Raw genomic sequence first — 288,358 nt, 5'->3', positions numbered from 1 at the left:
AAGAACCACCAGTGCCAGGAAGAAGTCCTGCAGCGGTGTGTGTGTGCAGCATAACGTCACGCGACGTCACGTCTGGCCTCAGACAACTCTACAATTCCTGCAACTGCGGCCTGCTGTCTGACCTGCTCTGAAGAAGATGGCCCCAAAAAAAGGTCTCCGTAGCTCCTCTAGCAAGAAAGTTGCCAGTAAGGAGCAGAAGAAGCAAGTTACCAAGGAGGCTGGTGTGCCGGCCGCCGCGTTTTTTGGGAGCAAACAAAATAGTACGCCTGCAGCAGCAGCAGGATCTGCTGGGGACCAAGCTGGGAGCAGCACCCCCGCTCCATTGGGTTCAGTGCCTCCACCACCACGCCAACTTAAGTCAAAGCCCTTGAGGGCTTCAGAGGCAGTCAGTGTACTTCTCCAATCACCATCGACCAGTGATGTTGGCTCATCGCAAGAAAGTAGCAGCAATGTCCCTGAATCAACACAGGTTGTTGTAACTCATCTGACAAGTGTTGAACAACCACAGCCGCAACAACAACACCATGTGCAAGTACAAGCCCAAGTACATGTGGAAGGAGAGGCAGCACAAGGAGATGCGCAAGCAGAGGTGCATGGAGGGTCACAAGTGCCCACAATAGTTGTTCCTCCCGAAGTAGGGGCACATCAGGAAATCGACAATCAAGCCGAGGTATCATTGGAAGCCACTCCTCCTGATGATCATTCATTGTCTTCCACATCCCTAGCAAGGAAAAGATCAAGGTTGGTGTCTACATCTTCTTCAAACCCATCTCCTTCTGATGAAACGGATCCCAATTGGGAACCAGCACCACTGCCGTCTGAGAGTGAGGCACACCATGATCTGACAAAGGTACCTAAGCGTAAAAGGAAGGTCGTCGAACAACTCATAGCTATGGAGTGTGATGAGGCTCAACAAGAAGTGAGGGATACGGATTGGTGTCATTACAACGCAGGCTATTACAACGCCTGCTGTTACAACGCGGTTTTTACATCGCATACCACTACAACGCATAGTGCTTTTAAGCGCTGGATAGTGATTTATTTAATTTACTATTCCAACTCCAGTCCCCGTGGATAGTAGGGAAGGTGTTGGATAGTAAATTAAATATATTCCCTATCCTAGAGCGCCCCCCAGCGCAATGCGTTGTAATGATTTGCGTTGTAATGGTTGCGTTGTAATGGTAGTGCGTTGTAATAAATGCGTTGTAAGTGATGTTTCTCGAGGGATACTGCTGCTGATGAAGCCTCTCACGATGACGACGAGCCAGTCATCATAAAGGTCACTGCAGCCCCAGCGGGCATGCAGCAAAGAGACATTTTGACCCTATCCCGAGAAGCTGCTGAGCGTGATGATGATTTCGACGAGGAGGCAATGGAAATGGAAACACAACAATCATTAGATTTGGAGTTAACTAGTACACCAACACCTACCGCTTCCATATTTCTTTCTCGCAAGAAGGGACCTCCATCCACCTCGACCTCAATTAGTGGAGGTGAAAGTGCAAAACGTACTGAAGTTCGGCAATCCACATCCTCCACTTCATCTGGCATTAGCAGCAGGACCACCACCACCAGTATCGCCGCCTCCTCCGGCCACCAAAGACATTTCAAGTCTGCAGTTTGGGACTTCTTTAGTGTTTGCCCAAAAAAGGAAAACGTAGCCATTTGTAGCATTTGTAAGCTTCGAGTAAGTCGTGGTAAGTTTGGTACCAACTATGGTACCGGAGGCCAGAGAGGTCATCTTGAGAGACAGCACGCTGTCCAATGGTTTGCGCACCTACAGGCGATCAAGGAAGCCCGAATTGCACGAAATGAAAACGTTGATGTTTCATCTGATGATGACAAGGAGGAAGAAGACGTGTCAAACACTTCACTTACAACCAGTACCCCTGTCAGCAGCACACCACATGTGAGCCACACTAAGAGTGTGGGAGAGAGTGAGACACCAATGCGAAAAAGTTCATCAGCGAGCGTAACTGGGTCGAAGATATCATCATCATCATCCCGTAAATCCTTGGTCCAGGGCAACATTAAAAAGATGTTGTTTACAGAAGCGCAATATGAACGCAACCACCCACTGACGCGTCTGTATAACACTAAGCTGGCTAAAATGCTAGCTCTGGACCTTCTCCCTTTTTCTTTTGTAGAAGGGGTTGGTTTTCTAGAATTAGTGGCAGCGCTCTGCCCTAAATGGAAGGTTCCTAGCCGGTTCTATTTTGCCCGAGTTGCGGTTCCAGCACTACATGAAGATGTTCTGGAGGTTATTGGGGCAGCTTTGCAGAAGAGTGCTGTTCACACTATACATCTGACAACAGACATGTGGACCAGTGGCGCAGGCGCTGATTACATGTGCATCACTGCACACTGGGTCTCTTTTTCAGGGGATAAAGCAAAGCAAAATTCAGGTGTTGACCCGGACATTGTTTTTAAAGCTGCTCGGAAACATGCAACACTAGCCATGTTTGGTTTGGAGAAACGTCACAGAGCACAAAACATTTTGGATGTCTTTAACACAAAGGTCCTTAACTGGCTGTCCCCAAAAAAACACCAGGTTGGTTATGTTTCCACAGACAATGGCGCCAATATAGTTAAGGCCATGAAGCTGGGTGACTATTTCAGAGTGCCGTGTTTGGCGCACTGTATAAACCTGGTTGTCCAAAAATTCTTGGGTAATAAAGACAGTGCATCGTACAGAGTAGTGGACACCTGCCGAAAAAAGTGCAACCATTTCAGCCATTCTTTTAAGGTCCGGAAGCAGCTGAGGAGCCTGCTATATGAACGTCAAATGCCAGTGAAAGCACTCATCCAGGAGGTGGTAACACGTTGGAACTCAACCTTCTACATGCTTGAGCGTCTGTATGAGCAGTATACGGTGCTCGATTACTATTTCTTAACACAGGGTACAGCTCAGAAGGAGGACCTGAGGATGGGTGCGGCGCAATGGAACATAGTTAAAAGCCTGACACGCATGCTTCGTCCTTTTGAGTTCTTCACGCGTGCAGTCAGCAAGGAGGACTGTAATTTGGGAAAAGCTATCCCATTGTTGTACATGCTGGAGCACCAACTGAAGGAGGTGTGTTCTGTGTTTGAAAAAGATGAAGAAAACCTAGACCCTTTTGTTCTGGCTGAGAAATTATTAGAGCACCTACAAGGTGATGAACGTCTTAAAATGATCCACTCAAACCAGCATTACATTTGTGCTACTATTCTGGATCCACGCTACAAAAAGGCACTGGCAAGCCAAGCATTCTTTCCTTTTGCTGATGAAGATGTTACAAAGTACAAACAGTGGATAGTCTCCTCAGCCAAGAGGTTTGAAAGAGAACGGCAGCAAATTGAAGGAAAAGGCAGTACATCAGCATCAGCAGGCCATCCCCAGTCACAACAATCTACTTCTGCACCTGTGGCTGCGGCACAAGTGACCTCTCAGCCGTTAAAGAGACCGGCAACCGGATCATCTGCACCACCAGACACAACAGTAACATTGGAGGCTGAAGAGGATTGGCTAGCTCGGCTTGGGTTTGGTTCTTAAAAGGTCACAGCAACAGCTAAGCAAAGTGGAGGAACCTTGGAGGAGAACCTTGAGTCGATGGTGAAGGACTATCTGAATGACTCAACAGAGGTCTATGTTAATGCTGACCCATTGGCGTATTGGCATGGGAAAAAAGAATTGTGGCCACAGCTCACCAACCTGGCTTTAAACTACTTGTCTTGCCCACTCGCAAGCGTGTCTTCTGAACGTGTTTTCAGTGCTGCTGGGGGCATTGTAACTTTCAAACGGAGCCGCCTCTCGCCCAAAAATGTGGAGAGGTTAACAATGATCAAGATGAATCAGCACCTCATACCACCAGATTTCAGAGTACGAGAAAGCGCGCCGGATGAAGATGAGGTGGACAGCAACATAGATAAGGGGATTTCTTCTCTGTCAGGTGACACTGAGCTCACCCTGCCTGAATTCGCAGAGTATGATGACGAAGCCTTATTCTTATTCATGGACCGTGATACCGAGCCCTGAAAATGAGACAACGAATCAATAACTTTCTTTTTTGTCCTGATTCACTTTTATTCCTGTGTGTCTGTCTTTCTTTGTTGTGCACAGTTAATATAATTCAAACTTTAATCAGATAATCACAAAAACAAGCCCATCAGCAGAACTGTCTTCACTTGTTTGCTAATTGATTTGAAGGTGCCGCAGTCTGCATTCCTCAGGTTCACAAGTTCAGAAGAACATGCTCCTCTATCCTCCTCCTCCAGACTCCTATTTCCATCAAAGCAGAGGGCTGGTTTACGCCCAATGAAGAAAGACTCAGCACTTGTGGGGGTGTTGTTCTACCTCTTTGCGGGTGAGTTGACGGCTCTGGGGCCATTGCTGGGAAGCTCTAATACCGGATAAAAGTGGTTTGGACCAAATCCGAGGCAGAATTTTTTTTGTGTTTTTGCTGACTTGCTTGCCTTTGAGGTGCTCTTTGAGGGGGTTCCGGCTGTTTGTGGGTGAGTTTCGGGGTCTGTGAGCACTGCTGGGACACTCTAATCTTGATTGCATTTGCTTTTCAGGAAATCCGTGGTGGCAAACCGGACTTATGGCCTAGCTAAGCAGCGCGTTTGGACCGAAGGCCGAGAAATATTGTAAGTAGGAGATGTTGCTTTTGGCCTCTTTGGGGGTGTTATGCTTTTTGGCGGGTGGGTTGGCGGGTCTTGGGCCATTCCTGGGAAGGTCTAATACCGGGTAGAAGTGGTTGGGACAAAATCCACGCCGATTTTTTTGTTGCTATTTCTGACATTTTGCTCAATGTAGCGTTTTCGTGGGCCTATTTGGGGGGCTTCCTTGTGTTTGTGGGTGGGTTTCGGGGTCTGTGAGGACTGCTGGGACACTCTAATCTTGATTGCATTTGCTTTTCAGGAAATCCGTGGTGGCAAACCGGACTTATGGCCTAGCTATGCAGCGCGTTTGGACCGAAGGCCGAGAAATATTGTAAGTAGGAGATGTTGCTTTTGGCCTCTTTGGGGGTGTTATGCTTTTTGGCGGGTGGGTTGGCGGGTCTTGGGCCATTCCTGGGAAGGTCTAATACCGGGTAGAAGTGGTTGGGACAAAATCCACGCCAATTTTTTTGTGCTATTTCTGACATTTTGCCCAATGAGGCGTTTTCGGGGGCCTGTTTGGGGGGCTTCCTTGTGTTTGTTGGTGGGTTTCGGGGTCTGGGAGCACTGCTGGCTATGGATACTTTACTTTGCAAGAGGTTTGAAGCAAATCCATGGTGGCAGAGGGGAGTTAGGGCCTAGCTGCAGAGCGCGCGCGAAGTGATTTGGGAAATTTGGGAAAAAATGACTAAGTCCCCATTTTTGTACTTTTGCTCTTTGGCTGTTTGGGGGTCTTCTACTCGTTTTCTCCTGGGTTGACGGCTCTGGGGCCATTGTTGGGAAGCTCTAATACCGGATAAAAGTGGTTTGGACCAAATCCGAGGCGGAAATTTTTTTGTGTTTTTGCTGACTTGCTTGCCTTTGAGGTGCTCTTAGGGGGGGTTCCGTCCATTTGTGGGTGAGTTTCGGGGTCTGTGAGCACTGCTGGGACACTCTAATCTTGATTGCATTTGCTTTTCAGGAAATCCGTGGTGGCAAACCGGACTTATGGCCTAGCTACGCAGCGCGTTTGGACCGAAGGCCGAGAAATATTGTAAGTAGGAGATGTTGCTTTTGGCCTGTTTGGGGGTGTTATGCTTCTTGGCAGGTGGGTTGGCGGGTCTTGGGCCATTCCTGGGAAGGTCTAATACCGGGTAGAAGTGGTTGGGACAACATCCAGGCCGATTTTTTTTTGCTATTTCTGACATTTTGCTCAATGTAGCGTTTTCGGGGGCCTGTTTGGGGGGCTTCCTGGTGTTTGTGGGTGGGTTTCGGGGTCTGGGAGCACTGCTGGCTATGGATACTTTACTTTGCAAGAGGTTTGAAGCAAATCCATGGTGGCAGAGGGGAGTTAGGGCCTAGCTGCAGAGCGCGCGCGGAGTGATTTGGGAAATTTGGGAAAAAATGACTAAGTCCCCATTTTTGTACTTTTGCTCTTTGGCTGTTTGGGGGTCTTCTACTCATTTTCTCCTGGGTTGACGGCTCTGGGGCTATTGTTGGGAAGCTCTAATACCGGATAAAAGTGGTTTGGACCAAATCCGAGGCGGAATTTTTTTTGTGTTTTTGCTGACTTGCTTGCCTTTGAGGTGCTCTTAGGGGGGTTCCGTCTGTTTGTGGGTGAGTTTCGGGGTCTGTGAGCACTGCTGGGACACTCTAATCTTGATTGCATTTGCTTTTCACGAAATCCGTGGTGGCAAACCGGACTTATGGCCTAGCTACGCAGCGCGTTTGGACCGAAGGCCGAGAAATATTGTAAGTAGGAGATGTTGCTTTTGGCCTGTTTGGGGGTGTTATGCTTCTTGGCGGGTGGGTTGGCGGGTCTTGGGCCATTCCTGGGAAGGTCTAATACCGGGTAGAAGTGGTTGGGACAAAATCCAGGCCGATTTTCTTTTTGCTATTTCTGACATTTTGCTCAATGTAGCGTTTTCAGGGGCCTGTTTGGGGGGCTTCCTGGTGTTTGTGGGTGGGTTTCGGGGTTTGGGAGCACTGCTGGCTATGGATACTTTACTTTGCAAGAGGTTTGAAGCAAATCCATGGTGGCAGAGGGGAGTTAGGGCCTAGCTGCAGAGCGCGCGCGGAGTGATTTGGGAAATTTGGGAAAAATTACTAAGTCCCCATTTTTGTACTTTTGCTCTTTGGCTGTTTGGGGGTCTTCTACTCGTTTTCTCCTGGGGTGACGGCTCTGGGGCCATTGCTGGGAAGCTCTAATACCGGATAAAAGTGGTTTGGACCAAATCCGAGGCTGAAATTTTTTTGTGTTTTTGCTGACTTGCTTGCCTTTGAGGTGCTCTTAGGGGGGGTTCCGTCTGTTTGTGGGTGAGTTTTGGGGTCTGTGAGCACTGCTGGGACACTCTAATCTTGATTGCATTCGCTTTTCAGGAAATCTGTGGTGGCAAACCGGACTTATGGCCTAGCTACGCAGCGCGTTTGGACCGAAGGCCGAGAAATATTGTAAGTAGGAGATGTTGCTTTTGGCCTGTTTGGGGGTGTTATGCTTCTTGGCGGGTGGGTTGGCGGGTCTTGGGCCATTCCTGGGAAGGTCTAATACCGGGTAGAAGTGGTTGGGACAAAATCCATGCCGAAAAGCCTTTTGGCACTTTTTGTAACTTAGGGTTCGTTAGGGTTAGCCCTAGCAGCAGGATTGCATGTGTTTCGGGGTGTTCTAGATTTTTGCAACTGAGTTTTGGGGTCTTAGAGCACTCGTGAGAATGTGTAATTTTGGTTGCAAGTCATTTGATGAAAATCCATGATGGGAAAGGGGGGATTTGGCATAGTTAAAGAAAGCCTTTGCAACCATTCTTAACTTAGGGTTCGTTAGGGTTAGCAGTATTTCTATTGCATGTGTTTGGGTGGGGGGGTTTTCGAGTCTTGCGCGATGCTGGCTATGGATACTTTTGCTTGGTTGCTTGCAAGTGGTTTGAATGCAATCCACGGTGGGTAACGGGTTTTTGGGCCTACTTTTACTTTCAAAGTACGTTTTGTCACCATTTTCCTGCTAGGCCTCGTTTTTTGCGATTTGATTGGGGGTCTTCTACATTTTTGCGACTGGATTTAGTAAGGGTCTGGGTGGGAGCACTGCTGGGAAGATCTAATTTTGTTCTAAAACACAGTTTACAGTACACCTAGCTTGAGGGGAAAGATCCGCTACATTAATTTGCCCATACTTATTTATCCTTCAAAAGGTGACTCAGACAGAGTACGCTCTGTCAAAAATATTGTACTGTCTACTAGGAAAATCAAAGTGTGAGTTTTTGCACTCCACAGCCTACATACCTTATATTTATTTATCAGTGGTGTTGTGATATTATATCACTTCCTGTTTTTCGTTGAATAATTACTGGTCGGGTTTCAGTCTGTGCAATGGGGAAAAAAGGATGGAGTCAGGCTTCACATTAGCGAGCCGCAATTCAGCATCCGCCAGGCAAGCAGTGGACAGGGTGTCTTCTGGTCACCAACATTGATGGACGAAGCGTCAGATGGAATGGAGGAGTGCCGCTAATAAGAGGATTTTTTTTCTGCATGCAACTTACTTACCAAATTCAACAGGACAACTACAACAACATACAGATACAGTATCCATTGTATTTTTCTAGGACTGTGACTGCATTTCTTGGATCTCTCTCTGCTTCTAAATTGATCCTTTAACACATCACGTAGTCCACTCCACTATCACATCTGCACCACACATAGTCATTTGTAAGTGCTCCTACGTAATTCGCAAGTCGCAGCACGCCCCAGCCCGTAGAGGACTGGGATGGCCCCAATGATGAAGCATGTCACCAAGGGGCAACCCTGGTGAGTGAGGGGACACCCAGAAAAAGAGCAATTTCTCCTTTTCTATCTACTACACCTTCCAGACCAACCCCATTGAGTGTTGTGAAGGGATTTATAGTGACCAGCAAGGCTCTCAGGTATCTGGCAACAGAGACCTTATGTTGAATATAGTTATCAATAATTCCACACACGCCCTGTACTGTCGCATTCTTTCTTCCACAGTTGTTGAAAGTACTACTTACTTTTCACTGACATGCATGCACTAGTGCATTCACTTTCAAAGATTGATGGATAGGTTTGTACCCAAAGATTTGTTTATGTTCAATTGTTTGTCCATGCTGTGCTTTTTTTACAGGGTGTCTTCTGGTGGTGACCAACATCGATGGACGAAGCGTCAGCTGCAATGGAGGAGTGCCGCTAATAAGAGGATTTTTTTTCTGCATGCAACTTACTTACCAAATTCAACAGGACAACTACAACAACATAGAGATAAAGTATCCATTGTGTTTTTCTAGGACTGTGACTGCATTTCTTGGATCTCTCTCTGCTTCTAAATTGATCCTTTAACACATCACTTAGTCCACTCCACTATCACATCTGCACCACACATAGTCATTTGTAAGTGCTCCTACGTAATTCGCGAGTTGCAGCACGCCCCAGCCCGTAGAGGACTGGGATGGCCCCAATGATGAAGCATGTCACCAAGGGGCAACCCTGGTGAGTGAGGGGACACCTAGAAAAAGAGCAATTTCTCCTTTTCTATCTACTACACCTTCCAGACCAACCCCATTGAGTGTTGTGAATGGATTTATAGTGACCAGCAAGGCTCTCATGTATCTGGCAACAGAGACCTTATCTTGAATATAGTTATCAATGTTTCCACACACGCCCTGTACTGTCGCATTCTTTCTTCCACAGTTGTCAAAAGTACTACTTACTTTTCACTGACATGCATGCACTAGTGCATGCACTTTCAAAGATTGATGGATAGGTTTGTACCCAACGATTTGTTTATGTTCACAATTGTTTGTCCATGCTGTGCTATTTTTTCTTGTCTCACAAAACCTTTCCCAAAAACCCCCATACCCATCCATTTTTCAAACCCTAACCCTCTTCCCCCGGGCTGTGTGGTTTTGATTGATGTGTGACTAAATTACAGCAATAAATCCACACACTTGCTGGGGAGGATAAGGTGATACCAACAGGCTGGTGAAGAAATCCGAGGATATATTCTTACTCTGCTTGACAAAGACCCATGGCTAATGTCAAAGAACTTCAACCGAATTAGTAGTTATACTTTACCATTTGTTAGGCTACAATGTGGCACTGTTCTAGTGTACTGTCACCTGCTATATTCTCTATTGTACCATTGTATTGCTCAGGAGGACAAACCAGATTTCATTTCCTTTTTTTTCATAGGCATGCAACTGCCACTGTGAGTGTCACACCACTAGTACCACCGCTATGAGGAAATTTTATCCGCCCAGGATTGCCAACCTTATTCGCTGTTTCCCGTGGAGCCAGCCCTGGGCCTAGCCCTACTTGCAAACAGAAATTACAGGTAAGATAGGTGTTTGGTTGGAGGTAGTATAATGGAGTATTAGGAGAGACGAGAGATTGACGGTAGTACTACTAAAGTCCTAGGACTATTCAGGAAAACAAACTTACTGTTAAACCCCCACCCACCAGACTCAAAAGCAGTAAAAAACAGGTATGGTCAGATAAAGTTTCAAAAATTATATTTTTATAGCCCTAACAAAATAATCTCCCGCAAGACCCTCCCTAACCCCAACGATTGTCCTTCAAAAGTCCCCAAAAAACCCAACTCCTAATTCCCACCCCCCAAAAGTCTCTAAAAAAGGGCCAAGGGACACTATGGCAGGGTCCTGTTGTCTTTAGCAGCCAGACCCTCCGAGGGCGATCAGTGATGTGATTCACAGCATAAACAAATGTTTAGTTCATTAGTTCTTGAAGAATTTATTCAAAAATATTTAAACTGATATTAACAACATATCAGAGACAGCGTAAGTCCACTGGGTTGGTGTATGAACTTATCCCCAATGCATTTCGGGCAGAAATGCCCTTGATCACGGAGTGCTGTGGAGGAAGCCAAAAGGAGTAGGGTAAGGTGCGGGTCAAACACGTAATAAAAATGGGGGTTGGGTCTTATTCGTGTTCTACGTGGGGGACTGTGCATTTCAAGTTGCCCGAGTGAAGTTAACTAGTGCCGCGATGATAATACGTGAGGGAATGGGTAGTGTTGGAGCTTTAATTGCGTGTGCTTAAAAAGTAAAACGGAACACATGCGCTTGAAAAAATAGCGTCAGTAGCAAACTTACTTCATACTAACGCGTAGCGGGTCCTGCTATCCATGCAGTTCAGAGATCGCTGTCGGGTGTGTTTGTGGGTGGGGGTTATTCATGCAATAGGTTAGAAAGCGCCGACGGCGCTTTAGAGGTAAACAAAGGACTTAATCGGTGAAGGGCTGCATACAGCGGAAACGGGCTAAATGCTCAGTAAAGCGGCCATATTATAGTGGAGTGAGGGCTAAGGAACGAGTGCAGAGAGAGAGGTAAAAAGTGAAATATGCAGGGTTAGGAGCAATGTAAACAGTACAATAATACATAATCGAAGAATTAAAGATAACAACTAAATTCAATTCGATCATTAAGACCAAAAGGTTTCATGGTCTGTAGGCGGTAACTCCATTCTAGTTCTCTTTTCAGTAACAGTTTGTGGTTATCAATTCCTTCTCTTTTGATGACAATTTCCAATACAATAAATTTAAGTTGGGCGATGGTGTGGCGTGATTCAAGGTAATGCATAGCGACATTGGATTTTTCAAGTTTCAGTCTTATATTGGACTTATGTTCGTTTAAGCGTGTCTTTATTTTGCGTTCCGTTTTGCCAACATATAATTTCCCACAGGGGCATTTCAGGGCATAAATCAAGTTCATTGAGTCGCATGTTGCATCCACTTGGAGTCTGATGTTGTGGCCTTTCATGGGATGTTGTATACTGTTGCCTTTGATTACGCTATTGCAATGATTACAGTTTAGACAGGGTTGGGTTCCACGATGTTGTGAAGTGGTGTCAGTGGGTTTAGACAAAATATCTTTGATGTTCCTGCTTCTGGTGTGAGCGAATATCGGTGGATTTTGGAAAATGCCCTGGAAGTCAGGTTCCATCTGCAGTACGGGCCAGTGCCTATGTATGATTTTCTTGTATGTGGGGCTGGCAGTCGAAAATTTGGAGACTAGTACCATACGTTCTTCTTTCTCCTTATGAGTTTTGAATAGACTGTCTTTCCTCGAGATTTCTTTCACTCTGGTTCGTGCTTCACTAAGGATGTTTTCAGGGTAACCCTGATTGTGGAACCGGTCATGCATTTCTTTGATGCGTGTTTCGAACATGGATTAATCGGACACAATGCGTTTGACTCGCAACATTTGGGAAAATGGCAGGTGTTTTTTCAGAGAGCCTTGGTGGAAACTTGAAAAATGTAAAGTGTTATTCCGATCTGTGCTTTTCCTATGCAAGTCTGTGACTAAGCCTTGAGGTGTTACTTTAATGTGGACATCCAGAAAGGAAATGTCCGTGTCGCTGATTTGCCATGTGAGGTTAATCCGTGGATCCTTAGTGTTGATCTCTGATAGTAGTCTGTTAAGTGAGTCTTTGGTGTCAGACCACATGATAAACAAGTCATCAATGTCCCGGCGTACATTTTGGATTTGTTTTGAAATCTTGGGTTTGTGTACATATGTTGGTTTTCGAAATTCTCCATGTATTTATTTATTTATTTATTTAAAGATTTCTAAAGCGCGTAGTCACCCAGAGGGTATCCCAGCGCTGAACCTATTACCACCAGTGGAAGATAGTCGGGAGTGGGAGGGATGGCTCAGGGAAAAAGTAGGGTTTTGAGGGCCTTCCTAAACCTTAGAAGGTTTGGTTCTGTTCTGAGGCTCAGGGGGAGTGTGTTCCATTTTTTCCCCGTATTGACCGAAAAGCGACGGCCACCGAACCGGGCCTTCCTCACCTTGGGGATCGTGATGAAGTTCCCATGTTCGGAACGGAGCGTTCTTGTGGGTCTGTAAGGTGTGATCCAGTTCCCAAGGATAGGAGGGCCAGCATTGTGCAGTACCTTGTGGGCCAGACAGAGGGTCTTGAAGGTTACTCTTTCCCTAATAGGGAGCCAATGCAGCGTCCTCAGTGCAGGCTTGGCAGAAGTTCTTGCCGGGGTGTTTGTCAGGAGTCGGGCTGCGGCATTTTGGGCTTTTTGAAGAGTTTGGAGCGTGGCTTCTGGAGATCCTAGGTATATGGCGTTACAGTAATCCAGCCTCGATAAAATTAGGCCTTGGATCAGCAGGAGACGCGATTGGAAAGGCAGTAGGGGAAGTACCTTCCTGCACGATTTCAGTAGTCCGTAGCAGGTGCCGGCAGTCTTTCTTGCCTGTGTCCTAAAGGTGAGATCCGTCTCTAGCCATACTCCGAGACTCTTGACCTCGGTCTTGGGGGTGGGGGGTTCACCCATGCAGGCGGGCCAGATGTTCGGGGGGAGGCTCGTGGTGTTATGCCCTAGGAGCAGGATCTCTGTTTTGGAGCCGTTTAGTTTCAAGGCAGAGTCACCCATCCACTGATGTACACTGGTTAGACAGTCGTGGAGATTGGAGGGCTCTAGCTTGGGGTGGGAGAGCGTTACCACCAGCTGTGTGTCGTCGGCATAGCTAACTATAGATATTCCAAAGGGTGACACCAGTGCCTCCAGTGGGGCCATATACACGTTGAACAGCGTGGGGCTCAGGGATGAGCCCTGAGGCACGCCACACTGGAGGGGAATGGAAGGGGAGCGGCTTTCACCTTCCCATACTTGGAAGGAGCATCGGGAGAGAAAGGATGAGAGCCATTTTAGTGCCCTGTCTTTCACCCCGATATTATCGAGACGGTGAGTCAGGACCTGGTGACTGACCGTGTCAAAGGCCGCACTCAGGTCCAGGAGGACCACTGCCACTGATCCTCCTGTATCGATAATTTCCCTGGCCTTTTCTACTGCTGCCAGGAGGGCGGTGTCCGTACCCTGACCTGGTCTAAAGCCCGTCTGGGAGTCATTGAGGAGATGGTTTGACTCCAGGAAGTGTGATAGTTTTTTATTTGCTAATTTTTCCGCCACCTTGCCTATCCAGGGGAGGAGTGAGATGGGTCTATAGTTGGATAGGTCGGCGGGATCTAGCGATGGTTTTTTGAGGAGTCCTTTGACGATAGCCTCTTTCCAGTTCGAGGGGACTTCTCCTAGTGCCAGTGAGGTGTTAATGAGGGCTGTCAGTTGAGGGATGGTTTTGACGAACCGTACGGGCACTGGGTCACTGGGGGCTCCGCTCTTAGTTGAAATGAGTGCGGCCATCACTTCCTCTTCTGTGACTGGGCCGAGCGCCGCTAGATGTGGCTTATTGGGTGGCGACGATGACTCCTTGGATCTTGTTGCGATGTCAGGATTAGTGGCAGGAAGGGAGGTGATGATTCTTTTGATTTTTTCGTCAAAGAAGAAGGCCAGATTGACGCATTTTTCCTCCGCTGCTTTGGGGTCCATGGGTTTCTGTGGAGGGTCGGGGACATGGAGGAGCTCTTTAAGGATGGAGAAGGTCTCCTTAGCTGAGCAAGAGGAACCTTTTACTTTTTCCTCGTAAAAGGCACTCTTTGCGTCGCGAAGGGCTCGTTTGTATGCTTTCATGGATGATTGATACGCACTTTTCTCCAGTGTCGCCTTGTTTCTCCTCCAAGAACGTTCGGACTTTTTGCACTCCTTCTTGAGGGCGTTGAGAGCGGGTGTGTACCAGGGAGCGGGAGTGGTCCGTTTGACGTGTCTTAGGGTACTGGTGAGAGGAACGAGACTGTCTAGGGGAAGGACTAGCCAGTCGTTAAATTCTCTGTCAGCGGAGTTGGGGTCCGTGGGCAGGGGACTCATGGTTTCCCGTAGTATAGATTCCCATTCCTCTGGTACTAGCTTATACCATCGTCTGGTGCGTATCCTTGTTTTCTGTTTAGGGGCAGTAGTGGGATTAAGTGACCAGTGCATGGGGATCAGCATATGGTCTGTCCAAGGCAGAGGGGTTGGGTCCAGGGTCTTTATGTTCTTAATGTTGGTGAGAATAGGATCCAGGAGATGGCCTTACTCGTGGGTGGCTTTAGTATTTTGGAGGTGGAGATCGGCCGTGGTCAGGTCAGCGAGTAGGTTGGCTGCGGCATTGTCCGCGGGGTCCAGAAAGTGTAGGTTAAAATCCCCTAGGAGGAGAAAGTTCGAGACTGAAATAGTTTTAAGTGAGATGTAATCCATCAGGGTACTGGAGAATTCTCCCAGTGCGCCAGGCGGCCGGTACACTAAAACTCCCGAGAGGGAGATAGATGGAGAGATCTGAATAGTGAAGTTACAGTTTTCACAGTCTTTGATGGTTCCATCTTCTATTCTACATTTAAGATCGTTTTTGTGGATTATGGCAAGGCCACCACCTCTCCCGATTGGTCTATTAAGGCCGCAGATTTGGTAACCAGGGGGTGTAGCATTGACCATGTCGAAGTCAGTGTGTGGGGTCAGCCATGTTTCAGTCAAGAACAAAATGTCTAACGTCCGATCCTGGATGAGCAAGTTGGTTTCGTGGGCGTGTTTTGCTAAGGATCTGCAGTTCAGAAGGCCAAGGCGGAGTCCTTGGGAACCTTCTGTATGCTCGGGTATGTTACAAAAGTTGCAGCCTTCAAAGGGGGTATCTTCCTTGAGAATATATTTGCACTGAGGATGTTTTATAGGGTTCCAGGCGAGCAGCGTATCTCGGGTGTAAGTGATGCGTTCCTGTGAGTTGGACAGAGTGTCTAGGCCTGAGGCCGTCTGGGCCCGGACGGGCCCAGACGGGCTTGCCTTTGGCGCGCCTTCGGCGCGCTGCCGGCGCGCCCGCTGCGCCCGTCCGCTGCGTGTACGGAATTGACACATACTTTTATAGGGAGGAAGGAGGGGGGCGTGGCCTCTGAGGGGGCGTGGCCTATCGGCACGCCGGTAATGGCGCCGTGCTCGTTTTTGTGAGACCGCTATCAGCGCGAGGGTAGCTGTGCGGTATGCTTTGGACAGAGTCCAGTGAAGCCTGAGTGAAAAGTGCTTTTAAAATCAGCAGGAAAACACAGATAAGATACACAATTTTAAAAACAAGTGGTAGCAATCTCCCGGCTATTTTGCCTCAGGAGGTGAAAGGGTTCTGGCAAGCGACGCTCTCAGTCAGCGTTTAAATACCTGTCCAGGAAGGGGGCGTGGCCTCCAAGGGGGCGTGGCCTATCGACACGCCGGTAATGGTGCCGTGCTCGTTTTTGTGAGACCGCTATCAGCGCGAGGGTAGCTGTGCGGTATGCTTTGGACAGAGTCCAGTGAAGCCTGAGTGAAAAGTGCTTTTAAAATCAGCAGGAAAACACAGATAAGATACACAATTTTAAAAACAAGTGGTAGCAATCTCCCGGCTATTTTGCCTCAGGAGGTGAAAGGGTTCTGGCAAGCGACGCTCTCAGTCAGCGTTTAAATACCTGTCCAGGAAGGGGGCGTGGCCTCCAAGGGGGCGTGGTCTATCGGCACGCCGGTAATGGCGCCGTGCTCATTTTTGTGAGACCGCTATCAGCGCGAGGGTAGCTGTGCGGTATGCTTTGGACAGAGTCCAGTGAAGCCTGAGTGAAAAGTGCTTTTAAAATCAGCAGGAAAACACAGATAAGATACACAATTTTAAAAACAAGTGGTAGCAATCTCCCGGCTATTTTGCCTCAGGAGGTGAAAGGGTTCTGGCAAGCGACGCTCTCAGTCAGCGTTTAAATACCTGTCCAGGAAGGGGGCGTGGCCTCCAAGGGGGCGTGGCCTATCGGCACGCCGGTAATGGCGCCGTGCTCGTTTTTGAATGTATACATTCGCATACGTGGGGGCGGCGCAATTTCCCATCGCCATTCCGGATAGCTGAAAGAACCATTGGTCGTCTAGTTTGAAATAACTGTGATACAGGATAAAAATCATCACTTCCATTAGGAATGTCTGCATGGATACGTCAATATCACTGTTGAGTAGGATTTGTTCAACTGCCTCGATTCCCCCTTGATGGGGTATCGAGGTATAGAGTGAGCTCACATCAGCTGTACAAAGGATGAGGGGTTCATTAGGTACCAATTGTAGTTCTGATAGTTTCACTAAAAAGTCAGTGGTATCCTTGATGTAGCTTGCTGATTTGGTGACAATGGTTGTAGGTACGAATAGCATTGAAGCCGTCACTCTGCAAAAACTCCAAAACATTTCTAGATAAATGGAATGGAATATTAAATAAATGCAGTCTCGATTTAATACTGTTGATAGTTGAAGAATTGGCTGGGATACTCAAAGATCTGGAAGTAGAGATCAAAAAAATTGACAATGAATTAAAAAACTTATTGACACCTGAGGAACTGACGTCCTCCTTAAATGATATCAAAAACATACTTGATAAACACCAAAAAGAAATCAATGAACGAAAAGTGAGAAAGTTCCGTCGGGACACGCTTGATTACAAGCTCGATGAGGTTTACTCTTTGGCTGATGTGTATGCCCAAAGACGACGCAACTGACCACCTAACGCCCAGACGGACACATCATCCTCAGATACGGACTCAACAGGCAGAACATCAAGAAGAGCCCCTACCTCCAGACCAACTCCAAATACTGAACAAGCCAGCACATCGGCAACCAGCCAGGAACAAACCTCTACAAGTCATTTTTTAGTGGTAAGCCCAGATCAACTCGACGACTCAGGCGGAGCAAGACCAAAAGAAAAAGAAAAGAGTCCACCCGCCACGCGGAGCACGGTTGCAAAGAAAGACCTCAAACCAAAAAAGACCGTTTAGTTATTAACATTTCTGATACTAACATCTCCACTTATCAAATGGATTTACTTGAGAGAGGTACATCTTTCATTCCGACTACACCTACAAACCTTTTGGAACTTGAAGTTAGAACCTTCAAGTTTACCAGAAAATTAAGACTACATATTGAAGACACCATGACCTACATGGCACTTGACAACAATCCCACCAGAGAATTTCAAAACAGTCTGAAAGACATTGTCAATAAAGCTCATCAAGCTGGCACCATTGAAGAGCGTACTAAAAACTACCTATTACCTGAGCACCCTAAAAGTCCCACCATACACATGTGCCCCAAGATCCACAAAAACCTTTTGGACCCCCCTTTTAGAACTATAGTGTCCACAAAGGGATCGATACATGAGACAACAGGCAAATTCATCGATAAGTACCTACAACCATTTGTCACCAAATCAGCAAGCTACATCAAGGGTACCACTGACTTTTTAGTGAAACTATCAGAACTACAATTGGTACCTAATGAACCCCTCATCCTTTGTACAGCTGATGTGAGCTCACTCTATACCTCGATACCCCATCAAGGGGGAATCGAGGCAGTTGAACAAATCCTACTCAACAGTGATATTGACGTATCCATGCAGACCTTCCTAATGGAACTGATGATTTTTATCCTGTATCACAGTTATTTCAAACTAGACGACCAATGGTACTTACAGCTATCCGGAATGGCGATGGGAAATTGTGCCGCCCCCACGTATGCGAATGTATACATGGAGAATTTCGAAAACCAACATATATACACTAACCCAAGATTTCAAAACAAATCCAAAATGTACGTCCGGTACATTGATGACTTGTTTATCATGTGGTCTGACACCAAAGACTCACTTAACAGACTACTATCAGAGATCAACACTAAGGATCCACGGATTAACCTCACTTGGCAAATCAGCGACACGGACATTTCCTTTCTGGATGTCCACATTAAAGTAACACCTCAAGGCTTAGTCACAGACTTGCATAGGAAAAGCACAGATCGGAATAACACTTTACATTTTTCAAGTTTCCACCAAGGCTCTCTGAAAAAACACCTTCAATTTTCCCAAATGTTGCAAGTCAAACGCATTGTGTCCGATGAATCCATGTTCGAAACACGCATCAAAGAAATGCATGACCGGTTCCACAATCGGGGTTACCCTGAAAACATCCTTAGTGAAGCACGAACCAGAGTGAAAGAAATCTCGAGGAAAGACAGTCTATTCAAAACTCATAAGGAGAAAGAAGAACGTATGGTACTAGTCTCCAAATTTTCGACTGCCAGCCCCATATACAAGAAAATCATACATAGGCACTGGCCCGTACTGCAGATGGAACCTGACTTCCAGGGCATTTTCCAAAATCCACCGATATTCGCTCACAGCAGAAGCAGGAACATCAAAGAGATTTTGTCTAAACCCACTGACACCACTTCACAACATCGTGGAACACAACCCTGTCTAAACTGTAATCATTGCAATAGCGTAATCAAAGGCAACAGTTTACAACATCCCATGAAAGGCCACAACATCAGACTCCAAGTGGACGCAACATGCGACTCAATGAACTTGATTTATGCCCTGAAATGCCCCTGTGGGAAATTATATGTTGGCAAAACGGAACGCAAAATAAAGACACGCTTAAACGAACATAAGTCCAACATAAGACTGAAACTTGAAAAATCCAATGTCGCTATGCATTACCTTGAATCACACCACACCATCGCCCAACTTAAATTTATTGTATTGGAAATTGTCATCAAAAGAGAAGGAATTGATAACCACAAACTGTTACTGAAAAGAGTACTAGAATGGATTTACCGCCTACAGACCATGAAACCTTTTGGTCTTAATGATCGAATTGAATTTAGTTGTTATCTTTAATTCTTCGATTATGTATTATTGTACTGTTTACATTGCTCCTGACCCTGCATATTTCACTTTTTACCTCTCTCTCTGCACTCGTTCCTTAGCCCTCACTCCACTATAATATGGCCGCTTTACTGAGCATTTAGCCCGTTTCCGCTGTATGCAGCCTTTCACCGATTAAGTCCTTTGTTTACCTCTAAAGCGCCGTCGGCGCTTTCTAACCTATTGCATGAATAACCCCCACCCACAAACACACCCGACAGCGATCTCTGAACTGCATGGATAGCAGGACCCGCTACGCGTTAGTATGAAGTAAGTTTGCTACTGACGCTATTTTTTCAAGCGCATGTGTTCGGTTTTACTTTCTAAGCACACGCAATTAAAGTTCCAACACTACCCATTCCCTCACGTATTATCATCGCGGCACTAGTTAACTTCACTCGGGCAACTTGAAATGCACAGTCCCCCACGTAGAACACGAATAAGACCCATCCCCATTTTTATTACGTGTTTGACCCGCACCTTACCCTACTCCTTTTGGCTTCCTCCACAGCACTCCGTGATCAAGGGCATTTCTGCCCGAAATGCATTGGGGATAAGTTCATACACCAACCCAGTGGACTTACGCTGTCTCTGATATGTTGTTAATATCAGTTTAAATATTTTTGAATAAATTCTTCAAGAACTAATGAACTAAACATTTGTTTATGCTGTGAATCACATCACTGATCGCCCTCGGAGTGCCTCAACAGGGGATGTATCAGCAGTTTTCTGCATACACAACTCAGTCATAATTTCTAGGTGTGTGGACGGACGACACCACCCTTGAGAGCAGCCAAAAAATTTACCTATACAATCTCAAAAACGTTATCAAACCCAGCAGTGCACCCCCTATTTTTTACATTTTTTACATTTTTGTCTTTAGCAGCCAGGGCATCATGCTCCTTGCGGAGGGTGGCAAGTTCAAAGCGGAGGCCCTCCACCAAGTTCTTATAGTTCAGGACCTCCTGCTCCAGGTAGGACAGTCTGAGGGATAAGCGGCGCTGGTGTGCCTTGCAAATCCTGTGGGGGGCAGCTGCTGTCTTTGCTGCTCGGCGTTGGCGTTGGGCTTTGGTAGCCCGGCTCCGTACCGCTGGAGCACTGCGCTGGCTGGCAGCCCGCACGGAGGAGGATGCAGCTGTCCCCGTGGACGTTGTTGTTGTACCAGACTGCGTCTCCTCCTCCTCCAGGGCCACCAGCCGTCGATATTCAGCGACAGTGGCATCCAGCCTCCGTTGCCGGGCCATTCGAGCCAGCTCTTTCCTCCTTAATGGTGTCTTGGATTTGGAAGGAGCAACTACATGAAGCAAGAAAGACATAGTCTGTAACCAATGCTACTTAAGATTAACACAAAATGATTGAGCAGAAAGTTGTCACAGTACAAGTAGCAAATTGAAAGCACAGTACATAACTATTGAGGACAGTATCTATGTAACCTCCGACTTCTTCATCCTTGCTCTAACATTAGTGGGAGTTTAAGGAACAAATTCTACAAGCACTATGGACTTCCATTACAGTGGACTATGAGAGTACACCAGTCTTATTCTTCTTCTTCTCTCTTGTTTAGGAAAATTGGTACGTTATCTTATGCAAGCCGGCATAATGCCAGCGCAGTGAACTTGCACCCGAGAAAAACAGACGCTCACCATGGTGAGTGAGACAGACTTGCGTTACTGTACCGGTCCAGTACATGCAGGTGGTGAAGCTCTTACTTTTCTATTACGGGTGGCACTGAGAATACTCTGTTAAAAGGGCTACTGCTTAATTAATTTAGCTTTCACCCTACAGTGGAAATGAGTATTAGAAAAGGAAAATAAAGAAGCTAAATAATCTGATTATCTATCACTTCACATGGGATGTATTTGATGACATATGGGATGACTTTAGGTGCTTTGATTATTATGGAGTGAACAGTGATACCCCCACACATGAATGAAGTACTACTACTAAACTAAAGGTATTAAGAGAGGTAGGGAGTGTCCACCGTAATAACCGGATACATGCTGTGCTTGCAGTTGCAATACAAACTACTGCTACTATTCATGGTAGTATTTGGACAAAATTACAACTTCTTTTCCTTGCCTTTCCTACACAGTGACGGACGTGCGGGTGCGGTGTTACATGCTCTTCAAAGTAACACTTAGTTCATCCAGTGACCGTCTACTCTCTCTAGATACACATATGCTATCTAAGAGTCAGATAGTACCATGAATGATCCAGGCATCCATCCATTCAAAGTATTTGCACACATACAGTTTCTGTTTCACCCACCCAGGCTGTTCTCCTTACACCCATCCTTGCTTCATCATTCACCCAGCCATGCACCATACCATATTCTTTCCTTCCCAGCCACCTCGGGGACCAAGCAAACACATATCATTCTTCTTTGCCAGTCATCATTACATTTCTCGTCCTTCCACACTTACTTACACCCTTCTTTCGCTTTTCGTTCATCCCTTCCATCAAGTTCACCTCAGATCTGATTGGGATTCTTCTCGCCAAAAACTTCACAGCTAAGTCGAAGTACATTTAGAGGAGGCTACTACCTGGTTTATTTATAATACACCCATGCAGAAAGCACACTCTGCAGTCTTCAATCTCAAATGAGTAAGGAATGTATAGCTTACCTCTGCCCGCCACCACCGTGTCATCCCCCACAGATTTGTCCGGCACTTCCACCGCCTCCTCCCCAGAGTTGTCCTCGTCCAATGCCACCACCACCTCGACGCTGGCCCCGCCTCCAGATGTTCCACCTACAAAGTACATTTAATAATGTTAGAATACACCACTCACTACTATATAATGTTTGGTCTAGGAGGAAGAAAGAAATGTGAAAAAAACAGTATACAATTTAATAATTTGTGACTGTCTACTGCAAAGTAAAAATGTCCCTTTTTCCAGGGAAGGCTGTTGTCTTGCTGCACTTTTTGGCACAACTGATGAATGCTTGCTTTTTATTTTTAACACGCACCACTTTTTCTCCTAACAGACAGAAGCTTGACTTCTAAGAACACGAGCAGGATCAAGTTCAAACCAGGTGAGAGCTCGGCTCGACCACAAGAAATGTGTCCAATTAATCGTCAGCACTAAGCACTTTTCCATTTCCATTAAAACGTTTACTTTTATGACAAACGTGATTTCAATAAATGTGTTTACTTTTAATAAAGCTTTTAAACTCAAATAGACTCTGTGGTTTTTGGTCCTCCAGACTAGGGTGGATGAGCTAAAGGTTTTGGAATTTTTGCAAGCATAAGTCCGTGCCTCTGCCATCGGTGACTTTGGGAGCTAAATGACTCTGCCACACTATCTAGTCAGTAAGGAGATTGGGGGTTCAACTACAAAGTCTGTTATCACTGAGGTATGTGGAAAGTCTAACATCACCTATTATAATTGATAAGCTAAGCAATGCATTATTTAGTGTCCATAGTTCTGTTTGTGCAGATTTGTCCCTGCAACAGTAGTAGAATGGATTGTCCTCCTATCCAAACCAAAAGTAAAGTAGTATCCTATTCTTTCTTGGTGGTCATTCACCTTTTTATTGTTGGCAATTGTCAAAGCATAAACATTTAGAATACTTGAAAAGACATTATAGACAATCCCAGAGGACTGCACTCAGTGCATAGAGCTATTGCTGACTAGAATGGGAGTCCAATGGAAATGCCAAATGTGCAATCTTAGTTAGCTACACAGACAGAGTAATAAGAATAATCTAGTAATACCACACGCAGTTATAGTCGAGGCAGGATAAGAATTTAGATCCTGTCTACAAGAAGATCAAAGACGATTTAGAAAAAATCGAATGAGGAACGCTAGGAAAAAATAAGTACTCTATATTAAAATTAAAACTTACTGGGGCCAGCAAAGGAGCCCTCGCCTGCCTGGTCCTGGCCTGCATCGTCAACAGCACCCTCCTCCTCCTCCTGTGTCCTCCTCTTGCCCCTGGGGGAAGCTGATGTACAACATGAAAGAAAGAAAAACAGAAAACATGGATGATATTTGTCAACCAAATCAAATATTTCAAAAGAACTAACAAAATATTTTTGCGAAATAGCAAATAGACAACTACTCCACGGGATATATTATTGACCAATCTCATGTGGTCGACTACGTTATTACTTTAGTATTGCTTGATTTGCGGACCGTCGAATTGGAAACTACCTTATGTAACTCACTAAACAAAGTACTAAAAAGGTTTGCCTAGGATTGGCAGGCAGCAGTCCGCAGCACGCGAAGTGACAGCCAAAGTCCATCGTGATTGAAGATCAGCGACAACACTAAAGTTTCCTACTACATTAACCAGTCATTAAAATACTCAAACTATCAATCCACCACCACTATTTCTTCTTATCGCCATGTGTACAAAGGAAGGACTGGAATTGAGTCTGTAGGGGCTGATTTAGAAGCCCCTTGCGGCTCTTTTGCTCCATTGTTGCGTGACTTTTGTGACGCAGCGGCAGCACTAAAGAGGCGCAATGGTGCGGCGTATATTAACAACGTGACGCATATGGGAGATGCATCACGTTGTAAAGCCCTGCGCCAATAGGGGGGCGGTCCGGCGCAAGGGAGGGCGTTCCTGCGCAGGAATGCATCCTAAAAGTGGCTGAGGGAAATCTACAAGATTTCATTCAGTCACTTTGAGGACAATGATGCGTGACTCAAACCCTGCGCCTGCTTGAAGCAGACGTGCGGCTTGACGCAGCATTGGGGAGATAGGGCACCCCAGAGCATTGATGGAGCTGCACCATCGTTGCGACGCAACTTCAGCAATGCGCCGCCTTTACGGCACAGATGCGTAACGCTTTGGTGACGTTTTGGGCCCATGGTGCGCCGCATTGTAAATACGGCGCACCATGGGTGATGGTGGTGTGACGCAAAATTACTGGCGCATCCCTGCTACTTTGCAGGGATGCGCCGGTAATTAAAAATCTGAACCTTAGTGTGTAGCATTACGCAGTTCTTTAAACTACATACATAATTTCACAGGCCAATGAAATGAACACAAAATCTAAAACAAATAAGCATAGTAGCAACACTACTGAGAAGAAGGAGAGCAGTGTACCTGAAATGCACAGAAGATTTTGAAATATAATTTACCTACAATGTAATGAGCAGCATTATTGCTCTTGGTAAAACAAAAATTTGCAATATAATAACACAGCAGGAGAAAACATAGTAGTAAAGAAATAGCTACTACTACTCACCAAGCCCGGGGATCTCAAGGCCAAGGAGGTCGGGTCAGGACATCCGTCCAGCGGTGGGTGGCCTGGTTGTAGGTGCGCCAGACCCGAGAGTGGTGGTAAATGGCCTGGCACACCTTCTCCCACCGCTTCCGGCGCTCCCGGACCCCGTACCCGGCACTGATCTTGCCGCCTCCCATGATGGTCCTGGGGAGGTGGCGCTGAACAGAAAAAATGAGTTGGCCCACCTCATCCGGGGTAAAGATCTCCCTGGGTACGACCTCCTCCCCCCTCAAACGCCCGCACGGTAGCCGGACACGGGGTACGGGACCCTTCCCCTTCTCGGGATGCTTCCTGGCTCCCTTCACCATGGTCTGGGCAGAAAGGAATAAAGAAAATAGAATAGGGAAGAGAAGAAAAGAAAAGAGTTAAAAAAAGTAGTTTAAAATTAACCAAACGTAGCAGTAAACACAAACATATAGGGCTAGAAAAATAGAGGGATAGATAATAAGTAAAATAGATAAAAAAAACTTCAAACAAGCAAAGGATGGCAGAGATTGACAGAGGATACAAAGACCATGCCCAGAACCATAGCAATGAATGAGAAACAAGATGGCCGCGCCCGTTCACGACCGCGCGGGTAAGTTCGCGCGAGATTCGCGAAACTGTACTAGCAAGCCGCACACTTTGCGAGATTACACTTCGCGCCCAGAAACGGAAATACGTCAGGCAAACAAGATGGCCGCGCCCTTGAACGACCGCGAGGGTAACTTCACGCCTTGCGCTACGAGCGGCTCGCAAAAACGCACAAAACCTTGCAAACTAACACGCCGCAAAAAAACAAATTGCATATTCGCACGAATTCGCGGCTTCCGAATCCAATCTCGCGAGTGTTCGCGCTCCGCAAATCCCGCGAAATTGCAGTAAAGCGTGCTTTGCTAAACTGAAAGCACTCGGCAGGTGCAAGAGTTCAAACTCATCATTAGTAACAATTCCCTGTAGTGCTTCCTGACTGGGGCCCCTCCAGAATTCAGTTGCTAGTTGCAACAATTGTATGACCCTGCTCTGACCCTCACAGCAGGCTCATAGAATAGCTACAAGTAGGCCACAAAGGTCCTGGAAAAAAAAAGCACTGCAACAGAAAGCAAATTACAGATAAGGAAGCAGGTGCCAGACTGGAATTTTAAAACAGTGACACATTAATAAACTAACCCCAAATTAATTCATGTCAGTTGAAGCAGGGCTGGTATGCTTGCTTTTCCCCCCATAATCTACAGTGATGATGAACCAGAGGGTGGCATTGATGTAACAGAGGGTTGCAGTGGTGAAACAGAGGGTGCTGGGAACCTGTGATGATGAACCAGACGTAGAAACAACATAATCGCGACCGTTGCGAGCCGAAATGTAAGTTCGCAATTGCGAACTGGTACGAAACCCTCGCGAACTGGCAGAAATCCTTGCGAACACACAAAAAAAAATCTGCAAATTCGCGAGAATTCGCGGATTTTGCGGATTGCTAGTTCGCAAATCCGCAAAATTCGCGAACGCGAGATTCGCAAAATTCGCCCATACTTACCGCCAGTAGGTAATATATATATATATATATTCACACACACACACAAACACATATACCCAATACATCAAAAACCATAGCAAATAAACTTGATTTTTTTAAACATGCTGATTAAATCACACATAAAAAGTAAGCTATATAATAGATTACATTGTACTAAATTTATACTACATATTACAAGCATTTTTTATGAAAAATATTATAATTTCATGTGCACAGAAACATCATAATGATATAAATGTAAAAAAAGTACACTAAACTATTCCACTGTATGAATAATCCATATAGTATTCCCACTCTAATCTATATGACAGCAAGATAATCATTGGACTCAGGAAAGTTGAAATTTACTCTTCCCACCCCATTCTGAGCAACAGTAGCTAAAGCATTGAACTTGGGGATTAAAGTTGACCATTCTCACTCCAGTCAGTGCAAAAGTAGGGAAAGCGATGAACTCAGGAGAAGTACAAATTACTATTCTCACTGCAGTCGGTACAAAAGTAGGGAAAGGGTTGGGCGTAGGAGAGGTACAAATTGCACTTTTCCCACTCCAGTCTGTGCAACAGTAGAGACAGAGTAGCTCACTTCAAAAAAATTAAATATTTTAAATACTATAACTAAATAAAATGTAGATATCTATCATCATAAAATACCACCCTATATTCACACAATATTAACAATCAACAAATATAATGTTATCTACAATTAAAAAGCATAACAATTCCTATCCTATACCTATGCAAACTAAAAAACACACACCTAGAATATATTTTGAAAAATATAATACGTACAAACAGAACATAATTAATTATCAAATAAACAATTAGGGCCTGATCATGCTGTCGGTGGGAGTGACATCTCTGCGGTTCCAGAACCGTCCGACTGCGTACGGCACAAATGGTACGCTCCAAGACTTCCATTTCCCTATGGGAGATTGTGCAGCTCCCAGAGGGCCACTAGAAATAAGTTGAGAGGTGCATGCAAGGGATTTTGTTTTTGAACTTAGTTCAATAGTTATATCTAGAAAGATTATTTGCTATTCATCCCTGATTGGTGGTGAACTAACGATTAATCAAACAAAGAGAGGGAAGAGAAAAAAAAAAATTTCAGGCGGACATTTGTCTCAAAACATAAATGTTTAGTTTCATTCAAGAAGAAAATTCAATTGTCTGCCTAATGCCAACACTTCAAGAGTGCTCCATTTTTAATTAAAAATTAAAAAAATTGGTGAAAGAATCAGTTTTGCAGCTCACAGCAATATACAAAATGGAACACCAGGGTGTGACAGTAATCCTAAATATAAGCTACAAGCAAAACTGGATTGAATGGAAACATCTGTATCCAGAACTGCGGGATTAGAGAAATGTTTAAGTGTTTGCAAGAACTGGAGAGTGGTTTTGTGTAGAAATGTAAATGTAGAGGAAGGATTGGTAAACAGTGATATGGGTACAGTTAATGATTTCCAAATAGGAATGAGATTGAATACTTAGCAATAATATTTGATCAGATTGATGGCATAAATCAGATGAGTAGTTGCATTGTATGTTTTTTGCTTGTAAACAACTTGTATGTTCAGCAGCAGCAGTTTCCAGTTTCTCTAGCATACACTGCACCTAGCAAGACTGGGCATAGTTTGCGGAGTTACTAAGTTACAAAAAACTCCACAGAGTTCTGCAAGTGGCGGGGTGCTGTGGTCTTTCTGCCACTCAGGTAGAAATTCTATCTGAGCGGCAGCTCGCGCTCTCAAAGTTACAATTCACGATCGTGAGCAGGGAAAAAACTCAGCAGCACTACACAAAGTGGAGTTTTCTGCAGTCCGCAAGCTCAGCGTAGTGCAGAAAACTCCGCAAACTCCACAACAGAGTGGAGTTCACCGCCCAGACCTAGCGATTATCCATAAATATCAAGCTTTAAGTGTAGACACAGCTTTTAATAATATTGGAAGTACTGTGTTTAAAGAAAGTATGTCATATGTAGTGTTACTCAAGTTAGAACATGGTCCAGTTTGTTTATGATTACATTTGATGGTAGCAAACTAAGTGCTGATGCAAGTTGTGTCAAAGAGTCGAATTGGTTAAGAAGTGTATATGTGTCATTTAGGACAGTATCCCATTTATGAAAAATTGATAGTCTGTCCAAAGCAAAAGCTTACAAAGGATTCTACGGATATTGCTGAAAAGAAGGAGAACAAGGAATCTGTGAAACTCATCTGGTGTCAACTGCTATGCAAATGTTTTTCTCAATGTACTCTTTCAGTTAACACATCTTTTAAATACAATTGAATTGAAACCAAAGACAATATTATGTTCTGCACTGTGTAGTCTGCTGCAACGTTTACATAGTGATAGAACTGTAATACATTGTGCTTAAGTCATCTGAGTTCTAGGAGATATATGTAGTGGATCAGTACACTCAACAAGATGTACAGGAGTTTATAATGGTTATGCTTGGAGTTTTAGAAGAAGTGGAAAATAAATATTGATGATTTGTTTTAGCTGAGTTAAAGATGGGTGTGAAGATTGCTCTTTCATGTCAAGTACATGGAGAAGTGTGGCTCAATGATTAGAGCGGCAGACCCTGATGCAGAGGTCTAGCCCGGGACCAGGGTTCAATTCCCTGCATCAGCAGGTCTTGGGCTAAAAAATTCCACGGACCTGATAATTCTCGCCTCGGTGCCTATTCCAATCTCTGGGCAATAGCTTGCTTAATCTCCACAACGGCCCCCACAACGCTAAGGATGCCTGGCCTCCACCTTGGGGGTGCCCAGGAGTGGATGCCTCACAGGGAAAGCCAGGATGGGTTCCACAGCGATATTCGTACAAGCGCCTTGAGACCCTTGCGGTTGAGTAGTGCGCTATACAAGTATCAATTTACATTTACATTTACGTACACAAATAGATTCAGAGCAATTTCTTAATTTAACACTACCAACTTACAAAACTGTCTTTTGACAGATTTATAAAAAAAGCGTACCAAAACAACACCTGCACAAATGGTTAAATCAGATGGTATGTCAACATCACATGTTTGAAAAAATGAAAAATATCTTACAAACAATGCTACAATGATGCAGAGCACATGAAAATCATTTGGAAACTGGGATTACAAACTTCAAAGCTGGACAAATATCTATTTCTGGAAAAACTTATACTACTAAGTCCATCCTCTTTTCCGAAGGACTTGGTGTAACATCTGGACACTATACTGTCTATTTAAAGAGAGAAACTGGATGGACAGTATGCAATCACAGCAACCTTAAATTCAAACTAAAACTGCTTTTCAAACTGGCATATTTTTATCTTTTGGTTCTTCAAGCAAAGGTGTAAGGAAGATTACTATTAAAAAAGTGGTATAATGTATTTGTTCTGCATCTATCATCAGTGTATGACATCAAACCTGTCACCATTGCCTCACCGGAGAGAGATGGAACTACAAAAGTGGCCACCGCTAACGGATGCGCATGCGCAGGGGGAGGTCAGGAGAGCTGAAATTCTGGCCTCCCCGTGTGTGAAGATGCTTCGCGTTTGGGTTTTGTACTCACCTGTTTCACTTCCAGTGCGCTGCACCCCCCTCACATCCGCTTCAGCATTACTTCTCTTCCTGGCGCCTTGATTGTTCCTGGGGATCCTGCTGCAGCTCGCCTTCGGATTTCACCCATAAGGAAAAGAAAGAAGGACACCGACTTCATTGCTGATTTGAATTACTGTGCAACTGGTAACAGCGCCCTCGCTCTGCCTTTTTATGTTATTTACAGTTTTCTTGCAAACCGTGGATACGGTAATAGCGCTCTTGCGCTATACCTCTATGTTTAATTATTATTTTGTCATTTACTTACCTGATTTGGAGAAGGGGCTTAGGGTCTTGCAACAATATTCTCCTTCAGAATTGCAAGGAATACCGTCAAGAAAAAAGCAAGAAAAAACTGTGAAGAAGATTAAATTAGTTGCACTTTCCCCGCCTTCTCCCAGTGTTAAGTGCTTCAAGAACTGTGTAGGTGGGCAAGCGATTTATCCTTTTGTAGGAAAGTGAGTTCCCAATCACCATGTGTTTTCTAAAAAATATTCCTATGTTCTTTCACCCCTACGACTCATGCTGCCACAGTAATTACTTCTATTCCCAGTAGCAGAAGAAAGGAGCATTTAGGTACAGGAGGTTTTACATAGACATTTGTATTTTAGTAGGGTTGGTTTGGCTCCTAAATGTATGTCCCCTTTTTCCTACAACCTTGAGTTTGTCCTTGATGAAGTCCTCTGGTTGCTGATTACCATGAGGGATTTCTTCCCTTTTTCCCTTGTTTTGTCTCCCTTCTTCCCCGTGTTAACTTTGTTGTCTAGACTGGGTCTAGCACAATAGGTGATAGAGAGAAGTTGTGGACCAGTTTTCAGTTCCATGATGTTCCTGCTGAAACACAGGTGAGATTACGACAATATGGCCTACCTGTGGTGATTTCACTTTGAAGGTTTTCATATCCCAGTGTCATTTATATCTATTAGTAGTATTATACCACTTTCAATATTGCAGAAGTTATTTTTAACATATTTTTGTTTAGATTAGTTCAGTAACTATAGGTAAAACAATTGATTACATAATTGTAGTGAGTGCAGTGCATAGTGTAACTTACTTGTAGTGATACAGTCTGCAGTTCTGTTTTTTCTATCTTTACTACTATTATAAAGAGAGAACTTGCACCTTTTGGCCAGGTAAACTCGGGAACCACAGCGCCAATCTACACACCCGATACATCCATGAAAATGTCAGGGTGTGTAGATGGACATAGGCTATATAAATAAAAAAAAAGTAAATTAAAAAAATTAAGTTTGTAAACAAAGTAGTCCCCTGAAAGTAGCGCCGGCCGGTACCCAGCGCTGGCCACGACGCGACGTGCGTGATGACCGTGACGCGATGTGTGTGATGACGACGAAGGAGGAGCATCAGTGCAGGGACGAGCGGCTGTGCAGTGAGGAGTGGCGGCACAGGTAAGGAAAGGGAAAGTTCAGTGCGAGACTGTGTGATGTAGGGGGAGGCAAGAAGGAGGCAGCAGTAAAGGAAAATATCGGAGCGCGAGTGAGTCGGGCGGGAGGGGGGCGCGGGAGGGGGGCGCGAGTGAGTCGGGCGGGAGGGGGGCGGGAGTGAGTCGGGCGGGAGTGAGTCGGGCAAGAGGGAGTCGGTGCGGGAGGGGGTCGGGGCGGGAGCGGGCTTACTGCCCCCAGCCCCTTTATGCCCCAGGCAACGCTGGGGCGGGCTGCTAGTAATCTATAATATTGTTTTTCACCACTCTTCAAGGATAAATTCTTGCACAGTACATTATTCATGGTGCACAATTATAGAAGCTGAGCACGGTAAAAAAGGAAACAATTAAATGCAGTGTAAGATACTATTACAGCATAATACATGTTTACTGTTTTTTAACATAAGCTTATGCATTACAAAAATTTAAACTTTTTTGTGCAATTTTGTAAAATGTAATACTAACGTTTTTTATTGCTTTTTTTCCTTTTAAAACTGATGAATTGCACCTTCTACTGGAGTAATGTACTTTACTAATTATTTCTTACTGTGTTTTAGGACAAAATTACATTTCCAAGGTACACACACACTGAGGCAGTTAGTGATACAGCTACTAAGATATCCAGACACACATTGATACAGTCACTAACATTGTTGCGTGTTTATCTAGGCTCCTGATCGATACTGTGACCTTATGCCCCTATTCGGCTATAAATCCATTTATTCCCTATATTGGCATAACCGTTCAAGTGCGATTTTCAGAAAAGTCATCTCTGGCCTCACACGAACAGAGCCACATTCCAGCATAGCTCTCTGCCACTTCCTTTGCGACCAATTAGTGCAATCACTATCTGAGATTCCTAGATTAACACTCCGAGTTCTTCAACAAGATAAAAACTCAGCAAACCTGGAAATCCCCGCTTGCTGTGTTTTGATTAGTAATGGAACTCTAATGAGCAACTGATAACTATCACTTCCTAGTGACATCTTTAATTGACGTCTTATGTCCAGCAAACTTGCGTCAAACCCGGCACCTGTCAGGTATAAATATTACCAACGTTGCCTTAAGCAATAGCTCGTTGCTCGTTGCCTGTTGTTAGCTGTCTGCAAGACCCCGTGTTGGTGAAGCTAGCACCCTGTCGCTGCAGACTGCTGTCCCTTGGTGGTGAAGCTACTGATACCATTATCGCTGCTAAAGCGCGAACGATGGTGCAGTACGCTTAGGAGCTGAACAGCCGTCCCTCTGCGAAGACATCCAGCAGATTCCAGCTGCCGCGGACGCTGTCCCCCGCCTCCTCCTCCTCGGCGCGCTGAGAAGAGAGCCGCTGCCTTTCTCCTGCAGAGAAATCCAGCTCCAGCGTTTCCGGTCTACCCTCGCGGGTGACTGGGATATCGAGTGCCCCCTGAAGGAAATACCAGACTTCCATCATTCTATTCAGAGGTATGGTGTTGACTAAACCCTTAGATGAGAATTCTTGAAGCAAACCTTGGCAAAACCAACTTAACTTAAAGCTACTTACTTACTCCCCTTCCACGTGTTAGGCTTAGGTCAGGCACACTGGGGTAGGCGTAGTTAGAAGCACCAGTTGAGTTTTTTAGCCTAATGTATATATGACTGTATATATGTTTTATTACTTTTAAACCATTGTATGGCTAAGAAACCATATCAATGCTTTTACAGTTCTATTTCGCAATCCTTATCTTACTGTACGTACTTTTTATAATAACAAGTCTTGCAATTGTGGCAATACATTTCTCTTGTACGAGAAGAAAGACTGTTCAATAAATGTTAACCCTTTATTGACAAACGCCCGTCTCTCTATTCTCTACATCTCGTGAAAGTAAACTGCACTAAACTGACTGAGTGAAATACCTGTCCATTGTTTCACACGACCCTAGAGATTGACTCTTGATCTGAGGAGCAAAGTTGTCATGTTGCACGGTTGTTGGAAAACTGAATCCCTTCTTGTCTGTGCCAAGGAAGCTGATCACTTCCCATGCAGAGAAGAAAGTTTCCAGTGACCTCTGAGCTAGTTGGTAACACACCCAATTAAGTTTAGCATAGTCAGTGGAGGCCTGGAATATCCGCAGTTCCACGTCGATACTACTGTTTATGTTATTCCAATGCGCAGGGCCTAGTGGGAAACTAGGAACTACACTACAACATATCCAGTCACACACCTGTATATCCACTCACACAATCACTCAGTCACACATTCAGACACTGACACATTCACTCACTCACCTATATAGCTACTCATTCATGCAGAAATACATCTATTCACTCACCCATCCAGATACTGACATACCTAGTCACTCACCTATATAACCATTGAGATACTCACTCACATACCCATTCACTCACAGCGTCACTCACACAGCCACTTACTCACCCATGTAGCCAGTCACACACCCACTCACATTCTCATACACCCAATAACACATCCACTCACTCAACTATACAGGTACTCGCACAGATACTCACACACTCATATAGCTACACACATCCTTACTCACCCATACAGCTAATAACACACACTCATTCACCCAAACAGCCACTCACAAATGCACTCACTTAGCCATAGTCACTGACACACCCACTCATTCATACATATAGCCACTCACACACAATGTCACTCACTCATAAAGCTTCTCATACACACACAGTCACTCATACAGCCACTCACACACATGTTCACTCAACCATATAGTCTCTCTCATACCCACTCACCCATACAGTCATTGACACACTCAGTCACTCACCTATACAGCTACTCACACACCCACTAGCTCACTAAAACTATTCACTAAAACTATTCAGACATCCACACACTCATTCATACAGCTATTCACATACACAGTTGCTCATCAATAGAGCCACTCCGACATGTAGTCACTCACTCAGTCACTAACACACCGTCTCTCTCACTCACCCATACAGTCACTGATATATCCACTCACTCACCTGTACATCTATTAACACACAAGCCCCCTCACCCATACAGCCACTAAGACATCCACTTCCTTACCTATACAGATACTCCGAAACCTAGTCACTTACCCATACAGCAACTCACAGATGTACTCACTCATCCATACAGTCACTGACACATCCACACACTCACCTATAAAGCTACTAACACTCACACTCACTCAACCATATAGTTACTTACACACCCACTTACTCACCCTTACAATCATTAACACACCCACTCACTCATACAGCTATTAGCATACATACTAACTTACCCATACAGCTACAAACACATACTCACTCACCCATACAGCTAACACACACTCCCTCCCCATTCAGTTACTGACATATCCACACATTCAACCATACACATGCACTAACCCCCATACAGTTACTGACACCTACTCACTCATATAGCTATACACACATGCATTCACTCACCCATAGAACTGCTCACTCATATACCCCCACTCACCCATACAGTCACTAGCACATTCAGTCACTCTCTTATGCAACTACTCAAACACCCACTAACTTACCTGTATCATCACTCTGACGCTCACTCAGTCACAATTACATAAATACCCACACATAAAGTAACTCACCCATATAGCCACTCACACATGCAGTCACTCACTCAGTCACTAACACACCCACTCACTCTCTCATACAGTCACTGACACATCCACTCACTCACCTATACAGGTACTAACACACACTCTTTCACCAATACATCCAATCAGACATCTACTCACTTACCCATACTGCTACACACACATGTAGTCACTAACCCATACAGTCGCTCACATACCTACACACGTGCCCATACAGTCACTGGTACAGTCAATGGTACATCTTCATAATCACCTCCACAGTTACTAACACACACACACTCACCCACCAATACAGTCACTGTCACAACCAATGACTCACCCATACATCTAGGAAAATACCCACTCACTAACCCATACACCTACTGACACACATATTTACTCGCCCATACCACTACTAACACATACACATGCACTCATTCACCTATACAGCCACTCACATGCACTCACTCACCCATAAACTTTCACTTATGCACCCACTCATTCACCCATATTTCTACTGACACATGCACTCATTTATCCATACTGCCAGTCAGACACCCACTCACTCACCAATACAGGTATTCACACATATAGTAACTCACCCATACAGCCACTCACACATGCACTCACAAACCCATACAGTCACTCACATATTCATTCACTCACCATACCCAGTCACTCATCTATACAGCTACTCACACACCCACTGTAGGAATGTGGTTCTGACCATCTCATCCACTCTGATTTTTCACTTTTTAATCACCTTATTTTTCACCTTTTACTATGGAAGAGCCTCATTACCTGTGACTCACCCACAGTAAAATAGACTACATGTGTTTACCAATAGAGTGTGACTGTTAAGATAAGGCTTATGTGATGCAGCCAAGCAAAGGGGCACTTGGCTTGTTATATGTGAGCACACATGTAAATGTAAATGTGTTTGTATTTATATAGCGCCTTCTACCCAGAGGTCTCGTAGCGCTGTATTCATACCACTGTGGAACCCTTCCTGGCTTTCCTGTGAGATGTCCACTCCTGGGCACCCCCAAGGTGAAGCCAGGCATCCAAGCGCTGCTGGGGCCATTGTGGAGATTAAGCAAGCTATTGCCCAGAGTCACAGAGTGGGACCCATGATTAGACTAGGCACGAGGCGAGAATTATCAGGTCCGGGAGATTGAGTCCAAGAGCCGCCGAGGCAGGAATTGAATCCTGGTCCCGGGCCAGACCTCTGCATCAGGGTCTGCCGCTCTAACCATTGAGCCACGCTTCTCCATGAGGGCTGCACGTGGGAGACTCCTGTTGTGTGCATCCCAAGAACTGCACCCAGGTATACTGGCACAGAAGAGACAATGCAGAGTTGGGTAGTAAGCTGGAAAAAGCCACTCACTCTTCGATACTGGCACACAGCTACTCACTCAGCGTTTAATTCAGTCACATACCCACAAAACATCTCACTTACTCACAGACTCATACAGCCAGTCAAACACCCACTCACAGATCTACTCAGACCCTTCCACTCTCACTCACTAACATATACAAGCACTCACTAACCCACTCTGAAATTTTGCAGATTAAAGTTAAAAAATAATGTTTTTAAACCTTAGAAGTTCACTGCAAAAAACAGAGGATAGATGAATGTTACAGTTAGGAAATAACATTAAAAAACCTTAGAAATTCCCAAAAAAACTAAAGGTTAACGGGACGTTATAGTTAGCAAATAGAATGTTATAACCTTAAAAATTCACCAAAAAAAACAAAGATTACATGGACATTATAGTTAGGCTCATGTTTCACTCGTACAACACCAACACCAGAAAAATTCAGCAGTTATCGTTACCTGGGCTAACTATAACTTACGCCCTGGCAATGCACTGCTAATGATGTCACATGTTGCATCACTTATAACATGGTCAGTAACATCACTCATGACATCACTTATTACATCTCAAATGACATCACCGATGACATCATCCAATGACTGTTAGTGTTTTCTAAAAAATTATGAGTCAAACATATATACTAATGTACAGCAAAAGTTAAATTAGTATTCTTTGCATACTGCTAGTGAGTGATAGAATTTCTAACATATCTTATGTGAGCAGTGTATATAACTTGTGACCTAAGGAAGGTAACTATAACTAGCACCATGCACAGGCCTTTCATCAATAATTTCATTGTAAATGTTGCAGTGATATCATCAATGGTGTCACAGAAAATGTCATGAGTGATGTAATATGTGGGGTAATTGGGAGTGCACAGCAAGGGAGCAAGATATATTTACCTCAGGGCCGGAGAGAATTTCTAGGATTTTTTAATGTAAAGTAACATTAAATTACCATACTTAAAGCCTGCGCATTAGGGTTGTCAGTCCTGCAGCCAACCGAATGCCACCCACAGCATAAAAAAAAGTACCATCAGTACATAAAAATGGAGATGATCTTGCAAAATCCACCCTCACCCTCACCCTCTCTGAGCCTATAGTGGCCTAGGGGACCCCATCTCCCGGTGCCAGTCTACCTTGTTGATGGGTGCATTGTGGCCCTCCCAGGCACTCACAACAAAGTGGGCCTTAGGGAAACCGCAGTGCCCCTGAGGGCCGAGTCAGCTCTGTGCATTCACCCATCCTGAGGCTGTGAGAGCCTGCATTGCTCTCAATTGGTAAGAGCATTGTTTAAGTTCCCACCAAGTAAGAGCAGACATGCCTCCCCTCCACAATAATTGAGCCTGCCAGCTTGAAGATTGGGTTCTTGGGACCTTTTAAGCCTTGGGGTGGGTGGCAGCAAGCCCCCTCCAATTTAATTTGAAATTGGCCCAGTAGGATGGTGTGAGATGTTGGCCTGGTATATGCTGTCCACTTATTAAAGTGGACACCTTGCACCAATCCAAACAACCCTTATTGATGATTAGGTCAAAGACAACCTTTAAAGAAAGCTATCCTAGTGGTAGCTGTGGAGAGCAGCCTTCAGGCTAAGTCTCAAAGGAATGTAAATCAGCTTGTTTTACCAGATCAGAACCTCCTGAATAACCAAATGAAAAGAGAACCACACAAGAGATATATAAAATATATGTATTTACTAAACACTCTCTACTAACCTCTATATGAGATTACAGCACAAGGCACATAATGAATTAATTACTAAAACAACAGTAAATAGCACAATACACAGCAGAATCCAGGGGGAGACCTAACCATATACCAAGAAAGAGGTATAACAACAACGACTTAACTAGGCAGAGGGTCTAGACTACGTAGAATCACTGGGACCACAAGGAACCAACCAAAGTAGTGATACAGGGGACCCATAGAGGACGGGTACAGTGTGAGAACACAGATGCGAGCTCCGTACAACTCTATGGGAGGGTCGCTGTGGAAAACTACAGTTTAAGGACACTTCAGAGAGGACTTCAAGCAAACCCTTTGGAACATAGTAGGTTCTAAGGCCAGCACCCTTGTGAGTACCAAAAGTACCTGCGTTACCTATCCCAGGGGAGCCAGGTGCATAAGTGTCAAGTGATGTCGGAAACCTTTGTTGTTTTCAATGGCGTTACTCCAAGAAATGCTGCTGCCGGGAAAACGAAAAGTGTCCGTTAGAATCCAAGCCTGGATCCAAGGTGAGAAGAACCTGAAAGCAGAGGGGACAGTGGCTGGGTCAGTTCAGGATGACCAGGGGCTCGGTAGACGAATGCCCACCAATGTCAGGTGCTTCAGGTGAGATGACGGGATGCTTGACTCTGCAGCCAAGGGGATCAGGAGACATTGACGACAACCAAAGTCTGGAGGTGAGCTGTCCCACAAAGGATGTTGAGCGCTGAGGGGGCAGTGTCTGGATTGAACACCAACAAGGGTTGGCAAATGCAACCCACACAGGCAGAAGAAACCAGTCACGGTGAGGACCAGCAAGGTAAAGAAGAGACTCTCCTATCTATGGGGAGTCAGGGCATGTCTGGAGCAACCATAGAAGCCCAAGATAAATCAAAGTTACCTTCACAGGGACCCACAGGCCAACGGACCAAGAATTGCAAAGGGAACATCGAGCTGAATCACTAAATACCAGCCCACGGAACACTCGTGGAGTGTAGTCCAGAAATATTCAGTTCAATCACTGCTCAGGATAAGGACTACATGTAGCCCTAAGCACAGCCTCAGGGAATGCCAAATATCATATGCTGCTGCAAAAGTACACTGTGCACAGGGGTTCGGGTAGCTCGGTCCCCACGAGGCATACTGGTCTCAGAATTGCTGAAAGGGCAGATCAACCTCAGGGACACTCAGGAACCCACCTCCTGTATTGCAGAAATATTCAGAGTCTTCAGTAGCTTGGGGGATGCAAACCAGTCAGATGTGTTAAAGGTGCCTGCCTTGCAGGGGAGTAACTCCTTTACTCCAAGGGAGATTGTTCAGTCATCCAGCGAAGTGTAGATCGGCATAGTATTTGGTTTCTGCTTGCAGAGTTTAGTCCAGGTAAAATCTAAAGTCCTGTAGTCAGGGTTCCTACTTTTTACCCAAGGAAGGTGTTGGACAAACTCTGGAGACCTACCTATGGGAGGGTCAGGACAGAGGGGTTGCTACACCCATGTCTTTTGTCTAGTTTCGCACTAGGCTTGTCTGGCTGCCCCCCTAGTAGATATCTGGTGGAGTGATTGGTTCACGTCCCAAGCGAAGAAAGTGCTGTACTGGCGTTAGAAGTATCTCCTAGAGCAGTGCATCCTACAGGTCATATTTGTTATGCTGAAGTGCTTTACACATGAACACCCTGGTAGGAGGTTTTGTGTGGCTTAAGTCCTTCATTCACCCTGTCCTGAGGAGCCAAGATTGGTTGAGAGGCCGAAACGCGACCGCGTCGACACACTATATAAAGAGGAATCTGATGATACCAATGGAATTAATTTAGGTTCAAGATTCAATAGAACCAATTGTGCTTGACTACCTCATAGTGTACTTCCTGTACTGACTAGGAGGAAACTTCTTTTTGCTTTAACTTTTTGGTTGAAAAGGAATTACAGATTACGCATCATTTGTATGAATTTTGTTCACTTTTTTGTCTTTTTGTATATATTTGTTATTGTATATATTTGTTGTATATATGTGTATATATATATGTGTATATTGTAAGTCTGAAAATAATCTGAATTTATAGGATGAAGTATTCCCCTTGATTACTATAATTAAAATATGTAATTACGTCTTCAATGGTATGTGATTGTTGTCATTTTCAATACAATATTGAATTATTGGGCATTGCTCCTTGCATAGGAGAATTAATAGTCCCCTATTGAAAAAGACTATAGATATCTATCCCTCCTTTTCCATTTTTGTGCTGATCGACTATTTTTCTTCTGATTCTGGACCCAAGGGGGTTGAAAAGCCCACTAGACACTAGGGGGCAGATTTATGAAGGGCTTGCGCCACGTTTACGCCGCCGTTGCGTGACGCAACGGCACGGAAACGTGGCGCATCCCTGCGCCCTATATACAACGTGACGCATCTAGGAGATGTGTCACGTTGTACAGCACTGCGCCATGAGGAGGCGTTCCTGCGCAGGGGGGGCGTTCCTGCGCAGGAACGCCTCCTGAAAGTGGCTGAGTGAAATCTATGAGATTTCACTCAGTCACTTTCAGGGCAATGCTGCGTCAAAACCCTGTGCCTGCTTGAAGCAGGCGTAAGGCTTGAGGCAGCATTGAAAGAATAGGCCACCCCAGAGCATTGCTGGAGCTGCGTCGCGCTTGCAACGCAACTCTAGCAATGCGCCACATTTCCGGCACAGATGAGTCACGCATCTGTGCCGTTTTTGCCCCATGGTGCGCCGCATCATAAATGCGGAGCACCATGGGTGGCGTAGCTGTGGCGCACTGTGGCGCATGTTAACTGGCGCATCCCTCGGGATGCGCCAGTTAACATAAATCTGCCCCTAAGGATTTTGTTGCTTTTCAAAATGGAAGTGACCCCTTGGCCAAGGGTCTCTTCCTTGGGGCCATAGTTGAAGAACCGGGTTTTAGAACCCAGCGGTGCCAGGGAAAACGCCTGATGTCTTCGAGTTCCCCTGCCTCGACAAACAGAGACACGGGACACTTCTTGATGACGTCAAAGACCAAATTTATTGGCTGCAACCAGGAACAGGGGTCTACGAAGCACAACACGGGTGGTTCGCTAGAGACTGCACAATTTCGATTAGCGAAGCATGGTCTTTTATGCCAAAAATCACATTCCAGGCTAGCATCGGTTACATACAAACCAACCAATCACAGTGTGGCATTTCAAAAGTAGCGCATTACGACAATCCCATTTTCCGTTGTCCAGCCCACCAGAAATGACCAAGCACATTCCAATATCCTGTTCGATCAGGCCGGACAAACCCATCATAAACCCTCAACCCAAATCAGTGATTATGTCATAAAGGAAGGAGCAGAAACAGATGAGAAGCAAGATAGAAAGTTGCGTGCAGTGTACTATAAACTTCGGCATGTCCTGCTCTTTGATCTTTATCTGACCAGCTGCTTAACAAGGAACTGGCTGAGCGAGGTCAGCCTCGGGCAAGGGAGTCAGTTCGGCCAGGTCATTCAGAAGTCAGCTAAGGTGTACGTGTCCCAAGGACTCGCTCGGCCGCAGTCATCGGCCTATGTGAGGGCAACCACACAAAATGGCAGTCGTACACAAAATGGAACCCGGGGGTTCAAACGAAATCCCCGAATTCGGAGTGTTCTCATTGATCGATTAAGACGAAAACACTCGTACACACCGCACTCGTGATTTGCGGTCCGCTGACACCAAAATCGTCTATATCCGACGACCTTTATTGAACGGGTTCAGAACCTCCGAACCACTTGCCCTCGAACTACGGAACTACATAGTTTTTATTGAATGTATTCTGCCCCTTAATTTGGCCTTTCTGCCCCAGGAAAGAGCAAAAAACCCTCCTAGACACCTGGGAAATCTTTTTTTTTTTTTTAAATGGAAGCGACCCCTTGGGCAAGGGTTGCTTCCATGGGGTCCAAATTTAAAAAGATTTATATTCTGCCCCCCTTTGGGACAGATACCCTATTTGTGACATACCCTGTGACATAGCCTGTTGTAATATGTATTGTTTTTGTTTTGTAAAGTGTAATGTTTTCTTTTCTCTTTAGACTGTTGCGGTGTGCGGTTTCGTTACTGGTGGTTCTGCTGTTTGTGTAGTTGCATGTGCTTGGTAAGAGACCTTTTTTGAACAATTTTAATGTAAATGTTTTTTTGCAAAGTGTGTAGTAATACGAGTATGTTTGGTTTCTGTTTTTTGTGATTGTGAAACATGTTTTGCATTTATGCTTGATGTGTATTTTGCTTTTTGGAGATGTAAGTTTTTTTTTTCTTTCTAGTGGGATATCGTTGACTAGTTGCTGTGTCTTTGCAGAGTAGGTGCTGGTGAGTGTGGCTGTCTTTTGTAAGTGAATTGTATAGTTTTTCAGTTTGTAGATCTTTGTGATAAAGGCTTACATTTTTTACCTACTTTGCACAGTGTTGGTTGTTGAGTTGTTTGTGCAGTCTCCTTTCTTAGTGAGGATAATGGCTAGTTGCCGGATTACTGCTCAGCAAGTTGTTAGAATGCTTTTTGATTCTTCTCTGGTGCTGAGACTGACTCTGATTCTGAGGCACAGGTGGGAGGTGAAGATTCTGGTAGTGAGTTTTCTCTCCACATGGCATTGTCTGATGATGAAGATACTCTGAGTGCTGATGAAGCTACTTTTGGTGTGGATGAAGTGCCTGTGTTAGAGGAGGACATTGCTGTGCCAATAGTGTGGCAAGAGGCATCTGGGGTGCAGCCTGGGGCTGCTAGACGTCACGTTGGTATAGTGAGACAAGAGGCAGCTGGGCGGCAGCCTGGGGCTGCAAGACTTCCTGTTGGTACAGTGAGGCAAGAGGCAGCTGGGCAGCAGCAGGGGGTTGCAAGTCTTCCAGTTCAAAGTTCTGACCTCTGGGTTGCCCCAGGCATGGTGCAGCCGACATTGTCAGACTTTACTGGTGTTCCTGGGTGTAGGGTGAACACTGAAAACTTTTTGCCGATTAATTTTTTTCAGTTGTTTATGGATGATGTGTTTTTGGCAGAGATTGTTGAGCAGACTAATTTGTATGCAGAACAGTTTTTGAGGGAGAACAGTGCCAGCCTTAAGCCCCACGCTAGAGCTACCCGGTGGACTCCCACAAATTTGGAGGAGATGAAAAAGTTTTTGGGTTTAACTTTTTTGATGGGCTTGCTTAGGAAACCATCAATGGCTTCATATTGGTCTACTAGTCCCTTGATGGCAACAGCTATATTTCCGGCAGTCGTGAGTCATGATAGGTATTTGCTTCTGCTTCGGATGATGCATTTTGTTGATAATGGTTTAGCTTTGCCATGAGATCACCCTGATTGTGACCGTCTTTTCAAGATTCGGCCTGTCATTGATCACTTTGTTGATCGATTTCCTGAGATCTTTGCTCCTGGGAAAGAAATTGCAGTGGATGAGTCTTTGGTGTTGTTCAAGGGCCGCTTGGTATTTAGGCAATACATTCCTAGTAAGAGGGCACGCTATGGAATTAAGCTTTATATGCTGTGTGACAGTTGGACTGGATATTTCTCTAATTTCAGGGTGTAAACCGGTAAGGAATTCAGGATATACTCCTCTGGTTGTCCGTTCACTTTTGGAGTGACTGAGAAAATTGTGTGGGAACTTGGTAGAGGGTGTTTTAACAAAGGCCATCATTTATATGTAGATAACTTCTACACTGGTGTGCAGGTGTTCAGGGAATTGGCCAAAGTGGACACTGTTGCTTGTGGCACATCTGCTCTAACTGGAAAGGTTTCCCAAAAGAACTTGTTTGTCAAAAGCTTGCTCGGTGACAGTGCAGTGCATTGCGTTGTGAGGAGTTTCTAGCTGTGAAGATTTCAGACAGGAGAGATGTCTACATGTTGACTTCCATACATGATGAAAGCACTGAACCGGTGACTGTTTGGGGTCAGGTTGCAGACGTGCGCAAACCTGTGTGCATTTTAGACTATAATAGGAACATGGGTGGTGTTGACAGAGTAGATCAGAGGTTGGAACTGTATGCTGCTCTTCGTAAGGCTTACATTTGGTACAAGAAGTTGGCTATCCATCTTTTCCACTTGGCAACCTTTAATGCTTTTGTTGTGTTCCAGCAATCTTGTCCTCAGTCAAAGATGACTTTTGTAAAGTTTCAGGAGTCTGTAATAGGCAGCCTTGTTTTAGTGGAACAGGCAAGTGTTCCTAGAGTTGGAGTGGTGGAGGATGTTGCCAGATTGAAAGATCGCCGCTTTCCTGATCTAATTCCTCCTACATCCTCAAAAGACTTTCCCAGTCGGAGATGTAGAGTTTGTTAGCGAAGAGGTTTGCGGAAAGAGGTTCGTATGTACTGCCCCGACTGTCCTTCTAACCCTGGGCTGTGCGTACCTGCTTGTTTTAGAATGTACCACATGCAAAATAATGATTGGGAGCATCCATGAGTGGTAAAGGGAACTGCCTGGTCTCTATTCTTTAAAACGTTTTGTTAAGTTTCAAAGTTTGCATTTGTGTAGTGTATTTAGTTTTAGTTGTTGTGTTAGTAGATTGGTATCAATTTGCAATTTGTTTTTGTTTTTTATTTATATTGATGTGAGCGGTGTGGGTGGTCTGGTGTTTGGTTGGCGGTGTGCGTGGTATTGCGCTTGCCTGGTGGTGTGTTTGTATCGGTGCTTGGCTGGTGGTGTGCCTGGACTGGTGCTTGGATGGTGGTGTGTGTGGAGTGGTGCTTGCCTGGCGGTGTGTGTGGACTGGTGTTTGGCTGGCGGTGTGCGTGGTCTGGTGCTTGGCTGGTGGTGTGAGTGGTCTGGTGCTCGGCTGGCGGTGTGTGGAAAGTGACTTAATGCTGGTTACTATACACAGTGCCAGCTGAGCACCACTCCATGCAATCCATGAGTTTGTGTAGTTGCTGTGTCAGGAATGTGGACGTGTGAAAGTGATGGGCCCTTGATTGGCGTTGTCTGCTGGTGGAAGTATAGTAATATGATGGGCCCGCGGCTGGCGGTGTGAATGTTTTGTATGTGTCACATGTATGAAAGGTGTATGAATGGCCTGTAAAGAGGTTGGTGCCTTGTCATGGCTTTACAGCTCACGAGCTGTGAGTCAATGGTTCAGTTTCTCATCCTTTCCATTATTAACAGTGTATTTCATTTTTTGTGAAATCACTTGCTAATACGATGGTATATAACCATCACTCACCCTTGTGCCAAATCCAACCAGTATGTCTGTGTGTTTGAGGACTTGATGTCTGTTTAGTAATTGTTTTTTATTTATTTTTTTAAGCACGGCGCACCTTGTCACTTTTTTGTAAATGTTGTGATGTGTTGCTTTTGTGCCTGGTGGTGTGAATGGTCTTCTGTGTGTCAGGTATGAAAGGTGTGTGAATGGCCTGTAAAGCGGTTGGTGCCTTGAAGTGACTTTACAGCTCACGAGCTGCGAGTCATTGGTTCAGTTTTTTTGTCCATGTAATTGACAGTGCATTTCATTTTTGTGAAGGGATCTTGTTTTTTTTAGTCTCTCTGCCAAGGTGTACATTCCACCTACCAATAACCTACCAATTGTAGATATTGTTGAAAACCCATGGGAGTACATGGTGATGTCTCTCTGGTGAAATCTAACAATTAATTGTATCCACAATATCCTGCAAAACTCACAATGTCCATCAGATTTTCCTTGCCATATTGCGCCCACATTTCCACGCTGTACAAGTAAACAGTAAAATGATATGTCACTTGTGTGGGTGGGCCAAAGCAGAACAGGCCAAAAATGTATTTATTTAAAATTGTAGCGTTTGGTATTTACAAGAAAGCACTGAGAATTCTATTGTTTTGGGGTCATCCTAGTCACAGGCCTTTGGCCCACCCGCACATGTGAGGTATTATTTTACTCGTGAGAACAAGGGGAACGCTGGGTGGTAGGACAATTGTGCCGGCACGGAGATCCCACGCAAAAATGTTTGGAAAGTGTTTTTTCAACCTAATTTTAAGGTTTGCAGGGAATTCTGGGTAGGCAAACGTTGGGCTTCCCATGCATGCCGTACCTCGCTAGACTCCCCGGGGTGTCTAGTTTTCAAAACTGTTTGGGTTTGATAGTTTCCTAGGATGGCCGCCGAGCCCCGGACCAAAAACTCAGGTGCCCCCCCCCCAAAAAAAAGGTCATTTTGCTATAGGTAATTTTTAAGTCTCTACCGTACGATTTGGGCCTTTTCCTGTTGCAGCCACTATGCCTACCCACGCAAGTGAGGTACCATTTATATCGGGATACCTGGAGGAACGCTGGGTGGGAGGAAATTGGAGGATCCACGCTAGGTGCTGGCCGAGCTAGGGTTCAAAAACGACAGGTAGGCACTTTGCCAAAAAAGGCCCATTTTTCACTGCGAAATTGAGGTGCGACCACGTTGCGTTTGCGCCGATTCCTGTTGCAGGCACTAGGCAGACCCAGGCAACTGAGGTACCATTTTTCTCATAATACTTTGGGGAACGTGGGGTGGGTGGAAATTTGTTGATCCACGCAGATTCCGGAACTTTCCACTACAGAAATGTGAGGAAAACACTTTTTTTCCCCAACTTTTTAGGTTTGCAAGGGATTCTGGGTAACAGAACCTGGTGGGAGGCAGTCAAGTCACCCCATCCTGAATTTCCCTGGGTGTCTAGTTTACAACAATGTATAGGTTTGCTAGGTTTCCCTAGGTGCCTGCAGAGCTAGGGTTCAAAACCTACAGCTAGTCACTTTGCCGAAACATGGTCATTTGTCCCTGCGAAATTGAGGTGAGACCACGTTGCGTTTTGCGCCGTTTCCTGTCACAGGCCCTAGGCCGACCCTCACAAGTGGGGTACCATTTTTCTCGGAAAACTTTGGGGAACGCAGGATGGAAGGAAATTTGTCGATCCACGCAGATTCCAGAACTTTCCACCACAGAAATGTGGGGAAAATGTGGGGGCATATTACCAAGCAATAGCGATAATTATCGCTATTGCTTGGTTAGAGACAAAAATTTACCGCAGCGCTGCGGCGATTTTTACCGCAAATAAACCTTGGTATTACCAAGGTTTAACGCAAATGCGGTAAAAATCGCCGCAAAGCATGAATATCTCTGAAAAGTCAGCGATATTCATGCATTAGCGAGCTAATGCTCTTAGCCATGTTATCCACCTCCCATTGGATAACATGGCTAAGAAATGCTCAGGGCAGGTGTTAGCTTTTGGAGATATTCCCGCTTAGCACGAATATCTCCAAAAGTTGGTAATAGGAGATAGCGATGTTAGCGACTGTTTTCAGTCTCTAACCTCTTGGCACGCCCACTTTGCATCTCATTAGTGATAAATATCACTGATATGCAAAGTGGGGCCCAAGATGGTCTCTATCTCCTATTAGCTGTCGCTAACTGGTGTTAGCGGCAGCTAGGTAATAGGGAGATAATTTTATCTCCGCTTTCTTGGCTTTTAACGCCAAAAAAGCGGAGATAAACCCCCTTGATAATATGCCCTGTGTTTTTTTGTACACTTGTTTAGGTTTGCAAGGAATTCTGGGTAACAGAACCTGGTGGGAAGCAGTCAAGTCACCCCATCATGGATTTTTCAGGGTGTCTACTTTTCAAAAATATATAGGTTTGCTAGGTTTCCCTAGGGGCCGGCAGAGCTAGGGTGCAAAAACTACAGGTAGGCACTTTGCCAAAAAAGGGTCAATTTTTAACCGCGAAATTGAGGTGTGACCAGGTTGTATTTTGCCCCGTTTTCTGTCACAGGCACAAGGCCGACCCACACAAGTGAGGTATCGTTTTTATCATGAGACTTAGGGTAATTCAGATTTGTAAATCAACTGTTATTACCTATTGAGTTTTCATGCATTTCTCCTTTCAAAATGAAAGACATTGTGTAAAAAAAATCATTTTGAAAAATGACTCATGCTAGTATGAGTATTCCCAATTTTGAAAATGTGGAAATATATACTGTTTCTAAACTCTATAATTTGTACCCAATTCAGAAATACATAGGTGTCTTTCATACCAATTTTTCCATATATACATTTTCCCAGAATAATTGCTCTATACCCGGTACATAATAAAAAACCATTACAATTTGCTGCTCAGTTTTTGGCTCTGTGTTCGTCGGGTTCTTGGCAAAACTACAAGTCCTGTATATCCCCACAACCAGGAAGGTCTAATGGATGTAACGGTATATTTTTTTCACAGGGCTGACAAAATTACAAGAAGTTACAGGTGAAAACGTTGAGACATAAGGCTGTTTTTTTCAACTAATTTTCAATTTTTCCAATATTTAACTGTTAGTTTCTATAAAGAAACCTTCATGGACTTAAACAAATGACCCCTTTCTGAATTCAGAATATTGTCTACTTTTCTAAAATGTATAGCTTTTCAGGATCCATTATTGCTTTCGCACTAATTTCTACCATTAACTGTAAGGAGGTTGAAAGCACTAAAAATAGCAAAAATAGGCTATGTCCCAGAAAAATGCCAAAACTGTGTAAAAAATGTTGGTTCTCCGACAAAAGACTGTCATGTCCTAAAATCTGAGAAAATGCTGATTTCAGACCCAGAAACGCTTTTTTGATAACATTTGCACGGAAAAACCCAGAGGCTTTCATTTGCAACCCGTTTTCCCCATTTTTTGAAAAAAACAAAAATGTTACTGTATTTTGCTTAATTTCTGGGACCCCTCTGAGGGAATTCACAAACCCTGGGTATCTTTAGAATCTCCATAATGTTGGAAGAAAAGGACATAAATTTGGCGTTGATACCTTATGTGGTCAAAAAGTTACAGGGGCCTAAGCGCGCACTGACCCAAATCGCCAAAAAATGGCTTAGCACAGGAGTGGAAAAGGCCTAGCAGCGAAGGGGTTAAAGTTACATTTACCGCAAGGTTATAATCCACTTGAGTATATATTTGGGGGAGGGGCTGAACACCTCTTCCCCTTTATTTTAATGACCAACCCAGGGGGTGGTCTCGTTGGCGACTCCCAGTCTTTTAGGCCCTCTGAGACCCCCAACCACCTGGCCTATGGGCAGGGAATCCCTCCTCTACACTCGTTTCTTTTTGTAATCTTTTTTCTAGGGTTAGTGTCAGAGTCCAGAGTCTTATAATGGCTGCCACCTCATCATTGTAATGTGGTAACAGCCAATCAAATCTCGGCATAAGATCTGCTGTTCACAGATTCAGTGCAGCATGAAATATGCAAAGTATCAGAATCAAATAGGACGATTTTTAGTCCACATTCCTGAATTGCAAATCATGATATTATCAGCCAAAGAACCCAGCGTAACAACAGCCTTTTAAATCTACCTATGAATTCAGAATGTTGTCTACTTTTCTAAAATGTATAGCTTTCCAGGATCCATTATTGCTTTCGAACTAATTTCTACCATTAACTGGAAGGAGGTTGAAAGCACTAAAAATAGCAAAAATAGGCTATGTCCCAGAAAAATGACAAAACTGTGTAAAAAATGTTGGTTCTCCGACAAAAGACTGTAATTTCCTAAAATCTGAGAAAATGCTGATTTTAGACCCAGAACCCCTTTTTTGATCACATTTGCAGGGAAAACCCCAGAGGCATTCATTTGCAACCCGTTTTCCCCATTTTTTGAAAAATGATTTTTTTTACTGTATTTTGCTTAATTTCTGGGACCCCTCCAAGGGAATTCACAAACCCTGGGTATCTTTAGAATTTCCATGATGTTGGAAGAAAAGGACACAAATTTGGCGTTGATACCTTATGCGGTCAAAAAGATACCGGGGCTTAAGCGCGCACTGGCCCAAATCACCAAAAAATGGCTTAGCACAGGAGAGGAAAAGGCCTAGCAGCGAAGGGGTTAAAGTTAGCATTTACCGCAAGTTTATAATCCACTTAAGTATATATGGTTAGCTGCATCACAAACAACCCTGGAAAATAGGTTCCGAAGGCTGCAGAGGGTCTCTGCTCATGCAGGAGCATCCTCTCACATAAAACCCAGCACCCTGTCTTCAGGATTGATAAGGCCTGCTGTAGGGGTGACTGATATGTTTATATGTGCAGTGATTTAGAATGGATATAGTGAACCTATATCTAAGTAAGGAGTGCATGCACCACCTTACACAGGCTGCAGTAGTAGACCTGTGGTATCAGTTTGAATGGTCTCTCAGGGGTGGCATAATACATACTAAAGCTCCTGGAAAGCCTCTGGGGTACCTATGCTCTGGGTACATGGTGTACCATATACTATGGACTGACAAGGGTACTTTAATATCCAATCTGGAGTGTACCTAAAGTACATGCAATCAATCTAGAGGAGACAACAGCATGACTGGGGTCCTGGATAGCAGGATCCCAGTCAGTCTAAGTCAAAAACAGTGATATTTCTGCAAAAAGTGGGGGTAACTATAAGAAGCCGATCCTACTCTCCTACAGATGGGGTCCTCCGGCGCCTCTTGAGATTTATAGAGGGGGCCATGCAGCCTCCAGTTTTTTATTATGTCAGACCCCGGAGATGGGGTCTGTGCCTCCATTCTAGGCTCGGGAGGGGGGCTGTGAGACCCTACACTTTTTTTTTTATAAAGGTTACCCTGGGGAATGGGATACTCAACCTTGTGGAGGGTTGGGGGAGGGGCTGAGCACCTCTTCCCCTTTATTTTAATGACCAACCCAGGGGGTGGTCTCGTCGGCGACTCCCAGTCTTTTAGGCCCTCTGAGACCCCTAACCACCTGGCCTAAGGGGCAGGGAATCCCTCCTCTACACTGGTTTCTGTTTGTAATATTTTTTCTAGGGTTGGTGTCAGAGTCCAGAGTCTTATAATGACTGCCACCTCATCATTGTAATGTGGTAACAGCCAATCAAATCTCGGCATAAGATCTGCTGTTCACAGATTCGGTGCAGCATGAAATATGCAAAGTATCAGAATCAAAACAGGACGATTTTTAGTCCACATTCCTGAATTGCAAATCATGATATTATCAGCCAAAGAACCCAGCGTATCAACAGCCTTTTAAATCTAACCATGAATTTACGAGGTCATCACCATTAGATTTACGCCTATATTCCAAGCATCAGGCGTTGGAGAAAAAGAAAACCATCAACATGGCTGTAATAGCCTGATTGGAGCAAGGTAATTCAGAGAAAGGAATCGGAGCAGTTCAAGGTGGGAAAGGAGGTTGGTCAGATAGTAATCATATCATTAAAAGATTAATATTATTACCAATGATAACATATGTGCAGATAACAGACACTCCTGTCCTGTATGTGCTAAATAAAATAAATATGCATGATACAGAAATAAAATTAAATGCAACTAAAAAAAATAAGATGTAAAGTTTAAAACAAAAAAGGATTAAATACACTTCCATCCCTGTACCCGAAAAACTCTTTAAAATAGAATATTAATAAACCAATAATAACATTAAAATAGTAATAAATAAAATAAAAAAATACAATATGTGTGTCATTCAAACTCTGATGTACTTCAACCTTATTTTCAAAGGATACATTGTCCTGTGTAAAAACTATTTGCTTCCTGGTGCAATTCATTCTGAGCAGCTATATCGTCCACATCCTTGTCTCCACTTGTGAAGATCAGCCTGTGCTCCCCAGGTGCACAACATCCTCTGCCCCCTGCCACAATTCACCCAGAATTCCATGCCTGTGCATTGCCTGCTCCTCTAAAGAGCATCGCCTTAAGAACATCGGCGTGGGCCATAAATGCACTTTGTCCTGTGAAAAGGCCATGCACATTATCTCATGTATCACTTTTTGTTGCTTTGGCTCGCCACAATCTGTACTTCCCACTGTACTTCACTCTGCTATCCTCTTCTGCAACCCGCCCTCGCGTCACCTTCTGCTGAAAACTCTCTTCTCAAATCACTCAATGCTCCACTGCGGTGCGTCATTATACTCCCCAATGTACATCGCCTTGTGCTCCTCTTATACACATCACTTTCTTTCCTATGCTGGCATGTGATTATATGCTTCCCTGATGCACAAGACAATATATCAAGGCCCTTATTTATGAGGCCTTGCGTCAGTTTTGTGCCGTCAGTGCGTCACTTTTTGTGACGCACCAGCGGCGTAAAATATGCGCCTTATTGCGCCATATTTAAAAAGTGACTCATCTAGGTAGATGCGTCACTTTTTAAACCCCTGCGCCACATTATAACTGCGTCAGGTATAATTAGGCTGTCCTGTTTTCAGTTTCTATTTTTGGTAAATTCTGGTGGGGTATTTTCAGTGTTTTCAATATCTTAAAAAACAGTTGTTATCAGTGGTTACACATTTTCCCGCCACTAAAAACAACAGAAAAAGTGTTTTTCCGGTGTTTATGGAACGTTTTGCTTTTATCATTACTTGCTTTCTGCACTGAAAGAACATGGTATATAGACAGGGTACGCATAGTGTAGATGAGGTCCAAAGAGATTTTTGCAAATAAATCTTATTTTAGTACACCATACAATACTTCTTCAGTGAGTCTTTGGTCATGTGCGCTCGCACTTTCCTTCCCATGTAAACTTCTGTGAAAAAGCCCTCTCAGCATTCATAGCCCCTTGGGCTGAGAACCGTCAGCTAAGGGGCACAGTTTGGATGACTCTTTCTTTGATGCCACATAAAGCACAAAATGATAAATATTTGCGTTTTAGTTCCTGGGCATAAGAAAACAGTGCACCAGAATGGACTAAAAAGTCAATAGCATCCCTCATTAACTCTGAAGATTGTAAAGATGCTGTCAGCATACCATCTAACAAGTGGCAAGGATCTCCTACAGGGAATCACTTCAGCTCGGGTATCAATTTTGACAGGTCATCACACACATTTTTTATATGCGTAGCTGAATCCCTACAAATACAAACAATATCACTCCAATCTTTGTTGAACTTGGAAAGAACCTTTTTTGCAGAGCATAACAAGTGACACTGCGTTCCATGTTTTCCAAAAGTCTGGTGTCACGTTTTCACCACTGTCCCAGATGCTTGGTGATATATATATACTTGTCACTATACCTTAGATTTAATGTTTAAAGCCTAAGGTGTTGGCTATTCACCTACTATCAATACAGACACACTAGAAAGTATGGTCTGATGTATTAAGGGTTTTTACCCATTCTCTCTGGGCAAATGTGACGACACATATTAGGAAAGATTTTTATGAAACTAGCCATTTTACCTATCAGTGAAAGAATCAAATGCAGCCAAAATATCAAATGTGAGTTTGATATGTCCTGATTCTCTACAGTTTATAAAATAATGAAACTAAACCTAAAACGTGAAACTAAACCCTGCATCTGTAGACCAAAGGCTATAAAACTGAAAAAAAGTAAAAGGAAGAAGAAACAATATTTTAGTGGCATCCCTAAAGAACAAAACTGAAGCAGAATAATGTTAGCCAGTCTTTCTTACTGCTAGCTTGTATAACAAAGTTACATTTTATTGACCCCTTCAGTAAGAACAAAATGACTCTTTCACTTTCTTTTTCCTTTCTTTGAATGGCATTTAGTTTTTGGTTGTGCAGGTGTTTTTTCAGTGTTTATATGTTTTCACCGTTGGGGCTATTTTTCTTTCAGTGGGGGTTTATCAGTTATTATAGGTTTAAACCTAAAACCCCACAGCCTAGGTATAATGTATGCAGAGGGGGCGTTCCCCCGCAAAAAGCCTCGTAATAGTGACGCAAAATCTTGCGCCTGCGTCACAGCAGGCGTAAGACTGACGCAAGCCCTTTCACATGGGGCTTTCCCCATGTGAAAGGACGCATTGCTGGAGTTGCGTCACTTTTGTGACACACTTCAGCAATGCGTCACTTTTGCGCTTACAGATACGTCAGAAATACTGACGTATCTGTAAGTCCTTGCGACATGATGCATCATACATTAAATATGACGCATCAGGAATGTCGCAAGGAGTGCGCAGTGAAAAGTGACGCATCGTTGTTTTCACGCAGCAATGCGTCACTTTTCATAAATGAGGCCCCAAGTGCTTGCTGCACAGAGTCAGCTTTGGCCGCTGATCTACTTCCATTAATGCCTGCAAGTGTTCATCTGTGCGCTTTGCATCGACGCCTTTATAGGATTTGTTGGTCCGTCTGCACGGATGCCTATATATGCTGGCCTGTGTGCATTCATTTCCGTATGTCTGTGGCTCTGTGAGCATGAGTGTTTGTAGATGTGTTTGTCTGTGTGCACAGGGGAATGTATGTGTGTTAAAAGCATGCTTGTGTGCTAGTGTGTTGTGTGCTTCTGTAAACATGCGCTGAATTAAAATCAGATCTATCGACTATGTCAATGCTTTTTCGTAATGGGATTTGAGGCACTGTCTTTGCTCCTGCACAAGTGGCTTCTTTTTATTCCATGAGAATTCAATGAAAGTTGAAAAATGTGTACTTTTAAATGTGAGAAGTCTTTGTGCATGAATGTCGAATGTGACTGAAGGAACCGTTCTGGTACACTAACCCCATCGGGACCTTTGCTATGTTTTAACTTTGAGCCCAACACACACATCAAATATTAACTGGCTAACTCTGTTTATCACTTTACTCAGTTGTTTAAAACAAGTTTGCATTTCAGCTATTAAGCCCTAAGAACTTTGAGCAGTGTTAAGCTTCTTCTGCATGGGCCTTTCATAGCTGCCTTTGTAGCGTCAATTTCTTCAACTTGACAGAAGTCAAAATAAAAGAGATTTATTTAAATCCTCTTAGAAAATATGTCCTTGTTTGGCATTTGTTTTCATACTCCAAGGACGCGAAGCAAGAACGATATACGTACGAAAGCTTAAGAGTCGCTCTTCATTGAACAACATTTTTTATTTAGACTCAGGAAAAACGTGCTTTAATATATTTCCATCTACAAAATTATATTTATTTCAGATCTTTCATAATGAAAAAGTCAGTTATACATCATCTTCACTCATACTTGAAAACGGTAGTGGTTGTGAAAACAAATGTTTCTTCACAAGTGAAAGCAAGAGAGCTTTGAAATAACCTTGACAGTGTGGTGGGAAGCGGTATGACCAGGGACTGCCGGAGGACCCCCCACCCTTCCGTTAGCAAACATTATTAACAAGAACATGAGAGGGATTTCTTTGGAAGGCGGGGGATCTTACGACCCCCCCCCCCCCGGCCGTATTTATTAAAATATACAAATAAATCAAAAATTGAAATAAACAATATTTACACAATTACACAGGAAATGTTACAATAGATATTTACAGTTATCATATGGCTAACCTTGACATATTTCCCCCGTTTGCCCGATTAACCACGCCCTTCTCTCAAAGTCCGCATGCTCAGAGGGCCCGCTTACCCTGAGGGTAATTCCGCCCCCCGGTTACCCCAGTGCGCCCTATTAACTACATTAAAGGGGGCCCTTGCATCTCTGCGCCGTTTACTGGTGTCATTGTGCACGTGCGGGGTGGCTAACCAGCCTAGAGAAAGCGTGACTCTCCCCTCCCCCGAACCTATGTAGCCAACAGGCTGTAGCTGCCCCTGGAGTTCAAGAAGAAACCACTTGTCCCTCCGTTTGGGCGGCCCCATTCAAGAATGGCGCCGCCCCCTAAGGACCTTAAATTACTGCTCACCAATCATGCCCTTACCGCCTGACCAAGGAATAGCAATAAATACGACGATTGATGACCTGTCAACGGGATAAAGTTCTAAGGAACAGAAACGTATTATTCAGGTACACTTGTCAGCTATAAACATTTTTAGAAAAACTGCGAAAACTTCATAACACAAAATACCAATCATCTGCTTCAGGGGATGGTGGGTGGGGAAAAAGAAGAATAGCTTCCTAGAGGCTGGAGGGGCAAGCGCGGCACACAGAGTCAAAGAGGCAGACTCCCGCGCTCTACTGCCTTTTAACCCCTCTTCGGCCAGGCCGGATCTAACCGGCCTGGCCTTTGTTCCATAGTGCTTCAATCACTTCCGGGTCACCCTGGGACCCTAGATCCAATCTCCGTTGTGGCGCGCCAGCCGCATCATTGTGACGCGGTGGGGTGTGCCCCAACAGCCACTGCGGGAATCGGTTGTGGGGTCGGTGCGCCCTGCCATACCTGCGGCAGGGCCGATGACGACCCTGCCTTTCCTTATGGCCAGGGACTGCCGGAGGACCCTCCACCCTTCCGTTAGCAAACATTATTAACCAGGACATGAAAGGGATATCTTTGGAAGGCGGGGGATCTTACGACCCCCCCGGCCGTATTCATTAAAATATACAAATAAATAAAATTTAAATAAACAATATTTACACAATTACATAGCAAATGTTACAATTGATATTTACAGTTATCAGATGGCTAACCTTAAAGTATTTCTAGTACAAGGTATTTCCTATCCGACACTAGCATATCGATCACATTATACAATATTTATTTTCTGTGTATCCTATCTGGGCCTACGGCAAGGTCAATAACAGGTGTCAGATCCTTATCACTTAACCACGCCCTCCTGTCGGAGTGCACAAGCGCAGAGGGACCATTTATCGTGAGGGTACTTCTACCCCCGGTTACCCCCGTACGCCTTATTAACCACGCCATTCTGTCGAAGTGTGCATGTGCAGAGGGCCCGTATCCCGTAACGGTACTTCCCCCCCGGTTACCCCAATACGCCCGATTATCCACGCCCATCTGTTGAAGCGCGCATGCGCAGAGGGCCCGCTTACCATGAGGGTACTTCCACCCCCGGTTACCCCTGTATGTCCTATTAACTCCATTAAAGGGGGCCCTTGCATTTCTGCACCGTTTACTGGCATCATTGTGCATGTGCGGCATAGCTAACCACCCTAGAGAAAGCGTGACTCTCCCCTTCACCACACCCATGTAGCCAACAGGCTGTAACTGCCCCTGGAGTTCTAGAAAAGACCACTTGTCCCTTCGTTTGGGCGACCCCATTCTAGAATGGCGCCGCCCCCTAAGGACCTTAAATTACTGCTCACCAATCATGATCGCACCGCCACAGGCCAGCGTGGTTGACCGACAATCTGGCCCCCCTACCCTCCTACACTGAAAGGTCATGCCCTATCCTTAAAATTCATAAACCTAGCGGTCATATTTTTTTGTAGCCCAACTATCAGGCCCTACCAACCCACTGCAAGGTCATGCCTTGTCCCTATACGCCACTAACTAGACAAGAAAATTCTCTGCGATGGTTTCTTTCCCCAATGTGGACTTATGAAGCACGACTCTCCCCACCCAGATGCACCCCTGGGCTGTATTCTGTAAGTATCAGCCCTAGCTAGCCTCACCATCTTTGTTATTAGGTATTTGTTTCCAGAGGCCAATTGGCCTCACAAACTCTCTTCCTCTTATTGGACGCTCTGGAATGTCTGCGACAGGGTGTCCCCGGGGTACAGACATGTCGACCCAATCCTTCTACCCAGGCGTGCTGGTGTACCCGGCCCTTTCACACCCCCTCCCAAGTGCGGGGTAGATATGCTAGGGCTGTCTTAATCAGGGAAATTAGACCTGCCGCTATGGGGCCACCAGATGGGCCCAATTAATGGCATCCCACTATGCCCGATAAGACACAGCACCCCAGACGCTGACACTCATTGCTGGTGAACTTGGAATGCTAACCAGGCCTCAAAATCTCCTACTGGCATATCATGAAGTTTGTGAACCACCAACACCTGACTACTTCCTCTAGGAAATGCTATGTGTATGCCTATCTCTTTACTATGGATATCCCCACCACGCTGTGTCTGTTGAGATTGCAACTGGGAGCTCGGGTGCCGTAAAGGCAGAGTACTGCTTCCCAACAAGGGATGCTGAGGTCTATTACTCCTGGGTTTGGCCAAGCTGGCAAGGCACACCCTTGTGTACTGCTAATTACTCTGGCTGGCCCCACCAATTGGTAACCTACCGATATACTACCATGGCCACGGCGGCACCTGCGAGCACAGTCACTGTTACGGGAGAAATACGGTTTCCTGATAAGGAACATACTGCCATATTACGTGAAGCAACATACTGCTATATTACTGCGGCTACCACAACCTATGGTTAACACACCAGTAAACAATCAACCCAGTGTTGGCACCTCTTGAGCTCTTGATCGATCGCCCATCACACTTGATGCCGTTGCTTGCCACTCCCGTTCGGAATGCACAGGTCCCTCTTTGGCTGTCCACCTCTTGCAGTTGTTGCGGTGTGGAGCACCGCCAGGTATCCGCCATGGATCCGGTCATACATAAATGAAAAACAAACACACACACTTAGTTTTTCTTGCTTCCTGATGAAAGACCCAGCACACATGCCCGTATCACATTGCTATCACATGCTAAGCCTTAGCTAAGATTAGCAACAGATGTATTCCCAACAAACTCGCAACTGCAACTGTTTAGCATACCAATAGTTTGTGTCACAAGCAGAGGATTTAAACTAGCGTTACAGTGAGGGTACCTACTAGTATGACCTTCATTAAAGAATAGACCTAGCGTCTACAATGAATGCAATAGCATCTTCATGATTACTTAAGAACAGTGCAAAGTGTGAAGTGCAGTGAAATAGTGCATTCAAGGATACTAAAAGGTATGCTGCAGCCAAGCACAGTTCTTGCAGGCCGATGCTGTTGGTATTCTCGAAGTCCGTCAACACCTACGTATATGAGCGTATCTGCGTGACATGACACGCCCCCCCACAAATTCCTATGTACCGCCACACCTGTGCGCAGGGATACCTTTGAAGGTATGACAACAGGGCCTAGAGTGTACTCTTTCGACGTCACCAGTGCTGAGAGTGTACCTGAGTGACCCTCCCCGAGGCCACTGTTAAAACCTGGAGCCCACTAGCAGCAGTCGGCTTACTGGCCATGGCACCCCTCTTATAGCTCCCTAAAAACCGTAAACCCAGTTACCGTTACAATTTCAAACGAGGGCATAATACCGTATCTATAACTAATCAATGGTGCACTCATTGTTTTTCAAGAAATGCAGAAGCCATGGCTTTATTTGCACGTCCCCTGCACAAACCAGTTTAAAAACCAATTCGTCCCTATGGGATTTCCTAATGCTTGGACCAAATCAGGGCAAAATTCACACCTGTTGGATTACCCCAGTGTAACACATACTGAGTATGTAATTTGTTATCGCGCTTGATGCACTACACGAACAACGTGTGTTCCTACACAATTGGTGCCCCTTACAGACTCTTTTAGATTGTCATATACTGCTCTATGTTGTTATTCACACCCAGTTTGTGCTCAGACTGTAAACCTGCAACTGTATAATCTCATGGGCTACGCACACACCCATGCCCACTGTAAGTATGGCAGCGATCGCCTTGCGTGTTTAGCGCGTATGCCCCCTGCTCTGTGCACCTGCCTTTGTACCAGAGCCCTAATGCATCTAGGTCACACACCTGTACCTTGCTTGATACTTACCCTGACACTTGTCACGCTTACCCTGACTTACAGGTGTTTTAAGCCCACAAACACTAAACAGTGTGAATATACCTAAATTAAGTTTAGATTACGTCATTCACTATCAACATTACACGTGCTTATCATGCGCTGCTACCGCAACATACATCCCCTATGTTCCCTCGCTGTTCACAATTCAACCTTACTCCTTTATGGGTTCTGTGGAAGTATGCAACTCGCTGAGAAAATTTGCTTCTAAACCTCGTTAAGGATAATAAGCACAATATAATAATCACACCATCCTTAAAATATGATGAAAGGACCGTTTATGTTAGCCAAACCCCCTCACATGCACGTGGTCCATGTTTACTGACTAGTAGCAGCTTCATGCCTCCGCTGCTTGACCCTTTGGTCTGTCTTGCCTTACAAGTGCTCGTGCATGATTATTGCGGGGGACGCATTCTATGTTACCACGGAACACCCCGCAAAGCTGCATTGCACACAAAAAAGGGGACACAATCCTTTGAATCAGCAGCACCGAAACTGAGCGCTCGCCCCAGACCACAAAGCTGTTTGCCCCTACTTAACTAAACTGCAATCCATCCTTGGTGAGGTTCCAAACTCCTGACATCCAGAATACCGGATTCGTTGGTAACTACCACCGTGGCCGGTCCAACACGATCAGATCAGATACTGGACCGCTACTCCTTCCGCTACTTGTGCTGCTCCACGCATCGGACGCCACTCTGCCTCGTCGCTCCCCGGGCCGACACCTTCTGTCCGCTTTCCCCCGGTACCTCGAGCTCCATGAATATGGCTTGTACTGACTGTCCTGCAAAAAACCTGGAAAAGAAACAGAAAAAGAATAACAGCCTCCTAGAGGCTGGAGGGGCAGGCCATGGCGCGGGGAGTCAAAGAGGCAGACTCCCACGCTCCACTGCCTTTTAACCCCTCTTTGTCAGGACGGATCTAACCACCCTGGCCTTTGTTCCATAGTGGCGTGGGAGGGCTTCAATCACTTCCGGGTCACCCCGGGATCCAATCTCCATTGTGGCACGCATGCCGCGTCATGGTTTTCCCGATGGAGGTGCTCCCCAACAGTCGCTGCGGTTATCGGTTGGGGGGCCGGTGCACCCCATCTTTCCTTGTGGTGCCACGGTTCGGGCGACTAATGCTGGAATCTGGGGCTGCCGGTTCGATCGGAGGTAGATCAACCCAGCACCAATCTTTCCGACAGCCCCCAGTGCCGGGATCCCTTCGGGTAGCTGTTCATGCTTTCCAAATACTAAATTTACATTTATTTATGTACTGTTGTAAACAAGCACTTGTACGCCATCTTGTCGATTAGCATGTCTTTATAAAGAATGACTTCAAACAACAAACCAATGCCATCTTTGGGAGAATAGTTGATACATGCACCGGAATATCTTGGCTTTAGATGCACTATGATATACGTATAGAAACAAAAAGAATTATCTTCCAAGACCGTTAACTATGAATGAACTGCTTCGTCGTGGTTTTTCCATTAGGTTAGACCAGTCCTAAGCATGCATTGATTGGCGTGATCTGTAAGTTATTACACAGGTGTCGAAAAGTCACTTTCTGTTTGTACTTTGATGTGTCACAGCAAATAAGGGGCGATACATTCTAATTGCATTACTTGAGGGGTGACTAAGACATCATCTGACTTCCCTGTTGGTACACTGCAAGACGAGAATGTGAACAGAGCCTCTCAGTCTTTACCTGGTAGTCTACCATTATCACCACCACCAAATGGGCATGTTCAGGGTTGCAGTGCTGCAACCCTAGCTTTAACACTGCAATTCACATCCGCTGATAGCTTCTGACATTATAAACAACTACATGTGTGTGCTAAATTTGCGCATGTTCATGCTGGGCCGGACAGGATGCCCGCGGCACGTAGCGGCTTTTGACCGCTAGCTCCCCCCCACCTTGAGGCCGCTCCCGATGATCAGATGCACAGCAGGTGGAGAAGGCAGCACGTGGTGCGCAAATGTTCCCCGAGGGGCAGTCGGAGTATGGAGCGTGACAAGGGTAGTGGAGATTAGCTTTTCCAGGCTTGCGACGTGCGAGTAAATCGCTGAAATGAAGGCAGTTTAAGACAGGCAAGAGGCTATGTGTGCCCTGTGTGCCCCGAGGCTTTAATGCTGGGCGGATTCCAGCGCTTAGTGTGGGGGAGGGGAATTGGATTTTTTCTCCTTGCTGAATTTTGTTGGAACCTTGTGCTCTTTGCGCCATTTTTGTTTGGAGTACTAACAAAAAGGAAGGTTATAAGAAGAAGACGACTGTGGAGATCTGTGAGGGCAATTACTATAGCAGGCTGGAAAGCAATCCAGAGGAATTCCGGAGGTCGCGCTGTGTCTGGGTGATTGGTGGTGAGCACTTTAGCTAGTAACTGGCAAATTCTATGGACTAAGACTTTAATCCGGTGCAAAGTGGGGGCAAGAGTTCTAGAAGTAGAGGGGATGGGAAGTGGGGCCCATAGATTACTCCCCTTTAGCTTGGTTAGTGTCTCTGGATCAGGGCTGTTTTTTGGATTTGCAGGGCCCTGGGCAAAAAGGGAATGTGCGAGACCCCTCTAATTTAGATAAGTGACCCCTTGAAAGGAGGCCATTCTGAGACTCTGCGGGAGGCCCATTGTCCAGCATTTTAGCGCCCTCACAGTTTTAACTTTTAGCCCACAAGCAATTCTCACACCTTCAGTCCGATAGGTGTGAGAATTGCCTGCAGGTTAAAAGTAAAAACTGTGGGGGCACTAAAATGCTGGACAATGGTGGTCCCGCAGTGTCTCTGAATGGTCTCCTTGCAATTGGTACAATAGGAAGCGTCTCCCTCCCCTAGACCTCCAGACACCATCCCTGAGAGGCCCGGGTGGGGGGCCGTCCCATGGACCCTAATTGCAAGGCAACACCTTTCTTTAAAATTGATCACCAGGGAAATAAGAGGACACCCTACCAGAGCGGGCCCCATGCTGGTGGGCTGAGCTTGATGCCCTCAGCAGCTGCCCACACTGCCCATGTATAGCGCCGGCCCTGCTCTGGATCCCCACATCACATGAATCCTGCCTGGGGGGCACTTAAAATAATAAAGGAGAGCTGGACTTTTGAGGTGTCAGCGTGACCCAATCTGATTAATTACCCCCTTTTTTACACCAGGAAGGCTTTTTGCCTTTGCTGTAGGTGAAAGAAAGAAAAGAAAGCATTTACAAATAACAAATCTAATGGCTAAAGTAGACTCAGCTCGACCCAATCTTCTCCTCTAGCAAGCACATCTCCTTCAACCATGCCACAGGACTCCATTGGACGGACCACAGCTGCGTTCACTTCAACTACAAAAAGACCACGACCCACAACCACCCACAACCAATCCCCCGCAGAAACTGGAATAAAATTACCACCGACCAGCTCTTCACATTGCTTCACCAAAACCCTCCTACCAAATCATAGGACCCTAACTAAGCAGCCATCAACCTCACACAATGGATCACCCACAGCGCTGACGAATTAGCACCCTTGAAAAACCATCAAATTATACAAGGTAGCAAAAAAGCCCCCTGGTTCAATGATGACCTTAAGAAATCCAAAAAGATCTGTCGCACCCTCAAGAAAGCATGGCGAAAAAACCCAACCACTGACAACTTGGCCACCTTCAAGAACGCCACCCGCAAACACCACCAACTGATCAGAACCACCAAGAAATCAGCACTCAAGGATCGACTCGACAACAACGCTCACAACAGCAAGGAACTATTCAACATCGTCAAAGAGTTTACCAACCCCACTGCCAGCACCCACGACATCACTCCCTCTCAAGACCTCTGCGACTCTCTAGCCTCGTTCTTCCACAACAAGATCGCTGACATACATAACAGCTTTGGCGACCAATCCACCCCACCTACCTCCAAACAAATACCCCCCACTAACAACCTTTGCGCCTGGAACCCAATCACCACTGAAGACACCATCCGCTTGATGAACTCCATCCACTCAAGATCGCCAACCGACCCATGTACTCACCACATTTTCAACAAGGCAGACTCCATTATCGCACCCCATCTCCGAGATGTCATCAACTGCTCCCTCAATTCCGCTACCTCCCCGGAAAGCTGGAAACATGCCGAACTCAGCGCCCTCCTGAAGAAACCCACAGCAGACCCCACTGAACTTAAGAACTACCGCCCCATTTTGCTCCTCCCTTTCCCTGCCAAAGTCATTGAGAAAACCGTCAACAGTCAGCTCGCCGCCTTCCTCGAATCCAACGGCTCCCTCGACCCATCACAGTCCGGCTTCCAAGCCAAACACAGCACCGAGACCGCCCTCATCGCAGCAACAGACGACTTTCGAACTCTACTGGACAACGGAGAAACAGTTGCCCTCATCCTACTTGACCTCTCCGCAGCCTTCGACACAGTCTGCCATAGCACCCTTATACAACGCCTCAGCAACGTCGGAATACAAGGAAAAGCATTTGACTGGATCATCTCGTTCCTCGCTGGAAGAACCCAGAGAGTCCGCCTTCCCCCTTTCAAATCGGAAGCCACTGAAGTCATCTGCGGCGTTCCACAAGGATCATCACTCAGTCCCACCCTCTTCAACGTATACATGAGTCCCCTCGCATCCATTGCGGGCCAACACAACCTCAACATCATCTCCTACGCAGACGACACCCAGCTGATCCTCTCCCTCACCAAAGACCGAAACTCCGCCAAAACCAACCTACACGACGGGATGAAAGAAGTGGTCGAGTTTAAAACTGAACTCGGACAAAATGGAAGTCCTCATCTTAGGATCATCCCCCTCTGCTTGGGATGACTCATTGTGGCCACCGGCCCTGGGAAACGCACCCAAACCAATGGACCACGCACGTAACCTGGGCTTCATCCTGGACTCCACTCTCTCAAAGACCAGATAAGTCAACGCCATCTCATCATCATGCTTCAACATCCTACATATGCTCAAAAAAATCTTCCGTTGGATCCCCACTGAAACAAGAAAGACGGTCACCCATGCACTAGTCACAAGCCGACTGGACTACGGAAACACCCTTTACGCCGGAACCACAGCCAAACTACAGAAAAAACTCCAATGCATCCAGAACGCCTCAGCCAGACTCATCCTAGACATCCCCCGCCAAGCTCACATTTCCGGTCACCTGAAAGACCTCCACTGGCTCCCCGTCAACAAGAGAATAACGTTCCGTCTTCTCACCCACGCACACAAAGCCCTTTACGACCTAGGACCCGAATACCTCAACACGCGCCTGACCTTTTACACCCCCACCCGCCAACTACGATCAAGCCCTCGCCGCGATTCCACGCATCCAAAGATCCACCATGGGAGGAAGATCCTTCTCCTACTTAGCGGCCAAAACCTGGAATTCTCTCCCGACCCATCTCCGCCTTACACAGAACCACCTCTGAATGAATGAATGAATGAATTTGGGATTTCTATAGCGCATGGCTGCCCGGGAGCGTTCCAGCGCTGAGATTGCATTAACATCTGGGGGTGGAAGCAGAGGAGGAAGGGGAAGGGTTATTGCGGGAAAAGGTGGGTCTTGAGTAGCTTGCGGAATTTCATGTTTCTAGGTTCGGCACGTAGATTGTTCAGAAAACAACTAAAAACCTGAATATTCGATAAGTAACGTACCCCCCCCTCCCTCAAGCGCCTTGAGACCCTCTGGGTGAATAGTGCGCTATACAAATCTTTAACTTGAACTTGAACCTAGATCAAAAGCGGGACCCACTCGATGAAATATCGAGAAAAAAATAAGTCTTAGCAACAGGGGCTCGGGAAAGTGGAAAGAGTAAAGTGAGTTCTCCTCCTTTACAAGATAGCAGAAAAGACAAAATGGTTAATACCAGCAAGCAAAGTACGAAGGAGTATTTTCTGTTTTCTAAAGTCAAAACACTCCTGGCCATCCCAGCTCCAGCTGTGCTATTTCAAGGTCTTCCCGGGAAGACACGATTCAGCTTCTCACAGGAAGATCAAGCCTCGGTGGATCACCAGTTACCCTGGATGAAAGTAATGAGCACAGTTCTCGTCAACAGGACTACAGCCTTTTTACAGAACAGTCGCCAGCCCCACTATCTCCTTTACCCCGGCAGCCATGTCTACTGTTGCACTCGCAGCAACAACAGCAGCCCCAGAGGCTAAGTTTAATGGGATTGGAGGTATCAGGCCATCAAGGAGGGATCCCGAAAGAAAACGAAGGACTCCAATCCACCCCGTCGATACAAAATTAGGAAGAATGAGCTCTTCTGCAATGCAACATAAAAAGTATGTTGAATCACATCTTGGATGAGTTAAGGGAGCTCAGGACCACACAAGCCAATTAGATAGCATCCCTTCATCAATGCCTCTCAAAGATTTTAAGAAGCAGTGGGAAGTCTACCAACAAGTATGCAAGAAACAGAATCAAGGATCACGCATCACGAGGAGCAAATGACTGCAATTCAAAAACAGGTGACTGTGGTCACCAAAGAGCAGGTCTCCTTGGAAAGTAAATTAGATGAGCTTGAGAAGAACCACTTACGGCATGCAAATTTGCGCATAGTGCAGGTCCCAAAAGGGAGTGAAGGGTTGCAACCCCTCCAATGGATTGAATCTGTCATCAAGAAGAGCGTGCTCCCAGATTTTGCGGGTGATCTCACCATAACAAAAGCGCATCGAGTCCCTTCACTTACTTTGCCGAATGTAAAATTTCCTCGAACAATTTTACTTAACTTTGCCGACTACCTCATCAAGGAGCAGATTTTTTTTAAGGCAATCCAGTGTGAGAAGTTGGCCTGGTATATAATGCTCACTAATTCTTAGTGATCACTTTGTACCATGCCAAGCAACCCTTATGATGATTGGTTGTAATTCAACCTTGTAGACCAGTTATCCTAGTGGTAACGTGGACAAAGCAGTCTTAGGCTAAACTCTGAAAGGCATGTGAAGCCAGCTGTATTACCATACACAACCCCCTTGAATACCAAATGAAAGGGACGCCACACAGGTATATATTGAAAATATATATTGATTTATTAACTATAAAATCCCCTGGACTCTTTATGAGCACAGAAGCACAAGCGTTAAATCACAAGACAGTTTAAAATACACAAAAGTTGCACAATATGGATGAGCCCTAGGGGCCACCTAAACCATATACTAAGAAAGTGGTATAAGAGATACCAATCAGAACGGGAACAGGCCTAGGGCCTTGGGAATCGCTGGAGCTATTCAAGACTAGCAATGATTAAGTCGGGAAAGGCCCGCGGGACTCGGGTGCAGTGTCTAAAGTGCACGCACTTTCCAATGTAAAGTCTATGGTGCGTAAAAAGTACAAAGTTAGATAGTTTGGAACCTTCCGAGTGACCTAGAACGCTGAAACTTAAGACACAGGCCCTTGAGATGTGTACTAGTGTAGGAACACAGGCGGAGCTGAGTTACCTCACCCACAGGAAGCGGGTGCACAGGGTCGAAGTAGCGTCGGGTTTCGTCACGCTGGTCGATGGTGCTTGGAACTGAAGATGCTGCAGGCGGCTCGATGTGAAGAGTTCCGGTGGATCCAAGGGTGGATCTGAAGTTGTGTAGACCTGAAAGCAGAGGGGACAATGTTCAAAGTCACTAGCCAGTGACTACCGTGGAACCAGATTGGAACCAGGCGATGTCGGGTGCAAACAGGCGTTGAGGTGTAGCTTCTCTCTGCAGCCACGTGGACACCGGGGGTCGAGGACGTCCAGGAGTCGGTCACGAGCTGTCCCACGCAGGCTTCTCGCTGTTGGCGGTGTCGCCGACCTGATCGGAGCAAACAGGCCTTGGCTAATGCAAGCCACGCAGGAATCAAAGATGCTTAACACTCGGACCAGCAAGGTCAGAGCGAGGGCTCCTTTTCACAGAAGCTTGGGCAAGTCTGGAGCAACCAGACCCGCAGTGTAGTTTGTCGGTTTCGTCGCCAAGATGGCCGCTGACCACGTGGCTAGTGGCCGGGATGGCGCATCGAGTGGCACAATGCAAAAGGGCCCCACGCAGGTCGTGGAGATGCTGGAGGGCTCTTCTTCGGTGCAAGGGCTGCTCGGTGGTGGGGTTTCTCAGTCCCCAAAGCACAACGTTGAGGATGCCTCAGATGCTGCGCAGTCAGCTTTTCGGGTGTCTTCCAAGAGATCCGGTCCCACGTCACTCAATGCCTCCACGGGTCCTACAGACGATTTTTTGTCAATAAAAGATGTACAAGCCACACATTTACTTTTGTCAATTACTGATATGGAAGATTCACCATACGACATGAATAGACTTTTAATGGAACTTGACATAGACCCAGACTACAGTGTTTCTAGTGGTTTAAAAAGCAAATCTAGATGGATACCTACACTTTCAGGAGGTAATGCGATAGATCAATTTCACAAGAGGGTACTAGAAGACATTGACAGAATTAACACTAACAATCTAGCAAAATCTTTCAAATATCATGACAACCTGACAATAGGAGAACGAGCAGCCCTCACATCTCTCAGTAGTAATGAACACATTGTCATCAGAGAGGCCGATAAAGGCGGCAATGTAGTAGTTATGAATAAAACTGACTATGAAGGAGAAATCCACAGCCAACTTGCAGACGCCACTTGCTATGAATCAATACCCTTCAATCCAATAGGTCCTTTGACAACCAAGATCAATGATAAATTGTTGCTTTGGAAACAATCAGGTCTATTAAATGACCAGGAATACTTATATCTCAAAATTTTCCGACCAACATACCCTTGGCTTTACACACTCCCGAAGGTACACAAGAACCAGCCCTTCCCTCCGGGTAGACCAATAGTCTCGGGCATAGGGGGTCCTACGTAAAGGATGGCTGAATACATTGATCTCTTTCTAGATCCACTAGTACACAACCTTCCCTCATACATTCAGGACTCCAGACACATCCTGAGCATTCTTTCTGATATTCAATGGCAACCAGACACATTTCTTGTTACTATGGACGTTGTGTCCTTATATACGAGCATCAATATTGACTTGGGACTTCTTGCTATGAATAGATGTTTAGCTAACAGACCAGCTTCACTGTATCAGCACACTGTAATGTTATCAGAAATGATGGAATTGGTTTTGAACAACAACTTTTTTGTCTTCGATAAGAAATGGTATCGCCAAAAGAAGGGAGTGGCGATGGGATCTAAATTTTCCCCATCGTTTGCCAACCTGTTCATGGGTAATTTAGAATCTGATCTTATCTGGGGGGATAAGGGCTCCCAATACATTGACTCCATAATCTTCTGGGGACGCTATATAGACGACTGCATTCTCTTATGGTCAGGCTCAGAAGAACTACTCATGGAATTCTTTAACTACTTGAACAATAATACGTGGGAAATCAAATTTACTATGACGCATAGTCAAACCAGAATTGAATTTCTGGATATAGAGCTGTATGTGGTAAATAACACTCTACACAGCAAGCTCTTCAGGAAATCCACCTCATGTAATTCTGTATTACATGCAGATAGCTCACATCCTCCGCACCAGATAAAGTCTATACCGTATGGTGAATTCTTAAGAGCTAGAAGGCTCTGTAGTGAAGAATCCCAATTCAAAGACTGCGTACATGACATGAAAAACAGGTTCTCCAAAAGAGGTTATGCCAGTAATGTTATCAAACAGGCAGAAAGGAGAATTAACAAAACTGTAAGAACAGACATTTTGCAACCTAAAAAACAACCTCTGTCTACAGACAACACAATTAGGTTGATTACTGAATTTAACTTTTTTCACCACACTTTGAGAAAAAGCATGAATAAACATTGGGGAATATTAAAAAATGAGAAATCTTTGATTCCGTATGTCACAGACAGGCCCCAGATCTGTTTCAGGAGAGGCAACACCCTCAGAAATAGATTGAGTCCCACTGTACCACATGGTCTACAGGCAACAGATTGGCTTTCCACAAAAAGCAAAGGTTTTTTTAAATGTGGATTTTGTGCCATGTGCAGATTGGCTAAACACAAAACCAAACAATTCTCAAATCCCAAAGGTGAATGTTTCTCTATAAACACCAACATCAACTGTCTCACCAAATATGTCGTATACATCATTGAATGTAAGTGTGGTAAACAATACGTAGGGAGCACCATACGTGCCCTTAAGGACAGAATCTCGGAACATATGAGGGCAATTATCAAACAAGATCCCAAATACCCCGTAGCCCTACATGTGGCAGGATGCCAATACTCTGAAAGTGAGAAAGTTGTCTCCTTCTTTGGCATTGATGTAGTAAACTTAGGAATCAGAGGAGGCAATAGAGAACTGAAATTGAGACGTACGGAGGCTATGTGGATCATGAAAATGTACGCAGTCGGCCTAGGTCTTAACTTTGATTCGGAGCTTCAATTTTTCTTAGGTGATTGAATTCTTGAATGATACCAATGAATGTCCGGACATACACACTATTCATAAAACGACTATGATGCAATTGTTTGATGAATTACAAGGTTTGATTGACATCTATTTGAATTTGTTGTTTGTCATGGAGGTATCTACTAGGTTTCGGGTTCGCTAAGCATACCACAACAAATGTATTTCTGCTTCATATGAATGTGATAACTACAATGTAAATTATTGGTAACATCCTGGTTACACCATATTAATAGTGTTTTTTATCTAATTAATTGAATAAGGTTCTTAGAATTGTAAGAGAGGTTGGGAAGATATCGTTTTCACGCTTTTCACAACCGTTGTGAGAATATGTGAGACTATTGCAACATCTTCTCAAATACATTCAGGAATCACTGCTCACTGACAAATTTGCAATGGCATTGAGCATGTAATTTTGCTAGCACTGTACTTGTGAGAATATTCACCCACCGCACACTGCGGGTCGTCATGATCACGAAAATTAATGCTATACCCCACCAGCATGTACATATTTCACCTAGAGATAAACAATAGGTATGCCCTTTAAACTATACATGTAGTCCTTTCTCGGCATGATATGTTTGCCTGGACTAAATTACCAAATTGATTCACGACTTTGATGGACGCACACTCTTGTCCTGGTTTTCCTTCACTGTTACTATCTCTTTAAATCTGTCTTGTCAGAATGACGTCACGTCACCTAGGGGGCCGGACGCTATTTAAACAACAGGCACTTCCGGGTCACGTGTCCGCACTTCGAACACAGAGACCCGGGAGAACAAGAAAGAGACAAGACGTCTGCAAGGTAGCGTAAACTGAAAGCCTTTCTTAGGGGCTTAACTTTTTGCTAGCTATGGCTTCGAAATTTTAAACCGCCTGTTCGGAATGTTTGTCTTACAGACATCAAGTCCGGACGAGGCCACTGAGCAATCCTTATCGATCAGGACATAGAAAAATCACAGGTGAGCTGCCTGCATTCATGTCCCGTGTACGACTTAATATACATGCTTTCTGCCAGCGCATTGATATTCTATTCTAACACCACCCACATATATCGTATTACAGATACAGAGTGATTGACATCTACACCTTCTCCCGGGCGACCCACAACAAGCGCATTACGCTTGCAAGGTAACGCGACACCTAAAAAGAACAGTAAAACCTGTTATTTACGGACTTTACTTAGATAGGGGCTTTTGTCTCATAATATTTTGAGCGTCCCAAATAGAATGTTGTATTATTTGACTAGACATAAGTATATTTTTTCACGGCTGTCAGCAATCCTTACAAACTCTTCCTAGGAAAAACTCTATGCTGATTCAAATGAGCTGTTGCAATGTTGTCTAGCATGTAATCATTTTTTACAGTTTGAGTCCTCGGACTAGAGGAGCGCAAATATATGAAAGCACCTCTACAATATATAACAATTCTCTGTCAATAATAATGACCATGATTAGCTCCACTAGTTTACTTTCCACACACCTGAAAATATATATATATTTTTCTTCAACTTTATTGCAGCCAGTGTAATTTACTTCGAAATTGAGATTGGATGGTCTTGGGCCCTTCCGGGTCGGAATTATCACCGGAAGAGCGGTGAGCCTACCGTTTTACATTCTATGTCGCAACATAATTCTCATTCAGAGTTTACCCATGAAGATAACCATTATCTTCATTGTGATTAACTAGATCAGACCTTAAGTCTGTGCCTAGTCACGTGCTTAGTCTAGAATAACTTGCAATTTTGTGCATCTAATTTTCCGACCTTTCTTCTTTTCTTCCCCCTTCTTTTCAATCAATCAATCAATGACACTTATAGAGCGCGCTACATACCCGTAGGGTCTCAAGGCGCTGGGGGAGGGGGGGTGCCGCTACTGCTCGAACAGCCAGGTCTTCAGCTTCTTCCTGAAGGAGAGGTGGTCTTGGGTCCATTGCTTTTTCCTTCTCTTGTTTTCACAATTCTACCCATTTCAAATAATCATATCAGACCGCTTAGTCCAAACACAACCATTGGAGGTATGTGTCGAAATTTTCTACTGTTTTATCACAATGCACCTATTGCACGCATGAACTCTCACATCGGTATAGAACTTAATTCAGCACTTCACCATGCACAACTTGAAATATTAGCACAGAATATATACATGAATCCACGTCATCAATTAGGGTGCTTAAGTGCACGATCGCTCACCTTAATGCATGGAATCAATGAGCTATTTGAGAGCACCTTAGCACACTAAAGGATGTTTTCCCATAACCATCTCAAGGGCATAGATCCATGCATGAGATTATCCAATGTGATGCTTGTCTCAACTGCTGACCTGAAGTGGTATTCAAGGTCAACATACAAATGTACATATCCCCAAGTATAGCTCCTTGTTTTTCTGTATTATTTCCAGCCCTGAAGATTCGCGAGATGCGATGAAACACGTGTCGGCTGGTTGTTCACAAGCTGTGATTGATTAAAACAAGGAGACCAAGATTTCTTTATTGACACTTGTTTATTTATTTACATCAACTTGCATATTATTGCTGTTTCTCTGCATTATATTGAACATTTGCATTTGGACATATTGTATCCATTTTTTGTACCTGTCAAGCGTGTGCATAGGGTATGTTTCTTTTTGTCACGTTGGATTAGTACAGCTTGCTGACTTCTCCTTTGAGTGGTTATATGGTTGTCCACTCACCCAGTTGCACCACATCCTACTTGGTCCTACAGTGCTTCCATACTGGCAGTGCGCCCATTCTCTGACATCTAAAAACCATTCTTTCTTCCACAACGTCGAGGATGCCTCAGATGCTGCGCAGTCAGCTTTTCGGGTGTCTTCCAAGAGATCCGGTCTCACGTCACTCGGTGCCTCCACGGGTCCCTTCTTTGCAGGGACTGTGGATCGGGCTGTGAGAGGTCCGGGAGTCTGGTTCTTGTCAGGCTCTGGGCTCGGGCTCCGGCGGGGGGCGGCGGCAAAGCAGACGTCGAGTCGCTGGTTGGTGCCTGTGTTCACAGGGTGGCCACTCCTAGGCCACAAGGGAGATTCTCTTCAGTCTTCTGAGCAGCAGAATGTCGAATTCCAGTCTTCTTCTTTATTTCAAGTTGATTCAGGATGATCTGCTGTGCAATGGTACTGCTCCCACTCTTATTCCCAATCTGAGGGGTGGATCACCTACTAGGTCCCTCCTCTGGGAGGAACCAGGAAGGGGGGCGATTACACCCCCTTTCCTTTGCCCAGCTCCTCGCCAGGCCTGGGTCTGGAAAGTCCCAGGACCGGTTTGGACTGGCTTATGCACAGGGACACCTTGTGTGCCCCGAGCATGTCTGATTCTATTCAGCCCTGTCCTACCCAATACACAAAACCCTGTCTGGGGTGGTGCTCGCACCTCCCAAGGCAGGAAACCCTTTGTCCAGGCCACCATCTGCCGAGTTTCGGTCAGCAGCAGGAGGCCAGACTGTAAATGTAATGTAAATGTATGTAAATGTAAATGTAAATGTATTGGCATTTATATAGCGCACTACTTACCCGTAGGGTCCCAAGGCGCTTCGACCGCTGCGAAACCCTTCCTGGCTTCCCTGAGAGATGGTCCCTTAATGGGTATCTCCAGGGTGAGACCAGGCATCCCCGGCGGTCTGGTGGGGCCGTTAGTGAAGATGAGGCAAGCTAATGCCCAGAGTTGCCGAGTGTGATCGCTGATCAGAGTGGGCACCGAGGCGAGAGAATTATCGAGTCCGCTGACCCTGGTCCAGAAACCTGCCGCGCCGGGAATCGAACCCTGGTCCCGGGCCGTCCTCTGCTCTCGGGTCTGCCGCCTCTAACCAGTGAGCCACACTACTTCAGACTCGTTTCTGTGGTGGCAGCATCCATTTTGTGATGCTGAGGCTCTGGTTAACTTTAACTGGGGTTAAGGCTACACACATGTCGTGTCCCTCTAGAAGGGTGGAATGCTATCCCCGTCGACAGAACTGTCGAGGGGATAGTATTCCAATTAGTATGACACCTTACTCAACATGTTTTGATAAAGCCAAACCAAAGATAGCATTTAACCGCGAGGATTATAATGCACTTAAGAGTATATGGTATGGCAATATCCCGGAACAGCTTAGGGAGTGGTTCCCGACAGCTGCAGACATGCTCAGCTCATGCTAGAGCACCATCTCACATATTTCCAAGCACTCTGCCTCCAGGATTGATGAGGCCTTCCATAGGAGTGGCTGATAGGAACATATGTGTCCAGTTTAGGTTTAGGCACAGGTATACTGTACCTAAGTAAGAGGTGATTACACCAACTTACCCCAGCTGAGTGATCAGCCAGTTGTGTCAAATATGGAGGCCATGCCAGGGGTGGCACAATACATGCTGCAGCCCCTGGTAGGCCTTGGAAACACCTATGCCCTGGGTACCTAGGGTACACTGTTACAGGGGCCAATAAGGTGAACCAATTCCAATTCGTAAGGCACCTAGAGTGCATTGGCAGTAATTTAGAGAGAGAACAGCAGGCTGTGGGTCTGATTAGCAGGCCCACAGCCACATTAAGTCATAAACCAGTGAAGCAAAAAGCAAAAATTTGGGGTGACCATAGGATAGCAGACCCTACTATCCTACATCCAGCAGCGACAATTTACAACTGATGGTGTTTCTAACTGTTGAATGTTTGTCAATATGTCAGAAGCAGCCACACTTCAGCAAATATAATTTGTTAAATTACTCTATCTCTTTAAAGCACAGGGAGCACAGGCGTCAATAGTAAAAATTGAGGGTGTTAGTGAGGGGCAAGTTCCACATGTTTGCGAATATGGAGAAAGCACAGGATCTGTTGAAAGAAATCTCTTTTGTTAAGTAGATAAGAAGTATTAAAATGTTAGGTTAGGGGGTGGCTGCAGGTAGGGGGAGGCGGGGCTCACTCAGGGTACAGCACCAAGGCACCCCACAGAGAGGTATTTTGGGAGGGTGGAGAAGAGGGTGCAGGCCCTTGTCCCATCTCCTGTGGAGGGTTAACTACGGGAAGGGGATGGGAGCAGGTGGGTTCTGGGCACAAGGGGTAACAAATGAGCAGAATCATAGGGGTAGGATGGCAGAAAAACAGTGTACTGTGCGGAATAGATCATTGCTATATCTAAGCATGAATCTCAGAAATGAAATTTAAATGTCGGATAATTTCGGTCAATGTAAACAGTGTTTTAAACAAACAGAAGTATGGAGGGATAATAAGGTGACTAGCTTCATTTTCACTACAAGTCCTCTTCCTTCAAGAAACTCATTTAAAAACAAACACTCCTAAGCTTTTTATACTCAAAATGTTCTCTAAAGTTTATTTGCGTCAGCAGGGTTGGCAGTATGGGGGTCGCCATATATTTAAGTCGGTGGATTGGGAATTGTACAGAGGAATCCACTTGGTCGATGGCTTTGGGTCATAACAAGTTTAAACTGGAATATTTTTTACTTTATTAATTATTTTGGTATAATAGTTGATGATCGGTAGCTATGGTGAAGATCAATGAGAAACTCAGGGGGGCTACAGGGCAAATTATTTTTGGTGGTGATTTCAATTATATTTAGGATTTGACAAAGGACACCTTGAATAAAAATAAACAGCAGCTGAAGCTGAAGACTAAAAAAGTCATCCATGTTATTACACAAGACTATCAGCTATTAGATCCATGGCGTAGAGCCCATTGTGAGGAATGAGAATATACTTGTTAGTCTCGACAATTTCAATCAGCCTCACACATTGACTTCTTTTTGATATATCGTCCTTTGAAATATTCGTGATCAGAAATGGCAGATAATTATTTTTCAGACCACTCGTAAGTCAAAGTTGAAATAGAAATTAGAAATAGATGAGGTTAGGAGGATGAGACCCAGTTGGCAGATGGATTGACTCCTTCTTTCAAATCAACAATGGCTACTGGATACTAGAAAATGGATAGTAGAATTTTTTTAAGTCAATGAGGGCACTGCAGATCTTTTTTCAGCCTGGGGGGGCTTTAGGGCCACAATCCGTGGGGAGCTGGTTGCCTTTAAAGCCGCACAGTCTAAAATGTAATGTAATGTAATGTAATGTAACACATACTTATTGAGCGCAGCTGTCAACCAAAAGGGAATCCTGGCGCTTTGACCAAAACACTACCTACATGTGACAACCTTTACACAGCCCTTGGGAAAAGATGACTTTTAAGATCCTTTTTGAAAGACAACAAGTCCTGCTTGCTCCTCAAAGTCAGCGGTAAGGAATTCCAAAGTTTGGCGGCCGTAAAGCTGAAAGAATGGCCGCCCATCTTCACCCTTTTTATCCTAGGAACTGTCACTAAGAATGCCGAAGAGGACCTCAGGGTTCTAGCGGCTGAGTACCAGGAAAAGAGATCTTGCAACATCACTGGACCCAAACAGTGCAGAGCTCTGAAGACCAGGCAGGAAGCCTTAAAACAGATCTGTTGCTGAACAGGCAACCATTGAATATCCGAAAGTGCAAGGGAAGAGGAAGCAGAACGTGGACTAGAAAGGGCCAGCTTAGCTGCCATATTCTGAACCCGCTGCAGCTTCAAGACCAAGATATTAGAGGCCCCTAGAAGCAGTGCATTACAGTAGTCTACCCTACTGAGGATGATACTACGCACTACTTCAATCCTTGCTGAGGGGGGAAGTAGCATGAACATTTTCCGTAATGTAGGGAGCAATAACATGCATGTCGCAGTGGTTTTGTTGACAAAAGCGACCAACTAAAGGCTGGGCCCAAACATGACACCCAGGTTACGCGCGGACTCAGCAGCCGCCACAGTGCCTAGAATGGAAGTAGGCCAAAACTCCTCAGGTAGAGGACGAGGCAACCGATCCAAAGAACAATGGAGAACCTCCGTTTTCAATCCATTAAACTGGAGCGAATTCTGGCGCAGCCAGTCCGCCGTAGAGGTCATGCAACGATGAAATGTTTCCCTAGAAACCGCATCCCCACCTTCAAAAGAGAAAATAAGTTGAGTGTCATCGGCATAATTGATGACCGATATGCCGAATGACTTAATCAATCTGATCAACGGGTGAAGATACAAGTTAAATAGGATCGGGCTGATTGCCGAGCCCTGAGGCACGCCCTGATTCACTTTTTTTAACAGCTGACCGAAAAGGCGGCAGGGCCACGGCTTGTTGCCTATTGAAAATATAGGAGGTCAACCAGTCCAAGGCCTGGCCAGTCACCCCGGCCTTCTGCAGCCTGCTTAGTAGCACAGCTTGGTCAACCGTGTCCAACGCGGCTGACATGTCGAGCAGCACAAGAAATGCTGCTCTTCCCATGTCGACACGCGAACGTAGGGCATCCAAAATGGCCACCAAAGCTGACTCAGTGCTGTGGGCCGGCCTAAAGCCAAATTGGACTACGTCCTGACAGGCGTTGGATTCAAGGAAGCTAGAAAGGACCTTTGTGACCAATTTCTCCAATATTTTTACAGAGAAAGGTAGGAGCGAGATGGGCCTGTAATTTGCCGGGCACAAAGGATCCAAGGTGGCTTTTTTTAGCAGGGGTGAAACCACTGCAAGCTTCCAGCTGTCTAGAACCGTGGCCGTAATGAGGGAGTGGCAACAGATGGAATGAAGCGGGGAAAACAGCTCCGCCTGGAACAACTTCCAGAACTTATGGGGTAACGAATCTAATGGAGAACCGGAAGAGACGCTGTTAGCCAGCAGACAGGAATCCTCCAAGGAAGGAGTAGGAAAGCAAGTCAGCTGGGGCTGTGCTACCTCCTCCCTAAAAGCATCAAAGGCCGCTATGCTAACAAAGTCCGAGGAGGGAGGAAGTGGAGAGCTAATCGGACTAGAAACCGAAAGCCCATTCAGAATATTCCTGATTTTTTCCTCAAAGGCAGAGGCTAAGAAGTCACATAACTCCTGGGAAGCCGGAATGGCATTCGAGACACAGGCAGGATTAGATAGATTGTTGACTATTTTGAACAAAGTTTGAGACTTGTTCGCTGCCTTGGCCAAAGTATCCTCCAGGTACTTCGCTTTAGCACCCCTGATCAGCATTTTGTAGTCCTGAAGAGATTTTCTATAAAGCAATTTATCTGGTTCAGAATAGTGCCTTCTCCAAGCTCTCTCTGCCTGTTTACAGCGTAGTTTCTGTTGGAGAAGGTCATTGGAAAACCAGGGAATGGCCCTCATAGGCCTATATTTTGCCTTACGCAGAGGAACCACATTATCCAGTGATTCTAGAATCTACTGGCATAGAGCAGAATAAATTTCCTCCACATTCTCCCCCAAGGTAGAAGCCCTAGGAAGTAGTGTGGGTAGACTGGAACACCTCAGGATCCGCGACCATTGCCGACTAAACTTAGGTTTACCAGTGCCGCTATTGTTCAACGAGCCCGCCGGTAGAAGAATGGAAAAGTGGATCAGCACATGGTCCGTCCAGCATTGATCCGCTATCTCCTTAATCGAGACCTGCGAATCATCCGCAAAAAACATTTACAAGATGTGACCTTTTACATGAGTAGGGGAGAGCACCAGCTGCGTCAGATGTACATTACTGCAAACCTGGCAGAGTTCTCGGTAGGCGAGGTCATGAGGACCATTAAGCCATAAATTAAAATCGCCCAAAACTAAGAACCTGGCATGTGAGTTAGTCAAATCATAAATAAGATCTATTAGTTCCTGAGGCGGTGGCATAGCACTGCCGGGAGGTCTATAACAGAGTAGCCCAGCGACCTGTACACGACTCTGGCCTTTTAAGGAAAACCCCAAAAGTTCGAAGCCAGTAACCCCTTTGACTTCAAGCTGTGAGAGGACGAGTGAGTCCCTAAAAATAAAACCCACTCCACCACCTCTCCCATTTGCTTGCGGATTATGCTTAATCATATAGCCCGGGGGACAAGCCCATCTGAGCTCTACTCCACTATCCGCCCTTGTCCAAGTTTCGGTCAAAAAAAGTACGTCCAGCTTTGAGGATTCAATGAGAAGGTCAACCTCTGCATGATGTTTGCAGAGCAAGCGAACGTCAAGCAATCCGCAAGAAAGAGCCCCAGAGGAGGCAGGAATAGTGCCTGGTTGCCTGCCCGTGCTGGAATGGCAGCCCAGCGAGCACAACTCAATCCTGGAATACAACGGGCGGTTGGGGGCAGCATGGCTAGCACTAGACGCGTCCGGTACGCGAACGGGCGCGAACGGGCTTACCTCGGGCGCACCTCCGGCACGCCGACGACTCGCCCGCTGTGCGCCCACGCTGCGCGCCTGCTCACTCATCCCCTTATACACTGAGCTGCGCATGAGTCCTGTGAGGAAAGCCTCTGGACCCGCAAAAAGATGGCGCCTGTAAAACGGCCCGACCAGGAGAACACCCATCCAAGATGGCGGCCAAAACGCTGCGAGCAGTTCCAAATCGCCCAATATTCTGCCTAAGTCCCGCAAAGTGCGGGTGGTTCCACAATTATAGTGCAGGTAAGAGCCTGAGTATATGGCCCCAAATGTCCAAGCTACAGAAAGCGCCTGCGACCTATGTGGCAGCGCGAGTATCAAGTGAGGTTAAAAAGTTAAAATAGCTGGCAGCTACAGCATAGGGTTAGCGTGCGCGCAGTAAGTAGTAAGGTCAAACTCGTAAGGTAAAACTCGTAGGACTCACATATATCAACTCAAGTCAGCGGTTGATTCTGCCTTGCTTCAGAAAAACGCTTCTTTAGGAAGAAACGAGCCAGTTCAATGGCAGCTTGAAAAAGCTAAATAGGAGTTAAAAGAGTTTTTTATTCTCTAAGAATTTAACAGCTCCCGTACATTTCAGCAGTGTGACTACGAAGAGAGGTAAATCATAGGCAAGCTGCTGGCTTGGTCCACTAAGACAAAACAGGAATCAGCCCTAATTACCGAAGTTCTAGAACCCAACATAAGAACCCCAATGACAGATAAGGAAATTATTTTAAAAGGTTTTTTTGCAGCATTTCGAGCAGGTGTATGCAACTAAATATATGGTCGGGCAAGATGCAATCCAACAATATTTTGAGGGCATCAATCTTCCACAGCTATCAAACAGCTAGGCAGAGGAGGTTCAAGCTGAGATTACAGTAGCTGAAATTCAGCTAGCCCTTGCCTCAATGTCGGGAGGAAAAGTGTGTGGCAATGATGGGTTACCGATACAATTTTGTAAAGTTTTCACCAAAGAATTAATACCTTTCTTGGTAGAGCTTTTTAATAATGTAAAAATGGGGGGGTTGGTTCTGACCGCTTTTAAGGAGTCTATCATTGTCAACTTTGTAAAGAAAGGGTAGAATCCCAGAAAGATTAACTCACATAGACCGATTAGTCTACTTAACTCTGATTATAAAATGTAATGAAAATTTGGACACCAATTTGGTGACCTAGTCTAGGACACCCCCGCGCCGCACGGCCACCAGCTGCTGTGTGTGCCTCCCCGCCTGACTGCCTCGCTGCCCCGGCTGCCGCCGCGTGACCACGTCCCCTGCCTCCGAGCGGCGTGGTCCGTGCTCGCCTGACCTGCAGGCTCCTGGGCGCCGCTTCTTGCCCTGTCCCGTTTTCACTGTCAGCTCCTAGGCGCTGCTTTTTGCCCTGTGCCCCTGTTTTCACTGTCTTGTATTAATTTGCATTGTGTGTTTTGATTTTTACATTTTTGTAGTGCCTGTTTGCCTGTGTTGTTGCCCATCGTATCTTCCCTCCCCGCTCCCAGCTTCCCGCCACAGCCGCTAACCCCGCCCCTTTTTTCCTTCTGTACCCTCCCCGCTCCCGCCTCCCAGCTGATCCGCCCCCCCTCGCACTTGGCCATATATGGCGACCGTGCGACGCAGGTGAGTGTGACCTAGTCTAGGACACCCCCGCGCCGCACGGCCACCAGCTGCTGCGTGTGCCTCCCCGCCTGACTGCCTCGCTGCCCCGGCTGCCGCCGCGTGACCACGCCCCCTGCCTCCGAGCGGCGTGGTCCGTGCTCGCCTGACCTGCAAGCTCCTGGGCACCGCTTCTTGCCCTGTGCCCCTGTTTTCACTGTCAGCTCCTGGGCGCTGCTTCTTGCCCTGTGCCCCTGTTTTCACTGTCTTGTATTAATTTGACTTGTGTGTTTTGATTTTTACATTTTTGTAGTGCCTGTTTGCCTGTGTTGTTGCCCATCGTATCTTCCCTCCCCGCTCCCCGCTTCCCGCCACCGCCGCTAACCCCGCCCCTTTTTTCCTTCTGTACCCTCCCCGCTCCCGCCTCCCAGCTGCTCCGCCCCCCCTCGCACTTCGCCATATATGGCGACCGTGCGAACGCGCAGCGGTCACGCGCAGCGGGCGCGCCGATTGTGCGCCGAAGGCGCGCCAAAGGTAAGCCCGTCTGCGCCCGTCCGCGACCGGACCGCGCCCAGCGCCAGGACCCCTGGCCCTCGAGGACCCCGGCCCACCCGCCTGACGTACACTGCCGCCACCCTCAACGCACTCAACACCGGCCGAATCCCAGGATGCTACCGAGCCACCCCGAGACGCACCCACGGACCCTTCAGCTGCCACGCCTGCAAGTTCACCTGCATCCGGACCTGCCCCCCACCAGCACCCGCCAAGCCGAACTCCAGCAGCAACCACCTCAAGTGCATCCTGCTCAACACCCGCTCCGTCCACAGACACGCCATCGAACTCTGGAACCTCCTCGACACCACAGCCCCTGACGTTGCCTTCCTCACGGAAACCTGGATGAACGACTCTTCAGCGCCCGACATCGCCATCGCCATCCCAGAGGGCTACAAGATCACCCGGAGGGACCGCACCGCCAACCAGATGGGAGGAGGCATCGCCATCATCCACAGGGACACCGTCCGCATCACGACCAACACCGACGACACCCTGACCACCGCCAAACACCTGCACTTCCAGATCCACACCGACCCGAAGACCACCCTCAGAGGCACCCTGATCTACCGACCCCCGGGACCACGCACACAATTCAGCGAGGACATCGCCGACTTCGTCAGCCCGCATGCCCTCCCCTCCGCTGACTACATCCTCCTGGGGGACCTCAACTTCCACCTGGAGAACAACAGCGACCGCAACACCATCACCCTGCTCGACAACCTCGCCAACCTCGGACTCAAGCAGCTGGTGTCCACCCCCACCCACCTCGCCGGACACACACTCGACGCCGTCTTCTCATCCAGCAAAGACATCGCCTTCAGCCACGCCACAGGACTCCACTGGACGGACCACAGCTGCGTCCACTTCACCTTCAGAAGAACGACGATCCACCACCACCAGCAACAGGTTGCCCGAAGAAGCTGGAACAAGATCACAGCCGACCAGCTCGCCGCTTCCCTTAGCCAGCACCCTCCTGCCAGCTCAGCGAACCCCAGCCAGGCCGCCGACAACCTCACGAAGTGGATCAGCAACTGCGCGGATGAACTCGCCCCACTGAGGACCCCGCCCAGCAGACCCGGCAGCAAGAAGGCCCCATGGTACACCGACGAACTCAAGAGCTCCAAGAAGAACTGCCGAGCCCTCGAGAAAGCCTGGAGAAGGGAGCCAACACCGGACAACATGACCACCCTCAAGCTTGCCACCCGGAAGCACCACCAACTGATCCGCGCCACCAAGAAAACTGCATTCAAGGACCGGCTGGACAACAACGCACACAACTGCAAGGAACTCTTCAACATCGTGAAAGAGCTCTCCAACCCCAACGCCGGAAACAACGACATCACCCCATCGCAAGACCTCTGCAACTCCCTCGCCTCCTACTTCCACAACAAGATCGCGGACATACACAACAGCTTCAGCATTCAACCGACGCACGCCACGACCGCAGCAACGCCGCCCACCACCACCCTCCGCGCCTGGACTCCGATCAGCACCGAAGACACCGTCCGCATGATGAACTCCATCCACTCCGGTTCTCCGACAGACCCCTGCCCTCACCACGTCTTCAACAAGGCCGACGCTGTCATTGCACCCCACCGGCGGGACATTATCAACACCTCCTTCGACACCGCCACCTTCCCGGAGAGCTGGAAACACGCTGAACTCAGCGCTCTACTCAAGAAACCTACAGCGGACCCCACCGAACTCAAGAATTACCGCCCCATCTCGCTCCTCCCGTTTCCAGCCAAAGTCATCGAGAAGACCGTCAACAAACAGCTGGCCGCCTTCCTCGAGACGAATGGATCCCTCGACCCCTCACAGTCTGGCTTCCGAGCCAACCACAGCACCGAGACCGCCCTCATCGCTGCCACCGACGACATCCGAGCCCTGATGGAGAACGGAGAAACAGCGGCCCTCATCCTCCTAGACCTCTCCGCGGCATTCGACACTGTCTGCCACCGCACCCTAGTGCAGCGCCTCAGCAACGTCGGAATCCAGGAGAAGGCACTGGAATGGATCATCTCCTTCCTCAACGGAAGAACACAGAGAGTCCGCCTACCACCGTATAAGTCAGAGGCCACCGAAGTCATCTGCGGCGTCCCTCAAGGATCCTCGCTGAGCCCCACCCTCTTCAATGTCTACATGAGCCCCCTCGCGGCCATCGCACACCAACACAACCTCAACATAATCTCCTACGCCGACGACACCCAGCTGATCCTCTCCCTGACCAACGACCCCGCCGCCGCCAGAGCCAACCTGCACGAAGGGATGAAAGATGTAGCCGAGTGGATGATGAGCAGCCGCCTGAAACTGAACTCAGACAAGACGGAGGTCCTCATCCTGGGCTCCTCGCCCTCCGCCTGGGACGACTCCTGGTGGCCCCCCGCCCTGGGCACCGCACCCAAACCGACGGACCACGCACGCAACCTGGGCTTCATCCTGGACTCCTCCCTCTCCATGACCAGACAAGTCAACGCCGTCTCCTCGTCGTGCTTCAACATCCTGCGCATACTAGGGAAGATCTTCTGGTGGATCCCCACCGAGACCAGGAAGACTGTCACCCAGGCCCTCGTCACCAGCCGACTGGACTACGGCAACGCCCTCTACGCCGGAACCACCGCCAAGCTCCAGAAGAACCTCCAGCGGATCCAGAACGCCTCCGCCAGACTCATCCTCGACATCCCACGAAACAACCACATCTCCGGACATCTGAGAGACCTGCATTGGCTCCCCGTCAACAAAAGAATCACCTTCCGTCTCCTCACCCACGCACACAAAGCCCTACACGATCAAGGCCCGAGCTACCTCAACAACCGAATCAACTTCTACGCTCCCAAACGCCACCTCCGTTCAGCCAGCCACGCCCTCGCCGCCGTCCCCCGCATCCGAAGAGCGACAACAGGAGGAAGGTCCTTCTCCTACCTGGCCGCCAAGACCTGGAACTCCCTCCCGACCGACCTGCGCCTGACCCAAGACCACCTCTCCTTCAGGAAGAAGCTCAAGACCTGGCTGTTCGAGCAGTAACGGCAACCCCCCCCCCCCCCCCCAAGCGCCTTGAGACCCTACGGGTAAGTAGTGCGCTCTATAAATGTCTTTGATTGATTGATTGATTGAGCCCTTTTCCCCCTCTTGCACAAAAAGTGATCCATAAAGACCAGACAGGGTTCATTGCAGGGATGTTAATGTCCACAAATACTGGGTTTTTAGTACAAGCACTCGACTTTTTCAACTGTAATCAAACTCCAGCTCTTATCATTATGGTTGATGCAGAAAAAGTGTATCGTCTAGTGAATTAGGATGCCCTTTTATATAGTCTGGGTAGGTATGGGATTCCCTCCCAGGTTATAAAAATGCTTTGTAATATCTATCACGGGCCCAGGCACAGGTGATTATTATTTATAATCCAGCGGGGATGGTCAATGTCAATCGGGGGACCAGGCAAGGGTGCCCACTTTCCTCTGTGCTTTTTGCCTTTTATTTTAACCCTTAGCCACTAGAATCCGGAACAATATGGTCAATAAAGCACCAATACTAGGTATGGCTGAACTGAAGCTCTTTGCTGATGATGTTATTCTTTATGTCTGCCAGGGAAGACAGAATATTGACTCAATATTAGCATAATTGACACAATTTCAATTAATTGGGGGTTACAAAATTAATCATATTAAGACTGAAGTTTGAACAATGAATACTTCAAATGATTTTCTTTCCAACAATTTTAAACAGCTAGCCCTTACCCCCAATCCAATCCGATATTTAGAGATTTATTTCAGCAGTCAATATGCGGAAATTTATCAAATTAAACTATGAAGCAACAAGGAAAAAGATCATAAAGCTGTTAGAAGAGTGATGTAGGTAGAAAAATAGCTTCTTTATTCCATAAATTCTTTAAAAATTCATTGAGTTTCGCTGATCTTCCCACTCTCGGGTCTCCCTCAGTGGATCCCTTCTAGATGTCTGGCCTCGATTGTGGAGAGCGGATTTAAGTACTTGGGGATTTACATCACCAGAAACAGAGCAGAGTTCTTCACCAGGAATTTGGAACCCCAACTGCTGAGCTTGGAAACAGATGTGAGCCACTGGAGGTCGCTACTGCTGTCACTTATGGGGCGGGCTGCAATGTTTGAAATGCTGGCATTGCCGCAGCTCTTGTATATCTTGCAAAACATGCCATATCCAGTTCCAGGCGGGCTATTCCAGTGGATTTCTCATGCAGTGCGGACATTGCTCTGGAATGGGGGCAACCCACGGATTGCACTCTGCAAGTTAACAAGGGGAGTGTATGACGGAGGTGGCCCTCTCAGATGTGCAATTATACTACTGAGTGTCACAGCTGCAGGTGGTCAATGACTGGGTGTATGCGGCGGTGTCGGGCTGGCATATAGAGTGGACGGATGGGTTATACCTGGGGGGAAATATGAGCCACTACTGTATGCAATGAGGCAGAGAAGGGACCTGCCATCGCACACGGGGTAGTGATTCAGTGCTGGAGGGAGGTGAATCACTTCCTAGTCACGAAGGTCTCACTAATGGGTAGAACCCCCTTATAATTTGGGGATCAGCTACCAGAGGTAACCAGGTTGACCTGCTTCATGGGGTGGAAGTTAATAGGCATTGAGTATTTGGGGGATGTATAGAAAAGAGATGCCCCCGGTCCTTTGACTATTTCCAAAAGGAATATGGCCTACCGGACACACAGCACTATCCCTACATGCGGCTTTCTCACGCCCTGCATTCACATAGGCGGGGGGTTACATCACTCCCAGACTACTCCCCTTTGGAGGACAGGCTCCTCCTAGACCACATAGCAGAAAAACCAATGTCCACGATTTATCGCAAACTCATCAACAACATGCCTGATCCCCTAGTGTCCTTACGGGAAAAATGGGAGGGTGACATAGGGACCCTGGAGGATGACGACTGGCAGGATACGCTGCAGAGTCCCTGCGAAAAAGCCATTTGCACTAGGTTCATTCTAATACAGTTAAAAATTCTCCACCAGGTTTATTACCCTTGAACGCACTTATATGCCTGGGAAAGGAGTCAAGCGGCCCTCTGTGCTAGGGGGGGCAGGGAAGAAAGCACGTTCTATCACATCTTATGGGTTTGTCTGGAGATTGTACTGTTCTGGACTAAAGTAGTGGAGACAATGACAGCGGTGGAGAACACCCCGGTCCTGCTGGAGCCTAGGTGATTACTACTGATGATCAAAGGTGCCACGGACTGGTCCAGATACAACGAGATCTGGCTAGCAATGGCAGCATGTGCAGTGGGATCAGTGGATGCAAGACCTGGACCGGTGCCAGCGGGCTGAAGAAACTATCTACAAATCCAGGGGATGTGTAAAGAAATGGGAAAAGGTCTGGGGACCATGGATGAAATACAGGGCACTGAGGGGCAGATTAGACCCAGACTAATGAATATGAACAAACCTCCCTGTGTCGGCGTTGGCACTTCATTGTATTTGGTAATGTCATCTTAACCCATGCTATGTGATTATTGTATTGATGTGAATCAAACATGAGCAATGTTAATAAAAAGAGTTTAAAAAAATGTCATTCAATCCAGCCAACACGTTTCATTCCCATATAGGGAACTTTCTCAGCATTCCTCAATCCTTCTTCCTCGTAGTCAGCCTGACTAAGAGGAAGAAGGACCGATTGACTGGCGACATTGAGGAATCCCTTGTTTATACTTAGTGTACATTCATGCCATGGTGCAATTCACTGTACCCTCTGAGGATTTAGTGTTGGGATATCTTTTTTGCTGCAAGAAAACTGTAGAGGCACTTCTAATCTTCTTGCCAAGTGAACGTTTGCATCTGCTAAGAAATTTGATTTTTGTTATACTGACTACAGTCACCATCCATCCTGGGAGTGTCCTGGGTGACCACAACAGTCATATACCTGTTCGCCAACTTCTTCCTTTGGGATCCTCTTATCACGGTTGGATCCCATCCTTCCAGATAGCCAGTGGAAGTATTTTTCTATCACATACAGCATATACCTGGTTGCTGATCTTGTCATAAGGGGCCGCTTTACCACATTTGGACCCTCTCTTCCAGGAATCCCAGTGTGAGATGCTTTCTTGTTAAATAAAGGAGTATATTGGAGTACATTGCTCCATGTGATGAGCGTCTGATTTCCATACATCTATCACTTGACATTTTGTCGTTGACGTCCTTTTCGAAGTGTACGCTACACGTTAAATATTGTTTGCCTTGAGGAAGTTCCCTATATGGGAATGAAACGCGTTGGCTGAATTGTCTTAACTCAATGAATATTTAAAGAATTTATGGAATAAAGAGGTTATTTTTCTACCTACATTTGCCTATTGAACTTCTTGAGCTGCACACCCCCATTTGTTGCATTATTGTCTGCTCTGGAACACAGTGACATCACTCAACGACTGGTGCAGGGGTAGTTTGCACAGCAACTATACATATAGGAACTGGCACGAGGTGCGGCATAGGAGGTCCGTCGTTGTTGCTTTGTGATATCTGTTAGAAGAGTGGTCGTTATTACCACTCACATTGATAGGTGGGGTGGCAATTCTACCTCTACTTGTTTTTTTGTTTGCAAATCTCCCTATAAAACTTATTTTGACCTATTTTAAGAAATTAGAAACTTTGTTTATGAGATGTGTTTGGAATAGAAAGGCTTTGTGAGTAAACCTTTCAGTGCTCCAACTTGATATTAGTCAGGGGGGCTTGCACGCCCTCAATTCCGTACATACTATGAAGCAGCCTTTTTAGATTTAACAGCCCGTTTACTTGACCGTAAAGGTTCTGTTGATGATTTTTTCATAGAGAAGATGCTGCAAAAAGTGGGTTCACAGGTTCCGGTATTTCTGAAAACAGCTAAACTCCCCCAAAAACGAGGTACGAGACCCTGCAGGGGTAAACCTACAGACTCTCGTTTTGTTTATTCGAAACAGGCCTGCTCTATATGATTTTATTTTTTTAAATACTCAAATGTAAGAGCTTGGGCCTTCAAATTCAGGGCAGTCATCTAAGGTCCTGGATTAATTGGGGATTTAAAGAGCAGGGCACTTTTTGAGTGGCTGGTAGAGGCATTACCTGGCAAGAAGTCAAAGTGAGGTGCGGCGCCCCAAGTAACCCTCTCTTTTTTTAATACATTCAGAATTCACAACTACTCAGTCAGTCAGTTAGTCTTTATTCAATTATAAACAATCATAAAAGACACGTATACAAAACAGCATTAAAACCAAATTTATCACAACTACTCAAAAAGTACTGTCTCCTATATGGCCCGCCCCAACTCGACCCGTGACTGCGTTATGTAGAGCAAAATTGAAAGAGGTGGGAAAGGGGCAGAGAAGGCAGAGAAGGAAAAAAAAGAAAAAGTTTGTTTGTTTTTTTTCTTCTCGTTTGCACTCTAGCACTTTTATGCACTGCACTTTTGGAAAGTATGTGTAGTAAATTCTATAGGCTTCACTTGGAGGGAAGAAGATGAATGTTTTCTTTTCTTCTACTTTCTCTCTCTCTTTTAAAGTATGTTTAGAAGGAAAATCACCATATTGCACTTTTGGCTGAACTTTAACCGGAAGAAGAATGTGGTTAATATCATGTTTTGATGGTAACCAGCTTATTGCACTTTAGTCAAAAATTTACCTATAAAGAACCAATCCTAGCACATATTTGTAATATATTGCATCTTGCACCTTATTCGTGTCTGCTAACAATGTATTGCACTTTGATTACTTTTACCGCAAAGATAATTGCGATTTTTATGTCTAGATGAAAATTGGCATACTCCGTTACTATTGAAAAATATCTGCTAACGTCAACTCCATTGGGAATGACTGATTGTGGTTGAAAAATAAAATATATATATAGCACATTGCACTTTATATGTATTGCACCTAGATTATTGTGATATATGTCTTAATGGAATTTGGCATACTCCGTTACTATTGAAAAAGATCTGCCAATGTAAACTCCATTAGGAATGACAGATTGTGGTTGAATATAGCATGTTGCACTTTATATTTGTCATAGTTGGAAATGTATATGTAAATAATGATTTATATAATGATGCATATTTCCCAAATCATTTTTGCAGTGTTTTCCTCTTTTGTTTTATGTGTTTCGGCTCAGTAAAAAAAATAATAATAATAATTACGCAAGGTGATTTTGCATAATAATGTGAAATTCAGCAAACAATACTCAAAATTTTGCTTAATGAAAAATCGATGTTTAACAGTATTTTTTAGATGGAATGGGGTCCTTGTGTCCATTTTTTATTCAAGGACATGATTCGTGCTAAGAATGTAGGACAAAAGAAAGTACCACGAACAATAGTCACTCACATTGTGGTTGTTCATGTTGTCCCTGTGCTCTCGTACTAAAGTGTGTTCATGACCTAATTTTCTGGCGACGTATTGGAAATTTCATTCAGGCATAGCTTCAAGTATATGGCAATAGAATCTTAAAGATCTATAAATGCCCCATAATTTTAACAACAGATAAAACTATTTAGAGTTTTCCAGACATTTTATGGCAGCAGGAAGCACGTCATTAGTGATGACACACACAAAGTAAAGAGCTACCCACACCTTTTTGGTAACTACCTCAGCAACAGGGGTAGTATTGAAGGTCCCTCCACTTCCTAGGCCCTGATAACTAGTAATGTGGAGAAAAATGAATTCTCAATTCCGTGGGGTTTACTTGCAATTGCACAGTACAAGGGAGATTTTACTGAGCAGGAAAGGCAGAAAAGAGCGTGTGCCTTTCGCACTGCTTCTCAACCTGCAATTTGGAATGAAGCCCAAGCTTGCTTACTTGGTTGAAATAAGCCAATGTATCCAAACTAACATTAGGATCCCTGACGTAAAGCATTTGACCAACGAAGAATAACTGTGGACACAACAACTTGCACCCTTTGGCTGCTCACTTGTGGTGCCTTCTTCCCTGAGGGCTGAAGTGGTTCCCACTGACAAAACATATAGGGGCATATTCTCAAGGAGCTATCGCCAAGTTATCAGCACTTTATCGGAGCCAAAGTCACGATAAATTTATCTCCCCATTCACAAGCTGGTACTAACAGCCCATATCACCAGTTTACCTGTGATAGTAGCCGCCAAAAACATCGCCACAGATGACCCCGCTATTATCGCAATTGAGATGCAGAGTAGGCTTTCCCATGCCAAAAGCTGCGACAACACCACTCTGCAACATTCGCAACGACCAGCCAGATCAGCGATAAGATCATAAAACATGTGATAAGGCGCGTTAGCAGCAGGAATTGAACACCTGCTCTGACTCGGTGTAAAGTCGTATCACACCCAGCCCACAGCCACACCAGAAGTACAACAGATGCCCTGGAGCCACTGATCATGCAAATGGGAGCCCCAACAGGGCCACAACACCCACCACCACCACCCCAGGATCACCCCTCCCCAGACAGCACCGCTCCCCCGGGTCTAAGCCACATCAACTACATGGAATCATGTACCGAATAATCCGCCTGATGTTGCACAATCACATTTGGTGACACGCATGTGTCGTCACAAAAACGAGCATCACACATTCACCTTCGAATTACCAAATGAAAATGTATTCAAATAAACACAGAACAAAAATGAAGGCACATGCCGTCTCTCCTCAGGACAATCTGTAGGTCTCAGCCTGCAAGACAAAAATCCAGATGAGAAGGTGTGTTTTGCACACATCAAAGGAGAGAAAGAGAGCGAAGGAGAGAGAGAGATACAGAGAGAGAGAAAGAGAGGGAGAGAGAGAGAGGAAGATGGAAAGAGAGGGGTAGAGAGAGAAAGATAGAAAAAGAGAAAGAGAGAGAGAAAATTGGAAAGAGAGGGGGAGAGAGAGAAAGATGGAAAGAGTAGTGGGAGAGAGAGAAAGACGGAAAAAGAGGGGGAGAGAAAGAGAAAAACTGACAGAGAGGGGGAGAGAGACACAGAGAAAAGAAGAGGGACAATGGTGAAAGAGTGCAGACACTGGGCACCTAGGCCTCACTGCTCAAATGCTGACACTGGTGTGTCTCCAACCAGGTGCCGGTATGTATTGCAGTTCACTTGGTCCGTCATCTGAAACAAAGTCTAGATACATGAATGGCAGAGTTCAAACAATTGCACACACCATCATCTCCTGTCCGCCCCTGTGCACCCTGGCAGCTCCACCTCAGCCCTCCAGGCCTCCGATCACCTTCAGCCACTGGCGTGTCGTAATGAGGGCCCACCATGTGCCGGTGCAAGCCCCAAGCCTGGGGCCCATGAACATGGCACCCTTCAAATTATGCAGCCCTGCTCTGCAGGTCACCAGGTCTCACATGGCAGAGGGCCTACCAGTGCAACCGGCATCATCGCAGGCTGCACACCCGCTCAGCCCTTGAGGTGCCACTAACTCTGTGATCCGGGAGGCGACGACATGTGGCGGTAGGCCCGCGCTGCCCACTGGCTTGGCCTACACTGCGGTCCAGCAGGTCACACAATTCCTGAGCAGTCCAGACCGCCGGGACGGGGCATCATCGCAGGCTGCACCTGCTCAGCACTTAAGGTGCCCCTACCTCAGTGAACCGTAAGTCACCGTCCTGTGGTGGTGTGCCTTTTCCGGCCGCAATGTATCCTGTGCCACCAAGTCTGTGCCCAGCAAGTCATGGATCCTGTATTATTGGATATCGTGGTGCGGATTCCATGATGTCACCTCTGGGCCGGGGTAATGTGATGTTGCAGGGCCCTAGACCCTCATGTTTACATTAACACCACATGTATTCACCCAGATAGAGAGTGGAAATGGTGTTGAGCACGTGCATACAGCCCTTTTTATTGGCAGGGTCACATGTCCTCTGGCGCGTGTGCTGGATGGGTGTGGTGTGGGTGTACACCAGTCGTGAGGGAGTGGCTGTGGCATGCTGACAACTAGACCTGTGACCAGCAGATCACTACAGGGAAGACCTGGTACATGTAGCTTTACCATCCCCCCTGAAAGTGGAAGCAGAGTGGGATTGCCTGGCGTACGCCATTACAGCGTAAGGGTGTGCACAATTACCCCAGGGCTCTGGACATGGTTCCGTACTGAGCTAGACAAGGAAGTAACTAATGTATGTGTGTCCCTGTTGTTATGTCAGCGCCACCTGGACCGCATTTTGCAATGTCACCCTGTGACCCCAGTTCTATGACATGAGCCACGTGGACGTTGGAGGAATCCACTGAGACTACTTTCGTCCATACTTTCACACTTGAAAGACCATAAACATGACACATCAGTGTGATTAGGAATGTTTAATGCACATTCAGTGGAGTGTTGTAGCTGAAGCAGTACAGGGCCATGCAAACCCCACATGATGAAGTTGGCCTGTGGAGGACCAGGCAGAGTTCTTCAGGGAATGACAAGTCCAAAGGAAGAGGAAGAATTAGTCTGCAGTCTATTTGCTGTGTCATAGGCGATCAAACAGTATATGGCAGTCCATGTCGAGTTCCAAAGTGAGTGTCGCACAGTTCATCGGGGAAATTGAAAGGTGATAATGCAGAGGGCAGAACCAAGCAGAAACCGGCCATATGGCCGAGACGAATACTACTGCTTCCTTCTTACCGCAATGGCAGCTTCATCTGCATCTTCGTCCTCTGCTGTTGCATGTGCCTCATGTGTGGGTGGTGGTGTTCTGTCTCCTGCATTGTGTGGCCGTGAAACCTTAGGGGCCAGAGGTGGAAGTTTGCCGCTCTGTGTGGCACTGACACTTCAGGGGCGGAGATATGGCCGTATGGTAGCAGCAGCATGCATCAGCGCCAGGCCTTGTGGCAGCAATGCCATGAGGATGGGCCTGAGGTCATTGAGGAACCCCGCTATCACTCGCTGGTGTGCAGCCGTGGCAGCCAATCGTTCTGCATTCGCCCGCTCGATGGTCTCCATTAACCTCCATATGTTTCCCAACTCCCGTGTGACATTGCTAGAGCCACTCTGACTGAACAGTTGTTCTATTCTCTGAGTCAGGGCTCCAGCGATGACAGCCATGGTTTGTTGGAGAGCATGTAGCGGACTGCGGGTGTCCGTTAGGGACTGTGAGTGGTATGATGGGACTTAAACACCCACATATGGCATCTAGTTTGTCTGCCATGCGGTCAAAGCCCTTCCGAACCATTGGATTGCCATGTGTTGTTTGTGAGGGTCCTGTGAGGTAGCCATGGTGAAACATGCTGCCTGCTGTGTGGTCTGTGCAGGGGGTGTTGTCTCCTCGTAGCATCTACATTACCCTGCTCCTGGAGGTGGGCTGTGGAGGCTGTCCATGAACTGTTGGAGGGCGCCAGAGTCAAAGCTGTGGTGGTTCTCTTAATCATTAGAGAAGAGAGGTTTGGCCTGCTCTGAAGGAGGTGTTGATTGTCCCTATGCAATGTGAAGGGGAGATGCAGTTTAACAATGTGTTCACATGTATGTTGTTGCATTGTACATGTTTTCATGCAGTCTGCCAGACTGTGTACAGTATGGCTGTTTGGGAGGAGCTACAGTGTGGCTGTTTGGGAGGAGCTGCCTGTTTGATGGGAGACAGTGGAAATTTCGACAACATGATGTGTGTGTGTTTGTACTTGTACATTGTCAACTCATATTTCCCTGCAATGCTAAATGTGATTGGCCATTGTCTACACCCAGTCAGCACCAGTTGTGTCTTGGGTTCTGTTGTGGACGTGTTGCATTTGGTACCACATTGTTGTCAGTGTTGGTGTGCTCTGCATGTTATGCGTGTGTGTGCTGCATTTTCGGGTAGTCGCCCCTGCAGCTCTTTATTTGCTGCCCTACTCCCTTTCATGTGGTGTGCCTTTGACTTATGTGCTTATACAGTGCTGGGATGTGGCATACTTGGGTACATTGGTCTCTGGGTGGGAGTTGGGGGCTAGGGCATGGTTGGTCTGCAGACGTGCTTGACTCAATTATACATGTGTGCCATTGTGCCCATCTCCCCCGTCCCCCCAGACCCTTGTCGTTACTTACCTAGGTGCTGTTGTGTCCGGCCCCCAACTCCTGCCACTGTCTCCCCACTGACGACTGTGGACACCATTTCCTCCATATCATCTAGCTCCTCCTGTGCTGCTGGACTCTCATCTCCAGTCTGCATTGCTGCCTTCTGGTTGTTTGCGAGTTTCAGCTTGGTTCTGCACTTGCCATCATTCCAGCGCCTCTTGGCCTCTTCCATTGTCCTCTTCAGCTCTCTGACTGCATTCCCCTTGTCCGGGATGGACTGCCATAATCCATTTTTTGTTGCCAATGTCACAGTGGAGGTGACAAACAGTTGTTGATGGTGTTCTACCACCTCTGTTATCAGGACCCTGTTTTCCTGCGGACTAAAGCGCTTCTTCCTACTCTTCTTCTCCATGGCCTTCCCTGACCCCGAGGTCCCAGGCAGGTCCTCCGAGAGGCTTTTGGGGTTCTGGTCTCCTCCGTACTTGATCCTCGCAACATCCACTGTGCTTCGCTGTTTAGCATTTATTTGTCTGTTTTTTTCTACTTTGATGGTGACTTTTCCCACCTGGCGCGTGTGAATTGCAGGCCTGTGATGGTTTTCGCTGATCTTTTTTTTCATGATTGGCCTCATTGCAGCTTTTTTTGCATTCGTGTTTCGCTTTTTTGCTGCATTGCGTTGATTTTAACGCGGTCATTTGATCTGTTATAATGAGACTATTGCATGGCACTGCCGTGTTGTGAATACTTAGTTAACATTGCAAAATTTTCCCAAGATAGACAGCGATGTTGAAAGTTGCATTAAGCTAATTTTGTGATACTTATCACACGTTCTTCAGAATATCCCCAATACAGTACTATTACATCATCAGGTGGTGTGCAGAGCCAGCAGAACCACAGCCGGACAAGATAATCCATGCAAAACTCTAAAGAAGCGCACACTCTGAATGATAATTTGTTTGTTCAAAAATGTTACTACTCGGTTGCTACGCATGTGGAGAGGTGTGGCTCACTGGTTAGAGGCGGCAGACCCGGAGGCTGAGAACGGCCCGGGACCAGGGTTCGATTCCCGACGCGGCAGGGTCGAGGACCAGGGTCAGCGGACTGATAATTCTCGCCTCGGTGCCCACTTTGGGCAGTGATCACACTCGGTAACTCTGGGCATTAAGCTTGCCTCATCTCTACAACGGCCCCCCACAGACGCCGGGGATGCCTGGCTTCACCTTGGAGATACCCAGCATGGGACCATCTCACAGGGAAAGCCAGGACGGGTTCCCCAGCGGTCATTCGTGCCAGGATACTCCGGTAGTAATTGAGCGCGCTATAAAACACCTTACATTTACATTTACATTTACATTTCGACAGTAACACTGTCTTGATCACACACCGTGTGATTAAATGAAAGTGTATTACATAGAGGTGAGGTAACACAAAAAAAGGACATCTGGCAAACCATTCATCAAAACCCAGTGAAAAACTGGCGGCCATCTTAGAGCATGTACATTTTGTCAAACTGTTGAACAGAATGCATGAATATAGTAACACTGCTCCTAATGCCTATTAACATATCGCGTCATATGTACACAACTTGCTTTTAAAGTACGGAAAAAAAAAATATGCAAACTTGATGGCACCACCAGGGATGATCAATATATCCTCATCACTCTTGATGTGAAATCTCTATACGCCATCATAGAACACGACCAAGGGATAAAAGCATGCTCTCATTTTTTGAGTAACACATGCAGCTTCGCATATGTTGTCTATGTACAAAGTGACATTACCATCAGTAAAAACAGAGGTATACATATACAAGGTTTCTTCCCTTGTAGTCACTGCAAAGCGTGCCGCAGCAGCCACATGCGGAAGGAGTTAATCAATACCAGCAAAAACGTCACCATTACCATTCATCAATTCCTTACATGCAGGTCTGCACATGTTGGCAATGCACTATAATGTCCGTGTAAACTCCGCTATATAGGGAGCACGACGCACATGGCCAAAAAACAGATAATGGAGTACATGAGGGCCATAATTAACAAAGATCCTCACAACCCCAAAGCTAGATATTTTGAGTCACACCACTTTTCAGACAGTACCAAATTACAGTACTTTATCCATGAAAAAATAGAAATCAGCCAAAGAGGGGGTATTCATGAACTCCAGTTGAGGAAACGAGAATCTAGGTACATTATTGAATTAGGTGCATGGTTTCTGAGAGGGCATAACATTGACGAAGAGATTGCCATACATCTATACAAATATTAGTTCTGCCACAGGGTATTGGGAGTATATTCCAGCTCAGTCACCCTTTAATCATGATGTGCTATTCTGTGAGGTGTGTGTACAGTACATCATTGTATACCATGTCTCTGTGTATATGATTTTAACGCTCTATCTCTCTATCCTTTCACAGGAGGAAAGGAAGGGACTTACAGGATTGTACTGGTACTTCTCCACTGGTCCCCAACATTTTCTTCGATTCATCATTCTCCTGATGTTCCGGTCATCAAAGCTAAGAATTAACTTTTTTTCACTCATTTTACTAATTTTGAATTTCTTTTTGTTACTCTTCACTTACACAATGTTGTGCTCTTATTTTTTAGCGCTTTTCTTCTTGTACAAATGAACAAACCCTTATCTCTGGACCTATTGTGCTACAATCTCCCACTTGTCCAATTCTGCTAATTTCTGACCTTTATTTTTCCTCTTTCTGCTCATTTCTAATCTCACTTTTTCCTCTTTCTGCTAATTTCTGACCTTTATTTTGCCGCATTAGGCTCATTTCTGATCTCTATTTTCCTATTTCTGCTTGTTGCTCACCTTTTTTGTGCCTCTTTTTACTCGTTTCTGATATCTATTTTGCCTCTTTCTGCCTTTGCTGAAATTTATTTTGCCTCTTTCTGCTGGTTTCTCACCATTATCTTGCCTCATTCTGCAAATTTTTTATCTCTATTTTGCTTCTTTCTGCATATTTCTGGCCTTTATTTTGCCTCTTTATGCACATTTCTGATCTCTATTTTGCCTTTTTCTGCTTGATTATCACCTTTTTTTGGCTTTTGTCTGCTCATTTCTGATCTCCATTTTGCCTCTTTCTGCTAATTTCTGGTCCCTATTTTACCCAATTCTGCTAATTTCTGACCTTATTTTTTTTTCTTTCTGCTCATTTCTGATCTCTATTTTTACTCTTTCTGCTTGTTTTTGATATTTATTTTGTCTCATTATGCTCATTTCTGATCTCTATTTTTGCTGTTTCTGCTGGTTGCAGACCTTTTTTGACCCTCTTTCTGCTAATTTCTGACCTTCATTTTTCCTCTCTCTGCTATGTATATGTTTTACCTACTGGCAGTCTCCAGTATATGTATGTATACAAATTTTGTCCACCGCCTGTACTAAAAGTGCATAAAGAGGCTACGTCACAGCACGGGATCCAAGCGCATAAAGATTCTTTACTGCAGCACAACCACTCAATAACACGTTTCATCCATGTAACCATACTTTCTCACACAAAGGGCGCCATCTTGTGAGCAGCATTTACGCAATGAAATGTGTTTTCAAAGGTGACCTGATTTGCATAGAAAACAGAAGAAACACTTTCTGTGAAATGATGCTTTACGTTCAGAAGTTCATTCATGTCTGCCAATCAATTGCACCGTATAAAGCTCACACACAGGTCGAGATTTTACGTTTAATAATTGAGTACCTTTCTTCACTAGGAGAAAATAAACTAAAACTATAAACAATAACAACCTGCTTTTAATCTATTGAGAGAAACCCACATAGCTCTAGGCACTAGACCTCTGTCCAATCAGGGTTCTGCAGAGTACAGTCCTCTGTGGATAATTGGTTCCTCAATGAGTCAATTGTCCTTCGATATTTTGTGTCCCTGGAGCAGGCAAACAGGAGGGCAACCACTTGCCCCATGGAGAGCAGTGCAAGCCCCTCTGTGCCAGTTCCAGAGACCTACTGTCCTTTTCTTATATCAAGGCCTTCCTTCTTCACGTATGGCCTCCCCAGGTCTGCGGATATGATGGTTTAGTGCCAGTTTCATCCTGAGCACTAGCCAGTGACTGGAGTATTTTTCCTATTTAATGCTGTCTAATGTCTTACCTTTTACTCATCTCCATTTAGCTCTATCCTTTACTGTCTTTATAGAAGCCTTAAATACGAAATGACTAACCTCTTCTGCCTTCAGAACGAGCTTAGGCTCTCTCTGAACGAGTTCTCTATATCTATGTTCCTGTTTAATGAGGTCTCCTCCCTCTGTCAAGGCCAAGAATGTGTTTCGGGCATCAGAAAAACAAAAAGGGCCATGCCGATTCAAAGGAGTAGATCCTGTCAGCCCCACTGAGCGTCTCAAAGTCAAAAAGAGATAGTGTGAAAGTTTTCTTATGTGCTGTTAACTGATCCTGTCAGACAGCTCATCCCTGTAAGCATCCTGTTGCTGACAGAATGCCAGCCTTCCTGGTCCTACAGACCAGGTCACTCATCTCTGGAAAACAGGGTAAGTAAATCTAGTCAGAAATGTGCATTGGTCCTCTGGAGGTGAGATGAATGGCAAACTAAATCAGCCATTCACTCAGGCACCTGAAAGTACATTTGTACAAAGTTGCTTTCTCACAAAAGTTATCAAAAACATATTCCACTCATTTTCTCAAGCAACAATATAAATTAAAGATGTTCATGGTGAGTCTAGCTGAACCTACATAGTGAAAGCATCGTTTGGATACTTAGTGGCTCTGATGGCACATTATTTCTGGTGTTTGATACTTTTCATATTATTAATCACTGACGCCTGTCAAATAACAAGGAACACTCTTGGGTTGACTATATATAAACATTGGGGGGTGGATTTACAAGCCCCTTGCGCCTCTTTTATGCAGCCGTTGCGTCACTTTTGTGACAGAGCAGCAGTGCAAAAGATGTGCCATGGTGTGGGGTATTTACAAAGTGACGCATCTGGGAGATGTGTCACGTTGTAAAGCCCTGTGCCATAAGGAGGTGCTCCGGCGCAGGGAGGAAGGGGGGTTCCTGCACAGGAACACCTCCTAAAAGTGGCTGAGTGAAATCTACAAGATTTCACTCAGTCACTTTTCGGCCAATGCTGCGTCAAAACCCTGCGCCTGCTTGAAGCAGGCGTAAGGCTTGATGCAGCATTTGACAGATAGGGCCCCCCAGAGCATTGCTGGAGCTGTGTCGAGCTTGCGATGCAACTCCAGCAATGAGCCGCCTTTACGGCACAGATGTGTCACGCATCTGTGCCGTTTTTGCCCCATGGTGCGCCGCATTGTAAATGCGGCGCTCCATGGGTGGCGGAGCTGCAGCGCACAATTACTGGCGCATCCCTGGGGATGCGCCAGTTATTGTAAATCAGCCCCTTGATTTCCTACATGACCAAGGCACTTTTCTTTTTCATATATCAAAGCACTTCTTGCCTTTAACCTGTATCCCAGCTAGAGAACAGTGGTGGTCTTGGCAGTTGTATTTTTCTGACATATGCGTTAGAGGAATAAATACACATTACAGACCATATCGGACATTTCACTTTTATGTCATTAGTGCACTTTTTGAGCCATTTACATGACCAAGCATTAACGTTAAATAATCCAGTTAGGTAAGCCTGTGGGCGGAGTGGGCTGACAGATATACTGTGGTAGGTGAAGGACTGAAAGTGATATAGTGCAGGAGCTGGGAATTGACAGATATATTGCAAGAGGTGGATCCAGGATAAAGATGACTGAGGAAAATTCTACAGGAAGTAGAGAATTGAAATTGAAATACAGTTGGAGCTGGAGGACTTATTTATTTATTTTATTTATTTTAAGTATTTGTATAGCGCAGCTGATACCTTGCAGGTTTCCTGGCGCTGGAGAATACTCTACTGAGGAGAAACCAAAACAAATAACAAGCGGGAAGATTTAGGGGAATAACCAGGTCTTGATCCGTTTCCCAAAGGGAAGGAGTTGTGAGATTTGGCGTATGTCGATGGGCAGACTGTTCCATAATTTAGCCGCTGCGACCCTGAATGATCTGCCCCCGGTTCTAGCTTTGTTGTATCTGGGCACTTTTACCAGACAGGCTGAGGACGATCGCAGGGCTCTGGTAGGAGTGTACCACAAGAACAGAGCTTGCAGAGGTCTGGGCCCGAGTTCATGCAGAGCCTTAAAGACAATGCAGAGGGACTTGAAAGCCACACGCTGCTTCAAAGGTAGCCAATGTAGTATGTGACTGAAAGTCACATACTGCAGGATGTGGGAGTGACGGTATTGCAACAGGAGGAAGACTAAAAAAAGCAATATAGGAGGTGAAAAGCTGACAGAGTACTAGTGCATGACGTGGAGGACTGACATGCACCGAATGAAGTGTAGGTCTGAAGTTAGAAGAAAGCAGGATATGGGAATGACAAAGTCATAGTGCAAGAGGATGACAGAAAGACGAGTACTGCAGGAGGTGGAGGGCTGAAAGAGACATGATGCATGAGCTTGTAGAGTGACAGAGATATACTGCTTCAGAAGTAATGAGAGAACACACTAAAGAAGGTGGAGGAATGCAGGGGCTAATGCCCACATGCATCAAAGAAAACTGCATTCGCAATCGGTGCGAATCGCATAATTCGGATGTTTGCGAATGCAATTCATGTGTTTGGGATGCATCAAGTTTAAAGTGTTTTTCGCAATTTAAGGAATCGCAAATGTAGTTGCGAATTCCAAAATAAATCGCAAAAGTTGCGATTCGCATTTTTTTGCGAAAAAATGCTATGCATGAAAAATCGCAATTTGCGATTTTTTAAGAAATCACAAATTGGAATTCTTAAAATGAGAAGAAGTCAAACCTGGTGGTAATTTTTCAAACTTTATTCACAACAGGTGTCAATCATCAGGACTGCATATAGGGACCTCAGAGACCATTACAGTGCTTTTCAGATGGCAGCACTTTTCTTTTGGCTCGCAGGCAGAGGTTGAGAGTAGCTGCAGGATGGAGGAGAAGGCTGATACAAGAGAGAATCTTCAGAGTGCGCATAACCCTACTAGGGCAGAGTGAAGTAGAGATCTATGATAGGTATAGGCTCAATGCTCATTTAATTTTAGATTTAATTCAAGAATTGGACCCAATCTTACAGAGGGAAACACGCAGGACACAAGCTATACCAACCCATGTTCAAGTATTGTGTTCACTGCACCTCCTTGCTTCTGGGTCATTTTAGGGTGTAATAGCCATTGCTGGTGGTGTCTCCCAGAGTTCACTTTCCAGATTTTTTAATGCCTTCCTAAATGCCATGTTGCAAAGAATAAGGCATCACATAAAATGTTCTAGTTCACAGCAGGATTTGGTGAAAACCAAGTTAGATTTCTATAACATGGCTCATTTCCCACATGTCATTGGCTGTGTAGATGGCACACATGTTCCCATTTGCCCACCCTCTGAAAAAGGAGTGTATTTTCCGCAACAGGAAATGCTTCCATTCTCTCAACATTCAAGCCATTTGTAATTCTAAAACTATTATCACAGACATAGTTGCAAGTTACCCTGGAAGTGCCCATGACTCCTATATTTTTAGACACAGTGCCATCCATGCTCGACTGCTTGCAGGTCAATTTGGAGATGGATACTTGCTTGGTAAATATAATTTTACAAATTGAAGCACACTCTTCCTTTATCTAAACACATGTCTTCTTTGCATGTTAACTGTCTTTCTCAATTTTTGAAGGTGATAGTGCCTATGCAGTGAGGTCTTACATTTTACCTCCATACCTCGATCCAACTACCAGGAAAGAGCAGCAGTATAACCAGGCTCACATAACAACCCGCAATGTGATTGAGAGAACCTTTGGTGTGATGAAATCTCGGTTCCGCATACTGCATAAGACTGGTGGAGTATTACAATATCGTCCAGAGATTTGTTGCAAAATAGTAGCTGCATGTGCAAATGCTGCACAACTTAGCAACCGAGAGAGGCATAGAACTGGATGAAGAAGATGTATTACCTCAAAATGACAATCAGCCTCCACAACCCCAAGCAAGATTACACGGACCAGAAGCAGCATAGGGAAGAAGTAGAAGGGCAGAGATAACACAACATTACTTCTGAAAGAGGTAGGAAGCACACAAGATAATGTTTGGATTAACCGTAAATTATTTTTTTATTTAAAGTCAAAATAAATGCATTTACTGCATGTAAAGTGAATGTTTCACCATGAATTTAGAAATGTTTTATCCTGCATTTTAATGATGAAATACATTACACCATAAATTATTTGGGCATTTTCCTCACAAACAAGTGGCTTGACAGAAATTATGTTGTGCCTTACGTCCACGCACACCTAATGCCTTCAATGCATTTTTGCAATTGCCCATGGGCATGTTGCTGGCATCATCCTGTTTTCTATTGCTACGGCGTGTCCCAGTTAAGCAATGCTCAAGTATGCCACTCACAGTACTTCCTGCTCCACTATCCTCCATTGGTTGCTGGTTATCAGGAGATGCATTGCTATGTGATTCATCAATAGATTCATCGAGTGTCCCCATTCCCTTTGCAAACTCTGCAAATATTTTCTTCATATCCAACTGCATGGAAAGTGTCTGTTTGCAGAGCTGAGCTGTACAATTGGAAAGGCGAGACATTTGCCTGTTATGACCCTGCATGCAGGTCATTAGTCGCAGGTGCCTTTTTCCTCTTTCATTTTGCTGGTTTTGTATCACGGTGCACATGGTCTCTAAAGAAGTGGCAACGCGGTCCAGCTTCTCTGGCAATGTTTCATGGCCTGTCTTAATTACATTTATCATTCTGCTCATACTGTTGTGCATGGCAGCAATTTCTTTGCTGATATGTCCAAGTTTACCTTTCATGATTCTAATGTCTTTGCCTTGCAGGCGCTGCACCTTGAGGATTTTGTCTTCCACAAGACTGTCGGTGCTGGTGCACTCTCCAACTCTGCCACTATCTGATACATGAGCACGGCGTCTATAAAACTGCTGAAGTCTCATTCGCCTACTCAGCCTTGTTTTAGTGACTGTTGGAGTAGGTGGAGGTTGCCTTTCAGAAACATTTCCAATGTGTTCCTCTTCAAAATCACTTTGAAGCAGTTGACGCACTCTCTGTCTTTCACCTCTTTGAGAAAGGGATGCTGATGTGGTTGGTGCATTTCCCTCATCTGTTTCTTGGCTTTCTTGGGTGTTTAAATCCCTTAAATCACGTTCAATTATTTCCTGAAGTGTTTCTATGGTTGAAAAAGTGCAACCATGATGTTATTTAAGAGTTTGCACTTTAGAACATTTTTTCAAATAAAGGTTGAGTTACATTAAAATAACATGTTCCCTGTCTACTTCTGTCTCATTTTTAAATGTAAATGAATTCAAGTGATTTGTATTGTTAAATAATATTTAGTTCTGTACAAAACTACATCTCCCATGATGCACTTCTTTCAGACTTTCAACTGTTAATATCTTGATTTGAAAACGAAAAAGAAGTACTACAATACTGAAGAAACATTTCAGCAAGTACAACCACTTAGACAACCCTCTTGCACTCTCATTGCTCACTTCAAAAAACAATAACAGTACACTTACCTTCAGAAGGGGTAGGAAGCTCTGAAGTATCAATGTCTAGCAATCCAACTACAGCCTCAGTCAACAGTGTGCCTTCCACTATGTCTCCCAGGGGGGTGTTGGGTCTATCCCAGGGGGGGGGGCACCACCAGTTCTTTTTGCTGTTTTAATCCTGGTTGCTAACCTCTCTTTTGCACGACTGCGCAGGTCATACCATCTTTTTTGTAAATTATTAATGTCACGATGTGCTACACCAACTGCATTAACCTTTGCTTGGATAGCAAGCCATAGATTTCTTTTAACAGCTTCTGGAACCTCCTCAATGAGAATTTCCAACTCTTGGTCTGAAAATTTACTTTTCCTTTTCCCGGCTGGCCCCTCTTCAACAGGATTTTCATTTACCATTTCTCCACAGATTTCACAAACACAGACTGCAGCAGCAACCTCCAGGAAAAGCTCCAAAAGCCAACTGCCAAACCTCTACATCAAACCAGGGAGCAGCTGTGACTAATTGCTGTACTGGCTTCCAGGCTGTTAACTCAATGAGATTCATCATGTGTGCGTTTTCGCATTTTGCGAATTCGCAAAATGCGAATTCGCATATAAGAATTCGCATATTTCTTGCGATTCGGTAAAAATGCGAATTTTACCGAATCGCAAAAAAATAGCAAAATAATTGATGCATTGGAAATTGCGATTCTTTATTTGCGATTCCTTAATTTTCGGAAATAAGGAATCGCAATTTACAACGTTGATGCATGTGCCCGTAAAATTCTAAAAAGAGGTCTACAACAGAAGATGAAGGACTAAAAGAGTCATGATAAGACAGCATCCATTAGCACAGTTCTGTAATTGCAACTCATATAGTAGAATAATGCATTGGTTTCAAAAACACTAGTTTTTATTGATGTAAGAACTACCTTTAGCATCCTAAAGATGTTTTATTTCACAAATCTGGCACTACCAAGTGGGTTTCCGGTTATGAATATTGAGGGAGCAAATTGTGTTTGAAATCAGTAAACATCTTTAATCCTTAAAATTACTTTTTTACTTAGAAGTTGCACTCCATGTGATTTCCATGAACTGACAGCGGAAATTGACTATTTTCAAGATGGGTCATTTTAAGGCAGTTTTCAGCTAAACAGTGCATATAATATTTACTGTGAGTGTCCAAAAGAATTAATGGTGCATATCTGTAAATATTAATAATTGTGATATATTTCCCACATTATAAAGCAATATTAGTTTTTGACTAATGAATTAAGCATTACAGTATCGTCAACAACGTACAACAAGAATGAAATATGAAAATGTTTTCTATTAATTACAGCTTTAGGCATAGATTCTAAAACATTTTACTATGTACAGTTATTCCTAAACTTGGAGTGAATGTCAAACTTTTTTAGAATTCACAACAAAGTTCAAGGTAGTCCTGCAAAGCTGTAATAGTTGCCTGTCGCTGTGTGAATGCTCGTAAAATTAACTCATTGTGATAAAATGTTACATTCGTAAAACAAGGCGTTTGTGCCATTGCTCCACCACACTCTAGTAGCAAAATAAAGAAAAACCCATCAACCATGTGTTTCCATACGTAACGTAGCTAGCGAGTTTGAAGCACACTTTTACCCCTCAGGAATTTCTTGGCGTTATTGACTGATAAAAGAAACACACTTTTAAATGCCTTTCCCATGCAGATGAAAACCTTTAAAGATTGAATCATTTTCAGAGATTGGCTAGAGAAATGTATGTTTTTAACCCCATGAGACCGTGTTTATATATTTTCTAGTCAACCTCATACACTTTTAGAATATTTGCACTAGGTTTGCACCCCACGGTGCATGTTAGACTCTATTAGACTCTTTCGGCATATATGCAAATTAGGAGACCGCCAAACTCTTGATTCATTATCTGTAATGCAGGCCAGAGTTTAAAGCTTATCATATCAAACAGCTTAGAACCCCGAAAGTACTGATAAATGAACAAGCATTCACTGCAATTCGCAGCAACCCTTAAGGCGGATACTTTCTACAAACTGGTAAATCACAGCCTACCTCTCGCGGAACCCGCTGCGCGGGTCCCGCTTCGTGTGGGGTCAATCCAGGATTTTTGAGGACCGTGACGGTGACCCAGTGAAGGCGAGTGACAGGCGGGGCTGCGAGCGAGAGCAGGCACTGGACCGGGACTACCGTTCCCAGGAGCGCTTGCCAGCCCCAATCCAGAACACCTGGGCCGCTCTCCCTGTCTGCTCCTCCCCTTCCCCTGTGCTTCAAAACTCCGGTGCTCGGGATCACCCTTGGAACGCATTTACTGCAATTCGCAGCAACCCTTAAGGCGGATACTTTCTACAAACTGCTAAATCACAGCCTACCTCTCGCGGAACCCGCTGCGCGGGTCCCGCTTCGTGTGGGGTCAATCCAGGATTTATGAGGACCGCGACGGTGACCCAGTGAAGGCGAGTGACAGGCGGGGCTGGGAGCGAGAGCAGGCGCTGGACCGGGACTACCGTTCCCAGGAGCGCTTGCCAGCCCCAATCCAGAACACCTGGGCCGCTCTCCCTGTCTGCTCCTCCCCTTCCCCTGTGCTTCAAAACTCCGGTGCTCGGGATCACCCTTGGGACGCATTCACTGCAATTCGCAGCAACCCTTAAGGTGGATACTTTCTACAAACTGCTAAATCACAGCCTACCTCTCGCGGAACCCGCTGCACGGGTCCCGCTTTGTGTGGGGTCAATCCAGGATTTTTGAGGACCGCGACGGTGACCCAGTGAAGGCGAGTGACAGGCGGGGCTGCGAGCGAGAGCAGGCGCTGGACCGGGACTACCGTTCCCAGGAGCGCTTGCCAGCCCCAATCCAGAACACCTGGGCCGCTCTCCCTGTCTGCTCCTCCCCTTCCCCTGTGCTTCAAAACTCCGGTGCTCGGGATCACCCTTGGGACGCATTCACTGCAATTCGCAGCAACCCTTAAGGCGGATACTTTCTACAAACTGCTAAATCACAGCCTACCTCTCGCGGAACCCGCTGCGCGGGTCCCGCTTCGTGTGGGGTCAATCCAGGATTTTTGAGGACCGCGACGGTGACCCAGTGAAGGCGAGTGACAGGCGGGGCTGCGAGCGAGAGCAGGCGCTGGACCGGGACTACCGTTCCCAGGAGCGCTTGCCAGCCCCAATCCGGAAACCCTGGGCCGCTCTCCCTGTCTGCTCCTCCCCTTCCCCTGTGCTTCAAAACTCCGGTGCTCGGGATCACCCTTGGGACGCATTCACTGCAATTCGCAGCAACCCTTAAGGCGGATACTTTCTACAAACTGCTAAATCACAGCCTACCTCTCGCGGAACCCGCTGCGCGGGTCCCGCTTCGTGTGGGGTCAATCCAGGATTTTTGAGGACCGCGAGGGTGACCCAGTGAAGTCGAGTGACAGGCGGGGCTGCGAGCGAGAGCAGGCGCTGGACTGGGACTACCGTTCCCAGGAGCGCTTGCCAGCCCCAATCCAGAACACCTGGGCCGCTCTCCCTGTCTGCTCCTCCCCTTCTGCTATAGATATATAAATTGACACTTCCACCACCACTGCGCGGTAGCGCGCGGGAGTGCGCCGGGAGAAGCCCGGGACAAGGGCGGGACCGTCTGTGGCCGTCCGGGGCCGTAGGAGGCCGGGCTGGGCCAGGTTACTGTCATTGTTATTTGTATTTGTATTTTCATTTGTTGTCCACTGTTCCGCTTTCTGTCAGTAGTGTATTAAGTTTGTAATTTTGGGTTAGATAGCATAGCTTGTCCTGCCTGGATATGAGTCATTCAGCTCCCCCAGGCGTGGGCATTTCTGTACTTGGCCCACTCGATAAATTCTTTAAGAAATCTACTAAGGAAGTAGATATGGACCTACTCCTTGCCGAGAGAAGAGCTGAGCGACGACGCTCAATTGAGCAATTAAAGAAAATTCCACTGCCCACCCTATCAGACCCAAACTTCACCCAAGAAACGGCTGCCCAAGGGTTGAGCTCCATTGAGGACGATGTCACTGATATTTATCAAATCCCCAGTATATTTAGGTTTCCAATTATTTCCCCGCCATGTGCTAGTGCTACCAGCGGAGGCCAGTTAGTTTGTCCTCCGATTGATCATTCTAGCTTTGTTGATATAAACATCCCCGATATCCAAATCACGGATTCCGAACCTCGTCCTACGCTGCCCAACCTGTCACTGGTTTGCATAGATCCAGGCGAGAATCTACCTCCAATGAGTGTGTGTGACGCTGGAACCAAGCCTGACAAGGCTAAGAGGGTTGTGCATTCTCCACCTAGAAAAAAAAGGAGAAAGGGCGGGGTAAAAAGGAAAGGCCAAATTTGTCAGACACCACCACCGTCTCTACCCAAACCAAACTCTGAGCTATTGATCCCACCCAATGCAGAGTTACCGCCGCCAGACTTACAAGATTTGGTTACTCCTGAGTTAGTTATCGAAGGGTTTAATGAGGTGTCTTATGCCATTATAGAGAAGCTTATCAAATCATACATGTTACCCTTGCTGGAGCGTGTTAGGACAATGGGTGACAAATTGGATCGCCTACTGGCGACCATTGAGCCAACACATCCCTCTAGCTCTGATAAGGACAAGGGTCCACCCACTAAACCTCATGGTACAACCCATGTTGCTGGCAATATAAATACTACCACCAGCCAACATCCTAAATGTACAACTAATGTAGCCACTACCTCAAATAAAGCATCGGTTTTGGCTGTTAAACCTCCCAGAGCAGCTAGCACTGCCAAAGCGAATCCCAGGGTGGTCGCTAACAAACCACCTATGAAGGGAGTAGTGCCACAGGCAAAGAATGGGGTGGGCAAACCTGCTAACTCTAATAGTAAATTTCACAAATCCCTACCACGGAGGAACAATGTAGACCTGCCCCCGGATTCCATGAACTATGTTATTGTAATGACGGGTGTGCCACCAGTTTCGGAAGGGGATCGGGAAAATAACGAAAGCCTAAAAAACAAAGTCATCTTCTGGCTGAAAACAAACAGACCCCTTCCTGTACATCTTAACGGGGATATTGTTTCGGTCAGAAGATGTCAGTGGGTGGGGGTTCGCCCAAGGATATAGAGGGGGATATAGTGATCATTAACTTTAGGGACCATAGAGTAGTATCCCATCTCTCAGATTGGTTTGTGGGAAGAAATGAGGGAGGGATCTCCACGAGGAACCTTAGTTATTTCTATCCTGAGACCCTGATTAATCCAACAGATCAACCTCCCGCCAAAAACACTAAAAGTTTCCTCAAATGGTCCAATTTTACACCTAGCTTTCAAGGACCCCAATTTAACCCTGAGGCAAGGTACCGCTCCTACACTCAATCTAGCTACAATTGTCCCCCTCAAACACCGGGTTGGGCTAAGATTAAGCTCCAGTCTCTTGGTCCCCCAGCCTTATTGGATTTTCCACTCCCTAATAAGTCTCTGTATTCTTTGGTTCCCACCACCCCTGTTTTCCCACAGATTCAACAGCCCCCAAGTTTCTACCCAGCATATCATTATCCAAATAGGTTCACTCAGCCTAAAGAGTATTGGAATATCCCGCTGAGAAACCTTTATGACCCACTATCAGGGCTGTCGACTAACGATTGACCAGCTTTTTCGACAAGGGATGACGAATCTAATTCCGATTGTATGGGTGTTGGAGATGACCTGAGTAACCCACCAAGCATTGGTGAAAGTTTTGAAGACCAACCTCGTAATTGTGTGGAAGGGTGCATGGTTTACACAGGAGAGACAGATATACTAGCTATGGTACCCACCTCATTGTCTATTATGGATGTCACCACAGTGGGCGTAAACCCAGAGCCAATTATCCAGGCTGGGTCAATATGTATGCCAATGGAAGGTACGATCATAGTTGCCCCCGTGCTTGAAGAACCCCCTCCCCAGTCCAACGAATCCCACCCTCTAGACGTAACTAAATTGTGTGATCGAGTATGTAAAAAGGGTACTACTATGGGATGTTGGAATGTTGCGGGAATTGAATCTTGTATATGCATTCCTGATTGGGTTGATTTCATCCGTCAAGGCGATGTTTGGTCTTTTCAGGAGACCTGGGCAACCTCACCAGTGTTTCTTCCAGGTTTCTTGAACTTTAACAAATCAGCAATCAGAGGTCATAGAGGTCGGGCCATGGGTGGCCTCACAATCTGGGTTCGCCAAGTTGCAGGTGTATCTGTTAAGGAAATCTTTATTGACTGTCCTGATATATTGATAGTTAGTATTAAAACAAATAGTGGGTTGGATATACTGCTGATCAATGTATATGCTAGAGGAATTACGGGTGGCAGAGTTTCAACCACCCTTACTTGTTTGGATGACTTCCTAAGTTCTACCTTAAAAACTGGTCATGTGGTTGTTATGGGTGACCTTAATACTTGTTTTGAACCATTAAGTAATGATGATGGTTTATTAACTGAAGCAGAGGATCTGACCTGGGGGATCCCTCAACTTGATTTACCCCCGATCAATAAGTGGTCCCAAGCAGCCACATATATTAAAGGTCTCTGCCTGAACTGGGGGTTACGTGCCCTCAACGGACGTGTAAGCTCGGACAGGATGGGTAATCACACATTTTTCAATGGCAGACATAGCAGTCGTATTGATTACATCCTAGTTGATATCAAAATGTGGCCTGTGGTATCGGATATGATAGTTAAGCCACGTCCAGAAAGTGACCACGAACCTCTGATAGCAGAACTGAAGGATTTTAGCTTTGCAGGGCCGGTTGAACGACAGCCTAATCCTGTGCAGGAGGCGGTCGTACTTACAAACGACATGAGGAGGGTGCGCTGGCCAAAGGTTTCTGTAGATGTGGAAGCACGTAAAAAGATCAGAGTCCTGGTCTCCAACTCACTGATAGAAATTGATAAGTGTGAAAACCAGGAAATGATGAACACAAATATCACAGACATTCATGCTAGCCTGTCTTTGTCCTTAAAATCACTGTTTGTTAAGTTTGTTGCCAATAAGGGTAGAGGGAAGGTCAAGAAACCCGCAAATTGGTACAACGATGTTTGCCGAGAGACCCATGCAGATCTGTTTAAAGCTTTAAAATCAAAGAACCCAGCCCTAATTAAAGCAAGTAGGAAGGCTTTTAATGAAGCTAAACGTCATGCCAAAGCCGCCTGGGATGACGAGCCTTGGACATCATTAGCTGAGGCCTGTGGCTCTAGGAACCTACAGCAGTTCTGGCACCATCTCAGGTGGGGTCAGTCACAGGACGATCGCCCAAGCCCCGCATCCGTTGAACATCATAAATGGGTGTCCCACTTTGAGGAACAATTTAGATGCCGCAGTACCACGCAAGTTTCCATCAGTTGGCCACTATCGCTTGATACACTTGTGTTCTCGGCTAAAGAAGTCGAAGCAGTCCTGAAAGCCATCCCTAGGGGAAAAGCGCCTGGTCCTGACTGCATCCCAGCGGACATATTCCAACAGGACCATGATCTATGGGTACCATACCTAGTGCGATTGGTAAATGCACTGGCCATGGGTGCTAGGGTACCTGATTCCTGGGCTGGTGCCAAAATATTGCCTATTTTTAAGAAGGGTGATCGGTTGGTTCCATCCAACTACCGGCCGATCAGTCTAATTGACGCGGTACAGAAGATCATAACCCGTCTTGTTCTTTCCAGGATTCAGGCATGGATAGAGGAGCATGACATCCTTACTCCTCTTCAAGCTGGGTTTAGACCCCATGTGAGCACCCTGGATCAGGCATTCCGTTTCATGCTTTTGCATTGGAAGATGGTCACCTTGGGCAAAGGCAACCTATACGCGGCCTTCGTGGACTTAAGGTCAGCATTTGACCTGGTCCCGAGGGCCGGGCTATGGAAATGCCTATTAGATATGGGCATGCCCCCCATTTTGGTATGACTCATAGCGAACCTTCATGCACAGACCTTTGCATTTGTGCGTTGGGGTAAACCGGGTGAGGTGACGGAGAATTTTCCAGTGGCTAAAGGTGTCAGGCAAGGTTGTGTTCTGGCACCCACCTTGTTTTCTCTATATATTAATAGAGTTACCAAGTATTACGACAATTTTTCCACGGATGCCCCAAGTTTGGCTGGAATGAAAATCCCCCTGCTCATGTTCGCTGACGATACTCTCTTGATTTCACGAACCAGGCAGGGTTTGCAGAAAGCACTGTCAAGGTTCGAGAGTTTCTGCAGCGAACATGAGCTGGAGGTGAACGTGTCCAAAACCAAATTTATGGTCTTAAGAGGGCACAAACAAATAAATGCCAGGGTCTCCATGGGGGATATCCCCCTGGAGCAGACAAAACATTTCACCTACCTGGGAGTCACCTTTAGTGAGACTTTGAGCTGGACTCATCAGATCGAGCTCATGACCTTGAAGCATCAGCAATTGGGTGGGGCACTGATTAAGGAACATAAAGGGTCATTTACAAGGCCAATGTCCCCGCTTATTAAGATCTATGGCGGTAAGGTTCTATCAGCAGTCCTATATGGAGCGGAACTTTGGGGTGGTAGCAATTTAGACCCGCTAAGACATGCCCAAAATAAATTTTTAAGAATGGCAACAGGTCTGCCACAGTCAACACCACTAATTCCCCTTCTTTACGACTTAGGGTGCCAACCTGTGGAGGACCAAGCAAGACTTTGCCCTCTAACATTCTGGCGTCGTCTTTGGACAACGCCGGAACTCCATCATTATGCAAAAGCTTGCTTGGAGGTAAGAAACAGCTTTGGTGCCACAAACATTGTCTGGTTCAGAGACCTTAAGGCCACCCTAATAGCTCTGGGGTATGGCGACCTGTGGGTCCTCTCCCGAATCAGCCAACTTCCCCTCAAAAAAGGATCTCAAACAATGTTATTGGGAATGGGTGATACACAACAGGTATTCCAAAATGAGCTCGAGTAGCCTCACTGGTCTGTTTATTGTATTTAAGGATACGCCCAAGTTGGAAAGGTACTGGGATATTATAACAAAACCCTCGGACCGCAAATTATTTTTTCAATTCAGATGCGGTTCACTTCCCCTTGGGGATTTTACCAAAAAGTGGGGAGCAGAAAGGACGGGGTTCTGTCCCAAGTGTCAAGGTATTGGGGAAAGCTTGAATCACTTTTTGTATGTGTGTCCACTATACTCTGCCCCAAGAGCCAAATGGCTTAGGCCGGTATGCAGAAATCTAGGTACCAGATCGGCTGGGGAAGCAAGTAGAATGTTAATGACCAATTTGGACCCTCTTATTGTCGTGGGGGTTGCTAAATTTTTGGGGTGGGCCTGGTTGCTTAGAAGCAGGCTCATTAAAAGTAATCTAACGGGGACTTAAAAGATGTGATTGTTTTACATCTAGACCTGTATTCTGTTGAACTATGGTTGCACTCGAGCGTCTCTGTAAATTTTTGTAAAAATGTACAAGAAGCTGATTAGCTTGTCAATGCTTTAATACTTGTTTTAACTGTTTTTATATGTATAAACTGTATTTTATGTCTTTTATGATGAACTAATCGAATAAAGACTTCTTGAACTGAACAAGCATGCTCAGATTGATTTTTTGGGATATTATTTGGGAGCAAAATAATTTTTTTTTACATTGTAAGTTTGCATATGCCACAATTTGTTGTCATTATCCTGTTAGAGTTCAACAATTCGGTTAACTTTTGTTTTATTCGCTTTGAGTACTTCACGTCTTAATGTTAATTACTGTATGCTTATTTCACAAAGTCGAAAACCTTGATGATTTTCTAACTTTTATACATTGTATGACTGCGGTTTTACATGTTGTTGTTAATGAAAATATAGACTTACGCAGGTAAACCATTATATTTGCGTCAGCGTAGCTCTTGAGTATTAAATATGCTGGATGTGACTTTGCATAACTTAACAGCAGTATAAATAGGGCAATTTGGAGGGGTGTGCAAGTTGAAAGTCGGGCGAAATGCACCACAGAACATGCCATATTAACAATAAAACATAACGTTTGAACATCTGCAACGGGACCTTTCCACTTTAGGAATTCAGTCGCACTGTAACAAGGGGCTGTGAAGGGCAGTAGGTGAATAGCCAACTGTCCAGTGACTTAGGCCCCACCTTATCACTTCTCCTTCCACAGCCCCCACCCCATAGTACTGCCCCTGATGGACTAGCTCATCCTTCCACTTTGATAAGGTCCCTTTTTTAAGACCCTTCACTGGCCCATGCACGCTGTTCACTGAGTTTCAGGCTCCCCAAGCCCTAGCTCAGGCACTCTGCCCTGTACATCGCTATACCTTTACAGCAATTTTTCAGTTTCCGGATGACTTGCCCTGCTTAGGCAGAACATCCTAGCTGGTTTATGCTGCCACTGCTGGTTAAACTATACCTTTGAGACATATGTACTTTTCCTTCCCATCATTATCATAAATCGTACCACAATTCCATCTCTATACATGTCTGTCTATGTACAATTTGATCGAATGTGTGATGTATGTGCACTTTGCTCCCTACACCCTTTTCTGCTTGAATAATTCAGCTTACCACAATACATACCCACTAATGTTATGTTTCACCTTGTATGCAGAAAAAAGCTGCCAAAATAAAAGGGGATTATATAAGGGATAAAGTACCCCCTGCCACACAATATAAGTATATTGCAAGTCACGGAGGAGTTTCATAACCATATAGAGGAATGAGGCTTTTAAAGCACAGTAAATGATGACCTTACAGTGCACCAGGATGCAACGATCTCTGTAGGGGCTCTTCAATGATTACCCAGCCGCAGCCGGCAGTGGGAGTACCTGCAGGGTGGTGATGTGGGAAGGGGGAGGGGCAGGGTGGGGGATAGTAATGTATGGATTACGGAGTTTTACAGGTAAGTAAACATTTAAATAAATAAAACAAATTTTGTTGAGTGCGCTGCATCACCAAATGCGATGCAATGCGCGCAACGAAATTCGTTTTATTTATTTAAATGTTTACTTACCTGTAAAACTCTGTAATCCATACATTACTACCCCCAACCCTGCCCCTCCCCTCCCCACGTCACCACCCTGAGGGTACTCCCACTGCCGGCCATGGCTGCTATTACCCTCCAACAGAGACTCTCATCTCTCCATAGCCCCTCTATCACATGTACTTCATTTGTGATTCTACCAGCAGTTTAGGGTGTTCATGCACTTTACAGCACACACACCTACAGAGACAACAAATCATACATGTGTAAATCAGTGTATAGCGAGTGTTACATAAGACAAAGGGCACTACAAGGTGTAGGATTCACATGTCGTCTGTACTTGTAGACATTTGTGAAGAGTGCTTGGTCGGGAGAAGCACCACCACATGATTTTAAATGTAATACAGTGGTTAGGGTTGGCTTTACAAATAAGAATGTATTTCTACCCAAACAACCCCTTTTTAGCAACATTAAGATAATGATGACAGACTGAGAAAACACATAACTTTCTATCTGGTTCCATGCAACTCGCATGAAGCTCTATGATGACAGTTCATAGTTTACTGTGCTAGATTTTGATTGTAACTTATGAACTACACAGTAACACAAGAATCTCTGTGACAAAAGTAGTAGCCCACAAGGCTAGGCACATACAATATTGTTCTATGATCTGCATGGTACACGTTCTTTGCAATAGGCCTATTAACCGTCTCTGCTACCTAAGATGAGTCAAAACTGCCACTAGACAAACCTCCATCTCTCCAGCAGGCACTTTAATCATTAGCGTTATACTGACACTTTTATTGTTGCCTGACACTGCTAGATACACAAGGAACTCTGCAGGGGTGCAATGAAATCTGCTGCAGTTCTCCACCCTTACAGCATCCTAAGGAAACACTCAATGCCCTTTGCGGCCAGTCTGGCCTTGAGTTCTAAAAATATTTGCGTAGAAATATAGAGCATGCACCTGACCCGAACCAATGACTGTTCTTGCTTAAAACTAGGGCAGACATCAATTAGAGCTTTGTTAGTTAGTGATTTTTTCAAAACAACACAAATTCAGAGGGGCATATTAGCAAGAACCTCGTTAAAATTATCGCCATTTTAGCAGCAGGAACGTGCAGTTAAAACGGTGATAATGGGCTTGCTAATATGCGTTATAGAGCCCAGGTTAGATGTGCAGGACATCTAACCTGGGCTTCTATTGGTATTCTATAACGCATATTAGCAAGCCCATTATCGCCGTTTTAGCAGCAGAAAACAGTGATAATTTTAACGAGGTTCTTGCTAATATGCCCCACAATTCCTTAAAAGAACCCTTATTGTAACATTTATACAGAGGAGTCCAGCCATAAAGAGAAAGTGCTTGCTGGTTACTTTCTGTACAATCCACCACCCCAAGAGTTCTTCCTCTTCCAAACAACTGAATGGACGTAGACTCCATTTTTGCACTGAGGTAGTGTCTGCTTCTGTCTGTTGCTTTTTTGATGCCTAAAGAATATTTGACTGTAAGCGTATGGCTTTGTTGTACTCTGTGGCAAAGCTGCTGAAGAGACCTTTTATGCAACAAACTTTCTGGAGAACATAATGGAGAGATACTGTCAGAATTGGAGACCTTCACGTCCTGTTTCTGCTTAGGCAAGGAGCTAGTCCTGCCCACAGCCTTGTCATCCACTCATGACGTCTGCGCTGTGGTCACCTCTCAAGTCAATCCGAGTAAGGCAAGGCGGTGATAAAACTTTCCCTGTCAGCTGCTCCTTCTTGGACATCAGGCTCAATCTCCAGAACACTGTTGTCATGTCTTACCTTGCACTAGCCTAAGATGTTTAGCTCGCATCATAGTCCTGCTTAAAAGAAACATGGCATATTTGGCGTATAATTTTCTAAAAACCTATGACAAACATTTAGTTAATTAATTGTTTTTATTCTGTGTGGCCCTGATTTACTGATCATTATCCCTCTATTTATGTTGTTTTCTAATTTCCCAAGCCACTATTATAGTGTTAGGTTCCCAACTCGACCAAGCTATTGGATGAATACATAATGGTACCTCAAAGAGACTGAAGCTCATCAGTGCTTGCGGATAGCTGAGTTTGAGTATTACAGAATCTTGATTAATGTCACTTGTTATCTTCTATCCTAGTTCTACTTAGCCATTGATTTTCTTACTCATATCAGCAATGACAACATAGGTAACTACAATTCGTACACCCAAGCAGGATGAGGTCCACACACTTAAGGTAAACAGTTTTACAATAACGTTAAAAAAAATGTACTTATTGATACTTGCAACTAAACAAAGGTCATGAAACAGTCACAACATGTACTGACCAAACGTCCAATGCATCCTATTAAAACCTTGTTTTTCTAGGGCTATGTTTTGGTCACAACCATTTTTAAATTATGGTTGACTGTCTTCACCTCCTCGCTTTTTCTGGGATACATCATTTCTGTGCTCTACAAGTATTGTGTTATTTTGTATCACTTAACGTCCAGTTCTCTAAAGCCAGTATGTCAACACAACCATAACGTTTTTAGAACAAATAACTCTTCCCTCTCCTCCATAGTTAGAAAAGGCATTGTAAATATTAAAGGACATCCGGAAAAGGCAGCATGAGAACGTCAGAGAATTTCTTTGTGATTGTTAGGAGACAATAAAGTGGATAAACTATCAGGACTATATAATGGCCGCTCACATGTCAAAATCGATCTCCCACTACAAAACCTATAGGGAACTATGAAAAACTATAGGACATTTTATTTTTAATTGATTGAGTTACTTTTCTTAAGCCTGAGGGAGAGTCGGTATCAGAGAGCCATTGAGGCTTTGCTATAGTGTGTATATGCTGTGCACAATAACATTTCCCTGTGCCCTATAGAAGCAATTGATAGAAAGTTCAACATTGGGAAGGCCTGGAGACATAGTACCAAAGATGATGCTTTCTGCCTTCTTTCTTACGCCATACAACTCTATAGTGAAGCCTTCCTAAAAACACTTCACCAGAGGTCATCCCCAGCACTGCTTCTAGTGCTTGCTCTTTCTCTACTTTTGAGCCGTAAAATTTCCATGATACTTTTAGCATATATGTCTCTTAAATTTACATTGACAATAGAATCACGTGTTGCATTTTTCGTTAGCTTTTTCAAGGCTTCTCGCTGTCGCAGAGCAGCTTCCTTTATTTTAAGAGTAAAATAGCAGGCGGCAAAACGGTCATTTATAATTGCAATAGGTAAGGCTAGTGCCAAAATTCCTGATAATATGCACAAAAAGGCCACTAGTTTTCCAATGGTAGTGTCTGGTCGGACGTCTCCATAGCCCACCGTGGTCATTGATGTGGTTGCCCACCACCATGCACTGGGCACACTGGTGAAGGTTGTATCTGGGACTTGGTGCTCAACAGCATACTCCAGTGCGGAAAATATGGAAACCCCCACGGACAGAAAGAGGAGAAGCAAGCCAACTTCTTCATAGCACTGTGCAATCGTCATTCCCAAGGATTTCAAGCCTGAAACGAGAAAATTGCCTTAGTAGTCAACATCTGTACGTTTTTTCGTTCCCTAAAATTGTACAAATATATGCTTCATGTTTACTACAACATATGAAAACATCTGCAAAAAATACTTCTTCTAAGAACAACTTATTACCAATTAAAATAAATATAATCTTTCAAAATATGTTTGTTATTGCTTTCACTTTATATATTAAAACATTTGCCAGTTCTTGCATGCACGTTGTAAGAATGGTCATGAAGCAGTAGAGTGCGAAGTTACAAAGTTGTGCCTTTTTCAACTTCAACAAATATCTTGGGAAAATGTTGCAACTTCGTAATGCTTGCTAAGCTTTATTCGTTTGCAACATACACGTAAACATCATACATTCTGTGCCAATTTAGGTTACAGATGAGTTTAATAACACTGGCAAAATGGCTCTGCAAGAGCTATACCTCACAGAAAACAGGTATGGTTAAAATGACAAAGATCTCTTCGTGTATGAAATTGGTATGCAAGTTTGAATAGTATTTTTATTACGACTGGGAAATAATTTTTGGAATTCAAAAAGTTAGTTTGCCACTTGTAAAAAGGATTTAATCACACACATTTTCGTGTGAGTAGATCTTTGAGCAGGGCACTCCAGTGCTGGAATGTCCTGTAACGTTGTGCACCCCTACACACTTACACATTTTTGTGTATGCACAAGCTCGTCTCTGAATCCCTTTCACCCTAGAAAAAGGCAGACACTTTATCCCGGAAAAATAATAACATCTGCAGATATTGGTTGGAATAAACATACATTAACTTATGCAACAGTTTTCCAGGACTATTCTTTGAAACCTACGACTTTTGGAATTTTCCATAAGTTACCTGGCGAATGTTCTGACCTTTAAAAGCTACCAAATCTATACAAAAACTCATAAAGCTCAGGAAGAAGACATAATCATTGTTTTAAGACTCAAGCCCCCTATGTCCCTCTCCCATGTAGTAACGTGACCATGAGCAGAGAAAAACAGTGAAAAGGATCATTTTCAGGGAATCTTTCTGCATACGTTTTCCAGGTTGGGTGAGTTTGATTCATATGAAAATTGCCTCGGTTTGCGGTGAAAATGATCTCCCTGCATAGAAAACATTGTATGGGGTTACATAAATGGAAAATGATGAATATTGCAAACATCTTTGAAAGTAAATACCAAAAACGAAGCTGTGTAGAAATAACTGCATCACCCCTCATTGGCAGCTGGTGAGGTTTGAAAATTATGGAGTGTAAAACCAAATTGGGATGATTTCAGAAGTGCAAGCAAGCTCCAAAAGCAAGTACGAGTGTCCCAAATGATTGAGGGGTCTACCCTCATAGAATCTTCTTTTTAACCGGGGGTAAAATAGTGTTTTTTCCAGGAGGTGCCACAAAAATATATCACAACATATAGCAGATGTATTTTAAAATGCTGCAGCAGATTACACAAGTCTCCCTAAATTAATTCTTCTTCTCTTCATATGCCTACTACTGCTCTTGGGGTATAGTCTATCGATCAGGTCTTTACCGCCATCTCTGTCCTGGCCTTTTCTTTCAATCTGCCAACAGATGTGACCAATCTCCTTGCAGTCAGCCTCTTGGCATCAGCACCAGGTGTTTCTTAGCCTTCGCCTTCCTCTTTTCCTTTTCTTCGACAGTTCCATATTACGGCTTGCCTGATGGTGCTTGATGTTACCTATCTGTTCATGATTTTGTTTTTGTTTTTATTGTTTGAAGAGGATTTACAGAATAAAAAAGAAAATTCATAAACATTTCTCACATATAATTACCTTTGGCGTCTAATTAGGCAAGAGCTTATAACTCCATGGGGCATATTACCAAGCAATAGCGATAATTATCGCTATTGCTTGGTTAGAGACAAATATTTACCGCAGCGCTGCGGCGATTTTTACCGCAAATAAACCTTGGTATTACCAAGGTTTAACGCAAATGCGGTAAAAATCGCCGCAAAGCATGAATATCGCTGAAAAGTCAGCGATATTCATGCATTAGCGAGCTAATGCTCTTAGCCATGTTATCCACCTCCCATTGGATAACATGGCTAAGAACTGCTCAGGGCAGGTGTTAGCTTTTGGAGATATTCCCGCTTAGCGCGAATATCTCCAAAAGTTGGTAATAGGAGATAGCGATGTTAGCGACTGTTTTCAGTCTCTAACATCTTGGCATGCCCACTTTGCATCTCATTAGTGATAAATATCACTGACATGCAAAGTGGGGCCCAGGATGGTCGCTATCTCCTACTAGCTGTCGCTAAATGGTGTTAGCGGCAGCTAGGTAATAGGGAGATAATTTTATCTCCGCTTTCTTGGCTTTTAAAGCCAAAAAAGCGGAGATAAACCCCCTTGATAATATGCCCCCATATTTCATATATATATATATATATATATACATTGTAAAGACAGAAAACATAAGAGTTCAGCAAAAATAAGAAACATGAGAAACATATAGGCAAATGACAGTGAGATCGAGAAAATAACATTTCAATACACAATCAATTCTTGCCGATCTCACGATCCAAAAACCGTATTACGGCCTATTCCTTCTACACACCGTTTGCCTAATAATACATTTTCCATTGGGGCCCAGATTTCTCTACAGTGCTTACCTTTACGACCTTCATGTATATAAAAAATTCTCAAGATGATATATAGCAGTAGACGACTTATCCAAGCTTGAAAGTGAGGAGGATCTGGATCTTTCCAATGAGTGGCAATAAGAAGCCGCATTACAGCAACAGCAATAAAAACAAATTTACTCTTACGGTGATCACATTGTACCTTCTCATCACACCGTAACAGCATTAAAGTTGGGGATATTTTGATAGGGTTCTCTGCAGCTGCTGTCAGAAATGTTTCTATTTGTTTTATTAATGGGTCTAATTTCTCGCAGCTATAAAACATGTGAATTATGTCCGCTGGCCCTGATCACACCTAGGACATTTATTGTCCTCCCTTTTCCCCCAGCAATGTAATTTTTCAGGAGTAAAATAGAGGTCATATATTGTGTAGTAGTGTTAGCGTTTTAAATTTGCAGCAAGAAATGCCTCTTTGGATAAGGTCAGATAGCGATATATATCAATATCGTGGTCTCCAGTTTTTGCAACCCATTTAGTTTCTATCCCCTCAAGATCATCGGGCTGCTAGTTCTATTAAATAAAGGTCCCCCTCCCTCAGAATTCCCTTCTCCTCCCATTGCCTGGCCACCTTATCATACATTTATATAGGAAAAAGGGGAGATCACCACAATGGGGTAAATCTATTATATATAGGAATTTTCACGAGGCTGACTATCCTTTTCCAGATTTTCCAAATTGCTATCAGCATCTTAAATTTAGTTTTTTTATGGTAGCTTGGCTCTATTTGCCGAATAAGTTCCCCTTGAGCGTTTATACCTATTGCTAGCTCATATATCGAAGGGAGATCCCCAGCTATATTATATTGTCTGTTCCCTATACCTGGAAGGATCTCAAAAGCCATTTGCTGTAGTAAGCATGCATAATAATAATATCTAATCTTTTGGCAAAAATAAAAATTTATGAGACCACCGGACTTTAGAGTATTTCCAGACAAAATTGCTAAAGGTACTATCTATTCTATTTAAGAAATGGTCCTCGATTTCTACTGGAATAGATCTGAACATATACAGAATTTTGGGGAGTAGAACCATTTTAATAATATTTCACCTCCCTAAAAGTGATAGCTGAAGTCTATCTAAGTGGCGCAGATCCGTGCTAATCTTGTTAATTATGGGTGTCATATTTATTTTCCAGATGGCATCTGTATTGCTGGTAATCTTAATACCTAAATAAATTACCTAGGTTAATCTTCGAGGATCACTACACCGGGTTTTGGTATTGCATAAGATCTGGGTTTTCCCTGCATTTAGGAGCTAGCCTGATTTTCGACCATATTTCTCAGCTAGTTTCTGGATTTGTAAAATTGTTTTTTTCCAGGTCCATTGTTACAATTGTCAATTCATCGTCAAAGGCCAATATTTTTGTCTCATATCCATTACAATTAACCGAAACAACAATCTGATCTTGGAGGATTTGCTCGATAAAAATGTCAATATACAGAGCAAATAGTATTAGAGAGGAGGGACACCCCTGTCTCGCCCCCCCTGCAATCTCAATAGAGATTGATCCTGCCCCATTATATTTAATTTAGCATATGCCCTATGATACATTGCTTGTTTAGCTGTCAAAATACTGGGCCCAAAACCTCTCTTACTATCGTTGTCCATAGATACTGCCATGCCACACGATCAAACACCTTCTCCACGTCCAGGAGAATCATAGCCATCTTCTCGCCAGTTGTCTCAGTTATATCTAGTAAGGATATAGCACGTCTGATGTGGTCTGTTGTGCCTCTCGTTGGTATGAAGCCATGCTGCCACGGAGAGAGAAGATGAGCTATGATTCTCCCTAACCTGGTGGCAACAATGTTTGAATATAATTTTGTATCAACATTCATGAGGGTTATAGGTCAGTACGAAGCAGGATTCTCTACAGCAATCGAAAAAGCGAGGAGGGAGAGGCAAGATGGCGGCTGAGTTAGGTGGCCCTTTGCTGCTCTCTGACCAGGGACCAGGGACCAGGGACCATGGATTGAGCTAAAAATCATAGCGGCAGGGACTGACAAGATTTATGGAGCATATAGCACTGATGGTTGTCATAAGTTATAAGAAAAATTAAGGTGAAGAAAAGCGAACCAGAGGACAGACGGGAATGGATGCAGCGCTTTCGTACCTAGAGCTCTGCCTCAGCCCCACCCAGTGTGGAGTAGTGCTCTGCCGTGCAGAGCTTTCAAAGGCATTCTCAGCTTGTCTGGCGGTTTTGGCGCTTGGCAGAGCGGAGAGGGAACACTGCCTGCGGTGCTCAGATTTTCGTTGGGCGTGCTTCTCAGATATGGCCTGAAGATTCCTGTCATGATGGGGTAAAAGGGAAGACACGCTCAGAAGTGTGTGCTGGTTTATCCCCCAAAGCAGTTGCATCTGCGGACTCCCATCCGAAGCTAGGTAAGAAGAAACAAAACTCTAATGCGGCAAGTGTTCTGCTCAAGCTGGATGAAAAGGAAGACCGTAGTGGAGTACAAACGGCAGCCGAGCCTACGGTTCTGGAAATGCTGCGAGCAACGCCAGCGATAAAACATCCACAGCAGCAAGAAAACACAGCAGTAGTACCAGGGGGGGGGGCAATATAGACAGGGGAGATGGAATCAGGGAGGTGTATGGTCTAACTCACCTAGCATCAGTTGAAACACGGATTGTGAATACAGATATCGATATTGAAGTATGTAAATCTAGTCAACATACTCAACCTCCTCTCCTGCCAAACACCCCCTCCTGCCTGCAACCAGAGATAGGAACTCTTAATGATGGAAGTGTTACAGCGGGGTCAGGACTTCAAGAAAATCACACCATATTAGGGTCCGATACTCCTATCGATACTCCAGGAGGCACTATGGCCATGGCTGCCAATCATGCTACATCTACGAATCATAGCAAGCAGGACTTCTATTCACTCTCCGATAGGTTTTGGTCAGTATCAGGCTCAGCCTCCGAGTCACTTGAGGATTATAGTGAAGAAAATTCAGATACAGGGAAAAGAGATATGACAGCTACAATGCGCAAAGCCGAAAGTAGCATAACCCATCCCAGTCCACAAAAAAAGTCTAAGATGGGACTACCTGGGAGCAGATCTACTTAATACTAATGCAGTACCATCGGCTAAAGGTGAGAATGTACCTCCTCCAGTACCTCCAACGCTGGATACAGCTATCCAATGTATACTCTCTCATCGTGAAGAAACACGCCAAGACAGCAAATGTGTACAGACAACAATGCGAAAGATTCAAGGGGCAGTTAGAAAAGTTGCAAAATCCTGTGCTGTTATTAATCAACGTCTTACAACCCTGGAAGCTCGTACTGAAGTGCTGGAAAATGAAGTAGCAACTCCACTGCACATGATGTGCATGATGTGCAATTAATCAATATACAATGAAAGCTTGAGGACTATGAAAACAGGCAACGCCGAAATAATTTACGAGTCATGGGCGTACCGGAGGGAAAGGAAGGGGCAGACACTCGGATGTATATATGGTTGATATCCTATCCAAGGCATTCCCAGATCTGGAGGGCTGGAATTGGGAAATGGAACTTCAAAGAGCCCATTGTGTCCCTTTTAATCTGAAGCTGCCTGTAAAACCCAATACAAATCTTGCACCATACTTGTCTACTTTGGTAATTTTTTACTTCGGCAGGCAATATATGACAAAGCAAAACCAACAACGAAACGCAGCGGTGGGGATTACTCCTTCTTTGTCCAACCAGACTTCTGCCATTTTACGGTAGAAAGCCAATGGCATCTTGGACAGATAATAAAACAAGTGCAAGATCGAGGGGGCAAGCATATCTGCTACATCCAGCCCATCTAAAAATAATAAAAGGAGAACACGTTCGCTTTTTCACTTCAGAAATCAAAGTGAAAGAATATTTGGAGAACTGGGACTTGGAATCATTGATTGATCAATTTTGAGATTGAGCCTTATGCTTTCCAGTCACATTTGTATTCTTCTTTTTTCTTTCCTTCTCTCTTGTTTTAATATAGTGCTATAAGACTTGTGTTTATAAATATATGTTTTCAATTTTTTAACTGTCCTAACTGTCAGCTAGTTAAACATTCGAGTGAGGAGGCAGCAACCATCACAGCAGACTGGTAGTCTGAATGCCTTTCTACATGGGAAGGGTGGGGTGTGGGAGGGGGTTCAAGGGCACGGTTGTAGGGTGGGTGATGGAAGGAAGGGGGAAGGGAGAAGGGAGGGTGGTGGAAAGGATTCAAAGCGGAAGGGTAACAGAAAGGGGGAAACATTTTTGGGAGAGGATGCAATAAAAAAGAAATTTGAAATAACAGTTATCAGTTGGCAAGGGCGATTAAGGCAGTGGAAACTAAATAGTTTAAATGGGTAAGATTACTATGTGTTCGGTTACTGTAGACGGCCTTATTGATAGGCTAAAGCATATCAGAGTCGCAGAAATTTTAAGGGGTTTAAATGCTGACATAATATGTCTGATACCACTACTGGGTTTGGGCTCCCAACAGTAAGGCCAAGCCACTGACCTATATTTAACTACTCAAATGCCAATACTGTTCCCTCTTTTACCATCTGACAGATCCTGGTTATACATATTTTTCAAATCCCCACAAGAACGTTTTTAGGCTTGACTATTTTTTGGTGTCATCGTGTTTAATTTCAACTGCAGGCATAAAATAATTAGCCAAATTACTCTCAGATCATAATCCTCTAGTTATAGATTTGATACTTCCAAATGTAGATCATCCGCAAGTGAAATGGACAGTTGATAGATCACTATTATTCAACAATATTTATCTTGAATATATTCAAAAATGGGTTATAGAATACTACGAGATCAATCAATATAGATCCTCACGCAATGTAGTCTGGGATAGCTTTAAAGCTGGTCTCCGGGGTGAAACAATCAGTTTCGTGGGGAAAGCTATAAAACGAGAAAAGAGGGAAATTAATATGTTGATATTCGCATTGGGAGAACTTGAAAAAGAATATTTAGAGGTAATTAGACAAAATCAAGAAAGAGAAGAAGCAATATTACGCCAAAAGATAGCGTTTACAAAAGCTGAAATAAATATCTATTATACTAAGAAGGGGGTAGGTATCTATCAAACACACAAGTCTGAGGGATATGAATATGGTGAGACCGTAGGTAAGGTTCTTTACGGACTAAGCAGAGAGTAGCTAGAAATAACATAATGGAAATCAAGGGACATGATGGAGTGTTATATACAGAAAATAAGGATATCATTAAGATCTTCGAGAAATGTTATCAGGATTTATATCAGTAGAGTAATATTGATTCTATGCCTGCCAACGACACTGAGCAGATTTTTTGTAACCACCGCAGGCTCACCGAAGAAATGTGGCAAGAGATGGAAAGAGAAATAACTAAGGGAGAGGTTCTCTCCGCACTTCAAACTATGGCTTTAGGAAAGGCGGCAGGCCCGAATAGGATCCCACTTGAGCTATACAAAGCAATCCAATAGGAAATAGTCCCTATCCTTTTAAATCTGTTCCTTGGAATACAGTATAGTGGGATCCCTCCTGAGTCTTGGCAAAGGGCAGATATTGTGGGTTGTTTTAAAAAGGGGAAATCTTTTCATGATTTCTTCTTGAGGAGGGAGCTGGAAAATCTTCTGCCGTGGGTTGTTGCTGTTAATGGTGTTTGCCCAGTGGATTTTCCTTGGACAGGTGTGGATAAATGGTTGTTTTTTGTTGGTGATGGTCACTGTTGTCCTCCAAGTTTCTAATCCATACAGGAGGACCGATTTTACATTGGTGTTAAAAAGTCTTATCTTAATTTGCAGAGTTACGTCCTTGGAGCTCCAAGATCTTCTTTAGCTGAATAAAGGCAGCCCTTGCTTTGCCGATTCTTGCCATGAAGTAGAGATCTGTGCTACCCTGCTTCACTATGATTCTATCGAAGTAGGTGTAGGCCGCAAAACTCTTCCAGTGCATCGCCTGCAAGAGTGACTGCAGTTTTCTGCCCATGTTGGAACTTAGGTTATTGTTTTTCTCCAGCGGACATTGAGGTCAATTTCTGCTGATGTGGTTGCCACATTGTTGGTATTTTGTTGGATCCAAAGATGGGTATGGGAGAGTACTAACTTGTGACGCCCTTTACCATTCTGCCTACCTAACAACCAAATAGGCCCTGAGGTCCATATCTTTAAATAAAAGGTCCTTAAGGATATCATGGACCTGGAACATAATCTGAATAATACAACTCACACTAATATGAGCAGAGCAGACTGGTAGGCTGTGAAATCTCTACAAAGTAACACCTCCATCACCATAAAACCGGCCGATAAGGGCAGGGTGGTGGTGGTGATTGTTGGACTTGGCCCTTTTGGCAGGGTTATCCCTGAACTTTTTTCATTTCTCCTCTATTTTGTCTGACCTGTTATTGTTGGTTTTATGACTCTGGGCACTTTACCACTGCTGATCAGTGCTAAAGTGCATATGCTCTCCCTATTGTAAATTGATGTATGAATTAGTGATTCCATGATTGGCTTGTTTGGTTTACCTGTCAGACCCTAGTACAGTGCACTGAGTGTACCCAGGGCTTGTAAATCCAAATGCTATCCTAGCAGCCGTGTAAAATGTGTCTAAGATCTGCCATTGCAGAGCCTGTGTGCAGTCTGGTAAGGTCATGCTGACTGGGCAAGTTCATCCACTTGCCAGTCCCTAAACCTTCCCTTTTCATCATATCAGACACCCCTATGGTAGGCCTGAGGTCAGGGTGCATTGTAAGTAAAAGGTAGGACAAGCCCTGGTGTGTTTGGCATATCTTAATAGTGAATTACAGACATTTTCGTTTTTAACTATTGCAAGGCTACCTGTTCTCTATAGGCCACAATGGGCAGTTAGATTATGACATCTTATGATCCTAACTGAGTGAGGGAACATGGTAGAAATTCAACTTAAGTATGCCTGACCTCAGAATGATAAAATACATCTTTGAGTGAAGTTGATTTTAACATTCTGTGTTTGAAATTACAACTTTTAGAAAGTAGGTATTTTTTTGTCTAACTATCCAGGCCTGCCTCTGCTAGGTTGTGTATTCCTTGTCTGGAGTTTGAGTGACAGGGCTGGGGGATTCCAGGAGACAGGGTGAGTCGGCTCAGTGGTAAATAGAGAGATCTGCATCTAGATGGGAGGGGGGAGTTGCACCTGGGACCTGAATAGGACAGTGCCTGCCCCCCACAGTGCTAGCTCCACCCCCTGTGGGGCGTCTGATGTCTCTGCCCTGCACTGTGAAAGAAGAGAAAGAATCATGTCAACAAAGTGCTCCAAAACTGGTATGGACTGGATAACGGCTCCCCTGCCCTCAGAGGACAAAGGATTTTGGGGTATAAATATTGTGACCCTGATCCCAAGAAATTAGATCACTTTTGGACTACAAGAAGAAACGTTTACTGAGGAGAGGAACCTGAAGAAATGGAGAGGAGACTATTCCTAAGCTGAAGTGCTGCTTAGGGGATTGGCTCTGCAGTGGTTGCCTTACTGCCAAAGGAAGGAGAAAGGAAGTTTGTGAACTTTGCTTTCAACTTGTGAAGGATCTCCAAGGGCTTGGAAAAGAGCTTGCCTCCTGCTGAAGTCTCAGGGACAACAGACTTCACCCCCCAGCTCCCCAGAGTTCTCTGGAAGTGCCTGCTGCTGTTTTGGGCCTTCTGAGGGACTGCGTGTCGCAAGGAGCTGGAAGTGCGACTCAACTAAGAAGAAGCGTGTCACCGTTGCTGCTGCTGGCGACGCACTTCTGAACAAGGGTGTCGCTGCTGGAGTTGTCGCACTGCAATGCATCGAGAGAAGCATCTCGCAATGAACACGAAGCGGGCTGCCGTCGCTGTTGCCTGCCGTCGCACTTCTGAACAAGGGTGTCGCCACTGGAGCTATCGTATTGTACCACATCGAGAGAAGATTCTCGTAATGAGGAAAAAGCGCGTCGCCATCGCAGTTGCTGCCGTCGCACTTCTGAACAAGGGTGTCACCGCTGCAACTGCCGAATTGCACCACACCAGGAAAGTTCTTCGCATCCCCCGAGAAGCACGCTGCCGTCGGAGCTGCTGCAGTCGCATTTCTGAACAAGGATGTCGCCGCTGTAGTTGTCGCATCGTGCGGAAGCTTCAGGCAAATGTGGGAGAAGAGTGTCGCAGCTGGAGCTTTTGCTGTTGCGTCGCTGAACAAGGGTGTCACTGCTGCAGTCCACGCATCGAACCGAGAACTTCTCGCATCTCCGGAGAAGCGTGCCACATCTGGAAGATCTTCACATCTTTATTTCTTGGCAACGGAACTTTGCCGCATTTCCATTGCTGCAACATTACTTGTTGTGGAAGCTCAACGCATCGTAAGGTACATTGAAGCAAAGTGTTGCATCTTAAGAACTGAACTGAACTAAGCTAAAAATACCATCTTAAATTAATATTATTGTCTATTTTTGTTGTTTATGGTCTTGTGGTAAATCTATATAAAGTATACTTGGTATAAAACCTTGTGCGGTGTTCATTTGTAGTGTTGTCACTGGGTTACTGTCGGTGGTCACAAATGCTTTACACACTGCCTCTGAGATAAGCCTGTCTGCTCGTGCCAAGCTACCAAGGGGGTGAGCAGGGGTTATTTTAGGAGGGTATCCCCTTTACCCTGACTAGAGGCAAGGGTCCCTATTTGTCATAAGTACCTACCTGTGCCAACTAGAGACCACCAAATCTAACAGTGATGAATAGACAAGATTATGAGGCTAAACTTACAAGGTTGCTAGGAGCACGGCATCATTAAGAACCCTTGTTGAGGGACCCAACTAAAGATCTACAGAGTATTATATCTAAGTTGGTATCTGAAGCCAGAGAGAAGAAATGGTTAACATTCAAGGAGACCTAATTCCTGATTAATACTAAACCTAGGGTTCCGGCATTCTATATTGTGCCTAAAATACACAAGGCCATGCGTCCTTCACCCGGGCACCCAATAGTGTCTGGGATTCAATCTTTGCTTGAACCTTTATCTCAGTTCTCTGACTTCTTCTTGAGAGAATGTGTCATCTCGCAACCTTCCCACATACAAGATACCACCATGGTATATGTCCCAGAGCACCAGTTCCTGGTTACTATCGACATTGAGTCGTTGTATACCAGCATCCCCCAGGAAGCAATGCTGGTGGCGGCAGCCCGCGCCCTGGGTGAATGCGAATGGTTTTATGATACATCTCAGAAATTTGTGCTACAATGCATAGAGATCGCACTTACACGCACTTTCTTTGCATGTAAAGACCAGCTATATCTCCAGATTTCCGGGACATCAATGGAGGCTACTTTTGCCCCCATTGGGCCTGCATCTATGTAGGCCAGTTTGAATCTAACTTTATCAATCATTCCACCAATCTCTTCCAGAGGAACATTGTCCCCGGGAAAAGACACATTAATGATTTCCTATGCATCTGGTCAGGGACAGAAGAGGAATTACAGAAGTTCCTCACCTGGCTGAACACCTTGGACGAATGTCCTAAGTTTACTTGGACAGTGAACAGAAATGCAGCTACGTACTTGGACCTAGACATACAGGCTAAGAATAACAAATAGATGACGTGCACATCAAAAGCCTACCGAGAAGAACTCACTTCTCCACTACAGATCCTATCATCTTAGGGCTTTGCGGGATAATTTACCGGTGCGTCAATGTCTGCAATATCGCAGAAACTGCACGTCCACCCAGAGATATGTTGAACAAACAGAGGAATTGTTTAAAAGACTGGAAGACCGTGCTTACCCTAAAAAGGTTATCAAGCACGCTAGGAAGAGGGCCCTTAATACACCTAGGAATGCCCTGCTGGAAAGGAATGAGAAAGTCAGTATCGACTGTATTCCATTGGTCACTACCTTTGGGCCATATTCAACTGAGATCAGTCAGATCATTAGAAAACACTGGCATCTGCTCAGCACCTCATTCATGAAAATGCCCCAACCGAGGTTTGCTTTTAAACGGTCCACTAATCTCTGGGACCGCCTTGTACACAAACGACCTGGGCAGGAATCTAGAGAAACTGGCATACCCCCTGGACATTATTCGTGCAGGGGATGTACAGTTTGTGAACTCACAGCTGCAACCGAGAGTGTCAATTTAACGCATGGGAACATTTGGGATTTGAACAGATTAAGCAACCGTAACACGACAAATGTCATTTACAGAAGTGCATGTCCTTGTGACTTACACTACATCTGACTAACGACACTCAAAATCAAGGTCAGAATTCAGGAACATTTGAGTACACTCAAGACAGGTAAACTCACGACCAAATTGGTCCAACACTTTGTCACACAGAAACATCATCCAAGGGACATACAATGGGTGGTACTAGAAAAGATACTAGAGGATCAGTACAACACGTAGAATAGATTAATCACAAAAGAAGCCCTTTGGATATACCAAGAGGGGGTAGATCAACATGGGCTGAACGATCTTATAGAATGGAATAAAGTGGCACCATTCTAGATAGACTGTATTACAAAGTATAAGTCTCAGCAAGCCCATTTTCCCATTGTTTCCATCAGGCGTGGGGGGGTGGTTGGAGAGATTTTTCTTTGTCTTCCTCTCATATTTTTTGCTAACTGAACGAAAATTTCCCCAAGGTACTATAAGGAGCTAGAAAGAACCTAAAATGACGGGCAGGATGCCTGTGAAGTCACTAGATCGAGTAGACCTGCTATGTGAAATACATAGTGTGGCTATTTGCCAACTCACACCCAGAGAGGATATGACAAGTGGAGATCCTTGTTGGGTTTTTTAATAAATGAAGTTTAGATAGATATTCAGACTCTTTCTATACTAGGGCCAGGCTATGATATACACTCTAAGATGGCCACCACTATAGACTCTAAATCTGTAAACATATGCCATGACCAAAAGTAGGGCGGGTCCCGACAGCCTGTTTTAGCGCGTGCTACTTTAGATAAAGATCACCATGGCCATGACTAGGGGCTGAGCAGTGGCGGGACACCAGCGGTATATCGGTAAGATGATCAGATAGAGGTTTGGCTTCCAAGTGCGATAGGCGTCTATCGCTGTTTACCGTTAGGTTTGATTAACAAGGGGTGAATTAGACTTCGGATTTTAACAAGCTTCATGCAGCGTTTTAATATGAGCGAGAGTCCCTTTTAACTCATGATATTCTATGTATGACATGCATTGGCAACCAGTGATTTGATGCCAAATAGGGGCCAATCTAACAGGGAGGCGCTTACATAAATGCCAAGGGGCACCAACCTGAGGCACAAATGGCGGTATTTCAAGGAGGGAGTGCCATGAACTCACAAGTGGGAAACATATAGAGTGAGTAGTCCATAGTGTGGCTTGCTGCAGCGTTCACAGACGGACTAGAGGTCCCTTTGACTATGGCAGATTCTATCATGCACGTGCGGAGAGGGTAACGAATATTCAAATATCTTTCATCTCTCTAACACAGACTGACTTGTTGCTTGTTTGAGACGGGACCTGCAAAGAATTACAGTTTTCAAAATAGTCTCTCTCACGGGGTTGCAGGTATGCCAATGAAGGGCAACTATCTGGTAAATATATCACACTTGATGCCTTGATTCCCCACAGATATCATAAACCTTTTGGAACCTGATGCAATGTCTGTTACATGCGTTGATGAAATGTGGTATGCTGTCTTTTGCAGGTACAATAAACCGAGATAAGAGGTGCAGTGAGGATACTGACCATAACCCTGATGTAATTGCCGCAAATTCTGTAAGGCAATGAAACATGTTGGTTTTAATTGAGCAGACACAGCAATTAATACAATAGTATAGCCAGTGGGTCTAGCTCATTTTTAACTAGGGTGCACCAGGTTTTCTATGCTAGATCCTTTTTAGAACTGGGGGAACCTAGTTGGCAGAGGTATGTACCACTGTCCAAATAGGGACCCTTGCTTCTAGTCAGGGTAAGAAGGATACACTCTTTAGATAACCCTTGCTCACTCCCATGGTAGCTTGGCACGAGCAGTCAAGGCTTATCAAAGGGAATGTGTAAAGTATTTGTACCAACACTCACAGTAACACAGTGAAAACACCACAAATTGACTCCACAATAGCTTAGTAAAATTAAGGTATTTTAATCTACACTACATAAGACCAAAACGACAAAAATCCAATATACACAGTTCAAGAATATCGTTTCAAAAGAGTTCTTAAAGTTGCAATACAATAATTCATAGTTGCGTGAAAAGTTCACAGTTGCATCACGTTTAGCCAACAGTACCTTTAAATGCGACAAAGTTCCAAAACAGAAGCTGGTGTGGTGGAAAACAAGCAATGCATCACTCCAGAGACCTTGGGGAGGCGAATCGACAACCCCACTTGACTTAGCGGGCATGTTGTGACAAATCCAGTCTGTATGGGGAGGAAGGCGATACCTTCTAAGGTTTCCGGTGCGGAGGTTCCATAGGAAAATGCTTGCAGAGGCACGATGCGACGATCTTGAGGGATTCCGACGATCTACGGAGCGACGAAGCGAGGCTCAGTGGCGATCTTTCACTCGCAGTTCCTGGATACGATGGCTCTACGACGATTCTCGCAGCAACGTGATGCGGTGATCTCACTCTCGGTGACAGGCTCTGCGACGATGTTCGCAGTGATGGAAATCTTCCCGCAAACGAAGGATGCAACGTCTTCAGGCAGCGTCAATAAGCGATGCGGCGATCTCTGTCTTCGTAGCGGTGGGAATTTTCTCGCAATGCCAGGGATGCGATAAAACTTGCAGAAAAATTCCTTAATAGCTTGGTTTCCAGCTTCTCAACACAGGTACAACTTCCAGACACCACACATGGGCCAAACACTCCAGGAAGGACAGAACTCTTTCAGCAGAGTTCAGGGAAGCAGGAGGTGAAGTCCTTTTGTTCCTGGGACTTCCCCTCTCCTTTGCAGCAAAGCAACAGCAGGACAGTCCAACAGAGCAACAGCAGGATAGTCTTCCTTCTTCGGTTTCAGCTTTCTACTTGGCAGAGGTCCCTTCTTCATTCCAGGATGATCTAATTTTCTGTAGTCAGGGGTCCTGTACTTATACTCCTAAAAGTCTTTGATCCCTTTGTGCAGGAGAATTCTCAGCCCAGTTTTAACCAGTTCTGGGTGTTCCTTGAGCACTTTGTTTTCCTGACCTATCCTTTCCTTTCAGGGAGAGGGGCAGGGTTTTCAGCCGCCCAGCAAGAGGTGGAGCCAGCATTGTGAAAGGCAGGCACAGCCCTATTCAGGACCAGGTGCTATCCCCTCCCACCACTCAAGATGCAGATGCAGTCATTCAGCCTAGTGCTGACTCAGGCAGCCTCCTGGGGGCTCCAATCCTCTGTCACTCTCAAACCAGTCAATTCACAAACAGGCCAAGGCACACAGTATGGTCAGACAAGAGAAGAGCAACTTTCTAAAAGTGCTGTTCTCAAACACAGGATTTAAAAACAACCTTTCCTAAAAGATGAGTTATTAAATTCTGAGTTCAGGGATGCCAGACTTTTATGTCCTATCTTGCTATTATGGGAAGATATGATGGTAGCCACTGTAGCCAGCATTCCCCATGATAACCTATGGGGCAAGATAGCCTTACAATAGTGAAAAAACAAAAATGGCTCTACCTTTCACGTACACTGCACCCTGCCCAAGGGTGTACCTTGGGCCTTCCATAGGGATGACCAATGTGTACAGAAAGGGAAGGGTTAGGTCTGGTCAGTGGGGACACTGGCCAGGAGGGCAGGGCAGTTCACAGACTGCACACGGGCACTACGGTGGCAGGCCTGAGACACCATTTTAGGGCTACTCATGTGGGTGGCACAATCAGTGCTGCAGGCCCACTAGTAGCATTTGTTATCACCAGCCCTGGCACACTCAGTGCACTTTACTAGGGACTTCTTGGTGACACAACTATGTCAATCGTGGACAACCAATCACAATAACAATTTACACAGGGAGCACTTGCACTTTGACACTGAACAGCAGTGGCAAAGTGCCCAAAGCATCTAAACAAGCAAAAATGAAATCCAGCACAGCATCAATAATACAGGAGGTAGAGGCAAAAAGATAGGGGGAAACCATGCCAAAGATGCCAGGTCCAACAATCCTGGTACTCTTTATCGGGTCACATGTATCATATAGAACACAATTTTGTTTTTCTTTTTCTCTTCACTATCTATTTGTTTTTCAAGTTGGCAGGTGCTAATGATGAGAACCTGAGGATGCAGGCGAGTAGCAGTCTGTAAACTCCCATGGTGTTGCTCCAGTGATATTTGATATTTGATATTTATGTGTATTTGTAAAGCGCAGACGTTCGCTCCCAAGGGAGCATCATGGCGCTGAGCAAACTGCGGAGGATAACTGAAAAGTGTGGTGTGATGAAAGATTGAAACTAGATGGCAGCCAAAACAGAGGAGTCTGATTGTTGGTAGACCCATGTCTTGAGAAATTTTCTGAAACTGTTCTCATTTTCTATAAGTCTAAGATTGGCAGGCAGGTTGTTCCAGGCCTTGGCTGCCAGAACAGTGAAAGATTTCCCACCTTTAGTCTTGTATTTGAATCTGGGGATCGTGACAAGATTAGTCCCAGAGGATCTCAAGCAACGCGGGGGATTATAGCGCGTGAAACGATTTGCAAAGTAGTGGGGCCCTGTGTTTTGCATGGTTTTGAAAACTGTGAGGAGCAGTTTGAAGAGGATTCTTTTATGCAACAGCAGCCAGTGCAGAGATTTTAGTGCTGCTGACGCTGATGACCTTCTAGGGAGTTGTAAAACCAGTCTGGCTGCAGCATGTTGTATGCTCTGCAGCTTTCTGAGGGTAGATTTTTTCACTCCGGCCATAAGACCATTGCAGTAATCAAGTCGGGAAAGAATGAGGGCTACCGCGACTGACTTTCTGGCTGCAATTGGAAGGAAATAGAAGAATTTCTTAAGGGATTTTATTTGTCCAAAACAGCGACCGGCAGTAATCCTAACGTGGTCATCGAAAGAGAGAGATGAATCGAATTGCACGCCTAGGTTCCGGGCTGATGGTACTGCACTGGGAGGGGCTTCTGATCCTAAGGGCCACCAGTCTTTCAGACAAAAAGACAGATTTTTACCCAGTGGGATGATTTCTGTCTTGGCACTGTTGCATCTTAGGTGGTTAGTATTTAGCCATTTGAAAACATCAGAGAGACAGTTTTTGAACCGGAGGTCTGCGTCAGTCCACTGTTTGTCAATGGTGACGACCAATTGAGTGTCGTCAGCATAAGACGTGACAAGAATCCCATGTGATTCTATCAGAGCTAGGAGGGGTGCCATATAGATGTTAAAAAATAGAGGACTTAATATAGACCCCTGGGGCACTCCAGATGTGATGAGTTTTTCGCAGGATAGATAGGGACCGAGGGACACAGTCTGGGACCTATTAGATAGAAAAGATGAAATCCAGGCCAAGTCTGTGTCTGTCACGCCAATCTCTCGCATTCTGTTGATTAAGATGGCATGCGAGATAGTGTTGAACGCTGCTGTGAGGTCAAGCAGGATGAGGACAGCTTGCTTACCCTCATCCTGCTCTGCCAGCTTTTCCTCACCTTTTTTCACCTCTAGGTCCCCCTCATATTTGTGGGAGGGTCTGATCAAGCAGATACAGCACCACATATCAGAGTTTAAATTAGTGATTTAGGTCACTGTCTGGCAGATGTGAGACATTGATTTACTGCCGTGTCACATAAAATGGTGTTATTAAAAACGATATGGTGGACGTTCATAGTCGTCCAGACAATTAGATAGAACAGGTCATTTTTTGTGGTGATATGGTAGAGTAGGGCCAGGTCGCCTGCAAAGTCCAGATCGTTAAGCTGCGTCCAAGGTGTCCACTACAAACTGTGGCACAGGCTGGGTCAGCAGTTCATAAGTCTTCCTAGCTGTGTCTTTAACAGGTCTTTGTGGCTTGCTGTATCTGCAAGAGAATTTCTTTGCTATTTCGTAGAATTCTTACACATTCCATGCATTGCTGCTTCCTGGGCTTCTGTGGCAAGACCATCAATGAATCTTCACTTTTCTGCTCCTAAGCTTCATGTGCTTCCTTGTTGGTTTTGTTGTATTTGCCCTGAGCTTTTGCTTTTTCTGCTCATGTCTGGCTTGTTCTGACTGCAGCTTTCTTGTTGTTTTTTTCTTAGATTTTTCGGAGCGTCTCAGTGGAGATCCATCCTTTATGCCGGTGTTTCTTGGGACCCAGCGCATCCTGGCAGGCTGATGTCTCTATTTATTTGATTTTCTCCCATAGACTTTCTACTGGGTCTCTGTCGTCATCTTGTTCTTGCAAAACTTGAATCTTGTTACTGAGGGTGACTGAGTATTCACTCAGTTTCTGTATATCTTTGAGGATTGTTGTTTTATATTGCTGGGGTTTATTGGCCTTTTTGGCCTGTCGACTATTGCAGAAAATGATAATCATCTGGTGCTTTCTGGCCCTGAATAGGGATCTAAAGTGCTCACTGAGCATGCTGGTTATGTCCAAGGTGGCAGTGCTTTCATGGTCAACCACATGTTTTTAAACCCCTAGCATTTGGAACCAGCATGTCCTAAAACTGAGGGTGACTGAGTATTCACTCAGTTTCTGTATATCTTTGAGGATAGTTGTTTTATATTGCTGGCGTTGATTGGCGTTGTTGGCCTGTCGACTATTGCAGAAAATGAGAGTCATCTGGTGCTTTCTGGCACTGAATAGGGACCTAAAGTGCTCACTGAGCATGCTGGTTATGTCCAAGGTGGCAGTGCTTTCATAGTCAACCACATGTTTTTAAACCCCTAGCATTTGGAACCGGCATGTCCTAAAACTTTAGGTTGACTAAAAACAATTAATCAGGCTTTCAAACCCTGCTCACTTGCAAGATGCCTCTTTATAACATCCTCATAAAGAGCCCAAGGGCCACCGATGAGTTGACCGGGTGGAAAAGTGTTGAATATGGCAGACACCGCCATCCATATTACAATGCATGGGGGAAGCAGCCTACGCCGCCATGGAAAGGTACGCAGTGCTTGCAGTTGGAGGCCCACTGTGGGCCCCCAGGATGTTGAGGGCGTGGAGGGGGGCACATGGGGGGACTTATGGCAGCCCCTGCATTTTCATGCACAAGGTGGCAGGCACTGCACAACAAGCATTTTTCACATTGCTACGGGTGCTGCATACAGCACCTCCCGCCGCCATGTTAAAAATGCGGGATGTGCCCGCCACTGTGGCTAGTGCATCCTAATTGGATTTGCGGGTCCGCTGCAAACGGAGCTCTTTTCTGGACAGAATGGATCGACAAAGGCATTAGTACTATTGTGCATTTAATGAGTGACGGGTCTCTTATCTCCTTCTCTTGGATCCAGAAAAATAAAATATATCCTATTAGCATGTTTCTCACTATCTTCATCTCAGAATGTCTATTCTTCATCTCCTTTCTCAGGACTTTTCATTGGTTTCACATAATTAGACCCTCTCTCTCTCTGCAGACTTCTCAACACACTTTAAAGAATCTGCTATTTAAAAGATTTTGTCTCATCCTACTGATTCCAGAATTAAATTTAAGGTAGAAATGTTATGGGAAAAAGATTTGCAACAATAATTCTCTTTCCAGACTAGGGGTTCCATATGGGCAAAAATGTATAGCTCCTCACGATCAGCAAGTACAAAGCAGAACTTGTATTATCTCTATAATAGGCTGTTTCTTACCCCCAAAGATCTTCAGAAGTTCGAGTTGATGGTTAATACACAATGCTGATCTTGTCCACATGAAAAAGTGATTTACTACATATGTTTTACTCTGTCCTTTGGTTAATAGATTATGGTTGCTCATTTGGAAGAAATCGAATTAAATTTTGTCCACAAATATCTCTTATGACCTTCTACACATTTTTTGGAGCGGTTCCTCACCTTTATGGAGTGCTCAAAGGAGTGTGGGTAAATGTATTGATTTGTGCATAGCTATTATCCCACAGATTCTTACCACAAATTGGAAGGATACTACTAAAATCTATTATACTGCCTGGTAGAACCTTTTATGCGATCATCACAGACCAGATCGCGCTCATGCCACCTCCATGCCCTTAATGATTAAAAGCTATTTACTTTGGTCACCACTCACAACATTTTTATCTAGGATAGCCAATCAACCCATTTTTATGGTTACCAGATATGAACCCCTTTAAGTGTTAGTATGTTTAACAAGTTAATAATGTTATTATTAAAATGCTGTTCTGCTTATTAAATGCATTTCATTATTTCTCTCCCTCCCTTCCTTCCCTTCCTTTCCTTTTAGACCCTTGTTTTAAAAATGCTAAATTGCATATGCTTATGTAAATTGTTTATATTGTTCAAATTGGTTTTGATGCTGTATTTGTTATTATTGTTCACCTCTTTCTTTTTTATTCACAGTACTTAATTAGAAGTGTTAGAAGTGTTTGAACATTATATGTTTTTTTATACTTATGCTTTACTTTAAATATTATCTCAATAAAGCATTCTAAACTCAAAGGGGAGTGTGGTACACCAGAATTAGCACTGGGGTTAATTGTCACTGAATTGATCTTAGAATTTTGCTGAAGAGCAGACCCCCATCCCCTCTGCTTCAGAAGAAAGATTTGATTTGGGATTTTTTACCACCCATTTACCAGTGACAAGCTTCTCCTCCACATCTACTATTTCATCATTAATCAAACACATGGACCCAGATAGATAGTTGGTAATTGAATTGGAGGTAGCTGTTGCCTTACCAGAAGTCAGCAGTGACGTTTTTCTCTTACTCATGACTGACAGACGTGCAGAGCTTTATGTTAGTGAAAGCCAGATGTCAGAGTGGTAGCCGGCCTGGCCTCGGTCAGACGTGGATTGGCACAGATGGGCCTGCTCTTTGCCCGGTCTTCAGGCTGACAGCACACAGGTACTTTCTGCAGGAATTAAAATGTGCTTTATAGAGCTGCAGGCAGGAAGAAAGGGCTCACTGACTCCGCCCACTCTCATCACTTGAGGACTGAAATTTCCAAATGCTGATGAGTCCTAGTGCATGAAGTTCTAATGTGTTTTGTCCTATGCCGTGGGGAATGAACCGCCTCTCATCACCTTAGGCCAGGAGCATCCAAATTCTGCAGAATCCTGGGACACAAATGTGAAATCTGGGACATGAAGGCTCGAAGTGCTGACTTTATTTAAATACAATCACAAATTGCCACCAATTAGAATGAGTTGCAATTTACAGCCAAATGTATTAATATTCATGAGGTAGGTCGGATTATGACCCACACGGAATAACATTTTATGAATGACCAATGAGTACATAGGTTGAGTTGTAAAATGTTATATTGCTCAGAAATTGGAACCAGTTTTTTGTAGCCAGTATTTACTACATCTGGGATTTATATCTAATGAAGGATGACTAGTGGTGGCAGAAGGCAAATCAGGTCTTCAGCTTCCTACTTAAAAAATAGTCTGCCCTTGCGCTCATCACTTTACTATAAATTAATCACTGGTTGTGTAAAACAGGAGTCCCCGCCACCCATCTCAAGTACCTTGTAGCGCAGTTATCTACATTATAGTCACTTAAGTAAGCTATCCAGTTTTTTGCACGCAGCCTAACCTCGAAACTCTGATGTATCACGTATTGGTTGCCATTTTTCTTGTTTGCCTTAGGGCCTTTACACTTGCTGTCAGTTGAACTTTAGAAGTGGTGACACTCCGGGTGTGACATAATTCTTGTTTCCAGAAATAAATAGTGGATAAGAATGGAAACTCTCTCAAAAGAATGCGTGTCTACACTGGACAGGCACCTCAACTCCTCAATTGGTGCCTTTAAGGCATGTTTGGCTGGGAGCCAGATTGTACAGTCATGGTTTGAATAATGCCATTGTGTCCGTACATTGATTTGAAGAATCATGTACACTGTGGAGTATGTGAGGTATTGGAGACTAAATGCTATCTTGATCAACAATCAACAAAGACCACTCACTGGATGCAAGGTATTTCGAGATATAGAAACATTTACAAGAAGTGGTGCTACTGTGTACTGTTACACAGGCGTCATTCATAAGGGTGGGTAGTCATGGGAGCCATCTTAGAAATTGAGTGTTATAGATTTATTGACTTTCTGACATGTTATTTATATCTCCTCCAGTCATTTAAATCAAAGAAAATGCTGATGACACGCGAATGTAGAGGTAACCACTATCAGTGGAGGTCTGGATTTCACCACCATCCAGTTTCTGAAGTCAGTGGCCTGGCATAGCATCTTCCGCCATAGGCAGGACTGGGCCATGAGTGAAACTTAGATCCAGGCAGCTTAGCTGATTGATGAATAACACCAGGCACTGCAGCCCTCCAGCCAAAGGAGCCCAGTCTGGTGATGCTGCACAGCATCAACTGGGTGATCATTCTAAGATGGAAGGCAATGGCTTTGCAGGGCTGATGATGCCACAGGTGTCAGGCTGTGAGATTGCCAGCTTGGAACATGTTATCTGGCTATGAAACGCACCTGCATTACTGGCATGCAAATGCTGCCTGAAGGAAAAATAGTCAGTCACCTGCATTTTACTGGCAATAGAAGTGGTAAAAAAGATTAATAGAGGACTGAAAAACAGGATGGCCGATCCCTGACACCCACATTCATAAGCTGCTTCTCGGACAAAGGAAAAAAGGAAGCATCTGTTCGACTTGTTTTCCCTTTAACGGTAGAGACTAGGCAGTGCATGCGCTGCTCTATGAGGCATGCTGTATTCAGGTAGGGACTTGAAGCTCCACCCACTCTCTGCTCATATTTTTTATTAGCTTCTGTAATTGTCTACTGTAAATTGTGGCTGTTCATTGGTCAATAGGCTTAGTATTCCCTCCTTAGTGCCACCTTGTCTCATTTTGTAACCTCCATTGGCGACACCCCAGTTACGTGAGTTGCTACTCGGTAGGCTTTATTTCCAGCCCCTGAATAATATTTTCCCAAATAGCTTTGTCTAGCCTGCTATTGCAGGCAGGGCACACTCTCTCCTAACACTTTAAAAAAAGAAAATTATAGCACAAACGCATTTGCAATACAATAGGTCTCACATTTGCTAGAGTTTATGCTATTGGCATTGTAAATGACAATGGCCCACGTGCATCAAAGCAAAAACGGGTCATAAACGGGCAGATTCTCAGAATCTGCCCCTTTGTGACCGGTATTTTTGCATTTCATCATCCCAAATGCAAAAATCGCAATTTAAGTAATCTCTAAATTGCGATTACTTAAATTGTCATTGAAATAAGGAATCGCAAATTGAGATTCCTTAAATGCAATGCATTAAAGTAAAAAAACTAGCGATTTCACTAATAGGGGGAGCAAATTACCATAGAGTTGAACTTCACAGTAATTTGCAAAAACTTGCCCCTTGGGGCATGTGTGTGTTCGATATGTACTCATATGCTGATTTCAGGGGTGCAACAGGGTGTCCTGTTGACACCCTGGCACCCTTGAAATTGAGAATTGCAAATTGAGAATGTCTTCCCATTCATTCCTATGGGCCTTCAGGCCCATAGGAATGAATGGGGAGGTATTCCTTAATTGTGAGTCGCGATAAAGGAATGTTTTGAAATCTCAATTTTTTAAGCGATTTCTACATGCATAGCCTTTTGCTGTTCCTTATTAGCAAATCCTTATTTTTTGCTAATAAGGAATCACAAATGGCATTGTTGATGCATGTGCCAAAATGCCTTTTATTTATCTTCTTGTAAAACAACACATAAATAAAAGGAATTGTCACTTACAATGCCAACAGCTCAAAACTCTCGTAAATGTGAGATCTATTGCATTGCAAATGCTTGTTTAATTGTATTGACATGGTATATAATTAGCTAATGCTAATGTTTTTTTTGTTTTGTTTTGTTTAGGAACAAATACTGCTGCATCTGGAAAATACCATCATCCTGCATTGCCAGAACAAATATGATTTTAGACTTCACAACCTTTACATTTTAAATCAGTGATAGTTTTCAATCTGAGCAGAATGCCATTACAAAATTCTCCCACTTGGAACACGGTCCTAAAGTGAGCTTGTAATTCCCATTCACACTCAAAGCATCGCCAGCCCATCGCTTTCCAGTAGATGAGTTCGAAGCAAAAGAACACGTTATGGAAGCGGAATTCGGCACCATCTACACTGAAAAAAGCAAGTTTGTATTCACGGACTCCAAGCGCCTCAGATACTGACATATTACAAAGAATGTGCTCAGTGACAGAAAGGTGACATCGAGACAGCTCCTGGTAAGTGCCACTAAACAATGAGGATGTGGAAAGCATCTGCTATTTATTATTCAGTTGCCCAGCCAAAGACGAAACATACCTGCAGAAGAACTCGATTTGCTTCATGTTTTATGGGCAGCCCAGCTCACAATGTAGAAAATTCAACTCAAGTGCTCCTTGACTACACAGATGAGGTCATAACGATTTTAACTTTTTATTATGTTAATACAGTCAAATGTGCATATCCTGACAGGTCAAGCAACTATCACTTAGCATTCCAGGGCCCAAATCAGATCCCCACACTAACTCCAGGGGTAAGACCCTAATGAAGTAGTCATTGCACTTTTCCATCCCTTTCAGTGTCAAGAAGTTCAAATACTGAACAGTTCCGACATTACTAAAGGGCTCCAAATTATCTTTCTTTTATTAAGTAGCAGTTCCAGAGTAATGGGAATTTAGATTATGCACCTGATTTTTATATTATGCTTCTGCTGAGCACAAACAATCATTTGGTGTCATGTATCATATTCCCACAAAGTTTATTGTTAAAAAAAGACAACAACAATGTTGTCATTTACGGTGACGTATATGGACGGGTGCTAGGGGAAGCACTGGCGTAAAGAAACTTGAGGGGGGGGGCTGCATGGCACTTGGAGTGGCCCCTCCAGACTCAAGAAGGAGATCTCCGGTCAGTGTACTGTGCTCAGGGGGGCCCTCGGAGCTTGGAGGACCCCCCTCACTGACGGGGCTGCGGGGGACTGTGTTACACCACTGAAGGGCAGCATGGTGTTTTTCTATGCATTTCAGGAGGGATGGTAACTCACCCCCACACATACACACACTTTTATTCAAGGTAATGATGTTCTGCTACTTCGATTCCTCTGTTCTGTGTTTTATAAGCTCTCAGCACAATTGCAGGTCTTAGCCTAAATCTGCCTGCAGATGTCACCCAAGGGAAAATATTTTTCTAGGAAACGCATTCTAGTTGTTAGAAAATACCTTCCTGGAGAAACCCTGCATCAAATTATCATAATATTAAGAATTCTGATTACATTTTTTGTGGTGCAATGTTTATTTATCCCCATAATTCTTCGAAGCCGTTAAACAATAAAAAAAAGAAAGACTGTACAGACTGAGCATAGATAAGATACCGCTGTTTGCCATCTAATGTACTTACGTTTGGTAAACATAGGCATTGATATTCTTTAACCATGCAAAAGCTACAAAGGTAAGGACTACATCTTCTGGTCCAGATGTATATTTTACAATCAAAAATGTAGCTATTGCCCAGTGCTTACTGGCAGTAAGCAAAACAACTGATATTACGTTTTGACCAACTAAAGTTGGGCCGAACAAGTAACAAGTTGTGTAGTAAATAAACTATGCACTCCATTTGCCATTTAAGGTTAATATTTATTCCCCCATCACATCAATGAGTCTCCCTTGCCTGCTTCATCTTTCAACTGCCCCTAGCCACAACTGTTGCTCGGCTCCCACTGAAAGCACAGCCTGTACATTCCATGAGTGTCGTGTGATGTGAATGCCTCAGCTGAATTTGTCCTATTTCTTTACAGACAACAAATAATAAAAACAACTTCAATTATTAGTGTAATAGTCCTCTTTCTTTGTCAGTGAAACTCCCCCTTCCTCTGTGTGTTCTACCTTCCTTACTCCTCCTCCTCCAGCAAAGCACGCAGAACCAGCAATTGGTGCCCTCTGAGAAGCTGTGCCTATCGGGCATTACCAGTGAGTCTAGCCGAAAGGCAGTGTAACACCTTTCTATTTGAGAAGCTGTGACAATCAGCGCTCAGCCGGGGATGCACTGAGAGAAAACAGCTCAAAGTGAAGGGCTGCTTCCTCACGCCACTTCTATTCGAACGTAGTGCGCAGCACGCAGTAAATATTTCAAGTAGAATAAAAAATTAGCTAGCACTCGCGCCAAGACTTTTCAATTATATTAAGGACACAGAGGCGAGGATCATGCTTCTCTTTATATTTTATATCACAGCAGCCAATCAAAACGTTTTTGTATGCAAATAAAACCACACATGATGCTCTGGGTATCCATCACTTCCTCCATGTCCCTATAAGAGCCACCATATCCATTACGTGAGCCTCTTTCTTTGCTCGTACATTTTTAGTCCCAATAGAGTAATACAAGTTCAACAACATCCTCCAACATGGAAGAAACCAAACTGGAACATTAACTTCTTCCTAATCAGAAGTACTGCTACTCCATCTTCTTCTCAGAGCCTGGAAGGAAGAAGATACAAGAAGCCCATAATTTCTGCTTAAAATAGAATAATCAATACATACGGGTGGGTAAGCATTACATTTTTTGTAATGTAACCGGGTGGGATAATCCTCGCTTCTATGTCCTTAATAGAATTGAAAATACTTGGCGCAAACGCTAGCTAAATTTTTATTCTATTACAAGACCGGAGGCTTTGGATTATGCTAGTTTAACGCTTATCAAATACAACTGAAGCTTTATCACCCATCGGTTTATATTAAAACTGTTTAAACGTTGATTCAGAAGACCAGTCAGCAGATCGCATGATATCCTGAACAGTAGAACTCAACATAAAGGTTTTGGAGGCCATGGCTCCACGCACAGAATGCGCTCCATACACTTGGGTATCAATACCCACCTCTTGCATGACTGACTTTAACAATCTGGCTATAGTAGCCGCAGACACTGGTTTATTGTGTTTTTGCAGTGCAATTATCAAAATCGCACCACACCATCAGATCGTATATGTCTTGTACATTTCTCATAAGCATTTAGACTTTGAACTACACATAGCTTTGCATTACCAGGGAAAGCATGGTACTCAATACTTCTCGACAAAGTCTTAGTTCTGGCAGTAATGTTAAAGGTAACTAACTCCTTCCAGAGTAAAAACTCTACCTGTAATATCCAGGGCTTTTGCATCGGAAGACCGCCAACAGGCAGATAAGCATAAAAGCATAGCTAAGTTACACAATAGTTGTTTCCTCTTCAACATGTTATTATGTGGCCATTTGTCAAATGAGGAAAGAACTAGAGACACATCCCACAGAGAGGAATACTTTGGTTTAGGAGGGTTCACTACCCTAATACCTTTTAATAACTTACAAATTACCAGATGCATACCTACTGGTTTGCCTTCTATCTGAGAATGACCAGCTGAAATGGCCGTACGAAAAGTGTTAACCGAACGGTACGCCATACCTTCCAACACTTTTTCAGACAAAAAATTTACAACATGGGGTAGGTCAGCCCCCACGGTATCCACGTGTTATTCCATGCACCAATTAACCCAGGCCTTCCAGGCCAAAGAATATTGTTACCTGGTGGAGGGAGCCCAGGCTTGTTGATGAAAGCTGCAGCTTTATCCGAAAATCCCGGCATTTCCCATCTTTGCCTGGAAGCCTCCAGGCCATCTTGGACAACTGCCCGATATCATCATCGGGTGTATTTCTACATGAGGGCTCTGGAGCATCGTCGAGGATGACTGAATCATCTTAGGGTAGTTGCAGTTCATCAACAATAACATTGGGAGCCAAGGCTCTGACTTCCACATGGGGGTCACTAAAATCACTTCTGCCAGATGGCAAGCCACTTGGGTAGTCACCCTGGGGATCAATATGAATGGGGGACAGGCATAAATCAGGCCCTTGGACCAGTCCTGAGAAAACACATCTGTCACTAGTGCTAACGGATCTGGTCTCTAGCTGAAGAACTTCTCCAACTGTCGATTCAATCTGGACACAAAGAGGTTGATCTCGCAACTGCCCCAGATCGCTTGCAACCAACCGACTACCTGGGGTTGGAGTTGCCAATCGCTGTAATCCTTGAGGTGCCGACAGTTCCAGTCCACTACTAACTTCAACTGCCTCAGAATATATTCCGCTATCACCGATATCTGATAGATATAGCGCAATTTGCGTTACCTAATAGGCAGATGGCCCACTGGGTCCACCCGGCAAGGACATCAGGGTCCACTGTAGTGCCCAACTCTTGTCGGGGGCCTCCACAATATTATACTCCAAGCAGAGGGTAGACACTTCCTCTTCAGATAAAGTGTCATCCTCATAACTGACCCAATCTTCCATTTTAGGGCAGAATTATATTTATATCGGGCAGAAAAAAGGAGTAGCTGGGGGCGCCAACCCACAAAGTCAGTCAAATGAGAGTACCTAGCTCCTCAGCAAATCTGTATAAATGCTCTTGCAGCCCACAGGACATAGGAAAAGCCAAGAGACAAGATTTTTAAGATGTTCGTGCCCACTCCAAGGCCAGTCCACTCATTCAGCCAGCTCAGGAGTAAAACAGGGTCTCTTCACTGAAAAAGCTCTGAGTTAATTAGCTCCGGAGCAGTTTAGGGACTAATACGATGTGCGTTGCCCAATACCACTAAAATATAACCCAATTGGGCTACCCATGTGGAATCTGTAAAGCTCTCTTCATTAGATAGGTATCAGCAATTTGGGGAAAACTGCAGCATTAATTTGAGCCGCTGATCACTGCCAACGGCAACGCGGTACTCCAGAGCCTCGTGAAATCACTCGTAAGCCCATCCGGGCCACCCGCATTCTCTACAGTTACCGCTATCCCAGCGGTAGTCCGGCGGATGCCCGGGGGCTGAAAAAACACCAGCGTGATGCTCGTGCTAACTTCTAACAGAAGTAAAGTCCTCAGCGCGAGTCGCGCGTTACATTAGGTGAAGCTGTTAACCTTAACCCAATCTGCAAATACAAACAATACCTTGATATTATGAGCAGCAGCGTGATTTACACGTGTACAAGAGTAACCAATCCTTAAGCCATTTCAATGCCAGTGCATGCATAAATTAAGCATTGCAAACATATCAAGTGAATAAAAAACAGTGAGCACTTAACTTCCTGCGTGAGCAGCAAAGAAAGAGGCTCACGTAATGGATATGGTGGCTCTTATAGGGTCATGCAGGAAGTGATGTATTCCCAGAGCATCATGGGATGTGTGGTTTTGTTTACATACAAAAACGATCTGATTGGCTGCTCTGAGTTGCAATAAAATAGAAATAGAAGCATAATCCGAAGCCTCCGGTCCTGTAATAGAACTTTAAAAGCAGCGCTAAATCTAATCTGCTTGGCACCAGGCTTAGTGTGTTCACACCTCTCTCCATGCTTAAAACAGTGCTTCTCTGACACTTTCACCGCAAGTGATTTCACACACTCACTCCTTAACGCCCAGTTTGGAGACAATTGTGCAGCCACTTAATTGAGCTGCGCCTGTCAGCGGTAAGCATGAACAGGCTTCAACTCCTTTATAAATGGGCACATTAACTAAAGGATAGACAGCTGGAATAATTAAGATGTGACTGTCAGCATTTACGGCGACAGGGTGATAAATCCTTAGCTGATCCACTGAAAGAGTGCCGTGTGAAGTGCGCGTAACACTTACACTTTAAACGTGGAATTCAGTCTCTAAACCAGAAGACCAGCTGGCTGCGTAGCTTCACACCTCAGTACGATGGGAGTGCAGGCGATCACCACCACATTTTAATGAATATACAATGCACTCCTTTTGCCGTTTGTGATTAATATTTATTTTCCAATCACATTAATGAGGGTCCCTCGCCTGCTTTGTGTTTCAACTGCCCCCAGCATCAACCATTGCTCGGTCGACACTGAATGCACAGCACATACATTTCATGACTGTCACGCGATATCAATGCCTCGGGCTAACCACTATAAGCAGCATGGCAAACTATATAATACATAAATTACAACAAGTTCTTACACCAAACACATTATTTTGCATCCAAACAAATGAGATTGAAATCCGATAACAATCAGGCCTACAGGAGCAAAACGATTTACTCTTTGCACGTTAAAGAAGGCAAGTTTGAGGACTTCCAAAGCTTTAATAAATTTGCCTCATTGGGAGAAAATGTTGTTTTTTTCAACTAGACTTTGGTTCTCATAATTTTGTATGAAATCCCCTTTGGCTTATTTTGAAATGTGGATTAAAAAAGATTCACACGGAAGCACATGACTTGTGTAAAAGTGTCTAACAAAGAGCTTCCAAGACTGCATCAGCAAACACTAGCACAACTCATTGTGCTTTTTTCAATAGAAAATTGATCAAATTTGGGCAAGCATGATGGCAGCAGCCACACTACTCTTCAATGCCAAAACTGCAGAGCCTGTGCTTTATGTGCCACTAACTGATTATGTCAGAAATTGGGTTATTAATTAACAACTTCATAAACACAATCTGGTCAAGTCTCAACGAATGTCTACACAACTACTGAAATAGAGTAGAGAATACATTTGATGAACATGTGTGAGGATGGAATTCGAAATCCTGGAGTCCCAAAACCTGGTGGCACAGTTGAAGACTCTTTCTTAGGGCCCTTTCCTCCTTGAAATGAAACAAGCTAAACAATGTAAGTTATACATTTGTTACAATGGCCACCAGAGATCTTGACAATGTCTGACAGGCCTTGTGGAATCAGGTGTGATACAGTTTACTATTTTTAAAACGAAAGCCACATTTGGGTGGCCAGAGGGAGCTAATGGAGTACCAGAGGCTTGTTGATGATCCATCTGTATTTTGTCAGTGCTTTGAAGAGTTCTGTTAGCTGGGCATCAAGTGGTAAACTGAAAACCTTCCAGTTTCTTTAGGAAAATCAAATTGCATTGTAGAAAATTAAACAATTGTCTTCAACTCTGTATTTGGAGTTTTCTCTAGAAATCAAAACATTTTCTATTACTGTCAGAACATAAATCCGGCCATTAGTTGCTGATAAAGGTGGTTCAGAGCGAGCATACAGCTGAGAGCACATCCACTATTTGGCTCACAGTTTACACTTGGTCACTTCTATTGATAATCAAGAGAATCCTTGCTTTAAGCACTATTGCAGAGGGTAATTGACAAAGGTGTGTAATATTGAGGGTACCTCATTTGTCTAGGGTCTACTTATTGATAATCCGAAGGTTCACCTTTCTTGGTCTAAAGTCTAAGGGTCTGATTTAATTGATTTACTTCTTGACAATAAGGATGGCAAAGGCAACGGAGTAATCTTACCGCCAATTATGTGAGCCGCCCACTAAATTTAGATGCAGGTAGACCTTGGTTTATTTATGGTGGGACTACTCCACCTCACCATGATTACACCCCTGTGACAGCCCTCTATGAGAGCCGTCAAAGGCAGATCTGTAATTCTACCCACGGATTTACTGGTAACTGCTAGCAAAACCCTGGTGGTAAGGGACAGTGAAAACTGCTAAATGCTCCCTTTGCATTGGGAGCATTTTCTTTTTTCTTTTGGTTTTTGAAAATAAAAATGAAAACAGTTTTTGCAGGGCTCCATCGTGTTGACAAAGCTGTGCACCAACCTGCAAAAAACATTGACAGAAACTGCTGTGACGGCAGTTGTTGCCAATTATTTTGAAACGCCCAACAGCTTGGAAGTCGTTTCTAAATTAGGTTGCCAGTACCTCCGTCAGGGGGACAGAGCAATGCACTCAGTATCTAGATTTTGACCTAAGTCACAAAATTTGTGATAGTTTTTCTTAAAGTTTTTCAGATAAATGTGTTCTTAAAATTTCTTCTTAAATTAAATTATTGTATAGAATAAGTCAATCAATCAATAACTTTATTTTGGTTCAAAGAGCTATAAAAGTACACTACAAAAAAGGAAAATCATGTAAAGCATATAAGAGTAGGAATATAGGGCCAGATGTAGGTAAGTATATTTTACAGATTCATAAATACCGAATTTTACCGATTCAGTATTTATGAATCGGTAAAATAGAAGGGGGGAGATTTAGGTAGAATCGGTAATTGAATTACCGATTCTGTAAGAATCGCCCATTGATTCCTATGGGCATTGAAGCCCATAGGAATCAATGGGCATTACCGAATCGGTATTTACCGATTCGGTAAATACCGAATGTTGCAAGGGTGCAGGGGGTGTCACTTTGACACCCTCTAGCACCCCGAATTCAGACACGTGTGACATGTGGCACACAGACATGCCCTAAGGGCATGTCTGTCTGTCACATGGCATAGGTGTGCATGCACACATGTGCATGCACACCTGGAATCGGTATTTTACCACCCAATTGGATTGGGTGGTAAAATACTTATTCGGTAAGGCCTGTGTAAATTTACCAAATCGGTAAAATAGCGCCCCTACATGCCAAATACTAAATGCCGGTATTTCGGCTCCTACAACTGGCCCTTCGTTCATTACAGTGCATAACATAATCAATTCTAAACCATAAGAACATCCTTTGAAAACAGATACAATATAGTATACCTCAATGCCATCTCTGGTACCAGGCAGCAAAAAACCCGAATAAGAGTCCAGAAATTGGGCTCAAGAGTGGGTCCGCAATGCCATTTGGATAGATATTATAAAACTTCCAGGTTAAAAAGTAAAGTGCATAGTGCAACTTGCGTGAGATCAAGGGGGGACACCCTTGTGGCAGTATGTTCTTGCCGTTGCCTCACCCTAATATGCCAGATTGAATTTAAGAACTTTGAGATTGAGTACAAAATAATGTTCCTATTGTCCGACTTACAGACTCTTAGTGCATGGCATACTTCCCTGAGCCTAAACAGCTGACATAAAGGAATATTCCAGCAAGCATGCGGCTTAACATAAGGGCTACAGAATCACACTAAATGCTTCTCATTCTCTTTGGCAATGCAGCCCATAGGACAAAAGGTAAAAGAGATGGCACCTTTTACCAAGAACCAGTAAAGGAGAATGTTTGCACAACCCCTATCCTAAATTTGACATGGCTCAAGAGAACAGGACATTGATGTAATGCATAAAGTCTTCAAATTCTGAGGCATATTTAAAAGACAGATAGGACTCTGTTAGACTGCCCAAAACAATAGTTGAAATTTTGCAGCAGTAAACAAATTCCTAGTAGCGGGTTTTACAAGTTTCATATGTGCAGCTTGGAATTGTAGAAGGGGACAGCCAATATTCTCTCAATCCTAACCATGCCAACCAGACCTTAATGAGAGTTAGCTATTGGATCATATGTGCTCAATTGACTCTCCGTAAGACAAGATTTATAGAGCTCAAATTCTTATAGCACCCATATCCTGATCTAGTATAAAATGGGTTTTAAATATGCAAGATCTGAGAAATGTCTAAGGTTTACATTGTACCTTAGTAAGGGGACACACTTTGGGAGCGCTTGTGCTTTAATGAAAGAGTTTTAATTTGTATCTAATACATCAAGGTGCAGCCCCATGAGTTTGGACGTTATAATTCTCCAGTAAAAGGAACATTGGTTATGAAGAGGCCCTGTTGGCAACTCTAATGATTGACCCAGCTCTATGTTTCAGTGTCAGTGAGGTTTTTGCTATTTGGCCCATCCATTTGTTAGAGTCATTAAATCCTACCCCTAAATAATCAAACTCAGTGACCCTGTCTAAGTTGACAATGTTAGTGAGTACCCATGCAATAGATCTTTAAAGCTAGATTGTCCTTACACTTTGTTGCAGCTTGTAGGTAGGAATTTTGTTACAGAGACTCTCACAGGTTACTGTAGCTGGTAAGGTTTTGCTGTTTAACCTTTATGACACACTCTTAAGTGTAGAAGATTTTCACTTTGATAATCCTTGTTATGCCATTTCAGAAAGGGTCAAAAAATGTTTTTCCAACTGTAAAGTGGAGAGAGTGTATGCTTAACAGAGCAGGACTGAATTCTGTCAACAAGCTATTGATCAAGGCTAAAGACCTGATCTGATTTTTAATGAGAAGTTTCAGCAACAGCAGTATGTGTGGCCTATTTATTTAAAAAATCATGTCTGAAAGTCTATAGGTCTTCTTTTAAAAAAACTTTTTTATTAGCAACTTATAACAGTGGTGGTCAGCACAAGTATAGAATACAGTAATCACGTTGTACCGTTAGAAAACACAGAGCAAACATTACATGTTCAGTATTAAAGTTTTTGTAGACAGCATGTAAACAAAGTCAGGTCACAATTCAGGCAACTCATCAATGCGTAAGATTCGGGGGGTTTCACATATGTCACCTCTATACTCATTCCAATTGGACTACACCGCTACCCATTTCCGTGGGCACTCACGTGCCACATATGTTGTTTTCTCCTGGAGCATGCACCAGTCCTTGTCCGTCTTCCAGGAGCTGAGTTTCGGAGGCGCTGCTGCCCCCCATAGCCTGGCAATATTTCGCTTCACAATAGCCAAACCTAGCATTGCCCAGAGCTTCTATTTGGCTGGCAGGTCTGTGGGCTCCCATATATTCAAAAGACATCTCTTAACCTCCAAACGAAGCTCCACCCCCCCACACTTCTTGCATACAACGGAGCACCCAATTCCAGTAGGTCTGCAGTACTGGGCACTCCCATAGTATGTGGAAGAAAGAACCCACCTCCCACACCCTCTCCTGCAAATTCAGTCCTCACTACGGCCCATCGACTTCAGTCTGGTGCCCGAGATGTATACCCGGTAGAGAATCTTAAGTTGGATCAATCTAAGACTGGTTGATATGGCTACCTCCTTGGGGAAGGCAAGCACACTTCTCCACTCCTCTTCATCTATTTCTAATCCGTCAGCCTCCCACTTTCCTTTGAGAGTTAGTAACGGGTCTGGAGAGTTGTTAATGAGTTTTTTGTAGGTGAGGGAAATGGCGTGTTCTGGGAGGTGCCCACCTAAGAGTCTATCTTCCAGAGGGGAAGAGTCTGGGGGCTGGGTCCCTGGGAGGATATTTCTCTGAAGGGAGTGCCTGACCTGCAGATATCGGAAGTATTCTGACTGCGCGAGGTCATATGTTCGCTGGAGTGAGGCAAACGGCAGAACTCCATCAGGACCCCATAAGTCTTTAACGTGGGAAATTCCAATTAGGTCCCAGTTGCGGAACCCTTTAGTACGACCCAGAGTGCCCAACCTCTCTGAGACCCATAGTGGGGTCACCATTGTAAGAGTTATGGCCCATCCCAGTTTGCGCTGGACAATATGTCACAGTTGGACCGAGGGTTGTGTGGGCCCAGTGAGCGAGTACCTACCAGGCCCAGAATAGAGTGCTGCCTCATAATTCCTGCCAGGGAGGAGCCACCGGTTCATTCCGTATCCCGAGTCGTTCCCGTCGCAGTATGTGCCCTGATTGATGGCCGAAAGGTGTGCGGCCCAGTAATACTTGCGGATGTCTGGGAGCGCTATGCCCCCATCAAACCATCCCAATGTCAGTTTCTGTAGGGGTATGCAGGGTTTCCCGGACCATAGTAGCTCTCTCTGAGTGGCTTCGATGGACGCAAAGTAGGACTGCGGGACCAAGTCAGGGTAGTTTTGTAAGGCGTATAGGAATCTTGGTAGCTCCATCATTTTAAAAAGCGCTGCCCGGCCCAATAGGGACAGCGGGAGCTTCTGCCATGTGGCGGAGTCACACCTAAAGCGCTGTAAGGGCCAACGCTACATGAGGGACCATGGAGGTCTCGTAAGATAGAGGAGGATGTCGTCCGCGTAAAGCGAAATCCTATCCTCCCAGCCATCAGCCCACGGATCCCCTTCAGAGATATATCCTGTCTAATCCAGGCAGTGAGTGGTTCTAGAGAAAGGGTAAATAGCAATGGTGAGAGGGGACACCCTTGTCTTGTCCCTCTCCCTAAGGCAAAGACCTCCAAGGTTTTATTGTTAACTGTTACCTGGGCCAGGGGTTCAGAATAGAGGAGAGGCACCCATCCAGTGAAACTAGGGCCAAAGTCCATTTTCTTAAGGACTGCCATCATAGAGGGCCACTCAAGCGTGTCGAATGCCATTGTGGTGTCGAGTGACACCACACCTGCATCCTCTCGGAGAGTGTGGCAGCGCCCCATCACTCCGTGAAGATGGCGGAGGTTGAGCTCAGTGTTGCGGTGGGGCATAAAGCCCGATTGGTCCGGGTGGACAAGTGTTTGCAAGACTGGCTTGAACCTGTTGGCGAGGACTTTGGCCAGGATTTTGAGATCTGCGTTTAATAAAGGTATGGGCCTGTAGGAGGCACAGGAATCCATCAGTTTCCATTCTTTTGGGATGTCCACGATTGTGGCTAAACGTTGGTCTCGTGGTAGGACACCCCTCTCCCTACTTTCCTTGAACATTCATTTTAGGTATGAACTAAGGCCATCCGGTTTGAGCTTGTATAGCTCAATCAGAAGACCATTGGGCCCAAAGGCTTTCCCCGGATGAAGGTCCCTTATAGCTGGCCCCAGCTCCTCGATAGTGAGTGGCACCTCCAAAGTGTGCCGTTCAGCCTCCGAGAGATCCGGCATCTGAATGTCTGTAAATAAGGCAAGGGAGTCCTTCTCCTGCCGGTCAGACCCTCTGCTGTAGACCCTCTGGTAATGAAGCACAAATTTCTAGACTATCTCGCGAGGTTCCGTAATAATGGCTCCTGACTCAGCCTTAAGCTCGGCTACTACTCTCTGTACCTGCTGTTTTCTATCAAGCCAAGCTATGAGCTTGCCCACCTTATCGCCCTGGTCGTATAATTTGCCCTCCCTGTCTTTAGCTAAAGTTTTGGCAGCGTCAGTGGCCAGGGCCCTGTATTCCGCCGTTTTGAGTTGCATCCGATGAACAGTCCCTGGGTCCCCGTCAGTCTGCGCCGCATTTTCCAGCACAATAAGATCTCTCTCAATAGTTACCATCTGCGCCTCCCGTTCTCTGCGGCAGCCAGCAATCGCTGACAGGGCCTCACCCCTGAGCACGGTCTTGAATACCTCCCAGAGAACTACCGATGATTCTACAGAACCGTCGTTACTTTCGAAGTAACAGTCAATTGAGAGAGTCAGTGTCTTCCTTATTTCATTGCTACGAAGGTACCAGGCATTAATTGGCACAATACGCCCCTCTCGCCGATCACCAATTGTGAGGTGTGCCAGTAGCGGGGAATGCCCCTTGATAAATGTGTGACTTCCTGAATTGTTGTGTCCTGGTGCTTAGGTGCCATAATTTAGTATATACGTGAGAAAGAGCGATGTGGGCCTGAAAAAAAGGTATATTGTTTGTCCATCGAGTGTCGGAGATGCCAGAGATCAGTCAGTCCAAATGCCTCAATGAAGTCAGCTAGCCACAGGCGTCCCGACGGTATGTCCCTAGATTGGTGTCTGTCGAGCTCCCCTGATACCACGGCATTAAAGTCTTGCCCCCTCTAGAAGTTGCCCTTCCGGAAGGGAAAGGAGAAGCCTGCCCAGGTCTTGGTAGGATTGGGTTTGAAGACCGGGCGGGATATAGGTAGTGAACAGGTTTGGCCTGCGCCCCTCCCATTTTCCCGAAACAGCAGCAAAGCGCCCTAATGGGTCGGATTCTGTATGGTCAATGATGAGGGGGAAGCTGCGGCGGAGAAGAATCCCACCTCCGGGACCCAGAAGTAAAGCCAGCGTGCATAGCCAAAGAGTACCCCTATCTGTTCAGCGCCTGGCATGTGTTACCCAACAGGTGGGTCTCCTGGAGAAGTACCGCATCAGGGAGGTGTTGTTTAACAAATTGCAATACAATAGTCCTTTTAAGTTTGTCCCCCAACCCATTGACGTTCCAGCTCAGAATCCTGGGGCTTTTGTCCCACTTTTTAACCATAGCCCCTCTTTATTGAAAAAAACAGCCCTGTGGCTCCTGGTACGTTGAATGGCTATATCGATACATTTCCTGTGTGACCATTCCGAACCTCTTCCCCTGTCTCCAACCACCCCCCTCAACTGTCCCCCCCAACTCCCCCCACCCCGGAACGATGTTCACCCCTCCAAACCCCTCTCCCTGCTTCCCTGCTCTGTAGGTTTCGAACTGCCCACATCCCCAATTAGCAGAGCGCCTTTTGCCCCAACCTGGAATGGGTAAAAAAAAGAGAGAAAACTAGCACCACCCCCCGTCTCCCCTCCTGGTGATTCCTTCTCTATGAGAATTGTGCACCGGCCCCAACTCCAGCCGCCACCCATCCCCACCCCAATCACATTACATTGTAGTAGCTACACTCCAATAGGATTAAGTTTATTTCACTCAGCGTCAGAGCCGTGTCCTATGCAGCCAATGTCTCAGCCCGCCGGGGGCCCATATAGGTTGCCCGATCAAGTAGGAGAGGAGGGGATCGACCGATATCAGTGTCAGATTGGACTTGGCCCACCTCCCTTGTAGGGCCAACCATCTTTACCTCCCCACCAACATTTCCTGTTTGCCTAGTGAAAGGCATAAATGGCCCGCCCTCCATTCTGTCATTGGGCTATAGTTGGGTTACATCTGGCTGATATTTGTGCTACATTTGGGCTCTTTTGTCTCTGGTGGCCATCTTGGGAGACTGCATATCAGAATTTTTTTAATGAAATATAAGAGGATTTGAGAAGTCACTCAAAATGTGCCCTAATTTTTCTTTCTTTAGCACTAATCATAATTTCTATGGCAAAATGAACCCCCTCATTTTGTTCCTTTGCAAATTAAATGTTTTAAGTGTTAACACTTTATTCCAATCAAGATGACTTCAGGTGTGCCATACTTTTGTCATAAGTAAGACTGTTAGCGCTCTAGTTGTTCTTTAGAACACTCTGGGACATTCTGTCATTGGGCTATAGTTGGGCTACATCTGGCTGATATTTGGGCTACATTTGTTTTTTTTGTCTCTGGTGGCCATCTTTGGGCTACATTGGGCTACATTGTGCTATATTGGGCTACATTTGGGCTCTAACATATATATAGCCCAATGTAGCCCAATACATATTTTTTCAAAGTAAATTTTCGTAAAAACCACTGGAGCATATACCTTGAGACATAGCAAAGGCAAATCGGGCTACCAGTCCCTACAATTTTGCCAAGTTTGGTGGAAATCCATTCAGCTGTTCGGGTTAAAAGTGAGGTCGACCGCCCTACGGAAATGAGCATGGGGAAAACACGTTTTGGGACTCCCCTTTTATCTCGGCCCCCGCTCGACGAATCCCCCCCAAACTTTCAGGGAAGGACCGGAGCGCCGCGAGGCGAATTTTAATCAATTTTCAGGCAGATTCCTCAACCGGCGCCAAAGTTATTGCCAATAGAATGTTGAGATTTTGCATTGAAAAAAATCCTAACTATAACTACCTACTGGCACCGCCAGTAGGTTATATATATATATATATATATATATATATATATATATATATATATATATATATATATATATATATATATATATATATATATATATATATATATATATATATATATATTCCAGAAGCTTGGCGAAGTTCATGCCTGCGCCTCCTTTTCCGTGGCGGGCCTCGACGGGGTTTCGCCTCGCCCCATTAAATCCAGAGAAATTACCGTCATAAATCATTGACAGAAAGTCGAGGCCCAGATCAGCTTTGTTCAAGTGAGAAAGCGGCGAAGGCTGCGAAACGCGTTGGGTGTTGATGTTGCCAAATAAATAGCACTTGAACAAAGCTGATCTGGGCCTCGACTTTCTGTCAATGATTTATGACGGTAATTTCTCTGGATATATATATATATATATATATATATATATATATATATAGGTGTGTAGTTAGAATTTTTTATAAGTTTTAATAATGCATACGTTATTAAATTAAATATTTATAAATATTATTAAGTATATATATTATATTTTATACATATTTATGTTTCTTTCTTTTTTTTTTTATTGAGACCAAACATTTAGACAGTTCCAATTTACAATTTAAACAGCAGAATTGGTTATATAAAATTCATACAACATGAAACAAACAATAAATTGTCAAACTAGGCAAATGATAACACAAATACATTCCTATCAATTAAGACTGAGGAAAACACATCGGAAACAAATGAAAAAGATACTAGTGCTAAAATACAGTCCGAACAACACTTTTTTCTTATCCAATCCATTCGGCCACAGGCGCCCAGATTCGGGTCGCAAGTTGCCGCCGTCTCCCCCCTTTACAAGAAAATGCAGAAAATTCTAAACAATGTATGGCTAACAATCTTGCCCGCCACTGTATTTTTGGATAATACTTTGAATCTGTAAGTACTTAAAGAAGTCACGTGAAGATAACTGAATTTTATCCCTTATTTCACTATATGTTAAGACAGCACCATCCTTGACCATGTCACCCAACCCATAGATACCTTTGTTTTGCCATCTGTACATAACGTGATCCTGAAAGATGCTGGGAAATATTCGAATAGCTTTAAAAGGCGTATATAAGTTCATATTTGGAATAATTAATTTCCTCCTAATCATTCGCCAAATAGTATATGCTGCTAACAGAACCTTAAAGCGGGTTCTCTTTTGTAGCTAGGTTCAAGGACTTCAAGTAGAATACCTTTTGTAGCTGAACCGAGCCCAATCTCATAGATAGTGGGAGTGTTACATATGGGTATGCTCACTTTTATCTCCACATAACAACACTCCCATTACCTGCAGCATTGCAGCCCAATAATACATAGCAAGATTTGGAACAGCCCAGATCCCTCGATCTCTGGGAAGACACATCCACTTAGCTGCTCTACATGAGCGCCTATACCCCCACAAAAATGTGTATCAAAGTCTATCTGCCTTTACCAAGCTTGTTTGAGAAAACAAAAGAGGAATGGTCCTAAACAGATATAAAAACTTAGGTAGAATTAGCATTTTAATTACACTGCATCGTCCATATAAGGATAGATGCAGGCTATCTAGTCTTTCCAGTTTTTTATTGGCTTCATCTATAACCGGTAGGATGTTTAAATCAGGTATACTATCTACTACAGAGGTTATACGCACCCCTAAATACATGGCATCAGGAACCACTGGGGCATCTGAAATGGCCATACCAGGTGTCTGAACCACCTGCGTCTTTGAAACATTGAGCTTGTGGCCCGACACTGCCCCAAAATGCCCTGCCAATTGCTTAAGTTCACTAAAAGCAGACAAGACTTCCGATGTTATAACGACTATATCATCTGCATACTCTAGCAGATAATAAGACATATTGCTGACTCTTATAGGTTTTATACGCTGATTAGCCATAATCTTAGAGAGGAACGGGTCTACGTAAAGGGCAAAAAACAGGGGAGAGCAAGGACACCCCTGTCGTGTGCCCCTAGTGATAGAAAAAGGACGAGTCTGCCGGCCGGAAATACGAAGTTGTGCTCTTGGGGATATATACATCGCACAGATTGCCTGTATAACTTCTTTTGGAAATCTCTTCCACTTCAGGACAGCCCACATGAACCCCCAGGAGACCCTGTTGAACGCCTTCTCGGAGTCCAACAGGATCAGCCCGAGAGGTGAGTTCGTGATTTGAGCCCAATCTAATAAAGCTATGGAGCGTCTAACATGGCCAGCAGTATCTCGGCCAGGTATAAATCCATGCTGAAACACAGCTTAGAGGGGTAATCACCTGTGCAAGTCGACCGCCCATTATTTTTGAGTATATTTTAGAATCACTATTGATTAGAGAAATAGGCCGAATTGATGATGGTAATAACTAAGGTTTGTCTTTTTTTTTTAAATAAAACTATGGTTGTATTTTGCCATGATTCAGGTACTATACCCCTCTGGGCTGCTCTTAATACCTCCAAGAAGACCTGGCTATTTTTAGGTAGAAACACCTTATAAAACTCCAATAGCACTGCATCTGGTCCACAGGCCTTGCCATTAGCCAAAGATTTTACTGCAGTCTCAACCTCCTCCCATTGAATGGGGGTGGCCAAATGCTCAGCCTGTTCAGGTGAGATAATGTCAGTATCAAGATCTGCTAGAAAAGCTTCGGCAGCTCTCTCTGTGTTGAGACGAGTGATATCTTCACTGTATAAAGAGGAATAAAATCTTAAGAAGACTTCATCGACCTTTTCCTGTGTTTCATGTACTACTCCATGTTCATCCTGAATTTTCACCACCTGACTCTGAATGCTCCGCTGATGGAGTCTCTTAGCCAGAACCCTGCCAGAATTCTCCCCAAACTCAAACATTTCTGTACGATATTGTAAAAACGCAAGATCCTGCCCAAGAGGCTCCAACAGCACAGCCCTGAGAATCGCTACCTTTTGTAAGCAGGGAGCTATATCATTCCCATCCTTGATATTTAAAGCCAGTGCTATTTCTGCATCCCGAAGTTCTCTAACACCATTACGCATCCGTTCTTGTTCTAATTTCCACCTGTAAGAAGAGAAACTTTTAGTCTCACCCCGTAGCCCAGCTTTCATTGTGTCCCAGACCACTTGATCTGTAGCAGATCCTCTGTTAATATTGAGAAATTGGACTACCCATTTTTTAATATGTGAGCGATACCCCTCATCAAATAAGAGCTTCTTATCAAAGGTCTAATCTCTAGGTGGTTTTCTAACTAGTGGGCAAGGACATTCAGCGATCAGTGGATTATGGTCTGAGAGAAGTTATGGTAAACAAAAAATAGTACTAACAGCTGCCACCTGTTTAGACAAAAAAACTAAATCTAGCCTGACGTTTTTCTTATGAGGAATGGAATAAAACGTAGAGCCATCTTCTGTTCTCTTATGCAGATACCATAAGTCTGTGAGACCATGCTCCTAAAGAAGAGCCTGAAGGGCTTGAAAGACTTTAGATTTTTTCCCCACATAATTACTGACATTCGTAAAATCCACATCGCTTGGCATATTAATGTTCATATCTCCACAAAAAAGTAGTGGACTAGGCCATGCTGGCAGCTCAACATCTAGATATTCAAACACATCAGGGTCATCTAAATTCGATCCACACACATTGCAGATTGTTAACAATTTCCCACCAATGCCCAATCCCACTATAGCCCACCTACCCATTTTATCGGCCAGTATCCTTTTACATTTACACAGGCCGACCCTTGCATATTTAGCGACCCCTCTAATCATAGATGTCTGTTTAGAGCAGGCTAATATCTCAAACCTAGGAAGCTTCAAGCATTCCCGCTTCCCGCATGGAATATGTGTCTCCTGTATACAAAGTATATCTACATGCATGAAGTCAACAATTTTACGAAAAAGAGCCCGCTTTTTAGCGTCATTGAGACCACAGATATTCCAGGTGCCGATAGCTATTTTATCCTGCCCCATCTAAGCAAAAAAGGAAAAAAAAACAGAACCCAGATGAGATTCCCGCAGCCATTACATAGATAATTTGTACTACCAATTCTGCAAAGTAAGTCTCAATTTTTTTGCTATCCCACTCCCCCCCACCCCACGCCACCCCTTGCAACTCCCTCCCCCCACCTCCCACACCCCCACCACCACCCAAAAAAAGGCTTAAGGACATTGTCCTCAGTGCTGTTGAGATGCAACATCCGTTCCCCACCCCCATCGAATTCCCTACCCCACACATACGGTACTCTCTTTCTCCACTTCTCAAATATAATTAGCTTCTAATTGCAAATATCGGTATTCAATCATTCTTAATGACAAATCCCTAAGATCTATAAGAAATGATAATAACAAAAAAGTTAGTCTTTCTATACATATAAACAGATACAATTAACATCATTGTCTCCTAGGGACCAGCTCTTAACCAAGCGAATGAGCTACTCCTTTTTGTTTATAAAATACATCAACCAATGCTTTTTGTGTGAAGAGAGATACACTCATTACCCTTCAGCCGAAAAAAAAAGCATTAACCCTACCCACCACCCCAGATTCATAGAAACTCCATACCAATTACAAGTTACAGGTTCACATTGTCAAAGCACCAGAACTACATAAATCATCTTCTCCGCTTAGTAATTTTTAACAATAAACATCTATTTCAACCTTATTTCTTTTTGAGATCAGACAGGTAGTCCTGTGCCAGCCGACTAGATGTAAAGTACCTCGTTTGCCCATTAAAGACAACCTTCAATTTGGAGGGATTGAGCAAAAAGACCTGGGCACCTACTGTTTGGAAGGGAGTAAATAGTTTCTGCATTTGCCATAGTTCGTTAACAGTTGTTGGGCAAAAGTCCGGGCGTACAAAAAACTCGCACCCCATACCAGTGCGTTTTTTCCCAGGACGGGCTAAATCATAGAGGGCTTCTCGCAGCAAATAATTATTCACTACAAATCAATATTGTCCTTGGGTATAGATTTTGGTCACCCTGTCTATCTCTCGCACGCTGTCGCACTGCAAACGGAAATCTGTGAGCCCGGATTACCTCCCTTTCCCAGTTCCAAGTAGTCAGATCTGGAAAAACCTCCTTGAACAGCTGTACAATAAACTTGTGAGGGTCTGCCCCTCTCTTGTTTCTGCTATACCTAAAATTTGCAAGTTATTACGGCGTGATCGATTTTCTAAATCCGTGAGCTTCCAGTCTACATCAGTTTTCACATTCTGTAGAGACTCTACAACAGATTGTTGCTTCCCCAAAGTATCTTCTACAGAGGACACTCTCTCCTCTACTTCCACCACACGTGATGTAACTTCCGCGCAGGTTTTTATTAAGTGCCGTACGTTGTTCTGTAGTTTCCTTACAGCACCTTGCGTTCGCAAACCCTCCATTTTTGTCTCATTACGATGAGTCATAATAGTCTTATAGATGAGACCAAGTGTAATTGCCTCCTCTTCCAGCTCTTCATCCAAGTTAATCTGAACGAATGGCTGTACTTGATCACGCTGTGCTATTTCACTGATATCCTTCATCTTCCTTACTGTATCCTGGGTCTGAAATTGTTCCGGGTCCTCTCCTTCTTCATAATCTGGAAGGTCCCCCCAGTCACCCAGATTACTGGCACTATCCAATTCTTGTTCTTTGTCAGATAGGGTTGTTAAGTCTGACATAGAGTAAAATTTCCCTTCAGCCTCAGATTCAAGATCTTTATCCAACTCCACTTTTGAGATAGGCTGGGAAGCCACATCTTCAACCCCCATTGCAGGGGTAATTACCTCTGCCTGATCCTGCCTCATATCTATCTCAGACATGTTCACTTCACTACCAGCTCGAACTATATCGTTTCTGACGATAGACTAATTAATCAGCTCACTATTCAGTTCCAAATTTTCTTTCAGCCTGGCTCTGCGCCTTTTATCAAAAATTGCTGCAACTGTTTTTTGTTTAGCTGGTGTCTCTTGAGACTGGTGGGCTGCTGAGTCTCTGTAATTAGTCTGTAAATCTCCTAAGGCTCCTTGCCCACTTTGTGCTTGTGACTGTGAAAGGGGCTGCGCTTTTACACTTAGACCTTTAGTCCTTCCAACTGCGCCAGCATCTATAGCCATCCGAGTCGAGCGACTATCTACTTCAGGAACATTAGACTTAGAGGCAGCCCCTATCGTTTTAGCTTCATTGCCATTTCCCTCAGCAGGTACACTCCTTGTGGGGGTCCCAACCGGAGTTTCAGTTACTCCCCCGCCTTTATTCTTCGCGTTTCCTCTTCCGTTCGGCGCCATCACAAATGCTATAAAGCAGGATTCCTGTTGAATTTAAATCTTTATAGTAGAACCTGCAGTAGCCTTACAAACAAATGTCCCGCTCTCACCTTAATTTGGCAGTGTTTCAATGTATTGCCTCAAGCGTTCCAACTTCCGAAATTCATTCAGGCAAATAGTTGCAGCAGAAAAGCCACAAAGTAACAACAAGGTAGCAACAGGGTTTCTTCTTTTTTCACCTTGATAGCCCTTTTCGCCTGGTTCAGCAAACAAACCAAACTAAACTCTGCAGTTCCGTAGCCGCTTGTCAGTACCAGCGAGGCAAGCAGAATGTCCCAGTCCAGCCCGATGTCGGGGCGGGAACAGAACGGGCGTCGCCTCGGAGCAGTACTCACTCGGGCAGCACACAGCTGAAGCTGCTGAAATCGCTGGAGATCCACTGGAAACGCTCCGACCTCGTACAAGAATCCACGGAGCCGAAGTAAAACCACATGATAAAGCCGTCAACCCGCAGTCCGAAAGGTAGGGAGAATCACCGTAGGCAGGGAAATCGAACGGGGATACGACGTAGCACCTCACACGGCCACAGTAGCGGCCGCCATCTTGCCCCGACTCTTTCAGCCATATATATGTTTCATAGATTTTTACATTATAAGTATTACTTATAATTTAAAAAAAAAATGTAATACCTTGAAACAGTGTCCATAATGACATGGCTTGATGTGGTCACCCTATTCCAGATGGTAGTATTGTACAATACTGTAACAATTCCATGTGGCATCATAAGGCCCGTGTTTCCCTGCACCAATGTCTGACATCATTGAGTAGAATGCTACCCAGTTTATTATGCATGAAGGAAAAATTATCTGCCCTGTGCAGAGAGAAATGTGAGTCATGCAGCAGCGCATTAGGGGCCCCATTAGTATGGCGGGCGGACTTTGTACCCTTGGGTAACATAACCGCCCGCTGAGGGCTGCGGCGGTCACGCCATCCCAATTAGAATGTGCCCACCACACTGGCGGGTGCAAGGCGCAGCTGTAACATTGCGGCGGGCGGTGCAGAGAGCACCACCCGCCGAAATGCCACAGAGGCAGGTTGTGCGTTTCAATGCACAACGAGACAGGCACCGCATGGTGCCTGCCATGTTGTTCATTAAAAGGCAGGGGGGTACCATAGGTAGCCCCATGTGCATCCCCCAAACCCCCAGAGTCCCTACGATCCTCCCGTCATCCTAATGGGGTCCAAGGTGTGCTCTAATTGTGTCTCAGAGGTTACATGCGTCAGTGATGCAGGAAGGCTGAAGGTAAATCTAGCTGCACTGCCACATAAATACTGTCATTCCTAGATTTCCATAACTGCTTCCTTTGCCATCAGATTATAAGGGCAAGGTAAGGGTTAGTCCTGGCTGAATGGCAGACTCATGTGCTTGGAATCAGCTAGGTAATTTCCGATTTTATGATGACTGTGCAGGTTTTCTATTATTTGTGTGAGAACATTGTAGGTGTTTGCTCATAGGACAGTGCACCAATGAAAGACTTTCTGAACCTGAGGATAGTCATTAGGGCTATACTAAATCTTAATCATCATTTTGGCATTTGGTGAGACTTTAGTCTTGTAAGACACTTGGGGGAACATTACCCGCCCACCATACCGCCTGCCGCAATGCCAAAAATGCATGTTGTGCTTTTCAATGCATAACGTGACAGGCACGCTGTACAATGAAATGCAGGGATGTACCATAGGTACCCCCCATATGCACCCCCCCACCCTCCCTGAGTCCCTGGGGGCCCACAATGGGCCCCCCAAACAGACTCCGCAAGTCACGGAAAGGCTTTTTAAAACCCACATTCTAATATGTCTGGTGTTGTCTTTCAGACACTGCCACCATATTGAACCCTTTTCTGCCCGGTCGACATGTCGACCAGGCGGAAAAGTGGCAGACGGTCTTTACATTCGCCGCAGACGCCCCAGCTATTGTAATATGGTGGGGGGTCATTTCTGCACGGATGGCGCCGGGCCGGCTGTGACTACCGCCGGCCCGGCGGGGCCAATCCGCCCGCCATCCTGATGGGCCCTTGGTCTAGTACAATTCATGTGTTGTGGGTGCTACAGAGCACCTTGAAGATGACATATCTTACAAATTGGCCAATGAAGAGCATGTTGGATGCAGGTGATAATATCATAGGTGCTGAGTTGTTGAATCCATCTGGTGGTCCATTTCTAGATCTGCTGGAGTCTCCAGAATATAACGTTGTGGACCACTGGGGGGGTTAGATGCAGCAAAATGTCACCATGGTGTAACAAGAGGATTTAGTGAGCTAATTTACCTATAACTGAATGTAAATGTTGGAGTCAATAATCCTTAAAGTCATGATAAGGTCTTGACCTATCGGCTGGTTTGTGGAGTAAGAAGTGGTGGGGTGGTGTGTGGATCATTTTACAAGAGCAATGTTCTGTTTATGAGGCCTCAAGCTACGGGCAGGTGCTGAAAAGCGTCTGCTCAACATTAAAGGAGCCTCCTGGCTAAGGGCTCATGAATCCATGTATGTCCAGGTCAGTTTGTAGGATTTCATAATTTGATCATGTCTGGAAGGATCACTGACATTAATATCGAGAGACAAAAATATTGTCTCAAAAACATTGTTAGTAAAAATATTGTGATCCTTTATGTATAATGTAAAATACAACAACATTGTGTAAAAAATATTGTTGACAAGAATATCGACAAAAAGTTGCAAAATTACATCTTTAATGCAGTTTATTTAATTTAGTTTATTATGTTAAAGATATATATTGTTTACCTAACACATCTAATGAGTCTTTAAAATACTATTAGTAAATAGAACGTATTACACATGGAAAAGTAATAAGGAGAAATAAAGATATTTTGCCTCATAACGCCTCTGTTGGGCCGGTGCATTATTTTGGCACAAACCCAAAGTAAACAAGTTTGTGTAAATCTGGTTTGTGTCAAAATACATAGGTGTACATGCAGGAATACCCATGCTCCTCCCATGTAACGCCTACCCAACGCAAAGGAAAGCAAGGCAGCGCTGTGCACTGCCTTGTATTACTTTGTTTTTACTTAACATACTAAGAGGCTTTGCATGGCTTAGTAAATGCCAGGAGTAATTTTGTGTTGGGTCTGCACGACAACCCCAATGCAAAATCATAGTAAATCGTGGGCATAATACCTGGTATTCCTCTTTATGAACGGTTGGGAATCGCTCAATGCCGTAAGTCAAGCAAACTATAGAAACTGAACTTTCACACTGCATTATGTTTCAATTGTTTTTCTGGATTTGGTAGACAAATGTTATACATTTTAGAAATTAGTTAGGGCCTTATTACAACTTTAGCGGTCCTACAGCAGAAGGTGCAATGCACCGTCCACTGTAGGACTGCAAAGGCTGTGGTGCAGTCTCCCGCCAGATTAGGAGTTAAACGCTGCTGCGATCTGTCAGGCTCATTGGAGAGCCTGACATGCAGCCTGCCGATCTCAGATCCCCAACTGTACTTTCCTGCAACATGTGGCATTCATGCCACACCGCGCAGAAACTCGGGGTTCACAGCAAGGGAGGTACAACGTGTGCTCCCCACATGAACCCCCATGCCCTGTAGCAGCAGTGGGCCCTGTTAGGCCCCCTTTGTTGCCTCTTTGCCACTATTTTCAAGGAGGGCTCACCGCTGTGAAAAGGGCGGTGGGCAGGCAACTCCTAATATGCGTGGGCGAGCTGCTGCAGCACCGTCAGCGCTCCTGACTGCTGAGCGACCGCCATGGGATCCTTGATCCCCGGAAGTTGCAGTAGACCTGTGGCGGTCCGACTGCCACACATATAATACTGCTGGAAGGCCCGCAGGGTGGCAGTGGTCAGCCCAACACTACGGGATGGGCGCTTCTATGGACCACCAAACTCGTAATAAGACCCTTGGGCCCACATGCATCAAGGTATTTAGGAGTCGCAAACGGTGCGAATCGGTAAATTCGGCCGTTTGCGATTCCTAAATATCTTTTTTGGATGCATCAAACATTTTTTGGAAAATCGCTATTTTTAGCGAATTCCAAAAATGCGATTGCTTTTAAGGAATCGCAAATTTGCGACTTCTTAAAAGCAATGCATGATTGCATTTTAAATTGCGAATACGCAATTAGGGGGTGCAAATTACCACGAGGTTGAACCTCGTGGTAATTTGCGAAAAAGTTTAAAAATGCTCAAAATTGCATTTTAAACACTGTAATGTTACAGACACACATGTCATTAGGACATGTGTGTGTGAAACATGCACTTAAAAATGCATTTCAGGGGTGCAAGGGGGGGTCATTTGGATCCCCCCCTGCACCCATGTAATGCATTAACATTTTGCGAATCGCAAATAGAAATTCGCAAAATGTCAATGCCTTTCCATTGATTCCTATGGGCCTTTTGGCCCATAGGAATCAATGGGAATTGCGAAATCGCAATTTAGAATTCGCATAATCCTTGCGATTCGGTAAAAATTGCGATTTTCACCGAATCGCAAAAATAATGCGAATAAATTGATGCATCCCATTTTGCGATTCCTTATTTGCGATTCCCTATTTTTCGCAAATAAGGAATCGCAAAATGTCCAGATGATGCATGTGGCCGTAAGAATTTGTTTAAATGAAAAGGCACTGCACATTCTGTCAGCCAACATAATGTCCACATGTTCGCACCCGCTAGTAGTCCCATTTAATTATTTACATGACTTTTTTACAATTTTAGCATCAAACAATATAATTGATCGAATTATCACGATTATGTTTGCCACTCAGTTCCACATAGTGCACTTCTCATAATTCCCCATTACCATTTTCAGACCGCATTCTGTTAACCTCGTGAAAAACTGAGTTAACACATAGCCTAATAACTCCATGTTAGGACGTGGAGGCCTCCACAAATAATTGATCAAAACCAGCTAAAATGTGGCCTCTCGAATACTATTAGTTCCGAGCTACCCTTATAATTGTACTTTGGTACATGTCAACAATCATTTTTTAGGTGCAAGAGAAATAATCAGACATCGTTTTCAAAAAATAAATCTGCATACTAATTGATTTTGTCAGTGATTAATGTGATGGAATAACGGAAGTTCATAAAGTCAATATGCCCTGTCATACATACAACATTAATTAGTCATGTTATGAATCACGGAAACGTTAGTCTTTCATTGTGGTTTTTTCATTAGCAACCAAAGAGTACCGCAATTAAGTAGCGAGCTCACCAGGACCGCCTCCCAGAATCCAATGCAAATACTTTCCGGCTTTCACTGTCCGTTTGTGAGGCACTCAGCTGGGCAATATTGTAAGCGAAATAACAAATCATCAAATTTCACTCACAAATCAACAATTTTCAAATTGAAATCCATGCGCAATTATAATGGTTGGAGAAATGACAGGTGCAGAGGGTGGAACAGAACAAGAGCAGAAATTATCCTGACTTAAACAAAACTCACATCCATGAGCACATTTATAATACAAGTGTTTGATACAAGCAGATGTGTCCAAACCCAGCGCAAATTGTTGATTTTTTTGTATTGTTGGCCTGACTGCAGCAAAGTACTGGAAAAGCTCGTGCAACTCAAGAAACAGAAAATGGGTAGCTTTAACACGCTGTGAGATACATGTCTTGTCGACCTGAATGTTTTTTCAATTTTCATTAATGGTTCATTGCAAGGGAATTTTCGTAATCTGTGCTATGTGTATGTGTTAGGCAGAGAGCTTTCCCTTCCAGCCACAAAGGGTACTCATCAACAGGACACATCAAACAACAGACTACAGAGTGCACTCACAGTAGGTCCAGTCATCTGCACAACAGAAGCAACACACCTGCTTAGTTAGCATCATACAGAGAAGATTCAGATGGGAGATATTGATCCCTTTTTGTATTCGTCTGTTGACAGACTTTCAAGAAAATTATTAATAAAAGCATTTCAACAAAACATCGAAATCACATAAAACACCCACAAGTCAAGATATGAATTTTGCAAGACTAAATAAAAATGCAGTGCTTAGAAATCAATTGGTCCAACTGGGGCTATCTGGTCGTGCTTGACTGGGAAAAATCCAAAAGTTCAGTCTGACCACGATGCAGTGTGGGCTGGATTCAGGGGTCATGCAGACCCACTGACAGTACCTTGGTTGAGTTGAAAGTTGAGGATGAAGCGTTAATCAAAGGAGGGGATGTGTTGCTGTTGACGACAATGCATAGTTTCCGAAGTTGGAACCGTCATAGTCGTGTCAGTGTCAAGAAGTGATGTGCGTCGCACTGAGGCATCAATTTAGAACTGCTAGGCTGTAGTCCATGCATGCTGAGTAAAGCTGTGCAGGTCTGGGGATATGTCGGCATCCACGGATGGTGAATTGCAGATGTCAGTGATGCGGTGTCTCAGACTGTGGTGAGAAGAGGCACTGTATCGGCAAAGTCCGGGCTATGGTATAAGCTGTGGTAGTTGCACAGTGAAGTTGGTCAGCAATGTCCACGGCTTTGGTGCAGGCAGTGGTGATGAGTTGATATCACAGTTATTATTTGGGTTTAGTTTATTAGTCAATTAAAACCATAAACAAAATCATACTGTCATAAAGTAAAATGGATGTAAAATGGGTATGTCTCGACTCTTCATTCTACATACCATTTGCTTTCTTCAACTTTCCTTCCTAGAAATTTTAGTCGGGATACCAACACTAATCTATGTTAGATAAAAAGTGACTAAACAGGAATTGTTTGTTACCCTGCTATCTAAAAAAACAAGCTTTCTGTGCAGATAACTAAAATGTCCCTTATGTACAATGATATATGTAATTAAAATGCCTATAAGCCGGACTAAGAAAAGTATGAATACGGTGCTTGATGGACTGTGAAACCCACTATTAAAAACAACTAGATAGGATAGGGAACTACAAGTTTCAGTCCCTAGCAGCCCGTCCTTCACAGTTACTGTGCATGCTTGGTTAACATTAAAGGTTTCTGAGTTATCACAATTTAGGATTACATTCAGGGACCAACTCCAGATTACACATCGCATATCCTTTTAGCTGATCATTTCCATAACCCCTTCCATGCTCATGACGAGCTCAGCTCGTCATGCAGGACAGTGCTCCTGTGCTCATGACGAGCTGAGCTCGTCATGAACAATGGGATTCTGGGATCATCAGCGTGGGAGGAGGAATTGCTATAGCATTGAAGGTGTTAAAACAGATCAATAACTGAGTCAGTCTATGGTTCAGCATGGTGTTGGTTGAGTCTATGGACTCCACCATTGCATGCCTGCAGGACCTAATTCCCCGTTCAAGGAATTCTCGTCCTAATAGAACTCTTTGTTGAACCATCAAAGCATGACAACACAGACGATGTGAAGCAGAGATTCAGGCCCCTGGTGGTATAGATGGCAGAACTGGTCTTCATTTTGACCGGACATCCTCCATTTTGGCATGAGGTCTATCGAGGGTATTTCCCCAAATCTTAGGGCCAAAAACAACTGTTTGATCTTCCGGTGGTAAGGTGCAGCTGGCAAGGCTGATTCTTTTAGAGTGGAATATGATTTCAACACCAGCCACCCGTGGTGACGTTTTGGCAGGGTATCTTTGTCTACCATCAACTTTGCAATTTTTTAGATTTATTTACGAGCTTCTTAAAGATTTGCCCAGAGAATTTACATTTCCACAGGTCACCCAGATCAAGCATTGTAATGCTGTTTTCTAAAAATTTCTTGTAAGCACAATTGCCCCTTTGCAAGTTAATTTAAGTCCAGACTAGATTTGTCAGAGCATTTTCTGCTGCTGCTCGCAAGTTATAACATAGCTTTACAAACACCGCCTGCCTAGTGAGTGTCTGCTTTGTAAGCAGAAATTTGCGCTGGATTTGCTCCGGAGAAGCCGACTTGGGGAGCCTAAAAATGTATTTATAGGCTCTTATCGGCCGTTTTTCTAACAAAAGAGCATCATCATCCAACATAATCGCCATTCCATATGCAAGGGCAGGCAACAGTTTGGCTTTCAGAACTGATCCCATGGGCTTCAGATCGTGACCTTTAATAGTTCTGGCCAGTGACGAGAAGCCATAATTAAGGGCCTGCGCTTTCACCCTAATCGCCTTCTTCTGGCGAACAAAGGAGGAATTTGCGTCTATTTTCGTCCTAGGTCTGCTTAGAGTTTGACCTCCTCAATGTTGTTTCCGTTAATAACCCATTTTTGATTTGACTTAATGGGACGATTGCACACTATCCCACTTGTTTTAAAAAAAATTATTTCAAGGCCGTTCTTTTCAGTGTGAACTCTCAGAGTGTTGAGCAGCCTTTGGAGTCCTATTCGCGTGTTGCTGAATAACACCAGGTCATCTGCATAGAGGATATGTGACAATTGTTTACCTCTTACAGAGGGAGCATGGGCAATTTGTTCGTCATGCTCATTGGAATGATCTGCCAAAAATAAGATAAAAAGGAAGGGTGCTAGGACACAGCCCTGTTTTATGCCAAAAGTTGGTTGGACCTTCCTTGATACGCAAGAGCTGTCTCCGATTTTGATTTTGACCCAGGTGTCGGAATTTACTAGCCTAATTGCTTGTAGGATGCTCAATAAGATGCACCATTGCTGAAGCTTAGCCCATAATTTGTCCCGAGGGACACATCAAAAGCTGCTTTAAAGTCAACAAAGCACAAGTAAAAAGGTGTCCTTGTTGCTTTCGCTCTATTCCTGATTAGACTCAGGGCCATAAGATTGGTTAAAGTACCTTGGGTCCTTTGGAAGCCAGTTTGATTTAGGGGACTTCTTCCATTGCCATGCGCTCAGAATTCCAGATCGTGGAGTATTAACCATGAAAAATAATTTAACTCAACATCCATCAATGACATTAGCCTATAGTTGTTATGTGAACAAGCCAGGGCTTTTTTGAAAATGGGATGAAGGATGGAGCACCTCCAGCTATCGGCTATACCGTTGTTTTCCAAAATGAAAGTGAACATTGTTGTTAGAAAAACAGCCCATTTTTGGGAAAGATGGTTGAATAAAGCCTGTGGTAACCCATTTGGACCTGGAGCACAGTCGGCTCGGGACTTTTTGATCACCATCTCTGCTTCAGCTGCTGTATTTTTCTGCTGTACCACAGTGGTTTTATTTGGGCAGAATGTACTAGCGGGATGAATTAAATCACTCTTGAAATGTGACTTTAAATAATTTACCCAGTCTGTCTCACTGATATTGGCATTATTTGCAGCTGCAGAGCCTTTCTCGTTCCGATTTATTATATACCAAAATCTTTTCGAGTTGTGCATTTCGGAGGCATGTTGTATCTGGGCCCATAGTATTTCCTGTTTTGCTTGTTTGTACTTGCCACTTTTTTCTCGCTGCAGCACCTCTGTGCGAGAAGAATCTCTGTGCATCACAGCGCCACTGCCAAAACCGATGCAGCGCCTGTTGCAAGTACAAGAACCGATGCATCGAGTGATCGCGGCTGAAGAAACCGATGCAGCGCCGCTTTATGCCGCCACATGAATCAATGACGATTCCTGGATTTCAATGCATTTTACCTGTGCTGCAAGTTTTCCCAACGCATCACCCGTGGACCAAAATCATCTTGGAGTCGACGCATCATTTCACCCCATAGACTGAACATGACGCATCACTTCTCCTGCATGCAGCAGAATTGTTGCATCGCCTTCCCAGGGTCTGAGGAACTGACGCATCTCTTTGTGTTCTCGATGCATCCCATCTCTGCAGCTGTTTGTCCCTGTGAATTTTGTCGCAACTACAGGTACTTTGAGAGAAATCAGGCATTCAATGTTTTCTAAGGACCCAGTTGCTTAAAACCTTTTTCAAGTCACATACTTAATACGTGTATGTTGAATTATTGTCGTTTTGATCTTATTGAGTTTAGATAAAGATACTTTATTTTTCTAAACTTAGTATGGTGTTATCCCTTTACTACTGTGTGCTTTTAGTAAAAAAAAATTACACCTTGCCTTTGGTATAGGCCTGTTTGCTCATGCCAAGCTACCCAGGGGGTGAGGAGGGGTTATCTAAAGTGTGTATCCCCTTACCCCAACTAGAAGCAAGGGTTCATATTTGGACAAAGATACCTACCTCTTCTAACTAGAGACCCCATGTCTAAAAAATAGTTTTTCACTATTAGAACATGTAAAACTTAAAAGTATATGTCCTGCTTTTTAAATATACTGCACCCTGCCCTTGGGGCTGCCTATGGACTACATTAGGGGTGACCTATTTGTAATGAAAAAGAGAGTTTGGGCAGCTAAAACTGCACATACATGCTTTGTAGTGGCAGTCCTGAGACTTGTTTGAAGGGCTACTCATGGGATGGCACAATCAAGGTCCAAGGGCCATTATCAGCATTTGATGTACAGGCCCTGGAAACATGTAGTGCACTGTACTAGGGACTTCTCAGTAAATTAAATAGGCCAATCATGGAGAAACCAAATGTCATTACATTTTAGACACAGAGCACATGCACTTTAGCACTGGTCAGCAGTGAAAACATTTACAGAGTCCTAAAGCCAGCAAAAACAAAATTCAGCACAAAGCCAAAACAGGAGATCAGAAACTAAAAAGTCAGGGAAACCATGTCAAAAGATGCCAGGTCCTACAGTTAATCTAACCTGTAACCAGACCTGAGTAACACATTTAATTTTATAAAAAATACTTTACTAGTATCTTGCATTTCTCTCCTCTGCAGGTGTTTTATCCTGTGTCTCACATTAATATAGTAAGCAGTATGCTTACTATATTAAACTTATTGCTTACTATATTAGCTTTATGGTAGGTGACATTTAATCATAAATTGGCTTCAGACATGGAGACTGATTTGTTGGGAGAGACCCTCCTGTACCTGGCAGGGTGGACTGATGTTGCATCCAAGGTCACCCAGATGGTTCCTCCTTTGTTCGGCTCTGGGAAGCTGGGGGGTGTTTCAGCTCCCAAAGAATGGTTGTTCTCGATTGGTTTGTCTGGTGGAAACTAATATGGAAAGTCTTGTAGAAGTATCCCTCATGCTTTAGCTATGAGTTCATTAGAAATGTTTAGCAGATCCTGTCCTGACTTAGCTGAAAGAATACTCCTTCTGAACTCTGCTGGTTTCCCCTGCTCAGAGTGTTGAGCTTCATTACGACCAGTGGTGGATTCTTTTTGATGATTTACTAAGAGATTGAGATTCAAGGATCTCAGCTTTATCAAGTGTGACATAGGCAAGCACAACTCCAAGCCACTATTGTTGGTGGGCTGAGCAGTTCTCAAACTATATACTAAACTATATATACACCATATATATATGATATACATATATGATTTGTAAGTTTATATGTTTCTTTTTAAACACAATCTTTTAGATAGTGTTTTTTTTTCCCGCTGTTATATGATGAAGAGTTTGAACTCACTGTTTTAAGTGAAATTCAATATATTCTGAGAACAGCAAAAATAAACAATGTAACATATTGTATAAGTCATTCTATAGTTTGCATTGTGTAATTTATATTGTATTCCCATTGTCTCACACTCATTTTCCTTTTTCCACCCTTATTCAGCTCTCTTTACTCACTTACACTGCCTTTCTTTCACTTTGAATTCATCGCTGTTCCTTTACTCCACTTCTTTCACAACTCCTCAATCCAATTTCAACTGTCTACATTTCCTCTCTCCCTTGCACCACTTTTCAGCTTTCTCACATTCTCTCAGTACCACTGCTTTAGTTCTTTTCCCCTCTCTTTCCTTCTTTTGCTCCTTTACTCTTTTTCCTTTATTCACTCGTTGTACTGCAGTTCACTCAGTCCTTCCCTTTGTCTTTCTGTGTACTTACTTTCTCACTCCTTTTTCCTCTATCGTTCTATATTAACCTCATTCCTTTCATTCTTTCACTCTGTGACTCCCCTTCACTCACTCTCAGTCATCTTACATTCCTCTTTCTTATTAATGGATCCTCATTTAGACTCCTTTCCTTTTCACTCATTTTCCTTTTACTTTCTTCTCTTTCCTGATTTCGTTTTGGTATCTCACATTCTTTTAGTATCTTACTTATCTTCAGTATTTTGTTCTCCTTCTATTTCTTCTTCCCTCTTTTTTGTCTTTCTACAATACTTTATTTCTGCTTTTGTATCCTTCACTCTTGCTTTATTTCTTAGTACACTTTTTTTGATTTTTTACCTCTTGACCTGTTTCTTCTATTTTAAAATATATATTTTACTAATTATAACTTGTTTTTTCTTTTGTCTTTCACAGATACAAAGTGTAGTTTAAACATGCAAGTAAGTTTTCATTAATTATATGGTATGTGTGACTACAAAATGTAGTTTGTCATCACCCTTTGCTTTAACCTCACTACTTTTCTCTCACCCTACCTCACCCCTGTTTCCTTAATCTGCTTCCCTCACTTATTCTTATAGTCCATGTTTATTTCCCTTATTCACTTTTATCCACTCTCTTTCACTTCTCTTTACTTACACTCACTGCTCTTTTCTTTCCCTCCGTTACCGCTGTTCCTTTTCTCTGGTTCCGTCACTACCCGTCATTCCCCATCCTTTACTTTCCTTCCTTTTACTTTCATCACCCATTCACATTCTCCCAGAACCTCTGCTTTAGTCTTCTTCCTCTTTCTTCTCTTCTTTTGCTCCCTTATTCATTTTCCTTTTCTCAGTTACTTTCTCTTATACCTTTTCTCTGTTTTACTATCTATTACACAGTCCCTCTGTGTTTCTCCCTCTAGCTCTCTTTCTCTTTACACCACTCTCTTTGTTCCCATTCCTCATGCTCACTCCTTCATTATTTTTTTTTTATTTTTTTGGGGGGTGCGCTGACGGGACGCGCCCCGGTACGCGCACTGGGGCGCACACCGGTACGCGCACCGGGAGCGCTCCAGAGTGAAATATTAAAAAAAATGAATATACTTTAAAAAATATATATTATATTAATATACAATATAGGATTCATTTTTAGAAAAACATACCTTTCTAAGCTATAGACATTTGCTAATAAATAATCTTAGAAATTCACTAAAAAACACCTAGGTATGAGGCCCTATATAAAGTTAGGAATTAGAAGTTAAAAAACCTATGAAATTCACAGAAAAAACCATAGGTTTCACACCAGTTATAGTTAGGAATTAGCATTTAAAAAACCTATGAAATTCACTGAAAAAACCATAGGTTTCACACCAGTTATAGTTAAGAATTAGCATTTAAAAACCTATTAAATTCACAGAAAAAACATAGGTTTCACACAAGTTATAGTTACCTGAAAATTTTACTGACATAAAACCATTGAAATTCCCACGTTATAGTTAGTTGGACTCACTATAACTTGCGCGTGTAATGCACTGCTGATGACATCACATATTACATCACTCATGACAAGGTCAGTGACATCACTCATGACATCACTGATGACACCATCCTTGTGAAAGAGTGACTGACCTCCTTTCACTGTAAAGTAACCCTTGAAACACATATTCAAAAATAGAAACTAACATTTTCAAAAAAGTGGAGATACCTATACCAGTTACAACAACCAATTCAGTAATTCCACCATTTATATACACATCCACTCATTCACCAACAGTTCTATATAGTCATTCATACATATACTCACTCATCATATGTAGTGAGACACCTATACATCCGTTAACACACCGACAGTCTTCCAAAAGTTGCTCACACACATACTCACACATGCAAATTAACTATTGAACATCCATTTTTTTGCATATACAGCTATACACATAATACCACCTTACTTCTAAAGAAATTTACACATACTTACTCTCTTAAACAATCACTTATAGAAACACATACTTATTAAAACAAGAACTCTTTCAATCTCTCACTCTCACATATACTCACTTATATACATCAATAATCACATATACTAGATTACAACATATGTAGTTACTGATAAAGACACTAGTATGACAGTCATTCACTTACTAACACATACATATACACACTCATCCACCCATACAGTCCGGCACATATGCTGTCTTCAAAACACATACAAACAGTGAGTCAGTCATTGATGCATCTATGTGCTAAGTAACACCCCCACCAAATCATACAGACACTTATACTGATACTAAAAAAACATCTAATAACCCATATACACACACATGTACTCACCAACCCATGCAGCCACTTATACACAAAGTGAAACAGTGATACAAATATTTAAATATTTAAACAATACTCGCTAATAGATGTATTCACTGTGATACACTTTATAAGCCAGTTAACCAATCAATTTTTTTTTAAATACATCCATTAGGACACTTATTGAAACATTTATTCTTCCATCGACCTTTACATATACATATATAAAACATGTTTATTTTTCAGAAAGATACACATTCACTGGATGGTGTTATCAGTGATGTCATGAGTGATGTCACTGACTATGTCATGAGTGATGTAATATGTGATGTCATCAGCAGTGCATTACACGCGCAAGTTATAGTGAGTCCAACTAACTATAATGTGGGAATTTCAATGGTTTTATGTCAGTAAAATTTCCAGGTAACTATAACTGGTGTGAAACCTATGTTTTTTTCTGTGAATTTAATAGGTTTTTTAAATGCTAATTCCTAACTATAACTGGTGTGAAACCTATGGTTTTTTTCTGTGAATATTTATATATATATATATATACGGTCGCTAGTAGGTAGTTATAGATAGGACCAAAGTTTCCATAGTAGATGTGTTTTTTGTTTTGCCAATAACTTTAGTACCGCTTGATGAATCTGCACAAAACAAATCTTCACCTTTTTGCTTCCACTGCTGTGTTGAAAGTCACAGGGTGATCCATCAAGTGGGGGACCAGAAAAAAGGAGTCCCAAAACACACTTTTTCCATGTCAAGTCTATAGGGAATTTTCATTGTTTGAAGATGACTACAGCCCAAACTGATGAACAGAATGACACCAAGTTTGACAGAAAGCTAGATGTTGGTCGAGAATGCGTTCTTTTTGTGGTTTAGTATACATTCGTTCAGTAGTTGCAGAAATATTTAAGTTTAAAAAATAAAGATATCTGGTAGCCAAAAAACTTACTGAAATGCTACTGAAATTTGATTGGCTGCCTACACTTTAACCAGAAAGTGTTGGCAGCCATCTTGGGACTTGGTTGAACAGAGACCCACACAGAATATTTTAAAGAAAAGAAAAAGGGGCAGCATAGAAAAACTCTGACCTCAAAGGCCTCTTGGATTGGTCCAAATGGAACCCTCCAGGGCCAAGAAAAGAATTTAAAAAAAACTTTTCTGAGGCTCCACGGATCTTGCCAATTTGTTTTAAAAAAAATGAAGCACTGGCTCCCGCGCTTAATTCATTATTCACCCCAATGGGGCCACGTCCCGGGGTAATATTTTTTTATAATAGAGGAGGGCTCACAGGTCCCACCTCCTAGGGCTCAATATTTCCCCGGGAATAACCATCTCCCAGGGGCTTCTTTAAAAACAAAAACTTAAAGCCATACAGCCCTCCCCCACTGCCCAAGGGACCAACATCTCCCCGGAACTTATAGTTTTATAAATGGGGGCTCTTAGACACCCTCTAAGCCCCTGGGGAATTCATCAAAAACAAGGCAGGGGCAACACAAGCCCCTCACAGTCCTGTGGACCACCACCTCTACAGGGCTAAATCACAAAATGGAGGGGGTGTGGCTTCTGAAGACCTCTCAGCAGTCGTGCTGTGTGGGACTTTCTGGAGGTAAGTCATATGCAGTGCATTGCAAGGGTGCCCGTTATATTTGGCTCCACTAACTATAACTGCTGAATTTCACTGATTTTGTACAAGTGTAACCTGCACCAAACTATAACGTCCCTATAACCTTTGGTTTTTGATATATATATATAAAAACCATATATATATATAACCTACTGGCGATAGCCAGTAGGTATATATAGTTAGGATTATTTCTCTATGGAACTTTTGAAAATTCTATGTCTAATAACTTTGGCGTTTGTGGACGGAATCGACTGAAATTTTCAGGAAAATGGCACATTTTGTTTCTGAGCAGCCCTTGAAAATTTGGGGGGGTTTCGTCAAGGGGGGGCCGAGAAAAAAGGGGGGTCCCAAAACGTGTTTTTCCCATGTTAATTTCCATAGGGCGTTTGGCCTCACTTTTAGCTCGAACGGCTGAATGGATTTGCACGAAACTTGGCAAAATTGTAGGGACTGTTAGCCCGATGTGCCTTTGCTGGGTCTCAATATATGTGCTCCAGTGGATTTTGAGAAATTAACGTTTTAAAAAATTTATATATCTATGACAGCGTCCCAGATAGCGCTCCAGATCGCGTACTTTTCGCGTCACGGAGCTTTGCGAAGCGATGCTGATTGGCTCTCCGGTGTCTGTCAACATTCTAAACAGTCCGGTGCGGCCGCCATCTTGTCTCTCGGTAGGATCGAGAGACAAGAAGAGGTGAAAAACGAAGGGGGAATTTAATGAAAGGGGGCAAGGTAGACTCCTCTTGACCCCCTAGGAATGATGTTAGGGTTATTAAAGGGTCCTGTGGGGAAAATAAAAAAAAATTGATTTTTCACGGTAGAAGCGCTTCCCGGTTCGCGAACCGGGCCGCAAACTGGTAGCGAAACGGGATTTTGTGTTTCGGTATAATTAAATTGCAGGGTATAAGGGGGTACGGGAGACGTATCCTGATCCCTTATGTTTTCTGAGGGTGGCTGAGGAGGCTCATATATGTTGATACATGTCTTCCAGCGGCTGTGCGTGAGCGTTTTTTTTTTTTTGCTGCGTGACGTCTGTTAACGTTCGATTCGATGGAAATCAGGAACTGTTGACCGCTATTTTGTCACTGCGATTAAATATTTGGTTAAAAATAATTGTTATAAATTAATCCTTATTGATAAACATTGTCTGCGCCATCTTGCCTTTTTTCCAATGCCACAATTTTGTCGTGCACGGAAGCCATTTTAGATGCCTTGACCAGACCCACTCTCTGCACGCCGTCGATCCTCAGCACGGCTCCCCACCCTCGCAAGCATCTCCCCCACGCACTGGTCATCCCCGCTCTCTCTCTCATGCATGGGCCATAAACCTCCCCCCATCTGCGCTGCTCTTCCCTGAGAATCACACCCCGTGCCCGCCCGACACCTCCCTTTCACCCTATTCACTACCGCACCCTCTGACACTCCTCTTCCTCTGTGTCCGATTGTCCAGGCCGGTCCCAGGCTTTCACCTAGCCCTGTGGATGTAGTTTATGGCCCCAGCTATAGAGAATCACCCCTCTTCAAAGGAGTTAAAGTAGATCAAGGCCCCCACCCCATGAGATCCGTCACACCATACGGGTTCCTACTATCTGATAACCATCCTGTATTGTGCTTGGGGAGGGGATTCTCACTGTGAGGGTGTGTGGGACCGAGCCTGAAGCGGAAGATTCCAGGGATGCCTCTTTGTACATCAAAGTTTTTACAATTATGTGTCACATTAAAAATATATAGCACTCCAACAAAGTAGTAGGATTATAAAACTTTAATAACTTATAAATATATACAACGCAACAAAAACAGTAAACACATTTAAAAAAATTTTTGAAAAAAGAAGCAACAATGGTCAGTAGCTGTGTTTTGTGCGAATAGTCCCAAGGCAGCACAACGAGCTGAGTTCTGGACGGCACCCAGGTGATGTCACCTGGGTGCCGCACTGGTTTTTGGTATCCTACAATGCAGCTCCGAAAAATGGCGTGGGGCGTCCCTGGGGAGGCCTTGTCAGTAGCGGTCTGTTGTGCGAATAGTTCCAAGGCAGCAGAACGCGCTGAGATGTGGATGGCACCCAGGTGATGTCCAGTAAACTGCCGCACTGGTTTTTGTATCCTATAATGCTGCTCCGAAAAACGGCGTTGGGCGCCCCGGGGGGGGGGGGAGGCGGCGTGAACGGGCCTCCCCAGGTGGCGGCTCGTGTGCTGTAGTGGGGCGCCCCTTTACCGTTTCAGTTGCCATTCCGCCCGCTTTTGGTACACTGTGCCAAAATCCGCCATTCAGCTGAGTTGCGCCTACTCTTGCGGTTCAGCGATAGGCGGCTGCCACAGGACTCTCAAAATGGCGGCAGGCTCTTTCCTTTTTGGGCCTGGTCCACTAAAATGGCCCTGGGACACCTTGGAACTCGGACGCTTGTCTGCTAGGTCTTGGACCCCATTCTCGAAAGCGTCCCCTCAGCCGTGAAGATTCTACAAAAGTCTTGGGGGCCCTCGACTCCTGCAGGCTTCCGGTGGGGAGCGGCTGCCATGATTGCTCGCGGAATGACCACGACTGAGCCACGAGATGGTGGTGCTTTCATGCTGACGCCAGCTTCAGTCTGAAACATCCAGAAACAAGGTGGGGCTTTCATCGTTTGGGAAAAAAAAATTTTCTAAACCAATGAAAAGTGTTATTTTTAGGTCATATGACCAAGCCTTCCATCATTAGGAAACCAAAAGTAAAATGAACCAATGAAAAGTTTTATAAACAAGTCACATGACCTGTTATGCGGCATAGGGCTATAAAAAGCGTAGAAAATCCGTTGGCACGTGAGGCGGCGTCAGTAGCGGACCGATGTGCGAATAGGCCGAAGGCAGCACAACGCGCCGAGATCCGGATGGCACCGAGGTGGTGTCCAGCAAGTTGCTGCACTGGTATGGCTATCCTACAATGCTGCGCCGAAAGTCGGCGTGGGACGCCCCGTTGGCCTGTGAGGTCGCGTCAGTCAGTGGGGGCTGTTTGAGGATCTGACTGCATTGGAAAGCAATGTGATGCTGTGCGTCGCCCCCAAGATGGAGGCTTCTCGGCTGCAGTGGGGCGCCCCTTGGTGTTTCACTCGCTATCCAGTTGAGTTGCGTCCGCACTTGCGGCTACAGTAGGCCGAAGGCAGCACAACGCGCCGAGATCTGGATGGCACCGAGGTGGTGTTTAGCAAGTTGCTGCTCTGGTGTGGCCATCCTACAATGCTGCGCCGAAAGTCGGCGTGGGGTGCCCCGTTGGCCTGTGAGGTGGTGTCAGTAGCGGACCGATGTGTGAATAGGCCGGAACCAGCACAAGGCGCCAAGATCCGGATGGCACCGAGGTGGTGTCATAGTTGAGAGTTCTGAGCAGTGCTTGTAACAATGTCTGAAGCTTATTTGCACCTGCTGCAGCTTCACTATCGCCCTGGTGTGGCCAAAGATCGCCCATGACATAGGCGGCCGGCTCCCGGGGTCTGGCGGAACTTTTTTCCTTTTCCTTTCTGCATCTTGTCCCACAATCCGTTTGACCTGAAGACACGACCAGGTCCCTGAATGTGTGCAGGGGGACGTTATTGATTGAATCAAAATGGCGGCTTCACACAAAGCTGAGTCAAGCGTTGCTGTTGATGCTATACAGACAAAAATTGGTTTTCAGTTTGTACATTCTTCAGGATTTTTCCATCCAAGGCTGGTTGAGAGTTTGTAGAACAATGGCTTCAGATTTTCAACATACTACTCTTCAACATTCTTCCTAAATGTAACAATGTGAGACTCACTAGGAGAACGGCTGTTTATCTTTCCTTTCAAAATGCTGCCAACAATATTTTCTGAATGGAAGACACCATCTTGTAGCATAAAGGGCCGAAAGGGGTTCTGGTCCGGCCGCTGGTTGGTGGAGACATTTTGACTATATCCTGGACCTGCCCGGCCTCGCCCAAAATGGCGCCGGTATAAATGGGACTCGTAACTCCTTGTTGTGTACTGGTTGAACAACCTTGATATCACGAGAAACGAATGCAGTTTTGAAGCACATGGCGGGCGGGGACGAGAATTGATTGAATATTTCGACATCCCTATTGATATTAAGTTCTGATGTGTTATTGATTACTGTACTATTGAAAGTTCGAATTAACGTCACCCATGGTACTTGCCCGCAAATGTATATCTAGATAATTTTATTGAAAGTGGCCCTGTCGTATTTTAATTACAAAATGTACGTTTACCGATTCCGCAACTGTTAGACACCTTAGTTCTTGCAACCTAATGGCCCGCTCGTTACGTTCCTCTACAATGTAAATGTCTCCTCATCATATACGATTCCAGTTTGCTCCGTGGCCGGCCCACGTGGTTATAGGCCCGTATTTGTATACTGACATTTTTACAATAAAGGTTTTTAAAACAAAACATGGTAGTAGTATTTACATTGGTAAAGTTTTTAATTTTAGTCACTGTTTTCGAATCAGTAAAAGGCAAGTGAAATAAAGCAGTCCAATTACATGACGGATAAAAGGTATAATACGCAGGAACGCAGTAAAGATAAATGGTCAAGGGCAGTTGTGTTTTCCACTCCTGCAACATAAAGTGATCGATAAGAATCTGATAATCAGGCGTATCGGCGACTAAGACAGCAGGCCGAGCCTCTTTTACTCAACGGCTCCGTCATGGGACGAAGAAACGCCCTTTTTCTCGAAAAAGGAATATATTTTACTTGCAGGACAGTTGTAAATTTTCCGGGAAAGTACATTAGCTTGAAACATTATAACATATATGTTTAAGAAAAAATAATGTTCGAAACCAATAAAAAGCGTAATTTTTAGGTCATATGACCAAGCCTTTCATCATTAAAATAACAAAAGTAAAATGAACCAATGAAAAGTTTTATTAACAAGTCACATGACCTGTTATGCTTACGTTACGCGCTGCGCGCCGCGCCCCAGATCGCTTCCGGGAAGCTGCGCTTCGCGCACCGGAGCACTTCCGGGTGCGCTAACGCGGCGTGTCATATAACGCATTACGCGACAACGTAGGTCCAGAATATAGTCAAAATGTCTCCACCAACCAGCGTTCGGAACACAACCCCTTTCAGCAGTCTAAAAAGTTCTGTTAAATGACAACAGAACGGACAGGCAACAAGAACCATCAGTCAAAGAGGGGAGGGCAAGTTCTTCTCTACCGGGTCACGTTGGGGCACTACCGGAACTGATCGAATTGGTAGTCTACAGTGTTTCTGGATGTTTCAGACTGAAGCTGGCGTCAGCATGAGAGCACCACCATCTCGTAGCTCAGTCGTGGCCATTCCACGAGCAATCATGGCAGCCGCTCCCCACCAGAAGCCTGCGGGAGTCGGGGGCCCCCAAGACTTTTGTAGAATCTTCAAGGCTGAGGGGACGCTTTTGAGAATGGGACCCAAGCCCTAGCAGACAAGCGTCCGAGTTCCAAGGTGTCCCAGGGCCATTTAGTGGACCACGCCCAAATCTGAAGAGCCGGCCGCCATTTTGAGAGTCCTGTGGCAGCCGCCTATCGCTGCATCGCAAGAGCGGGAGCAACTCAACTACATGGTGAGCGAGACGCTGTAGTCGCAAGAGCGGGCGGTAAACAGCTGAATGGCGGAAGAGGCACAGTGTAGCAAAAGCGGGCAGAATGGCAACTGAAACGGTAAAGGGGCGCCCCACTACAGCGTGTCTTCAGGTCAAACGGATTGTGGGACAAGGTCCAGAATGGAAGAGTCATCAAAAGGCAAAAAGTTCCGCCGGACCCCGGGAGCCGGCCGCCTATGTCGGGGGCGATCTCAGGCCACACCAGGGCCACACGACTTGGGTAGAGGGCAGGAGCCAAGCGCCATCTCTACGCCCCTCGGGGGCCTCCGTCAAGCGGTTCAGGGAGGCACCGCATCACATTTTTTCCAATGCAGTCAGGTCCACAAACGGCCCTCACTTACTTTGAGAATAGTGAAGCTGCAGCAGGTGCAAATAAGCTTCAGACAGTGTTACAAGCGCTGCTCAGAACTCTGAACTATGGCACCCAACATCCAGGACTTATGCCATTTGAGCATGGCAGTGACATCGAAGCAACTCAGGGACCAAAACCATGAACGTACACTCACGTATGAAAATCTTACTTGGGGAGGGGGCAGGAGCCAAGCGCCCCCTCCCAGTCCGCGCCACCACACCTTATGTTGAAAATCTGAAGCCATCGTTCTACAAACTCTCAACCAGCCTTGGATGGAAAAATCTTGAAGAATGTACAAACTGAAAACCAGTTTTTGTCTGCATAGCATCAGCAGCAACGCTTGCTATCAGAGTGCATGAGTTTCATGCTCGATCGATTGAGCTAGCCGGACCGGGCAACAAAAAGTATAAAATAGTTATGTAAATAGTTATTTAATAAAATGTTTTACCCTGTTACTTTGCTGGTGTGTTGTATATATTTATAATATTTGCATAGGGTTTGTCGTTATTTTGGGTGGGGTGGGGTGGGCGGCAGAGTCGAGCTGTCTTGCAGCCATCATGGTGTGGAGCTAAGTTCATCTTACTAGTTTCGTATTTCTCATGAGGGGTTGTTCTTAATGTTTCTATTTTAGCGAGGTCAAAAACAGATCCCATTAGTGGCCTACTGATTTTGCTCGATTCCTTTTGTTTTTTTAAACTATTTTTCACTATCTGCAAAGACTAAACAGAGTATTGCGACTCTGTGCTTGTTTGTAAATACAGAATGAACCAAAGAGAACCAATTCTAAAACAGTAAATGCTTGGATAGCAATCAATCAAATAGAGAGAGAAGCAGGCACGACGGATTACAACGGGGGCAAAGGCCTGCGTTAACTACCCTTCACTATCTGCAAAGAGAGAGTACTCCTAAGAGAAAAGAGGGGGGGGGCAGCGTTCAAAGCACATCAGCGTGCATAAACACGAAAATGTTTTTACCTATCATGTACTTGACATTTGACAGCATTTGATATTTGCTATTAAAAAACCATTGAAATTCACTGAAAAAACCATAGGTTATAGACCATATATAGTTAGGAATTAGCATTTACAAAACCTTGAAAATTCACTGAAAAAACCATAGGTTATAGACCATATATAGTTAGGGATTAGCATTTACAAAACCTTATTTTACTTGCATAAAACCATTGAAATTCGCATATATAGTTTGTTGCGCTAACTATATATCGCGCACCCGCAATCCACTGCTGATGATGTCACATATTACATCATTCATGACATGGTCAGTGACATCACTGATGACATCACTGATGACATCTCTAATGACATCACTGATGACATCACTGATGACATCTCAAATGACATCACTGATGACATCACTGATGACATCTGAAATGATATCACTGATAACATCACTGATGACATCTCATTTGACATTACTGATCACATCAATGATGACATCATTCATGTGATAATACGATTAACCTCTTCAGACTCTAATATAACCTTAGATACACTCAGAGTAAACAGACACTCACAGACTGTCACTCATCCATGGAATTACTCACACACCTAGTCAGTCATGCAAAGAATCAATCACACCTCCATTTGCTCAACTATACAGTTATACACACCTTACTTATTCAAACATATTCTAACACATATTTACTCTCTTATACAATCACTGATCCAAGTTTTCAATGATCCATGCAGCCACTCACACATTCACTGGCTCTTATGCACAGTAATTTATATATGTCAACTCTCACATGTACTGTGTTTTACATATGTACTTACTTTGACATGTAGCACTGAGATATCCATTCACTCACCAATACACTCATGCACACAGTCAACCGCCCATACAGCTGTTTCCACATGCACTTTTGAACCCATAGATCTAGTGAATCAACTGCTTACACATGTATGCACAGAGTCACACACCTCCCAGCCATCCCCCCACACACACACACTCACTCTCCCATACAAATACTTGGACAACCAATCAATAACCCACATAGTTACTCATATAGCTACTGATCAACACATGCAGCAATTTACAGAACAACAGACATAATGATGCACACATTAAGACAGTTTAGTCACTAACCCATGCACTCAGTGAGACACATTTAATCACTCTCTCATACAGTCAATCATGCACCTACTAAATCCTTCATCCAGACACTTATACATCCACTCATTCTTCAATATGTAAGATATATTTTAACTTTACAGAAACAGACAGCCACTGGATGATGTCATCAGTGATGTCATCAGTGATGTCAGTGACCATGTCATGAATGATGTAATATGTGACATCATCAGCAGTGGATTGCGGGTGCGCGATATATAGTTAGCGCAACTAACTATATATATGCGAATTTCAATGGTTTTATGCAAGTAAAATAAGGTTTTGTAAATGCTAATCCCTAACTATATATGGTCTATAACCTATGTTTTTTTCAGTGAATTTTCAAGGTTTTGTAAATGCTAATTCCTAACTATATATTGTCTATAACCTATGGTTTTTTCAGTGAATATATATATATATATATATATATATATATATATATATATATATATATATATATATATATATATATATATATATATTACCTACTGGCGTTCGCCAGTAGGTATATATAGTTAGGATTTTTTCCCTATGGGATTTTTGAAAATTCTATGTCTAATAACTTTGGCGTTTGTGGACGGAATTGGCGGAAAATGGCACATTTTGTTTCTGAGCAGCCCCTGAAAATTTGGTGGGGTTTCGTCAAGGGGGGGCCGAGAAAAAAGGGGGGTCCCAAAACGCGTTTTTCCCATTCATTTTTCCATAGGGCGGTTGGACTCACTTTTAGCTCGAACGGCTGAATGGATTTGCACGAAACTTGGCAAAATTGTAGGGACTGTTAGCCCGATGTGCCTTTGCTAGGTCGCAATATATGTGCTCCAGTAGTTTTTGAGAAATTAACGTTCAAAACAAGATATATATCTGTTACAGCGCTCCGGGCAGAGATCCGGTCCGCTTACTTTTTGCGAAACGGAACTTTGCGCGCAGAAAGCTGATTGGCTCTCCGGTGTCTGTCAACATTCTAAACAGTCCGGAGCGGCCGCCATCTTATCTCTCGGTAGGATCGAGAGAGAAGAAGAGGTGAAAAACGAAGGGGGAATTTATTGAAAGGGGGCAAGGTATACCCCTCTTGACCCCCTAGGAATGTTGTTGGGGTTATTAAAGGGTCCCGTGGGGAAAATGAAAAAAAAAAAGATTTTTCACGGTAGAAGCGCTTCACGGGCCGCGAACTGGGCCGCAAACTGGTAGCGAAACGGGAATTCGCCATTTTGTGCTTCGTTAATTAAATTACTAGGTATAAGGGGGTGCGGGAGACGTATCCTAATCCCCTATGTTTCCTGAGGGTGGCTGAGGAGGCTCATATATGTTGATACATCTCTTCCAGCGGCTGTGCGTGAGCTTTTTTTTTTTGTTGCTGCGTGACAGTCCGGAGCGGCCGCCATCTTATCTTTCTGTAGGATCGAGAGAGAAGAAGAGGTGAAAAACGAAGGGGGAATTTAATGAAAGGGGGCAAGGTATCCCCCTCTTGACCCCCTAGGAATGTTGTTGGGGTTATTAAAGGGTCCCGTGGGGAAAATAAAAAAAAAATGATTTTTCACGGTAGAAGCGCTTCACGGGCCGCGAACTGGGCCGCAAACTGGTAGCGAAACGGGAATTCGCCATTTTGTGCTTCGTTAATTAAATTACTAGGTATAAGGGGGTGCGGGAGACGTATCCTAATCCCCTATGTTTCCTGAGGGTGGCTGAGGAGGCTCATATATGTTGATACATCTCTTCCAGCGGCTGCGCCATCTTGCCTTTTTTTCAATGCCACAATTTTGTCGTGCACGGCAGCCATTTTAGATGCCAGGCTGGTCCCAGGCTATCACCTACCCCTGCGGATGTAGTTTATGGCCCCAGCTGTAGAGAATTCAGACATGCCAACCCTCCCGATTCAGGCGTGAGACTACTGATTTCAGTGCTAGTCTCCCGCCTCCCGATTTCTGCAAGCAAAAACCCAGGGGCATATTACGAACAACTAGCGATAATTTTTGTCTCTAACTTGTTTAGAGACAAAAATTATCGCCGCACATCGGCGATTTTTATCGCAGATAAACTTTGCTATTATCGCAGAAAAGTCAGCGATATTCATGTATTATCGAGCAAATGCTCTTAGCCATGTTATCCACCTCCCATTGGATAACATGGCTAAGAACTGCTCAGGGCAGGTGTTAGATTTTGGAGATATTCGCGGTTAGCGCGAATATCTCCAAAAGTTGGTAATAGGAGATAGCGATGTTAGGGACTGTTTCCAGTCGCTAACATCTTGGCACGCCACTTTGCATGTCATTAGTGATAAGTATCACTGACATGCAAAGCGGGGCCCAAGATGGTCGCTATCTCCTTTTAGCTGTCACTAACTGGTGTTAGCGACAGCTTGGTAATAGGGAGATAATTTTATCTCCGCTTTCATGGCTTTTAAAGCCAAAAAAGCGGAGATAAACCCCCTTGATAATATGCCCCACGATTCCTTGGGGGTTTCAGCTGACAGGGCTTGGTATTGTGTTACATGGTAATTTTTCCAGGAAACGTCAGAGGGTCGATGCAGGGGTTCTAGAAGAGGTGATAAACCATTTAAGCCTCATGAACAAGCGCATGGTCTTTTAAAGATTTGTGAAGTACTCGGGGCGGCGGTGTGTGTGTGCGCTCTTTCAGGAGCGGGCGGGGGGGCACTGCCAGCAACTTGCCAGGTCAGGTAGTGTTCAACACGTGCATCACCCTTTCTCTGCCTGCTATTGTGCTCCATGCTTCGGAAAGGTAAGAAAAAGAACGTGCATTTGAGTTTGAAATGTCCGATCCTGCAGCAGCACACTTCCAAAGCCCACACATGACAGTAACCCGATTCAAGGCCCCATTCACCCGTTTTTAAAAAAATAGATAACACTCCAACAAAGTAAGATTATAAAACTTTATTAACTTTTAACTATAATGAACGGAACAAAAACTGTAAAAACATTTAAACATTTTTCACCCAAAAAAGCAACAATGGTCAGAAGCTGTCTTTTGTGCGAATAGTCCCAAGGCAGCACAACGTGCAGAGTTCTGGACGGCACCCAGGTGATGTCGCCTGGGTGCCGCACTGGTTTTGGGATCCTACAATGCTGCTCCAAAAATTGGCGTGGGGCGTCCCGGGTGGTGCGGGGGGAGGCCTCGTCAGTAGCGGTCTGTTGTGCGAATAGTCCCAAGGCAGCAGAACGCGCTGAGATGTTGATGGCACCCAGGTGATGTCCAGTAAACTGCCGCACTGGTTTTGGTATCCTACAATGCTGCTCCGAAAATTGGCGTGCGGCGGCCCGGGGGGGGGCGAGGGGGAGGCGGCGTGAACGGGCCTCCCCAGGTGGCGTCCATCCAGCTGAGTTGCGCCCGCTCTTGCGGCTACAGCGTCTCGCTCACCATGTTGTTGAGTTGCTCCCACTCTTGCAGTGCAGCGATAGGCGGCTGCAACATGACTCTTAAAATGGCGGACGGCTCTTCAGTTTTGGGCCTGGTCCACTGAAATGGCCCTGGGACACCTTGGAACTCGGACGCTTGCCTGCTAGGGCTTGGGCTCCATTCCCGAAAAGCGTCCCCTCAGCCGTGAAGATTCTACAAAAGTCTTGGGGGCCCCCGACTCCCGCAGGCTTCCGGTGGGGAGCGGCTGCCATGATTGCTCGCGGAATGACCACGACGGAGCCACGAGATGGTGGTGCTCTCATGCTGACGCCAGCTTCAGTCTGAATGATCCAGAAACAAGGTGGGGCTTTCATCGTTTGGGAAAAAAAAAATTTCTAAACCAATGAAAAGTGTTATTTTTAGGTCATATGACCAAACCTTCCATCTTTAGGAAACCAAAAGTAAAATGAACCAATGAAAAGTTTTATAAACAAGTCACATGACCTGTTCTGCGGCATAGGGCTACAAAAAGCGTAGAAAATCCGTTGGCACGTGAGGCGGCGTCAGTAGCGGACCGATGTGCGAATAGGCCGAAGGCAGCACAACGCGTCGAGATCCGGATGGCACCGAGGTGGTGTCCAGCAAATTGCCGCACTGGTGTGGCCATCCTACAATGCTGCGCCGAAAGACGGCGTGTCCAGCTGAGTTGCGGTCACTCTTGCGGTACAGTGACTCGAACGCGCCGAGATCCGGATGGCACCGAGGTGGTGTCCAGCAAATTGCCGCACTGGTGTGGCCATCCTACAATGCTGCGCCGAAAGACGGCGTGTCCAGCTGAGTTGCGGTCACTCTTGCGGTACAGTGACTCGAACGCGCCGAGATCCGGATGGCACCGAGGTGGTGTCCAGCAAGTTGCCGCACTGGTGTGGCCATCCTACAATGCTGCGCCGAAAGTCGGCGTGGGGTGCCCCGTTGGCTTATGAGGTGATGTCAGTAGTGGATCGATGTGTGAATAGGTCGGAACCAGCACAAGGCGCCAAGATCCGAATGGCAAGTCCTGGATGTTGAGTGCCATAGTTGAGAGTTCTGAGCAGTGCTTGTAAGACTGTCTGAAGCTTATTTGCACCTGCTGCAGCTTCACTATTGCCCTGGTGTGGCCAAAGGTCGCACATGACATAGGCGGCCGGCTCCCAAGGTCCGGCGGAACTTTTTGCCTTTTCCTTTCTGCTTCTTTTCCTACAATCCGTTTCATCTGAAGACACGACCAGGTCCCTGAATGTGTGCAGGGGGACGCTATTGATTGAATGAAAATGGCGGCTTGACACAAAGCTGACTCAAGCGTTGCTGTTGATGCTATACAGACAAAAATTGGTTTTCAGTTTGTACATTCTTCAGGATTTTTTTTCCATCCAAGTCTGATTGAGAGTTTGTAGAAAAATGGCTTCAGATTTTCCACATACTACTCTTCAACATTCTTCCTAAATGTAACAATGTGAAACTCACTAGGAGAACGGCTGTTTCTTTTTCCTTTCAAAATGCTGCCAACAATATTTTCTGAATGGAAGACACCATCTTGTAGCATAAAGGGCCGAAAGGGGTTCTGGTCTGGCCGATGGTTGGTGGAGACATTTTGACTATATCTTGGACCTGCCCGGACTCGCCCAAAATGGCGCCGGTATAAATGGGACTCGTAACTCCTTGCCCGCAAATGAATATCTAGAAAATGTTATTGTAAGTGGCCCTGTTTTATTTTAATTACAAAATGTACGTCCACCGATTCCACAACTGTTAGACACCTTTGTTCTTGCAACCTAATGGCCCGCTCGTTACGTTCCTCTACAGTGTAAATGTCTCCTCATCATATACGATTTCAGTTTGCTCCGTGGCCGGCCCACGTGGTTATAGGCCCGTATTTGTATACTGACATTTTCACAATAAAGGTTTTTAAAACAAAACACAGTAGTAGTATTTACATTGGTAAAGTTTTTACTTTTAGTCACTGTTTTCGAATCAGTAAAAGGCAAGTGAAATAAAGCAGTCCAATTACATGACGGATAAAAGGTATAATATGTAGGAACGCAGTAAAGATAAATGGTCAAGGGCAGTTGTGTTTTCCACTCCTGCAACATAAAGTGATCGATAAGAATCTGATAATCAGGCGTATCGGCGACTAAGACAGCAGGCCGAGTATCTTTTACTCAACGGCTCCGTCATGGAACGAAGAAACGCCCTTTTTCTCGAAAAAGGAATATATTTTACTTGCAGGACAGTTGTACATTTTCCGGGAAAGTACATTAGCCTGGAATATTATAACATATGTTTAAAAAAAAATAATGTTCGAAAACAATAAAAAGCGTAATTTTTAGGTCATATGACCAAGCTTTTCATCATTAAAATAACAAAAGTAAAATGAACCAATGAAAAGTTTTATTAACAAGTCACATGACCTGTTATGCTTACGTTACGCGCTGCGCGCCGCGCCTCGGATCTCTTCCGGGTGCGCTAACGCGGCGTGTCATATAACGCATTACGCGACAACGTAGGTCAAGAATATAGTCAAAATGTCTCCACCAACCAGCGTTCGGAACACAACCCCTTTCAGTAGTCCAAAAAGTTCTGTTAAATGACAACAGAGGGGACAGGCAACAAGAACCATCAGTCAAAGAGGGGAGGGCAAGTTCTTCTCTTCCGGGTCATGTTGGGGCGCTACCGGAACTGATCGAATTGGTAGTCTACAGTGTTTCTGGATGTTTCAGACTAAAGCTGGCGTCAGCATGAGAGCACTTCCATCTCGTAGCTCCGTCGTGGCCATTCCACGAGCAGACATGGCAGCCGCTCCCCACCAGAAGCCTGCGGGAGTCGGAGGCCCCCAAGACTATTGTAGAATCTTCACGGCTGAGGGGACGCTTTCGAGAATGGGACCCAAGCCCTAGCAGACAAGCGTCCGAGTTCCAAGGTGTCCCAGGGCCATTTTAGTGGACCAGGCCCAAAACCGAAGAGCCGGCCGCCATTTTGAGAGTCCTGTGGCAGCCGCCTATCGCTGCACCGCAAGAGCGGGAGCAACTCAACTACATGATGAGCGAGACGCTGTAGTCGCAAGAGCGGGCGGTCAACAGCTGAATGGCGGAAGAGGTACAGTGTAGCAAAAGCGGGCGGAATGGCAACTGAAACGGTAAAGGGGCGCCCCACTACAGCTTGTCTTCAGGTCAAATGGATTGTGGGACAAGGTCCAGAATTGAAGAGTCATCAAAAGGCAAAAAGTTCCGCCGGACCCCGGGAGCCGGCCGCCTATGTCGGGGGCGATCTCAGGCTATACCAGTGCTATAAGACTTGGGGAGGGTGTCGGAGCCAAGCGTCTTTTCCGAGTCCGTGCCATCACACCGTCCCTCGGGGGCCTCCGTCAAGCGGTTTAGGGAGGTACCATATAACATTGTTTTCAAATGCAGTCAGGTCCACAAACGACCCTCACTTACTTTGAGAATAGTGAAGCTGCAGTAGGTGGAAATAAGCTTCAGACAGTCTTACAAGCACTGCTTTTGTAAACATTTTTTGTTTTTTTTGTATTTTTGCACAGTTTTATATATTTTTTTTGTTTTTGATGGAGGGGAAACAACAAAGCACAGGCATTGAAAAGGGCTCAAACTCAGAACTCTGAACTATGGCACCCAACATCCAGGAGCTTGCCATCCGGATCTTGGAGCCTTGTGCTGCTTTCGACCTATTCACACATCGGTCCACTACTGACATCATCTTATAAACCAACGTTATGTAAATAGTTTTTTAATAAAATGTTTTACCCTGTTTCTTTGCTGGTGTGTTGTCTATATTTTTAATATTTGCATAGGGTTTGTCGTTATTTTGTGCGGGATGGGTGATGGAGCCGAGCTGTCTTGCAGCCCTCATGGTGTGGAGCTCAGTTCATCTCACTATTTTCGTATTTCTCATGAAGGGTTGTTTATAATATTTCTATTTTAGCGAGGTCAAAAAAAGATCCAATTAGTGGCGTACTGATTTTGCTCGATTACTTTTATTTTTTTACACGATTTTTCCCGATCTGCAAAGACTAAACAGAGTATTGCGACTTTGTGCTTGTTTGTAAATAGAGAATGATCCAAAGAGAACCAATTCTAAAACAGTAAATGCTTGGATAACAATCAATCAAATGGAGAGGCAAGCAGGCACGACGGATTACAACGGGGGCAAAGGCCTGCGTTAACTACCGTTCACTATCTGCAAAGAGAGAGTACTACTAAGAGAAAAGAGGGGAGGGGGGGGCAGCGTTCAAAGCACATCAGCGTGCATAAATACGAAAATGTTTTTATCTATCACGTACTTGACATTTTAAAGCTTTTCATATTTGCTATTAAAAAACCAATGAAATTCACAGAAAAAACCATAGGTTATAGTGGATATATAGTTAGGAATTTGCATTTACAAAACCTTGAAAATTCAATGAAAAAAACATTGGTTTTAGGCCATATATAGTTAGGGATTTGCATTTACAAAACCTTATTTTACTTGCATAAAACCATTGAAATTCCATATATAGTTATAAGCGCTAACTATATATCGCGCACCCGCAATCCACTGCTGATGATGTCACATATTACATCATTCATGACATGGTTAGTGATATCACTGATGACATCACTGATGACATCTCAAATGACATCACTGATAACATCACTGAAAACATCTCATTTGACATGACTGATAACATCACTGATGATATCATTCATGTGATAATACGATGAACCTCTTCAGACTCTAATATAACCTTAGATACAATCAGTGTAAACAGACACTCACAGACTGTCACTCATCCATGGAGTTACTCACGCACCTAGTCAGTCATGCAAAGAATCAATCACACCTCCATTTCCTCAACTATACAGTTATACAAACTTTACTTATTCAAACATATACTAACACATATTTACTCTATTATACAATCCCTGATACAAGTTCACAATGATCCATACAGCCACTCACACATTCACTGGCTCTTATGCACAGTTATTTATATATGTCAACTCTCCCATGTACTGTGTTTTACATATGTACTTACTTTGACATGTAGCACTGAGATATCCATTCACTCACCAATACACTCATGCACACAGTCAACCGCCCATACAGCTGTTTCCACATGCACTTTTGAAACCATACATCTAGTGAATCAACTGCTCACACATCTATGCACAGAGTCATACACCTCCCAGCCACCCACACACACACTCAGTATCCCATACAAATACTTGGGCAACCAATCAATAACCCATATAGTTACTCATATAGCTACTTATCAACACATGCAACAGTTTACAGAACAACAGACATAATGATGCACAAATTAAGACAGTTTAGTCACTAACCCATGCACTCAGTGAGACACATTTAATCACTCACTCATACAGTCAGTCATGCACCTACTAAATCCTTCATCCAGACACTTATACATCCACTCATTCTTCAATATGTAAGACATATTTTAACTTTACAGAAACATACAGTCACTGGATGTTGTCATCAGTGATGTCATCAGTGATGTCATTTGAGATGTCATCAGTGATGTCATCAGTGATGTCACTAACCATGTCATGAATGATGTAATATGTGACATCATCAGCAGTGGATTGCGGGTGCGCGATATATAGTTAGCGCTTATAACTATATATGGAATTTCAATGGTTTTATGCGAGTAAAATAAGGTTTTGTAAATGCAAATCCCTAACTATATATGGCCTAAAACCAATGGTTTTTTCATTGAATTTTCAAGGTTTTGTAAATGCAAATTCCTAACTATATATCCACTATAACCTATGGTTTTTTCTGTGAATATATATATATATATATATATATATATATATATATATATATATATATATTCACTGAAAAAACCATAGGTTATAGACCATATATAGTTAGGGATTAGCATTTAAAAAACCTTATTTTATTTGCACAAAACCATTGAAATTCCATATATAGTTAGTTGCACTAACTATATATCGCGGACCCGCAATCCACTGCTAATGATGTCACATATTACATCATTCATGACATGGTCAGTGACATCACTGATGACATCTCAAATGACATCACTGATGACATCACTGATGACAACACCCAGTGACTGTATGTTTCTGTAAAGTTAAAATATGTCTTACATATTGAAGAATGAGTGGATGTATAAGTGTCTGGATGAAGGATTTAGTAGGTGCATGACTGACTGTATGAGAGAATGATTAAATGTGTCTCACTGAGTGCATGGGTTAGTGATTAAAGTGTCTTAATTTGGCAATCATTATTTATGTTCTTCTGTAAACTGCTGCATGTTTAAATCAGTAGCTATATCAGTAACTATATGGGTTATTGAATGGTTGCCCAAGTATTTGTATGGGAGACTGAGTATGTGTGTGGGTGGCTGGGAGGTGTATAACTCTGTGCATAGATGTGTGAGATTATAACTCTGTGCATAGATGTGTGAGCAGTTGATTCCCTAGGTGTATGGGTTCAAAAGTGCATGTAGAAACAGCTGTATGGACAGTTGACTGTGTGCATGAGTATATTGGTGAGTGAATGGATATCTCAGTTCTACATGTCAAAGTAAGTACATATGTAAAACACACTCCATGTGAGAGTTGACATATATAAATAACTGAACATAAGAGCCAGTGAATGTGAGAGTGGCTGTATGAATCATTGTGAACTTGTATCAAGGATTGTATAAGAGAGTAAATATGTGTTAGTATATGTTTGAATAAGTAAGGTGTGTATAACTGTATAGTTGAGGAAATGGAGGTGTGATTGATTCTTTGCATGACTGACTAGGTGTGTGGGTAACTCCATGGATGTGTGACAGTCTGTGAGTGCCTGTTTACACTGAGTGTATCTAAGGTTATATTAGAGTCTGAAGATGTATTATCACATAAATTATATCATCAGTGATGTAATCAGTAATGTCAAAGGAGATGTCAGTGATGTCATCAGTGATGTCATTTGAGATGTCATCAGTGATGTCATCAGTGATGTCATTTGAGATGTCATCAGTGATGTCATCAGTGATGTCACTGACCATGTCATGAATGATGTAATATGTGACATCATTAGCAGTGGATTGCGGGTCCGCGATATATAGTTAGTGCAACTAACTATATATGGAATTTCAATGGTTTTGTGCAAATAAAATAAGGTTTTTTAAATGCTAATCCCTAACTATATATGGTCTATAACCTATGGTTTTTTCAGTGAATTTTCAAGGTTTTGTAAATGCAAATTCCTAACTATATATGGTCTATAACCTATGGTTTTTTCTGTGAATTTCATTGGTTTTTTAAAAGCTAATATCTATAGCTGTAAAATATATTCTTTATTAAGTGACGTATCACGTAGCCCGTGAGACGCCTAATGATGCATCGCATAACCGTGACCTATCGTCTCTGCAGCGCAAACCAAACCCAAAACGTAAGCGCGCCAGAACACGCTTAAAGATATATATATATTTTTTTAACCTTAATTAGACAAAATCCACACGTGCACATATCACAAACGTTCAAAAAACACAATATGTCGGACTCCCGTTACGCTGCCGGTTAGCTGCCCGGTTAACGTACCAGGAAGCACCTTTACCGCGAAAAATCGCAATTTTTTTTTCACCCCCCCAGGGAACTTTAATAGCCCCCTCATCAATCCTAGGGGTTCAGGAGGGGTCTGCCTTACCCCTTTCATTCATTTACACCTTTTTTTTTTCCACCTCTTGTCTCTCGATCCCACAGAGAGACAAGATGGCGGCCGCTCCAGACTGTTTACAATGATAACAGCCAATCAGCTTCTCCTCAGACTCCCGTTACACTGCCGGTTAGCTTCCCGGTTAGCTGCCCGGTTAGCTGCCCGGTTCGCGTACCAAGACGCGTCTCTACGGCGAAAAAATCGGATTTTTTTTTTTTTTTTTTTTTTGGGACCCGCGTGGCTTTATAATATCCCCCTCATCAATCCTAGGGGGTCAGAAGGGGTGTACCTTGCCCTCTTTCCTTCATTTCCCCCTTTGTTTTGGCCTCCTCTTGTCTCTCGATCCTACCGAGAGACAAGATGGCGGCCGCTCCGGACTGTTTACAATGTTGACAGCCAATCAGCTACTCGTCAGACTCCCGTTACACTGCCGGTTAGCTTCCCGGTTAGCTGCCCGGTTCGCGTACCAAGACGCGTCTCTACGGCGAAAAAAACAGATTTTTTTTTTTTTTTTTTTGGGCCCAGCGTGGCTCTATAATATCCCCTCATCAATCCTAGGGGGTCAGAAGGGGTCTACCTTGCCCCCTTTCCTTCATTTCCTCCTTTGTTTTGGCCTCCTCTTGTCTCTCGATCCTACCGAGAGACAAGATGGCGGCCGCACCGGACTGTTTAGAATGTTGACAGACACCGGAGAGCCAATCAGCTTCGCTTCGCAAAGTTCCGATAAGCGAAAAGTACGCGAACCGGATCGCTGCCCGGAGCGCTGTTACAGATATATATCTTGATTTAAACGTTAATTTCTCAAAATTCACTGAAGCACATATATTGAGACCTAGCAAAGGCACATCGGGCTAACAGTCCCTACAATTTTGCCAAGTTTCGTGGAAATCCATTCAGCCGTTCGGGCTAAAAGTGAGTCCAACCGCCCTATGGAAATTAACATGGGAAAAACGCGTTTTGGGACCCCCCTTTTTTCTCGGCCCCCCCTTGACGAACCCCCCCCCAAATTTACAGGAGCTGCTCAGAAACAAAATGTGCCATTTTCCTGAAAATTTCAGCCAATTCCGTCCACAAATGCCAAAGTTATTAGACATAGAATTTTCAGAAATCCCATAGGGAAAAAATCCTAACTATATATACCTACTGGCTATCGCCAGTAGGTAATATATATATATATACATGAACAACATTAAGTGTGAGTGCAAAATCCATTCCGCTCGCGGATTTTGCGGATTTTCAGTAAATCCGCAATCCGCGAACTCCCGCGAATTTACCGAAAATTCGCAAATCCGCGAGCGGCGGATCCGGGGGGCAAAAGTTCAAGCCTTCAAGCTTGAAGTTGATGTAACTATTTTAGGATGGTGCCGGCAAGCTGCCAGCGCCATCCTAAAATAGTTACTAAGTTAGCTTCAACAGGAAGCACTAATAGATAAAATAAAGCAGGTGCTCGAGCAGCTTGCCAGCTCCATCCTAATATTGTTACAGGATGATGAATGGACAGCTCACTCAAGGGAACCCTGCGCACATCGGTGCGATTGCATAGTAACACACACATGGCCGCTGGAACTAGTTGAAGCTAAAATTCAGTGACTCATTCATCAGCCCAAAAACAATTGTGAGCGTCGTCGAGGCTGGGCAGGTGCCTTCTTCCCAAATCTACTGTCAAAAATCAGCTGTGATGCTGGATAGAGGCCTTTGTATCCTTGACTTTTACTCGTGTTGTTCCTGTGACCAGGAGCTTCTTTCTCTTCATCTGCTGCTCTGATCGGTCTCTGACCATTTATACACACAAGAGGCACTTGAACTCGCACAGAAGACCCCCCATTTAAAAAATCCGCAAATCCGCAAATTCGCCGATTTTGCGGAAACGCGAATACGCAAATTCGTGGATCGTGAATCCGCGAAATCCGCCCATGCTTAAACAACATCCAGCTCACACAGAAATATCCATGAAACCAGGCACGGACTTCAGGCTGTCAGGAGAATTAGTTTAATGTCATAGGTCACCCTCACCCATGAGACAAGAGACGCGTTTCAGCTTACTGGAAGCCTTTATCAATCTGCTTGGCGCCAAAACTTACAGCATTATTTATAGCCCTTCCCCCTTGAAAGGTATACATAGACAGAGAAAATATATATATGTGTGTGTGTGTGTGTGTGTGTGTGTGTGCGGGTGTGTGTGTGTGTGTGGTGTGTGTGTGTGTGTATATATATATATATCTATACATTATCTATATCTATACATATATCTATACCTATACATATATCCATACCTCGACAGACAGACAGACAGACAGACAGACAGACAGATAGATAGATAGATAGATAGATAGATAGATAGATAGATAGATAGATAGATAGATAGATAGATAGATAGATAGATAGATAGATAGATAGATAGATAGATAGATAGATAGATAGATAGATAGATAGATAGCATCCCTAAGGTAGGTATAATGGGCCCTAAGGCAGGATGCTCTATACAAAATAATGGAACATATATTTTACATGTTCTGGCAGCAAAAACCCCACATTGTTATTATTAATGTAGAAAGGCTAGTAGCTCCATTGTTGAGTGCAGGGTTACACACTGACAACTCAGCAGTACTAACTTCTGAATGGGACTACTAATTGTGGTACTTACATTAAACCCAACTTATTGCTCAATTCAAATTGCCCAGAGTTTTTAAGGGACTGTTTATGGCTGCACACAAGCTGTTTTCCTATAGAGCCTTTAGCTTTCCTGGAGTAGAGGTAATGACTTTCAGCAAGGAACACAAAGGATCTGCGATATAGGAGGTGTAACCTCCTCCTGGCAGGAAGATCAGAGTGTGATCCCAAAAGCCAAGTTTCAAAGGGGAAGTTATCTTTGATGAGTAAATGGTAGGTACACATAAGAGGAATGCTCTTTTGTTTTAGCATACTTGTTGGCATCTGAGATAGAGAGGGAGAAAGCGTTGTCAACTTTTATTTTCATGGCAGTGCAGCCCCTAGGAAGCCATACTTCTGGGATAGGCTATGGAGCTCCACAAGAGAGACATCCTGCCATGTTGGGAGTTGGCAGAATGGTGCATCATGAGAAGGCTTCATGCTACACTTTACAAGAAGTCATCACTATGCAGAATGGGTCCTGGTAGCCCAATGACAAGGAGTCACCGCATCCCCTGAGGACAAGAACTGGACTTAAAAGTGGAAACCCTTGCACTCAGACCACAGGTCATGTCTGTACTGGAGAGAGAACCAAATGAGGACTGAATTGCTGTTATCTGGCCCCCCCAGCAAAGAGAGTCTGCCAAGTGCCTGGACTGCACCTGCACCTGCTGCAACTTAAACCAGCAAAAAGAAGATTAGGGTGTATAAGGTGTCCCACTCACAGAAAGGTCATCCCCCAACCTCAAACTGTGCAGCCTGGGAGTTCTATACCCTCAACAGTTGCACCTGAGTCTGCTGGACCTGTTAGAGTTGTCAGACTGCAGTTTGGTTGCTGAGTAAGGAAGTTACTGTCAGTTAACGGCAACCATTGGTTTCACTGTAAGCACAGACCAGTAGCAACTATTTATTGTCTGGGCTACACCTTGACTTTAAGTGACATCGACCCTTGTGGCTAAAGTCATCCCACCATGTTAAAGAACTGTGGGATGGCCCTATTAAGACCCCTGGCACCGGCTTAGCATCCTTGAACATCTTCAGAATCCTGCATCAGGCCCACTCTAGTGATGTCTATGGCGCTTTGCCCATATAACATGGAACTGGACTAGAGAATACTTGACTGCAAGGTAACTGTTTTACTGGACCTTATTGTCACCATTACTTGTTGGTCACCCAATAAATAACTTACGCTTGTTTCGCGGAAAAAGTCTTACTGCTCTGAGCCACAGCGAACAAAGACTTATCTATGGTTTTATAAACAAACCCGACTAGACCTGAAACAGAACTGTCACTTTATTACACAGTGAGATCACACAACCCTACCATAGAATAAAAAACGTTCCTTCCTGACTTTAATGGAATGTGGGTATCATTTACATATCTAGTAACCTACCGTCTTTCCTTGATTAAATTTGAATTTCACAGAAGAAAAATCTTCTGTCTTGACAAATACTGACAGTTATGAGTGGGGTTATTGTGAAAGTCATGAAATTGAAATGTAGGCCTGTGGGTTAAAGCTGACATTCTTCATGCTGAGGAAAATTTGAGATAGTCATCTGAAAAAAACAGTTCTTTTTGAAGGAAAATGAGGTGAGGCTGATTCAGATGGATGATTACATCTGTGTGTCATACCTGTTTGGCAGAGATATGACATGGTAATACTGTGACTGGAGAGTATAGTATTTTGAGACTGAGCAAAGTATGTAGGCACTTTGGCATGAGATTGAGGCCAGTGTTGAAAGGGGTGGGATCAGTAGGGAAACCATGACTTCTACACTCCTCTGTCGAACCAAAGTTTTACACTTCAAAGTTTTTTATTATGATTTGGCTCTCATTGAGGGCCACATAAAATAACATACATATTATCATAACGAAATAAACACAAGTTACATACAGCAACAGAAATAACCACTTGTTATAAACAAATAATGCACTCATCAACATCTCCCAAAATCACATTAATATATGTCTAAAAATTCTTTAAAATATTTAAATATTCTGGAACAGAACATTTCGTTAGGGGGGCAATACAGAGCATGGAAAAACATTTTTATATTCATAATTCCCAATTGTAGACAAATTGGTTTTATCCATTTTTTGCGCAATAGGCGTAATATCGGACAAATAAACAGTACATGGTTAAGGTCTTGAGCAGCATTATTACATAGATTGCATAAGGGAGACACTCCATACCATTTTGCGAGGAGTGTATTAAGTGGAAGCAAATTATGACGTAAAAGGTACCATATCCTATGGACACCATGCGGAATATTCCACGTTAAGTATTGTTGTGCTTGTTTCGGTGTATAGGTTAAGACCAGGGCTTCCCTTTCTTTATACTTCTGTTGGGCAAGTATATCCAGCTTATAACATAGTTCCCAGGATCTACTTTTTAACTTTAACTTTAACTCTGATGGTGAAAGAGAAAATAACATACTTTCATCCAGTTCCAATAGTAAAACAGCTTTTCTGAAATTTTTTACCAGCTGCGAGAACTCATTAAAGTTGCCTAAAAGTTCCTTTTTTAAGATTTCACGTAGGGTTCCTGGTTTACCTCTGGCCAGGCATGCTACCCACCTTACAAGAGCAGCCAGCCCTTGAGCCCAGCAGCTTCGCAGTCCGAATTCCAGCCTGCAAGAGGATGTGGAGCAGGCTGAATTAAATGAGGAGATTTTCCTTAATACCTTTCCCTCCGTTTTTTGCATAAAATCCCATTGATTTACATCCACCAATTCCATTCCATAAAGGAGGGTAGCAGGAATCTTCGCTCGGAATACCTCCAAACATAAGGAGAAGTGCCTCTTCCCCGTCGCATTATACAAGGAGCATAGTCCCCTACCATGGGCCATTGCTTTTCTAGAGTTATTTTCGATATGGGGCTTCTCACTAAGGTTAGAAGATATTATTTTGCCCAGAAACGTATAGGAGTTAACTACCTCAAGTTTTTCTCCGCTTAATGTCCAATTAAAGCTCCTAGATCTGCACTTCTTCTTGCCAAAGATGCACATGATCTTGCTTTTTGAGCTATTAATTTTCATATAGTGTGTATCCGCGAATTCATTCAATGTATGAAGACGATTAGCTAGACCTTTCGGGGTCAGATCTAAAACTAGTATGTCATCTGCATACATTAGAATAGATATAGCAGTCCCTCCAATTACTGGGGCTAGTCCCTCACAATGTGCAACAGCAGTTGGCAAATCGGCCATATACAGGGAAAACAGTGTGGGTGCCAATATACATCCTTGTTTTAAACCATTCCGGGAGGGGATCGCTTGAGAGAGACCCCTTTCTCCGCCTTGTAACACCCTACACCATGTATTCCAATGTAGGGACTTGACTAAGTCCAATAAGTATCCCGGCATACCCAATGCCGCCAGTTTTCTCCACAGCGTCGGTCGGTCGACCCTGTTGAACGCTGCGGAGAAATCTATAAATGCTGCATATATGCCCCCACCACGAACACGAACATATTTGTCTACGATTACCTGTAGCATAGTTAGGTTATCTAGAGTTCCATGCTCTTTTCGAAAGCCTGTCTGTTCCCTAGGTATAATATTATTTAAAAATGCCCACTCTGTTATTAATACTAATAAAAGTTTAGCAAAAATTTTCCCTATCGCATCTAATAAAGCAATTAGGCGATAATTAGAGGGATTATCACGGTCTCCTTTTTTAAAAATTGGGATCAGGATACTTCCCCGCCAAGAGTCGGGAACTGTTCGAGTTTTGAAACACGCCCGAAACACTGGAAGAAGAATCCTGCTCCAAGTGGTTACGTCTTGCTTGATTGTAGACATGGGCAATTCGTCCGGTCCCATAGCCCCGGAAGAGCGCATGCTCTTGATTGCGGTAGCTATGGAATACTCAGTGGGGAGTTCCATTTTAGAATCGATATTACGGTCTGGAACCCATGCGTCACCCCCTGCATCATTGGACGCATATAAGGTGATCACAAATTGGGTCCAGACATCTTCAGTAATAACAGTAGGAGTGGACGTTTTTACAGATCCACATCCTTGTCTTATTATGGACCAAAAAGCTCTAGAGTTTTTACAAGTGGATGCCTCTCTTAGATTGATCCATAAAGTATCTTCTTTGTCTCTTTTTAACTTGGCTCTCAATCTCACCCTCCTTCTCTTTAACAGAGCTAACTGTAACCCAATCTCCCCTGATCTATTAAGGTATTGCATCCTAACAAGTTTATTGATCTCTTTATTTAACCTTAATAGAAGACTAGGAGAAAAATATTTCTTTTTATACTTTCCTTTACTCCTGGCCATTTCAGTGACTTTTTGGATGAGCGTTTCCAGGAACATGAATTCCCTACCTTGCCAAGAATCGAGTTCAATTAAGAATTGGGTGAGGATGTTTTGTACATCCTTATTATGACTGGATCCCCAGTAACATCTACCAGAGTGGCGATTAATAGAAAAGCCTTTGTTCTTTAGGGACCAGCGGTCAGATTCAGGGGGTATTAATGAGACAGTTAATTTAATAATTTTGTGGTCACTCAATGGAGTATGAGTGATTACCAAGTCTTTAAAACAAGAGAACGTGTCAAAGTCTGTTATTGTGTAGTCCAAAATAGATTCTCCCCTAGTAGAACCATGTGTATAATTTGCCGGGGAATCAGAAGGCATTCTGCCATTTAGGATAATTCCCTCCACGGCACTGAGCTCCCCGAGAAGAATCTTGCCCCTTTTGTTCGTTTTTATTTTATTAGGCAAGAGAGCTTGGGGAATATTAAATACTTCTTCTTTTACTTTGTTTCTAAACGTGTCTAAGGAAGTATTGGACACTTTACAATTTAAGTCCCCCACCAGTAATAAGTATGGGGGGTCATCCACCTCTAATAACTGCTTTATATAGGAAAACATACGTTTTAAAACTGACGTAAAATTATCTTCAGGAGGAATGTAGGCATTTAATATTATAAACGAAGACCGTTGAACAACGGGATCCAGGTTAGAGATGGTTATGGATTGGAATAGATTACTCTCATCCTTATGATGTGAGAATTGCCATTGTATTGTATTGGATAACAAACAAGCAATTCCACCTTTAGCATGGCCCCTTTTAGATGGCGTTGCAGCGGCTTCTAGGATGAAGTAGTCATTCCCTCCATAAGGGAGAGTATCACACCATGTTTCTTGGATACAATACACATCCGCATTCAGAGAAAGAAGATAATCAAATTTCTCAGGGCAATTAGACAAGCCAGCAGCATTCCAAGAAACAATTTTTAAACACTGGTTAAAGATGTGAAGATGGTCGTGGGTTTCTCGAGGTGGTGTTTGAGAGAACTCCCGGTAACCAGTTCCACATCGAAGCGTCTTCAGCTAGAGAGTTATCCGTGCTACCAGATAGGGGAAAGACCTGAGAAACCATACGTTTGCCTCTGGAGAGCCAAATTTTTAGGTCATTATTACATATAGGAAAATCATCCTGTCCAGAGGTCAACTTTGTATTTCTTTCAGTAAGAGAAAGACACAAATTTTTATTAACAAAAGGTAGCACGTCAATTCCTCTACGTTGAAAGGCTTCTGCTTGTTGAAGGACTAGATTAGCAATTATTTTAGAGTAAAACTTTACCCTTATTCGTTGGCCATTTATGGATCTTATTGGGAGAACTAAATCAATATCATTTGTTAAGACCAACTTTAAGCTTTCAATTTCATTAAAGCAGCTAAGTAGCCAAGATCTGTTCATTCTTAAATCAGAATCAAGTAATGGAAGAAAATCCAATGACGAAGTATCCACATATGAAATAGTACTTTTTGCTGATTGATGTATTATGTTCCTAGCTACATCTGTCTGAGGCAGAAAAATAGGAGCTGTTGGATTAAATACTCTTGTTACTATCGGAGAATGTTTGACATCCACACTTATAGGGAGGGGAACAGGGGCATCAATTACAGATCTAGAAACCATCCTATTCGAAGTTCCTTCAACTGGGGCCTCAATTACTGATCCAGAAACCACCCTATTCGTAGTTACTTCAACTGGGGTATCATTGGAATCATTTAAGATACCTTCCACATCTACCTTATCCGGAATATCGGAAGGTGGGCTATACCCTCTTTCTATAGGAGCGGGCGTTTCAGTTATTATATGTTTTGGAAAAATAATTTGTCTAGGTCTTTTCTTTTTATGTTTACGTATGGGCTTCCCCTTTTTTCCTCTTGTTTTCATTTTGGCAGCTCGAGGAGACCCCACGAAAACTTCTAGCTCCTTTTTATCATGTACAAAAATGGGAAAAAGATCATGGCCCCCCGTTTGAAGTACTTCACTCACATTCTCTTCCTGCTCAACTAGCGATGGTTCCGTTCTCATAGGCAGGGCAGATGAGATGCATAGAGTAGGGGACTTATGAATCTCCGCCTCTATAGGTAATCCCAAAGGGGCAATTCCCTTCACTTCAGTAGAGTAATCAACCTCTTGATGCACAGCAAGCGCAGGATTAGCAGGAGAAACAAGAGGCTTAGATTCATTTTCAGCATTTTTCACATTTTGTGCCAACAATGCCTGCAGTATTTCAGTAACTGAAGATAAAATACAATCAGAATTTACAGCAAATTTACCCATTAAAAGTAGTATGGAAGACAGAATTTGCTCAAGGGCTATGAGTGACTCAGAGATGGGTTTATCATTTTTTGGATAACTTGAAGATGTGAGGGGACAAATCCCCGATAGATTAAAATGAGGGGATTGTACATCAATCAGCTGAGAAAAATTATCTGTGGATTTAGTGGAGGGGGTACTGCTGTATAATAGCAGACCAGATGGTGTTTCTCCACTGGGCGTTTTATTAACTACTAGGGGAGGTAAAGATGTCTTATCCACATATCTTCCGCAGAGTTCAAAGTCAATACTGGTAGCTATAGAGACATCACCCTTATCTTCTTCCAGAGTATCATTCCCCTTAAGAGTATCATGTCTCAAAGATTGCGATATTAACAGGGGATCAACAACAGCCGCATGTTCAAGACATGTTGGCAGGTCTGCCACACTAGACTGACTTAGTGATCTTTTCATTTCCACCATAGGGGCCACCTCATTACCTTCTCCTTATTAGAGCAGGGATTTAATTGCTGTAACTGATCACTATCAGATTTCCTGGAAACTTCAAGGGATTTATTCAAGCTTTTCTCCCAAATTTGTTTTAATTGCATCTGACCTTTCATGATGACACTGTTAATTTGTTTTTTTCTCAAATGACTCGGACCGGATATTGTACCGTGATTCTCCATTACAACCTTCCCGGATCGTAATGTCTTAGCCTCCATAGTACCGTAAATAAAACAGAGCCTACAATAAATCTCCCAGTCTTATAAAAACACAGTTTAAAAATAATATAAATATACAAGAAGTGAAATGGGAGAGAAACTAACAGTTCAAATACTTCGTGGCTATATTTCTATCGGCGTATTAGCATTACCTTGGAATATAATAACGCAGACTAGTATCTATAAGCATACGACTAAACAGTCAAGATACCAGGGCCCAGCCCGGCCTACCTCGGCCACTGAGGGCCACAGAGGGCCCGCCCTTTGCCCGGGCTTAGCCCGGCGACGCCCGCGCGCGTCCCGCGATGCGCGTTACCTCAGCGCAATTTGTCCCAGCTGAGGGGGGCGTGGCGGGGAGGTTCTCTGAGCCCAACTGGCTTGTGGGCCTTGATGTTCCGTGTCCTCCAAGCCGGCCAGCAAGCCCTTAACAGCGAGTGTTTCCCGCGAAGCGGGAAACGCGAGCGGTGATTCACAAGCGCTGACAGATAGCGCTACAAATGTAGAAGAAGCACTGGCGCTTCCAGATAGCGCTACAAAGAACACAGTAGCTTGGCGAGTTCAGGCCACGCAGCAAAGTTTCAAGTTTTTCAAAGGCTTAGCAGCGGTCTTCAGCAGCAACCAGGCAGGATAATTCCACACTTCAGCGCTGCCTCAGCGCAATTTGTCCCAGCTGAGGGGGGCGTGGCGGGGAGGTTCTCTGACCCCAACTGGCTTGTGGGCGTTGATGTTCCGTGTCCTCCAAGCCGGCCAGCAAGCCCTTAACAGCGAGTGTTTCCCGCGAAGCGGGAAACGCGAGCGGTGATTCACAAGCGCTGACAGATAGCGCTACAAATGTAGAAGAAGCACTGGCGCTTCCAGATAGCGCTACAAAGAACACAGTAGCTTGGCGAGTTCAGGCCACGCAGCAAAGTTTCAAGTTTTTCAAAGGCTTAGCAGCCGTCTTCAGCAGCAACCAGGCAGGATAATTCGAACCAAACATTGAATCTCCTCAAATAACTGGTAAAGCAATACCAAAACTATTCAGTATTGCTCTTCATCTTTACCCCTCTCCACTAATGTCCCAAGTTGGTTGCACTCTAGGAACATGTTGCTTATGAATATATTTACATGCACTGGCCTGCTTGCTGCTGAGTAGTGCAAGGATTAGATGAAGTAAAGATATGGTAGTTGAAATGGGTATCCTATAGCAAGAAGAGGGTCCTTCCTTTTACCAACTGCATTTGTAACTCTTGGGTTAAAGATATGGTGATTTGATGTTATTCCAGACAAATCTCTGAGATATGGTGGGCCTTTGGAAATCTTCACTTCCACACTGCTACTGAAGATGATTATAATATCCTTTAGTAGCTGAATAAAGTAACTTTATATAGTCCAAATCTGGTGAAACACGTTTTCACTCCTAAGAAAAATGATTGACAATGCTGTGGGGCAATGTTTGTGATTAGGACTCATTATCCTGAAGCAATACCCTAGATGAAATCCATTTGGTATAGCCTCAACAGGAAAAGGAAAATAGTTCTAGACCACAATGCCTGTCCCATTCCAATCAGAATTTGTGGGCTGAGATGTGCCACCAAGTGCCACTACTCCTTTCATTCATAAGGGACGATGGCTCTGGTGGTTTCTAAGATCCATTTGAATGATGTCATTGCTAAAAAATAAAGAATACCGTTAGGCTGCAGCAGAAGGGAATTAAGTGTCAACAAAGGGTGATTTTTTGCAAGATGAATTCACATTAATACACAATAAGACAAAAAAAGGAGCCTCAGGATAAAGAAAGTTACCAGACTTTTTCTGGCTATTACACCTGTACACTGCTGTATCACTGTGTGTTTTCTCCCTGCTTTCTAACTACAAGGTCTGTTTACTGTTAGGCGGGTGTTTGCGTTAAGACAGAAAATAATTTATTTTGTGTATCTGAGCCAGTACCCCCTTTCAAGTGAGCCAATGATTCCTTTGTTATAGCCTCAAGAAGAGAATTTTTCTGGTTATCCTTTCCATGCTACATTGTGGAAAGTCAGACATACTTCCCTTTTTGATGGTGAAAAAGCCTTCAGCTACTGCTAAGGTAGCTCTTCAGCTCAATCACTGTGCCAGTCAAGTAGGCTGTGGATTTATGCTGTCATTCACTTCTCAATTGTGTTATTTGTCTTATCATTGAGTTTAAATGATTTATAAGCTAAAGTTAATGTTCTTCAAAACATTATTTATCACTTAGACTAAACAAATAGCTTTGCATAATGGGTTATGGTCCACACAGGTGACTATTGACCTTTTTTACTTCCTGAGGTCACAGTGTTCACATGATCTATGCATTTCAATCAATCAATCAATCAAGGAATTTGTAGAGCGCGCTGCTCACCAGTTAGTGTCTCAAGGCGCTGGGTGGGGGGGGGGGTTGCTACTGCTCGAACAGCCAGGTCTTGAATTGTTTCCTGAAGGAGAGATGGTCCTGGGTCAGCTGGAAGTGGGTGGGGAGGGAGTTCCATGTCTTGGCTGCCAGATAGGAGAAGGATCTTCCTCTAGTGGTGGCTTTGCGAATACGTGGGACGGTGGTGAGGGCGTGGCTAGTGGACCGGAGCTGGCGGGTTGGTGTGTAGAATGCAAGGCGGTTGTTGAGGTACATGGGGCCCGCGTCGTGGAGAGCCTTGTGTGCGTGGGTGAGGAGTCGGAATGTGATTCTCTTGCTGACGGGGAGCCAGTGCAGATTCTTCAGATGGGCAGAGATGTGGCTGTGGCGGGGGATGTCCAGGATGAGTCTTGCCGAGGCGTTCTGTATGTGCTGTAATCTTTTCTGGAGCTTGGCTGTGGTTCCGGCGTAGAGGGTGTTTCCGTAGTCCAGGCGGCTAGTGACATGTGTCTGGGTGACCGTCTTCCTGGTTGCGGTGGGGATCCATCGGAAGATTTTGCGGAGCATGCGCAGGGTGTTGAAACAGGATGATGAGACAGTGTTGACTTGCTTGGACATCTTGAGGGAGGAGTCCAGGATGAAGCCCAGGTTGCGTGTGTGGTCTGTGGGTTTGGGGGCGGTGCCCAGGGCAGGTGGCCAACAGGAGTCATTCCAGGCCGAGGGGGGCGGTCCCAGGATGAGGACTTCCGTCTTGTCTGAGTTCAGTTTCAAACTGCTGAGCTTCATCCATTCCGCGACGTCCTTCATTCATTCCTGGAGGCTGGCTCTGATGGTGTCCGGGTCGTTGGTGAGGAAGAGGATCAGCTGTGTGTCGTCGGCGTAGGAGATGATGTTGAGGTTGTGTTTGCGTGCGATGGCAGTGAGGGGGCTCATGTAGACGTTGAAGAGGGTGGGGCTGAGCGAGGATCCTTGTGGGACACCGCAGATGACTTCAGTAGCAGCGGACTCTCTGGGTTCTGCCGGCGAGGAACGAGATGATCCATTTCAAGGCCACGCCTTGGATTGCGGTGTCGCTGAGGCATTGTATCAGGGTGTGGTGGCAAACTGTGTCAAAGGCTGCTGAGAGATCCAGGAGGATGAGTGCGGTGGTTTCCCCGTTGTAGAGCATAGACCTGATGTCGTCGGTGGCTGCGATGAGGGCGGTCTTGGTGCTGTGGTTCGCTAGGAAACCGGACTGTGACAGGTCGAGGGATCGGTTCGTCTCGAGGAAGGCAGAGAGTTGTTTGTTGTTCTCGATGACTTTTTCAGGAAAAGGGAGGAGCGAGATGGGCTGAAAGTTCTTGAGGTCCGTGGGGTCCGCAGTGGGTTTTTTCAGGAGGGCGCTGAGTTCGGCATGCTTCCAGGTCTCCGGGAAGGTGGATGATGCGAAGGAGCTGTTGATGATGTCCCGGAGATGGGGTGCGATGATGGAGTCGGCTTAGTTAAAGATGTGGTGTCGCCATGGGTCGGTGGGGGAACCGGAGTGGATGGTGCTCATGGTGCAGGCGGTGTCTTTGGTGCTGATCGGGGTCCAGGCGCAGAGGGTGGCGGTTGGGTGCGCTGGTTCGGTGGCTGGGTGGTTGGTTTGAGTGCCGAAGCTGTCTTGTATGTCAGCGATCTTGCGGTGAAAGAACGAGGCGAGTGCGTCGCAGAGTTCTTGCGAGGTTGTAATGTTGTTGTTGTAGACGCTGGGGTTGGAGAGCTCTTTTATGATGCTGAAGAGTTCCTTGCTGTTGTGGGTGTTGTCAAGATGTTGTTTGTAAGTAGTTCTCTTGGTGGTACGGATCAGTTGGTGGTGCTTGCGGGTGGCGTTCTTGAGGGCTGTCATGTTCTCTGTTATCTGGTCCTGGCGCCAGGTTTTCTCCAGGGAGAGGCAGGTTCTCTTTAAGTTGATGAGGTGGTCCGTGAACCACGAGGCTTTCTTGCTGTGGGGTCTGCTGGGTGGTTTCTTCAGTGGTGCGAGTTCGTCGGCGTAGTCGGTGAGTTATTGTGCGAAGTTGCGGACTGCTTCGTTGGGGTCCGTCGTGGTGGTGGGAGGGTTCTGGCTGAGGGAGGTGGTGAGCTGGTCGGCGGTGATCTTGCTCCTGCTTCTGTGGGGGGCCTGTTGCGGGTGGTCGTGGGTCGTGGTTTTCTTGAAGGAGAAGTGGACGCAGCTGTGGTCTGTCCAGTGGAGTCTGGTGGAGTGGCTGAAGGCGATGTGCTTGCTGGAGGAGAAGACGGGGTCAAGCATGTGGCCGGCGTAGTGGGTGGGGGTGTTCACTAGTTGCTTGAGTCCGAGGTTGGCGAGGTTGTCCAGCAGGGTGGTTGTGTTGCTGTCATTGTTGTTCTCCAGGTGGAAGTTGAGGTCTCCTTGGAGGATGTAGTCTGGGGAGGTGAGGGCGTGCGGGCTTATGAAGTCTGCAATGGCTTCGCTGAATTGAGTGCGTGGTCCCGGGGGTCTGTAGATTAGGGTGCCCCTGAGGGTGGTACTGGGGTCGGTGTGTATCTGGAAGTGCAGGTGTTCGGCGGCTGTGAGGGTGTCTTCCGAGTTGGTCGTGATGCGGATGGTGTTTCTGTGGACGATGGTGATGCCTCCTCCGGTTTGGTTGGTGCGGTTCCCCCGGGTGATCTTGGAGCCGTCCGGGATGGCAATGGCAATGTCGGGGGCTGAGGAGTAAGCATGGGCGGAAAATCCGTTACGCTCGCGGATTTTGCGGATTTTCGGGAAATCCGCAATCCGCGAGATTTGCGAATTTCCCGCAAAATCCGCAAATCCGCGAGCAGCGGATTTTGCTCGCGCTGCTCGCACTGTTCGCGTGAGTTCGCGCCCCGCGAATAAGTGCAAAATTGCAGAAATACGATCTTAGCAAAACTGAAAGTAACTACTTACCAGGTTCAAAAGTTCAGGCACATCATTAGTAGCCATTTCCTGTAGTGCTTCCTGAGGGGCCCCTCCAGAGTTCAGTTGCCAGTTGAAACTATTATGTGACCCTGCTCTGAACCTCAGAATAGTTACACATATGCCACAAAGGTCCTGAATTACAGCTAAGGGAGACAAGCAGGAGCCAGGCTGGAAGTTAAAATCCATTAATCAGCCCCTAATTCATTATTGTCAGTTGGGGCAGGGCAGGTGTTGTAACTAATTTTGCAACAATGAAAGCACTTAGCAAGTGCAAAAGATCACTAATCAGGGCGCACTAAGGAAGCAGGTGCCAGCTAAAAAAATATTCTGTGACACATTAATCAGCCCCAAATTAATTCAGGTCACTTGAGGCAGGGAAGGTGTGCTTTGCTTTGCCGAAAATAATGTACACTGGACAACCAGAGGGTGTGGTGATGAAACAGAGGGTGGCATGGGTGGGCCAGAGGGTGGCATGAGTAGTCAGAGAGTGGCAGTGGTGACAGAGAGTGGCAGTGATGAAGAAGAGTGTCCCAAACAGGCTGGACACGTAGAAACAACAAGTTCGCGAAACTTGCGACCCGACAGGTAAGTTCGCAATTTGCGAAATTGTAAAAACCCTCGCGAACTGGCAGAAACACGGGCGAACACAAAAAAAAAAATCCGCAAATTCGCGGGAATTCGCGGATTTTGCGGATTGCGAATCCGCAAATCCGCAAAATTCGCGGATTGCCAATCCGCAAAATCCGCTCATGCTTACTGAGGAGGCGTTCATCCAGGTTTCCGTGAGGAAGGTGACGTCTGGTGCTGTAGTGTCTAGGAGGTTCCAAAGTTCGACTGCGTGCCTGTGGACGGAGCGGGTGTTGTGCAGGATGCACTTGAGGGGATTCTTGTTGGTGGTAGGCTTGGCGGGTGCTGGCTCAGGATGGATGCCAGTGAATTTGCACTCTTGGCAGGTGAAGGGTCCGTAGGTGCGTTTCGGCCTGGCCAGGTAGCAGGTGGGGTTCTGGCCGGTGTTGAGTGCTCGGAGGGTGGTGGCGTCGTATGTGTGTCAGGCATGTTGGCATCGTCGAGATCCAGGGTTCTTGGTACTGGGCGCGGTCCAGGCGCAGACGGGCACAGACGGGTTTGCCTTAGGCACGCCCGCTGCGCGCGTCCGCCTCGTGGGCACTTCGCGGCCTCCATAAGAGTGGGTAAGGGAGGGAGGAGCAGCTGGGAGGCGGGAGCGGGCGGCCAATGGGGAGCGAGGGGGTGGGCCATGGGGAGCGAGCGGCGGGAAAGGGACGCAAAGGCAGGAGGGGGCAGGGGGGGACGGGTACGGCGGTGCAGAGGGGCCAAAGAAGAAAACACGGGGGCCAAAAGAGCAGCCAAGTCACTCAACTCAGCTCACAGGATAAAAAAGAGAGAAGGGGGCAGACAGACCACACAAGCACTGAGGAGGCAAAGAAGCAGCCACGGGGACCAAACGAATCAGACAAGACAATCAGCTCACGTGGTACAGAAATAGAAGGGGGGCTGATAGACCACACAGGCACAGTGAGCGCAGACCCGACTGCAGGGCAGCTGGTCACAGGAAGGCAGTGGCGACGCACACGGGGGTCTGCGCAGTGGCAGAGGGAGCGACCTCCCTTGTCACAGGGTCAGCGTCGCTCTCTTGAAATGTAGTAAATAGGAAGGAGAACAGGAGACACATCTATGCTTTGTATATTTTAAAATCTAAAATGTACATTTAGAATTAGGTTTTCAGCTGTGGTTTGAAGTTTAAATGTTGTTCTTGGTAAGAAAACGTGTTGGGTTAGCAAACCAAACTGCCCTGGATTTTCATTGCATTCTATTTTTCAAAAATGTCTAGGTATAATAGGGTTCCCAGGTGCCGGCCAATATCAGACCCATTTTGTATAGCCGTCCACTGTCAGAAACAACTCTATTTTTACTTTCCTCACACTTCCTTTTCTTCATTAGGGTTTGTGAGATTATCTTAAGTGTCAGAAATACCTACCAATAGATGTTAGAGACTGTCACGTCAAGTCAAGTTTATTGTGTGATTACTCACAATCATATAAGTGGCATTAAACACGACAACGAAATAAAAACACTATGTTAAAAAGAGACCCTATAAAGAATAATAGTTCCTAGTTGGGGAGGTATTTTGCAAGCATGGTAAAATGAGTACAAACTTAAAAAAGTGCGAGCTGTCTTGTTGCTCTGTGTTAAACTTTAGGCTTTGTATTTTTTATTAAATCACAGAAGAATGTATGTAGCGGCTCAAGTTATGCAAAGTTAAGAGCGTCTGAAATACTGCTGGACCACAACATTAGTGTGCCTAGGGCAGTAGCAAGGGGTGTGCAATTAGACAATGTGTAAAAATGGGCAATGCTGGTATTAAACTAACTCAGAATCATGCAGGGCGTATTGGAGCCTGCCATAAAATGGTGCAAAGTTCACTGCCTGAAGGGTTACACTGACAAAATATCAACACTCAAAATATACCCATAAAAAAATATCGTGACCAAAATATTGGTGTCAAAAATAGCTACATCTGGGGGCGTGGTTACGGCACCAAACAAGATGGCTGCGTAGCTTCGGAGCTCCGGTCCACCATTCTTGATGCATTTCCTTTACGGATGGTAACTGCTCCATTTCTTCGATGCGATGAAGGATTTCGGTTTCTGAATGTTGCTGTGAGCTGCTGGGCATTTTAACTGCCCTTTTTCTTCAATATTCAGCTACTTTGAAGCCGCGACTCGTCTTCACCTCAAACGGCTGCCATTTAGTTTTCATCATGCATCAACCGCCGTGCTCATGTCTTTCACTACTGCTGTAGGGTCTCATATGGTTTGACTTGCTATGCTCGACTATCAATTCTTAATTTGTGCTGGAACTCTGCTCCTTTTAACCAATATTGTATTATTCCTGTCATGTGAGGGAAACTGCCTGATTTCTCGAGTCTGGAATAATTCCCACTCAGTCTCTTCTGCTGATGTGTTTTCAGTGTAACCCTCTCTTGAATAACTCCAGGATTCCTTTAAAAAAAGGTCTTTACATCCAAATGTTTGCTATCTTCAATGCAACGCTTTGATTGACTCTTTCACTTCAGTATTGCTGAGCCTGTGTTTCTTCCATTAGTTTACAGTTTTCTTCTTCCTACTTTTTAATGCTGTGATTCTACAAAGTAAAGATTCTACCTTAAGAGTCTGGTTCAGTTTTTAGTGTTTTACTGAACTCCACCGTCCCTGTTTGGGGAGATTGAAGAACCTTAAACTTACTGCTTCTTCTCAACCTGCTACGGGGTCAGACTCAGACTCCAATTCAAACGAAATGGATGACTCATCTCCTTAGAAACCTGATCACTCTTCAGGCACCAGTCCTAAAACACAGCTTTCTGGAAAACTCCCTGCGCTTTCTACTAAGTGGCCAAAAAAAGAACCACCCTCTCCGGGAAATTCTTCTTCAGCCTCCATGGATTTACTTCTTGAGGAAATTTGTGCTCTGAAACCATTTATTGAGGAAACCAACAAGACTTTACAATTTTTTAATGATAATTTGTCTACACTGGATTCACGAGTACTCATTTTGGAGCAATGTACTGAGTCTCTTCAAGCCTCTTGCACAAGTACTTCTTCTCTAGAATCTGAAGTGTCATTGCTCAAAAAGCAAACTGAGGATTTAGAAAATCGAAATCGAAGGAACAACCTTAAAATTTATGGTCTTCCTGAAAATTTTGAGGGTTCCAATCCAATGTATTTTTTTCAAGCATAAGGTCTTGGATTTACCTGCTTCTCCTCTTCTTAACATTCAAAGAGTCCACAGGCTTGGCCCTAAAACATTTATGAAACCTTGTGGTGTCATCATGTTATTACTGTAATACACAGACCTTCTAAAAGTCATGTCTGCCGTCAAATCCAAAAAGCAGATTAGTTGGGAAGGGCACCACCTCTTCTTCTCTCAGCATATTGCTAAGGTCACGGCAGATCACCAGAAAAAATTCCTGGATCTCCGCCCTCAATTTCGCGCTATCAATGCCAGATTTGGTCTTTTACCCCCCTTCCTTTCTAAGGTAACATATAAAGAAAAGACTACAACTTTTGAGGAACCAGCAGCACTTTAAGAATTCCTTTGTCTTCATGAAGGAGACGTCATGGACACTTCAAACCTACTTCATTAGTACTTTCTGCCGTGTGTAGATGTTTTGCTGTTTCTATTGTGCTTTAAATGTTGTTTTCCTTATATTTCTGTAATTTGAATTCCTTTGTCTTCATGAAGGAGACGTCATGGACACTTCAAACCTACTTCATTAGTACTTTCTGCCGTGTGTAGATGTTTTGCTGTTTCTATTGTGCTTTAAATGTTGTTTTCCTTATATTTCTGTAATTGTTCCAGCATTTTGTTGATTTTGTTATTTTATGTATTTTTCTCATATTACTTTTTTATTTTACTATATTTGCTGATTTATAATGTTGCATTTTCTCTTCCCATATGTATGGATGTATTTTGTTCCTGCATTGTATCACTTCTTTGATTCCCCATATTTGTCAATGTTCTGATTGTGGTTCTTCGAGTTTTGGTGGTGTTCTGATGCTGTCGTTGCCGTCTTCTGGTGTTACCATCCCCACTTTGTCTTGTATTTGTAGGTGTGTGCTTCAGTCGTCATTTTTTGACTTTGTACTGTCTCTTTGTTCTCTCAGCTCTTTATTTTTCTTTATTTTATTGACGCTTTCTTGTTCTTTCTTCTTTCTCTAATTTTCTTTTTTATTTCTCCTATCCTTTCTTCTAATTTTTTAGCTCTACTTCCTTAGCGCATGTGTTTTATCACTCTTTCCTTCTCTCCCTACTTATTCCTCAAACAACTTCCGTTCTCTCTTTTGTAAGCATAATGTTTGTTCTTACTTTTCTCCTTGAACTACTTTTCGGGTTATTACCTGGAATAGTAAAGGTCTGATAAATTATATTCTTTAGTTATGTAAGCATATTGGATGTTCATACTTTTTTTTCTCATCCACATTCCGGCTTACCACCTGTAATATTAAAGGGTTAAATAACACTAATAAAAGGCAACGGGCTCAATCAAATCTTGCAAAATAAAAAATTGACGTTGCTCTACTCCAAGAATCTCATATTTCTATTGATGAAGCTTCCAAGTTGAAAAGATGTTGGGTAGGACATTTCATTAATCCTCCTGCTTTAGGTAAGAAAAAAGGAGTTTTGATTTTGTATCATAAAAAAATGCATGTTTCAGTTGTTCACCAAGAAACTGATATTGAGGGACGTTGGGTTATTGATAAGATTCCTTTATTTTTCTTTAATGTATACGGCCTAACTTCGGTCAAAAAGTTTTTTTGGACTACTGTTTCTGATAGATTATTTACTTTTGATGATGTGTACATTGTATTTGGGGTGATTGCAATCTGAGATTTTCACTATAAACACCTCCCCGGATTCCCTCCTGTGTCAAAGCAACCGCCCAAGGATTTATTATAAACTATGTCTCTAAAAAGAAAAAATCCTTAGAAGCCCAATCCTCTCAGTTGCTTAATAAAAGTAACCAATTAGAATATTCGTATTACAATACTAATGACAAGTCCTCGTGGAAAAACCTTATTGGAGCTAAACTTAATTTTAATAAATTATCTACTGATGCAGCTTCCAATTATCTTCTGAAAAGTAGTTCCCGCTACTATGGAGGTCAGAATAAAATGGGGAAATTATTGGCCAATTATTTAAAGGCAAGAAAGGAACAAACAAGAATAGAATATTTACAAGGCCCTGCTGATGTTTCTATCTTCAAGGACACTGATATTCTGAATGAGTTTTTTCTTTTCTATAAGTCTCTTTATACTCTTGAATCTATACCAAATTAACCTGATCTCCTTTCTTATTTTAGTTCTATTCCCTCTCCTCCATTTGCCCACATTGATTTTGAGTCTCTAGATACTGATATTTCTTTGACGGATATTTCCTGCGCTATTTCAGTGTTACGTAGGTGAAAGCTCCTGGTCCAGGTGGATTTACCATTGAACTTTATAACCACTTTGAAAAAATACTTTTGCCTAACCTTTTATTATTATTTTTATATTGCAATCTTTTTCTGATAACGGCTCTTCTCAAGGCATGTTTCTGGAAGCATTGATCTGTTTGATTCCCAAGGAATATAAGGATCATTCCCCATGTAAGAACTACCGGCCTATTTCCTTAGTCAACTCAGATTATAGGATTTTTGCGAAAATTGTAGCGCTTCTTTTCAATCCTATCCTGCCCAATCTTATTAGCCCTGAGCAGTCTGGTTTCATTAAAGGGAGACTTGCTTCTGATAACTCCAGAGTATTTTTTAATGTTTTGAGTAAAGATTCTTTCTAAGATCATCCTAAGGCCGCCATCGCCTTAGATGCGAAAAAAGAATTTGACAGGATTGGCTGGGATTTTATGTTTCATGCTTTAGAATGGGCTGGTTTCCCTCCTAAATCAATTGCTTTCATTTCTTTACCGTACTCTGGTCCTCACGCTTCTATGTTTGGTAATGGTAAAACTTCTGACTATTTTCCCCTGTGTAGAGGTGTAAGATAAGGTTGCCCCTTATCTCCGTTATAATTTGTATTACCTTCGGAAACTTTTTTACCTAAAATTAGATGTGATGATCATCTCACTGGGTTTAATTTTGGTCCTCATCAGGTCAAAATGTCAGTTTATGCTGATGATATTCTTCTATAGTGTTCCAATCCAGAAACTACCCTTTCTCCTTTTCTTCAACAGGTGGTCTCTTTCTTTCATCTCTCTGGCCATCGCTTAAAGGCAGATAAATGCAAAATGTTACCTTTGAACATCTTATGTCAGAATCATTTATTTGAACATTCCAGATTGTCTTGGCAACCAACTAAAATTTTATATCTGGGTTTGTGGTTTGCGCCTTCACTCCCTGAAATATTAAATTTAAACTTTTACTATATTATAAAAAAATTAAATGATTCAATTTACTATTGGCATCCCCTTTTTCTGTCCTAGTGGGGTCGTTTAGATTCAATTAAGATGATGCTCTCCCCTCTTTTTTTTTACTCTATTTCTATGATTCCTATTCATATCCCTGGTTATTATTTCAAGAAGATTGATTCCACTCTGACAAAATTCCTATGGAAGGGTAAACTATCTTGTATAGCCTTGTCCACTTTAAAGAAAGGTTGACCTCCTGGGGGACTCCGATTTCCTGATTTTAAGACTTAACATTCTGTTTTTTCAATAAAGCAGTCTGTCCGGTAGATATCTACAGATCTCCCTATATTTCTTCCTCTTTGGTTAAAGATGGAAAATTCTCTTATCGATCCTTTCACTTTTAAAGAATTTCTATCTTTCCCTACCAACATTACTCCAGTACGCTCTTCTATCATTTTGCATTCTCTTAAACTCCTGACTCCCTTACTATCTTCATCATACTCCTCTAAAAGCTCTCTTCATCAACAACAACCCATCTGGCATAATAAATCATTTTGGGTCCGCAATCGTCCCATATATTGGAGAACTTGGCACTGTAGAGGTTTAAAATGGATTTCCCAACTTACATCAGATACTCAACTCCTTGCTTTCTCTGATCTCCAATCTAGATTTTCGCTACCTTCATCTTCGAGGCCGCAATACATTCTTCTTTTCCCTTCTCTCTCCCATTTTCTTCATACTACACCAAATAACATTGATTTTCCTACAACATACATAAACTTATCCTCAATATTGGAGAGTTCCCCATCAGCATCCAATATTTACAAAACTTTGCAATTTGCTCTAGACAGACAAAAGTAAAAAATCGAATTGGCATGGGAAAATGGCTTATCACAGGAATGGCCAATTACTACATTGGATAAACTTTGGTCCAAACTTCACAAAACTTCTCGGGCTGCTAACACCACACAAACCCTTTTTGTCATTTTCCATTGTGTTTTTTTTCTCCAGTATCATCAACTTCCTTTTCACCAGAAATGTCCCCTACCTGTTGGTCCTATGCCCACCCTGCTGCTGACTGAAAACACATGTTGTTTGATTGTCCTCACATGTTTTAATGTTGGCAATCAGTTTGGTCCCAAATTCAGATAATTTTTAGAGTTAAGATCCCCTTTTCACCTACAAATATTTTCCTAGGTAAACTTTCTCCCCAATGGCCTCCAATCCAAAAAATTTTAAACTCCTAGATTTACTATTGGCTATTGCTTTCCACTTAACAACTTCATCGGTTAGACACACATTATGCCTCACCAATATCTCTGGCAATCAAAGGAGATCTGTTATGGCTTCCCTTAACCACTTATTTATCATCCACTGCCGCTTCAATTTTTGCCTCTGAAAAAAGTTCAGATGATGAACGTAAACTACCTTAATTCCCTCCCCTAGCCTTCTATATTTTGATCGATTAGTTTGTCCTTTACTACTGAATGTTTATTATCATTTTCTTAGCTTTGCCCTTGTTATGCTTGCATTGCAAATAGTTGCTAGTACCTGTTTGTAATTTTTTGATCATTGTGATTTACATATGAATTATTTCCTAATGTGTCCCCCCTCATTCCTTTTTCTTTATATTCTTATATATGATGTATTTTTTTTATCTTTTTCACAGCTTCATTCTTTATTTCCTTCTGTATTTTGCACAATTCATCCATTTTCATGCCTTATAGGAACTGAAAAATTCATTTTATTGCTGTTATTTTTCTTGTTATTCCTCAATAAAATCAAACTAAAAAAAGAAGCTACATCCTATACTTATAATGGTAAGCACAAAAATATTGAGAAGAAAAATATCGATGTCATTAATAAAGGTGTTGGAAACCAACATCGTAATCGATGGGTTGTAAACGCAGTCCGCAGGTCTGTGCAATGCGGGTCCGACCAACACGAATTCCCCTGAGAGCCGGTCAGAAATGATTCGGAAAGACTGTGCGATTTCCAATCTGACCGCAAACATTGTAATCAGTTATCGGATTGTAAGCCAATGGTTGTAAATGTTTCGACACAGTCTAGCGGACTCCTACTGTCCACCCGACACCGTAATCGGCCCCATAGTTGTATAAAAAATTCAGATTATTAAATATATATAAAATAAAATAATACATTTGAAATATACAAAATAGCAAAATTAATTTTAAAATGTTTTACCTTTTTAACATATATCTTAACAAATACAAAAAATAAAATTCATTTAAAAAAGTTAAACATAAATATATAATAATGCAGATATATTTACATATATATACTTACAAAAAAGTTATTAAACTAGTCATTTTCATTTATAATATAATTTAAAAATAATATAAAAACAAATAAATATATATACATATACCATTAACATAAGATCTTTAAAAAACAAATTGTTATATTTAAATAAAAAATTAAAAAACTTAACATTCTTTAAATGGAGCAAACATTATTTCACAAAATATTAAGAATTAAAAATATTATAATTTTAAATAAACAAAAACATAATAATATAAATTATAACAGCATAAAATGAATTATAAAAAATAAACTTTAATGCATGTACTGTTCCCACTACAATTTACATCAAACTGCGCAAACTATTAAAATGAATGTATAAAAAAGATACCACTCCCATGACACACAAAATAAAACTGGTTAAAATTTACAAATCACCCTCCAATAAATGCAACAGTAGTAAAAGGGTTTGAATTGCGGATAAGCAATATTTTTTTAAGTATCTTTATTAAGCAGCTTGCAATCATACCGCCCCTGAAATGAGGGTAGTCGAACCAACTGAGTACAATACGTTAATACAAGCCATTTTTCATTTCAAAGTAAGAACCTCATCCAACAAACCCACCTCCCACACACCCCAATCCCGGCCTGAATACATATGCGTAATACACCTGATGATAGTACATAGTGACACATTACATTGCTCTTTAACAATCTCAGTTTTCTCAACAAATATAGACAGCTTGTTATTACAAGAAGTCACTGCAAGTCTGGATTCCCAAGTAGGTACCCAGTTAGAGGGGTCCAGAAGTTCTTAGAGTGCGAGGCCTCAGCCTGCTCCTCCGCGTAAATACCCAACTGATCCCTGCAGTTTAGCAAGTCGAGGATCCACCTCTTAACAGTTGAAACAGATTGCGCCCCCCAACACTGTGCTGCGGTATGCTTGGCGAACAAAGTGGAAATTGCCACCAGCTGCCTATTGCAGGGTTTAAGCTTCTGCACCCAGCCCAACCAACATCTAGCAGGCACACACTGTTTCCATTACAACATCTGTAAGCACGCGCATGACCTTCAACCAGAAGTTATATATACACCAGTGTAATTCCAGGCAAGCTGCATAAAATCTGCATCAGCCTGCCCACAGCGCACACAGCATGCATTTTCACGCAAGCTAAACCTTTGCAATTGTAGTGGTGTATAATAGAGCTGATGTCTGTATTTAAAATGAATTAAAATGAATTATGCGAAGGTTGCAGTTCACCGTCAAGCGCCCAGTTAACGTACAGCAGACTTTTCAGGCATCTAACAATAGTGTGATGCGCAAGACAGCATTTCACTTGTTGTACGCAGTGAAGTCGCTGAGATCAGTCTCCTAAGAGATGCGTGGTACAGTTTGGTGATCAAGCCCCCACGTTCTGAACTCGCCAGCACTGCCTGCAGTGCTAGCAATGTGCGTGGCTCCACCGGATATGCCGGGTAAACATCGTGGATTGCCTGCCGCATCCGCACATACGTGAACCGCAGCATCATCCCCGGCATCTCATCCGCCCTGTAGTTCCAACAGTGACCGGAAACGACCCTGGCTATACAAGTTACCCAGTTGGTTAATCCCCACTCTTTCCAGTGCCTTCTAGGCCGGCGGCTCTTGTGCAGCAGAGATGCCAGGGTGTGCAGCTAGTGGTAGCGTTGGAGCATATAAATACTCTAGATATGCTCCCTTAGCCAGGGTTTTCCATGCCCAGGCTGTGCAGTGGACAGGACTAATCTCCGCATGCGGACCCCCCCCTGCCACCTGTCAAGGCCATTGCAATCAGAGGCAACAGGAGCACCAAATCCACCTTAACAGCCCTATGTGGCTGGAACTTCTGTGGATAGTACCAAAAATGCATATATTGCGCCTGTGCGCATAAGTAATACAGGCGCAAGACAGGGGCCTCAAATCCACTGCGCTCAAACGGTTCAACCAGCACACACCAACTGCTTCTTACCAGCCCAGACAAACGTTAACAGGGTCTACTGTAGCATATTAAACATTGCCACAATCAAGCGAATGGGAATATTAACAAACAAGTAAAGCAGCTTAGGTAGAAAAGTAATTTTTAGGACAGCTATATGATCCGCAAGAGACAGAGGGAGTTTAGCTCAGCGCACAGCTTGTTTGGTAATGCTGTAAATGGCACTGCCGTAATTAGTAGCTATCACATTCTCTGGGTTCCTGTGCAGCCATACACCCAGGTACTTCACCGGGTCGATCGACCACTTCGGGGGAAAGTCTAGTTCTATCTCTCTGGTGCCAGCTGTCAGCGGTAACACAGTAGACTTAGCACAGTTGATGCCCAGGCCCGAGTATTTTTCGAACCGAACATACTCTTACAGCAGTTCCGATAGGTATATGGCAGGTTCTCGGATGTACAGAAGCATATCATCTGCATACAGCGATACCACTAAGGGCCGCTGTCGAAACCGCAGCGCCACACAAGCATGTTGCTGATGCGGATAAGCAGTATTTATTGCAACCATTCCAGCCAGTACAACAGTAGCAAAACTGTTGGAGTGCAAAGGGATACATTTTTCATTCCCTCTCCAATCACTTCAAAATTAAAGGGGTAAAATGTACTATTCCCACCCAAATGAGTGTAAATGTAGGGAAAGTGTTGGATAGCAGAGGGCTAAAATGTACTATTACCACTCCAATCAGTACAACTGTAGGGAAAGTGATGGATTGCAGAGGAGTAAAATTTACTATTCCAACTCCAGTCTGCTCAACAGTAAAAACAAACAGCATATCTTCAACAAAATAAAATGATTTTAAAATCAAAGTTAATAAAAAAATATAAATATGTTGAAAAAAAAATAAAAATATATTTAATATTAAAAATGTTAAAAAATAAAAATATATCACAATCTTAAATACAAATAACCAATACCTACAAATATTATTATAAATAAAATAAAAATACATTTTCATGCAAATAAATATTTTTACTTGGAAATTATTCATTAACAAAAATATGAATTATTAAATACATTCAGTTTAGTTACTTCCCCCGTTATAACACCTCAAAACACACAACCCGCGCCTAAAAAATTAATTACACTATTAACATGAATAGTCATCAACAAACTAATTTTCATTCTAAATATTAGTTACTAATCAATTATAATTAGTATACTTCCCACAATAAGGGACGATTCCGATTCGGTAAAATCCAGTCCGAATCGCAAAACGGAGCTTTTTTTCCGTACGATTCGTACGCAGAGCCATACCCGTACGTACGATGTAGTAGGATGTGCACTCAATGCAGTTCTCCGTACAAATCGTACAAAAGATCGTACGATTCAAGAAACCGTACAGATCGCACTCGGAACACGCTGTACGCAATGTTCGTACGGATCGCAGCAGCCTTTTACGACCCTGCAAGTACGATTCGTGTGGACACCACTCCGTACGACTCTTTTTTTACAGGAGCTGAAAATGTCCGGAAAAGCTGATTTTGCCTTGTAATGTGTACGGAACGGAACCCCCAGGTACGGTGCGTACACTTCATGATTGCAGGGGTTAGGTGCTTCGGTGTACGGTGCGTACACCCCTGGATTTCAGTGGTACGGTGCATATATCCCCGTGCGTACAACCCATGAATGTCAGTGTACGGTCCGTACCCCCCAAGGACGTAGGTGTACGGTGCATACACCGCGTGCGTGCACCCCTTGAATTCAGGGGTACGGTGCGTATGTTATTGTGTGCCTCTCTGTACGAATTGCCTATACGCGACGTTTACCGTACGAATCGCGTACACAGTCCCCGGTCCGGATCGTACTGGCCGGTCGTAAGGCATGTTTATGAATCATACTGTTCACTGTATGGGTGTAAGTCGTACGGATTTTCCCTTGTCTTTTGTACGGTTCACAAGGATTCGGACGGGGTTTTGACTTACAGATCATACTACGTGATTCAGACGGATTACTACGTATTTGCACAGCCTGCTTTTAGCTACCTGCTGTAAGCATTCCCATCCTGGGTTGAGTTCTTTGCTTGGAAGTTGTATTATCCTGACTCATTGGATGCTTTCAGACATTTCTTGCCTAGAGCGCTCTTCAAATATGGCTAAACAATGTTTGCTTCATAGGAGGATGCTAGGACTGGACATTTTCTCTTTTCATTCTGTCTGGCTATGTTTTAAGCTCTCGAGAGCAGAAAGACTTGTTTACTTAGAGATTTTTTTTATTGCCAGGTAACTTAGGGGCTCATTATGATGGCGAGAGCCACACTGGCGGGCGCATCCTAGCCTTTTTGCATTGCGGACGGTGCTGCTGGCTGCAGCACCGTCCACAATGTGAAAATGCTACTATGCACAAAGTGGCAGGCACCACGCGGTGCCTGCCAACTTGTGCATGGAAATGTAGGGAGTACCATGGGTTCCCCCCAGTGCACCATACAGAGGGGGCCAGCAAAGCCTGCACCTGTCTTTTTGTGATAGGATCCCCGCCACAAAACGACAGGTTAAAGGGGTCATGCAAATCATTACGGTGGTGCCTGCACAGCACCACCAAAATGATGCCCTGGTTGTGGGTCCCGCAAGGCGGGTGGAAAAGGACCCCCACAGATTCCATGTGATTCCCACCGCCGTGAATCACATTATGATGGCCAGAAGATCGCCACCAAGGCCTGGCGGTGGCGATCCTCCCACCATCATAATGAGCCCCTTACTTCTTCCTGCGACCAATGCCAATTACTAAATTCAGTTTGAACACTGCCACTTGCATGGAATTATTCCATTGATTCGGCCCCCCTTCAAAAATTACTTTTTAAGTATTTCTCTTAGAGATCCTGTGCACGTCTGGGAAAAGTATTTTGCAATAGTACTCATGCATTCATACTTTTGTTGTACCAGTCCAAACTTGAACCTAGTCAAATGACTGCTTGTGTACTTTGGAAGCTTAAAGAGTGTTTATAGCACTGGCACTGGGCTTTTTCCAGTGTGGGTTCTATCTACCCTGGGAAAGCTTGCTGGGCATATCCTGCTACTGCTAACATCTTTGATTGTATTGCTCTACTGTTATCGTTGGGGAACTACATAATTTCTTCTATAATTCTATAATTTACATAGTGTGTATGTGGTCGCTTGTGTTTTAGCCTACATCGTGGCACAAAGTTTCTTTGCTTTCCCTGTGTCACATAGCCATGCCCGAGATAGATATAGGTTCCCACTGTTTCTATCACCAGGTTTCTCAGCCTCCATCTAAGACTAGTTTTTTTAAGTGTTGCCCAAAGACTACCAGATTTGTCTTGCTTACATTGGCTGCTAGCTTGTTGGCCTCAATATATATAGGTTCAAGGTATCCAAACTTTTTTGCAAACCTACTATGGTATGGTCAAAAATTACCAGGTCATCCATGTACTGGAGTAGGTGCAATCTGTGTGCCCCTATTTTGGGAGTAACCAATGTGGCACATTGAAGGGCCTTGCCAAGATCTTCTGTATTAAGGTGTAAAAGCGACGGGGCTAGGACGCACCCCTCTTTCAGGCCCAGATCCATGTACAGCCTTTTTGAGCCCGTTGCAGCGGGATTGCCTTAAGCCGGCATTACGGTGTGTAGCTTCAGGGGTCTACTTCCTGAATGGAGCAGCTCCTCTATTAAGTAAGCAGACCCCCATGGCTCCTTCGCTTGGGAAGAATATCGCTCGCCCTTATCAATTAGTTTGCTTTGCCGCAATTCAGGCTGGACTGTACCCATGGGGAACAAGGTCAATACTGATTTGTATATGGCTGGGTTAAAATGGAATGGCATGGGGAGCAAACAAACAATTAATTTAAGCCCAGATCTCTGTACTGGGGTAAATGTATGACCTATTGTCCGTGGTTTTCCCCTGCTTTACGCGAGGAAAAAAGCCGGTGTAAGCAGTTGGAACGCAAATGGCGGCAGACCTAGGACCCTGAATTAAAACTAATTTATAAGTCGGCCTTGAAAAAATTTCAAAAATTAAAGCGTTCCACGACGAGAGATCATTTTTCGCAGCTCATTAAGAATTCTGAGAATTCTACCAAAATCCTTTTCAAAATTGTGAAGGATTTTGTCAACCCTCCTGCTTTGATGACTCGGAGCTCCCCGAGTCAGGCTCATTGCAACGGGCTTTCTGATTTCTTTCAGGACAAAATTACTAAGCTTATCTCCCCATTTGAACCAGTCCTATCCCCCTCTCTGATTGACGCGACTGACTCTCAGAAAGGTCTGTTTACTTCCTTTAAAGAGCTCACTTCCGAAACTGCCATCAAATCACTCATTCAATGTAAATCAGGGTCACCACTGGATCCAGTTCCCGCTAAAGTGATGAGCAATCTCGCCCCGGTTTTGGCTAGCTCCCTTCTTTCCATTTGGAATTCCTCGCTAAGTTCGGGTCAATTTCCCTTAGCGTGGAAACAGGCCATGCTAGTCCCAATCCTGAAAAAAACGGACGCAGATCCCTCTCAATTCTGCAATTACCGCCCGATTTCCCTTCTGCCCAAGCCAGCTAAGATCCTGGAAAAGGAGGCCCAACGGCAACTAGCTCATTACCTGGAAGCCGACCAGCTACTTCAGGACTCACAGTCGGGATTTAGAACCGGATATAGTACTGAAACTACGCTCTAAGAGGTCTCAGAGACTATCCGTGAGTGTGTGGACAGGGGCGAGGAGGCCATGTTGGTCCTCCTCGACCTGTCCGCCGCTTTTGATACTGTGTCCCATGAAATACTCCTGGACCGTCTACGGCAGTTAGGAATTGGAGGCAAGGTTCTGACTTGGATCAGATCGTTTCTTACTGGGCGGACAAAGAAGGTATTTCTCCGGCCCTTTGAATCTGAAGGTAAACCTCTTTTATGTGGAGTGCCTCAGGGCTCCGCCCTGAGCCCTTTATTTTTCAACATCTATTTAGGCCCTCTGGCTAGGGTAGTGGAATCTTGGGGGGTCAGAGTGATCTCTTATGCTGATGATACTCAGCTTGTGTTTTCATTCAGTGATCACTCTGACTCCAACTTTTCCAATTTTCGCAACTGCCTTAGCAATATTTGTTCCTGGATGGCCACTAACCATTTAGTCCTAAATACTGACAAAACTAAGGTGGTATTTTTTAACCAAAAAACGGCACTTCCCAGTTCTTTATGGTGGCCAACTGTATTGAATTCCCCTCCGGTCCCAGTTCAGACGGCTCGCAACCTGGGCATCCAATTTGATAATGCCCTCTCCTGTAAATCTCAGATCAATAAGGTTGTATCGGCCTGTTTTGGCAAACTGCGTATGATCAGGAAGATCTTTCCTTACCTCCCTCTAGATTCCCATAAGACCATTGTCCATGCCCTGATCACGTCGCATTTGGACTATGCCAACAGCCTCCATGTCGGCGCCCCCCTTTACCTTATTGAACGGTTACAAATTGTGCGGCTGCGAGACTGATCAGAAATATTCCTTTCCGCCATTCAGTATCATCCTAAAGGAAAGAACTCCACTAGCTTCCCATCTCCCGCCGCATTCAGTTTAAGGCTCTGATTCTGGCATTTCGCGTTCTCAACGGTTCAGGCCCGGGTTACCTGAAAAAAAGACTCAAGCTCTCTCAATCTGTCAGAATGTTGAGATCAAACAGCCTTTGTCTCTTGGTGGTGCCCAGATTTTGTCGCACCAGGAGTGGGGGCAGAGCATTTGGAGTAATTACAGCTAAACTCTGGAACAGCCTCCCTTTAAATCTGAGGTTCTGTGAGTCGGAACCTTTGTTCTGACGTAAACTTAAAACTTGGCTGTTTACTACTCTGTAAACTAGATTCCTCTCCTAGCAAGTATTCAATTAGCGCCGGGACACCCCCTCTGGGGGTAGCTGCGCGCTTTATACGCTTCTTAAATAAATAAAATAAATAAATTGTTCAGCATTCTGTCCATCAATTGTTCTTTTTGCATTTGTCACCCAGACTGGGATGGGTATGCCCAGATGTGGATCCTGTGCCTTCCATTCCACTGGAGTCAAGCTGGCCAAGCTGATGAGGGGTGAATCACCTAAATTGATCCTAGGATGCTTGTTTCCAATCCAGGGAGGACCTAGCTTGGCAGTTCGGGCTGGACTATTCCCATGGGGAACAGGGTCAAGACTGATTTACATACGGCTATGTCTAAACTGAAATGACATGGGAGCACAAAAACCATATACTCAGGCCCAGATCTCTGTACTGGGGTGAATGTATGATATTGTACAGCATTCTGTACATCAATTGTTCTTTTTGCATTTGTAACCCTGAGTGGGACGGGCATGCCCAAAGGTGGGTCGTTTGCTCTCCATGCCACTGGAGTCGAGCTAGCCTGGCTCATGAGGGGTGAAACCCCGAATCCGGTCCTAGGATGCTTGTTTCCAGTCCAGGGAGGACCTGGCTTGGCAGTTCAGGATGGACTGTCTTATGGGGAACAGGCTCAGATCTGATTTGCATATGGCTGGATGTAAACTGGAATGGCATGGGAAGCAAAAAAATGATGGGATTAGCCCAGATCTGTGTACTGGAATGAATGTATGACATTGTCCAGCATTCTGTCCATCAATTCTTCTTTTGCATCTCAAATTACGGCATTTGTTGTTTTTGTTCATGCTTATGAACACATCATTTATGGTGGTGCAATTGTTAAAAGAGGGAATGCTTGTTGCCGTAAGTTGTGCTTCGGATGCCCAGATCTCTGCTGAGACCAGTTCACGAGCTTAGAAGAAACTGCTAAATTCACTTTCCACAGGTGTGCTCCTTCTTTTGATGTCTGTGTCTGTTCCCAGATGGTGGAGATTGAAGTTTCCTGGTATCACCAGGGCTATGGACAAATGCTCACACAGATGCTCTTCTAATTTGGATATTGCCTTCTCTGATTATAGCTTTGCAGCTTCCTGCCCTTTTAGGTATACATTTATAATTAGCAGATCCCACCCTCTTATGCTGGTCTGTTACTCTACATGCTTGAGATGCCGGCGACATTCCATGAAATTAGATTGATGGTGGTCTTTTTTGCTTTATGACGTACTCCTTTGCCTTTAATGACTTGTTTCTGGCTCTCAATTCTGGGGGTTCAAAGCCCCTCTTTTTTATTATGAGCAATTGTTATTTCTGGTCCACAAGGGCAATGCTACATGGTCCTTTCATTCCTGTCTCTTTCCTTCTGCTACATTGCCTTCAACAATTCTTCACTGACTTGAGCCCATAACTGACCCATACTCAATGCTGAGATTTTGGAAGCCAAAAATGTGTTGTACAGTTTGGACCCCATCTAACAGGCCTTGTTTGCTGCCGGTGGTGAAGCCGCCTCGCCTTCCTGTTAGACTGTTGAGCACATGGGGAAAATCTTTTTTCATTTTACTACTGGACGCATATACCTGAATCCTCAAAGCACTTTTTTTCTTGCAGAATTGAGTGTGCAAGCCCAGCTATCTTCCATGAGGCTATGGTGTGTTCCAGGATGTTAGGTTGATTTCTGCCATCAAATTGAATGCTTAGAAGATCTTTGCTTGTTATTCTGGCTAGTAAAGGTATATTTTGAAGGAGTCTCAAGATGCTAGCCCTGTTAAGAATGTTGTGTCTCCCTCGCGACCTGAATTGTGGGTGAAATATAACTAACATGAGTATAAAATAAACGAATAGTGCAAGGAGATAACTGATAGTGCAACAAAATTGGGAAGAAGCCAAAGTAAAATGTGATGAAATGAGTTGTGCACGTAAAAACTGATGCCTTGGCAAGTGAAAGTGCTGTGTGCGGCCATATTGGAATGAACATACAGAGCAGTATGGAGCAGGATCTAAAGAATAAGTGTTATAAGCTCATGGCCAACTACGTTGGAGATACAGGTAAAGACGAACGTATGCAAGTGCTCTAATGAATGAATGTCTCAATTGTGTGAATGGGTGTGAAATAAATTGAAATCCAGATATAATGAAAAAAGTCATGCAGTCTAGAAGGGTGAGAGCTTCCTAAGTGAGTGAAAGTATTGTTACCACTTCTAACACTAAAAATCTCAGTTGGCTAATATTGGGCATGTTTGTGGTAAAATACAAAGCGACCGGTGATTTCTCTTGGTGGTTTTTTATATTGCTTTAATGTTCAGTTAATCGAACCTTAATTTTTCGTTTGGTTTTTCCCACGTAGATGAGTCCACATGGGCATTTCAGTGGATATACCAAGTTTTTGGAATCACAGGTAGCTGTGGTATAAAGTTTGATAGGTGTCCCTTTGGCTGGATGTGTCATGCTGTTGCCTTTGATTATATTGTTGCAATGCCCACAGTTAAAACACAGGGTAGTTCCTTTGTGTATCTTGATGTTGGGTTGAGATGGTTTGTTTAACCATTCCTTGAGATTTTTTGCACGTTGATAAGAAAAAAGTGGACCATGTTCAAAAATTCCCTTGAAGTCTGTCTTATTTTGAATCATGGGCCAGTATTTTAGCAGAATCTTGATGAGATAACTCCTTGTAGAGTAATTAGATACAAAAACAGATCTGTTCATGGTTTTATCAGTTTTTTGAATGGTCAATAGTTGGTCTCTTCCTATTGTTCCAGCCCTTTGAACTGCTTTCTCTATTACATTTATGTGATATTTTCTCTCTGTAAATTTGTTTATCATCCTTTTTATAGTAGCATCGTAATACTCAACCTTGGATGAAATTCTCTTGACCCTTAATAGCTGCGAGTGAGGCAAATGTTTTTTAGAGCAATTTGATGACAACTGTTAAAATGGAGTGTATTATTCCTGTCAGTGCTTTTTGTGAATACATCAGTTTCAAGTTTGTTCTTTTGTCTTGTGATGGATACGTTCAAAAATGTGATGGTTCAGTACTTATAGTATTTGTAAATTTGATGTGTTAATCAATGGTATTTATTTGGTTGAAGACCGTCAATAGTTCCGATCTTTGTCCTTTCCATATCAAAAAAATATTGTCAATGTACCTCCAGTACACTAACAGGTTTTGAGACCAATTAGGATTCAATAAAATGTTGTCAATTTCGAAAATGTTCATAAAAATGTTCGCATAACAGGGTGCTGTGCAATTGCCCGTTGATGTACCTGACATTTGCAGGTAATATTCATCTTCTCAGCTGAAATTTCCAACAAAAAAACTTTCAAATCATAAGCCATTTCTTCAATAAATAGAAATGTTTTGACGTTGTCTAATCCCTGATTGTGAGGGATGGAAGTATACAGCGAACATACATCAATGGTACATAGGGTTAGGGCACTGTCTTAATCAAATTCGATGTTGTTGATTTTGTTTAGAAAATCAGTGGTGTCTCTTAGGTACGTGGACATTTTTTGTACAATAGGTTGTAGATGTCTGTCCAAGTATCTGCCTATTGGTTCGTGGATGGAATTTCTGGTGGATATGATGGGTCCGAATGGTGGTTTCTGCAGGTTTTTGTGTACTTTGGGCAACATGTAAAGATGTGGGGTTTTAGGATGATCTTGTATGAGATATTTCTTATCATTTACGGTGATATTGCCCATGCCTCACGATTTTTCTAAAATGATTTTTAATATTTTAAGAAATTCTTCATTTGGATTCTGTGTCAATTTCATGTAGGTTGTCACATCTTTGACATATTCGTTAACGCTCTGTATCTGCTTTACAGCATGTGATGTGCAGATTGTTTGCTATTTGGCTGATAGCTTGTCTCTCCTTGTTAGTTAAATTGGTGCTTTTGGAATTGGGTTTCTTAAACATCTCTTTTAATTCTTTAAGCACTATAGTTTCATAAGAATCAAGAATGTTGTGGCTAATCACTGTTACAAACTTACTTTTCTTTTTTTAGGCCAATGAGGGATCCTTCTTTTCTTGAAGATTGAGTCTCAACCACATTAGTGAAGAAATGTTTGAGACATAAATTCCTCATAAATTTATAGACACTGATTTCAGTTTCAAATTTGTTTGAGCAATATGTCTGGACAAAGGATGTCCCTTTTTGAAGTGCTTTTGTTTGAACTTTGGTAAGTGTGATGCTGGATATGTTGATTATCAAGTACTTTGGCTCCTCGTGGATTTGGCTATTGGCTGATTCATTTTTCCTGTGGCCATGTCCCCTCCTGGTTCGGCATTGATGTTCTGGACTCTTTATAAAAAATGCACACCAGATGTGGAGCTAATAGATTCTTCTATGGTAGCAATGTTAGGGACACATGTGTCTTTTTTTGTGCAGTCCCCAGTAGGTCCTGTTTTCTCTATCAATTCATTGAATGTAGAACTCTCACCGTCTGTGAATCTTGTGGAAAACAGTCTTTATTGTCTTAGGTGGGCATAAATCTTTGCTCAATTGTAAACCTCTCCCAACTTGTAGTCTATGGTATCCATTTTATACTTTCTTATTTTTCTGTTTAAATCCCTTTTGATTCAATTAATCTCCTTCTCCAAATCTTCAATGACTTTAAATAGTTCTTCAACTATCAACAGAATTAAATCGAGGAAGCAGTTGTTGAGAATAGCGTATCAGCGTTCAATAAACCTGGAATTGTTTTTATATAAAGTTGATTTCAAGGATGTCCTCAAGAGTCATGGTATCCGTTGTGATCTGTGGTATCTGATCAAAGTGCTGGCATGTAAGCGTTGATTCATAACTCTTTTTGTTATGTATAATAGCTGCTTAATCATGCTTTTTATAGAAGCTGTATTACTTATGGTGGGATATTCCTCTTGCATCAAAGAGTTTATCCATTTGGTTTCTTCCAGTGCAAAAACAAAAGTTTCTGCGCTGATGTCAGTAATGTTTGCAATCTCTTCATAAGACATTTTAAGCGGTAGGTGCACACAAATATAGTGATCAGTCAATTAATATAAATAATGAAAGTGTTTTGTGGCACTCTAAAAGTTACTTAGTCATGTTCAGTTGAGCTGGTTCATACTTGGGTAGGGTACAAGTGGGTATCTCAAGAGTCACGCCCCCATGTCAGAGGGATACCCACCTGCCCCCTACCCAAGTATGAACCAGCTCAACTGAAAATATTGAGTAACTTTAAGAGTTATTACTCATCCATAACAGAGATTCCTTTTGCCTGGTTGGTTAGAAGCGGATTCGTTCTACAGTTGGTAGTACCGTCTTCCACTGCACCTCCTGATCCAGTCCTAAATTATTCCACCAGGGTTATCTTCACTTTTGTTACTTTTGTTTCCCCCTGTGCTCATCCCAGGTCAGTAGATCTCACTTGTGGCTTCCTCTTTCCAGCGTTTGCCATGTATGCTGCTCTCTATTGTAAGAAGACCCTGTGGGTAATTTTCGAACAAGCAGCAGAACACATGGGTCAGTATGTGCACCCTCTGCCCTCCCTTAGCGTGCTAACATTTTGCCTGTGTACCTCCTGTGCCTCATTGGTTCTCTTCGGGGCTCTCTACTGCATGATTCATTAATTATTCATAAAAAGCACCTGCATGTAAAATTTTGCGTAAGGTTTTGCACTGAAGGTTTGCTGAATCACTAAATCTTTGGATGGTCTCTTTCCACAGTATTATCATGTCTTATCTCGAGCTTGGCCACTGTTGCCTTGGCTGCTTGCATCACAACTCCTAAATTCAGATGCCCTTAGAGGTGTTGGAGGTGTTGGAGTCCGTCTGATTGGAGCTGTTCAGGGCTTAATAGAACTGAGGCCAAGAGAGGGGGACGGGAACTTACCTTCGACCACAAGATGCACCCAGAACTAGGTGGGCCCCTTCCATGAACAGGGGGATCAACCTGATGCCAAGGCTCTATTGCCTCTACTCCCACCTCTGCTATGCCTCTGTGCGTCCACCCTCTATGTCTCTAAACTCCAGCCACTGATGGGGTACAGCTGGTCAGGAGGAGGGGTAGGTTTCAAGGCCGTAAACCGCAGCTTGAGCTGGAAGATGGAGGAGACTGCCAGAAATGCAAGATGGTAAGACATTGCTGGTTCTCATTGTACTCAAAACACCTTTTGCAAAATGTCCCCCACAAGTGCATGCCTTACAGGTATTTTAAAATTTAGAGTTGATCAAAGAACATCTATTACTAAATGTGGACTTGTGGTTATATTTCAGAGATGTATAGCATTCCCCACTATCCAATTTAGATTAAATGTAAGTTTCCTTGTGAAGTGAGGCATGGTCAGTACACATTTAAAAATAATTACTAGCAATGACTCTGTCGTTGGCTATGTGTATGTTATGTTATGTTATGTTAGGATTTTGTTGAAGCGCAACAGCTGCCCCAACCCGTGTTGGGAGGGGTCCAAGATGTAGTTTTGGGCCATATGGTCTGAGAGAACTGCATTGGCGTGGGCCTCTGCCAGTTTGGCTACCCAGGGTAGCAGTGAGATTGGCCTATAGTTCTCTGGTTTAGTAGGGTCCAGGGTCGGTTTTTTAATGATGGGGTAACCCATGCCTGTTTCCAGCAGGTAGGGACAGTTGCCGAGGAGAAGGAGAGGTTGAGGAGTGTGGCTAAGGATGGGAGAAAAAAGTCCAGAGCCTCTAGAAATTGGGCCGGTCTCATGGGATCTGAAGGGGCGCCTGATTTCACCCTTCTGCAGCAGAGTTTGACAAGATCTCCATGAGAGATGACGGGCAAACATGTAAGTCTGGTGCCTATAGAAGAATCATTTGGGGATTTGGTGTGATCAGGAGAATTCTGTGGAAAGGTGTTGTAGATTTTCCTCACCTTTTCAATAAAGAAGGTGGCTAGGTCCTCACACTGCTGCGTCGAGGAGATGCAAGGGACAGGATTGCCACCATTTTGTAGTTTTTGAACCAGTTTAAAGATGGTTTTCGTAGGGTTAGAGCTAGTATTAATTTCCTTGGCATAGAATGATGCACGGGTCGTGCGTATGGCTTTGTGATATGACTGTTTTAAAAAAAAATTGCGTATCTCTTAGATCACAAGAATAAGAGAACATCACACTAGATCACTTTTGTAGCTCAACTTTCAAAACAAAAAAGTTACAGATGTTAATATTGTTATTAAAGTACATTTTCCCTATTTACATTTACTTTTTGTAGACATGTTTGTAACTTTAAAGCAATTAGGCTAGTGACATCTATTTTTTAATTAACTTCTGACATTTCCTTACATTTCTACGATTAGTATAACAGGATTTTTGCACTCTTTGTCTTCACTGTGACTGCCTTTGATGTTTTGGAAAATGATGCTACTCACAAGTTTCTGTACACTTTTCCCTTTGTTAAGGGCTACTTAAGAAAGTTGCAGCAAACAGTTTCCCAATTTTAAGTTGCACTGCATTTTCTAATACAAGGCAGTTTGTGAGTGCCCTGCTGTGCCGTTATTGACTGACATCTTAAGTCAGTCATCGGTCTAGTTGTCCACAAGTCATCTGCATTCCTGCTGTAGACTATTTAAGCACTCAACAATAACCTGTGTAGTATCCTCTTTGGGGTGACAGTATGGTAAGTAAGGAAAAGGTTCCACCTCCGCTCCACCACACTCTGTGGTGGGAAAAAGGGAAACCTTTTTTATACCACCCTCACCCACTCCAGTAGTGGCAGGCTCATCATTTGGTTCACTCTGACTCCTAAAGGTCAGGGTGGACTCAGCAGTATTCAAGTAGTTCTTTGAATTGTTTTTGTTTTTTGAGCGGTAATATACTATTGGATAACATTTCTCATCTACCCCAAAGTATCCTTTTATTGGTTGGGGAATGGGAAGGATAGAACTATAATTATATGGTAAACGCCAACATGTTTCTGCCCTACACTACTGGCCTAACATGGGTATTCCTCAGGGCGAAAGAAGTTAATGGTTCCCCTAATGACCCACTGCTGTAAAGATTTTACTGGTAATGCATAGCATGCACTAAAAAAGTGGTGTACTTGCCGTTTTGGAAGTACCTGTAAAAACAAAAAAGAACTTCTGTAGAAAATATGTATACAGCATGTGTTAGCATGCTTTTAACCTTCTCTTATATGAATACTGTTGTAAACTGCCAACATCTATATTTATTGCACTCCAAAACTTCTGGTGATTCATTTTGGAGTAATATAGTTTTAACTGTTGTACGCATGTTCCGCTTATTTTGTGACAGCCACCCCTCAGCTTGGTTCCGCTTCAGAATTTCATACTAATCTTTGTGTTCAGTCCACTTTGGGGCTCATTACGATGTTGGGTGGGCGGAAAGCCTCCTCCTGACACCAACTCGGATTTAGGACTGACCGACTTGCAGTCAGCGGTTCCGACTGCCGGATTGCAATGCGACTGAACACTGTTTGGTTGGATTTCAATTGTTTCCTATTGTTTCCTATGCAAGCTCGTGTAACGCCTGACAACCGGCTGTAACACAGGTTTTTATGGGGACATGGGGTGTGTGTGGGATCCCTGCACCCTGTCGCAAGCACCCCACGGTGCTTGTGCAGGGTTTTACATGGACCTTTAGGTACCCCCTCGGCCATCAACCAATGGTCGCAGGGGCTTGGTGGCCCTGCCAGGGGCCCCCAAAGTCACTTCCCCCAAACCTTTCCATGTCGGACAGGCCGAGGCAGAAAGGCTGTAGGAAATCGACATGGTAATCTGGACATCGCAAACGCTGTCCATAGGGGTGATCGATGCAGTTCCGACCGACACAAATATCCTCTCACAGAGGGAGACCAACAGGTTCCAATAGGCCCGTCGACTGTCTACTCCCATCATCAAAGGCCCCTACCCTCTGTTTTGAGCACTGCTCAAATTTGTTGATGGGTTGTGACTGTTCTCAATGCCCGTTATATCACCCAAAGTGCCGGCCAGCCAAAATCAATATTCAGGTCATGTGACCTGCGAAATGCGGACATGCGGTGGAGCATGCACACACATTCCCATGATTGTAATCAGCTGTGACATACTCGCAGTCTCTCTGCTTGGAGGTTGGGAGGGGTGTTTACCGCTGGTGAAGCTGGGTTGCTTCTCACAAAATCCGGGTGCGTGCAGTCAAGGAAGACACCTAAGATCAAGGGGGGTGGGGAAGGAAAGCTGACCCAACAGTCTGTGTCAAAAGTGGGAAATGACAGAAAACAGTTTGTAGTTGCTGCAGTTTATCTATATCTACTGGGAATATGCTCTACATCCTGTGATCACATGTCATGTTAGATGCACTCACCCCATGATGAAGGGCAAGGTGGACTGCACCTCCCAGTAACACTGGAACTGATGCCTTCTATAGAACTATGACGATGCCCCACGGGCTGAAAGTTAAACTGTTTGTACTTACTGCTGAGCCCGAGTACCCTTGGTTGCTGCCTGGTGGAGCTGACATATGCAGCTATTGCGGAGTCTGGCTCTGTGTCACCCCCTCGGCCGTCAACCTATCCAACTGGACAACGGACGTTGATTATCACGGTTCTTCTCGGTTTTAACTGTCTCTCTCCTCGACTGCTTTGACTGCTTTGTTCCCACTGGAGTACTTTCTCCCTTCAGATCTTGCTGACTCTGTCTGTTTTCCTCTGCCTTGTTTACCTTTCCCCCAATACCTTCCATTCCCCATATGAGGTGTGTTGGATTTGCTACGCTCTAATATCTCATATTGTTGTGTAAGCTCACTTTTTTTTCTGCCAAGCATATACTGGTAACTGTAACTGTAAATGATGCAAGTATGTAACAATGTTCATGTAAAGCGCTCTAATACCTCTGGGTCTAGCCAGCGCTATATAAAACTTTTCAAAGAAACAAAAAATAAAAGATCCATGTGGCCTCCTGTGCAGGTCGCTGATGTATCGCATCAGGAGCAAATGTAACAAGTCCAATAGTGTATTTGTTCAACAGGTCCATCATGGGAATTGTCGTTACTTCACTTGTTTTTTACTAAAAGCAAACATTACGATGTGTTTTCTGTGATGTTTTCGTTATGGTTAATGGGGTGAGAGTCATGTATATATTAAAATGTAAATGTCAGTAAAAACAACAGAGAACAAATATATATATATGCATCACTTGCAAGATCCACACCAAATGCACTTAAAAGTCATTTTGGACAGTGTATGTGAGCGCATGCACATACACATACAGACACAGGTGCGCACACACACATACAACACACCAAGATAACTTCTAAGTGCATTTGGTGTGAATCTTGCAAGGGATGCACTATGGTTAATGGAGTCCCTCCGTGATGGATAATTGAATCAAGGGCATATACAAATGTAAAGGTCAACAAGGTACATTTGCTGAGAAGGAGTTATAAGTGTAGCTGTTGCCCATATTAACTTTTTCAGATATCTCCCAATATTAGTGTTCATGGCCTATCATAGATTCAGTTGATGCCATAGTACGACATCATTAAGACCTCCTTTGTTTATCTGAAGCCTATAGACCCATCTTTGCTCTTTTTCCAAGAGTTTGTTGGTGATGTTACCTTGTGAATTCAATTCGTTATCCTCTATATTATCTGTGTTTATTTCTTTTAAACAGAAACCTGGCTCACTGAGTATGAGCTAAATCCTGATAATTTTAAGAAAGGACAAATCAAACAGAATCAGAAGCAATGTAGAGATTATCATTCATAACTCATTAAAGGTCAAAGACGTTCTCAAAAACTGAATTATGAACTACAAACGCTTCTTATTAGCATTTCATTGAAATTAGCTACCTTGAGTTTCATACATACTTACAAGTCACCTGACTACACTGGATCCACACCCACATCCCCATGAAGAAGTGTCAACCCTAACTATTGGTGTAGAAACTCTGGTGTTTCTTTCGGATCTAAAGTTTGAGTCCAACTTAAATGATCCCATAATTTTCAGTAATATCATAGCTACCCTAAGTCTTGAATTACTAAACCAGTAGCCCGCTCACATTGCAGGTCATACAGCAGATGACATTTTTGCCTCAGCCAATCTAATAAAGTGCACAAAACCAAAACCACCCTTCGAACATAGTCTGGCCACTTTGGAATCATAGTCCAAATAAAATTAGCAAAACTCAGAGGTAGATCTATACCCTCAACATTGACCAGCAGGCACAGCTGGAATCTTTTTATCCCAGACCCAGTTGCTGCACAATTAATGAATCTATGGAGCTAACAATGTACCACACCCATAGATCCAAACCCTATCATTGAGTGTCATCATTTCAGTTCCACACACTTTGCTATTCTGAATGATAGATTGTCAATTCGTTAACTGACATCTGCAAGGAGCGATAATTTTTTGTTATAATGCAAGCTGATTAACATTGAACTAGAAGTTCAGATAGTCGAAAGAAAATAGTGAAGAGACGTACCTCTCTATCATGCTCTTCTAAAAAACAAAAATTAAAATTGAGAGAATCTCCTCTACATGAACCTTTCTAAAGAACTATTTTGCATTGTCTCTGAGCTACTACGCCCCCAGCCTTTGAAAGTGAAATACCACCATCAGAAGTCCTTTGAGACAATATTGATAATTATTTTCCTCAAACTAATATTCTACTATCCAGGACTCCATCATTAATAAGCCAATGTGTATGTTTACTTTGCCATTTACATCTATTTGCAGACAAGGAGCTGTGAAGAAGCCTCCACATAAATTTCACAAGAGAAATTCTGTCAGACCATAACTAGAAGCTGCCCTGTTGGTTTCCTCATATGATGTACTTCCAGTAAAGCAATTAAAACTACTCCTTTTAGCCCCAAGTGCCATTCTCATAACTGTTTTCATTAGGTCCTTAAAGCATTGCATTTTTCCAGGGCTCTGGAAGGCATCTGTTGGAAAAGAGCCCTCTCTGCAGGGTCACCCCTAACCTTTTTGCTTTCCTCCTCTACTTTTACTGACCTCATTTCTGTTGGCCTTAGGACTCCGGGCACTCTATCACTGCTAACCAGTGCAAAGGTACACGTGCTCTCTCCCTAAAACATGGTAATATTGGGTCATACCGAATGTGCCCTTGGCAATCGAGAGGGGAGAGTGCAATGTATTCAAAAGGTAGGCCATGTGCTTATAATTTTTACATGTCCTGGTAGTGAAGAACTCTCAAAGTAATGTTTCACTACTTCAAGGCTGATCTCTCCCATAGGATAACTTTGATACTACCTTATTCCAATTTCAAAGTGAATTTCCCCGAAGTGTATTACCCCAGTAGTGAAGATATAGACTTTCTAAGTTTGATGTCTCTGGAATCACAATTTTAAATCAAAACTTATGATGAAGTTGGATTTTAAATTTCACTTCTGAATATGCCACTTTGATCCCGCCATAATTCGGCAGTTCTAAAAGAATAAGGTACGCTTTTTCCCCCCCTTCCACTCTCAATTTGTTTATGTCATTAGCAAAATAAATCACCAATAATGTAACTTACACACACTCAAAAAATTCCTTTAGGCATCCCTGTCTGTCCACGATATTTATCAAAAGGAACTTCAAAAGACCCCTCTCGAAGTCCTCCATTGAACAGTTTTGGTATGTAGCACAGAATGGTTTTTAGCTACTGAATGGAAATAAGGAGCCCACACGCTAGATTAAGTAAAATAATGTTTTTGCATATTGCAGATACAAGATACACACAGCCCTGATGACAGACCAGTGACTTTACGCCTGGTCTAGAAACGTGTCGGCAGTGTTGTTTTGGAGTTAAAAACCATCATTGTAAAAAACACTAGGACCGGCTGGTCCAGTATTTAGAAAACTCATAAGTCATTGAGTTGCTTATATTTTTCCTCCCAACTCTAGTTTCTCTCATTTGTCGTTTGTAATAATTGTTGTTTGTGATGAAACCATTATCATTTTTTTGTAATTTTTTTGTAAATGCTTGATGTCAAAATGTTTTCTAATGTGTAAATAATGTTTGTCTTTTAATGTTTGTAGAAGGTTTAATTAGCCTTGTAAATATTTGAATTCATTGTCTTTTCCTGCTATTAATTTTTTGAAAACTTGAAAAAGGTATAAAATAATGAACACAAAGTAATTTGGTCTAGGGAAGCGACAATAAATTGGTTTCTTACCCTTCAAAATACGTATTGAGTAATTTTGGTGTGGGCACTGTGTGCTGCTTGTTACTTATATAGGGTCTAGCCCCCACCACGTAAAGGACCTAACCCCTGTTGTTCACAACTTTTATAAAGTGGGCATTTTTTTACTTTAGCCATTTGTTGCCTGCTGCCTGTCTTTGATCACATGTGTTGGGTGGGTGACAGGTGGTCTTTGTGTATTCCCCTAGACAGCCACATTCAATGGGAGCTTAGATGTGACTTGCTGGGCCATACTGGCAGGATGGGAGGGAGGAGCTGGTCCCAACCTCACTTACACCAAATATAGGCTGTATGCTGTCCCCACAAAAACAGCTGCATGCCCCCCTGTAGTGAGTTTGAAGACAGGAGAGGAAGGGCAGGACCTCTGTGCACTTTAAAGGACTGTCTTTGAAGTCTACCCAACTGGACCTCTGACATCAACACCTCTTCTGTACACTTCTGAACCAGTGAATACTCTGTCAGGAACAAGGATTGATTTGCTGCTGAAGGACTGTCACTATGCTGGTCTACTGCTTAAATGGACTTCTGCTTTGCTGAACTCCTGCTTTGCTGTTCTACACTGCTGTTTCCCTGCCTGGGTGAGAAAGACTGTACCATGCATCACTTGAAACCAGAGTTATTCTAAGGGAAAGCATGGCTGGCCCCTGATCTGAAGTCTCAGGGACACAAAAGACTTCCAACATCCCTGATTCTGCACCTGGACTATACCATCTGTAAGTCTGCCCGGCCAAGTTTTACCATCTCACCCATGGAAGTGGGCCTAAGGTGCTTGTTCCAGCAGAACCGACGCATAAGCTGTCAGACGGACAAATCTCCCCTGCTGCATGGATCAGAACCTGTGCATCACCTCTGCTGTATTGATCGGCACTGATGCATCACCAATGCTGCACGACGCAGTTCCCAATGCAAGGTGCTCCCATCCCGTTGATGGCAGACTCAACAACAAAGCTACCGCCTCACAGCTCATCGCTCAATGGAGCTGACGCATCGTCAGAGTTGCATGACCCAGGACCAGCGCATTGTTGCCACTGTGTGGATTGCAATCAATGCATTGCCTCAACAGTATCTTGCATCCTCAACGTCAATGCACCCACGATTAAGGTACTTTTGTTTAGCGGGCATAACTGGATCCCTGTATAGGCTCATACTCTATCACGGTAGTCCTCAATTTTTGACTTTGTTCCAGTCCAGAAAAGCCAGATATCCCAAATATTGTGTTTCTGCTTCTAAGCCCTAGATTTCACTATACTATTTCAAATTCAATATCCCCAATTCTATTTATTGGATTTATGTCATTTTGATCTTGATATATTTATTACATTTTGTTGTTTTTCTAACCTAGTTCGGAATCTTTTTGTGTGGTGTTTTCACTGCTTTACTGTTTGAAGTGTTTCACAATGCTTTACATATTGCCTTTAAAGTTAAGCTTGACTGCTCTCTATCAATCTACCAGAGGGTGAGCACAGGTAAATGTAGGGTATACTTGTGCCGCACCCTGACTAAGATTGTGGTTAGTGCTTGACCAGGATGTATTCTACAGTCAACCAGGAACCCAATTTCTTACAGCAGCCATTATGAAGGCTCTGTTAAAATAGCAGGAATAATTGACATTAACAAACTTAGACCCATCTTATATCTGGCATCCCTAGGCAAACTTCTGTAAAAAGTGGCCATATGTCGCTTCAGAACTTCTAACTTAAGGGATGGGCAACAAATGGGCTTCCTTCCCTTTCATCACACTGATCCAGTGGTTCTGTTGACCCTCAATAATCTTCGCCATCTCATTGATATAGGAGAAACTGGCATGACAATCCTTTTAGGCTTGTTGGATGCATAGAATACGATTGATCACAACATCCTGTTTGACATCATGAAAGCATCAGGTCTACGCAGTATGTTCCTGAAATGCATAAAATCTTTCATGTCATGGAGACCACAAATGGCGACTCTTCCCCTTACTCTTTAAAGATATATGACATCAACTGCAAGGTCCTTCAGGTATCAATTCTCTCGCACTTTCTGTTTGACATGTACATGGGGCCAATTGCTTCACCAAGTATGGGTATGCTTGTATAAGTATCAATCAATCAATCAATCCATTTGTAAAGCACGCTACATACCTGTGAGGGTCTCAGGGCACTGGGGTGGAAGGGGGGCTGCTACTGATCGAAGAGCCAGGTCTTGAGAAGTCTTCTGAAGGCCAGCAGGTCCTGGGTCTGTCTTAGGTCGGGTGTTTCAGGTCTTGGCGGCAAGGTAGGAGAAGGATCTGCTGCTGCCGGTGGTTTTCTGGATGCAAGGAACTTTGGTGAGGGCGAGGTTGGCAGAGCGGAGGCTGCGGGTGGGGATGTAGAAGCTGAGTCAGTCATTGAGGTATACTCTTTCGGCGTTGTGCAGGGCTTTGTGTGCAAGGATGAGGAGTTAGATGGTGATTCTCTTGTTGAAGGGAGCCGTTGGGGGACGTCGAGGATCAGTCGTACTGAGGCGTTCTGGATGCGTTGCACCCGTCTCAGGAGCTTGGTTGTTGTTCCTGCATAGAGGGCGTTCCCGTAGTCCAGTCTGCTGGTGACGAGAGCCTGGGTGACATTTTTTTTTCATGTCGTGGGGATCCATTTGAAGATCCTGCGGAGCATTCGGAGGGTTTTGAAGCAGGACGCGGTGACGGCGTTGACTTGCTTGGTCATGGAGAGGCCGGAGTCTAGGATGACCCCCAGGTTGCGTGCGTGGTCGGTGGGTTCTGGGGCTGTTCCTAGCGATGTTGGCCACCAGGAATCGTCCCAGGCTGATGGGGTGGGTCCGACGATGAGGACCTCCGTCTTGTCTGAATTCAGATACAGCCTGCTGTCCTTCATCCATTCCGCGACGGCCTTCATTCCTCTGTGGAGGTTGGTTTTGGCGGTGTGGGGGTCTTCGGTGAAGGATATGATCAGCTGGGTGTCGTTGGCGTAGGAGATAATGTTGAGGTTATGTTGTCGTGCCACGTGGGCGGGTGGAGCCATGTAGATATTGAACAGCGTCGGGCTGAGGGAAGAACCCTGTGTGACGCCGCAGATGATCCTGGTGGGGAAAACATCCTTTACAACGCAACTTTTACCACGCAGTGCCTTTACGACGCAACTATTACAACGCAAACCATTACAACGCATTGCGCTGGGGGGTGCTCTAGGATAGGGAATAGATTTAATTTACTATCCAACATCGTCCCTACTATCCACGGGGACTGGAGTTGGAATAGTGAATTAAACTATTCACTATCCAGCACCCCTCAACACTATGCGTTGTAAAAGTTGCGATGTAAAGGCATGCGTGGTAAAAGCATGCGTTGTAATGTCATACATCCTCCCGGTGGTCTTGGAGCGGAAGGGTGGGAGGCGGACGCTCTGGGTTTTACTAGCTTGTTTACCTAATGTTTGATTCACAGATGCAATGATAACTAAATGTAACTACCCAAGGGCCAGGAAAATTCTTTATTTCTCTTGGCGTTAAAGAAGCTCTTCTATATTCTTACTCTGCTCACTGTCCCTGCCAGTCTCCAATTTTTCCATAGGCAAAAAATAAAGAAGATGCAAACCTGACTTTTACATGGTTATACTTCCAGGTTTCGTTGTTGCCATCAACGCCCACACTGCCCCATTCTCCAACAACTCTTGTGAAAAGTGTCTTTTTATAGGGCTACTATGATACTTTCAAACTGCAGAGGCCTTTCTCACCCTACTAATGGGCTATTGCACTGGGAGCTGTGTGTATAGTGTAAAAGTAAGTGCTGTGGCAAATACTGGGGATTTTTTTTTTTAAGAGAAAAAGGAAATGCCTCACAGAAGCAGCCACCATATGACTGTTGAGAAGTGATACCAACTGGTTCAGTTTGTCATCTACAGTACTTTCCTATTTAAATGGGAGATCCTACCCAGCCTGAATATACTTGCGGTTGGTAAATGTAGTGTAATCACTTAAGCTGTACTTCTACACTACTATCATGCTGCTATTTGGGATGGGGTTCATATAAGGAGATTTATTGTGAGTGGAGGTTGCCCCATTTTCCTTTTCTTCCCACTTCAGCTGCTATGTTTTTTTTAATCCCCTGTTGCCGTGCCAATAGAGAGAATCTCCAGCCTGCATGTGCTAGCAGCACTGACATAACAAGCTCAGCCCGAGTCTGAACCTTTTCTCTACTATAAACCAAACTATGGACATGACCTCCATGTCGATAGAACTCACAACCAGTGCTATGGATGTGAAGGTGATATCCAAGTGCTAAAGGCAAGTAATCTCTCTGATGATGGGATAATAGGGATTCCCTTTTCTCTCTTTTTTCCCAGCATTATTGTGACATAAACTTCCAGAACCTGAGAGTATTACCACATTTCCCACCAACCAGAATTCCAACATTTGTCTCAATAAAAACACTACCACGCTTGCATGGTTGATCCAAGTCCCCGCTACAGAAACAATCAAACCAGGGACAAGAGTCCCTGGTTTGATCTGAAGACATGATCCCTGGTTTAACATGTTCCTGTCACAGTTTAATTCTCACAAGTTTCCCCACCCTGGTCACCCCCAGGTGTCTAGGTTTCAGAAATGTTTGAGTATAGTAGTTTTTCATGGGTGACAGCTGAGCCAGGGCCCAATTTGCGCAGCTACACACATTGTAAAAAATAATTTGCTATTGCTGGGTTATATATGATGTTCCCAGGTTGCGACTTTGGGAATTTTGTATCTTAGGAGCTAAACTCAGCCAAAACAAGTGGGGTAACATTTGTATTGGGCAATGAGTGGGAACAAAGAAATTACATATGTTGTTGCCAATTGGATTTCTCTATGTTTTAGGCTTCCAAATGTTAGCTTGGACTCAAGAAGGAAGACATTCTCAAAATGCCCTTGGACTCACATGATAGTATGAGTAACTAAAAATTCAGAGGTATACAAATAACCACCATTCCTAAACTCAGTATCTTCTGTACATTTTCGAAATATATAGTCTTTCTTCATACATATTTAATCTATTTTAAATTTTACCATAAGAATTGCAGTATAGTCGGTATACAATGAAAATCATTGTAAGGTGCAGCTCAGTTGTTGGATATGGTTATCGCTTGATTCTGGTGAACGTATAAACCCTATAAATAAATCCATCAATCAATCAATCTATTTGTAGAGCGTGCTATTTACACATGAGGGTCTCAAGGCGCTGAGGGGGAGGGGGTGTGGAAGCTTCGCTACTGTTCGCAGAGCCAGGTCTTGAGGAGTCTTCTGAAGGTGAGTAGGTCTTCGGTCTGCCGTAGGTGGGTAGGAAGGGTGTTCCATGCCTTGGCGGCGAGGTAGGAAAAGAATCTGCCACCTGAGGTTGTTCGATGGATGTGGGGGATGGTGACGAGGGCGAGGCTGGCAGAGCGGAGCAGGCGGCGAGGAGTGTGGAAGCTGAGTCCGCTGTTCAGGTAGGCTGGTCCGGCGTTGTGGAGTGCTTTGTGTGCGTGGGTGAGGAGTTTTAAGGTGATCCTCTTGTCGACAGGGAGACAGTGTAGGTTTCTCAGGTGGGGGGTGATGTGGCTGCGGCGGGGGACGTTGATGATCAGTCGGGCGGAGGCATTTTGGATGCGCTGTAGCCGTCATAGGTGTTTAGCTGGGATTCCGGCGTAGAGTGCGTTACCGTAGTCCAGCCTGCTGCTGACGAGGGCCTGTGTCACCATTCTTCTTGTTTCGGTCGGGATCCACTTGCAGATCCTGCGGAGCATGCGGAGGATGTTGTAGCAGGAGGAGGAGATGGCGTTTTCCTGTTTGGACATGGAGAGGGAGGAGTCGAGGATGAGTCCAAGATTGGTGGGTGGGTGTCGGTGCTGTCCCCAGAGTGGTTGGCCATCAGGAATCGTCCCAGGCTGAGGGGTTGGGTCCGAGGATGAGAACCTCCGTCTTGTCCAAGTTCAGTTTCAGACGGCTGCTCCTCATCCAGTCGGCGATGGCCTTCATTCCGTCATTGATGTTGGTTTTGGCGGTGCCTGGGTCCTTGGTGAGGGAGAGGATGAGCTGAGTGTCGTCAGCGTAGGAGATAATGTTGAGGTTGTGGAGGCGGGCCACTTGTGCGAGGGGGGCCATGTATATGTTGGACAGCGTCGGGCTGAGGAAGGAGCCCTGGGGGGCGCCGCAGATGATGTTGGTGGCTTCGGATCGGAAAGGTGGGAGGCTGACTCTCTGGGATCTGTCAGAGAGGAAGGATGTGGTCCAGTCGAGGGCCTTCACTTGGATACCGGCTTCTTGGAGGCGTGTTTTTAGAATGCGATGGCAGACCGTGTCGAAGGCGGCCGAGAGGTCCAGGAGGACGAGGGCAGATGTTTCGCTGTTGTCTAATTGGCGCATGATGTCGCTGTGGTGGCAATGAGGGCTGTCTCAGTGCTGTGGTTTCGTCTGAAACCAGATTCGCACGGGTCCAGGATGTTGTTGTCTTCGAGGTGGCGGGTCAGTTGCATGTTGATGATTTTCTCGATGACCTTTGCCGGGAACGGAAGCAGGGAGATGGGCCGGAGGTTCTTGAGGTCCTTGGGGTCCGACTTGGGCTTTTAGAGGAGGACGTTGATTTCGGCGTGCTTCCAGCTTTCCGGGAATGTCGCTGTTTCGAAGGAGATGTTGATGATCTTCCGTAATTGGGGTGCGATGGCTGCGTCTGCCTTGTTAAATAAGTGGTGTGGGCACGGGTCTGTCGGTGATTCTGAGTGGATGGAGTTCATGACCTTGCGTGTCTCGACATCACTGACGTTGGACCAGGAGGTCAGGCGGTTGGTGCTGTTGGGGTTCGTGAGAGGGGGGAGTCTGGCGTGGTCGGGTCAGTCGTGGTGTTGAAGCTTTTGTGGATGTCGGCGATCTTGCGGTGGAAGAAGATGGCCAGTGAGTCGCACAGTTCCTGTGAGGGCAGGATGTCGTTGGTGTTGGCGCTGGGGTTGGAGAGTTCTTTTACAATGTGGAAGAGCTCTTTGCTGTCGTGTGCGTTGTTATCCAGGCGGTCTTTGAAGGAGAATCTCTTGGCTGATCTGATGAGGTGGTGGTGTCTGCGGGTGGCGTCCTTGAGAGCTGCGTGGTTGCCCGGTGTGCGTTCGTGGAGCCATTTCTTCTCCAGTTTCCAGCGTGCGCGCTTGGAGGCCAGGAGCTCGTCGGTGAACCAGGTGGCTCTCTTGCTGGCGTGGTTGTTGGAGGGTTTCTTCAGTGGGGCGAGGGTGTTGGCACAGTCGTTGATCCACTGTCTGAGGTTGAAGGCTGCGGCGTCTGGGTTGGTGGGGTCGGTGGGTGGGTTCTTGGAGAGGGTTGTGATCCGCTGATCTTCGGTGACTTTGCTCCAGCAGCGGCAAGACAGCTGTTGGGTGCGATGGTGCAAGGTTGGTTTTTTGAAGGTGAAGTGAATGCAGCGGTGGTCGGTTCAGTGGAGTTCGGTTGTGTGGTCGGAAGTGACGTGGGTGCTAGTGGAGAAGATGGCGTCCAGCGTGTGGCCGGCGGCGTGGGTGGGCGCGGTGACGAGTTGTCTGAGGCCGAGGTTGGCAAGGTTGTCGATCAGCGTGAAAGAGTTGGCGTCGTTGTTGTTCTCGAGGTGGAAGTTCAGGTCCACGAGTAGGATGTCCGTGGAGGCAAGTGCGTGGGTGCTGGCGAAGTCGGTGATGGAGTCGCTGAAGAGGGCCCAGGGTCCGGGGGGTCTGTAGATGAGAGATCCTCTGAGGTTGGTGTTGGGGTCGGTGTGGATCCGGAAGTGCAGGTGTTCTGCGTGGGTGGTGACCTTGAGGGTGGACTTGTGAACGATGGCTATTCCTCCTCTGATGCCGTTGGCGCGGTCCCTGTGGGTGATCTTGCATCCGTCTGGGATGGCTATGGCGATGTCTGGTGCAGAGGAGTCGTTCCACCATGTCTTGGTCAGAAAGGCTACGTCCGGGCCTGTGGTGTTGAGCAGGTCCCAGAGCTCGATGGCGTGTTTGCGTGCGGAGCGGGTTTTGAGGAGTATGCAGAGGAGGTGGCTGGGTCTGGTTCTTGGTGGTTCTGTCGCAGGTGAATCTGCAGCTGCGGCAGGAGAAGGGTCCGTGGGTGTGTTTCGGGGTGTCCTGGTTGCAGCGTTGGTCTCGGCCGGTGTTGAGAGCGGTGAGGGAGTCGGTGTCGTAGCTAAGTCTGGGTCGGGTGCGGTGGGGGCGCGGGGGCCAGGGGTTCTGGTGCTGGGCACGGTCCAGGTACGGCAGGGCGCAGACGGGCTTGCATTAGGTGCGCCAGCGGCGCCCCCCATGAGCACGGCCATAGAGGCTTCAATATGAGGGGATGTGGGAGGGAGGAGCAGCTTGGAGGCGGGAGCGGGCATCGAATGGGATTGCAGGTGGGCGGGACCGCAGGGACGCAGCGACGGGAAAACGGGCGGGCCGCGGGAGAACTGGGCACAGGAAGGAAAAACAAGTTTAGGTAAGAAAGCAAGTACATGCACAGAGGAATAAAAACAAGTCTGGGCAAGGGAGCAAGTTAGGCACAGGGGAATGAAAACAAGTCTGGGCAAGAAACCAAGTACAGGCACAGGGGAATAAAAACAAGTCTGGACAAGAAACCAAGTACAAGCACAGGGGAATAAAAACAAGTCTGGGTGAGAAAGCAAGTTAGACACGGGAAAAATACAAGATTAGGCCAAAATAATGCAGGCAGAGCCGTGCAGCAGCGTGGGGAGCGACCTGCCTGCGAGCAGGGTCATATGTCGCTATATATCCCTTTGGCTCAAAGGGTCTATTGTTATGGATGAAAACATCACAAAGGCTGTATTTTCCTACTCATTTTCATTATTTTTTTGTTTCAAAATTTTGTTTTTTGGGGGAAACTTTGAGATATACATAAAGGAGCACTTGATAAAATCAGAACATTGTCTTCCTTTCAGAAATGTATATAAAATTAGGGGAAACAGAATACCTATTAGAAAAATGCAAAAAAGGTGGTAAAAAATGTGTTTTAACTCCTTCGCTGCGGCGGCTATTCCGCCGCAGTGCTAGTGGGAAGGGGGGGCCGCGCGGCGCTCCAGTACTCGTGACACAACCGCTCCGTCATGAGCCTCGGGGATCGCTGTGCTTGTGACAGAGCGGTTTCGTCATGGCCCCGCCCGCTCAATAGAACTCGCGGCGCAGGCGCGAAATCAGCGCCCGAGGGGGTTAATCCAATTCTGTTGTTCCTCAAAAGCTGGAAACATGGTAAATGTTAGCACAGCAAACTTAAAGCTAATGCCATTTTTTTGAGAAAAAAAGCATTCACCTTCTCGTACAGCACTTTTTTTTCCAAACCCAAAATTCAACAATATGTTGTGTAGTTTCACAGTTCTCTCTGGGGAGTATACAATCCTGGGGAACCTTTAGAGTCCCCTGGATGTTGGAAAAAAAGACGCACATTTGGCAGGTATACCTTTTGTCGAAAACAATAATGAAGGTTTAAACATTAGCTTTCCTTAACATCCAAAAATGGGCTTAACACTAGGTAGGGAAAGCTCTACAATCAAGTGGTCAAAAGAAAATACTTTTAGATTCTTGCCCTGTTCCAGCTGAAGCGCAACACCTAAGCACTGCTAGTAATACCTCTTAGGACATTTTTTGTTGCACTAAAGTAGGAATTTACCTTATTTTGTTTATTCTTGGGGCGCTCCGCACCGAGTTGATGACAGAAGCCAAAAAAGGAAGTCTGGGCAGGGTCAGATTAGTATGGCGAGCACTCAGGCAATGGGTCATGAGTTGGTATCTGAGTTACAGCTGTCAGTGGTTTTTTGAGCAGTGTGGTGGCAGCCTTGGGCTGTGTCTGTGCTGTGCCTGAGTGGCCTTTCTAGAGGCAGATGGGCCTCTATGACCTCCCTTTTACCAATGGGGCAAGAGTGTAATTCCCAGTTTCCGGCTTGGCCAGTCTTTTCCTGTATGCAGATTGAGCAGGGGGCTTCAGCAGAAGCTGCCTCACTTATATTCAGGTGTGGTTCATCATTGTAAACTAATCTGTGCAGAATGAGACTTGGCAACGTTTGCATTTTTTTTATCTCATTGTAGTTAAGACAACATGCCTCTTTTAGAGATCCCTCCCCTCCTTCCTTCTGTTCACAATATTTAAAAACACTGAAGCAGTGTTTGTAAAAAGGCTTGATCCCCAAATGTGGGCCACTGTTTTTAGGGTGCCCGGGGCCTATTTTCGATCCCAATACAACCCTGAGTCTAGGAGGAATGGGTCGGACAATATTCATCTATGGGGAGTATTGTTTAGGTTACGTGGACTCAGGTTGCGTGGAAGTGATATTACATAATGCTTAAGACAGCCACCACAAACGCTGTTGGCATATTTTAGAGGTTAAACAATGGGACATTTTGGGTCAGCCAGTGGACACATTTACCCTCTGTAGAGAATGCACACATGGCCCGGGTACCTGTTGAATGCTGGCCCAGCTTGAGCATCCGCAGGGCGCGCATGAGCCGTAGGATCTGCACGATCTTGCCCACGTTCTCCAGCTCGGTGCTCGTGCCGTAGGCCAGCTCCACCAGAAGTGTGATGTAGAAGGGCAGGATGGAGACCACGTAGATGAGGTTCACCACGCTGCGCAGGAAGCGGCCCTTGTTTCGAACGCAGAAGAAGCGCAGCAGGAACTCGGCCGTGTACCAGGTCATGCAAAAGTAATCCAGCAGGGCTAAGAGCGGTGCGTCCACCGAGCCAAGCTCAAGCGAGATGAGGGCCATGTTGGCGATGGAAAGCAGCACGAAGCCCATGGAGAGGGTGCCAAAGGTGCAGTCGGCCACCGACAAGGCGGGCGTCTCCATGAGTTCCCAGAGTCGCTGGCGTGTGCAGGCACAGGGAACCCCGGTGAAGTCCTCCTCCTCAACGTCACCCTCCTGCTCGTCCTTGCCGATGTCTAGCGCCTTGCTCTGCTCCTTGCGCCTAAAGTATTTGAGTAATCATCAGACTACCGTATCCGCCACTGCGCCCCCGGCCTTGTTAAATTGAGCTATCACGCTCGCACCTAAATGGATCCAGACAACACTTACTCTGGACGCGGCTCGACTGATATACCTTCCAGCCACTAATAATCACTTCAAGAACTGCGAACCCCGCAAACAATTGTGCACTAATGCGATAAAAGGCATAGTGTAAATAATGAATGTATAAGACAACAATGATGAAATGTCTTGTCCTGATGATGATGCCCCACATGTAAAAAAGGCATTGAAACGTCGTTGACCATAAAACCCCATATGCAATATGATGATATAATATTGTAAAATGCAATGGTGTGGTTATAAGAATTTGCGTCTGTAACACTAACTACAAGTACACAGACAGAATTTTGCTTTGCCCTTTTGGCCATTCTTTTCGTTGTTCTGTCTTGAATGTTGTGGGTCACGGCTGTGCCCACTTGTTATTATCTTGTTTTATCAACTAGAAGGCCAAAAATAAATTTCTTGTCCGGCTGGACAAAAGACATAACACTTATCAGGTGTATGATTATTGTTTCTGTACATTATTCTGTCCACAAGTAGGGACCACTGTCCTGTGTAATAAAGTATTTGTCCCGGCAGCAGTAGTTCAGGCACAGCTCACCCAGACCCCCGTACTCAATCTCCTGCAGGAAGGAGACGGCACAGAGCTGCTCCAGCAGGTGCAGCCGGCCCGTGCGGTAGTAGCGCAGGACGTACTCGAACATCTGAGCGCTTCGGTCGAGGAAGAACTCGCTCTCTCCGGGGCTGGCATTGTCGCAGAGTTCGGCCGCCACCAGCCCCCGGCCAGCAGCCAGCAGCCGGCCCAGCCGCGTCTACGGGTGGCAGGACAGGGTATGCTGGGACAGCACAAAGCGCCGGCCACCCACATTGATGAGCAAGGAGTCTGGCGGGATGTCCTGGTGGGGCCGCGGAGCCTCGCTCCAGAAGACGCTGGAGTCCTGGGAGGAGAGGGAGCAGGTGTCTGCTTTATCCTCCCCTGCTTCCCCCAAGCGCTCCGAGGCACTCATTCTGCATGCTTCCTTTCCTGCCATGAGGACGAGGTCAGCGTTTTCTGCCACGATTACGGAGATTAAATCCCACCTGAAGGCAAGAGTCTGGGACCGACACTGAACCAGGACCCCCACCTCAATAATTTAATACTCGTGCTTCACCCTTGAGTTACACAATGAAACTAAGCATCCAAACATGCATGGACCACTAATGAAGATGACTAGAACCTCTTCCGCTACTGATAAATCCAAATCGCACTACTATCCAAACAGACTGCGACGAGTTCGAAATTCACCACCAGTTCTGTCTCCCCAAATATTTCAGACTGCTCACACTGTCCTGATGATGATCTTAACTTGGTAAAGATCGAAATGCCGTCGACCCCCATTGAAAATCCCCCATTTGTACATATTGTTATGGATTTCCTTGTGCTGTCCCTGTGATATTTCATATAGTGTCACCCTCACTCAGGCACATTATGCACCTATTTCACTCATGTGAGCACCTGAACGAACTTTTGTAAGGACCTATTTACATACCTAAATGATTAAAAATACACATGTTGCCTACAAAGTCTGCTCCCCAATTGATTCACTTTCTAGACAAAATAATTGTTACCCTTGTGCTACTGGACCCAGTTAGGCCACCCTTGAACCATTGTTTACCCTATGATGATTACACCCCAGGTTCACTTAACGGGGTACCCTTGTTTTCTATAAGCAGAAATGTCTTTGTCAAGAATATCAATTTTATCCCGTAAATAATATCATTGTTACGAATATCATTGTTTATTTTATATTGTTTTCAATACTATAGTTGTAAAAAAAAGTTTTATCTTAATGTATTTTCGAATATATATATGTATGTTTTATGTCATTATTGTTTGTACATTTTTTTATAATAGTTATAAACATAATTTGCAATTTGAATTGATGTATAATTTTAATTTAATTTCTAATAGTAATTCATAGTGTTGTAGTGGGTTGCTAGGTTTGTAGGGGTGTAGGGTGGGAAGTTAAGTAAGTAATAACTAATGAAGGATTAATTATTAATGTGTTATTGATTATATAAGTGCTTATTTATTATGAAAATTATGTAATGACGAATATTAGCTATATTTTAGTTGTGGGCTGTTGGCATTGTAGGGATATAGGGTGGAAAGTTACTTATGCAATCAATTATTAATGAATAATAATTATGTAATTGAGAAATATGTGGATCAAGCAATATTATTTTATTTTAATTGTGGTTTGCTAAGTTTGTTGGGGTATCGTATGAGACATTAATTAAGCAATAATAAATTAACAAAAATTAATAATCGTCAATTAATTAGTCAGTTATTATCAATTATATAAACTGTGTCATACCATTTATTTAGTTATATTTTAAGCCTGAGCTGCTAGGTTTGTGGGGATATAGTGTGGGGAGTTAATTTAGTAATACATAAATAACACATGTTTTAATTGATAATTACTTTTTCAATTGTTTAGTAATCATGTAAATTGTTTAATTTGTAATCATTTTTTTATATTTTTTATGTTAATTATTAATGTTGATATTAGGAGTGTTATATTTGTTCTAAATTAATAGGGTTATTCGAATCTGTAATGTATTTGAAGTGAAGTACTTACCCGCCTGTTGCACAACTGGAGTAGGAATAGTAAAATGTTACCCCACCAAAGTCTAACACGTTCCCTTCAGCAGTACAGACTGGAGTTGGTATAGTAAAGCTTTACTCTCTAAAGTCCACACTGTACCTACAATTACACAAACTTGAGTGGGAATAGTAAATCTTACCGCTCTGAACTCCAAAGCTTTCCCTACTGCTGTACAGACTGGAGTAGGAATTGTAAATCTTATCCCTTCGAAGTCCAGTCCTTTCCATACTTCTCTACAGAGTGGAGTAGGAATTGTAAATCCTACCCCTCCGAAGTCCAACGCTTTCCCTACTTTTACACAGACTGGAAGTAGAATAGTAAATGTTACTCTTCCTTTTCCCTACTGTTGACCTGTTTGGAGTGAGAATAGTAAAGGTATTTATTTATTTATTTATTTATTTATTTATTTATTTATATGTAAACTTATTTTGTTATAGATGTAAATTTAAAAAATTAACCAAAAACGTTATATAATGTATACTATATGTTTTTTATAATAGTGTTGCATTATACATTTGTATATATAAACAAACACACCTGTGTGTATTTGTTTATATAAGTATATATTCATATATAGTATTAAATGGTATTTAAATGTGTTGACTTTACATTGTATTAATGTTATACATTAATGTATTAAAAATTTACTATTTTAAATGTAATATTTGTTTATATAAGTATATATTTATATATAGTATTGAATGGTATTTAAATGTGTTGACTTTACATTATATTAATTTTATACATTAATATATTAAAAATTTACTATTTCAAATTAAATATGTATTAAAAACAATATTTGTATGTTTTTAACAGTATTAGTGTGAAACAATATTTGTTTCCAATTTTTTTGTTCTTGCCATTTTAAGTATAGGTAAGCAATAGTTTTGTAATCTATATTTTTGACACAATATTTTTGCATAATGATATTGTTTTCAATATTCTGTCGGTGATCCCAATGAAACTCCTTTTAACAAATGTTCTTTGTTTAATCACTATATCAAACCCTCCCTATGAATAGGTTCAGCTTCAAACACACACTGTACTTCATTGATATTGATTTCCAAAGATTGCGGAAAAATACACCATCTTCTTCAGGTGGAATTAAGCCCATGGAACGGCTGGATCTGTTAATGCCAACAGCTCCAGTAGCCTCACCAATTGTTTTACTGTGGCAACATTCTCCTGCAATATATTCTTTATGTGACCTTTGATTTTTCAATCCTGTCCTGTGGTAGAGAAGATCTGGCCAAACGAGCTCCAATAAATGGCAAATCCTGCAAGGAATAGACTCAATGATTTGAAACCCATGCTTCTTCAGTGTGCTGCATAGTACTTCTCCATGTTACTGAGCCTTTAAAAAAGATGATGTACATTTATCCCCTTTGCATGCAACCCAGCCACCACTACGGTTAGGACGTTTGTAAATAGTCTGTGGTCCAAATTTAATCCAAAAGAAAGTACATGCAATTGATAGTGCTGAACTGCTCGAAAAATTCAATAGGAGAGCAGGGTATGCAGGGCGTGTCCTGTCCCCAGATGCAATATGATGAAACAATATGGACTGGCCCACTATGTGTAAGCAATTCTGTTAGTAACTGTTTTGTGGCCTGGATTTTGGACCCATTAGGTGTTATTAACCCCTTCGATGCTGATGACGAGCTCAGCTCGTCATCAGCCACGGGGGCGTGTGCGGATGACGAGCTGAGCTCGTCATCTAACGCGGCTTTTAGAAAAAAAACGGCGTAGCGCGAAAATAACCGCCGCAGCGATGCAGTTAAAACACCCCTCACACACCAACCTGGTTGGTGTCATGCTTCATTATCGGGGTCCCAACCAGGCAGCCGAATGCAACCTGGATGTGTTTCGACGCCTGACTACAGCAGAGCAGGTGTTGGTGCAACAGTGTGATATGGGTGAAAGTAAAGGATTTAAAATACCTCTGTGAATCCTTACCTAACTTTTTATTATTGGCGGCCCAGGATATTGGTTAAAAGTATGTGTAATGCAACTACTATTGAAGGGGTAATTTTCCTATGAGTTGGCATATGTGTGGTGGTCTACATATTTCAGCCCCCTCTAGGAGTTTAACGGGGCTTTCACCAGGACCAAAGGTGAATAGTGAGTGGCGAAAAGAGGTTGTTGCCACGTGAAAAAAAGTGTTTTTCCTACACACTCGCTAAGGTGTGTGGTCAATAAAAGGAAAGTTTGGCGTACTTACGGACACTTTTGAGTAGCAAAATAATTCAATGCTACGTGGTTGTACGACAGTATATGGGGCTCGGGAAGGAGGAACTAAGCATGAACAATTTGATAATGAAGTTGCCCCAAGCAAGCCTTACACTCCACTGAAACGGCAGTCTCTGGCGCACACCTACCAGCCGGGACGCCGAGGGACCGCAATCAGGTTTACCACGGAGGACACTTCATTATCAAATTGGTCATGCTTAGTGCTTCCTCCCCGAGCCCCGTATACTGCCGTACAGCCATGTAGCATTGAATTTTTTTGCTACCGAAAAGTGTCCGTAAGTACGCCAACACTTTCCTTTTATTGACCACACACCTTAGCGAGTGTGTAGTAAAAACACCTTTTTTTCACGTGGCAACAACTTCTTTTCGCCTCTCACTATTCACCTTTGGTCCTGAAGAAAGGCCCATTAAACTCCTAGAGGGGGCTGAAACATGTAGACCGCCACACATAAACCAACTTATAGGAAAATTACCCCTTTAGTAGTTGCTTACAGATACTTTTAACCAATACCCTGGGCCGCCAATAATAAAAAGATAGGTAAGGATTCCCAGAGGTATTTTTAATCCTTTACTATCACCCACATCACACTGTTGCACCAACACCCACTCCGCTGTAGTCAGGCGTCGAAGCACAACCAGGTGGCATTCGGCCATCTGGTTGGGACCTCGATAATGAAGCATGACTTGGTGTGTGAGGGGTCTTTTAATAACACCTAATGGGTCCAAAATCCAGGCCCCAAAAAAGTGACTAAGAGAATCGTATACACATAGTAGGCAAGTGCTGAACTGCTTCCATAAATGTCAGCCATTTTTATGCTCTCAATTTATCAGTAGTTGAAAGTATATGCTTGTAATATCCAATGTCACTGGAAAGGATGCTTGGTTTAATAAAGGAATATTTGACTGCAATGTTGTCAATCAGAATGATATTTGCAGTATGAACTTGAAAAATGTCTTAAATACAGAACAGGCCTGACATATCCATTTTGTTTTCCAACAAAAAAGAAAGTGGAACAAAAGCCATAATTCCTCTCTGCCACCAGGACTTATTGTATTCTTCCTCTCTTGTGCTTGAATCACATCTGTCATTGCTTTCTTTCTCAATGAGTCCTAAGAAGAAAGAGTTTTCCTGATCACCTTTTGAGGTAGTTTGCTCCTCCGTTCAAATGCATATCCCGAATCCTGGACTTTTAACACTCATCTGTCTGAATCTGACTTTTTCCACATGTTAATGAAGTGAGAAACGCTGCCATCTAATGGAAGGGCAGATGTTTCTACCATACAGTCATAATTTAGCATTTGCTGTTTGGGAGGAGGGTGAAACAGGCCTTTTAGGTAAGGATTTATCAGCAAAGAAACCTCCTTGACTACAGATCCTCCCTAGAAAAGGTCTTCTCATATGGTACGGCTGAGATTGTACATTTCTTCCTTTCAAAATATTCAAACTGAAATAAGGGTGAGCTTTGAATTTTACTTGCCTGAAGGAATCTTTTTATATATCACTGACTATTTTACTAGCCTGTCAAACTGAGACCCAAAGAAAAATAGACTCACAGGCAGATATAACAACGTTTTGAGTTGTGTCTAGTTTTGAACACACTGGCCAGATAGCCTACATCCTGAAACGTGGCTCCAGAGGCTGCTGCTACTATCAATTCTGAGGATAGGGGTTAGATCAACTCGCCAGGCACTAATCAGGTCACTAGCTGGTGAATTGATCCCGTTGTTATGCCAACTGATAAAAAATGTAAATGTAACCGAAAAATGTTTGATATAGCAAGTCTGAGATGTATCGCATTCACTTGCCTTGAACCGATGAGCTTTTTATAGATATTTTTGTTTTCTGCTAGGGAGAAAATTAGATCTGTAATAATATATGCCCTGTTACAGTAATTATTGATGCACTTTATTATTGTTTCTATACAATGGAATTAATAACTATGGCACGTTGGCACTTTAAAATGCAATATGTGCAATATTCTGTTATAGTAACTAATGATGTACTAATATTGCATTTTATCCTTGTCTTTAAATGTTATAATTAGTCATTATTGCACGTTGGCACTTTAACTGCAATATATGCAATATCTTGCTATAGTATTTGTTGATGTATTTTATGTGTGCTATCAATGTATGCATGATTAAGCCTATGTTTGATTGATTTTATATTCTATTTTTTAGGTAATGTATGGTAAATTGGTCTGGTTTTGTAACATAATTATGATTGTACTGGTAATTTTAACACCTTAGCTGCGTGTAAACATTTCTCCCCAGTGCTGCGCTGTCCATTAGAACTAGTGCTGAATGGACGTTCAATGGTCGTGCGCAGCACTGGGGAGGTAGCGCTGTTGACGACCATTGGCCGTCAGCAGCACTTAAGGGGTTAAAATGATAATTGTGGTACAGTATTTAGATATTGCGTAATGTAAAGATGTTTGATTTGAGTGATTTTAATTAATCACTCAATAATGATTTATTATGTATTTAATCCTCATATGTGTACTCTATATTTCTTATCTAGAAATCTTCCAAATGATTGCTTCTCAACATCCTTCCAATACTGGTCCAGTATATTTTTGCTACAACATGCATAGGGAACTAGCCCTGCTCCTGGGTTACGAATCTGGAAACAAATCTTCCTATGACTCTTCCAGATTACAACCTGGAAAAGTCAAGTTATCTCTAATGCAAACCTACAAGGTGTTAAAATTGTTCCTTGATCATATCGACCTTTTGGCTATACATCCAACTCCAGATCCACATCTGGCCTTTTATTAGCTTGTTTAGCTAAAGTTTGATTCACAGATTCAATGATTACTAAATGTAACTACCCAAGAGCCAAGAAAATGCTTTATTTCTCCCGGTGTTAAAGAAGCTCTTCTATATTCTTACTCTGCTCAATGTCCCTGCCAGTCTCCAATTTTTCCATAGGCAAAAAATAAAGAAGATGCAAACCTGACTTTTACATGGTTATACTTCCAGGTTTCGTTGTTGCCATCAAAGCCCACACTGCCCCATTCTCCAACACCTCTTGAGAAAAGTGTCTTTTTTAAAGGGATATTATGATACTTTCAAACTGCAAAGGCCCGTCTCACCCTACGCACTGGGGGCTGTGTGTATAGTGTAAAAGTAAGTGCGGTGGCAAATAATGGGGGAATTTTTTTTTAAGAGAAATAGGAAATGCCTCACGGAAGCAGCCACCATATGCCTGTTGAGAAGTGCTACCAACTGGTTCAGTTTGTCATCAACAGTACTTTCCTATTCAAACAGGAGATCCTACCCAGCCTGAATATACTTGCGGTTGGTAAATGTAGTGTAATCACTTAAGCTGTACTTCTACACTGCTATCATGCTGCTATTTGGGATGGGGTTCACATAAGGAGATTTATTGTGAGTGGAGGGTGCCCCGTTTTCCTTTTCTTCCCACTTCAGCTGCTATGTTTGTTGTTAATCCCCTGTTGCCATGCCAATAGAAAGAATCTCCAGCCTGCATGTGCTAGCAGCACTGACATAACAAGCTCAGCCCGAGTCTGAACCTTTTCTCTACTATAAACCAAACTATGGACATGACCTCCATGTCGATAGAACTCACAACCAGTGCTATGGATATGGAGGTGACATCCAAGTGCTAAAGGCAAGTAATCTCTCTGATGATGGGACAATAGGGATTCCCTTTTCTCTCTTTTTTCCCAGCATTATTGTGACATAAACTTCCAGAACCTGAGAGTATTAACACATTTCCCACCAACCAGAATTCCAACATTTGTCCCAATAAAAACACTACCATGCTTGCATGGTTGATCCAAGTGCCCGCTACAGAAAGAATCAAACCAGGGACAAGAGTCCCTGGTTTGATCTGAAGACATGGTCCCTAGTTTGATCTGTTACTGCCACAGTTTAATTCACACAAGTTTCCCCGCCCTGGTCACCCCCAGGTGTCTAGGTTTCAGAAATGTTTGAGTATAGTAGTTTTTCATGGGTGACAGCTGAGCTAGGGCCCAATTTGCGCAGCTACACACATTGTTAAAAAAAAATTGCTATTGGCGGGTTATATATGATGTTCCCAGGTTGCGACTTTGGGAATTTTGTATCTTAGGAGCTAAACTCAGCCAAAACAAGTGGGGTAACATTTGTATTGGGCAATGAGTGGGAACAAAGAAATTACATATGTTGTTGCCAATTTGATTTCTCTGCGTTTGAGGCTTCCAAATGTTAGCTTGTGTTCAAGAAGGAAGACATTCTCAAAATTCCCTTGGAATCACATGATGGTATGAGTAACTACAAATTCAGAGGTACACAAATTACCATCATTCCTAAACTCAGTATCTTCTGTACATTTCCGGAATATATAGTCTTTCTTCATACCCATTTAATCTTCTTTAAATTTTACCATAAGAATTGCAGTATAGTCGGTATAAAATGAAAATCATTGTAAGGTGCAGCTCAGTTGTTGGACATGGTTATCGCTTGATTTTGGTGAACGTATAAACCCTGTATATATCCCTTTGGCTTGAAGGGTCTATTGTTATGGGTGAAAACATCACAAAGGCTGTATTTTCTTACTCATTTTCATTATTTTTTTTGTTCCAAAATTTTGTTTCTTTAGGAAAACTTTGAGATATACATAAAGGAGCACTTGCTAAATTCAGAAGATGTTCTTCCTTTCAGAAATGTATATAAAATTGGTGGAAGCAGAATACCTTTTAGAAAAATGCAAAAAAGGTGGTAAAAATGTGTTTTAATACAATTCTGTTGTTCCTCAAAAGCTGGAAACGTGGTAAATGTTAGCACAGCAAACTTTAAGCTAATGCAATTTTTCTGAGAAAAAAGCATTCACCTTCTCGTACAGCACCTTTTTTTTCCCAAACCCAAAATTCAACAATATGTTGTGTAGTTTCTCAGTTCTCTCTGGGAGTAAACAAACCTGGGGAACCTTTAGAGTCCCCTGGATGTTGGAAAAAAAACACACATTTGGCAGGTATACCTTTTGTCGAAAACAATAATGAAGGTTTGAACAAGCTTTCCTTAACATCCAAAAATGGCTTAACACTAGGTAGGGAAAGCTCTACAATCAAGTGGTCAAAAGAAAATACTTTCAGGTCCTTGCCCTGTGCCAGCTGAAGCGCAACACCTAAGCACTGCTAGTGATACCTCTTAGGAAATTATTTGTTGCACTAAAGTAGGAATTTACCTTATTTTGTTTATTCTTGGGGCGCTCCGCACCTAGATGATGACAGAAGCCAAAAATGGAAGTCTGGGCAGGGTCAGATTAGTAAGGCGGGCACTCAGGAAATGGGTGATGAGCTGGTATCTGAGTGGCAGCTCTCGGTGGTTTTTTGGGCAGTGTGGTGGCAGCTTTGGGCTGTGCCTGTGCTGTTCGGATGGGATGCCACCAGCGTACCAGTGGGTGCCTGGGTGGCCTTCCTAGAGGCAGATGGGCCTCTATGACCTCCCTTTTACCAATGGGGCAAAGGTGTCATTCCCAGTTTCTGGCGTGGCCAGTCTTTTCCTGTATGCAGATTGAGCAGGGGGCTTGAGCAGAAGCTGCCTCACTTATATTCAGGTGTGGTTCACCATTGTAAACTAATCCGTGCACAATGAGACTTGGCAACCTTTGCATTTTTTTTATCTCATTGAAGTTAAGACAACATGCCTCTTTTAGAGATCCCTCCTCCCATTCCTTCTGTTCACACAATATTTAAAAACACCGAAGCAGTGTTTTGTAAAAAAGGCTTAATCCTCAAATGGGCGCCCGGGTCCTATTTTCGATCCCAATACAACCCTGAGTCTAGGAGCATTGGGGCGGACAATATTCATCTATGGGGAGTATTGTTTAGGTTCCGTGGACTCAGGTTGCGTGGAAGTGATATTGCATAATGCTTAAGACTGCCACCACAAACATTGTTGGCATATTTCAGAGGTGAAACATATGGATATTTTGGGATAGCCAGTGGACACAATTACCCTCCGCAGCCCCTCCGCAGCGCACGCGCACATGGTCCGGTACCTGTTGAATGCCGGCCCAGCTTGAGCATCCGCAGGGCGCGCATGAGCCGCAGGATCTGCACGATCTTGCCCACGTTCTCCAGCTCGGTGCCCGCGCCGTAGGCCAGCTCCACCAGCAGCGTGATGTAGAAGGGCAGGATGGAGACCACGTCGATGAGGTTCACCACGCTGCGCAGGAAGCGGCCCTTGTCGCGAACGCAGACGAAGCGCAGCAGGAACTCGGCCGTGAACCAGGTGATGCACACGTACTCCAGCAGGGCCGAGAGCGGCGCGTCCACCGAGCCGAGCTCCAGCGAGATGAGGGCCATGTTGGCGATGGAAAGCAGCACGAAGCCCATGGAGACGGTGCCAAAGGTGCGGGCGGCCGCCGACGAGGCGGGCTTCTCCATGAGTTCCCAGAGCCGCTGTCGTGCGCTGGCACAGGGCGCCCCGGTGAAGTCCTCCTCCTCGACTTCGTCCTCCTGCACGTCCTTGCCAATGTCTAGCGCCTCGCTCTGCTCCTTGCGTCGAAAGTATTTGTCCCGGCAGCAGCGGTCCAGGCACAGCTCGCCCAGACCCCAGTACTCGATCTCCTGCAGGAAGGAGACGGCGCAGAGCTGCTCCATCAGGTGCAGCCGGCCCGTGCGGTAGTAGTGCAGGACGTACTCGAACATCTGCGCGCTTCGGTCGAAGAAGAACTCGCCCTCTCCGGGGCTGGCGTCGTCGCAGAGTTCGGCCGCCTCCAGCCCCCGGCCGGCAGCCAGCAGCCGGCCCAGCCGCGTCTCCGGGTGGCAGGACAGGGTCTGCTGGGACAGCACGAAGCGCCGGCCGCCCACGTTGATGAGCAGGGAGTCTGGCGGGATGTCCTGGCGGGGCCGCGGAGCGTCACTGCAGAAGACGCTGGAGTCCTGGGAGGAGAGGGAGCAGGTGTCCGCTTCATCCTCCCCTGCCTCCCCCGAGCGCTCCGAGGCACTCATTCCGCATGCTTCCTTTCCTCTTGACAGGCGCGCGCTCTCCCTCCAAGGGGGTCTGGCATTCCCATTAATCAACGGCACCGCTGCAGTTCACAAAGTGACACCTCCAACTTCTGCTGGTTCTGGAGAACAAGGTGATCAAAGATTTTTCGGAAGTTATACATCCGATGCAATGATGAAAGGTGGAGCGTAGCCCTGATCTGCCTTCTCCACAGGAGCCACATAGACTCTGGGTTAGCTTGTCCCGTGTCTTAATGGGAGCACAAGCGAGGCGCTGTTTCTGCCGGGTGAGGTAGGAGCCGTCACATCTCACCGTGTGCGCACTCCCACTGCTGCGCCGGCACTGAGAGAGCGCTCACTGCTCAGTGCTGACACAGGCTCAGCCAACCACGCTGTCTGTCGGCAGCTGGCAGGAGCTAGCGTCAAGTTACCTGTGCACCCACCTCGTCCCTCCCGTTTGCATAGCAGAATGTTTGCATTGTTGATTACGATGTGCGCCTGGTTGGCACATACAAGGCGCTAATGTAAACAAGTCAGAAAGCAACAAAAAAAGGTAGCATGGTTAATTAGGGTAGCTTGTGAAACAACGTTGGATCTGGGGGGAAATGAAGCGCTAGCCCGGACGAGAGAGACCGGGAAATGGACGCGCTCACATGCCGGTTGGGAGCCGGCATTGTTCATTGTTCATTTTCTGAAATGCCCGCTTTAAACCTCGGCTGGATCTCTGAGGACCCATCTTAGGTAACCGAAGATAGTGTCGTACAGTGTTAGATAATCACCAGCGAAGAACATGTATACATAGTTGTGCCTCCTATTACAGTTACATAGTAGGCGAGACGCTGCTAGCGTTTTCTGGTGCTAAATTAAGTACCATTGAATTCACTTAAGATTAAGTTGTGATCTTTCCTAGAACTCGTGACAAATTAGTTACGCTTGACGTTCTCCGAAGCGTAGTTTAACCCAGCTTTTTATATTCGCCTTTGAAAGCACCTGAACGGTTTCGTTATTTAATACATTGATTTTCAGCAATTTATACCAGTTTTCTGTTGCGTTCCGAAAAATCAGTAAAAACAAATCCGCACTGCTTTACTACTGAATCGGAAACTCTGGTATTAAGGAGCAGAGACCCGAGTCACCTCTTACGTCTATGACACAGGTTGTTGAGCGTGCAGCAATACACAGCCCTATGTTTGTGTGTCGACTATCACCACCCTGTATCCACATGTGAACATCACGCGCAGTGCCCCATCACTCACGGGACGTCACATCCATACAATCGTAATGCCACCTACCTGAAGCAGAATGGAGGGGGTATACCGTAGTAATGTCGGGTAAGTCCTTATGAAATCACCGAGTTGTCCGCGTAAAAGTCATGTGCGCAGCATGGCTACTCTGTGTCTAAGAAATACATAGTTCTAAAGCTCAGCCAATAGCTGTTTGGCACATGCATAGCATATTCTCCTGAATACTGCACTACACAATCTGAGCGGTCGAATCAGAAAAGTGTGCGACGCGCCTCCTGTTCACCATTTACTTATAACATAGGATACTCAAAGGGCGTCATTTCAGACTGATCCCCTCTTCGCATCAGCCTCGCGTTTTTATGGAGGTCGCTGTCAAACGGGACCTTTTTCTATCCCTTCATCCAAAGTAGCTTTTCTTTTATATTTTTAGGGCGTCATTTCGTTTTTCAATATTGTATGATTGTTTTTTTAAAAAAGAATCAACTTCTTGCAGATGTATAAACCGAGAGACCAAATTATTCTAGCATATTATTAAACATTACTGATAGTGAAAACACATTTTATATAGCTCACACAGATTAAAAAACAACAACCTTCGGATATAAGTAAAATGCTATCGTTTCAAATGTCATTAACTTTAGTTAGATAATGCTAATTGGAACAGTTTGCTGACTTAATGCACACAAGAACTGCTATGCCCCCTATGACTACCGCCCCCTTTGGAATGCACTGCTGTGAAGGGTGATCAGTGGGAAACATAATGTACAACAAATGTTTTGGCCACACAGTGCCTTTACCACGCGTTCTATTCAACGCAAGTCGGTCGATTACATTTATGTCTTCTGGCTTGGGACGTCAAGTTTATTATCTACTGAAGAAATTGTGTTGAGAGGTAATTTTGACTTTGAGTGTGGTATCCAGTATCTAATTACGAGAACGTTAGTTTGTATTGTATGCCTATGTATGTATTGCAAGGTCATGGGCCTCTGTGACTCCCCCGAAAGCAGCTGAATAGTGTGTCCTCGTCCATCAGATTTTACGAGTCTGAATTAGCCTTGGCTAAGGTCCTTCCTTGCTAAAAAAGTTTGGATCAATCTCAGTTGGGATCTCTCAAGCTTTAACAGTGAATCATTGTGTATTTTTCTTATCTCCTCTATCTCTCCAGTTCTAGATTCGATATTTTTGTTTTTCTATTTAGCTCTCTATCTTTGGATTATGTTAGCTACCTGTTATGACTGTGGATTTTTTTACTGTTATTTCTATTTTTTTCATATAGTGAGTATTGTCTTCTGAACAAGTCTGATTTGAAAATAATAGTAATAATACTATTAAAAAATGCACGTCTTTACTATGCGTATCTCTTTACCACGCATGGTAAGTGTTAGACCTGGTATTTATAGCAGGCTTACCCCCAGGCTTTTTGCTTTTTCACCTCCTGTTTTTGACCCTTTTCTTGTTGGCTATAACATTCTGGGCACTTTACTACTGCTGATCAGTGCTAAAGTGCATATGCTTTCTGTGTAAATTGTGACTATGATTGGTTATCCTTGATTGGCATATTAGATTTTCTGGGAAGTCCTAGTAATGTGCAATGTGAGTTCCAGGGCCTGTAAAGAACAAGTTACTTACCTTCGGTAACAATATATCTGTAAGAAACAGTAGTTAGTATTAGATTCCTTACCTTAGAATATCCCCAGGCGTCAGACTGGATCCGGAAATTTTTGCGTAGCAATACCCCTGAGCGTCGTTAGGCGTCGTCTCCGGCTCCGCGTCCGTCATCGTCGTCGTCTACGCCGGAATGACGTCGTCGGAGTACTTAGACGCCGCCCATGCGCGCTGACGTCAGTTCTTATGCAAACACAACCGGTGATGGACCGAATGTGGATCAATGTCACACACTCACCCCAGTCCAAAGATCTGGGCCCAGTTCTTAGCCACAGCTTGTCCGCGCCAGATACGCAGAGCCATGCTAGAACCAGCACTGGTGCCAAGAAACTAGGGCCCTGAAAGGGGAATAACCTTAACCCTAGGTATCAGTTCGCAGAACGGGGAGGATGGGTGGGGCAGTAAGGAATCTAATACTAACTACTGTTTCTTACAGATATATAGTTACCGAAGGTAAGTAACTTGTTCATCTGAAAGAAACACGTTAGTATTAGATTCCTTACCTTAGAATAGATACCCCAGCAATACCAACCCCGGTGGTGGGTCTGCGAACCAATACTCACACCAGAAAGTCCTGGAGGACGGAACGTCCAAAGAAGCCATCCCTCCGGACCTGACTGTCCAGGCAGTAGTGCCTCGCAAAGGTGTGCAGCGAGGCCCACGTAGCCGCCTGGCAAATGTCCTGGAGGTGAACTCCCTGACCCAGGGCAGTAGTAGCCGCCCTGGCCCGAGTGGAATAGGCCCTCAGTCCAACTGGAGGCTCCTTTCTAGCCAAGGAGTAGCACGCCTTGATGCATAAGACGACCCACCGAGAGATGGTCCGTTTATGCACCACCCGTCCCTTCTTCGCACCCACGTAGCCAACAAAGAATTGGTAGTCCACCCGGAACTGGCGTGTGCGATCCACATAGAATGAAAGCGCACGTTTTGGGTCCAGACAATGGAGCCGCTCTTCATCCTTTGAGGGATGAGGAGGCGGGAAGAAGGAGGGTAAGGTGATGGACTGCCCGATGTGGAAAGCAGAGACTACCTTGGGCAGGAAAGATGGTTTGGTACGCAACACCACTTTGTCCGGATGCACAGACAGGAAGGGAGGTTTGCAAGATAGAGCCTGGAGCTCACTCACCCTTCTGGCAGAGGTGAGGGCAACCAGGAAAGCTGTCTTTAAGGTGAGAAGACAGAGAGGACAAGAGTGAAGTGGCTCAAAGGGAGCGCACATCAGGAAAGTAAGAACTAGGTTCTGATCATGTTTGATGCACGGAATACTACCTCATATGTGAAAGAATGTCTGCCTACTAGTGCAATCCACTCCTAGCTTTACTCTGAATACTCGTAATGCATTGTTATAATTCCCCTCCCCCACAACGTGACCACTCCCAATCCCATCTCCCATCCTAAGCTATTTCATTGCATCTCATATACAGGTTGGCTTTGTAGCCACTTTTTGTATCATTCATACTATGTGTTCTTACTGTATTACCTGTTCTGACTATGCTCCCCCTTGTACTTCCTATGTAAAGCGCTCTGATATCCGCAAGGATCTTGTTCGCGCTATATAAAACTTTCAAACTAAATAAATAAATAAATAAATAAATAAAGTCCCACTGAGGCATCACGAAAGGGACAGGTGGAAACATGTGCGTGATGCCTTTCAGAAAACGAGTTACTATAGGGGACTTGAACAAAGAAGGTTGATCAGGCAGCCTTAGGAAGGCCGAAAGGGCGGAAAGGTAGTCCTTGAGAGTGCCCAGAGCAGAGCCCTGCTGGGCAAGAGAAAGAAGGAAGAGGAGAACTTCAGAAAGAGGGGCAGAAAGGGGATCTACAGCCTTTGCTGTGCACCATGCCGCAAATTTTTTCCACCGGCAGGTGTATACTGACTTAGTGGAGGGACGCCTGGCTGCCAGAATAACATTACAAACTTCAGGAGGCAAGTCAAATGGCCTCAACTGCCGCCGCTCAATCTCCAGGCATGGAGGTGGAGACTGGACAGGTTCGGGTGGAGGACCGTCCCCTGTTGATGCGACAGAAGGTCCTCCTGAAGGGGCAGACAGATCGGGGGACTGACTGACATGTTGAGTAGCTCGGGATACCAAAACCTTCGAGCCCAGTCCGGAGCCACAAGGATGACCTGGGCCCGGTTGCGCCTGATCTTCTTCAGCACTCTGGGCAGAAGTGGTATAGGCGGAAAGGCGTATAACAGACCGCAACTGCTGGGCCCACTGAAACTTCAAGTCCCACTGCAGAGCCCGCATCTGCCACCGGGCGTGATGCACCAGAAGGATGCAGGAAGCCATCACCCCCAGGAGCCGCAGCGTCAACCTGACCGAAACTCGGGATAACGGCTGGAAGATGGGAATCAAAGCCTGAATATCCCGGACTCGCTGCTCGGGAGGATAAACCCGAAACTGGGCCGAGTCCAGAACAGCTCCGATGAAGAGGAGTTTTTGGGAGGGGCACAGGTGTGATTTCGGCACGTTGATGGAAAACCCCAGCAGGTGCAGGAGATCCGCCGTAATCTGGGGGTGGCTGAGGACTGTTTGGGGTGAGCCCGCCTTTAACAACCAGTCGTTGAGGTAGGGGAAGACTGAAACCCCTAACCTGCGCAGATGAGCTGCGACCACCGCCATAATTTCGTGAATACCCGTGGGGCGCTTGTGAGGCCAAAGGGGAGCACAGTGAATTGAAAGTGCTCGAGGCCTACCGTGAACCGCAGGTAACGTCGGTGGGCCGGCAGGACGGGGATGTGAAAGTAGGCGTCCTGCAAGTCCAACGCCACCATCCAGTCTTGCGGGTCTAGGGCAGCCAAGACTTGAGCTAAAGTCAACATTTTGAACTTCTCCTTCCGGAGGAAGCCGTTGATGCTCCGTAGGTCCTTCTTGGGTACCAGAAAGTAGTGGGAGTAGCAACCACACCCTACTTCTGGCCCAGGAACGCGCTCGATGGCCCCCTTGGCCAAGAGGGCCGAAACTTCCTCCTTCAGAAGTTGCAAGTGGTCCCCCGACACGCGGTGGTACTGTGGTGGTATGGCTGGAGGGGTGGACTCGAAGAGGAGGGAGTAGCCCCTTCGGACGATTTGCAGCACCCACCTGTCCGATGTGACTGTGCGCCAGTGGAAGAGGTGATGGCGGACCCTGCCCCCCACTGGCGTCACATGGGCCTGAAAACTCCGACTAGGAAGGTTTTGAGGCGGGTGCTGCGGGAGCGGGAGCGGGTGCGGACTGGCCCCGCCTTGGACCCTTACCGCCTCCTCGGCGGTTCCCACGGCCGCCACCGCGCTGGACATTCTGCTGCGGCATATGGCTGACGGTCCGTGTGGGGGCGCCCTTTCCTTGGCCACGAAAGGAGCGAAAGGCACCCATTTGCTGGCGCGGGGCCGAGAGGCCCAAGGACTTGGCCGTAGCCCTGGAGTCCTTAAAGCACTCAAGCGCGTGGTCTGCCTGGTCGCCAAACAGGCGACGGCCATCAAACGGCATGTCCAGAAGCGTGGCCTGGACATTGGCCGAAAAATTGGCGCACCGTAGCCAGGTGTGGCGTCTGACCGCCACTGTCATGGCCATCGCTCTGCCTAGCGTATCAGTGGTATCCAGTCCGCACCGGATAGAGTACTGTGCCGCATCTCGACCCTCCGCTAGGGCTTGGGCGAGTCTAGTCCTGACCTCCTCAAGGCATTGTGGCAGCACGTCCGCAACCGTGTCCCACAGGGTGTGGGTGTAGCGGCCCAAGAGGCATGCAGTGTTGACTGACCACAGTCCCAGACTAAGGGACGAGAACACCTTGCCAAATTGTTCAAACCTCTTGGATTCCCTGTCGGGAGGGGCGACGGGAACACGTTCTGGGAGTAAGACGCCTGGATAACCAGGCTCTCGGGGGTTGGATGGGTCGACAGGAAGCTTGGGTCATCCGGAGCCGGGCGGTAGCATCAGGCCACGTTCCTGTCCACAGGCTGTCCTGAAGCGGGCTTGGACCAGGTGCCCAGCAGAACGTCACATAAGGCCTCATTGAACGGCAGCAGAGGCTCGACCGAGCTTGACTGCAGTTTGAGGACCTCGGTGAGGAGATTAGTCCTCACGGCCGCTGAGGGGAGCGTAAGGTTTAAGGCCTTAGCCGCCCGCATCAGAACTACGCTATAGGCTGCCCCCTCCTCCGTAGCCACGTTTGGAGGGGAGACAAAACCAGTGTCCGGAGAGAGATCCAGGCCGCTGGCTTCCCCAAGCTCCTCTGTCCAGTCCGTTTGGTCCTGACACTCCTGTGTCAGAGGGTCCTCAGACCCCTCCCAGTCCTCTTCGTCACCCAATGCCTGGTAGCCAGGATCAACAATTGGGGCCCGTTCATTAGGGTAAAATGTACCCAAAGCCGTCTCGTACGGCGCCCAACGGGGCCGTGTTGACGGCTGAACGGGATTGACAGAAGAACTGGGGCCGGCGTCGGCCGAAGTCGGTGCCGGTGGTGACACCCTTGGGGGCGGCGCCGGTGAGGTCGTAAGGTAGACCGATGTCGACCCGGACCCGGATACGGAGCGGGATCCGGCCGGGGCCTGCGGCGCCGGGACCGAAGTCGCCGGCGGCGCCAAGGCAGAAACCGTCTGCGGCGTCAGTGCCGAAGCACGCGACCCGCCAGGCCCCGGAGCCGGACCCACTGGGCCCGAAGGCGCCGTGGGGTCCGGTGGAGAAGAGAGCGACCTCATGGCCATGAGGTACCGCTCGATCTCCTCTGGCGTCACACCCTGTTCAGGGACCCGAAGGTGTGGGGCAGGATGCGGCGCTAGCGACTGCTGCGGAGCCGCATGGGTGGTGCCACCAAGAACCTCGGCCGCATCGGGCAAGCATCCGGGGCAGTCGGAGGAGCGATGACGCCGCTCCGACCTCTCATGCCTCTTACCCGAGGAGGAACCAGAAGACCGATGCCGACTTCCAGAGCTGCGAGGGCTCCGTCCCCGCGACCGATCCCTTGACCTCCCATGGGACCGGGACCTCGAATGGCACAAGGCCGACTGTCGGAGCTCGAGCCGCCTGCGGGACCGCTCCCGCCTAGCCTTCGATGTCAGAGCTCGACAGTCGGAGCAGGAACGGTCGTCGTGGTCGAGGCCTAGGCACTGCAGACACCGGCGATGGGGGTCGGTACTCGACATCAGTCGACTACACTTCGAGCAGGGTTTGAACCCGGGCATCCCTACCGGCACCTAAAGAGTCGGGAGCGACTCGAAGAAGATCAAAAATGATCAAAAAAGTTTTAGTCAAAAAGCGACTAAGGGGTAGAGCTTCTCTGGATCTGCGCTCGCTGGCGCGGAAAAATGAAGAACTGACGTCAGCGCGCATGGGCGGCGTCTAAGTACTCCGACGACGTCATTCCGGCGCAGACGACGCCGATGACAGACGCGGAGCCGGAGACGACGCCTAACGACGCGCAGGGGTATTGCTACGCAAAAATTTCCGGATCCAGTCTGACGCCTGGGGATATTCTAAGGTAAGGAATCTAATACTAACGTGTTTCTTTCAGATTCAATTGTTACTAGTGTGCTTGCAGCACTCTTTGTGCCACCTACAGGAGTGGACCTGTAAGTGTGTCTCAGACCTGCCACTGCAGTGTCTGGGCAAGCAGTTGTTAACAGCCATGTTGATCTTGCAAGTGTACCCACTTACCAGGCCCTAACTATCCCTTTTTTTTACATATAAAACACTCCTAGGGGAGGCCCAATATACCCCCATGGGCAGGGTGCAGTTTATGTGAAAGGTAGGACACGTACGGGTGTGTGTGACATGTCCTCGTAATGACATACTGTGTATTTCGTTTTTCACTGTTGAAATGAAATGAAATTAAATGAGGTTTTTTGAAAGCACTACATATACCTGAAGGTGTTTAGGCGCTACCTTCAATCTAATGGAATAAAAAACTGTTTGGACTCACCATCTATAAAAGCAAAGTTTTCAGCCCTCTCCTAAATTTACAGAGATTGGTTTCTTTTTTTAGAGATTGTTGGCAGAGAATTCCAATGTCTAGTTGTGGTGTGGGTGAAGCTTTTACCCCCCATTTGACTTTGCGGGCTCTGGGGATGATCAGGTTTCAACAATCCGTTGGCCTGAGTGGTCTAGCCAGGGTATCTGACTTAAGATAGTGTGACAATGACAGCAGACCACGTCCATGCAATGATTTTAAAGCTATGCATAAGGCTTTGAATTGGATACTGTTAGAAATGGGGTCTCTAGTTGGCAGAGGTCGGGACCTTTGTCCAAATACGGACCCTTTCTTCTAGTCAGGGTAAGGGGGATACACTTCTAAAATAACCCTTGCTCACTCCCTTGGTAGCTTGGCACAAGCAGACAGGCTTATCTCAGAGGCAGTGTGTTAAAGCATTTGTGAACACATGCAGTAATGCAGTGAAAACACTACAAATGGACACCACACCAGCTTAGAAAAATAAGTAATCTTCATCTAAACCAAATAAGACCAAATGACAAAAATTCCACAATACAGTAATAAAAATATGACTTTCAAATGGTAGAAATAGTTGAGTTTAAAGCAAATTGCAGAATCAGCACTTTTCACAAAAAAGTACCTTGGATGCGTCACGCACATGAACAAAAGGGGCTGCAGGGAAGGTGATGCCTCAGTTCCTTACACTCATGGAAGGTGATGCATTGGTTCCTTACTCCGGGGGAGGTAATGCTTCAGTGTCTTACTGCTGTGCTGGGAAGGTGTTGTGTCAGTTCCTTACCAGAGAGGAGGTGATGTGTCAGTTTCTGAAAGCGTGGTGAGGTGAGGCATCAGTTTCTTACTGTGTCCCCCAACATTTGACAGATCTGGCACCTCGATGAGATGCGACGTTCCGGGACAATGTGTGGGTTCTTTCAGCTGCACAGGAGGGTGTGCCTCAGAATCGGTTCAGTGATCTCGCACTTCAGAGATCGTTGCACTCGATGTGATGTGCAGTAATTACTCAAGCCGCGGGCAGCCGCAGGCGATGATTTCTTCAGCGATGCATCGGAAATAGGTGTGGATGCATCACGCTTCTTGTTGTTGCATTGCTTTTCCAGTTCCAATAACCAGAACAACCTTGAGAGACCCAGAGCAGCTACAGGCACCTCTTGGCAGATCAGAACTCCCAGTAAGGAAGTTCAGGGGAGCTGGGGATGAAGCATTTGTGCCTCTGAGACTTCAGAAAAGGTGGCAAGCTCTTCTGCAAGCCCTTGGAAATCTTTCTCAAGTAGGGGACACAGCAAAAAACAAGACCCTTTTCCCCATTCATTGTCAGGAAGTAGACACTGCAGACCAACCCCAGAGAGCAAACGGCACAGGGGCATTATTTCTCCTCAATTTCTCTAGTTCTTCTCCATGGCAAGGTTCCTCTTTATTTCCCAGAAGTGATATACAAGTCTGGGCCCCTCTTTTTAAACAGTAAATCTCATGGTTCTCTCCTGGCCCAGGGCTCTGAGCCCAGTCCAAACCAGTTCTGGGGGGCACTTTGCAAGTGCACAACAAGGACCCTGGGTCTTCCTGGGTGATTTTAATCTGCACTTGTATGACCTAAATGATCCCTCAGTTAATAGCTTAAAATCCTTCCTATTAAACCATGAGATGTCCAAAATATGCGACAGACCTACACACAACAAATGTGAGACTTTGGACCTTATCATATCTAAGCCTGACAATATCTCCTCAGAGTCTATTACCCCATGTGATTGGTCAGACCATTACCACATCACCTTCCTCATCAACTTAAAGGAGATCCCAAAGAATGGCCAATGGAATAAAATCAAACATTGGAAAAGGAATCTTTGTAATATAAACCACTGTGAACTAACCACTCTATGCAACAACACCTTGATCCCACAGACCAACACGGAGGATGCCAATGACCTCACAGACCACTACAGTACTTCTATACGGTAAGTCATGGACTCCATCGTACCCCATCAACAGAAAATTATTTCCAATAAAAACTCAAAGCCATGGTTCAATGGCAACTTGAACACAGAAAGACGCAATCTAAGAACAGCAGAACGAGCATGGAGATACTCTCCATCAGTGGAATCACTAAAATGATCAAGCTCAATGAGGAACACATACAATAGAAGAATAAGACAAGTGAAAGCTAACCTTATCAGAACTCAACTTGACCAAGCCAGAAATAGGTCCAAACAACTATTTGAAATAGTCAAACAGCAGTCACACAACATATCAAACCAGTTAGACTCTGGATCCAGCACCCTGCCAAATTTTGAAGAACTGGCCACCTTCTTCAAGGATAAAATAAAAAGATAGAAAACAAGCTTCAACTAGGGAAGGAAATACTACCGGCTGCCCACATCATCTTTTCATACAACTCCCAATTTATGTAAGGGAAGAAACCACCCTGGCCCCTCTCCAAAAACATTGCCACTTGGAACACCTTCTCTCCAATCTGCGAACAGGAAATGTACAACATTCTTTCTTTTTTAAACCCCTCTAACCCCTTTACGTACCCTCTACCTCCCAGCATATTCAAAGAGATCAAAACCTACATTCTCCCACTATGGTCAAAGATTGTAAATGCCTCACTACGTCAAGGCACTATCCCAGACTGCATACAAATTGATCAAGTAACACCTATCTTAAAAAAACCTATGGTAGACTGCTCTGATCCTAACATCTTCCGGCCCTCTCCAACATCCCCACGCTGGAAAATGTCTTAGAAAAATGTGTACAGAACCAACCCTGCAATCACATAGAAAACTTTTCAACTGCTCGATCAACACCAATCAGGCTTCCATCAGGATCACAGCACAGAATCTGCTCTTACTCATATTGTAGATGACATACTTAAAATGCTGGATCATAACAAATCATGCCTTCTAATACTGCTTGATTTATCTGCTGCATTTGACACCTTCAAACACAATAACCTACTGAAAATACTGGAACAAAGAATGGGCTTATCAGGGGTTGTATTACAATGGTTCTCTTCATTCTTCCAAAACAGATCCTTAAGAGTCGAAATGAATCATTCTCTCTCTAAGTCCCACGTGATAACTCTTGGTGTTCCTCAAGGATATTCTCTCCCCCCATTCTCTTTAACCTATTCCTGGAACCACTAGCTTACCACCTAAAATCTTCTAACATCCACTACCATATGCATTCAGAAGACACTCATCTATATCTCAAAATTGCCTCACGAGATGACATTATATCCCTCAATTCCCACCTACAAAAACACACCTCTGGCTCATGGTTAACCACCTCAAACTCAATGCTGATCAAACTGAATTTCTTCTCATCTCTCCACCGAATAACAACCCCAAGATTGATCTGCCCTCATCTTACAGCACTCAAATGCTCGCCCCACATCATAGACTCTGCCAGATCCTTAGGTATTACATAAGACAACCACAGGGGTAATGCAGGATCACATTAGTGCAGTCACCAAAGAAGCAAATTACTAACTGAGCATTCTGCAGAAACTTAAACCCTACCTACCATACAAAGATCTAAAACAAGTGTTCCAATCCCCAGTATTACCCAGACTGGATTATGGTAGTGGCTCACTGTTAGAAGGTGGTTCTGACACTCTGAGCCGCCTGTATTTTTCGCTTTTTGAGCACCTATTGAGCTTATTCTGTGGGAGAGCCTCATAAGTTGGGACTCACCAACCGTGTGCTCATGATGAAAGAGACTGCATGTGGATTTTACGAGTGTCCCCCTAGCTTGACTAGTGCATTGCACAGCAGCTGGAGTAAGGGGCACCATGCTGGTTTCATGCAGACACATGTGTACATACGTGTGCACACAGGTACCGGCTGCGTAAGGGCGATTCCTTGTGTGTGCTACCCAGGAGCAGTACAAAAGGGAGTGGTTATGGACGAAGCATCTGAATCAATCAAATGCTCACACCCAGTCAAAAGATCTGGGTTTAATCTATCACCGTTCTTTAGCCCACTCTGCCACCCCAGTTCAGACATGGCTATATGCAAATCAGTCTGACCCTGTGCCTCATGGGAACAGTCCAGCCCGAACTTCCAAGCCATGTTTTCTCTGGACCGGAAACAAGCTTCCGAGGACCGGTTTCTGGCATTCCAGCCGTCTTCAGCCCGGCTTGCTTGAATCCAGTGGCAAAGTGAGCAAGGGACCCACGTCTGAGCATACCGTGCCACACTTATGGCGGCCAAAAGCGGTACAAAAGGGGGTGGTGATGGACGGAGCATCTGAATCAATCAAACACTCACACCCAGTCAAAAGATCTGGGTTTAATCCATCACCGTTCTTTAGCCCACTCTGCCACCCCAGTTCAGACATGGCTATATGCAAATCAGTCTGACCCTGTGCCTCATGGGAACAGTCCAGCCCGAACTGCCAAGCCATGTCTTCCCTGGACCGGAAACAAGCTTCCGAGGACCCAGGAGCAGCCACAAAGTAAATGGTGTGGCAGGACAAATGGAGAATTGGGTGGTGACATGGAATAGGCTTTAAACAGTGGGAAGAAACATGCCAGGGAAAGTCAGTGTGCTTTACAGTGTTTACTCCATTATTCTCTTATGAGTATAGGGAGCACATGGGCTAGTTTTAATTTCCTAGGGCCTACAAATTACAGACACGCACCAAAGTCCACTGTAACCTTTGTGAGAAGAAGTATTCTACAGAGTCCAAAGTCGTAATTGAACTATTTTTGGGTCATCCAAAATTTTTATATTTCTCCGAGTCAGCTCATAACCAGGGCCTGGCTGGGGAGAGACCCCAGCAGGCTGGGTTAATGACCTTTCTTCCAAGAGCGAAGACCTCCTCTCCAAGAAGAGAAGATTGGTGGAGCTACAGGCTAATCCATCAGCAGCTGTCACCTGGTGCCAGGTACCCAGCTGCACAAGGGAGAAGGCAGCTCTGGGGGAAGGGGCTTTCAGAGACCATGTGGCTAGAGATCCCTGGGCGACTCCATCGTGAACCAACCCAGCGGCCTGGGCAGGAAGGAGGGAGCAGGGGCAGTGAAGTGATGTGTCGCTAGTTGATATAACAAACAAAGACTTCCTGCCAGCCCTTCCCCATTCTTTAAAAAGTGTTTGTACAGGAAGAGAAGCTCTCTCTGGGGTGTGGCCTGCTGAGGCAGAGGGTGCTGGAGCATGGCGCAATGGACAATTGGAAGGAGGTACCCCCTGACAGTCCCAGGATCCTGAACAGTGCCAGGAGAAGAGACCAGGACCAGTGTGCAGAAGCAGGGGCCTCTGCGCAAGGAGAAGAGAGGCCCAAGAGAAGAGCCAGGTGAAAGGCTAGTGCAGGGAGCCAGTGAAGGCAGCTCCCTGCTGAATCCACCCTTTGTGAGACCCAGAGTGCAAAGGAGAGTGCTCCCAGTGGCTGGGGAGCACCACCAGGAGCAAGAGGAGGCAAAAAAGGTACAGATCAGTACCCTGGGGACTCAGATATGCCCCCCAGTAGGTAGGCGACCTTTGATCTCTCAGAAGACCGACGACGAAGTGCGTGGGGCTCCGCCGCCAGTCTTGATTGGGCCCCCGGGGTGGATCAGGTCCCACGGACTTCCCCCAACAGAAGCGAAGGTGGTGAGCGCTGTTGCGCTCCCTGTATAGGGGGAGAAAGCGGGCTCAGGATCCCAACACCGGGCCCACTCAAGGTGGGGGGTATCATCGTGCACCCACTGAAAATGAAGTTGGGGAGCGCCGTTGCGCTCCCTGTGAAGAGTTGCAGGGGAGGGGCCTGGGATTCCAACCCCGGGCCCCATACGAGGAGAAGGAGGTGGGGAGCACTGTCACCCATCTCCTGCGTAGCGGTCTCATGGGCCCAGGACCCTATCTCTTGGCCCAAAGTAAAGCATGGGAGCGCTGCCGGACTCCCCGTGAAGATGTCCCCCCGTGGGGTGCCAACAGCTTACCCTGGCCCTGCAAAAAAAAGCAAAGAAGGGAGCGCTGTTGCTCTCCCAGCGAAGGTGAGCAGAGGGGCCTTGGACCCCATTTCCGGGCCTGAAGTGCTGGAAGGAGGGGGGGGTGCCATCACACTGGAAAAAGCAGGCTAGAACGGATGTGCCGGCTCCTGCAGCTGCACCTGGAGGTGTAGGCCAAGCAGGGGGCTGGCACGAGCAAACTACCATATACTGTGTCAACTCCATGACAGGTTCTTTCCAGTTCACACCATCTATACCTTTGGGTTCCCAAATATTGAAGCACTAACGAGCGTGTGATGCTCTTTTGATACGGATCCTCCGATTGTTCTGCTTATTATAGAAGCTGACCAGTTTGTCTCAGGCCCGGCCGGGTCGGAATTATCACCGGCTGAGCGACAATCCATCGACTTAATATCCTTGAGTACAGCCCTGAGGAAGTCGCGGAAAGATTGTTCCAAATGCGACGAAACACACCTCGGCTGGTTTTTCTCAAAAATTAAAGACTGAACTAATTTGAAACCCATCAAGAGATCTTCTCTGTATTTGTTGGCCTGCATTGTGTACTATATATGTATATATGTTACCTCCAATTTATGTGTGCCTAGGTTTATGCTCAAACCCTTAACTGGGTGTCCGGGTAGGACCGGGCCCCCCAACGAGCCGTGGAATTCCTCACCTGGGGGTGTGGGTGGGACAGGGCTCCCCAACAAAATAATGAGGTGGCGAAGCCGCCTGTGGGACAATCGCGCCTCTCCCATATGCAGCGGTGGAGCCGCTAATAGAATATTCACAGGGAAGACGAGGAAACGCCCCATAGTACCTTGCAGGCCTGGACCGGCCTGCAAGGGCAAACAGCGTTTTCTCTGCTTGTTGTGTCCCCAGGAGAACAAGGTCACCACCATATGTTTGACGAGATGCAGGGGGAGCTGCAGGAGAACACAGCCTCCCCCAGTACGAAGAAGAAGAGTCCCTCCTTAAGTCTCTTGGGGACTTGAAAAGAATAACCCCTCTAGGGCTCAGCCAGCATTTTAACACCTCCTGGGCTGGAACTTTTGTTCTACAGCTGGGGGTGTATTGAGAAGTGCACCAAGGTATGAAGGACTGAGCTAGGGATGTCTGGAGAAGGGCATCCCCGGGAGGTGAAGAGGTGTAATTGCACCTGTAGTGCATTTACTAATGTTATTTCTTTCAGAGGTACTGAAGGTCACTTGTGTAATGTGAAGTACCTGTGTTAGGTGACTTCATAAGCAAAGTGGGGTTATGTTGTCAGACAGTCCTGCTAGGGTGTCTGGCTGTATATGCTAAATACAGTGATTTCATCTGTGATGCCTTTAGGGGCTTTTATTGCCATGCATTCTAATGATCCACAAATGTGATGAGTGCTGTCTTTCTAAAGTGATGCTTAATCATGTATTCTTGCTCCTGCACTTAGGTGAAGAACCCAGACTGTCAGCCCTTAAGATGTAGAGGTGTATACTTCATGGTCATGACAATATTGACGCTCTTTTCCATTCGGGGGAAAGCGTACTGATATAACCATTAGATTTAAGATGGGCAAGAGGGATATAGCTACAATCTCTGGGGACAGATTAATAATTCTCAAAGGGCACGGATCTGTGGGAGATCCTGATTTAAGTACCGAGATCATTTTTATAACCGGATCTAAGGTTAAGGTGGTGAACGACGAGAGTGTTGGCATTACCAGGGCGCAATGGGCAGATAATAGGGGGATAAATTGCATAGATGAGACGGTGATTGGGTCCAAAGTTTGTCATGAAGCATAAAAGTGTCATATACCAATTTAACCTTGTGCTGGAATGACACAGCTAGTGATTTACAGATTTGTTGGCTAGCTCTATGATCATGCGGTTTCCGGGAATTTCAAGAGTCTTCTGATTGTGGCAAATAAAACATTCAGACAGCCATTGGTTGCTTCAATTTTTACTGTAAAGAATGATGTCTTTTCCTTCACGTTTAAATTCTAATAGACTTGAATGAACAATTTATATTCTGTTTATGTATGAAGGTAATCATCTAATCTCCATTTTCTTTCCAGTCTTCGGCAAATTTGTTTTCGAGCTCTGAGTGAGTTGTTAACCCAAGGTTCCGACGATGTCTGCCTGGTGTGTCAGCGGCTAACAGGAGGGGCCAATTGCAGGTTTGCTGAGTCAGTCCAGGACTGATAATACCCTACTGCGAGGATTAATTCGGGGGTAGTCTCCTGTAATGATTGAGTGAGCAAGGTTTTAAAGTGTTCTTCTTCTATCTTATTCCATGGCTGACTGGTAATTACCTTATCTGGGAGTCTTGCAGACAATTTTTGTAAGAATGAAATTTAAAACAACCACTTTATGGTCTGACCATTTTACGGGAGGTGAACTGATCCATTCAAGGTTGGGATAATCTGAAAATATTTCATCCAGACAATGCCCTGCTAAGTGTGCCTTTTTACAATGTGTCTAACTCCTTCGCTGGCTATTTGGCAGAGGAGTGCTTCAGTTTCATAGTCAGAGACATTCTCCAAATGGAAATTGAGGTCTCCTAGGATGGAGAAGTTGAACTCCCCGGCCTTGGCTTCCAAGTGTTGACCAATCTTGTTGAGAAATGAGGATTTGGTTCTAGGTGAGTGATAGAGTAAAAAGCCATTGAAGATATTTTGACTATTCAATTCAATCTTAAAGGCCAAAGAATAACAGTCTAGATTGTCTGGAAGTTGCTTAAACCATGCCTTGAGGCTGGTTCTGACAATTAGGGCTATTCCTCCCCCTCTGTTCCTAATTCTGCTTAATCTGTGCTTCTTAAAGGGAGAGCCTGAAGCAGATCTGGGTCTGAGGAAGCATCTGCTCACATTTCAGTGATGAATGCCAGTTCTATGTGATGGGCTTTGATAAATTCACAAAATGTTAAGGCATTTCTTAAAAGAGATCTTGTGTTGACGAGCACAAGAGCAATCTGCATTCTTTTTGCCTTGTGAGATGCAGAGGTGGGGTTGAAATGCCTAGGATTGAACAAAGGAGGAGAATGAAAGGTATGTTTGCATTGGGGGCATTACAGCAGACAGTACTCCAGCTGTGGATCTTAGCGTGATCCAGAATGAAAGGCTGTCTGTCCCTTAGGCTAACATTGGAGCTACTCTGTAACATTTTACATGTGTAATGTTCAATTGGGACAAAATATAAAGAGGGAGTTTAGGTTCTCTGAACACATAATTTAACAACGCACATTTTTGTAAAGGTGGATTTTAAATTATGTGTTTAAAAAAGTCACTTTTAGAAAGTGAGCGTTTCCGTGCTTTACCTTTCTGTGTGCCTCTTCTTGTTGTGTATTTACCATCTGGTTTTGGAGTGACAGGAGCTGGGAATGTGCATTCACTCTAGACATTCACAAGGGGGTTGAGGTGAGCCCTGCCTTGCCTGGGTGACTCATCGCTAGGTTGGATAGACCTGGTCTAGAAGAACAAAGAAGAGGACAAAGACTGGAACTTTGATGTGAATCTGCTTGTGAACCATCTCCAAGGGCTTGTGTGTTTGTGTCCTGCTCGGAAGTATCAGGGACACAAAGACTTCACCACCAGTTTCCTTTAACTCCACTGCTAGGAGTTCTGACCCCTGCCAGGAGGTGCCTGTTCCAGTTCTGGGCCTCTGGAGGTTGTTCCAGTTGCTGGGAGCTGAAAGAGCTTGAAGAAGCCATGAAAATCAAAGCATCACCCTTCTAGCTCCTGTTTTTCAGATGCAGCACTGCAGAGTGGGATACATTTCCACACTCCACTGCTGTGCGGCTGAAAAATTGATGCAGTGCCTGCCAACAACTGAAAAATCCTCCTCGTCTTATGTACCTACCTCTGAAGTCCAAGATCACAGCACCAACTCCAGCACAAGCCCTGGTGAAGAATCAACACATCGTGGGACTGCAGCTGAAGGAACTGAGGCAGTGTCGGTTTGCCACTGCCACATTGACCTCCAACGCATCCCAGATTTCCACGCATCGCACCTGTGTGGCAAGTTTACTGACGCATCATCTGCAGAACAGAACCATCTTGGTATCGATGCATCACTTCCCCCTACAGTTAGGATTTGACACATCACTTCTATGAGCAGCACAACTGGGGCATCACCTCCCCAAGGACTCAGGAGCTGATGCATTGCTGTGTTTTCTGAACCATCCCTTCTGTGCGGCTGCTTGGCCTTGTTAATTTTGACGCATTTGAGGTACTTTGTGTAAAAGTCACACATCCATAGGTTTCCATTGGCAGAATTGCTTGAAGCCATTTAAAAGTCAAATTTCGAATTGTGTATGTTGGATTTTTTCATTTTGGTCTTGTTTGGTTCTGATAAGGATACTTTATTTTTCTAAACTGTTGTAGTGTTCATTTGTAGTGTTTTCACTGTGTTACCGTGGTCCTGGGTGTGATGTGATGTGATGTGAAAGGCATTTGTAAAGCGCAGCGTACACTATATAGTTTCTTGGCGCTGAGGTAGGGGACAGAAAGCAACTGCCTGAGGAGTGGGAGGGAGAAGAAAGAAGAGGGTAGAGGCAAGAGTGAGGGCGAAGAGGAAAGGGGGAACTAGAAAGAGAAGTAAATTTGATTTAATTGTACGCCGAGCGGAATAGGTGGGTCTTGAGGAGGGATCTGAAGTGGGTGTAAGGCGAGGCCGATCTTATGTCCAGGGGAAGGGCGTTCCAGAGAGATGGGGCTAGGAACGAGAATCTTAGGCCGCCCCATTTCTTGCGCTTGACTTTGGGGACTTTGAGAAGAGCCAAGTGAGCCGAGCGCAGATTGCGGGAGGGGACATACGGGTAAATGAGAGAGGAGATGAACGTGAGACCTAGGCCAGCAAGAGATTTAAATACGAGGCAGCCTAACTTAAATTTGCAGCGTTCCGAAACGGGGAGCCAGTGCAGGGATTTTAGCAGAGGGCGGGTGTTGTGGTGCCTCGGTTGATGGAAGATGAGGCGAGCCACCTGGTTCTGAACAAGCTGCAAACGTTTAAGCTGGTAGTCAGGGATGCCTACGTACAAGGAGTTGCCGTAGTCAATTCTGGAAATGACTAACGCCGGCAGGGCCAAGGTAAGGGCTTCGGTGGTGAGGAAACGCACAATTTTCTGGATTTTGCGGAGTTGGAAGAAGCAAGAAGAGACAGTGGCATTTATCTGGGGTTTCATCGAAAGGTCTTTGCTGATGATAACCCCCAGACTTTTTGCCGAGTCAGTAGGGTGGGGAGGAAGGCCCAGGCTGGTGGGCCAGAAGTTGGAGTTCCAGGGATTGGAAGGGCCTCCTACAAAAACCAATTCGGTCTTGTCGGGGTTGAGTTTCAAGTGGTTTGCCCCCATCCAATTGCTGATGTGGCAGAGGGTAGCTTGAAAGTCGGAGACTGACTGGTCCGAGGAGTTGATGTTAAAGACTAGCTGGATGTCGTCCGTGTAATTAAATGCGGAGACATTTTTATCTCGGAGAGAACTGATCAGAGGGGTGTGGTATAGGTTAAAAAGGAGTGGGGATAGAGAGGATCCCTGAGGCACGCCGCAAGTCAGCCCAACCCTGTCCGCTGAGAACTGGGATAGCCGGACCGCTTGTTGGCAGCTGGTGGGGAACACTTTGCACATTGCCTTTGAGAAAAGCCTGTTTGCTTGTGCCAAGCTACCAAGGGTGTGAGCAGGGGCTATCTAAAATGTGTAGCCCCCTTATCCTGACTAGAAGCAAGGGTCCCTACTTGGACAAGGTGCAAACCTCTGCCAACTAAAGGTCCCCATTTCTAACAGTAAGTATAGTTAAGGTTAAGGTCATTTTGTGTGTGTGTATGTATGTGTGTATATATATATATATAAATATATCTATATATATCTATATATTACCTACTGGCGATAGCCAGTAGGTATATATAGTTAGGATTTTTTTCCTATGGGATTTCTGAAAATTCAATGTCGAATAACTTTAGCGTTTGTGGGCGGAATTGGCTGAAATTGTCAGGAAAATGGCACATTTAGTTTCTGAGCAGCCCCTGAAAATTTGGGGGGGTTTCGTCAAGGGGGGGCCGAGAAAAAAGGGGGGTCCCAAAACGCGTTTTTCCCATTCATTTTTCCATAGGGCGGTTGGACTCACTTTTAGCTCGAACGGCTGAATGGATTTACACGAAACTTGGCAAAATTGTAGATATGGTTTGCCCGACGTGCCTTTGCTATGTCTCAATATATGTGCTCCAGTGGATTTTGAGAAATTACCGTTTTAAAAAATAGATATATCTGTGACAGCGCTCCGGTTAGCGCCCCGGTTCGCGTACCGGAAGCGTAACGGAACTTCGCGAAGCGAAGCTGATTGGCTCTCCGGTGTCTGTCAACATTCTAAACAGTCCGGAGCGGCCGCCATCTTGTCTCTCGGTAAGATCGAGAGACAAGAGGTGGTGAAAAACGAAGGGGGAAATGAAGGAAAGGGGGCAAGGTAGACCCCTCCTGACCCCCTAGGATTGATGAGGGGGATATTAAAGTGCCCCGCGGGGCAAAAAATTAAAAATACATTTTTTTGCGATTTTTCGCCGTAGAGGCGCGTCCCGGTACGCTAACCGGGCAGCTAACCGGGCAGCTAACTGGGCAGCTAACCGGCAGCGTAACGGGAGTCTGAGGAGAAGCTGATTGGCTGTCAAAATTGTAAACAGTCCGGAGCGGCCGCCATCTTGTCTCTCGGTAGGATCGAGAGACAAGAGTTGGAAAAAAAAAAAGTGTAAATGAAGGAAAGGGGTAAGGTAGACCCCTCCTGACCCCCTAGGATTGATGAGGGGGCTATTAAAGTGCCCCGGGGGGCAAAAAAAATTTTTTTTCGCGGTAGAGGCGCTTCCCGGTACGCGAACCAGGCAGCTAACCGGCAGCGTAACGGGAGTCCGCCATCTTGTGTTCTAGGAGCGTCCGGTTCGCGTACCGGGTAGCGTTCCGGTAAGCGTAACATAAGGAAAACCAAGAGAAACAGTAAAATAAAATTTAAGGGAATAGATTTCCACCAAACTTGGCAAA

At 44.6% G+C, this 288,358-nt stretch overlaps 1 protein-coding gene across 1 annotated transcript; it reads right to left on the bottom strand.

Moving 5' to 3' along the window:
* Window positions 1-116,988: 116,988 nt before the first annotated feature.
* On the bottom strand, window positions 116,989-266,760 carry KCNV1 (potassium voltage-gated channel modifier subfamily V member 1). The gene is made up of 2 exons (XM_086918065.1): window positions 265,642-266,760; window positions 116,989-117,497 (listed from the first exon to the last, which is right to left on the bottom strand). Exons 1-2 carry the CDS (start codon window positions 266,594-266,596, stop codon window positions 116,989-116,991), a joined length of 1,464 nt encoding a protein of 487 aa, XP_086774191.1. The 5' UTR covers window positions 266,597-266,760.
* Window positions 266,761-288,358: the final 21,598 nt, after the last annotated feature.

This window comes from Lissotriton vulgaris, chromosome 4_1 (assembly GCF_964263255.1).
Source record: "Lissotriton vulgaris chromosome 4_1, aLisVul1.2, whole genome shotgun sequence".
Lineage (NCBI taxonomy): Eukaryota > Metazoa > Chordata > Amphibia > Caudata > Salamandridae > Lissotriton > Lissotriton vulgaris.
This window is presented reverse-complemented; position numbering and strand designations above follow the sequence as displayed.

Coding starts and splice junctions, on each gene's coding strand:
- KCNV1 (XM_086918065.1), bottom strand. CDS start 266,596: ATGAGTGCCTCGGAGCGCTCGGGGGAGGCAGGGGAGGATGAAGCGGAC. Junction 117,498..265,641: donor GCTGGGCCGGCATTCAACAG/GTACCGGACCAT, acceptor TTCTCGTTTCAG/GCTTGAAATCCTTGGGAATG.